At 46.5% G+C, this 279478-nt stretch overlaps 6 protein-coding genes across 13 annotated transcripts; 1 reads left to right on the forward strand and 5 right to left on the reverse strand.

The window, feature by feature from the left end:
* Positions 1-13301: 13301 nt before the first annotated feature.
* Positions 13302-171262, reverse strand: CABIN1 (calcineurin binding protein 1). Of its 8 annotated transcripts, none has more exons than XM_032229937.1 (37): positions 171027-171262; positions 170854-170946; positions 158269-158382; positions 156714-156848; positions 155316-155496; positions 154431-154560; positions 151691-151840; positions 126873-127150; positions 118805-118973; positions 118514-118647; positions 118184-118401; positions 116028-116106; positions 115600-115790; positions 115213-115362; positions 114022-114216; positions 96426-96662; positions 94788-94947; positions 93653-93774; positions 68437-68598; positions 67320-67526; positions 65870-66015; positions 63920-64181; positions 63583-63843; positions 60519-60670; positions 57871-57962; positions 54921-54965; positions 50746-50928; positions 50240-50541; positions 40072-40185; positions 36852-37015; positions 33231-33327; positions 32506-33153; positions 31900-31974; positions 18247-18532; positions 14926-15081; positions 14476-14702; positions 13302-14200 (listed from the first exon to the last, which is right to left on the reverse strand). In XM_032229937.1, exons 1-37 carry the CDS (start codon positions 171027-171029, stop codon positions 14048-14050), a joined length of 6471 nt encoding a protein of 2156 aa, XP_032085828.1. In that variant the 5' UTR covers positions 171030-171262; the 3' UTR covers positions 13302-14047. The 8 variants fall into 8 exon arrangements, with proteins under 8 accessions (XP_032085828.1, XP_032085826.1, XP_032085833.1 ...); XM_032229935.1 differs by having other exon boundaries at positions 57784-57962; XM_032229942.1 differs by lacking the exon at positions 96426-96662 and having other exon boundaries at positions 57784-57962.
* An 88-nt stretch (positions 171263-171350) lies between these two features.
* Positions 171351-171974, forward strand: DDT (D-dopachrome tautomerase). Its single transcript, XM_032229944.1, has 3 exons — positions 171351-171514; positions 171605-171780; positions 171864-171974. Exons 1-3 carry the CDS (start codon positions 171407-171409, stop codon positions 171934-171936), a joined length of 357 nt encoding a protein of 118 aa, XP_032085835.1. The 5' UTR covers positions 171351-171406; the 3' UTR covers positions 171937-171974.
* Positions 171975-177436: 5462 nt separating this feature from the next.
* On the reverse strand, positions 177437-181283 carry LOC116516396 (glutathione S-transferase theta-1-like). The gene is made up of 4 exons (XM_032228839.1): positions 180858-181283; positions 180204-180291; positions 178536-179520; positions 177437-178447 (listed from the first exon to the last, which is right to left on the reverse strand). The coding sequence occupies exons 1-4, from the start codon at positions 181015-181017 to the stop codon at positions 178247-178249; spliced, it is 1434 nt and encodes a 477-aa protein (XP_032084730.1). The 5' UTR covers positions 181018-181283; the 3' UTR covers positions 177437-178246.
* Positions 181284-192386: 11103 nt separating this feature from the next.
* Positions 192387-198673, reverse strand: LOC116516566 (glutathione S-transferase theta-1-like). The gene is made up of 6 exons (XM_032229144.1): positions 198465-198673; positions 198132-198194; positions 196344-196419; positions 195682-195832; positions 193375-193551; positions 192387-192608 (listed from the first exon to the last, which is right to left on the reverse strand). Exons 1-6 carry the CDS (start codon positions 198574-198576, stop codon positions 192408-192410), a joined length of 780 nt encoding a protein of 259 aa, XP_032085035.1. The 5' UTR covers positions 198577-198673; the 3' UTR covers positions 192387-192407.
* Positions 198674-235515: 36842 nt separating this feature from the next.
* On the reverse strand, positions 235516-258723 carry DDX51 (DEAD-box helicase 51). The gene is made up of 16 exons (XM_032229058.1): positions 258632-258723; positions 254267-254628; positions 244481-244671; positions 243846-243996; positions 242320-242465; positions 241554-241625; positions 240503-240609; positions 239961-240069; positions 239362-239507; positions 238990-239182; positions 238373-238488; positions 238101-238217; positions 237414-237515; positions 237198-237261; positions 236788-236922; positions 235516-235988 (listed from the first exon to the last, which is right to left on the reverse strand). Exons 1-16 carry the CDS (start codon positions 258652-258654, stop codon positions 235962-235964), a joined length of 2061 nt encoding a protein of 686 aa, XP_032084949.1. The 5' UTR covers positions 258655-258723; the 3' UTR covers positions 235516-235961.
* A 13-nt stretch (positions 258724-258736) lies between these two features.
* On the reverse strand, positions 258737-259421 carry MIF (macrophage migration inhibitory factor). Its single transcript, XM_032229059.1, has 3 exons — positions 259228-259421; positions 258950-259122; positions 258737-258874 (listed from the first exon to the last, which is right to left on the reverse strand). Exons 1-3 carry the CDS (start codon positions 259333-259335, stop codon positions 258808-258810), a joined length of 348 nt encoding a protein of 115 aa, XP_032084950.1. The 5' UTR covers positions 259336-259421; the 3' UTR covers positions 258737-258807.
* Positions 259422-279478: the final 20057 nt, after the last annotated feature.

Consider the following 279478-nt stretch of genomic DNA (forward strand, 5'->3'; position numbering starts at 1 on the left):
CACCAAGTCCTGGCTGTTCCAGCAGGCTGGGGGGAGCTGAGAAGCATCTACCTCCACGGAAATTGTGAATGTTGGTTTTGTTTTTAATATGTTGTCTTTGTCTCGTTCCCCCCTTTCCCTTGTCTTTTGTGAGCCGCCCGGAGTCCTCCGGGAGTGGGCGGCATACAAGACAAATAAATAATGGTCTGAAGAAGCATTGTTAGACATTTTACTGATGGGTTAAACAAAGAGATTTACCAGCATTTTGTGAACCGGAGACCTCCCCATAGATTTCAGCCCTGGTATGAAGCGGCTGCTGATGTAGAAATTGACCTGGCCAGGCTGAATTACCAAGGGGAATGTGAGGGCGGAAAATCCCCCCTGCCAACCCCCCCCCAGGAGCCCTGAAAGGAGGGAAAGGTGGATCTGCAAGCAAGCCAAAACCCTTCGTGTGTTTCCGCTGTGGGAAGGAGGGGCATCGTACCGTTAATTGCCGAGTCAAGATGACCCAAAAGCCCCCCCCCCCTCGGAGAGAGAAGAGGCTGGAAAAACCTCCCAGCAAGAGGAAAGAACCTGCCTTGAAAGGGGAGGAACCTTCTCAGCGTTTCAACCCTGTGAAAGGAGGGGAGGAAACCCCCAGCTCTTCGGAAGGAAGTGACTCTGACGATGAACACTGGGTAAGTTCCCAATTGGGACCCATGACTGTTCCAGTTGAGCTTAGAGTGCCCTCTTCTGGCACACGAGAGAAAGTTCTAGCTCTTTTAGATTCCGGTTGCACACGGTTGCACATGAAGCTAAAAACTTTGAAAATCCCAATCGCTTTTTGCCAATTAGATGGCTCTATTGTGGGAGGGAGCCCTGCTCACTTTATTACTGAGTCTATTGAGATGTGGATGCAAACCCACCAAGAGACAATAAGTTTTATTGTAGCTCCAGGAATGGACCAACCCCTTATATTGGGATTGCCCTGGCTGCGTAGATGGAACCCACACATAAATTGAAGGAAGGGTTGGTTACGCAACCGATCTGCTACACCCCCTGAAAAGGAAGAAGGGGTTCCAGAACTGAATAAGTCAGACCCCAATCTAGCAGCCAGAGAGCAGGAAAAAATTGAAGGGGAGGAAAAATTCCCAAAGGAATACTGGGACCTGAAAGATGTTTTCACTGAAAAATCTTCAGATAGGTTGCCCTCACACAGACCAACCGATTGCAGCATTGACATTCTCCCTGGAGTAAAACTCCCTAAGCCTCAGATTTACTCCATGATCTCTAGGAAAATGGACGAATTTAGAAAATTCATTGACAAAAATTTGGAGAGGTGTTTCATTGAACCAGCTAGACCCCGAGTGGCTGCTCCAGTCTTATTCAGAGGAAAGAAAGATGGTTCCTTTCGTTTGTGTGTGAATTTTAAAAACCTGAACAGGGTATGTGTCCAAAATCTCTACCCTTTGCCATTAATGAAGGACATGCTGGCCCAGCTGGGTAAAGGAAGGATTTTCACAAAGTTAGATCTGCGAGAGGCCTACTACCGGGTCAGAATTAAGGAGGGGGATGAGTGGAAAACTGCATTTAATTGCCCCCTTGGTTGTTTTCAATTTCGAGTTATGTCATTTGGACTACAGAGGGCACCAGCTGTTTTCATGCAAATAATTAATGAGATTTTTACATGACCATCTTTACAAAGGCGATATCCTTATTTACACAGAAACACGGGAAGAACAAGTGAAGCTTGTTCACACAGTACTAAAAAAGCTTCGTGCAGTGGAACTGTATGCTAAATTATCTAAATGCGAATTTCATCAGGAGAAGGTGGATTACTGGGGTATCGCATCTCCCACGAAGGAATAGAAATGGACCCAGCAAAGATCCAAGCAGTCACCGAATGGGCGCCCCCCCCACGCAAACAATTGCAAAGTTTGTTAGGTTTTGCTAATTTCTATCCTCAGTTTATTCCTTCCCTTGCCAAGATTGCCCTGCCAATTACAAACCTCCTAAAAACAGAGGGGGAGACAAAACTTAGACTGGGTAAACCCTTGAACTGGACTATAGAATGCCAAGCTGCATTCGAGAAGTTAAAACGGCTTTTTGCAGCTGAACCAATTTTGAAACACCCGGACATGGATTCACCTTTTGTGGTCCAGGCAGATGCTAGTGATGTTGCTGTAGGGGTGGTGCTACTTCAGACGAATGCACATGGGAAGTTGCAACTCTGTGCTTATACCTCTCGAAAGCTAACAGAGACTGAGAGACAATGGGCTATTTGGGAAAAGGAGGCTTTTGCCATCAGATGGGCCTTGATGACCTGGCGTCATTTTTTGGAGTGGGCAAAACACCCTTTTGAGGTATGGACTGATCACAAAAACTTAGAGGCATTAAAAAAAACCTGAAAACTATCCCACAAAAAAATGAGATGGGCACAACACTTCAATAGATTCAATTTCACTTTGAAGTATATCCCGGGAGAAATTTTTTTTATGGCTGATGCTTTGTCCAGACTTCCTCAGTATAACAGTTCAAAGCTTAGCGTTGTCCAACCTGTCATGCCAACAAGAAGCCTCGCCACTCTGGTCGTCACTTCCAATTTGGAGGTCACACAAGACCTCGTTACAAAACTCAAGGAAGCTCTTGAGGTTGATGAGTGGTTTTGCCAACATATAGATGAGTGCACCATGAAGGATGGCCTGGCTTGGATTGGACTTAAATTGTATGTTCCCGCAACTATTAGAGCCATGGTTCTTCAATGTGCTCACGACTCACGCATGGCTGGACATTTTGGGTTTGTAAAAACCCTGCATCTCATCAAAAGACAATTTTGGTGGCCCTCATTGAAAAAAGACATTGAATCTTATGTAGCTAGTTGCGCCACTTGTGCTGTGGCAAAACGACCACCAGGAAAACTTCAAGGATTGCTCCAAGCAGTGGTCCGTCCTGAGGCACCATGGAAGGAGATATCTATGGATTTCATTGTTGAATTACCAGAAAGTCAAGGAAATACGCTGATTTGGGTTGTTACTGACTTGTTCTACAAGCAAGTTCATTTTGTTCCTTGTTCCAAGATCCCGTCCGCTAAATCCTTAGCTAAGTTGTTCATTACACATGTCTATTGTTTACATGGGGTACTAGACCGCATCATCTCAGATAGGGGGGACCAATTTACCTCCTTGTTTTGGAAAGAGTTTTTGAAGTTAATAGGCTCTGCCCAGGGCTTAAGCTCTGCTCACTACCCTCAAACTAATGGGGCCTTGTGAGAGGACTAATTCTGTACTGGAACAGTATCTCCGATGTTTCATCAATTATCAACAGGATAATTGGGTGGAATTGTTGCCTCATGCTGAGGTGGCATATAACAACTCGGTACACAGCAGCACAGGATTTACGTCCTTCAGAGTGGTGTACGGACATGATTTTGTGCCTATCCCCGAAATACCTCAAGAAAAACCGCAGGTGCTGTCCCTTTCCGAGTAGACTGACCAGCTCCGAGAGATGTGGCCTTTGGCTTACCGGGCACTGGATGCGGCACATCAAGCACATAAGAAACAAGCGGATAAAAAGAGGGCGAAGCCAAGGGAGTATAAAGTTGGTGATCATGTATATTTATCCACCAAATTTCTCCGGACCTCTCAAAAGTCTAAGAAATTGGGCCCCAAGTATGTTGGCCCGTTACCCATTATCAAGGTCATCAACCCTGTGTCCGTACATCTGGAACTGCCTAAATATCTCAACCGAGTCTACCCAGTATTTCATGTCAATCTCCTGAAGCCAGAACACACTTCTCCATAACGGGGTCCTTTGGCGGCTCCACCTGCCCCATTCCTGATTGAGAGTGAACAGCATTTTGAGATTAAAGAAATTTTGGACTCTAGGAAACTTAGAAACCGTGTTCAATATCTTGTGGCATGGAAGCATTTCCCTCCCTCTCATGCTGAATGGGTCGATAAGTCCCATGTGCGGGCTCCTCAACTTCTCCATAAATTCTACTCTGCCTACCCAAACAAGCCTTGACGTTGATTGATTTCTCTTTTATTTCCCTTTCCCTTTTTCTTCTATGTTATGTCGTTCATCTGTTTGTGTTCTTTCGTTTCTGCAGGGGTGATCGTCTTTTTTTCTGGAGGAGGGCCGGATGTCAGCCTCTGTTTTGCTGCTTGCTTTTCAGCTGCCATTGAAACGGGGAGGGAGGGCATGGTATTTGGGTGAGGGAAATAATCTGTACAGGAGGACTGTTAATTGGAAGTTATTCTCACCATTCGTTTGCGCATGTGGAAGGAGGGGAGTTTCCCGCCAAGGCCAATTGTCCAGCATACCAACCTGATGATGATTTTTGAAGATGTCTCCCACCTGACAGCTGTGGAGATATACGATTGGACTATGGATTGGGGTACCAAGGGGAGGGGAATGAATCATGTATTGATATCTAATGCTTTTGCGCCCTTTTGGATCCAGATCCAGCTTTGCTTAGCTTCTCATTACTTATAATCAGTAAAATTCTGCAAAATGGAGTTGAGTGGTTTCTTTCTTGGTTATTAAGTGAAGGAGCCCTGACACCTTGGTTCAAAGGCACAAATCCAGCAAAGAAGGGGGCTTGGGCATTCTAGGAACAGCTCAGCTTCCAACCTCTTTCGCTCTGAAAGCTCTCTAATCTGATGGGCTCCCTGAGATCATCCAAATGACCAGGTTAGAAAGGCAAGCTGAACATAATGAGTGCACTTTAACTGAAGCCAGGTCTTTCCTTAACAAAGAGGAGCAAGCAAGCCCAAAGGGCACCAAAGATCCCACAAAGAAGGAAAAAATGTGGAGGTTGCAGCTGGGCATCGTAGGAGTGGCAACGGTACAGGGGTGGGGGGTGGAGTCTTTCAGCTGCAGTTGCCTGCCAGGCGAGTTGAGCCGGCAGCAATATGGCTGCTAAGAACAGAAAAGCCATTTTTAGCCTGTGTGATAAGATACGAAGGCTCCCAAATCCTGGGAGTTTGCCGTAGTTCTTTGCCCCTGAATGCAGGAGAACAGGGGAGGGGCTGGAGAGCAAGTCTTGCAAGGTGACTTGGGGGCAGGATCTGAGAGGGAGGGAGATTAGGTGCACTCTTCAGGTAACAAAAAGGCTGCTGTGTACTTACATTAGCAAGGACTGCTGCATGTGTAATAAGGGGAAGCCCAAGTCTCCTTCCCTGCTTCCTAGATAGTATTCAACAAAAGCCAGCATCAACCAAAGCCATGATGGATCCTTGAGCTTCAAATCTAAAAAACGCCCAGTGACCACTAATAAGATTGTTACCTTTCTTGGATTCTTTTGTTTTTGCTTGGTTTTGGTTTTATTCAAAGAACAATTTGATTCCAGTGTGCCCCCCAGCCGTATAGACTGGCATCAGTAGTAGTGGTGATTCTGTGCCTGACACTGAAATGACATCCTTCGTCTATGGCTGGGGTGTGCCACCAATTAAGGGATTGCTGGATCTCCTTGGTAAGGTGTACCCGTCTCAACAACATGCTGACTCTCTTCTTCTGGAAACGCAGCAAGAACCATTGGAGGTCACTCATGTGTAGCCTAGCCCAGGGTACTATGAAATGGTTGAGACCATCTTCCCGAGGAGTTTAGATAAGGTCGCCAGCGAAACTTCCCGACTGCTGACCACCTCCACTACCAGTTGCCTAAGGCTCCTCAGATAGGAAGACCTGTCCAGTCCTGGAATCTATCCAAGCCCCAAGATGGAGAATTCTGGTGGTAGGTGTGAAATGGCTCTTAGCCTCGTTAATGGAAAACCCATGGGTCCGCAACACCTGTGTCATGATGTGGAAGTCTGCCCTGTCCTGTCCGGGGAAGTGGACTGTACCAATATGTCATCAAGGTATAGTTGAACTCTGACAAGCACTGTGCATAAGTGAGCCACCAAGGCGGCCAAAACCTTACTAAAGAGGAAAAAAGCAGAAGGCCAAAAGACAAAGCCGTGTATTGGTAGTAAGAACCATAACAAAAATGTAGAAGTGGCAATGCTCCTGCAGGATGGGTATGTGTAGGTACACTTCCATGAGGTCAATGGAAGTAAGGTCATCATCCTCCCTCACGCCCTCTAAGATGGTCTGCAAGGAGTGCAGCTTAAAACGTTTATATGCAATAAACCTACTCAACTGCTTCAAGTCAAGGATGGCCCTCCACCCTCCAGAAGCCTTGGGAATGACAAATAACAAGGAATAAAACCCCTGGTGGGTCTGGTCGTTGGGTACCCTCTAGATGGCTTCAATATCAAGGAGGTGTTGAATAGCCTCCGCCATCAACAATTGCCTTTGGGGGTTAGCAGAAATAGGGCACTGGAGGAAGGACCTGGGTGGGTGGGAGACAAATTCCAGGGTCAGACTGAACCTGACCGGGACTCTAACCCAGGCATCAGAGGTCGTGGCCTCCAACTGGTCGGCGAAGTGCCATAGCCGCCCCCCAATGGGAGTTTGATCCTGTGACTGGTTAGGATTTGTTGTAGTATCGGTTACCACCTCCATGAAAGGGACATTTGGACTGTCCCCACGTTGCTGCCAATACTGCTGTTGTCTAGGGCGCTGGGAAAAACCACCCTGCTGGTGGAACCCTGAAGGGGAATAATCATTATTTCTAAAGGAGCCCCTGTATTCCTGTCTGAAGGATTGTCTTCTGGGGTATGGGGCAGCCCAGATGAACCCTTTCTTAGGGTTAGAGGGCAGGATTTTACGCTTGTCCTTGCCCTCGATTAATAGGGCTGTCAAAGAATCCCTAAATAGCGCCCCCCTTGGTAGGGCTCTGACGCCAGGCACCACTTGTGTCTCAAGTCAGATTGCCATTGTCAGAGCCACAGGAGTCTGCAGGAGGCCATTGACGAGGCCCTGGCTCTGGAAGCGAACCGGGTTGCGCTCAGCGTTGCATCAGCTGAAAACTGCACTGCGGTGATAATTTTATTAAGGTCCTGGTGGGCCCTAGAATCCCCTGTGGGGATGCGTTCCTGCAGTTGCTGCAGCCAGAAAAGACTCGAATGTGAGAAAAAGGAAGCTGCTGTCGAGGTCCGCACAGCCCATGCTGATGCCCCCGCTGTAGGACCTGATCGGCGTGCCTATCCTCTGGTTTGAGGATGTCTTCCTGGGCTGAGGAGGCCTTGGCCTTAGCCAACAGTGGTTTGAACAACGCTGGAGGGAAGAGACCCACATAGGCAGGCTTGCCCGGTGCGGCGCCTTCCTCCTCAGAGGTCAGTGTCCCTGATCTCCCCCAGGGAGTGGGGTGGTTGATTTGTGTGGCGCTGGACGGAAGTGGGCAGCTGATTTTGCTTGTCATCGTCACGACCCCTCTGGGCGCCCCCCCTCCACTCGATCGGACTTTCTCTGTGGTGTGGCCTCTCCTCCACCTTTCCTTGCGGCTACAGGGCCTCCTCTCCTTACCATCCTTACCATTTGGCTCTCCCTGTTTATGGACTTTGGACTCTTGGACTTCCAGATTTACGACCTTGCTTCCTTGTTACGACTACGGCCGCCCACCGCTGCCCCAGGGACACCATCTCAGCCACTCAGACTCTTGCCCCCCTTTTCCATGCTGTCTGGGAGAGAAGACGAATTACTCCCTCTATACCACCGTCGATCTGCCATCGACTCGACTTTTATACTTCCGCCTTACGAACTTTACGAACTTACTTGCACAACATCAATTTTAATATCTGCGGAACCCTTTTTCCCGTATGTGGAGTGTTTGTGTATTCTTGTGATTGAATGATCCCACTTTCTTTTAAACTAGCTTAATTTATTCTTTTATTGTATTGTTGTACTCTTTTAACTCTATAGTGGGGTATGTATGTGAAGAATGCCTGGCTGGTGCATATGAGGGGATTGAGAGCGCGGCCTTGAGCCCCCTCCACTGAGTGCAGAAGCAGAAATGGATGGGGGCCTGGATCCACCTCTCATCCCAGAGTGTTTGGTATGAATGGCCTGCTGAGAAGAATGGGGGCCTTGGGAGGGAGGGGGGTCTACGGGGATGGGGATGGGCCGGAGCATTACGGTCACGACTGGGAGGGGCAGGTATGATGGGAGCTACAGGGCTAGCCATTACCAGGGAAGGAGGGTTCGCTACGTCACAGTGATCCCTTGTTCCGGCCCTGAAAGCTCAACTTGGGAACCAGGTGACATGGGAAGCCAGGGCCCTGGTGTCAGGCTGCTGTTGCTAAATGCCAGGTCTGTGGTTCATAAAGCTCCCCTCATCCGGGACTTACTATTAGACGAGGGGGCAGACCTGGCATGTATTACTGAAACCTGGCTGGGCCACGAGGGAGGAGTCCCCCTCTCAGAAATGTGCCCAGAGGGGTTTCAGGTGCTCCACCAGCCATGACACCAGTGAAGGGGTGGGTGAGTCGCAGTTATTATCCGGGAGTCATTAGCTCCTTGCAGGATTCCTGCTCCAGAGAATGTCGGTGTGAGTCCCTCCTTGTGAAGTTGGACCTAGGGGGTCAAGTGGGCTTGTTTCTGACATACCTACCTCCCAGCTGCGTCACAACAGCCCTGCCTGCGCTCCTACAGTCACTAGCCGGACTGGCGGTTGAGTTCCCCAGACTTATAGTACTGGGGGATTTCAACCTGCCATTTCTTGGCGAACGCTCAGATGGGGCCCAGGAGTTTATTGGCTTCCATGATAACCATGGACTTGACCCAGGTTATTCAGGGTCTGATTCATGCGGCGGGACACACACTCGACCTTGTGTTTCTCTCGGAGCAGTGGAGACGTGATCTGGAACTAAAGGGGATAGAGATCTCACCCTTGTCATGGTCAGATCACTTCCTGCTGAGGCTTGATTTTTGGAAGCTACTCCCCCACTGCAGGGAGGTGGAGCCGATTAAATGGTTCCGCCCCAGGAGCCTGATGGACCCATTGAGATTTCAGACGGAGCTTGGGGAGATACCTGACTCCCTTGGCCACAATCCGACTGAGTCCTTGGTCGCTGCTTGGAATACAGCGGGGCATTAGATCGGATTGCGCCTTTGCGGCCTCTCCGCAGCCAGTGCCAGCAGAGATGCCGAGGGAGGGCCTTGATCAAATTTTGTGGAGTGAGTTCCAGCTTGTCACTCCTGAGGAAATGGACAAGGCCATGGGAGCGATGAGTGCCGCCACCTGTCTACTGGACCCGTGCCCCTCCTGGTTGGTTTCGACCAGCAGGGAGGTGACACGAGGCTGGATCCAGAGGATTGTAAACACCTCTCTTTGGGAGGGATCTTTCCCGCAACCTTTGAAGGAAGCGGTGGTGAGACGCCTCCTTAAGAAGCCTTCTCTGGACCCAGCTGCCCTTAAAAACTATCGTCCAGTCTCCAACCTCCCATTCTTAGGGAAGGTTGTTGAGAAGGTGGTGGCCTTCCAACTCCGGCGGACCTTGGATGAAGCGGATTATCTAGATCCCTTTCAGTCTGGTTTCAGGCCTGGTTACTGCACCAAAACCGCTTTGGTCACACTGACCGATGATCTCTGGCGAGCCAGGGATAGAGGACATTCCTCTATCCTGGTGCTTCTTGACCTCTCAGCGGCCTTCGATACCATCGACCATGGTATCCTTCTGCAGCGGCTGGAAGAGGTGGGAGTGGGAGGCACCGTTTTACGGTAGTTCTCCTCTGACCTCTCTGGCAGGTTGCAGTCGGTGTTGGTCGGAGGACAGAGGTCGACCCCTAGGCCCCTTAAATACGGGGTGCCACAGGGCTCGGTCCTGTCCCCCCTCCTATTTAACATCTACATGAAGCCGCTGTGTGAGATCATTCACCGGTACGGGATTAAATACCACCAGTATGCGGACGATACCCAGCTGTATCTGTCCGCCCCGTGCCAACTCAGTGAAGCGGTGGAAGTGATGTGCCAGTGCCTGGAAGCTGTCAGGGTCTGGATGGGAATGAACAAGCTTGCACCCAACCCTGACAAGACCGAGTGGCTATGGATGCTGCCCCCCAAAGATAGTCCAGATATCCCACCTTTAAACCTGGGGGGTGAAATCTTACACCCCTCAGAGAGGGCCCGCAACTTGAGTGTTCTCCTGGATCCGCAGCTGACACTAGAACACCATTTATCAGCTGTGACCAGGGGAGCTTTTGCCCAGGTTCACCTGGTGCACCAGTTGCGGCCCTACCTGGACCAGGAGGCACTCCAAATGGTCACTCACGCCCTCGTCACCTCAAGACTCGACTACTGTAACGCACTCTACATGGGACTGCCCTTGAAAAGTGTTCGGAGACTACAATTGGCCCAGAATGCAGCCGCACGAGTGATACTGGGTGTACCTAGGTACACCCATGTTACACCTATCCTCCGTGAGCTGCACTGGCTCCCTATTGGTCTCCGAATGCGCTTCAAGGTGCTGGTTATCACCTTTAAAGCCCTACATGACCTAGGACCTGGATATCTCCGTGACCGCCTCCTGCCACATACCTCCCAGCGTCCAATAAGATCTCACAGGATGGGCCTTCTCCGGGTCCCGTCGACTACACAATGTCGTCTGGCGGCTCCTCGGGGGAGGGCCTTCTCTGTAGCTGCCCCGGCCCTATGGAACAATTTACCTCCTGAGATCCGGACCCTCCCCACTCTCTCGGCCTTCCGAAAGTCTATTAAGACCTGGCTGTTCCGGCAGGCCTGGGGCTGCTGATTTTGATTGAGCTCCAGTCCCACTAAGATTGAGTGCATGTTGTGTTCTTTTAATTCGCTTTGTTTTATATTTTAAAACTTTTTAATATTTTTAAATTGTTTTTATGTAAGCCGCCCGGAGTCCTTCGGGATTGGGCGGCATACAAATCCATTAAACCTTAACCTTCTTCTGAGGCAGGGGAAGGGCTACACACAGGTTCAGCCGGAGACAGGTGATCCATTGGTTCTGGGGCTGACCCTGATCGTGGAGTGGAACAAGAGACCCCTGCTGTCATCCCCTTGGCTCTTCTCCTGGAGCCTTGCCGCAATGCCTAGTGTAATGGCCTCGGCTATTATGTCCTGAAATCCAGAAGCCATAGACTTTAACGGCAAGGCAGTGGGCAAGAAAAACAGCTGACCCTCCTGGTGGAGCCCCATCACGGTGGGGGTGAAGGTGGCCTCCGCCGGCCTGCTCGGTGGTTGTAAGATTGTGCTGCCCCAAAGGGTGGACATATCAATTGGGAGCATAGGGCTAAATGGCCCGTGGGTCACTTCTAGCTACAGTGGTGGTAGTGGGCTGGGCCTGGCCAGGATGGCAGGAATCTTTTCAGACCATTGGGGGATGACCCCAGGTCCTCTCAGCTCTTGTCCTTGGATGAGGATTTAGAGGCCTTTTTTGATGCCTTGCTGGAGGAAGAGGAGCCTTTATTCGATGCCTTGTCCCCCGATTATGCTAGGGAAAAAGGCTGCCCAATGGGGAACATGGGGCTCTGTCTTACCGCAAGCAATCCGCCGGCTTGACTAGAGGGTCCGCTGGTCTCTGGGCCCAGTTCAGACATGCTGTCATCTGCCATGCCTTCGCTAACAGAGGCATCGATTCAAAATGGTGACTGTGATGCGCGGCTCCGCCCACTGCCCAAAATGGCACTCCCGCTTTTCCTGGAAGCGAGTAGGGCCCCGGTGACAGGAAGAGGCTTCCTGCTGCTGCCTGGCTTCGATCTGGCTGTCTGGGCCGCTCACACACGGTCCGTAGAAGTCGCTGTCTCACTGTAACTTTCCAAGGTAGGAGACTCCCGTCCGTCTTGCCTAAAGCGCGCCCATCTCTCTGTAACAGCACAATGCACGCGCGCACTCTGCCGTCTCAAGCCTGGCGTGTGAAACGCTGTTCGGCTGTGAAAGACAAGCCTCGCAGGCAATCTGCTAAGCGGCTGTTCGACAGTACTCTTTTGACACTAATTGCCTTTCTCCTCTGCAGTGAGCAGATCGCCGCGAGAGGTGTTGAGAACACAGGCCTGTAGGCTGGAGCCCTGTGGCCAGACGGAGATGGGCCCCCAGATCAGTCTCGAAATACTCATGACCCTTCAAATAGATCGTTCTCCCTTCTGACAACGAGGATGTAAATTGTCAAACCAGTAAGATGAAGTAAACTGCTAATGCATACAAGGAATAACACGACTGTCCCAGAGTGGATTGAGTCAGAAACTGGGTGGTAACACTCACAGGGGTGGGTTATATAGTACATTGGCTAAGTAATATTCAGACTCAGTCCAATCAGAGCACGGACAGTGTCAACCCATGCATGGATGCTATCTCTACCCTTATTGAGAAGGCCTATGACTGTTATTGAAAGGAAGGGTGGCTACATTGGTCACTTTAAAAAATATCAGAAATATATGCATATTTTCAGTTGTTCTTCTCACTTTTTCAGATGCAAATAAGTGAGATGGGCAAATTTTCATTTTTTATTTAGTTGCATAATACTGTATATACTCGAGTATAAGCCTAGTTTTTCAGCCCACTTTTTGGGCTGAAAACAGCCGCCTCGGCTTATACTCGAGTCAGTGAAAAATTTGCCCGAAATGGAGGAGAAAAAGGGGCGGGGCCATGCCGCTGGGTGACACTCGTGAATGGCCCAGTGCCCCTGTGAGTTTCCCCTCCCTCCGTGTCAGTTTGCCACGCAGCGCGCACCGCACCATCCCCCCTCCTCACGTTCTAATGTAATGCAGGGCTGTCTTACGATTCCCCTTCCTCCCCCTCCTGCCGCTCTGCAACGATGTCCCACCTCCTCCTTGTTATGGCAAGCAGCCACATAGCGATGTCCCACCTCCTCTGGTACAGTGATCCAATGATAGGAATCACTGTGCCGTGTGTCATAGGAGGCGGGACATCGCTCCCGCGGCTGCACGGGACATCATCATCACAGCGGGACATCAGCATCATGAGGTGAGTGAAGTATTTCATTGAATACACCGCTAGTTTACTGTTTTTCTTTGAAATAAATATTCAAAACATTATTGGTATCTATTTTTATTTTTGAAATTTACCGGTAGCTGCTGCATTTCCCACCCTAGGCTTATACTCGAGTCAATAACTTTTCCAGTTTTTTGTGGTAAAATTAGGTGCCTCGGCTTATATTCGGGTCGGCCTATACTCGAGTATATACGGTAATTCTGTATTATGCCCAATAATTATGCATATATTTTCCCAAAGCCAAAACCTCACTTTTACTTTCTTAAATACTCTGAGGTTTATTAATATTTTGCATTGAGCAAGAGCACTGAAGTTGTTCAATAATGAAATTAATCCCCCCCAAATACAACTTGCCTAATAATTGTGAACACAGTGTAATTGCTCCTGTAGAGCAGATAATGACCCCAAATCAATGTGGAACGAGAAAAGGGTTATCTACAGCAGAGATTCCAAGATTTCAACTTGTGGATAAAATCAAGGCACAGGGGAGACATGCTTTGACTTTATTAGAAAAATGTGTATTTATACAAAGCTCTGTATTGCACCCTTTATATAATAGCCGCCCCAACAGACTGAAACCCAGCCTGATAAGCTCCACATAGGCTTAAGTGATACACATCCTGGTTCCTGTGCAGGATTTGCATTAGTTATGCTACAAATTACAACATTCAGTAGAAAAATTCTTGGTCTTCTTTATTGTCTCCCATATAAATGCGACCAATCTTGCCACAGGGACTTAAAAAACAAAGCATGTACACTTTTTGCGTCATTCTATAAAAAAACAGACATTATCAAAATGGTACCGAAAACCATTCTATTTCTCGGTCAGTGATGCCCCAATCGACTGATGCCTCTTCATGCAAACGGCCAGCAGCGGCAGAGCTCGGCTGGGGAGCTCCTTTCAGGCAACAGCGAGAGAAGCGGGTGAGAATGAAGGGCGCAGGCATGGGAGCACAGCTGCTTCTTGGCCCTGTTCAGCCATGGCTGAAGGTTTCTTCCCCCCAGCCAGGGGGTCAGGAGCAGGAGCAGCATGCCAAGGGTTGCAAGAGCTGGCCCAGAGGAAGGAAGGAAGGAAGGAGAGTCGGGGGACAATGCTAGCCTGGGGTCAAAGCAGCAGTGGCAAAGACAGAGGCAAGGCAAGCAAACGGGGGCTCCCTGGGCAGTGGGCAGGCAGGGCGGGCCTCTCTCTGTCCATCACACCCTGCACCCCCCAGGGGCAGCCTAGATGCTTCAGATGTCCATGCAGTCATTGTCCTCCTCCTCCTCTTCCGAGTCGCTCTCCAGAGAAGACTCTTGGCTGGAGGTCTCCACTACCTCTAGGGCAGGCTGGCAGAGGCTCTCCTTCTTCACGTTGGCTGCTGACTGGGCTGAAAGAATCGCAGACTGTTCCGGAAGAAGAAATGGAGGGGGTCAGTTATTAGTCCAATCCTCCCCCCATCAGAAACAGGCCCTTTGACCCACAGAGGACATCCAGAGCCCACCTGGTGGGATTAGCCCCAGGCACTCAGCAGGAATGGGAGCTCTTCTGTATGGTGGGGTGGGTGGGTGGGAAAACCAGTTGTCACCCCATGATTTGGAAGGAGGAGACCGTTCTCTGCCACTTCCCGCTCCACCACCCTTTCATTGGGGGAACCCCCTCCCCCAATGACGTAATGCACCTTGAGCTTCTGCTTGGTCTCTTCCGAGATGCTGCCCTTTGGGGACAGGAGGGTGGGTGTTGGTGGAGTGACGGTGATCTCAGGCGGGAATTTGGAGACGGATGAAGGGATGAAGAGCTTTGGCACGCTAGGCAAGGTGCGGGACTTCACTCGGCTGCTGCTAGCTTTGCTGATCTGCCTCCCCAGGGAATGCCCGTCTGCTGTGAGTTCTGTCTTGGAACTGGATGCTAAGACACCCCCCAGTAGAAACAGAAATGAGCCCCATGGCCTTTGAAGGGACAGTGGAGGGGCACATTGGAGTGACTGGCCGCTCTTGAATCTGCAAAGTATTCTCGAGGGCTTTTTCAGCCTCCTTTAGAGGCCTGGAGGGCAGAGTGCAAAAATGGGGGTATCCAGTAGATCCTTCCCACACCCCAAATGGAATTGAGCAAGAGTCAAAGCTTTCCTCACCTGGACCCCACATCTGTCCTGCTGACTCCAGCTCCACCTTCCAGGGTGGTAGACCGGAAGAGGGATTGATGGTAGCCATTTTCATCTGCTGGCAGCGGAGGGATTCTTGCTGCAATCCCGCCAGGAGTGGCTCCGATCTGCTCGCCTCTTCTTTGTCTATGCAGAGAGAGACCCAGCAGGGTAAAGGTTACTCTTGCAGGTGTAAACTGCCCCTCCACTGGAAACCCCCGAGAAGGGATTTCTCCAGGCTCATTGGAAGCTCTCAGGGAACATTCCTTTTTTTTATTTTTTGGTAAAGATTTTTTTTATTTTCAAAACAAACATAGAAATCCTCCTATTTTACATACTCTAGAAAGTGTATCACCTGGTTACAAAAGGCTTTTGTGCATCTCTTCCACCGTCATCAAATATAATTCATATTAATTCAAATATCTTAACTCAAATATTTATTATATTACCATCATCATACCTCCACTTTTATTTGACTATAGTTATTTAAACGTCGTTCATCCTAAAATATACCAAGATTTAATACATAACCACATGCTGGCATTTCATTTACTTATTTATAAAATCCTCCATTAACATTAAATCCTCATATCCTGTTTTAGCTAAACATCCATAATATTTAATACCAAAATTTTCTAATCCTCCATGTATATAATTTATTATCATTATCCTTTCTTTATTTAACTACATCCTATATCATAACATTTCCCCCCTATTAGTTAAAACTTAACTGTGTCTAATTTTGTTCTTTTTTATTATTATCGTTATTAATAATCTTTATATATAGTCCAAAAATATTTCTAACCTTTTCTCAGGGAACATTCCTGAATCTGACCTTTCTGCAGATCAAGCGTGTGTGTTGACCATTAGCACAGCAGTTAGGCTACTGGGTTACTGGAGTGAACTGGTTTCTGTTGCTATGCAAGTCAAGGGAAGTGGGTCTGTATTCAGGCCACCACGTATGGGGGGATTTCAGCATTTCATGCCCGAAGGTTGTACAGCCCGAAAGCTGTAACCTTTTCTCTGTCCTGGGAGATGAGGGGACACTACTTGTCTGCATTCACATACCACAGGTAAAGCATCCCAAGAGAATTGGAAACCAGTCATGCCCATGAAGGTGGTAGAGCAGAACGAGGTGCCAACGGGTGGGAAGGGAAATCCCATAGCCATTCTTGGAAGTTCTGCTGAAACCCTTTTTTTACTTGGATCCGCAGTGGTTAAATGCAGCATTGCAGGCTACTTCAGCTGACTGCAGTTCTGCAGTTCGGCTGTTCAAATCTCACCAACTCAGGGTTGACTCAGCCTTCCATCCTTCCGAGGTGGGTAAAATGAGGACCCGGATTGTTGGGGGCAATATGCTGACTCTGTAAACCGCTTAGAGAGGGCTGAAAGCCCTATGAAGTGGTATATAAGTCTAACTGCTATTGCTATTGCTAAATGGAGGAACCCAATATCCTGCTCTAAGCAGTTCTCTTCACAAGAACTCCAGAAATCAGCCTTGCATGTGATCATCAGCCTCAGAGACAGAATCACAGATGCATAACAGAAAAGAGACATCATACCTTCCAATACTTTTCTGCTTTATTGGGGAAACATCAGGCAGGCAACAGAACTCAGCCCCAGCAGCCCATTCCCCTCCTACTGCCAACCGCTCTTTCCTTGTTGCCATGGCTGATAGCAGAGAACAGCAATCATCTGCTGGTGCCTCCCACTGGCCTATTCCCTCTAATTCTTCAATTCCTCCTAAAAGGAATCTGGCAGATGGCAAATTTCTCCACGCCTCAGGCTTACCGTCTCCTGGTTTCAGGTTCAAGACCTTCTCATCCAAGAACCAGGTCGCACAATCCATCTTTTTATTCAATCTTCAATTCAGAATACAGCTGGAAGGTACCTTAGTGGTCTTCTAGTCCAATCCCCTGTTCAAGCAGGAGACCCTATACCATTTCAAACAAGTAACTGTCTAATCCCTAAAAGCTTCAGTGATTAACCGTTCCACTGGTTAATTCTTCTCTCTGTTAAGAAGTTTCTCCTTAGTTCTAGGTTGGTTCTCTCCTAGATTAGTTTCCATCCATTGTTTCTTGCCTTCTGGTGCTTTAGAAAATAAATTGACCATCTCTTCTTTGTGGCAGTCCCTTAAATACTGGAATACTGCTATCATGTCATCCCTCGTCTTTCTTTTCTCTAGACTAGCCAAACCCAAATCCTGCAACCGTTCTTCAGGTTTTAGTCTCCAGGCCTTTAATAATTTTAGTTGCTCTTCTCTGCATTCAACATCTTTTTATGCTTCACTGAAAGTGTTTTAAAGGAGGTTTTAAACCTCTCAACACTGGAGGTTTTTAAGAAGAGATTGGACAACCATTTGTCTGAAATGGTATTAGATCTCCTGCTTCAGAAAGGGGTTGAACTAGGCCTCCAAAGTCTCTTCCATTTCTCTCTCCTGGGAGATGAGGGGACGCTATTTGTCTGCATTCACATACCACAGGTAAAGCATTATTATTATTATTCTGTTAAAGGAAGCAAGAAGTGAAGGAACCACACATCAGAAGTCCTGGGTCCTGCTTCATCAGCCACTGAGCCTTCCCAGCAATCAAGGGAGGGTGAGTCAGCTGCCAGTGACGGACCTCTCTGTGTCATTCAGATCAAATGAAGACTTTGAAATCACTTGATTTTTTTTAACAGGTTGTAGGTTCTTCTCAGGACAGGGCACAGGGCACCAGAAAGCAGCAGGAACTGAAGGGTCAGTGCTTTGGAAGCAGCACTCCTTTCAAAGAGGCTTTGATTGGGGGCCCGGGGGGAGGGGGGAAGAGAAAGCAAAGAAAAGGAATGTGGATCTTCTGAGAGCCTGCATGAAGAAGGTGTGTGTGTGAGTGTGTATGAGTGTGTGTGTGTGTGTGTGTGTGTGAGAGAGAGAGAGAGAGAGAGAGAGAGAGAGAGAAGGAGGGAGGAAGAAAGATGTATTCTCCAGGTACTACTGTGTTTCTGAACCAGTTTCTTGTCCCCACTTGCCAGGGAAAGAGGCTCTCCACCCCTGGGACCCATCAGCCCTTCCAGGCCAGCTTTTTAAAAAACCCAGAAGAGCAATTTATGATCTTAAGCCTTCCTCCTACATAGATTTATTGCTGTGCTTGGAATTAAGCTGGGTTTTAGTATATCCAGTGCAAAGGGATGCTTTGACTACTTCAAACAAGTCAATTCTGAAAAGGAAGTCCCATGGCTGCCTAAAGCAGCTGCCACCAACCACAGGAAGAGACTGTGCAAGGAGGCCACCGACCAAGCAGTCAAGAAGCACGTCTTTACAAAAGAAAAACTCACCAGGCTTGAGACTGGATGTAGGAGGCATCTCCTTGATGTTCTCCACCCCTGCCGGCTCCTGTGGTGGCGCAAGGAGACCACCAGTGGAGGAAGAAGAGGAGGAGGAGGGTGAAGCTGCTTTGGGCTTGCTCTGCTGGTCTGCCAGTCTGGGCAGAGCTTCTGCAACCGAGGAGGTGGCATCCGCAGCAGTCCCCATGGGGGGCGTCAAAGACTTAGGGGCAGCAGCAAAGAAGTTGTCCCTACTATCTCTGGGGTGCTTTGGGGTGGCTGGAGCATCTCCAACTGACTAGAAAAGAGAGAAAAAGGAAAGGTAGGACAGGAGGTGGGTGGGAGTTCGTAACTGCATGCAGGGCCCAACTCCACCCCATTGGCAAATTCTACTGAGTGCATTTCTTAACTGTGTCCCCCCTCTCCCCCCCCCGCTGCACTCTTGACCCTAAAGGCCTCTATGGGTTAAGCTAGAGAAGCTTTCAAAATCCAGGCACAGAGCTTGCCTTTTCCTAAACAATGTATTTTGGGAGATGTGACTATGACCCGAAATCCCTCCAGAAAGAAATGCAACAAAAAAAGAGAGTAGCTTTCTTGGGGAAGAGACATGTCAGGACCAGGGTATCCTGAGCCACAGAATCAGTCCGAAAGGGCCACCTTCCATGGAGCGTGGCCAGGACACTTCCCAGAGCTAACCCCATAGCCACCTCTCTCCCTGACACTTTCGGAGCACCAATAAAAATATTCTGGAAAAGCAAAAAAGAGAATTAATGAATGGGCTACATATTCAGATTAGAAAGAAAGTAAAATATCTAGGGATTCAATTAACAGCAAGATGTGTAATGCTAAAGGAAGATAATTATCATAGGTTGGTACAACAAATTAAGGTAGATTTGGAAAAATTGAAAACTTGCAACCATCGTTAATAGGAGAGTAGCTACAGTCAAGATAAATATACTAACAAGGCTATTATATTTATTTCAAACAATTCCAATAAGGTTGGGGAAAAATACTTTGAAGACCTGAATAAACTAATTATAAAATATATCCGGCAAGGGGAAAAAAGCAAGAATTAAGTTAAAACTGTTACAGGATGCAAGAAAGAGAGGAGGCTTTGGACTATCATTGGGAACTGTACTACCAGGGAGCGGTGTTAATGTGGATGAAAGAATGGATTGTATTGAAAAATACAAGATTATTGACGCTGGAAGGACATGACTTGCAATTGAGTTGGCATGCCTTTTTATGGTAAGGGAAAAATAAAATACACGGGTACTTTCAAAGACATTATATAAGAAATACTTTACTGTTTATTTGGAAGAAAGTTAGAAAACAACATTATTTAAAGATACCAATCTGACTAATGATGGAAGTGTTAACACATCCAAATATTATGAATAGGGAAAACATTGTGAGATATAAAGGTATACTGACTGAAAAAGGGGAGTTTAAAACTAAACTAGAAATCTAATCTAGAAAAACAAGGGATCAATATGGATTGGTATACACAATTGCAAATACAATCTAGGTATGACAAAGATGCCAAATCATATAGTTTTTATACGGAATTGAGAGAATTAGATATTAACAGGAATAGAAGAGAGGGTGATAAAAAAACCTGTATAGCTACCTACTGAGTATTAAATTAGAAGACGAACAAGTGAACGAAACAATGATAGCTTGGGCTAAAAACTTTGGTTATATGATAGAACTGTAATGGCAAACCTGTGGCATGCGGAGCCATGAGGCATTGCCCTATGTCAGCTCCAGCATGCATGCACGCGCTGGCCAGCTGATTTTCAGCCCTCCGTAGGGAGTGGGGAAGCCGTTTTCACACTCCCCAGGCTTCAGGAAAGTCTTCTAAAGTGTGTGGATGGCAAAAAACGTGCCCAACGGACACAAACTTCTGGTAGACCCGATAGGCCATTTTTTTATCTTCCCCAGGCTTTAGGAGGCTTTCCTGAAACCTGTGGAGGGTGAAAAACAGCCCAATGGGCTCATTGGAAGTTCAGAAACGAACTTCCAGTAGGCCCAATAGGCTTGTTTTTCGCCTTCCCCAGGCTTCAGAGCCTTTCCTAGAGCCTGGGAAGGGCCAAAATTGGACCTACTGGGCCCACCGGAAGTCAGAAAACGGACTGTTGCGGGCCTCCCGAGGGCCTGGGGGATGGTGTTTTCACCCTCCCCAGGCTTCAAGAAAGCCACTTGTGCATACGCAGGTGGGTACAATGCAGGAGGGGGGCATTTAATTACGGGTGTGGGCACGCACACATGTGCTTCTGACACCCAAGGGGAAAAAGGTTCACCGTCACCGCGATAGAACTAGCTAAATGGCAGCAACTATGGGACAGAAATTATAAATTAACAATGTCAACTGCATATAAAGAGGATTTGTATAAGATGTTTTGTTGATAGCACTGGCCTCTGGCAAGACTGGCGAAGATGTTTAAAGATAAATCAGCTAAATGTTGGAAATGCCATCAGCTACCAGGTTCGTACTATCATATGTGGTGGACCTGCGCAGAAGCAAAAAAATATTGGGACTAAAATACATACGTGTCTGGAAAAAATGACTTAAAACCTGAAATATTTTTGCTGAGGATTTTACCAGAAAATTATAGTAAAGAAAATGTATATTTGATTATTCATGTTATAACAGCAGCTAGGATTGTATCTGCACAAAATTGGAAAAGTGAAGAGATCCTTACAGAAGAGAATGTAATTAGGAAAATATTTGAATGTGCAAAAATTAACAAAATAAAAGGCAGATATAATATGCTTACAGGAAACACATTAAAAAACAAGATATAAAATACCTGGAATGTCCTAAATTAGGAAAATTATATGCAGCATCAGCAGAAAGGAGAAAAGGGATAGCGATATATGTTAAAGATGGGATAAAGACAAATTTAATTTATGCAGACCCAAAGAGAAGAATATTAATGATAGAGATATGGATAAATCAAAAATCAATACTACTGGTAGCAATATACGCCCCAAACGAAAATCAGAAGGACTTTTATAAAAAAATTACATGAAAAAATTAGAGAAATTGGAGTGAGGAATATCTGCATAATAGGAGATTATAATGCTACTATGGTAGACAGTAAAAAAGATTACGTAAGTGACAAAAAACTAAAAAGAAAAAAAAGTATTACCAACAACTTGTTTTGAGATGATGGAGAAGCTAAACTTGATAGATATTTGGAGAAAAATGGAACCAGAAAAAAAAACAATTTAGTTTTTATTCCAATCCATACCAATCATGGTCACGGATTGATATGGCATGGATGAATGGGGAAATTGGGGTAGAAATACATACAACTGAAATATTACCAAATACTTGGGCGGATCACAACCCCATTAAAATAATCTGGAAAGAGGAAAAAAAAAAACTAGACGAAGATGGATGTTAAATTTGCAAATGTTAAAAGAAAAAGAATTTATTCAAAAATGTAGAAACGAATTGGAGTTATTCCTTAAGGAAAACACAAAAGAACAGCCATCTATACAAAATTTATGGGACACCATGAAAGCTTATTCCCGTGGAATTATTATAGCATATTCAGCAAAAAGAAACAAAGAAAAATGGGCACAACAGAAGATATTAGAGGAGGAAATAAAAAATTTAGAAACAGAATTACAAAATAAGCCACAAAGTGACAAAATTAGAAAGGATTGGATGTTAGCAAAACATAAATTAAATATAATAGACCAGGGAGAAATGATAAAGGGCCTAAAACTAACAAAACAAAACTTCTTTGAGGAAGCAAATAAACCGGGGAGGTGGCTGTCATAGAGATTGAGAAAAGAAAGAGAAAAAAGATTAATATATCAACTTCAAGAGGAAACTGGTGAATTACAACATACAATGGAAGGGAAGAAAAAGATTGCATACAAGTACTTTGAGAATCTGTATAAAGGGGAACAAGTAGATGGAAAACAAATAAAAGAATATCTAAATGGAGAAGAAACCCCATCAATAACAGAAGATATGAAAGAAATGTTGTCAAAAATATATGAAACTAGAATTGAAACAGGCGATTCAGAAACAGAAAAATAATATGACACCAGGCCCAGATGGATTCCCAGCAGAATGGTACAAAATAATAGATGAATTAAACAAATTGATAGAACCCTTGATGTTGGAGATGTATAATGAGGCACTGATGAAAGCAAAAATACCGGATTCATGGAGGGAAGCACATATTACATTAATATTTAAAGAAGGTGCAGATAAAAAACAGATTCAAAACTATAGGCCAATCTCGTTGTTAAATGCCGACTATAAAATATTCCCAATAATAATAGCGGAGAGATTGAAAAAACTATTAAATGACTATAAACATCCAGACCAAAATGGATTTCTCCCAACAAGACAAATCAGGAATAACACTAGAATAATAGCAAATATTTTAGAATACTATGAGGCGCATCCAGAGAAACAAGTGGCACTTGTCCTTCTGGATGCACAGAAGGCATTTGACAATTTAAATTGGGAATTCATGACACAACAAATTAAGAATATGAAATTAGGGGACCAATTTGAAAGATTAATAAAAAACTATATACTCCACCCAAAGGGCAAATATATTATTAAATGGGGAAAGTACAGAGACCTTTAAAATAATGAAAGGAGTAAGGCAGGATGGCCCACTATCACTTCTACTCTTTATTCTGACGCTTGAAAGTCTTTTAATAAGAATTAGACAAAATTTGGAGATAAGAGGAACTAAAATTAAAAAAAGAGGAGTATAAAATCCAGGCCTTTGCAGATGATTTGGTATTCATTATAGAAGACCCGCTAGAAACAGGAAATAGCTTAATGCGAGAATTGACCGTTGTCTTACCTGAACGGTCCTTCTATGGGTGCTGCGAAGGGAATCCAATCATGGGTTAACTTAGCCCTCTAGCCTTGAGACTGAGTATGCAAATTTCAAAGTCACGCCTCCTCTGACTGGACTTCCGTTTCCATTCAGTTCTCGTACGAAGTCCACCGAAGGAACAATATGTCAATTGTCAATCAAGCCGCAGGCCATCCGGCACTACCTAGTCGAGTCCAGTCAGAAATAAGAAAGTCACAGAGTCACGATCAAAATGGAGCCCTGACCAGCCGAAACTGCGGGCGGGTTTGGATTCCCTTCGCAGCACCCATAGAAGGACCGTTCAGGTAAGACAACGGTCATTCTCCTGTGTGCTGCTCCGGGAATCCAATCATGGGATATGCCAAAGCAATTAAGTCCCAGGGCGGGAGCTAGGCTGGTCAGGCTCCTCCGCAGACGGAAGGACCCTTTGCAACACTCTCCGCCCAAAGGACGCCTCAGCCGAGGCAAAGACATCAACCTTGTAGTGGCGAATAAAAGGTGAGGGCGACGCCCAGGTGGCCGCCCTGCAAATCTCTTCTACAGATGCTTGCGTCGCCCAGGCCGCTGTGGTGGCCGCACTCCTGGTGGAATGAGGAGTGATCCGCCTTGGAACTGGTCTGGAGTGGGTGTCATACGCCAACGCAATGCAAGCTTTCAACCATCGGCCGATGGTGTGGGAGGACACCTTCTGTCCCATTGAAGACGGCTGGAAGGAGACGAACAGAGCCTCTGATCGTCGGAACGACGCAGTGCGTTTCACATAGCGACGAAGAGCCCTGCGAACATCCAGATGGTGCCACTGGCGTTCCTGCGGATGAGACGGGTGAGGACAAAAGTCCGGCAGGACAAGTTCCTGAGTCCTGTGAAACAACGAGTTTATCTTTGGAAGAAAGGTCGGATCCAAACGAAGCACCACCTTGTTCGGGTGGAAGATGCAAAGATCCGCACGAACAGAAAGGGCTGCTAGCTCTGACACCCTCCTGGCCGATGTTATGGCCACCAGAAAAGCCGTCTTGAGCGTCAATAATCGGAGGCTGATGGAATGGAGAGGTTCAAAGGGGGTAGCTGTTAGGGCCCTGAGAACCAAGGTCAAATCCCACGTGGGATAACGGTGTACCGTCGGCGGTCGTAAGTTGGAAGCACCCTTAAGGAAGGTCCGAACCCGTGAGTGCTGAGATAAGGAGCGGCCTTGGCCACCCCCGACCACCGTCAACAAGGCTGTGACCTGACGGCGAAGCGTGTTTGGCGCCAACCCTTTGTTGAGGCCGGACTGCAAGAAATCCAGAACTTGGGGCACCGAGGCCTTGATGGGATCGACCCCGGTGCGCCGGCACCACCGACAGAAGGCCTGCCAGGTAGCCTCGTAAATACGGGTAGTTGACGGGCGACGGGCCGCTTGAATGGTAGAAATGACTTCATCCGAATAGTGAAGGGCCGCTAGCATCGCCCGCTCACGTGCCACACGGCTAACTGCAACAGCTGAGGGCTCGGGTGCAGGAGAGCCCCTTGGTTGAGCTGAATCCGGTCGTCCGGAATCCTCCAAGGACGCGAAACGGACAGATGGACGAGGTCTGCGTACCAGGGACGTCTGGGCCACATCGGAGCGACCAGCAGTACTTCCGCCTGTTCCGCCAAGATCTTCTGAATGACCGACGGAAGGATCGGGAGAGGAGGAAAGGCATAAAGAAGGCCGGCCGGCCACCGACTGCGTAGAGCGTCTACTCCCTCCGCCCCTGGAGTCTGGTATCGGGAGTAAAACCGGGGAAGCTGCACGTTGTGCGGGTGAGCAAACAGATCCACCTCGGGTAGGCCGAAGCGGCGAGAGAGTTCCTGGAAGAGAATGGGGTGGAGCTGCCACTCCCCCTGATCCACAGTCGCTCTGCTCAGCCAGTCCGCCTGAGTGTTGGCTTCGCCTGAGATGTGCTCCGCCCGAATCGATGAGAGTCTGGGCTCCGCCCAATGGAACAACCTTTCCGCTTCCAGCATCAGAGCTCTGGACTGTGTTCCCCCTTGGCGGTTGATGTGGGCCTTGGAGGCCACATTGTCGGTCAAAATTAACACATGGCAATGAGATACAATGTCCCGAAACTCCAGGAGAGCTAGACGGATGGCCCGCAACTCCAGCCAGTTTATGCTGTTCGTCAGCTCCTGATCTGACCAGCGACCTTGGGCCACTCTGTCCAGGGCATGGGCCCCCCATCCAAATAAACTGGCGTCCGTTTTAACTTGAACGCGGTCTGGCTCCTTGAATGGACATCCCCGGAGGAGCCTGGACGACATCCACCAATGCAGGGACCACCTGGCCTTGCCCGGAAGCTGCACCTTGATGCGGGAATGACTGGTATGCGCTCTCTGGAAGGGCAGCAGAAACCACTGGAGAGGGCGCGCATGGAACCTGGCCCAGGGCACCACGCCGATGCAGGAGATCATCTTTCCTAGCAGTTTGGACAGCGACAGCAGTGGTACTCGCCGTTGAGATAGCACATGATGCGCCAGATGGTATATGCTCTGCCTCCTTTCCGGGGACAGGAAAACCTCGCACGACATCGAGTTGATGGTGGTTCCCAGATGAAGGAGGGACGTGGTTGGACGCAGATGGCTCTTGGGCAGGTTGAGGACAAACCCATGGTTTCGCAATGAGTCCATCGTGACCTGTAGGTCTCGGAGAGCCTGATCTCGAGAAGGCGACAACACCAACACGTCGTCTAAATAACAATTGATGCGTATTGGAATTGAGCGAAGGGAAGCTGCCAACACTGCCAGAAGTTTGGTGAACGTGCGCGGGGCCGAGGAGAGGCCGAATGGCAAGGCCCGGTATTGATAATGGCGGCCGTTGAAGTGAAACCGCAGGAACTTCCGATGTGCCGGATGAATGGGCACATAGCAATAGCAATAGCAGTAGACTTATATACCGCTTCATAGGCCTTTCAGGCCTCTCTAAGCGGTTTACAGAGAGTCAGCATATTGCCCCCAACAATCTGGGTCCTCATTTTACCCACCTCGGAAGGATGGAAGGCTGAGTCAACCCTGAGCCGGTGAGATTTGAACCGCTGACCTGCTGATCTAGCAGTAGCCTGCAGTGCTGCATTTAACCACTGCGCCACCTTGGCTCATATGGAGGTACGCTTCTTTGATGTCTATAGAAGTCATCATGTCGCCTTGGTGGATGGAAGCCAATATGCTCTTTAGAGACTGCATTTTGAATTTTTGGTATTTGATATGCTGATTGAGCTGTTTCAAATCTAGGATTGCCCTCCATCCCCCGGAGTTCTTTGGTACCAGGAACAAGATGGAATAAAACCCTAGGCCTTCCTGCCCCTTGGGTACTTGTTCTATGGCCCTGATGGTGAGAAGATGGAATATCTCGGCGTCCATAAGGCGCCGTTTCGACGGGCACCTGGGCACAGGGCACCTGATGAACCTCCTCGGGGGGATGGATAGAAATTCTAGAGTGAGACCCAAGCTCACCACTTGAAGGGCCCAGGCGTCTGATGTGAGCTCCGCCCATTGGTGGGCGAAGGCCAAGAGACGTCCTCCTATGGCCCCTACCTCCTGCGAGTCAGCGGTATCTACGAAAGGAACGGTTGCCCGCTCCTCGGGAGGACCGTCTACTCTGCGCCTGACCCTGCTGGCGCCCCCTGTCTCTGGCCCCAGCTTGGTATTGGCCACGGTCCTGTGCCTGGGAGAACCCCCTGGTGTAGTTGGGGACATAGGGGGCGGAAGTAAACCCCGAGTCCCCAGACCGAAAGGGCTGCCGCCTACTATAAGGCTGTGGCCTTCTAAGTACACAGGCGCTGGTGGAGGGAAGCACCTTGCGTTTGTCCCGAGTCTCAATGAGAATGGGATCCAGCACTGCACCAAACAAGGCCCCGCCCTTGAAGGGCGTGGATGCTAGGCGCCACTTAGATTTGACATCAGCTTGCCAGTGGCGGAGCCAGAGCAAGCGGCGAGAGGCCACATTGGAAACCACGGCTCGGGATGCAAATTTTGTCGCGCTAAGGGTGGCATCTGCAGAATACTCTAAGGCCGCTATCAGCTTGGTGACATCCTGATGGAGGCGCAATTCCTCCGGGTCCAGCCTTTCCTGTAGTTGTCTCAGCCAAACTAAGGAAGTCCTATTAAAGAAGGAAGCTGCAGTAGCGGAACGCAAGGCCCACGCCGCTGCCTGATGAGTTTTACGAATGACCGATTCAGCCTTGCGGTCCTCGGCCTTCAATCCTTCTGAAATTTCAGAAGGAATTAACGCCGGTGAAGCAAGAGCAGCAATGGGAGCATCCACCGTGGGAAACTGGAGGAGTGCCTCCAACTCAGGGGAAGATGTGTAAAGTTGCCTATCTCCGGACCCTGGAGGCTTAACTGCGGTCGGCTCATCCCACTGCTTCTGGATTAAATCAAGAAAAAGCTTGGGAGATGGGATAACATCCTGCAAGGCCACCTGCTCAGCAAAGAGCCGCTCGGTGGCATCCAGGCCCACAGCAGCACTTTCTCCAGAAACCGCCTCCCCCATGTGGGCGGTAGTCTTGGCCTTATACAGCAGAGACTTGAAAAGAGTGTGCCTGAAGAGCCCAGGGGCAGTAGGCTGATCCATAGGTAGGCCCTCATCACCAGAAAAATCCCTATCCGGGATTTCACCTTCCTCCACTAAAGGAGATTGTGCACTAAACACAGAGGGGAAAGGGGAAAGAGGATCCGTTTGCAGGATGGAAGAATCCCCTTGCAGTGCCTGAGGAGCTAGGCCCGAGTAGGCCAGAGTAGGCCTGGAGGCCTGGGATCTACGCATTAATTCCGCATCCACCCCTCTGGAAATAGCCTCTGAGATCATGCTGTAAAAATCAGCAGGAAGGCCCAAATCCTGGCTCTCCAGAGGCCTGAGGCCTGCAGCTGTGGGGGTGAATGTGGCAGAAGGCCCAGCGCGTGGAGGCGAACGAAGAGAAGCCCCACTAGCCTCAGAAATAATTGGGGGAGATTGAGGCCCGAAAACCCCTACCTCAGGAAGAGGGGCCTGGGGAAGCTCAATATCAGGGGACCAACCCTGCTCAACGACTCGCACCGGAGAAACAGGCTGCTGAATCAGAACCGGAGGGGAACAAATGGGAGCCCCAGATGCCTTGGGGGGAGCCTTGGCCTTATCTTTGCGCTTGTGCGACTTATCCCGAACAGTAGATGAGGCTCGAGGCCTGCTACTGGAAGCCCTGGTCGTGGCCTTGCTAGGCCCAGGGTTATCCCCCCCTTCGCCAGGGGAACGGGGCTCAGAAACTGGCCCGACAGTACCTTGCACTACCGATTGATCAGCCATAGTATGAATTTGAAAGAGCTCAATCAGCGAAACAAAGGAATGCAATTGCAAAGCACTCGCCAAGAACGCCACGTGGAAGCAGAGACAAGGAGAGAAGCGACCTCCTTCCTGAGTCAGCAACCTCGAGTGAGGGAAAAGGGAGGGGCGAAAGCAGCGCGCAGACTCAAGCACGCGAATAATTCTGCCTTCTCATCCCCAGACATTATCACGCATGCGTGAAATTGCTTCCAAATAAGGCAGCCGGCATCAAAGGCGTGAAATTTAAAAGAAACGGCAGGGAGAAATCCCAAACAGCCGATCCATGCAATCCTCCGGCAGCCGCTCCAGCGAGGGCAGAAGGGAGGGAGGCAGGGGGGAGGAGAGGAACAGCCCCGATAAGCCACAGCTTCGGATCTGACCGCGCCCGTAGGCGGGTGCTATCCGGTATGGGAAGGCGGCGCTGGAGAGACTCAGCTTCCCTGCGCGCCGAACTCAAAGGGAGGACAGGCGGAGAAGCTGTTTGGGAACGGCAAGATCGCCCCACGCTCCAGCTGCAGTAATCCGATATCCCTGCAAAGGGAGTAGTGAGAGAGGAATCGGCTGGCAGAAAACTGCCGCTTTACCTCCAACCAGCAAGAAATCCACAATGAAAAAACCAAGGAAATCCAGTATTAATCCTGAGAAATTATCAATTAGTCAAGAGAGAATTGAAATAGGTCTCGTAGGCTTGGACTGAGTAAGAGAAACTGAATGGAAATGGAAGTCCAGTCAGAGGAGGCGTGACTTTGAAATTTGCATACTCAGTCTCAAGGCTAGCGGGCTAAGTTAACCCATGATTGGATTCCCGGAGCAGCACACAGGAGAATAGGAAAATATGGAGATGTAGCAGGGTTAAAGATTAATAGAGAAAAGACTAAAATGATAACTAAAAATTTAAAGAACAAAATAAAGAATTAGAAAGACTAATAGAACTGCAAGTGACAAAGAAAGTTAAATATCTTGGAATATGGCTAACTGCAAAGTGCTCAACTATAAAAGAAAATAATTATACAAAATTAGTGCAACAAATTAAAAAAGATCTAAAATTATAGAGGAAACTACAACTATCATTATTAGGGAAAATAGCAGCGATAAAAATGAATGTACTACCGAGACTATTATACTCATTTCAAACAATCCCCATAAAATTAGGATTTTTTTTTTACTGAATTGAATAAGATTATATTAAAATTCATATGGCAAGGGAAAAAATCCAGGATAAGGTTGAAAGCTCTACAGGATGACAGAAGTAGAGGTGGTATGGGACTCCCTGACTGGGAGCTTTATTACAAAGCAGCAGTACTAACATGGATCAGGGATTGGATAAATTTAAAAAATAAAAGAATACCAACATTAGAGGGCCACAATTTGCAGATTGGATGGCATTTTTTCCTATGGGAAGAGGGTAGAAAGAAACAAAAATACTTTCACAGACACTATATTAGAGATGCACTGATGCAGGTCTGGAATAAAATTAGAGAAAAACATTACATGAAAATACCGACATAGCTTTCCACTATGGAAGCCATGACACATCCCAATACACTAGATCTATCGAAAATGGTTAGATATAGTGAAATTTTAGATAGTCAAGGGAATTTGAAAAGAAATCAAGAATTAAAGGAGCAAAATATAAATATAGATTGGTGGCCATATCTCCAACTACAATCAAGATATAAAAAAGATGTTAAAGTATATGGAATATACACAGAATTACAACAAATAAATAAAATTTAATTGGCCCGGAAAATAAATTCATAATGAAAATTTACAAATATTTATTAGAAGTAACATTAGAAGCAGAAAAAGTTAAAGTTTGCATGATAGCGTAGGCCAAAAACTTTGGTTACAACATAGATCTAATGGATTGGGAAAGAATTTGGAACACAAATTATAAACTAACATGATCAGCAGCACTTAAAGAAAATATGTACAAAATGTTTTATCATTGGCATTTACCACCAACAAGATTGGCTAAAATATACCCAAACATGAATCCAACCTGCTGGAAGTGTAAAAAAGTACAAGGGACTTTTTATCACATATGGTGGACCTGCCCAGAAACACAAAAATATTGGACAAAAATTTGGAAATGGGTGCATGAAATTACAGGAGAAGAGATAAAATACAAACCAGAAAACTTTCTGCTGGGAATAATCAAAGAATACAAAGAATACAAAGAAAATTAAGTACATATTAAGTACATGCTAACCACAGCTAGAATAGCATTTGCCCAATGCTGGAAACAAAATAATACTCCCTTGGATGAATTAGTGATACAAAAAACTTTGGATTGTGCAGAGATAAGACAAATTAACACTGAAATTAAAAGATAAAGAAGAGTTGGAATATTATGAAATTTGGAACAATTGGTACAAATGGCTGCAAAACAAGAATAAAATTAATTAAGCCGAAAAATAATATATATATAAATATTTAGAACTGTGTGTAAAGGTTGTAAATATAGAAGCGAAATATTATATACATATACAGTATGATGACATAATAATGTTGATGTAATGACTGTAAGGTGTTGTAGAAGGGAAAAAATAAAAAAAATCTAAACAAAAGAATGTGCAGAAATGACACTGGTATCAAAGAGACAAACCGATTATTATACAATTTGGGAATCTTTTAACCGATGGTTAGAGAATAGATATAAGAATTAATACTAAAATAAGTTATCTAAAGTATAGAAAATGTATTAATAGTAAATATAACTAATAGATTTAAATAAATTACAATGGGATTGTTATAATATTAGATACTTAAGGTATAGGGAAGTTAAGCTAAAATGAGATTAAATTATGAATAAGATTGTATATTTGAATGTTGGCACAAAATATGTATACCCAAATGACACACTGGTTAATGGAAAATTGATTGTTTATATAAAAATAAAGTAAAATAAATATTCCATTGTTTTTCTCAGGAAAGCCTTGAGGAAGTGGTGAGGAAAAGCGGCTTCTTTCAAGAGCCAGCTGCTCTGAGGGTGCTTTAGAAATAAGAAACCTACATAAAGAAATAAAGGACAGAGAAACACATAACCTGGCCTTAGACTGAGGCCAGGGACAAGACAAGACCTAATCAGAATTTCTACATTTCTGTCCCCCAGGCTGAAGCAGAGGCAGCCGCACAGCCAGTCCAAAAGTCCAACAAACTTACTTTGTTCTCCACCAAAACACCCCAAATACGGAGTCATGGACCATGCAAATAAGCAGCTGTTCAATGCATGGAGCTATTTGTAGACTGGATGCTCTGCATCTTTTGCTGGACCCCCCTGGAGAGCGTTCAGGGCTCATGCGCTGCCCTGCCTCTGGCCGCATCACAGCAGAGCAAGCCAACTGTGGCGTAAAGGGCCGATCTGAAGCGCAGCAAAGCCACTCCAAGGGCTGGCAGGACCAGGCACGGCTCTTCACTGGTCTCCCGGCAGCCGCCACAGAGTAGCTCTCACACTGGCTCTCCCACAGAGGCCAGCCAGGCACTTACCTGTTTTTGGGCAGAAGCGCCAATGTGCACTTGGCAAAATTTGACGGCCTGTTCTAGAGCTGCCGCTTCATCAACCTGCGGACAGAAATCACATTAGGGAGCCAAAGTAGTCAGAAGATGCTTCCTAAAAGACATTCAGCCAGCCCAGTCTGGGAAGGCCCTGCTCGAGATTACCCCAAAACAAGTCTCAACCCCCCCCCCCCTTAATGAAGCTCTGTCCTAAGAGGGGCTCGGCAGGTTACCTGGGGGGCAGGGGGCTTCTATTGACAGAAAGAACGGGCTTGCCTCTGAGACAATCCCTCTGGGAACAGACAGTCCTTTTCATTGCTGGCTATGTTGCTTCCTTTTTGAAATTATTTTTGTTTCAGTTTGGACAGTGCTTGCTCATTTTATTTAAGGATGATTTGGGTCATTTATTTTTAAATATAAGTTTTTGCGAAGCACCCTGGGGTGAAATTAGTAAGAATTTGCAGGGTGGGCCTCTGCTGCTTCTCTTAGTCAATGGGTGAGGTTTCCCTTTTCTCACCCATCCCTGAATGCCAAGAGGGAAACAAGCCCAGCTATGGGTGCCATTGCAAACCAGCACCATATCAGCCTTTTACTCACTTGCTTAATGAGCATGTAAGTCTCAGACATGATCTTCTCAATTTTGCCTAAATCATAGGTCATGACCTTCTGCCCTTGCTGCCACACGCGGTAGGCATCCAGAAGGAGGGTCTTCCCAGACTCCGTGTCCCCGGCCAGCTTCCTCTTCCGGCTGGGCTTCTGGCTGGTCTCCTCTGTGGGGCCGGCCTGGCCTTGGGCCTTTCCTGCCTCCAGCTGCTGGTGCTTGGAGCTGATGCTTAAGTCCTCCAGAGACAGTTCTGCCGTGGTCCGGCTCTCGGGGGCTTTGTCCTTGCAGACCTTGCCAGAGGGCACTTGGGCTGGCTCAGGATAAAGAAAGGAGGCCTCCATTTTTTCAGGGTCAGCAGCAAAGTGGTCGCACTCCATGGGCTCGGCAGGGCCTGACGGAGACACCTCTTTTGGGATTTTTTCCGGCTTGCCCTCGTCTGGCTCCATGGCAGTGAGAGGCTGGTCCTGGCCCTCTTCTTGGGAGACATCCTCAGTGCCATAAGATGCTCCCTCCCCACCAGACAAGGCTGCCTTTGGGGGCAGGGTTTCCTGACCATCATCCACACTTGCCTTCTGAAAGACATCAGTAGTCATTCTTCTCTCCAAAATGTCACAGCCCTGGTTGCTTTGATCTTCGGATACCTTCAAGGCAAACAGAGTTAGCTGGTTGAATTTCCATGAATGAGAGTCTGCAATGCGGGTGGCATGGGAAGACTTACCTCGGTGAGCTCATGCAACATGTCCTCTAGCACCATCACGGTGAGAACAAAGGCCCGCTGGGCAAGAACCTGGCGATCTGCATCCCGCAAGTATTTCCTGTAGTAGGGAAAGGAGGAGCCGTACAGGTTAGATGCAAAAACTGCTCATTTCAAGGAGATCCAAGCCTCCCGCCACACACCACACCCGCCACACACCACACTGCACCATCATGTTCTCCCAGGCCCACCTTACAGTGACTCAGATTCAGTCGTGGGTGGCGTAAAACATCCCATAATTGTATCTCCAGTGAGACTTTCTATCCTTACCCACAGACCCACTTATGGGGTTGCCTGGCTGAAGTTAAAACCACACGACTCTAAATGGCAACAGAGCCTGGAGGTCTAAAAGCTTCCAGGAGGAAGCTTGAAGGAACAATTTCTGGCCTCTTATCATCCAAAGAACAAGGACGACCAATGGAGGATCGTTTGTGTTCCTCTTTCTGGAACTGGCAATGTCAGAATTTCATGATGAAACTTTGCCCTGACTACACGACATGATCCCTTGACAGGGCTCCATTTCTATATATATATAAAAATCTTTATGCTATCAACTTGCAAAGGCTGCTAACACACACTTTCCTCTGCTTGATCCAACTGCCCACTTTTTCCCCAAAGAAAGTTTCAGTCCAGCCAGTGTCATTTATTCAAAATTCTTTTGACAACTTGGAGAAAGTGCCAGTAGCGTCAATGAGCAACTCCGGAAGTTCTCCAGCTGGACAGACGTGGGGATGTGTGGGCGTTCAAGAGCCTCACCTGAACCCTGTCTGACAAACCATCTCCGAGATCCTTTTTGGATCAGAACCCCATCCAGAGGGGGTGGGGGGGCAAAGAAGGGGCAGCGTCTCATCAGACTCTGGGGGAGGCAACAGGTCCCTCGCAGGTCGGAGATTTGCCCTCTGAATTGGAGTAAGGGCGGCAGCATGGAAACATGGCTGCACAAGAAGCTGACTTCCAGCCAAAGCAACTGAGGGTGAGGAAGAGATGAAAGACCGGTAAGAAAATTCATCTAACCCACAGCCATAAATCAAAACTTGGAAATGCAAATAATCTTGAGAGCATAAATAATATTGGATTTTTGTAAAAAAAAAAAGGAAAGAAAGAAAGAAAGAAAGAAAGAAAGAAAGAAAGAAAAGGAAAATGGAGAGTTGAAACACTACCCCCCCAAAAAAAGCCATTTGTTTGAAACAATTCAGACAGAAAGGAAGAAAACAGAGAAGTGACAAACCCACTCAAATACTAACTCTAAATTTGGTTTTCGACTTGAAAAGATTGTGTTTTTAAAGGAGTCTAAGAGCGTCAAGTTTTGCTTCGTCCGAATGTCTTTTAACTAACATGATCTTAAGCAACCCCAATTAATGAGGGATGGAATGCAACAAGGGAGAAAGAACAAGAAAAAAGCACTATCTCCTCCTCACTGACAACTGATAACCTAATCTTGCTTGTGTGGGAAATTCTAACCAACCACCATAAATCAGAACTTGGAAAAGCAGGAGGCGAAGAAGCATACCCGAGTTTTGGCTGTATGCAAGCTTATTCCAATTAATATATTTTGAGCAGCTATAACCAATCAGAGGTGAAAAGTAGCAGGGAAAAAAATAACAAAATCAAGAACTGGGAAATACATAATGAAAAGCTGGGAATTTGAAGAACTATGTGAAATTATAAAAAATATGCATAAATCATCAAAATCAAACGTAAATAGAATTCTGAACCCAGAGAAGTAGGTATTTAAACAAGAAGGCAAAGAAAAAGGGGGGAAAGATAATGAAGGGGTAGAAACGGTGGGAAATAAAAAGCAGACAAACAACTCCATTGGGCTTGGCAGTGGTATAGGGAAAATTGTAAAAGGGGGATGTGTCCCAACAAAAGGGAATAAAAAGCAGACAAAATATGTTTAGGAGGTTGACAGTGGCATAAGGAAAATTGAAGTAGGATGTTATGCCCCAACAAAGACAAATATAAAAGATGGCTTGGGGAAAATTGAAGAGTATGGACGTGTCAAAACAAAGAAAAGGGAGAAGGCAAGAACAGAGAAGTGGGACAAAAGACTTACTAGGAAAAAATCAGACAATTAGAAATTCCTATATGGAGAAATATAAAGCTGAGATATGTGGTTTATTCCTAAACTGTTTGAATATGATAATGGAAAGATAATTAAATAAAGGTTAAAATATATGGAATATGGACAAATATGCAACTGTAATGCGGAGATTGTAAAGCAGAGGTCTGTGACTCACTTTTATACATAATTAAACTGAGTTGCTAATTGATGGAATATGACAATAGGAGGACAATTAAGCATGGGTTAAAATATAAGAAACAGGGTCATATATAGAACTTTTAAGATGATGAACAAAGTGAGATGTGTACCGCTTGTTATTCTATATAGTAGATTAAGGGAATTATAATGAACATTGAACAGTTAGGATTGCCATTTATAGACAATTAAGGGTAACCTAATCCAAGATATGAAATAATTGGAAAGGGAACATGAAATATACTTACAATGGGAAACTATTGAGATTTAAAGACAGAATCACAAATTGGGGGCGTGTAAGGATGTATAATGATGAGAATAGCTGGGAATTGTAACCAGGTCTACATCGCGACCAAAATTAGACTGGTGTGTGTGTGTGTGTGTGTGTGTGTGTGTGTGTGTGTGTGTTTGTTTGTTTAAAAGCACAATGACTATATATGTATACTTTTTTGTTCTATTTTTTTTTAAAAGGAGAAAGATATATGTTAAAATTAAATATATATATTGAAAAGGAATTATAAATACCATCAACATAAAATGAAGCTTGCTCAGAAGCTGAAATACATCAAGTAAATCAGATGAAGAGTGGGAAATAGAGGAGAGAGAGGGAAGAAGAGAGGGATAGGAGAGAGGGCAGTGGGGGGGAGAGGAGAGAAAGGAGGAGTGGAAAGGGGAGAGAGGAGGAGAGAGGAAGGGGAAGTAAAGGATGTCAGAGGTAAGAAAGGAGGTAGGGAGGGGGAAGAGAGAGGGAGAAGAAAGTGATGATAAAGCACAAATATGGTGTATGGAGCAGAAGAGCTAATAATTGTTTTTGGAAGTTGATGGTAAGACGAATTGATGTACACATTTAATAATACAATACAATGTTAGCTATGTAATAGTATACATGTGATTATGTTATAAAAATGAAAAAATAACTATCTTATTTCTCCCCGATTAAGGAGTTTTATATGTGTGTGTGTGTGTGTGTGTGTGTGTGTGTGTATGTGTATATGTATTATATGGGCAACTCCTTAATCAGAGGGAGAAACAAGATAACTGGGGTGAAGCACAGAAGCCCTTGGGTGTACTAGGCTCTGATCTCCGGGTTTGTTTGGTTTTTTTTGCTTCTTTGGGGTTCCCAGCCACAAACCTCGACTCCCAGCTCAGGAAGGAACAGGTGACACAAGGAAAGCCATCCTTGGTTTTGTAAATGCTACCAAGAAGGACTTCCCTTCCCTTCCTGTGGGGATAGCTCTGGAACTGGGGAGGCCATTTGCACAGGGAGAAACCTCCCCCTCCCCCATCAACAAAGCCTGGGAAGTTCCCCTCTTCAGGGCACTCACTTTCCCTGGTCAGGGGTCCTCTGCAGCATAGAGGAGATTTTCAGCAAAGTGGGGTAATCTTTGAGCTGGGACAGCACGTTCAGCAGCAGAACAATGGAGCGGTTCATATGAGAGGCAAAGCTACCAGGACGGTCAATTTCATCCACAGGGATGCGCCATATTCCCTGCACAGAAAGCAAGAGGAGACAATTACTAATGGGGCATGCTCTTCCTCCTTTGCCTCTGGCAGGCAGAGGATCCTGCCCCTTGGCTTCCCCATCTAGTCTCTAGCTGCGACTCAGGTGGCCACTGAGAAAACATGGTCACTGCTAATCGCCTTACCCGGCACAAGGCATGTGTGCTTGCAGAAAGTCTGATTTGAACTCAGCTATTCAAGCTTAAAGAGATAAAGGGAGAGAACTCTGATTATTTGCATCCTAGCTAACTGTGGTTATTTGTGGAAGAAACAGGTAAGAGACACTATAGCAAATGTCAGCTAAGCAGCTGGTAACAATTCCAGGGAAGACCAGGGCCAGGCCTGCTTAAAGCTAATTCAGGGGAAGTAATGGAGGGACCTGTCCTGCATCCAGAGAGGGAAATGGCAGCTGAGGATCCAAAGGAGACCTGTCGTCCTTCAGAGGTTCTCAGGATGCTTTTGAGGGTCTCTTAAGGGCCAGAAGATTGTTCACACGACTGGACGCTGCACTCCAGGGGCTCCAATCATTGAAAGGGCTCGGTCACCTGGAGCCCCCACCCAGCCCTCTCTCGACTCCCGGGCCCCTTGGTCCTGCGGGCCAATCTACTTCCGGGCACTGAAAACCGGCTTGTACGTGAAAAAGGCTCGGAGATGCCCGAGTGGGGCTCGCCGAGAAGCGGCCGCAAAGAGCGCTTGGGAGGGCCGCCGCTCGGAATTCGAAGCGGAGCAGCCCAGGAAGGAAGCGAGCGCGGCGGGGGCGAGACCGGCCTACTGGCCCTTCAGTTGCCGCCGCCGCCGCCGCCCTCTTAGGGAGCGGCCGCGAAGCCCCCTCCCCTCCCGGCCGCTCACCATTTCGGACGGAGGCGAAGGGCGCCCCGCGAAGAGCGGCCAGGCGAGGCGCGCGCACGGGAGAGGTGCTGTTGTGGCACCGCCTCCGCCGCCACTACTGCGGCCGTTTCCGGACGGCGCCCGTGCGTGGCTCCGAGGCCGCGGGGGGAGGACGAAGCCGCCGCGGCCTCGCCCCGCGACGCCCTTTGCCGGACTGTGGCCGCCTCTTTCCGCGCCCGGCTCGGGCCCGCGAACTAAGCTCCCCGGTACCGGCCCGCCCAGGCCCGTCCTGCGCGCCGCCTACCTCCCCAGCAAAGCCGCCGCGACCCGCTGCGCCGCCCCCGCGGGAGCCTTAGGAGAGCGGCGCTGCGCTCCGTCTGCCCGCAGCTGCAACGCCGCCGCGTCCTCCCGCTCCGCCTGGAGCGCCCCGGGGAGACGGCGCCTTCCCGAAGCCCCCGGTGCGCCTCCCACCCCCGCGGCACCTGTTCGGCGCGGCCGCTACGAGGCTGCGAAAGCGGCGGCCTCGGCGGCACAACCGGCTTCGCACCCGCGGCCTTTTCACGCTGCCCTTCGAGCTCCTCCTCGGGAGGAAGGCAGGAGGCCAGTATGTAAAGCCTCACTTGACTGATGCCGACCCAGCCCGCGCCGGACGACCCAGGAACAGCTGCAGTCGGGCCGCCCTCGGTACCAGTTTCTGCAGCCGCCCCAAAACGAGCCCAGAGACCCCACAGCGCACAAGCGCCGCGGGCGGGAATCGATGGGAGAAGCTGTCCCTCATCTCGCCGATCCAAGAGCACATTAAGGCAGGGAAGAGGCGCTTCAAGAGGAGCGAGCCGGCAGGCTCCTTAGGCCCCAAAGCTTCTTGACGCGGCGGGAGGAGGGGGGGGGGGAATGGACTGGGGGGGGGAAGCTGGCTGGATGCGAGACTCTGGGTTCTTGGACGCTATGGTTTTCCCTTCCCACTTCTGCTGCCCCTTGCCTCCTGTTCCTCATAGACAGCGCTCCACGCCACTGCCTGAGGGCCTCCAGGAGGGGACCCCAGAAAAACCTCCAGACAGCATTAGATAGGCAGACGAAGACTCTGCTATACTTCAGCCTGCTAGTTCTGCCTCTCCCAGGCTGAACTGACCAGGGGGCTCCAGCTCAGCCTTTAGAAAGGGGAAGTCCAACTGCTGGAGTAAAGCTATCAAAAGCCCTCCAGAGCTCTTTCTTTTGCAGTTCAATTGAGTGAGAACAATCAATCAGTGGAACAACTTCCTTTCAGAAGTTGTTAGCACTGCTCATCAAACTTACAACTGTGACAGTATCCCCATATGGTCATGTGGTTACGATTTGGGAACTACTGGTAGTATAGGTGGTACCTGGCTCCATGATTTTAAAAAGATGTCGAGACTCTGGAAAGAGTGCAGAGAAGGCTCCTGTGTGGCTTTCCGGTGTTCATACAATTACACATTTCCATACATTATGTTTCCTGGAAAATATCATTTTCCTTATGCTCTATTCTCACATTTTGTAACCAGGACCAATTGAGAAGTAAGCAAGAAAGCTTCCTAGTTTTTGGCATTTTCCGGACCCATCTGCAGCTCCCCTTCCATGCGACTGAAAAGTCGCCCTGTCTATACTAACATGCTGTCTATACTCATCTAAAGGGCAAAGGTCCATGAGAGGGCATGTACTCTAAAGAGTCCCAAAGGGTAGAAGTGGCAACGCAGCTCCTGCCTCCCGCTGGTCTGTGTAACTGGACAGAAACCTCCTGTGCCACAAAGTAGCAACTCTCCTCCCACAATGGCATTTTAGGAACTGGACTTCTGTGCCAGCCAATTCAGATCAACTGCTCTCAGGACCATGACTTGGAGAGCATCCTCATAAAACTTAAAATATTTTTCTTTGCTCTCCATAGAAGGGGCTGAAATACTTCCAAATTCCTGCCATTAGTTCATTTGTAGTAGGGAAGTATGAAATGCCTTGTTCTGGGAGACATAAACACAGGTACTGCTCTGCTCAGCCAAGTCACAGGCCAGACAAAACTGCTGAAGGCTCTCCCTCTTGTTGCCCAACAGGAAAGGAAAGGAGCAGCTCCAGAGCTGCGCGTGGGGCAAGGAGGTAACTGTCCAGGATGGAGCGGTCTTGCTGGGTCCTGGTCTACCTGCAAAAAAACCAAGCAACTGGGGAAAGCCAGAGAAAGCACCCTGTCTGTAGCCTAGGCAGTCCACTTACGTTGAAGAAGTTGGTCTTGTTCCTCTCACAGAAGAGACCCTGTGCTGGCATGTGCCTCAGCTGCTGCCAGGGGAAACTGCTGCCTAGCAGCACATCGCGCGCCCACGGCAGATTCTATATAGGACAGAGTGCAAGAAAAGAACAAATTGGTTGGCAGGAAGGAGAAGCCAGAGTGGTGGCAGCTGCTTCAAAATTCCCCAAAGTGCCACCTCTTGACCTAATGCACACATTTCCCATCTCTGGGCAAAGCTGAAAGGTGGGGGTGGGGAAGGTAACGGGGGCTCCCGGGGACAAAATTCAGTCTTCAGAACCATAGATCTCATTCCTCATTGAGAGAGCTGGGTACAGTACAGCCTCCATCACCTCCTGGGGACAGTTTTTCTCCTAGTGATAAGATGTCCCAAAGACACTCCGCACTCTCCGTCCTGCTTCTGGCTGCTAAGGCGGGTTTTCATCCCTCGCATACCAAACGTCTTCCCTCTGTTATTTGGTACAGAAGGTCCCTGCCTGGAAGGGCAGACATGGGGGCAGGGATAATGTCGGGAGGCTGTTTCATATTCTGTGATGGGCCCAGCCTCTCGTTGCGCATGTGCCAGCCTGGGCACTACCTTCTTTTGTGCCCTGGAGAGGATAGAGGGACACAAGGTGTCCACAGCTTTCTCTTCTTGGCCCAATAATGGTTTTAATTAAGGTGGCCAGCAATAGGGATGGGGGAGTCAGTATGTGGGACCCTTCTCCTGTGCGCTGCTTCGGGAATCCAAGCATGGGTTAACTTTGTCCATTAGCCTAGAGTTACATAATTGTTGACCACGCCTCCTCTGAATGGGATAGTTCAGTTTTTTAACTCAGTCCAGCCTTAAAGAGATGCAATTTTTTTCTCTCCTCTAGGATAATAGACAAATTAGCTCATTTGACTTGGATTTCTGCCTTTGATTTGTTTGACTAAGGTTTGTGGTGTTCGTGTTGCCTGATAATAAGATCGTGTTTTTCTTGCGACTCTAGCGGCCACAGGAAAGTCGCCAAAAGTTTGTACGGGCTGAAGATTTGGAAAGTAGAATCAGTAGAGAGTCGGTTCGCCGCTTTCTGTCCTGATCAGTGGCCGTGGTGAGAATCGGTTCGCTGCTCTCGGGTCAGGGTGGGGCCCGGCAACCCGCTGTTACCGCATTCCGTTTCCTCTGCTTACCCTGGGGTGGCAGTGTGGTCCTGCCTCTAGCGGACGCGGACACAATCCTTTGCCAGGGAACATTGTTTCTTGGCACTTGAAACCATTGCCGCGGCTTGGGTGAGTTAACCGCGCCATTGGGAGCCGGGCGTTCCGTCCCCCTCCCCCTCCTCCGGGCGGGGAAAGACGGCAGCCATTTTGAAGGCAACTTTGAATTTCGCATCGACGTGGACCCTGATGCCGCCCAATTTAGCCGTTGGCACTTTTGCGCCAAAACAAGGCAAGAGGGGGTGGAGTTTGCCTTGTATGCTCACTTGCATTCATGACGGAGTGAGTCATCTTGCTATAGAGGTCGGTTAGCCGCCATCGCTTACCACCGTCAGCTCGCCAATTTGCAGAGGTTTACCCTGGTTTCAATTGTTCTTGAGCCTTTGCAAAACACTCCCATTCCCTCCCGTGATTATTATTATTATGGCCGATCAGTCAGCATCTGGAGGCAGCGAGGGATCTCACGGCTCCCTTCCACTGCACTCTGAGGCCGCTGGGCCCAGCACTAGGGTGGGTAGGACCACCACTTGGGCCTCTAAGCAAAAACTGTGCTTGTCCTCTGCAGCCCTGGATAGCTCTGCCAGGCGCAAGAAGGAGGCCAAGTCTTCGGCCTTAGCTCCTGGGCCTACCACCAGATCACCTCCTACCTTAGTGGCCGAGCGCCACTCTTCTCTCCCCTCGATTCCTCCAGCGGGAATCCAGGGCTGGTCCCCCAATCTCCCCACACCACTGGGGAGGGGTGCAGACCAAGGGGATTTGGGGCTCCTGTCTACCCCTGACTTACCTATCAGAGGCCCGACCACGTGCCAAACGCCCCCATTCTCAGCACCCGCGGCCACGTTTACGCCCACGGCAGCAGGCCTCAGGGTCAGGGATGGGCTCGAATTTGATCTGCCCCCAGAACTGCATAATATGATTTCTGCAGCCATCTCTCAGAGGGTAAATGCGGAATTGCAGCGCAGAGCCCAGCACCCCCTTTCTCTTAACATTGCCAGAGACCCTTCCATTTCTCAGGCTGATCCTCCTTTGGCTCCACCTTCGGCCTACAGCAAAGGTTCTATCCTGGGTGAGGAGGAAGAAGTTCCTGCCCTAGAATTGTCAGATGACGATGGCCCAGTGCAAGATACACCAGCTTTTTCCGGCCCGCCTTATTCAAATCACTTTTGTACAAGGCTAAGGCAACTACCAAGATGGGTGGCGCCACCACTCAAGCTAGCACGGCCATGGTACTTGATTCCACTGACTGTTTTTTCGCAGAGCAAGTGCAGGAGCAGGATGCCATTCCTGTCCCCGGCTGTTCCCCCTCCTAGTATTGGGGACAGGAAGCTTTACGCTTCCACGCCTGAACTGGATGAGCTCCTTCAGTTTCCTACTGTGGACCCCCCCAGTAGCAGCATTGGCCTCCCCGGCATTGATTCTTTCTGAGATTTTGGAGGGCCTTAAGGCCAAGGACCACAAGGCCGACTGGTAATTTGCAAAACACACCAGGCGGCTGCCTGGGCGTTACGTGTCGCCACAGCAGCATCTTTCCTTAATAGAACTTTACTGGTTTGGTTGCAACAGGTGCAGTCTAGGCTTCCTCCCGATGACCTATGCCTACACCAGGATGTAAATAAGCTGGTGGCAGTGCTAGAGTTCTCTTCAGATGCTACACTCAAGGCGGCCAAGTTCACGTCTTGTGTGGTAGCTTCCAACGTGGCATCCTGCAGGCTCCTCTGGTTTCACCATTGACAAGCTGATTTATGTTCCAAGTGGCGCCTGGCTTCTACCCCTTTCAAAAGGGGCCCTCTATTTGGAGCAACGTTGGATCCTATTTTGATCGAAAATAGGGACAAACGCAAGGTGCTTCCATCAACTACTAGGCGTGGAGACAGAAGGCAGCAACCATATCACAGAAGGCAGCCCTTTTGGGCTGGAGACTCCGGGTACACCACTGCCCCCTATGTCCCTCCCTATTCCAGACCGTTCCCTCAGACTGAGGACAGAGGTCAGGACCGCTCAGGCCTAGGGACAGGGGCCGCCAACAGGGTCAGCAACAGCAGGCCCGATGGCCATTTCATGAGAGCGGTAACTGGTCCTTTCGCAGATACCGGTGACTCACACGAGGTGGGACCTATTGGCGGGCGGTTCACTTCGTTTGCCCCTCAATGGGCAGAAACCACCTTGGACACATGAGCCCTTCAGACAGTGAGACTGGGCCTCACGCTGGAATTTCTCACTATTCCCTCGAGACATTTCATCAGGTGTCCCGTACCAAGGTGTCAGGTAAAGAGGCGCCTGATGGATTCTGAAATCGAACATCTGAATTCCATAAATGCTATGGAAAGGGTACCTCAGGGACAGGAGAAACTAGGTTTCTATTCCATCCTTTTCTTGGTCCCCAAAAGCTCGGGCGGATGACGGGCCATCCTAGATTTGAAATGGCTCAATCTCTACCTGAAATACCAGAGGTTCAAAATGCAGTCGCTCAACAGGATTCTGGCCTGCATCAGACAAGGCAACCTACTGACCTCTGTAAACATCAAGGAGGCATACCTCCACATGCCAATATACCCGTCTCTTCGAAGGTTCTTGCAATTCCAGTTTGCGGGGCACCATTTCCAATACTGCACCCTCCCATTTGGCCTTTCATTGGCCCTGTGGACCTTCACAAAGTTGTTGGTGGTGATAGCGGCATCTCTCCAGTCAATCACGATAAAGGTCAACTGCTACCTAGACGATATCTTGATCCTATCATCTTCCCCAGATATGGCAAGGATTTGCAGACCACGATCCAAACATTGCAACTCCATGGCTTCATTCTGAACTATCCAAAGAGCCATTTGACCCAACCACGTCCCTCCTCCATCTTGGGACTGTCATTGACTCCCAACGGTGGGTGGTATCGCTATCTCACGAAAGGCGCCGAAGCCTTCAAACCCTGGTGACTCAAGTGCAATCACAGCGTTCTCTTCCCCTCGCGGTCCTATCCCAACTGCTGGAGAAGATGATCTCGTGCATAGACGTTGTTCCATGGTCCAGGTTCCATGCATGCCCTCTCCAATGGTTTTTGCTCCACTTTCAGAGGGCTCACACCAGCCACTCACAGACCAAGGTCCATCTGACCCCCAAGGTACTGCGTTCGCTCTGTTGGTGGGCTTCTTCAAATATCCTCGAGGGGTGCCTTTTCAAGGAGCTGGACAGCGTGGTAGTAACAACAGACGTGAGTCTATTTGGATGGGGAGCCCATGCCCTGGACCAAGTGACACAGTGTCGCTGGAATGCCCAAGAATTGCAAAACAGCATCAACTGGCTAGAGCTTCGAGCAATTCGCCTAGCTCTCCGTGACTTTCAAGACCTGGTATTGTCCAACCATGTGTTCCACTTTGCGGGCCGCCATTTTCAATACAAGGCCCTACCATTCAGCCTCTCCCGCGCACCTTTACCAAACTATTGGCAGCCATAGCCACATATCTGCGCTCTCTACCGGTCAGAGTAAATTGTTATCTTGACGATATCTTGATTCTCTCCTCATTGAGTCCCCAGGCAATTTGGGATCGTCAAACGACTATCGACTATCTGCAGCACCATGGGTTTGTGCTGAATTTTCTGAGAAGCCATCTTCAGCCAACAATGAGACTTCTACATCTCAGGACTCTAATAGACTCTGTCACATGCGAGATGGCATTATCTCCGGAACGGCGCAGCAGCATCCTGTCGCTGGTGAGTCACATTCAAAGTCAGAGACTAATACCGCTAGCTGTGCTTTCCCAGCTTCTGGGAAAAATGATTTTGTGCAAAGACATTGTCCCCTGGTCGAGTTTCCATGCTTGTCCCCTCCAGTGGTTCCTTCTCCCGTTCTGGAGGGCACACACCAGCCACTCCCAGGCCAAGGTGCAAATTTCACCCAAGGTGTACACATCACTCCACTGGTGAAAGGCCTCCAATCTGAGCCAGGGGTCCCTCTTCAAGGAGCTGGACCAGGGAGAGGGAGGAGCCACGTCGCGATGACACATCGCACAGACCCAACAGTCCGGGTCTGTCGATGAAACTTTTGTCTTTGGACGGTCCGGTAGGACCTAAACCGTCCTGAAGAGACGGCGACAGGGAAGCCAAAGCCTTGCTGGTCACAGGGACATCGCAAAGTCCCTGTTTGACCCAAGGGTAGTGCTTCCAACTGAGGACAAACAGGCAGCCCCCAGGCTGGCATAGTCAGAGACCACTCCTGAAGGAAGAGACGAAACGAAAGCATTCCATCTGGTGAGAGTTTTTTTCTTTTTCTTTTTACTTTCAGAAGATCTGTGTTAAGAAACATTTTTTTAAAAAAAACAAAAACATCCAGTCCCCAAAGTAAGAATAAAACGACTGTTATTAGAAAATTTCCTGCTCTTGTTAGTAACAATGTTTTGTGGATTGAAGTAATTGCAACATTTCCTATCTCCCTGCTTGTAGTCTATGGACTGATTTCTTTTTTTTCTATTTTTTTCCTTTTTACTACCCTAATTTTTTTGTTGGCTAAATTAAACTTATTTTCTTACTTCAACATTTTTTCTTCTTCTATTGGTTAAAACCACTAATTATTGAGTCTGCCACCTGGAAGCCAAAGTCTGAACTTTGTTTCTGTTTTGGTTACAATGTATATTTTGTTCTGCTCCACTTGGTTTCCACTGACCTTGCAATGGAAGGGTTTGGAAAAACTTGAAAAGCACGAAACTTGTTTTTGTTAGTGCTTCTGGTAAATATTTTGGCAAGAGAAGGAAAAAGATAAGCAAGAATAAAAACCCTCCTATTTTAAAAAATCTTGAAAGAACTGGTGTTCAAGATTCAAAATAAATACAGACACATTTCCTAAAATTTTGACAGGCTAGAGTGGCAGATTCCTCTTCCTATTTTTTTTCCTTTATATTTCTTTGCATTTTGAAAAATGGATCAATATTCAGAGGCAGAAAATTTAATAATCCAAAACATCCTGGCTGGACTTCAAAATATTGCAGAAGGACTTAAGAGATTTGACAAGAAATGGGACAGTTTATGGGGTGCTACAGTTAAAGAGGAGGGGGTTAGAGCCCCAGAGATTAAAGAAGAGAATGGAAATATAGAAAATAAAGACAAGATGTCAGATGAATCTATTAATGGACTAAATACGAGCGAAAGTGAAAAGGAGGGAAGCTGGAAAAGTGTTTTCGACAACTTGGAGCCTTTCTTTCAACTTTAAGATGCAGGAGGGAAAAAAGAGTGGAAAATATGGAACTAAGAAGACAAATATATCCAGAAACAAGTTTGATAACCAAAGTTAAGCCTACGTTAATAACGAGTGACAAAATTACATGAGAGATCCTTCAAGCTACAGAGTGCGGCGAGAAATTATAAATTCTGAAAAGATTTTAATAAGAGAGATGACACAGCTGCTGGCAAGAGAGAAAGATTTATTTTGCTACTGGAAGGACACTGGTTGATAATGCCAATTGATGATAAAAATTAGTTAATTTTTGATGGTTAATAAGTAGGGATGTTAGTTTTTTGTAGACTCTTATAGATTATTATTGAATGTTTAGTCGCTAACATGTAATATATCATGATATTAACAATGAAAGGATAACCTTAATTAGGATAAATAACCAGGCCACAAATTGCAACTGAGACCTGGTGGAATGATAAAACCTATAAATTTGTGCTTTAGACCTTCTTATGAAGCTATAAATAATTTGGATTAGAATAAGAGGTGATGTGATGTAAATAGCAAACAACTGTTTTTTTTTTTCTTTCCTTCTCTGTCTTTCTCTAATTATAATAATAAAAGGGAATGTTAATGCACATCTTTGAGATTTTCAATTAGAAATTTTAATTTGGAGTAGAAATGGCAAACAATTGGGTTTTTTTTCTCCCTGTCTTTCAACTATAAAAACAAAAGGGAAGGTTAACATATACTTTGGTGATTATTAATTAGAAATGTCAATATTTTTTTTCTTTTTTCTTTAGATTGTCTTAGATTTTAAATGGTCATTTCGTTAACACATATTAATATATTTTTGTTCAGATTGTTGCTTTTTGCGTTTGTGGAGAGGAGGAGAAAAAAATGTAAATAACCCTTAGTTAACTATAATAATAACAAAGATATGTTAGAGAGAGGAAATATAAGATGTCCTACTAATTGACTTTATTTTTTCTTTCTTTTTTTCTTTTTTTTTCTTTTTAGAACGTGTTATAAGGATATAGAGATATGGCATATTGACTGGAACTGGGGGAAAGGGAAAAAAATGCCAACAGGTGGCTGTGTTTTCGAAATCTTAACTAAATGAAAACTGTGATATGGTGATAGTAAAATATATAAATTTTTAACATGAACAATTTAGACTGAATGGAATATATGTGATTGTGGACAGAACGCACGAAATGTACTTGTGACCAATGGATACGCTTTCTACAAGATGTTATGACAGATGATGTTTTTTGTGTGTGTGTTGTTTGTAATAAAACTAATAAAATAAAAAAAATAAAAAAGGAGCCGGACCGGATTGTGGTAACGACCGATGCGAGCCTGTACGGATGGGGGTGGGTGGGTGGGCGCACTCATTCGACCAGGTGGCCCAGGGTCGTTGGACTTCATAGGAGCTCAGGAACAGTATCAACTGGCTGGAGCTGCGCGCCATCCGGTTGGCACTTCTCAACTTTCAGGACTTGGTCAGGGCCAGCCATGTGCTGGTCCTCACCGACAACGTGGCCTCCAAGGCGCATGTCAACCGCTAGGGAGGCGCTAGGGAGGCACACGGTCCACGTCACTGATGTTGGAAGCAGAAAGACTCCACTGTTGGGTGGAGAGACATCTTCTATCAATACGAGCGGAGCATATCTCGGGGACCACGAATGTCCAAGCGGACTGGCTGAGCAGGGAAACGGTGGATCAGACAGAGTGGAGTCTATCCCTGGCCCTGTTCCAGGAGCTATCCCTCAGATTCGGCCACCCAGACGTGCACCTCTTTGCGCAACCCCACAATACTTACCTCCCACGCGTTTTTGCGAGATTCCAAGTACCGGTGGCGGAGGTCAGCGATGCACTGCGCAGCCCCTGGCCCCCAGGCTACTTTATGCGTTCCCGCCTCTTCCACTAATCCCACGTCATTCGGAAAATACTGGCGGAACGGGTGGAGGTCCTGCTAGTCGCCCCAATGTGGCCACCGACCTACTAAATCTGTCTATCTCTCATTCTTGAGAATACCGGACGATCAGATCTCTCTCTCCCAGGGGGCGCTATATCATCCGAGCCCCCAAGCCAAGGTGGTGCAGTGGGTAGAGTGCAGTACTGCAGCCACTTCAGCTGACTGTTAGCTGCAGTTCGGCGGTTCAAATCTCACCGGCTCAGGGTTGACTCAGCCTTCCATCCTTCCGAGGTGGGTAAAATGAGGACCCGGATTGTTGGGGGCAATGTGCTGACTCTGTAAACCGCTTAGAGAGGGCTGAAAGCCCTATGAAGCGGTATATAAGTCTAACTGCTATTGCTATTGCTAAGACTTACAATTAGCCGTGTAGGACTTGAAAGGGAAATCTTGATCAAACTAAAGTTTTTGACTAAGGTCATAAAAATGATCCAGGCGGCTTGGTTCCAATACGGAACTACAAGGCCACCTGGAAAGCCTTCTGCGGGTGGGCCCACAGAGCCAACATTGACCCTGTTTCAGCCTCTGTGCTACAAGTACTCGAGTTTTTACGGACAGGTATGGATAAAGGACTTACTCCCAACACTCTGCGTCGCCAGGTTGCTACTCTATCAACGGTCATCGGCGGCGGACATGGGCGCTCTTTGTCTCACCATTCACGGGTACAGTCATTTCTTAAAGAGGTTTCAAACCTCAAACCCCCAGTCATCCAGCGCTATCCCACGTGGGATCTGGCTGTGGTACTACAGGCTTTTACCATGGAGCCCTTCAAGCCCCTCCACTCAGTTAGTCTCAGATTGTTGACCCTTAAAACTGCCTTTCTTGTAGCCATTACTTCAGCTCGGAGGGTGTCGGAGCTCACAGCCCTGTTGGTCTGCAAGGAACTCTGTATTTTTCACCCAAACAGGGTGGTCCTTTGCTTGGATCTGACATTCCTCCCCAAGGTCAACTCGTGGTTTCACCAGGCACAGGAGATCATTCTCCCGGACTTCTGTCAGTGGCCATCGCTCCCGCGGGAGAGACAATGGCACTATCTTGACGTTCGCAGGGCACTTCACCATTATGTGAAACGAACCGCTTCATTCAGAAGATCGGAAGCCTTATTCGTTTCTCTTCAGCCATCAACTATGGGACAGAAAGTGTCCTCCAACACCATTGGATGTTGGCTGAAAGCATGCATTGCCCTTGCCTACGAGACTCAATCTAAACCTGTTCCCAGGCGCACCACTCCTCATTCCACCAAGAGCGCGGCCACCTCGGCGGCCTGGGCCACTCAAGCCTCGGTTAAGGAGATTTGCAGGGCAGCAACCTGGTCATCACCATCGCCCTTTGTCAGACATTATAAATTAGATGTGTTTGCCTCGGCAGAGGCCTCCTTTGGGCGGCGGGTCCTTCAGAAGGTTCTAATGGCAAGCAGCGCACAGAACGACCGTTGACTTATGTGAATGGTCCTTCTATGTGCACTGCGAGGGGAATCCACTCCACCCTCGCTTCGGCTGGTCCAGGGGGATTTGGGACGTGAGACCTTTCTTGATTTGTGGAACTACCTCATTTGCATTCTGAATTGATAAAATCTACATCTTTTAATTCAGCTGAGCCTTCATACAAAATTGAACCCTTCCAGTCAGAGGAGGCGTGGCCAGCAATTTCATAACTCAGTCTCTAGGCTAATGCACAAAGTTAACCCATGCTTGGATTCTCCTCGCAGTGCACATAGAAGGACTGTTCAGGTAAGTCAACAGACGTTTTCTCCGTCTGTGAAAGGCTAATTGTTCTGGCCTTGTCTCCCCACCCTTACATTTGCAGACACCCTACCCCCTGCTACCTTATGGGTGGGGCTGCAGGCATAGAGGCAGGCCAGACGGTAGAGACTCTTGTAGTGCTGAGGGAAGCGGCTGAGGCAGAGGTGGAAGGCGGCTATGCAGTGCTCAGTCAGAAAAGTGCGCTGCTCCTCCAGGTTTGTGGGGAGGCCCTGGGCAAACTGGCTGGTGCAGAGGAGCTCCATTGGTCTATTCGGGTCCCCCTGGGAGAGGGGGGGAGCAGAGAACTTGCAAGGTCCCTGGGGAGAGGGCTTCTGTTCCGCAGCACGGCAGGCGTCAGGGCTGCCCAGAGGGTCTTCCGGCTTTCCTACAGGGCCAGAAAATCGGCAACATCACCCTCCCTTTGATCCAGCTCACCCAAATCCCCAACCGCCCTGTAGGTAGGCAGAAGGAGAGCTGAGAGGCACCCCCAGCCCCAGCTTTGCCTTTTCACTTCTGGCAGCAGAAGCCCAGGAAGGAGGCTTTCCTTCCCTGGCACAAGGCCCGAAGGCTCCAGTCTTGCTCAACTTACCCCTCTCCTCTGTGGGTACCAGGCTCTCTTTCCCGGGTGCTGTGGCATCCAAGCAGGAAGCCAAGGGCCTCCCCTCGGGAAAAGTCTTCTTGTTGCTGTCCGGGAGGCTGGCAAGCTCCATAAAGGTGTCCTGGGTGGAATTGGAGTCCGAAAGCCCAACCGCCATGCTGTCCTGACTCCTGTCTGCACAGGAGAAACAGGGACACAAATGAGACAGGGCTTTGACAGCAGCCCCCACCCCCTTTTTCCCAACAGCGGCTTCTTTCATCCTCCACCTCCATTTCAGCATTTGGTTTCTAGTAAGCGCAAAGAGCAACACATCCACTCATTTGTTTCGCCATGCAGGTTCTCCTCTTGCAGCCCACTAACATTTCTTCCTTTTGTATATCAATTTAAAATATTCAGCTAGAAGTAATTGTAGCTGCAGGGATATTTTAAAGCTCTTAGCGTTCAGGTGACTATGGCAATCCCTTGCAGCAAAGCCAAAGGCCTTGGCTCCTTAAATATGGAAGCAGCTATTGCATTACAAGCGCTTAGGGAAGATGCTCCTTTTTATCAGATATCGTATCCTCAATTAGTAAACTAAATAAAGACGTGCACAGTATAGCAAGCAATGAGAGTGACATTTAATACTTACAAGGAAATGATTATAATGAAAGGGTAAATTGAGAACTCATCTGAGGATGGCTGAGAAGCTACAGAATGGGGGAGGGGGTCGTCCTGACAAACCAGAGAAATTGTTAATGCTGACATTCAGGAGCAAAAGACAACCTGGGTGTGCTAAGCTGGCTCTGGAAAAGCTGAGCCCACCAAGCAGGCCTCTTCTCCCTCCACCACACCACCCTCAATAAGCAGTTGTAACCCAAAATGTCTAACAAATCTTCCTAGCATTTTAATAAATAATTCTTAGTTTTCAAAGGGCTAAAAAAGGTCTTAGATTGAGCCAAGGTGGCGCAGTGGTTAAATGCAGCACTGCAGGCTACTGCTAGATCAGCAGTTCAGCGGTTCAAATCTCACCGGCTCAGGGTTGACTCAGCCTTCCATCCTTCCGAGGTGGGTAAAATGAGGACCCAGATTGTTGGGGGCAATATGCTGACTCTCTGTAAACCGCTTAGAGAGGGCTGAAAGCCCTATGAAGCGGTATATAAGTCTATTGCTATTGCTATTAGGTTCCCCTCCCACAATGAATAGTGAAAACACAAAGATCTGCAAGGCCTACTCAGTTATTGGCAGTCAGGTACGAACAAGCAGATCCATACCTGAAGAGTTCAATTAGCTGCTTTCCTGCTCATCCTTCTGCATAGAAGAAGACTGACAGTTTGCATGTGGGTAAGACTAGATAAGGTTCAAAGCATTCAAGAAGGGCCAGACTTCGTTCTCTTCTGCCAATGTAGGGACTTCAGACTAATTCCCCATTTGACTCTTCCTCCTGGTCTGGCTACTCTCCCTCCTACATTGACTGACAAAAATCTCCCAAAACAATCTTAAATGCAGGATAGTAGGAAGCAAGCAATACTGATGCTTGTCAATGATGATCTAAGGGGAAATTTTGCAGCAACAGCTGACTGCAAGCCTGCTTTTTATTCTTTTTTTTGGCAAGGTACTTCAGGGAAACGATCATGTTTAGTTGTGGCTGGACTAAACACACACATATAGATATGAACAGGAGTATTTTCCCCATAAATTATCTTTCTTGGTGAAAATTCATTCAGTCTGTTTTGACACTAGGAAACAAAAGATTGGCTGTGTTTGCCCAGAAAGTATTAAGGAATGAGAGGAGGGTCCCAGGACAGGATGTCTCCTTGCAAGGGCAGGAGGTGGCAATTCTCTAGGAAACTCATCCACACACCTGTAATTCAGTCCTGAACATAGGTGGGAAACATCCTAAGTCTTTTTCATCTTTAGGGAAAGCAACTTTTATTCTGAATTCTAGCTCCTTGATCTAGCTCCTATCAATCTTTTAGTAATTGTAGGGACGGGTATCAATACCCAACCTAAGCCATTTAAGATGGCCTCAAGGGTGGCATGGAAAGTGTTCTTATGTAGAACCTGCCCTCCAGCGAAGGGCCCTGGATTTCTGTTGCCAATATGGGCTGCTTTTTTCTGCAAGATTGGAGGATGGTATTTTGGAAATTAACTGCTATATTGAAACAGATATATAGATGTTTGGCTGGATTTAGACTTGTCCAACCTTTGTAGGAATGGAGGGGGAAATTAGAAAGGTGAAAAAGCAATCCAACCCCAGAGGAGAAACCCAATCCAATCCAACACAGGATAGAGCCCATGTTAAGGGATGAAATCTTACTTTCTGGTCATAATCACATTCGCACAACAAATTGCTACCACAAGAATTAAATACTAGGGGAAATGGATTTGGCAGCTGGTTGTAAGACAAAATAACACTTCTGCTCAGAATTAAATGGTAGATTTCGGCAGATCTCAGCTTATTCTGTCATTTTTGAGAACTGCTGATCCAATTATGATGTATATCTTTTATTTCCTATGAGCCGTGGAAGTGATGAAGCTAATTGTCTGCTTTGGCTCTGCCATTTCTTGCTTGATCAAAATAGCCAGAGGAGGAAAGGGTCATTAAGAAACAGAGAAATTGTAAGTGGTAAGCTGGTTCTAGTGGAGCTTTGTTGTGAAAAGCACTTCCTATAAGAAGGAATCCTCTACACTCTAAAGCCATTTGCTCCCTCCAGCTCCTCAGAGTGCAGTGGCAGTAAATAAAACCTAGGGAAAAGGATTCATCCTTCTGAAATTTGCATACAAACAGAAAGCTTTGTATACACATTAGGAAATATTACAAAAGTGTTCATCGAAGCATCAAAGAATGAAAGCAGAGAAATTTATATTAACATAAGATAGCAACTACAATCTTTATGAGAAGTTGTTGAGACAGTATCAGGTCCCTAGAAAATTAGGAAACCAAGAGTGACATGGCCGAGCACCATGAGATCAGCATCATCTATTCCTAAATCATGGGTCAGATAGAATATGCTGTAGAAAAGATCACTAAATATAGAAGTTGCTTTAGTCAATTTGAATATTACTGGGTTCACAGGCCTATCACTATACCAGCAAGGTGGACTCTGGCATTAGATTAGATACCCACCAATCCTATAGATTGGTGCCTGCAAAGTGTTGGTATTTTTGCACATCCTCCCTGTATGTGGGGTGATTTCCAAGGACTCACTTTAAGGGTCTCTCTTCATCCTGCAGGGAAAATTCCAAAAGTTCCCAGAGGACAGTTATTTAAGAGGACAGTCTTCCATCCGTTTAAAATATTTATATATTGCCAGTTGTAATGAACAATTTTATATGAGCCTCATATTGTGACAGAAATCCCTAAGTCCTCCCTGGGGTGAAACTGTGTGAGCAATATGGAAATGCTATGAGAAGGGCACAATGGAATGACTTCCTGCAGAGGAAAGCTCATGTACACAGGATCATTTATTGAATGCTTTGTTATGTGTTTGATTTTTCTTTTCTGTCAGTGGCTATAATACAGTTTTGACATGATGTCAGTTTGGGGGCAGGCATTGCCTCCCCAATGGAGCAAAGACAAATAGCTGTTCCAACCCTGCCCAGCCCTCTGATTCAGCCATGGTGGGCTCTTTCCAGGTGATAAATGAGACAAAAGCATCTGACTGCCCAACAAAAAAATATAGTCAAAACAGTCAGGCTTTAGACCATCCTGATCTGCATCCATTGGTCTCAGATCTTCAATTTTGGGGCACTTGTCTGTTACCCACAAACAGTCTTTTTCCCCAGAAAATGTAACTAACTTATGCATCTTCAAAACAACTGCTCAGGAAAAGAATAAACAGAAATGGATTCAGCAGAAAAGCGAGAGGAGGCCCAAGTCTACCCAGCCATCGTCAAGTCAATGCAGGTTGCAGCAGCTGAACCTAGAAGGCTGTTGCCATTGTGGGCTTTTCCAACATTTGCACAGCCAAATCATCAGTTGCAGCTGTAATGTTCAAGCAAGCCATGATGGGCAACAAGCAGGTAAGGAAAGTCTATGAATCATTTTTAGAAGGGTTAGGGCAACACAGGCAATATTGGTTACAAAAGCATGAATATACAAAAACAGCAGAAACGAACAAAAACAGCCATGATTGAGAGAACAAAGGTACAGAGTGACAAGAATGACACTGGCTTCCCTTCCATACCTTCAAGGCCCAGGGAAGCAGGATCCTGCTGACTGATGAAGGCAGCTGGACAGCATAGCAGCCGGGAGGAAAGCAGGCAAATGTCAGGTCTGACCGTGGGTAATCAATTTCAATTTAGGCACTTCCCATTCCTTTCTATAAAACGGACTGCACTGATCAAAAACAGGCCCAAGATATGCCTCTCTTTAGCATTTAACATATTCAATCAGATGTGCTTTCTCTAGTTGTCTTCACTCATTCTGCAGTAATAAAAGGCAGGCATTCTTTCATGCTCTCTGGCTGCATCACTGAAAATCCAATGCAAATGTGGCCAAGTCAAGCTGCTTCTGTCCGCAGGAGTCCATTTCTGTTTCCCAACCTTAACCATGGGGCTGGGCTGACAAGACAGTGATTTTCTTAAAGCCCTATGGTTGATCTGAGTCACAATCAGAATGAGGGAGAGAAGCCAAATCTTGTGGACATCACCATAAAGAACAGACTGGTCTGAGAATCAGAGCCTCTCCATGTTCAAACCAGGGGGGAGCATTGCAGAGGCAACGATAAGAGGGATTCCCCCCCCCCCTTTGCAGTCCTCCCTATTCTCCTTAAGGATTTAAAGACACTGAAATGATTCTTGGCATTACCAGATGATTCTGCCCATCCCTCTGAACCTTTCAGCCTCATTTTCTGAAACTCTTAACCTGATGTATCATATTTGATCTGTTTAGTTGAAAACCGTAATTGAAATTCTGATGCCATAGAAATGGCTTTTCTCATGTTGGAGAAAGGTACTCATATTTATTAGTAAGCCATTAGGCCTGTTAGGGACACACTGCTGAGTGAACTGGCTTACAGGGCAATGGACAGTAACACCATGGGCGTTGACCAAGTCAACTTTTTCAGCTGGCTGATGGCCATGGGAGTTGAGGGCCATTTAATTTAGGCAGAAAGTTCCTTGCTGAGGGTGACCAGCCGGAGCTCAACGCTTCTGATTCACCCAGCCTAGGTGAAGCTGTGGGGTGCTGAATCATGTCTACAGCCAGTCATTGATTGGATAAGACAAGAAACAGGCTTTCATTCTGTCTTCTGAGCTGCATACAAACCCCATGTGGATTGCAGACTACATGTGATCAGTCCTTAATGGGCTTTCTCTGATTTCCAGGAGCACATTTGTATCCTTCATTTCTATGGAGGCCCTGGCACACTTTGGGTTAATCTCTCTCTCAGTGCAACCTACATCATAAAACTTTCATGGGGGAAAATGAGAGGAGTGCTCTGTATATCTTGGTGAACTACACCACAAAATACAGTAGATGAATCTAACTGTAATTTTCTTGAGACCAGACCTCACCACCCCAGGACTCTCTGCTCATATAAAGGCCCAGCTGAGAGAAGCAGCCTCAGAGACCCCTCACAGGGTCTAGGGCTCCTAATGATCTTCTACAATCACATTTTATCTTTAACTGCTAAGTATTTATGGCCAACTGAAACATGGCGTGGTTATCAGGATTTCTCTTAACTCACTGCCTCCCAACTGTGGCAGTTTCATCACTGAGACTTGCCAAAATTCACTTCTCCTCTGGCCCTGCTCAGAGAAGGTTCCCTGAGAGCACCCCTGGAAAACTCTGTCTTGAGTTAAAGTGGTCACTCATTTGTCATTCCTTCTAGCATGAGCCGCTTGGATTTAAGGAGCTATAGCCCAGCCTTTCAAATAGTGCAAGAGAGACAGATCATGTTCCAGAAGAGAAGGCTTCTCAGAAAAACAGTTTTATGGGGTGACCATGGACAAAGAAATGAGAAAATAAGTAGACGGTGGCAAAAATGCCAAGAAAACAATGCTGAAGCTCCTTGCAAAGGGAAGCAGAGCAGGTGATGCATCCTAGTGAATGGGCCCAGGTCCACCAAAGGTCAAATGTCCAGCTCTCTGGGCCAAATTATTCCAAAAGGCTGAGATGGGATCGGTCACCCAGATCCTCATGGGGAATATTTGCAAGAAGGTTCCTAAATCGGCATCTATCATTAGTATCGTCTCCAGCTATGATGAATGTCAAGAATGAATGAGCGAAGCGATCTCTACAACCGAAGACAGGAAGGGAACCTGCGACTTTGCCCTGCTTCTTGATTGACAGGAAAGGCTACATCTGCATGCTCAGCCTTAAACCCTGCTTGGCCTACAGAGATCAGGAAACAGCCTGGTGGTGAGGCTGTTTTTGCATTCTCCAGATAAGGAAAGCAGTGCTATCCACCTAGATGCCCAAAATCCAACTGAAGCCCCACAAAGCAAGCAGGTGGATGTTAAGCAGAGGCCCCTTCCCATCTACTCTTTTGGAGTATTTTGGAAGACTGAGCAGCTCTGTGGCAGACTCCTCCTACGCTCCCTTTCATCTCCCTGGCAGAGATGGCAGAGCTTTCTATGACAGAGGCGGACCCTTGCAAGGCTACATGGTGGATCAGGGCCCATCCCAATAGCAACCACTTCCCATCCAGCTGCAGCAGCACAAGCCACCCATTTGATGTGGTACTAAACTGACTCGTGAGAAGAAAGGGATGGTGTGAACTGGGGTGCCCATGCCGTGACAGCTGGGAATCCTGGGAGTTGAAGTCATCCCATGTGGGGCGCTCAGGACGAGAGAAGAAGTTTGGATTTTTGAAGGGCCTCTGGGAAATGCCCCGAGCCTGGGACCCCAGGAAAGCACATTAACTAGACCCACCTATTGTTTAGGCCAGAGGGGAGGTGGTGGCAAACTGAAGGGGTTAATGAATGACAATATTGCCCGTGTTACCCTGGACCCCTCGCCCACCTGGAAGCCGTCAATTGAGCCCACCCGCCCGCCAGGAGTCTAGCACCTTCAAGTGCCGACAGTATTGAGAACAGGGACTGTACCATCCGGTGTTGCCTGCTGATGGCTTTTTTTACATTTGACGTAATCGTGGTCAACTGGAGTGGCTGTGTAGGGTGGGGAAGTCAGACCTGGACCAGAGGAAGAGAGCAGGGAAGTCCCGGGGCCTGGCAGAGTTCCTGCAGAAGAATGCGAGTCCTCATCTGCCATGCAAAGCTTTTCCCTGGGGGAAGAAGAGAATGAGACCATGAAGAGCGGAAAGGCCCTCAATGGCTCCCGGGGGGGGGGGGGGGGAGGTAGCATGCACTCTGGAGAGGCCGAGGGCCTGGCATAGGACCACCTTCACAACTGGACAGGTTGACAGAACCCGATGCAAACATCTGGATTCTCCCTTCTTAATGCTCTTTCTCGTTTCCATATTCTACAAGGCTACTCCCCCCCTTCCATCCTGCTGCCCAGAGGTCCCTCTGACTGCCCCGCACCTATTTTCTGGCTTCTGCCAAGGAAATGCACCCAAATGTTTATAGCCCTCGTCCCCCCACCCCACCCCAGCACACACACAGAGTCAATCCACTCATTAGTTACTTCCTTCTTCATTTCCCTCAACCAAATACCAGGACTGGCAGCTTTTTCAGGATTGGGTTCCCTTCTAACTAACGCATAGTTTTGAAATTTTTGGGGTGACAGATGCCAGGCAGCTACATTTGTGATATTGCTGATGCCATTGCAGGAGGTCTGCGTAGGCGGCTATTGGGGGAAAGTGCTACATTCTTGTAATTCAATGCACTTTTCGTAATTCAAAATGCAGGTAGTTCTCAACTTAGGACGACAGTTGAGCCCAAAATATCTGTTGCTAAGCAAGACAGTTAAGTGAATTTTGCTCCAGTTTATGGCCTTTCTTGCCAGAGTTGTTAAGTGAACACTGCAGTTAAGTTAGTAACAGTTTAAGATGTTTAAATTTAGCAGCTGGAGTGTTGAAGAGTTGTGCAGTGAGGCAGAAGATGCAGTTGTGGTGAACTGGGTGTGGATTGCTCACTCCTCCATGAGGCAATGTGTGCTGTGATTGGTTGCTGTGGGTGTGGAGGGGGAGTTTCCCTTCACCCCCGCCTTTTTTCCTGTGTGCTCACCTCCTGATGTTCCTGCTGTATTGATTTACTTGACAATGCTCTTGTTTGCCCAACCATCTTGTTTGATGTAAATATATTTATATAAAACTATAAGTTCATGTCAGGGTCTATGACTTTATTTGGACACTGGTTACGTAATTCCCTGACATGGTTGTTAAGTGAACCTTGCTTCCCCATTGACTTTGCTTGTCAGAATGCCCCAAAGGTGATCACGTGAACCTGACACCTGGCAACCATCATAAATACATGCCGGTTGCCAAGCATCCGAATGTTGAATATGAGGATGCTGCAATGGTCGTAAGTGTGAAAAATGGTAATAGCTCACTTTTTTCGGTGCTGTTATAAGTTCAAATGGCCCATAAATGAACAATTGTTAAGTCAAGGACTACCTATATTGAAAGACTGCAACCCTAATAAATCATGCTGAAAATTACATCAGTTATTTTTGGACTGACTTATTACAATCAGTCTGGTTTATTTTGGTGATATGTAATTTATGTTCTACTGAGTTACTTTTGGAGCCTTTCCTCTGGAGATGTAAATTAATCCATGTTTGTTTTTATGCAAGTTATTTTTATATTTTCCAATTCTAAATTCTCAAGGACCACCACCATCCATTTTAATAGTTGGTCTGAAAAGAATGGAAAAGGGCCTTTCTGTTTTCCTACGTGGTGGAGATCTGGCACCAAAAATGGACCCTGAGATGATTGTCGTTAATAAAAGTAGCAAAACTCTGCCAGTTTCTGGATCACCTAAAGCCTGATTTACTCAGACTGGAAAAGGGGCATAAGGATGGCAGCTGCTGCTTAGCACTGTTTGCCCAGCTGTGCAGAGCACAGAGCACAAGGCATTTCTGTAAGACTCCTGAACAGCCCCTTGTGTTACCGGGTGACAACAGGGTGAGAAAGCAAAATCAACTTTCTGCTCAATATACACCTTAAAATGTTAAAAAAACACCAAAACAGGAATGTTGCATTTGAAATTTTTTTGTCTTTGGGGGAGCAAAATAGCCAGGGATAGGCAGAACCCTGTTTTCTTAGCCTTAGCCCCTTAGTGAGGATCTCCAGCACTCAGAGAAACACGTCCTGTTGTCAGTGAGGAATTTTCATGAGGTCCCAATAGGAATCTCTGACCCAGCAAGGCTTCAAAAGTGATCAGCCACAACCTACCCCACCTCCCCACCATGATTTTTACAGCTGAAGAAGAGCTGCTCCTGCTCTCCCAGCTCTGCCCCACACACCCCAGGTCTCCAGCACTTGGAGCGGGCAACTGGGTAGGCCCTCCACCCTTCCCTCCCATGATTCCCTGCCTCAGACACGCTGCCTGGATCCTCATTTGGGGACCCCCAGCATGTGTCTCTTGGAGATGGCTCTGCAAAGCAAATTCCGGAGAGGCTTTTACTGATACAGAGGATGGTTCTTCTTGTGTCAAGCCAGCTGTCCAGAAGCCTGGGAAGAGTTCAGCAGAGCTTTTCATTTAGTGCCCATCCTCTCCGAGTATAAAGTATAAACTGGGCAATTCAAAATGTCAGAATGTCCAAATGCCATATGTCTGCAAAAGTTTGCTTTCAGCACCATCACTGCTACCTCGCCCCAGAAAGCTGTGCCCATTTCCCTCCCTGGGGGCTGAAGCCAGCAAAAAAGGGGACTCACTTTTCAGAGAGCTTGGGAGTGTTTTTTTCCTCTCCCCTGGCAAAGGAGCCCTCAGCAGCTTCTTTCATAAAAGTCACCAGCAGCTCAGCATCTGCTCCAGAGTCAGGTTTTCCCACCAGTTTTAGGATTGACGCGTGGAGCCGAAAGTAGACCTACCGGAAAGAAACTCACTGTGGCAAAATTTCCTCCTTTGAATCCAGCCATCTTACAAAATCCATAAACAAGAGAGAATGAAAAGCAAGGCAAGCCAGATCCACCCTAAAGGAATCCGGAATAAGCCTTTTTGGCAATGCCCATCTGGTAGGACCATGCAGGGCAGTTGAAGCCCTTCAAGTTGCTGGACAAAGAGGCCTTTCATGTCTTTTGTGGTGCCCAGCATGACAGTTGAGTTCTTATTGCTCTTGAAGAGGCAGTCTACTAAAGCCAATGCATAAAGTCTCAAACAAACAATAGCCCACCCTGTGCAGAGGTACCTGCCTGCAAGATAGCCAAGGAGGCCACCAGACTTCAGATGGATTTTGATTTTTATTCAGCTCAAAGCAGCTTCTTTCCTCTTCCTCTCAGTTGGGGAAGGGATATCCTCAGTGTTTGGGGGGGTGGGGGGATCCTCTTACTAGAGGGGAAGGATGATTGTATTGAGGAAGATACAGAAAATCTCATCACCCCAGTGATGAGGGGAGAAACATATATCAAGACCACAACAGACAGAAAAGATGTCCCGTTGCAGATGAGACATGCCGCCCTGGCCCGTGTTAGGCCTTCTCTCAAGGCCTCTTGTGCTGCTCTTCAAATGCCGCACACCTACTCATTAGGCCTTCTCTCAAGGCCTCTTGTGCTGCTCTTCAAATGCCGCACACCTACTCATGATGCTTCAGAGCTTGAGCCCTTCGCGAGTATCGCAACAAGGCTGTGCCTGCTGTTCTTCAAACTGTAGAGATGAGTAGCCCTTCTATTCTATCACCTTTTACAATATTCGAGAGCACAGTATGAACAGTAGAATTCTTCAAGTTTCTGGGTTCTATAATCTCCCAGGATTTGAAATGGACACTATCAGTAAAAGGCACAACAAAGAATGTTCTTCCTGCTCAGAAAGCTCAGACATCCCAAGGATCTGCTGATACAATTCTACAGAGGAATTATTGAGGCTGTCATTTTGTACTGCAATAACTGTCTGGTTTGGCACAGCAATCAAACAGGACAGGTACAGACCAACTGATACCATATTTAGGACTGCAAAAAGAACAACTGCAACCAATCTGCCTTCTGTTGAGGACTTTTATATTGTGAGAGTCAGGAGGTGGGCTGAGAAAGTATTTACATACCCCTCACATCTTGGACATAACCTGCTTCCAGTCCTCCCTTTGGGACACCACTACCACTGCATTGCATTCTAAAACATATACAAGGAACTTTTTCCTTGTGCCATCACTCTGCTGAACACCTAATTCCCACAGTGCTGTTCTCCAGACAGTGCTGTCTTATGTTATGTACTTACCCATGTTGTATGATTGTAGCATTATTATTATCCCTCTCATCTTCTCGTCTACCCCCTTACTGGTATCATTATTACAAGTATTATTATTCTGTTGTTTTGCAATGTACTGTACGCTGACAGCTTCTGCACTGGAAACAAATTACTTGTATGTCTAATCACACTTGGCCAAATAAAGTATCCCAGCCCATCCCATTTAGAAAATGGCATGAGCATGACCAGCAGCTGCCTTGCCTGAGGCCAGGCTGGGCACAACTCATTGGCAACAGGAGGAAGATGGTGAAGGTCAACTGGGTGAAGCCAGGTCTGCAGAGGGCAGGGCAGGGCAGGCCTGAGTGTATACGTAGCTGGCCTTTATGCTGGGGTGGCTGCTTACGGCATAGGGCCTCAGGTGGTGGTGCTGGGACTGTAACAGGCCCAGGGATGGTGTGGCTGGCTGAGATTGCGGAAGCTGTGACTTCTACTTCAGCATCATAGCAATAGCACTTACATAGCGCTTAACAGCCCTTTCTAAGCGGTTTACAGAGTCAGCCTCTTGCCCCCAACAATCTCGGTCATCATTTTATTGACCTCAGAAGTCTGGAAGGCTGAGTCAACCTGGAGCCGATGAGAATCAAACTGCCGACTGCAGGCAGCCTGCAGTACTGCATTCTAACCACTGTGCCACCCATGCCCTGTTGCAGAGGATGGCCGAAAAGGCTGAGATGGAGGGAGAGGGGAAAGATAGGGGGAGGGAACTGAAGTGCCTCAGGGGTTGTAGTGCAGGTGGCCTGATTTGATCACATGATCGTGGGGGGCTGATATAACTTCAGGCTCAAGTGTTAAGCCCTGCTATAGCTTTGAATGACCTTTGAACAAATGGTCGTTAAGCGAGGACTACTTGTATTACATTAGTCAGATGATTTTGAGAATGGCACCTGTACCTTCTTCCCAAAGTGGCTGAGTCTCACCAGTTCACTCCCTTTGGGGGCACTTTTAGAATGTTGGAGTGCATCTGCCAAACAGGATTCCATCCTCTCCTTTGGCATGAAAGCTGGCTGGGTGACTTTTGGCCAATCATGCTCACTCAGCCAAAGTAGGTGGTGCTTGTCATGACCAAAGTAGGAGAAGGGAGGAGTATTGGGTATGTCTGTCCCTTTGAATTACGTATTAAAAAATCATCCAGCCAAAGGGGCTCGGCATTAAATTAAAGGAATGGCAGACAGGCTCCTCTTCCATCTCCCTCACCCCCAGTTAGGACTAGAAGGGGCTGGAAGTAGGAACCGGATTGGGGAGATGCACAGGAACACAGCCTTTCTCAAAATCCCAGGTTCTAGAGTTTTCTGAAGATGACACAGTCCAGGATAGACATCAAGACCCTTGTCTGCTGTAGCCCCAGGGGAAGAGAGGCTCAAACTTGGTCAGCATCCTCCATCAGGCTGATGCAACTTGCAAGGCCCTGATCAACTGAAGGCCAAAGAGGAAGAGCAGCTGGAGGCTTCACCTTGATGTGAAGGCAGCTCTGGCCCAGCTGCTACCTAGGGATCACCTAGGGGTCAGCTGTGTGACTGATGGGTCTGGGTCTTGCCTTACCTCCAGGGCCTCCATGGCAAGCTCTGGGGGGTTATGATAGTGTATCTTCTTGGGGTACCGTGCTGCCTCTTCGTGCAAGAAGTGACCCGCCTGCTTGTAGTGAAAGAGATAGACCCCCGGGGGCTGCTTCTGCTTCTCCGCAATCTTCCCCAGCATGTAATGGATCAGCCACTCCTCTTCGTCTCCGTCACCCTCGCAGCGGGAAGCTGACGTGAAGCAGTGCTTGGCCGTTTCCAACATGCCATTGCGCCGCTCTTCCATCTGAAAGAGAAAGCTGGCTCAGCAATGAATCATAAGCAGGGTGGCGAGCCCCTCGTGCCATGACAGCTGTCCACACCTGCTGCACCACCTCCGAGGGCAGCTCTGGTTTCAACTGCTTCAGCTGCCGGGAGGCAAACGAGTGCAGAGCGTAGGAAATGGTGCCATACTCTATCCAGAGCGAGAGGTTGGAGCCATCGATCTCAAGGGCTCGTTTGAAGCAGCTCAACACTGGGGTGGATTGCTTCCAGATGAGGCTATCGCTCTTCAGTTCATTGGAGTTCAGCTTATCCTGAATGCGGCTGGCCCGGGCCAGGGCCATGCCTGCCCATGAGTCAAACCTGAAAGAGAACACACAGCCACAGTCCCACTTTGCATTTGCAAGAACCCAGGAGGGCCGACCACTGAGATCCCACAAGGCACTTGGCTTTTCAACCTAGTCTACTCAAGGGAACTGTCAGTGGGCGGGTATATAGACTCGGGGATCTTGACCAAATGAGGAGTCAAAGAGCCTTGGGGATTTATTCTAACTTCTGATAACACCTAGCAGAAGTACTGCTTTTTCAGCGAAGCTTTGTAAATGCAGTATACAATTAGTTGGCTAATTGCCTGACCTTCCATAGTAGAGAGCATCTCTTCCTTCTCTGTTGGCAAGGCAACCTGCTATTGCTAACTTTTAAACTATTTTCCCCCTCTGGCCCCAGAGCAATCCTAAGCATGTATATAGATGTCAGGATTATGATACAAACTTAATCTGTGTGTGAACCAGTCTATTTTTTTAAACCTTACACATTTTAAAAGTTGTGTATGTGTGTGTGTGTCACACAGATTAATGGTAGTTCTCTCTTCAGTTTGGCTAACAACTGTGGTCTGCTACCTTTCCTCTAGCAGAAGACCTGGAACTCTCTATGTGCCCTGCATGCTGGTCTGCAATTGTCCTTTAGTGTTGTTACTCCTCTTCTGTCTTCAGATAGAGCCAAACGATTCTCTTCAGCACTGCAAACACAGTCCAATTTAACACAGCTTTGCCAGCCCTTCCTTGTCCTTCATTAAAGCCAGCAGCCCATTTTTACTAGCTGTTTGCTGTCCAAATCCTTTTTAGCTGCAATGCCCCACTAATAATATCTATTTTCCTATGAGAACTAAGCCTTTGAGAATTTAAACTTATGCCTATTTTAAGCTCTCTGTCAGCAAAGGGAATACAAACTGTTTTGTTTCAGTGTCCAATCAACCTGAGAAGGTTGTTGTTGTGAAGCTAAAAATAAAGGGAGATCCAACTGAATTACTAATTTTATAAACAAAAACATTGTGTAGAATCAAAGAGCTGAAGGAGGCAATTTACACCCAACCTTCTGCTCAGTCCAGGATCCAAATTAAAGCATCTGGTATCATCAGCTTTCTAGTTAAAAGCTGCTCTGGGAGCATTTTCAGGCAGTTGAAAGAACTTCTCAAGGCTACAGTTCCAGAAATCAATCCCAAACCACAGAGTCCTACACGAATGCTCTTCCTGGTTCACTTTCTTATTTTTTCTTTTATGAATTTAATATCCTCTGTTGGCTCTAGTAATCTTTTGAACCATGAAAATCTTCCATGGTTTCCATGACAAAATATAACAATGGGGTTGATTTTGGAAGATATGTATTGTATCAAATATCAAAATAGTGTAACAGATGTAAAAATAACACAGTCAACATCCATCTATGTTTTGATCTGTGCTCATATCAGGTGTTTTCATGCTCCTTTCACATCAAGGGCAAAACAGATCAAAGAGGAGATGCCTCTCTCCACGATGGAGGGGGAGGGGAGGCAACCTTCTTCCCGGCTAAGGCATCGGCATCACCTGCTTCCCACTGAAGGGCTTTGCCCAGGAGAGAAGCTGCGGTCAGGATCAACAACAGCTGCAGCAGCCATTTTCTGGAGGCCCAGGTGCCCATGGAACGTACACCGTGGGCAGGGCCAAAGGAAGGCAATGCAGACACTATCCTGCAATCAGGCAAAGGCTCCCCTCTGAGCAGACGACCAGCCTGACCTGTTTGGGCAGATGCAGATGTCATGCATGTAGAACTTGATGGCCTTGGACTGTTCCTTATTCTTGAAGTGGTAGTCAGCCAGGAGGTAGTATAGCTCGGTCACCACTGGAGGAGAGAAGTCGGCACCCTCCGGGAGGGATGGCACCTGGCAACATAGAGAAAGACCACATCTGTTTTGGTTCAGGGATTGGGGAAACTTTGGCTTGGTGGGAAGGGCTGTCCGGACTGCTGAGCAGTTGGGGAAACCCTCCTAGCTTCCAGGCTGGCCTTCAGGAGACTATCAAAGGCAAAGATATTCACAAAAGGTATCTGGAGGTCCAGAAAGGGCCAAAAGAAGATAAAATAAACAGGCAACTGTTGTCTAAGCGTTGGCTGACACCTCCAGTGCATCAGTGGGCATTTCTGTCTTTATACTCTTGTATAATCTTCATGAGCTCTTGGAAGTTTACCCCAATAAAATCATACTAAATCCAAGACAACATTGCATTAAACATTGCACTGTAGAAATAGGAATGGCATTTCCAAAATGGTCTCCAGGAAAGCTGTTTTAGGCTAGTGCCTGGGAAGCCATCAGGTAAGGCACTAACATGACCTCAACCATTTTTAATCAATTTGTTGAAAATGGCTGCACAGAATAAAACAGATGGCTAAACAAGGGGGGTAAATTATAAGGAGGCAGATTTTGAATGGTAAGATGTTTAACAATGGAATAGACTTCCTCAGATGATGGAAGACCCCTTAAGCAAAAGCTGAATGCCAAGGATAATATTATAGTGGATTCCTTTCTTGGGCAAGGGGCTGGATTGAATAAAGATCCCTTCCAATTCTTACATCCTATAATTCTATGAAATTGAAATATGTTTACAAAGAATAGAAGCAACAACGATCTGAAGATAGAAAACCAAAAGAAATTCATTGAACTGGGTATATTTAGTCTTGAGAAAAGGCAGCTGAGATGACAATAAGTTAACATACTTTCAAACACCCTGAACTGCATTTCATAGAAGAAAGTCAGAATGCAGGACATGGGACAACAGATAACAGAAGTTGGAAAGTGGAATCCAACTGAATCTCAGAAGAAGCTGTAAAATTGGATGGATAGTGGGGCAATGTTGGCGGGACTATGGAGTTTTTGAACTAAGATGCTTAGACTGAGTTGGACCCAACAGAAGAGAATCTCTGAGCTCAGAGTTTAATTGGCGCTCTCTGAGCCTCTGTCAACTTGTAGACATTTCACGAACCCAGCAGGACCAGCAGTGATCAGCGTTTAATCTCATTCTTTGTAGGACCTGCTTACCATAAGTGCTCGAAACTGAGAGCCGTTTCTCTCTGCACCCAAAGGTTTCCTGTCTTTCTCATGCAATAGCCCCAGCCAGCTCTCTTCTGAAGTCCGAAAATAAAGCACTTGTAACTCCTATGACGCATTCCCAGAAGCAAAATAATTAGTACCTTGCTCAAGGTCCCTTCAATGTAACTCGACACTTCTTCCAATCTCAGCATAGGCTTATCTGTTTGAGGGACAATCGTGGCCATCTTCTTCAGAAGGTTGGCTAGGTCAGCAGAGACTGTACTGGTTTTATAGCTGTCAAATTCAGGAAGGGTCTTGGGCTTAAAATATTCAAACATGAATAGGGAATCTTCCCAGATCAATTCCACCTTGGAAAAAAAGAGATTTTAAATATGCATTGATCAAACCAATGCATGAAGTGAGAATTACCCAAGAGGCTCCTCCTCCTTCCATTAGTTTCAGCAAAGCCTGGACAAGCATCTGTTGAGAATAGATCACTTTGGGTTCCTGCCAGGGGTGGGTTCCTACCAGTTCTAACCTCTTCTATAGAAGAGGTTCCACAAATCTACAGTGCCATTTAGAACTGGTTCCAGCTCCCTCCCCCCGCCCGTCCGCACATCATTAAGATGGAGAGCGAGAGGAGGAATTCTGGGAGTTGAAGTCCACAAGTCTTAAAGCTGTCAAGTTTGAACACCCCTGGGTTTTTTTCTAAAGGGTTAGGGGTGCAAGGGTCTTGTAACTTGACAGCTTTAAGACTTGCATGCTTCAAATGCCAGAGTTTCTAAGCCAATATTTTGGTTGCTAAGCAAGAGCATTGTTAAATGAGTTTCACCACATTTTACAAGTTGGCCACTCCTACCCAGTCATATGGCTAGCAAGCCACTCCCACAAAGCAGGCCACACCTACAGAAGAGGTTCTAAAAAATTTTGCAACCCACCACCGGTTCCTGCACTGAGCACCAGGTTGACGGTTGGATTTCACAACCTGTACGATTTCTTACCTTGTAGGATTCTGAGGAACTGCTGTGCAATGACCTTTCAACGTCCTGAACAGACAGAGCTGCTCTAAGTTTACTTTTATTGACAATATCATTAGCTTTTTTTCACTATTTGTGATTAAACCTTTTTGGTTACATTTTGAGACACAATTTAGGAAAAAATGATGGGCATCAGGCAGGTGTCCTAGAAACTGTGGCTGGCCACTGTCAGAAAGAGGACGATGCTGGAGGGATCCTTGGCCAAGAGGCTTCTCTGCTCCTGAGCACCAGACAACCTCACCTGCTGGGTAGAATGCTCTTCCAAGTACCGGGCTTTGCTCTTTTTGCTTGGGAAGCCGTACAGGCAATAAAAACACTGCTCCAGGGCGGTCTCCAGCTCCTCTTTATAAGGATGGGTGTCTTCTGTGGTGGAGGCTAAAAGCTCTTTTTGCAGAACCCGCACCTAGAACAGAAACAAATGTTTAGGTTAAGGAACGTACGGTTAAAGTAAGCAAAGATCTCATTTGGGTGTTCAGGAAAGTAGGATGCTTTAACAAATATGTAGCACACATAGCCACAGTAAGGGGTGCAAATGGGTTAGGGTTACGGTTAGCAAAGGCCAAGAGGGGGAAAGGAGAACAATTTTAACAAGGAAGAAATGGCAGCCAGCAGAAGCTCTGGAGGAAAAAGAGGAGGGAATGGAAACTGTGCAGGGCTGTCCGATTCTCTGCAGAATGAGGCTCTCCCTGCCCTGAAGGGGCTATGCTAGTTCCCCTTCTTCAGAGGATGGGATCTCGCTAGACTCCACCCTCCCCTTTAGGGAGAGGGTGCTTAGACTGCAGCTCCTGAAGACCCTGAAGAAAGTGGATCAGACAGTCCTGCTTCAGTTGGGCTTCAAGCTGTGGTTCAGTGCAGAGAAGGCACTGGTTGTGTTTGTTGATGAACAATGGTGGAGCTGGCATGGCGGTGGCGCATCCATCTTGTGAACCTTCACCTTTCAACGGTTTTCAGTACCACTGGGCAGAGGGTCCTATTAGCTGGTTTCAGCTATTGGGAGTAGGTGGCAAGTTTTAGCCGTGCTTCTCCTCCTTTCTTCACGGCCAGCTCCAATGGGTCTTGACAGGGCGTTGTGCCAGATGGGAAGGAATGAGACCTGTTAATGGAAACTCGTGGCAGATGCACACAATGTCCTAACCCCCACTGGTGGGAAAAGCCAGGTCCTCTTAGAGAGCAGCAAGATCAGGCTCTATGGACCTTGGGAGGGTAGACATGGGGACAGAGAAGGCCTGTCTTCTGGGACCTATAAATATCACTGCTTGATAGATGGGATCCAAAGCATATCAATCACCTTGGATCTTATGGAATGGGCAAAGACAGTTGGAAAAAGGTGGTCCCACAAGTAGCTGCATCCTGAGCTACTTAAGATAATGGTTGCAACAAATCTGTTCAAAGTCTTTCTGCGAGTCCAGCATAATGTCCATCTGGGGAGGGGCAGCCATCCTGCTGCCCAGTTGGTTCCTTTTCTGATCTGATCTCAGAGTTGATGAGGGAATTCATCAGGAAAAGGCAGGAAGTTGATGGCCTCCAAGGCTTCTCCTCATTAATCTCTGCCTCACCAGATGCAGGAAAACACATACTAGATCTCATTGTTGCTCTGAGCAATAGTGATCGGGATACAGAGATGTCACATGGAGACATTGGTTGTCGTTTAACCACTTCCTAATCCAGTTGCCACTGACTGTGAACCAAGACCTTCACAGGGCTGTCAGGCCTACTAGAAGGGTCCGTCCAGGCTTCAGAGATTCTCCAAAAGCTGAAGCATTGCAGCAACTGGGTAATTAGTCTCACTGACTGTCTGGTTGTCAGGTGTCAGCAGGACCAATTCTTATACTTCCTGACATACCCCTTTAACAGATTTACAGAATTGGAAGGGACTTTGTAAGTCATATTGTCTAACCCCCTGCCCAAGCAGGAGATCCTACACCATTTCTGACAAATGGCAGTCGAATCTCTTCTTGAAAGCCTCCAGGGATGAAGCTCCCACAACTTCTGAAGGCAACTTCTGTTCCATTGGTTGGATGTTCTGTCAGAAAAAGAACGTTGGTCCTACCTGAACGTTCTTCTCAGCATGGCGCAGGATGGTCCAGGAATGGGTTGTTCAATCCTTATTTGCCCAAGAGACTGAGTCAGAATTGAAGCCACGCCTCCCGCTTCCCCTGCTGATATCCAATTCCAACGAGGCGCAGCTCCAACTAGAGAAACAAAAGAAGAGCAGGCCCTGACCGGAACATTAATAGCCCCTGGGGACATGAACCTAACAAAACAACAAATTAGGGTGGGACCTGAATCGTCCTGCGCCACGCTGAGAAGAACGTTCAAGTAGGACCAATGTTCCTTCTCCAGCTGATGGTGCAGGAGGGTCCAGGAATGGGACATACCAAAGCGGCAGTCCCTAGGGTGGGAACTCACTGGTCCGTGGCACCCGAGGGAGCATGTACTCCCTGCAGCACCCGACAACCAAATGATGCCTTCTGCAGATGCAAAAGCATCCAATCTATAATGCTTAATAAAAGGTGAAGGGGAAACCCATGTCACAGCTCTACAAATATCCCCAATTGGGGCCTGAGTGTTCCACATGGCCATAGTGGCCGCACTCCTAATCAAATGCGCCGTTATCCCCTGTGGTACCACCTTACCTCTCGCCTCATAGGCCCAGGCAATACAAGCCCACAAACAGCGCCCAATAGTAGAGGGGGACACCCATGACCCCATGGCAGAAGGCTGGAAAGAAACAAAAAATGCCTCCGTTTTCCTGGAGGGCGCCGTTCTCTCTATGTAAATACAGAGAGCTCTCCGCACATCCAGCTTGTGCCACGATTTCTCTTTCCTGTGAGCGGTGTTAGGGCAGAAATCCAGGAGAATTAGCTTCTGAGCCCTATGAAAATAGGAATTTATCTTGGGGATAAAAGCGGGATCAAGCCTCAGCACGACCGGGTTAGGCTGGAAAATACAAAGGTCCTCCCTGACAGAGAGGGCACTCAGCTCTGAGATTCTCCTAGCCGACGTGATGGCGACTAAGAAGACCACCTTTAGGGTAAGGAACTGCAAGGAAACGGTCCTCAGTGGTTCAAAGGGGGGATCCACTAGGGCCAAGAGGACTGTGGACAAATCCCAAGATGGGAACTTGTGAACTACCAGGGGCTTGAGGTTAGCCGCCCCCCGTAGAAACCTCTTCACCACCGGATGACAGCCCAGGCTCTCCCGGCTGTCCAAGACCAGGACAGTCGACAGGGCCGAGACCCGTCTCCGAAGCATGTTATGGGCCAACCCGCTCTCCAGCCCATCCTGGAGGAATTCCAGGATATTAGGGAATGTTGGAATGTTTGGAATGTTTATTTAATTTGTATGCCGCCCCACTCCCGAGGGACTCGGGGCGGCTAACAACCAACGGTGGGAAGGGGGTACAAATAGGGAGTAAGGGATGTTTGGGATCCACATGCGCCTTACGGCACCAAGTACAAAAAGTGGACCACGTGGCATTGTAAATCCTGGTCGTGGCTGGGCGCCTGGAGGTCACGATGGTTCGTATCACCCGCGAGGAGAACCTTGCCTCTCTCAAGATCTCCCTCTCAAATACCAGGTGGTCAACTGAAGCCATTGAGGCTCCGGATGGACCAGGACCCCCTGGCAGAGGGAGATTTGTGGGATCCTCCAGGGTTTTACAATGGACAGACCTAAGAGGTCCGCGAACCAAGGTCTGGGTGGCCAGTACGGGGTGACCATGATTACCTCCGCCCTTTCCTTCACTATCTTCCCCAACGCCCCTGGAATCAGTGGAAGTGGGGGAAACGCGTAAAGCAGATCCCGGGGCCACCTGCTGCATAAAGCACTGCTCCCCTCCGCTCCCTGAGTCGGAAACCGCGTGAAAAACCTGGGGAGCTGGGAGTTTTCTGGGGACGCAAAGAGGTCCACCACTGGCCGTCCGAATCTCCTGCAAATCTCTTCGAACAGTTCCGGGTCCAGCTACCACTCCATCTGGTCCACCGTGGCCCTGCTTAGCCAGTCCGCTTGGTGATTGGCGTCTCTGGATATGTGCTCCGCCTTGATGGACAACAGGTGCCTCTCTGCCCAATGGCTCTGGTGCTGAGATTCCACCCAGAGGGCTCTGCCCTCCTAGCCTGTTTACATGTGCCTTCGTGGCCATGTTGTCCGTCAAAAGTAGGATGTGTCTTTGCTCTACAAGGGCCTGAAAGTGTCGAAGGGCCAGATGAGCCGCATGCAGTTCCAGCCAGTTTATGTTATGTGTAAGATCCAGAGGGGACCAGCGACCCTGGGATAGCTGTGTCCCCAGCAATGCTCCCCAGCCATAAAGGCTCGCATCCATGTTCATAGTAAGTCTTTCTGGCTCCCTGAACACACACACACCCTTTGGCTAGTGCTGGGGAAACCCACCACCTTAGGGAGAGTCTCACATGGGGGGGGGGTCCTCGAACCTGAAAGGTACGGGAGCAAGAACCACTGGAGAGTTCTAGCATGAAGCCTTGTCCAGGGAACAAGATCTATACATGAAATCATCTTCCCCAACAACAGAGACAAGGTGACTATGGGCAAACGCCATTCTCTCTGCAACTGGTTGACTAGCTTCACTAGACTAGCCCTGTGATCCTGGGACAGGAACACCATGCCGGAGGAGGAATCTATGATCACTCCCAAATGCAACAGTCTGGTAGAAGGTCACATGTGGCTCTTCTGGAAGTTTACGGAGAACCCATACCCCTGCAGGGTCTCCACTGTCAGGCCAAGATCTTAGGTTTATTCGATTTATATGCCGCCCTTCTCCCAAGGACTCAAGGCGGCGTACAACATTAAAAGAAACACATACTACAAAAGTTAAAAAGAAATTAAATAGGATATCCCCAAACCCAATTAAAATTAACAATGACACATTTTTAAAAAAAGAATTCAAATTAAAATTAACAATAATCAATACTTTGATTTGTTTTGTTCAGGCCAGGCTGGCTTGCTGGAAAAGCCAACTTTTCAGGGCGCGTCGGAAGGACCAGAGGTCGGGGATTATACGAAGCTCCGGGGGCAGCTCATTCCAGAGGGAAGGCGCTCCCAACAGAGAAGGCTCTCCCCCTGGGGGTCACCAGTCGACACTATCTGGCCGACGGCACCCTGAGAAGGCCAACTCTGTGGGATCGCACTGGACGATGGGAGGCAACCGGTGGCAGTAGGTGGTTTCATAGGTACCCTGGGCCTAAGCCATGGAGCACTTTAAAGGTCATAATTAGTACCTTGAATCGCACCCGGAAGACAACCAGCAACCAGTGCAGGCCGCCTAAAGGGGTGTAACAGCCCCTATCCCGGGCCCGCCAGAGATCATCGACCAATGTGACCAATGCCGTCTCCGTGCTGTATCCGGGCCTGAAACCCGACTGAAACGGATCCAGGTAGGCAGCTTCATCCAGGGACTGAAGAAGCTGACGTGCTACCGCATTCTCAACAACCTTCGCTACAAAGCAAAGGTTGGAGACTGGACGATAGTTGGCTAAAGAAGCTGGGTCCAGGGAAGGCTTCTTAAGGAGGGGCCTCACCACCGCCTCCTTCAAGGCAGTGGGAAAGAACCCCTCTCTCAAAGAAGCGTTGGTAATCGCCTGGAGTCAGCCTCGAGTCGCCTCCTGGGAAGCTGAGACTAACCAAGAGGGACACGGGTCCAGCACACAAGTGGCAGCACTGAGTCTCCCCATAATCCTGTCCATGCCCTCGGGGGTCACAGGATCAAACTCATCCCAGATGGTCTCCACAAGATTCATCCCCCTCGACTCGCCCAAATTTACCCAGTCAGAGTCCAGGCCCGTCCGGATCTGAGTGATTTTATCCTGTAGATACTAAACAAATTCTTCAGCCTTACCCTGCAAGGGGTCTTTCCCAGCTCCTTGGCTAAGTAAGGAGCGGGTCACCCTAAACAGGGCAGCTGGACAGTTATCTGCGGATGCGATAAGAGCGGAATAATGTTGCCATTTTGCCGCTTTTATCACCACTAAGTAGGATTTAATATGAATCCTTACTAGTGTTCGATCAGATTCGGACTGGCTGGCCCTCCAACCACTCTAGGCGTCTTTTCCGGCGTTTCATCTCCCGGAGCTCCTCGGTAAACCAGGGAGGTACCCGGGATCGACACCGGGTCAGAGGCTGCAAAGGCACAACACGATCCAAAGCCCCAGTGGCCGCCCTATCCCAGACTTCCACTAGGGCTTCGGTCGAGATGTGAGCAAGGGATTCAGGAAAAGTCCCAAGCTCAATCAGGAACCTTTCAGGGTCCATCAGGCGCCTGGAACCGACTAGATGGTTTCGCCTCCCTGCGGTGAGGGGTAGCAGTATGGAAGTCAAGCCTAATGAGAAATGATCCGACCATGACAAGGGTTGGATAGAAATATCCCCTAAATCTAGATCATTCATCCACTGCCCAGAGGCAAAAATCAGGCCGAGCGTGCGTCCCCCATTATGGGTGGGGTCTTGAATTAACTGAGTTAGGTCCATAGCCGTTATGGAAGCCATGAACTTCCGAACTGACTCAGATGTCTCGTCAATGGAAGGCAGATTGAAATCCCCCAGGATCATAAGCCTGGGGAAATCAACCGCCAATCCAGCTAACACATCCAGCAGCTTCAGCAGGGCCAATGAAACATAGCAGGGAGACAGGTACGTAACGAAGAGGCCCACCTGAACTCCAAGGCCCCATTTCACAAAAAGGGTCTCACACCCACCTATCTGAGGCACAGTGACCTCCTGAGGTCTGAGACTTTCCCTAATAATCACCGCCACCCTCACGCCCCTGCCCTGGGCTCTCGGCTGGTGAAATGCCCGGAAGCCTGGTGGGCATAATTCACTACGGGGAACACCCCCCTCATGGCCCAACCAGGTCTCTGTAATGCACGCCAGGTCCACTCCACCCTCTTGTATGAGGTCGTAAATGAGGGGAGCCTTATGTACCACGGACCTGGCATTAAGCGACACCAGCCGGAGACCAGGGTCCTGTAATCCCGAGCACCCAGGGGTGTGAAGGGTGATGAGGGTCGGAACGCGCAATCGCTCTTAAACAGCGGACCCGCGTCCCCCGAACATAATTTGGCCCTCGGCCCCCACCATATCTGCCTCTCCCACAAACAGTAGAGATGGTGGACCCCCCCCCCCCAATGGAATGGCTTAATGTCTCCCCCGGAATCCCAACCCTTCCCAGGGGGACCGCTCCAGCAACTCCGCCTGGAGGAGGATATCATCTAAATAACAATGAAGTCTGATGGGAATCGTTCTGAGGTGAGCTGCAAGGGCTGCCATGACCTTCGTGAAAGTCCTGGGAGCAAAAGCAAGGCCGAAAGGAAGAGCCCTATACTGGTAATGACTACCAGCGTAGGAAAACCTAACAAACTTCCTGTGCTCAGGGAGAATTGATAGAGAGAATTGATTACGGCTGGTAAAGTTGGACCTCAAGGGTCAAGTGGGTCTGCTGTTAACGTACCTGCCTCCCAACAGCGTTGCAGCAGCCCTCCCCTCGCTCCTCGAGTCGGTAGCCGAGCTAGCAATTGAGTTCCCTAGACTTATGGTCTTGGGGGACTTTAATTTGCCTTCGCTTGGTGAACACTCTGATGGGGCGCAGGAGTTCATGGCTTCCATGACGGCCATGGGCTTGACCCAGGTAATCCGGGGCCCAACCCACTCAGTGGGTCACATGCTCGACCTCGTATTTCTCTCGGAGCAGTGGACTTGTGATCTTGGTCTGAGGGGTAATGAGATCATACCCCTGTCGTGGTCAGAGCACTGCCTACTGAGGCTCGACTTTCGGAGACCAAACCCTCACTGTAGGGAGGAGGAACCGACCAAGTGGTTCCGCCCCAGGCGACTTATGGAGCCTTTGAGGTTCCAGACGGAGCTTGGGGTTATTCCTGATACTCTCGCCCACAGTCCAGTGGAGACTCTGGTTGCTGCCTGGCACTCAGCAGCATCGGAGACCCTTGACCGGATTGCGCCACTACGGCCCCTCCGAGGCGGCGGATCCCGGAGGCCTCCTTGGTTCACTGAGGAGCTCCGGGAGATGAAGCGCCGGAGGAGACGCCTAGAGCACCTATGGAGGTCCGATAAATCCGTATCGAACCGAGCAATCCTAACAACTAGCACCAAGGAGTACATCAGGGCACTTAGGGCAGCAAAAAGATCTCATATTGCCACCTTGGTTGCGTCCGCTGAGTCCCGCCCAGCCGCCCTGTTTAGGATAACCCGCTCCCTCCTAAATAGGAGGGATACGGGGGAACCCTTGCAGGGTAGAGCTGAGGATTATGCCCAATTCTTAGCGGACAAAATTGCTCGGTTTCGGTCGGATTTGGACTCCATCCCTGCAGTTCCAGCCGAGGCACAAGAGGATGAATTGGTAGACCACCTCTGGGTTGAGTTTCAGGATGTTGCCCCTGGGGATGTGGACAAGGCCATGAGAGCTGTGAGTGCCTCCACCTGTGTACTGGACCCGTGTCCCTCATGGCTGGTTGCCAACAGCAGTGAGGTGACACGAGGCTGGATCCAGGCGGTTGTTACCACCTCTCTTCGGGAGGGGCACTTCCCCGCCGCACTTAAAGCGGCGGTGGTGAGACCCCTCCTGAAGAAGCCATCTCTGGATCCAGCTGCCCTTAACAACTACCGTCCAGTCTCCAACCTCCCTTTTGTTGGGAAGGTTGTCGAGAAGGTGGTGGCCTTCCAGCTCCAACGGTCCTTGGAGGAAGCAAACTATCTCGACCCCTTCCAGTCTGGCTTCAGACCCGGCTACAGCACAGAAACCGCTTTGGTCGCATTGACTGATGATCTTTGGAGAGCCAGAGATGGAGGCCATGCCTCCATCCTGGTTCTCCTCGACCTCTCGGCGGCTTTCGATACCATCGACCATGGTATCCTTCTGCGACTGCGGGAGGTGGGGGTGGGAGGCACTGTGTTACGGTGGTTCTCCTCCTACCTCTCGGACAGGTCACAGTCGGTGTAAGTGGGGGGGGGCAGAGATCGACCCCTAGGCCCCTAGCATATGGGGTGCCGCAGGGTTCGGTCTTATCCTCCCTACTATTTAACATCTACATGAAACCGCTGGGTGAGATCATTCGGAGGCATGGGATAAGATACCATCAATACGCGGACAATACTCAGCTGTATCTGTCCGCCCCGTGCCAACTCAATGAAGCGGTGGACGTGATGAACCGGGGTCTTGAGGCCGTTATGGACTGGATGAGGGCTAACAAGCTTGTACTCAACCCGGAGAAGACCGAGTGGCTGTTGTGTTTTCCTCCCAATAATTCGATCAGTGTTCCATCGCTCAGGCTGAGGGGTCAAATTTTATACCCCTCAGAGAGGGTTCGCAACTTGGGAGTCCTCCTGGATCCACAGCTGACTTTTGACCATCATTTGACGGCTGTGACCAGGGGGGCATTTGCCCAGGTTCGCCTGGTGCGCCAGTTGCGTCCCTACCTGAACCGGGAGGCCCTCACAACAGTCACTCGGGCCCTTGTGACCTCTAGGCTGGAATACTGCAATGTGCTCTACATGGGGCTGCCCTTGAAGTGCATCCGGCGACTTCAGCTAGTCCAGAACGCGGCCGCGCGAGTGATCGTGGGTGCACCTCGGTTCGCCCACATAACACCTATCCTCCGCGAGCTGCGCTGGCTACCTGTTGATCTCCGGGTGCGCTTCAAGGTGCTACTTGTCACTCATAAAGCCCTCCATGGTAGTGGATCTGCGTACTTGAGAGACCGCCTCCTGCCAATTACCTCCCTGCGACCAATTAGATCACATAGATTAGGCCTCCTCCGAGTTCCATCTGCCAGTCAGTGCCGACTGGCAACTACACGGAGGAGAGCCTTTTCAGTAGTAGCTCCGACCCTTTGGAACGATCTCCCCGTGGAGATTCGTACCCTCACCACTGTCCAGACCTTCCGCACAGCCCTTAAGACCTGGCTAGCCCGTCAGGCCTGGGGATAAAGATAACTTGTCCCCACCCGAATGATGAATGAATGTTGCTTACAATTTTACTTCTATGTATTGTTGTGTCTATTGTCTGTATCCTCCCCACCTTATTTTATGTAAGCCGCCCTGAGTCCCCTCAGGGAAAAGGGCGGCCTATAAATTCTAATAAATACAAAATACAAATACAAGAAGGTAAGCTTCTGTCAAATCAATGGAAGTTAAGTAGTCACCTTCCCTGATACCTTCCAGAATGGAACGAAGGGAGGCCATCTTAAACCATTTGTATACTAGGTAGCAGTTCAACCTTTTAAGGTCAAGAATCGCCCTCCATCCCCCTGATGACTGTGGAACCACAAAGAGGTTGGAATAAAACCCCTTGCCCCGGTCCTCCTGAGGAACCACCTCTACCGCCTGGATCTCCACCAGGTGGTCGATCGCCTGGCACATGAGCTGTCTCTTAAGTGCACACTTGGAGGACGTAAACGTACAAAAGGAATTCAGAGGGATGGATAGGAATTCCAGTCGCAGGTCAAACTTCACCGTATTAAGGACCCAGAGACCTACCGACCACCAATGGGAGCCGTCCAAACCCGCTCATTTATTCCAGCGGTTACAAATAACTTTCATGCATCTCTTCCACAGTCATTACTTATAATTCAAATCACATTATGTATTTTAAATTAAAAAAACTTTATATATCTTACTATCAACATACCACGTTTCTCATTTGACTGTGGTTGTTTTAACATCCTTTTGCATGAAATAGTACAAAATTAAAAACACAACCACATAGTAGCATTTCATTAATTATTTCTAATATCATCTAATTATCTAATTATCGCATGTTCTAAGTAAAAATTAATTATGTTTGATAACAAGGTTTCTAATCCTCCTTTCCAAATCGCTGTTTATAATTTATATCCCAATTCCTTTTATTAAGCCAATACATACATACATACATACATACATACATACATACATACATACATACATTGTTCACTATATCCCTTGTCATTTCATTATTGTTATAGTTATTATTTATTAACAGAAATTCATTCTCTAATTATATCAAATTTCCTCTCATCAAACCAACACATGTATGTACCTTATCCTTATCAATTATTTATTTAACATAGCACTCTAGAGATTATTAAATTACTAATCACTAATTACTAAAATTAACTATTTTTTTATTATCAACTTTCATATATCAGCCTGTATCCTTCCAGTAATAATAACAGTCTTATTTCTTTTGTCATTTTTGGAATTGATCTATTTATTTCCTTAATAAAATTTTTGTGGACTTCTCTCCGCAGCTTGTTGCTTATAGCATCACTTAGGTAATCTCGATGCCCTCTGCTATTTTAATCAGCTTATCTTTGGTTGTCAATCGTGTTTCTGAGAAGTTTTCTCTCCTTAAATTCATCGTTTTTCCTCTTTTTCTTCTTCCATGCCTTGAAATCCGGGGTAGAGTTCCTGTCAATCTAATTCCCTTTTCCATACTCCCCTTTTCCCACTTTCAACCACATTCACTCCACTGGTAAAGTAATCAGTTGTCTTGTCTTTATAATCATTTTCCCCTTCAATTTTTGGGACTTTGACCCCATCATTTTTTGCTGTTATAAACTCTATTTTTTCCATCTTCTTCTCAATTCTCTGTTATTTCTAATAAATTTTGAATTCTGGCCAAGATGTTTTGCAAAGTTATTGTTTCTTTTGAATATTGTGCCATTTTGCAAGCTGGTAGATACTGCCACTCTGGCTTTCAAGGGGGGGGGGCGGAGCTGCAGCCGTTGCAGCTGGAGCGTGTTTGCAGTAGTGCCTCCCGGTTTTATTTTATTTTATCAATTTTTAGTACTCCTACTCGATTCTTTTTTATTTAATTAACATTTTTTGGTGGAGATAACAGCGTAGAACATAATACAAACAAAAACTTTTGTTGCTGCCGAAGAATTAAACAAGCAGGGGAAAAAGAAAGAAACATTATGGCACCAGCCTAGGATCTCTCCCTCCAGTGAAGACAGCAAAACAACCATGAATTGAGGAGCTCTTTGTTGGCAAGAGATCTGTAAGTAAAACTAACCCCCCCCCCCCCCATCTCCAACAATCTGGAGAGATTGGAACAGGACTGGCAAAAAGATATGGCAAATCAGCATTTACTAGACTTCTCCAATCTGGTGGAGGGGGAACAAAATGATTGCCAGCTCTTATCACAAACAACTAGTCCAACAACTTCCTTTATTGAGTCTAAGTTAAAGACTAAAAAGGCAAAGAACAACCAGATAATTCAGAGTATGGAGAGTTTACCCTGGGAAAATTCAACCGAGTTTATGGCAAAGCAATGCCTTCTCACAGCGCAAACGGTGGTTTCAATATTTGAACAATTAATTGCCATCCAACATAATGTAGAGTCACTGAAAAAAGATTTAGCTGTTTTTCTTCAAATGCAATATCGGGCCCCAAGAACTCCCACTAAAGTTCTGGCAGAAGATTTGATTAACTCCCATTCGCAGGATAAGGAAAAGGAAATAGAACAAAGAGCCAGAGAAACAGTTAAAGAGGCAGATAAAAGGAGACAGTCCTCTAAAAAAAACCAGTCCCCCCCAGACAAGGCATCGAGAGGAAAAGGTATCAAAAAAGAAGAAATCAGGAAAGAATCCCTCCCTCAATTACAACCATCACATAGCTCGCTACAAACACAAAGGATAGCTTTTAGAATCCATTTGAACAGACTTAATTATGGACGTTGGAATTCCAGAAGTGCAATATTAAATTCCCTAAGCCAGCTTCTTCACTGTCACAGAGGCATGATTGATCTCCGTGCTGTGGAGTGGTTACCCGAGGCCCCAAATTGGAAGCGGATCCTTCTGTCTTTCAAACAGCCCACCATACCACAGATGTTATTCAAGATGAAGGCATTTTTAGCCTCCTTCTAAATCTTTCCCATCAGAGTCTTTGGTGAGGAAAGGGTTATCCCGTTAATAACTAACGTGCGAGCCTCCAAGGCGAATGACACCACCTCCTTTTCAACCTTGGAAAAGAAAGAGAATGATAGTGGGAGTCAACCAATCTTGCACGGAGAAGAAATACTTAACAGCACAGAAGCTGGCCTCATTAACACTTTTGGTGCTCTCCCAAGGAAAGAACAAGACAATATATTATCCAAGCTAGAAAATTTAAAGAAATCCTTATTGGTCACAATGGACACAGCAGAGCCACTTATAGACCTGGTTTCCCCAATAATTGAGCCTCTCACTTCCCCCCCCCCCCCAGACAACAAGAGATTGCATGAATTCAAGATCATAGTAAATAGAAGCCAAGACCCAAAGGGGGTATTAGAGACCCCAGAAGAGATGGAGATGTTTTCATGCCTGTGAGAAAATTCCATGACACCTTCATCACCCCCAGCTCCAAACCAAGATACTGAGAGTCGACTCACGAAAGAGCCAACATTGCAAAAAATGAAAGATGACCTAATAACGCCTTGCCCTACAACCAGAGAAGAGGCTTCAGAATGGCAAGCTCTGCTAGCTGGTGCTAAAACCTCTTACCCTGAACAAGTTTCTCAAGAGTCTACACATGACCTAGACGGGTCCTCCCTATTTTTAAAGAAGACCAATTCAGTGTGCGATGACACCTCAATCCATGGTAACAACCACACAACTTCCCTTTGTATAAATCAAGTTTCCTGATGAGCTCCAAAAGTTGACCCACTCTCCCTTATAACCTGGAATATAGCAGGTTGGTCCGTCCCATCAAAAGACCAACTCTTTTTTGACTATATATCACAATTTGACATCCTCTTCTTGCAGGAAACCTGGGCCTCCACAGAGATTCAGTTAGATGGCTATTGGGTCAACTCAATTCCGGCTGTCCCAAGCAAGGTGGGGGGGGGGGGAGAGCTAAAGGGAGTATTGTGACATTAGTTAATACATCCTTGCATTTTAAATGTGTACCACTGCCACCTTTCCAGTCATGGGTTGTAACTACATTACTCTTATTTAAACAGGTGGAGATTTTGCTATTCAATATCTATATTCCTCCACTTAATAAGAATAATGAGATTAACAAGATTTGGGACAGCATAGAAGATTTTATTCTTGGCTGTTCAGCCAAATTCCCCAAAGCTGCAATAATTATAGGGGGGGACTTAAACGCTAGGATAGGTCCAAATGACCAAGCATTATATAAGCAGTTTAAGATTCACTATGATGAAAATGTAACAGATGAATCTTTGCATGCCAGACAATTTAAAGACCCTAAAGCTAATCGGGCAGGCTTATGTGTAAGACAAATGACTGAACGTTTGGATCTGTGTATCCTTAACGGGTCCCCATGGGGCGATTTCCCAGCAGAATATACTTACCGGGGAGCAGGAAGAAAATCCACAGTTGACTACTGGATAATATCATATGACTTCCTGAAGTTCTTACAGAAGATAGAGGTAGACTCGCAATTGGAAAGTGATCATAATACAATACTCCTTACTCTCACATTGCACCAGAATTCTCTAAGGGCAGGCACAGCCTACCTACCCAGGTTAGAAACTCAAAATACCCAGGTAAAAATTAAATAAAATGAGAAAAACGCTAAGGAAGTTACCAAATGGATGTTAGCCCCTGAAACCATAGAGTTACGTACATCTCTACTAAGAAATAACTGTGGGGGATCTTACCTAGAGGGGTTTGAATCCTTAATTGTAAACTTGAATTCGGTTCTCAGTAACAGATCACTAGCTCACCCCAAAATGCTAGTTTCAAAAAACAAAAAAATGGTTTGATAGAGATTGCGTTCAACTAAAAAAGATATATAATGAAGAATACAAGAAAAGTAAAGGTGCCCCCTCCGAGGAGCACACTTACTACTTAAAGCAGCTGAAAACACAATATAAGAACCTTCTAAAAGAAAAGAAAAGTGTGGCCCTGAAGGAGTCTTGGCATAGACTAATTACGGCTGTCAGGACAAAAAATACATCCCTTTTTTGGTACATCACCAGGGGACTGGGAAAACCTCCCCTACCCCCTACAAATCAGGTTCCAATTCATGCCTGGGAAGAGTACGTTAGGGAGCTTTATACAGATCCTGACTATGTAACCAAGGAGAGCCAAGCTAGTTTGGACCACACTCCTCACTGGCCCCCTATTACACCAGAAGAGATATCCAGGTTGATCGGAGCCCTAAAGGCTAATAAGGCACCCGGAGCTGATAATGTCCTGCCAGAAATAATTAAAAAGAACGCCAGTTGGTGGGCTCCACTTTTAGCATCACTGTTTACATTTATAGACAATACAGGCCATATGCCTAGAGATTGGGGAGTAGCAATTATCATGCCAATTTATAAAAAAAGGGAATAGAAATGACCCAGGCAACTACAGACCCATTAGTCTTCTAAGCGTTATTAGTAAATTGTATGCCAAACACCTAAATTATAAACTTCAAGATTGGCTAATTTCAGGGGGGATAATCAAAGATGAACAAGCCGGTTTTAGAGAAGGAAGATCGACGGTGGATCATATCTTGGTACTCCACCATTTAGTACAAAAATACACACATAAAAAAAAAATCCTCTATTTTTGTGGCCTTCCTGGATTTTAAACAGGCCTTCGATTCAATATCCAGGATCACCCTCTGGAAGAAGTTAAAATGCACCACTATCGATAAACGCCTCCTCTTCCTCATACAAAAATTGTATGCCAATTCCACCCTGAAAGTGAGGCGCAATCCACAAGCGAGTTTAACCGGCTCAGTAAGAGTACAAAAAGGGGTACGGCAGGGTTCCATCCTGTCCCCCTCCCTCTTCAACTTCTATATTAATCCCCTGATTGAGCTTTTACAGAACCCGGATATCCATCCTCCTAACCTAGCACAACGCAAAGTGCCAATTCTCTTATATGCTGATGACACCACTATCATTTCACAAACCCCATTAGGACTGAAGAGAGCAATTAGGGCAACACTCGGCTATTGCAGGCAAAACAAGCTGGTCCTTAACTTCGATAAATCAAAAATTTTAGTTTTTGCTAAAAGACCACGCCAATATTCCTGGCAAATAGAAGGATATAGTTTGGAATAGGTTAGAACATTTAGATACCTTGGTGTGGTTTTCCACTCGCTAGGGACATGGAAGGCACACCTGGATCACACATTGCAAGTAGCCATTAGGTCCTCAAATGCAATCAAACATTTCTTTTATACTGTTGGAGGTCAGTTAGTACCTGCTGCCTTAAAACTTTTTGAGGCCAAAACATTGGCACAAATTCTTTACGGGGCACAAACAGGACTCCTTGCAAAGAGAGACTTGTTAGAAACCATTCAAACAAAATTCCTGCGAGCCATCTTAGCTGCTCCCAATGGAACTCCAAATGCCCAGTTAAGAATTGAGACAGGTATGCCTCAAATTCAAGTAAGAGCCTGGAAGATGATGGTTATTTATTGGCTTAAAATGCATATCTTTCCAGAGGGACTGTCCCCACTAGTGTTGACTGAAAATTTCCCTTTCCCCTGGAAACAAGCAATTGATCACAAGCTAGGCTCTTATGGGCTTTCACCATTATTCTTAATGTCCCTAGGCTTTGAGCAAGCAAAGCAAGTAGTAATCAATAGAATGAGGGACATGGAGTTCCAAGAAGAATTAAATAGGTTGCCTCTCCATAGTAGGGACAGAATCAAACAGGGTGTGTGGGAATCGGCAAGATATCTAAATGACCTGATCTCACCAAAACAAAGAATAGCTTTCTTCAGAGCCAGATTTAACATTCTTCCTTCAGCACTCCTCCAGGGCAGGTATAAGAGAACACCTATAGCCGAACGCGTTTGTATATGTGGTAAAGGAGAAGTGGAAGATAATTCACATTTACTATTACACTGCGAGCTATACAGAGCTTGTAGGTCTGCATATATTCTCCCCTTATTAGAGAGATTGCCAGGGAGGGCAGACAATTTTTATCTAGGCTTTCTCCTCCAGGACACTAACCTGGTTACCACGTATGCAGTGGCAAAGTTCTGTGCTGCTGCAATGTCCATAAGAAAAAAATTGGCTACAGTATAGTACCATCTTGTACCAATTATCTGGACATACCTTTAACAATCTTTGGACCATAATGTTATTATCCACTTTTAATGTAAATACTTTTAATTATATTTTAATGTTAGTATTTTTAATATAGTGTAAAGACAAATGTATATTGCTGGTCTTTGACCGTAATAAAGATCTTACTTACTTACTGGCTTTCAAGGCTTCTTATATTAAATTAGCTTAAACGCAAGTTCATTTATGATCTTCAAAAAAGAAGGTTCTGTTTCTTTTTCTCTCCCACTGCCAGTAAGACTCTCAAAGTGCACCTGTAAAAACAATTCGTGCCCTTGCTTCTTATCACTTTCTATAAACAAATTGCCAAGCCTCGAGATACAAAGTCAGTGAGATCAAAAGGAAAAGGGAAAGTGTATTGTTTCAAAAACTCAAGTCTCCAGCCTCCAAGTGGCAGTATTGCTTCGCACTCTCTAATGTTATTTCAAACTTAAAAGAAACAGAGTTCTTAAATGGAATTAATAGCAATAAAAGTCCTTGTTGAAATAAGGAAGATTTTAATCCATAGATTAAGAAAGAAAAATAATAAATAGAAGAAAAACTGATCTGTTCTCTTTTTTTAAAAAAAGTTGCGAGCACTTCAATCCACAAAGTAGAATTATAAAGAAAAAGAAACACACTATCCAAAGCAATCCAATATAGGTTAATTTTGCCGCTTGTTTTCTTCCGCTTTCGAATTTAATTTAACTTAAAAAAAAATTGGGGGGCAGTCTTTTCCAAAACAGTAAAGTTTCCTCACCAGATGGACACACTTTCTCTTTCCGCTTCCGGAAAGAGCCGTCCCAACTTCATCAGCCTGGGGCTGGACTTTTTGTCGTCAGCTTGAAGAACTTCTCTTGGATCAATCAGGGACTTTGCGGTGTCCCTGAGATCAGCAAAATGTATTCTTCCTGTTCACTGTCTCTACGGGACGGTTTAGGTCCGATTGGGCCATCCAGCGGCAAAAATATTGGTAGCAGTCTCGGAGCATCAAGACCGCACATCTGTATCATCGCAATGTTGGCTCCTTCTCTCCTCTGCGCTTTTTCTAGAGTTTACCTTGGTTTACTGAGAAGCCCAATGCTGAGGTCACAGGAATGGCCTCAAAAGGGAGAAGTCAGGTAAACAGAGCTTGAGCACAGGCCAAAAGACGCACTTGAGAAAATTCTCCTGTTCATTCCCAAGAAGATAAAGCGGGTGTATGGGGATTGGGAGCAAATTCAGACGTGCAAGATTCTATTACTAGACTTGCTCCAATAAAATTAATCCTGACCTACATGGCATTGGGTTTTTATTTTAAAACCCCTGTCTACCTTGTAGAGCAGACACTCCAGAAGACAAAGCCGTGGAGAAATTCTGAAACTGATTCTGACCAAGCCCAATTATAAACTCAGTTTAAATATGGCAATAAGGGAGCTGAATCCAAACCGATTCCCAGATAGAGCTCCCACAGTTGCCATGGCCGTTCTGCTCAGGAGGGGTGATCTAAGGCTGTGACTGGGCACTGCTTTGCCACGTTATCTGGGATTCCTTTTGACTTGCAGGGTCCAGCCCAAGGGGGGGGCACTCTCAAACACTGGAACCATCATTATTTAACCAATTATACAAGAGGTAACCTGTTGGATCTTACCAAAGATAACCTGAGACAGAGAACGGAGCAGCGGATTATCCCTCAGGGCTGAATAAACCTGGTAGATTACAAATGTTATCATCTTTTTCCATAAGAAAAAGATCCAGCAGTAAATAGATTAGCAGACTTTTATTCTACTATATTTTTTATCAAGTACTTAATCAATTTCTTTGTAACACTTTTTGTATTTTATGCTTTCTTTATACATTTGAGATTTACTGGATTAAGTTTTAAAAAGACCCTTGTACTTACCTGAACAATCGTTCTTGGTGCGCTGCGTGAGAATCCAAAGGAATGGGTTAGTATCGATCTGCTTGCCTAGAGACTGAATTGAATAAACGTGGCCATGCCTCCCTTTTTCACTCGGCTGGTCAGTTTTTTCAATGGAAGGCATGGCCATTTTGAGATATGAAAACACATGAGGTGCCGTCCTAACCTTGAAACCCCCCTGCCCACTACGACCCTGGACCAAATCGGGAAAGGGCGGGGTTGGATTCTCACATAGCGCACTGAGAACGACCGTTCAGGTAAGTACAATGGTCTTTCTCCAGTGTGCTGCTTAAAGAATCGAAAGGAATGGGATATGCCCGAGCATGCTGACCTAAGGGTGAGTAGATGACCGATCCAGGGAGCCAGAGTTTGAGTGAACAGCCTGCAGTACCTGACGTCCGAAGGCCACTTCTGCCAAAGCATAAACATCCAGTTTGTAGTGTTTAATGAATGGCGACGGAGATGACCATGTCACCGCCCTACAGATCTCCCCTACAGAGGCTTGTGTGGCCCAGGCCACAATGGTGGCTGCGCTGTGTGTCGAGTGGGCTGTGATGTGACGGGGTGCTGGGCGGCCCTGTACCCCATATGCCTTGGCGATACAGGCCTTCAGCCACCCAATAATCGTGGATGAGACTTTTTGTCCCATGGAGCCAGGAAGGAAGGCGACGAAGAGGGCCTCCGACCACCGGAAGGACACTGTATGCTTGATGTAGCATCAGAGAGCTTATCGCACGTCGAGATGATGCCATTTCCGTTCACGAGTGTGTCTCAGTTGGGCACAAAAATCTGGTAACACCAACTCCTGAGCCCTGTGGAAGGTCCTCCTGACCTTCAGGAGGAAGAAAGGGTCAAGCCAGAGGACCGCCCTACTAAGATGGAAAATGCAGAGGTCGCTGTGGACCGACAGGGCAGCCAATTCCGAGACCCTGTGCGCCAAGGTGATGGCCACAAGGAAGGCCACCTTCAAGGTCAGTAGACAAAGGCTGATGGAATGGATAGGTTCAAATGGCACAGAAGTCAAGGCTTCAAGCACGGCGGAAAGTTCCCAGGACGGGTAATGGTGGATCGTCGGAGGCCTGAGGTTGGCGGTACCCCTCAGGAAGGCATGAACCCTGGGATGGTGTGCAAAGGAACATCCTGTGGTTTCGTGGAGAACCGTGGAGAGCGCCGCAGTCTGTCTGCGCAAGGTGTTTGGGGCCAGTCCTCTGTCCAGGCTGTCCTGGAGAAATTCCAGGACTTGAGGAAGCGAAGCCGATCTCGGGACAATCCCCAGGGGACGGCACCACCTGCAGAAGGCCAACCACGTTACATTGTACACCCTCATAGTAGATGGACACCTGGCCGCTTGGATAGTGCAGATGACCCATGCTGAAAGGTTGTCCCGCCACAGGATGTCCACCTCAATGGCCAAACGGCCAACTGGAGCCACTGAGGGTCCAGGTGTAACACTCACCCTTGGGTGAGGACTATCCTGTTGTCCGGAATCCTCCAGGGAGGGGCAATGGACAGGCTGTCAGGTCTGCGAACCAGGATCTGCAGGGCCAAGAGGAGTGACCATCAACACCTTCACCCGTTCTGACAGGATTTTGTGAATCACCCTCGAAATGAGCGGTAGTGGTGGAAAAGCGTATAGAAGTCCCTGGGGTCAGGGGACACAGAGAACGTTGACACCCACCGCCCCACCTGTCCGGAACCTGCTGAAGAACCAAGGCAGATTAATATTGGTTGGAGATGCAAACAAGTCCAACATTGGCATGCCGAACCTGCGGGTCAGTTCCTGGAATAATTCCGGGTGGAGCCCCCACTCCGCCTGGTCCACAGTCTCGCGACTCAGCCCATCTGCCTGTAGGTTCCACAAGTCAGAGATGTTATCCGCCCTGACGGACAGGAGGTGAGCCTCTGCTCACATGAAAAGCGCCTATGCCTCCAGCATCAGCCCCTTGGAATGCGTACCCCCCGGCGGTTGATATGTGCTTTGGCAGCCACATTGTCGGTGAGGATCAACACGTGCCACCCCGCCACTAGGTCTTTGAACTCCTGGAGGGCTAGATGAATGGCCTGAAGCTCCAACCAATTGATGTTGTTGGTTAAATCCTGGGGGCTCCAGCGACCTTGGGCTACTTGTGAGTGGGTGTGAGTGCCCCAACCGTACAAGATGGCATCGGTCGTGATTGTGACTCGATCTGGCTCCCTGAACTGAGAACGTTTCCGCAAGGTGGAGAAGGTCCATCAATAGAGAGAGCGGATCACTTTGGCAGATAGTCTCACCGTGATGTCCGGAAAGCCCCTGTGCAAGTTTCAACCAAAACATTGTCAAAACTGGAAAAAAAATACTATTACTGAGCTAATTCAACAGAAACTAGACTTAGAAGCTAAATTAGATTCCTTTAAGGTTGATCTCAGTGATAAATATGACAAACTAGAACTAAGACAGAATAGTGTAACAACTGGATCAAAGAAATGCAAACAAGATACCAAGAATTATCCTCTGAGCAGAGAAATGAAATATTTTTTGGAATTTAGTAAAGAGGATTCAATAGAAATTCAAAACATTTACAGAAGAAACTGCACATATAAGAAATTTACCATGTGATATTGTATTTATATGCTTTAAAACCTAATAAATATTGGTGAGGAAGTAAAGGCAAGAAAGAAATTGAGAAATTAAGTGGACAAATGAAGAAGCTAAACTGTAGTTGAGGCAAATGTCTTCATTTTTCTTACTGTCTTTCCCTCCTGTGAAACCCCTAGACTGGGATATTAAAGTGCTGACAACTTTGGGACTATGCAATGTTAGAATTACTGATTTTAGGTCAAAACATAGATTTTAGGAAGACCAATGTTCATAAGAAATACAAAAGAAAACATTGAAGGAAGAGTTCTTAAATGCTATAGGTTTTTCCTTTATAGAAAATGTCAGTTGGTCTTACCTGAACTGCATTTCTCAAAGGTCCTGTGGGAGGAGTCACTGATGGGTTATTCTCATGTCCAATCTACCTAGAGACTGAGATTAAAGTTGAGGCTACTCCCCTCTACTTCCTCTGCATGGCTCCAGTTTAATCAAAGGTCAGTGCTCCAGGGATGAATCTGGGAAGGAAGGATAAGGAAAAACGACAGCCTGCCCAAAACCCGACTGACCAATAGCTAACAAATCAGGTTCAGGCCCTCCTCACGCTAGCACCCTATTAGGGTGGGAAGTGATTCCTCCCACAGGACCTTTGAGAAATGCAGTTCAGGTAAGACCAACTGACATTCTCCAAAGTGACCTGTGGGAGATGTCACTGATGGGACATACCAAAGCTAGATGTCCCTGGGAGGGAATTAGAGGCCTGAACCCCTCAAGTGTCCAGCACTCACTGAAGAACCCTTGGCGTAAGCCTAAGCGTCGAATCAATAGTGCCTGATGAAAGGCGAGGGCGAGGCCCAGGCCACCACTTTACAAATATCCTCTATAGGCGCCTGGGTTGACCAGGCTGCCGACATAGCCACACTCCTGGTGGAGTGGGCCGTGATATCGGCCAGCATCGGAAGGCTGCTCGCCTCATATGCCCTGGTGATAGCTAATCTAATCCAACTACCAATGGTTGAGGGAGACACCCTAGCCCTGAGGTTAGAAGGCTGGAAAAAGACGAACAACACTTCTGACCTCCAGAGAGGAGAGATGCGTTTCAGGTAGATACCCAATGCCCTCCTCACATCCAGGTGATGCCAGGAACGTTCCCTCTTCCTGGAAGGCACCGGAAAGAAGTCCGGAAGAACCACCTCCTGCGCCTTATGGAAGGGCAAATTTATTTTGGGCAAATTTATTTTGGGCAAAAATGAAAGGTCAAGTCTGAGAATGACTCTGTTTTCATGGAAGGTGCACAGGTCCGCCCTTGATGACAGCGTGTTGATTTCAGAAATGCGCCTGGCAGATGTAATGGCCACCAGGAACACCACCTTAAGAGTGATGAACTGAAGGCTCACTATCCTCAACGGCTCAAAGGGAGCCCCAGTCAGTGCCTGCAGGATGGTAGGCAAGTCCCACGTAGGAAAACGAGGAACCACGCGGTGCCTGAGATTAGCTGCCTCCCGAGAAACCTCTTAATGATTGAGTGCTGTGCTAGAGAACGAGAGTCCCCCCTCCACAAGAACGGTCACCAATGGCGTGACCTGCCTCCTGAGGGTGTTATGGGGAAGACCCTTCTCCAGCCTATCTTGAAGGAATTCCAGCACCTGTGATGCAGAAGCCGCCGTCAGTTCCACCTGTGCGGAACGGCACCAGGACACGAAGGCAGACCATGTGGCATCATAGATGTGGATGGTGGATTGCCTCCTGGAGGCCTCAATAGTCCTGATCACCCTTGTGGCCACTTGGAAGGTCTTGCGCATGGTTAGTTCAGCACTCCTATTCTCTGCCTTGAGGTGGTTGGCAATTTTGCCCACCACGAGGGATGAAGAGGACGCCAGAGCCGCCATGGGTGCATCCACCGTCGGAATCTGTAAAGCCTGGGAGAAACTGGGATCAAGGTTATAAAAACGACAATCATTGCCCCCTGGAGCGCGAAAGGCCCCAGGCTTCGCCCATTGGGACTTGAGCACCTAGCACATTGGTGGAGTTGGAATCTCTTCCTTCTCCTCCGGTGGCTTGTGGAATGGGCCCTTTGGCTTGCTACCCGAAGCTGGGGTAGCTGGGGTCTCAGCAGCAGCACCCCCCAGGTCAGCAATGGCCTTGGCCTTGTGAAGAAGAGAACCAAACTGAGAGGAGGGGAAAAGACCTGTAACCACTGAGGCCTCTGGAACAGGATCCTCATCTTCAGAAAAGTCAACCTCCTTCTGACCCTCCTCATCTAAGCCCGCACTGGCCATAGAAGGGGAATCTGGTCGTTGCTCCTGAGCAGTCGAGGTTCCGGGTTGCTTTGGATGACCACTTGGGGTCCCACGAGAGGAACTTCACCTAGAAGAGCTGGATTTCTGCTGCAACCTGCAGCAATGCCCTGAGTAATAGCCTGGGCAATGATATGCTGAAAACTCTCTGGTAGATCTGGGAATACTGTGGAAAGAGTAGGCGGGGCAAGCCGGGATCTGCACACTCCAGCAGCATGCCGGCCAAACAGATCCCCCTGCCAGGCCCGCGGGTGCTCAGGGGTGAGGGGGGACATGGAGAATCCTCCCATGGATGATCCCTGAGATATAGGAGGGGACTCTGCTACAGGTGTAAGCCTATGGGGCGAAAGAGATCTAGAGGGCGAAGGGCTGACACTATCCCTAGTCCTCCTTGAGGAAGTGCTGATTCTTATGTGGGAACCTCCTTTCTTGGAGGACTTCGATATGCTCTTCCTGCCTGAGGCCCTCTCTCCAGTACCCGAAGGGCCTCTAAAAGTCCCATCAGGATCGGAAGCCTCAGGGGATTCTGGGGCAGCCACCCCTGATTGCCTCGTGGCTTCCGCTATTTTGTTCCAGCTTCCCCAGCACCGCATAGCACTACTCACAGCTCCAAGGATCACCTCTGGCCTCCTACTCGCCCTGCACAGCTTGCAAGGGCCGCTGCTGAGAGGCTGTGACGAGCTCCGTGCCTCCATGTACATGGCCCCAAAATGGCGCCGCTGATCCGTGGCTCGAAAAACTGCTCACAAGAAGCAGCAGGAGGCCGTTCCCCGGTTCACGGGAGAGCTTTGCCTCTTCTGTGCTCCTTTAGCACTCACAGTTGCTCTAGTCAGCGCCACAGTGACTATAAGGGAGCTCCGATGTTGTGCTCCAGCCACGTGTTTCTTCTCGGAAGCTGGCGCCACACTCAAGATGGCGGCCGCCGACCACACAGCCTGATGCCTCAAAGAGCTCTCCCTCAGAAGTACCTGCAGTGAACTGGCAGAGCTCCAACAACCCCCGATGGAATGGGTTGCAGTGCCTCAACGCGCCTCCTGGTGCGCGGCTTCAAAGCCTCCCCCAACGACCGCCAGTGGTCTTGGAGGCTCAAACGCCCCTAGCAAAGCTCAGCTCTTGCCCAGCACACACACACACACACACACACACACACGGAAGACAAAAGGGAGGAGATGGAGAAGTCAAGAATGGAAAATTCTCAAAAAAAAATCCAATCGCAGGAGCCACCAAAAACAGTCCAAGACCTTACTAGGTGCCATGCAGAGGAAGTAGAGGGGAGTGGTCTCAACTTTAACCTCAGTCTCTAGGCTGATTGGATGTGAGAATCAGTGACTCCTCCCACAGGTCACTTTGGAGAACCAAGGAATATCATTGAAACACATACTGCTAATTTGCAAGAACTTGGGAAAAAGAGATGGGATATTCTATAAACCAATGGAATAGAATGTTAAGAAATGTCATTTCTGATGGTTTCAATAAGAGATCAATTCAACAGAATAATTCTTTTTATTTATTTTGGATTATTCTAAAGATGTTTAGAAAAGATTGGATGTCAAGCACCTGTAAACAAAGGGAGAGATCAGCTTACATTTTTGAACAATTCAAGATGCAGGACAATTACCTCATTATATCAAGGGTGGAGATCAAAAGTGATCAGTACTAAAAAAAATTGACATTTCTACTCACATAAAATTTAAGCAGAGCTCCATCTGAGTTGCAGCACCAGGATCTCCTTCCAAGGTATTCATGGGCAGTGTTCAGCAGCATAAGGGAAGGGGGCAGCATAGGCGTGTCTTGAATTGGAGACACTGAGAATAAGATGAGAAACAAGTAGAACTCTCATCAACTTTAGAAGAATGGGTGACAAACTTCAGACAGCAGTTTCTCATTGTAATAGAGTATTTTAGGCATCTTTCTGCTCTAACAAAGTCTTTCAAAGCAAGGAACAAATCAGTCAGCCCAAAGGAATTACTCAGAATAGTCTATCAAATTGCTTGATCACCTCAACCTTCTTAGCATGCAGCTGCTGTATTTTGCACTAATAGCACCAATTTGGAGGTAATGAGGGCATCAGTAACTGTCAACAGAGCTTCTGGTTCCAAGAAGGGCCATCCTGAAGCTGAATAAACCCATCCCCTGTCATGCACCTGCTGATTTTGAAGGAGCTGAGAAACCCAAGTTGGGGATCTCCTCCTAAAAGGCAGATCCTCAAGATCAAGAAGGGGAATCAGGCAATTACACTGTGGTTACCAGTCAAGCAGCCAGTCAATCATGCTAGGGTTCAGCCTCAATTTGCTATGTTCCATTAGACCTTGTGACTTCCAGGTATCAGATAAGGAATTATGAGGTCAGCATGGATTTTCCAAAAACAAAAGTTAGAGAATGACTTTACTTCATTTTTGATCAGACAACTTCCTTAATGGATCATGGCAATACAGTAGATTCTGGTTCCCAAACTGAATGCTGCAGGCTCCTGCGCTGCAGTACCTTCGGCATTGTGGCACATTTTGGGAATTGTGGGGTGACAGGCAAAATTACTGAGGCAATAAGAGTACTGAGATCTGTTTGGAAACCTTGGCTGTAAACCTGATGCACCTTGTCGCTAGAAAACCATCGGATGACGTGCCTGATGACATTCTGACATGTTTAGATCACTACACCTGAGAGTCTTGAAGGCCAAGATGCCACCTTGCATCTCCTTTGATGCCACATTGCATCTCCTTTGGGGCCCTTTGAAGAGGGCAGGCATCAGGCCACAGGACTGCAGAAGGATGTGAAGGCGGAAAAAGAGACCCTGAAGAAAAGGAACACCAGGACTCACCTCCTTCCTGTGGATTCTGCAGCTTCTCATGTTGACAGTAAAGGGGCTGGATGTTTTCTTCTTCATGCTGAATAATCTGATGAAGAATAATCCAGGGAAGCACCGAGGACACAAACGGCTCTTTGGGTTCCTCCTGGACTACCATGCTGGAATCAATAATCTAATCGCCAAAGAAAGAAACACAGCGAATAAAAAGCCACAAAGGTAATCGAGAGTCAGTACTCTAGTTCAGATATTTGAGACTCAGCTGCAACAAGAAGAAAGAGTTACTAAAGACTTTTTGTAACTTTAGCATTGCTCATCAAACTTACAACTGTGACAGTATTCCCATATGGTCATGTGATTACGATTTGGGAACTACTGGTAGTATAGGTGGTACCTGGCTCAAAATAACTGTGAGAGGGATCTTGGGAGTCCTACCGGACAATCACTTAAATATGAGCCAGCAGTATGTGGCAGCAGCCAAAAAAAAGCCAGTGCAATGTTAGGCTGCATTAACAGAGGGATAGAATCAAGATCACGTGAAGTATTAATACCACTTTATAAGGCCTTGGTAAGACCATACTTGGAATTCTGAATTCAGTTTTGGTCACCATGATTTTAAAAAGATGTCGAGACTCTGGAAAGCGTGCAGAGAAGAGCAACAAAGATGATAAGTGTGCTGGGGACTAAAACATATGAAGAACTGTTACAGGAATTGGTTATGACTAGTCTAATGAAAAGGACTAGGTGTGACAGAATAGCAGGGTTCCAATATTTCAGGGGTTGCCACAAAGAAGCGGTGATCAACCTATTCTCCAAAGCACCAGAAGTTAGGACGGACAGAAACGAAAGGTAGCAATGGATGGAAACTAATCAAGGAGAGAACCAACCTAGACTAAAAAGAAATTTCCTAACAGTTAGAACGATTTGCCTCCAGAAATTGTGGGTGTTCCAACACTGGAGGTTTTTAAGAGGAGACTGGACAGCCACTTATCTGAAGTGGTATAGGGTTTCCTGCCTGAGCAAGTAGTTGGACTAGAAGACCTCCAAGGTCCCTTCCAACTCAGTCACATCTAGTGCATAGTCACAAGCGTTGCAATATGCCATGGTCATGTAGTCAACATTTGTGAGTTTTGCAGACAGCCTCTGACAAAGTCAATGGAGAAGCTCGCAGTAAAATTGTTACATGATATCTCCTTAACTATGGTGGGTGATTCATTTAACAGCCACAGCAGAACTAACATTGTAAGTCCAGTGTGGTGACATGTATTGCTCAAGAATTGTGACAGAGTTGTTGGACCAATAGTGGTCATTAAGTGAGGACTACATGTAAGGTGATGATTGCTGAGCTGCCAGTCAACCAAATCATGCTCCAAAGAACATTTTAGAGGGTTCTAGTGGAAGACTTGCTCCTTTTCCCAGAGATGTGACCCTTTTTGCTGTGATTTTCCCTGCAATCAATATCTGGATATCGACTATATGAAATGTTACAAAATGTCATCACAATACATAGCTATATCTCTATAGACTTGTGGTACTGTGAATATAAGCAAGGGTGCTTTTGTCTTTTCCCTCTTTGGCTGGCTCCTTCTCCAGACGGAGCTCTTGGGGTGAAAGCTGCAGCAGCTGCGGGGTTAAGGGGAGCCCCCGCCCTACCTGGATGAGGTTGTGACTAAATCGGGTGAGATTCGGCAGGGCAGAAACTTCACTCAGGCTGCTGCTGTTTGCTGAGAGGGAGTGACTGATGCCCTGGAGCAGCTGAGTCACAGTGGCCACCCACTCTTCCTTGGCTGAGGCAGTTGTTGTATTGATCATCTGCTGGAAAGCTTCGTTCAAGGCCACTTCGGAGCATTCCAAGCACTGCTGATAATCCTTCAGCCGAAGAAGGGAGTCCTAGGGCATATCAGGAATGGGGTAGAAGATAAAAACGCCGCAGGGAAGAGAAGGAAGAGTTGCATCAGACAGGACAGCAAAGGCCAGAAAGACCATAAACCCTGGACCCTACAGGCATCTATGTTGCTTCCTGCAGGTTGTACATTATTAATCCTTATCACACACTTTCTTTTGGGGGGGGTTCGCAGTGTTATGTAAAACATACAGACACAGAGAACAACAAGAAATATTAAGTCAGGGAGAGAGGTAGAAAACAAAATACAGACGACCTCAATCCCCATTCCCAAGGTTGCTCACTTTCACTTCCAGATAACCAACTGGGCACCCAGTTTTTAGACAAATGCTTGTTCCTTGCAACTGACAATACAAATGCCCCCCACACAATGTCTGAACACTGAGACATCACTTCTCCCACCTTCACCATCGTTCTGTTCAGGTGCACAATGGACATTCATTTCTTTTCCATCAGCAGGGACAGACAGACAGACTGGAATCTCCATTCACGCAGTCACCCATTTCAGCCATTCTCTGTTCCAAGTGGGCCAAACGTTTTCTTGTCTCATTGCCAGCCAGCCATTCATGTCATGTAAAAGAGAAATTCCCACCAGACAATTCATTCAGAATGTTGAACAATTTCCCCCTAGATTCATCTTCAATGTGGCATTACCTTTCACTTAAACATAATACGCAACTATCACCAACCTATGCCTTCTCATTTTCACATGCACCCACAAGAACCTAGAGCGCACCAATTCATACTGTCTGGCACACAATCCCAGACTTTCTAAAACCCTTTAGTATAAAAAAATACATGAACGGATTATATACCGTATTTATCGGCGTATAACACGCACCGGCGTATAACACGCATCCCCCATTTTAACACAAAAATTTGAGTAAAATTTTTTTTCATTAAAAATAAATGACTTGGAAGCTCGGAACTTAATGTTGGATTAAAATTTATAACATTAGAACATGAATTATAACATTAACTCCTCTTAAAAGGCAAATATGAAATGAAAAAACACCTCTTTGAGCAAAAAGTTATTTCCATTTTCTTCCTTATATAATATTTTCTGTTTCAACATAAAGTGCCTTCCTTCCTTCCCTCCCTCCCATCCCTTTCTTTATGTTTTCTTCATGCTTTCTTTTCTTTTTCCTCTGCTCTTTTTAAATCCCCCCCCCTTCTTCTCCTCCTCTACATTTAGGTTGGATTAGTTTGTACAACGGTCATCAAACTTCTGAAGTAAAAATAAATAAATAAATCATATTTAAGAAGAAGAAGAAAAAGGAAGACGTTTTTAGTTAAGTCAAACGTTTTAATAAAAGTTTCATCTTTTAAGATTCGTCCAACACATCCAATTGTAACCTTAACAGTAAAGAATATCACCCCAGCTGCTAAAGGTTCAACCAGTCTGAGAACCATTGAAAAGACAACAGTGCAAAATCCAAAAGACACAACTTCCTCACCGCCATTGCTTTGGTACCAAATCTTTGAGGAAGGGGCTCCAGAAAGAAGGAGGAGGAGGAGGAGGAGGAGGAGGAGGGAACTAAAGAGAGCTTTTACCGAGTCTGCGCCCCACAGCCAGGACTGTCCTGGCGCCCCTCAAGCCGCGTTTCTTCCCCGCAAAGCCCTTCGGGCAACCCGAGAGTTCCTTTTGGCGCCAGAAGGGCTTTGCAGGAAGAAACGCCGCGTTTCTTCCTGCAAAGCCCTTCTGGCGTCAAGCGGAACTCTCGGGTTGCCCGAAGGGCTTTGCGGGGAAGAAACGCGGCTTGAGGGGCGCAAGGACAGTCCTGGCTGTGGGGCGCAGACTCGGTAAAAGCTCTCTTTAGTTCCCTCCTCCTCCCCCTCCTTCCACAGTCTGTGTGACGCTGCCGCCAGGCTGAGAGCTGCCGCTGAAACAAGTTTGGGAAGGTCCTTTGCAGGCAGCCAGTTCTAGCTGCCTGCAAAGGACTTCCCCACGTTTGCTTTGAAAGAAACCTCTGCGCGGGAGTTAGAAACCTCTGCGCGGGGGTTTCTTGCGGCCGCGCACCTTAGAGGGAACAGTGGACCCGGCGTATAACGCGCAGTATCGGCGTATAACACGCAGGCAGGGTTTCAGCTTACAATTTTAGTTTTAAAACTGCGTGTTATACGCCGATAAATACGGTAAGTTGCATGTTAAAAGAAAAAAGAAAACACCCCCCTCTTATTCTCACAAGAAACACTAAAGAAAGTCACATATTAGCTTTGCACTAGTGCTAAATCAGATGAAATCTAGTCCTTTACAACCTTATGTTAAAAGAAATCTGAATTTGGAATATGGCAGAAGTCTCTGGATAAAATTGCAAATTAAAGTATCAAACTTTTAAAGTATTGCACTCTCCAAAATTAATCTGACAATTCTCTAATGAAGGAACTGAATGTAATTGCCAGAAGTAGGTGTAGAAAGTCCCAGCAGTGGTCATTGTGGGCAAGGCCCACTCGGCGTAAGAATATAAGGCTCGGTGCTACTTAACAGAAAAACCCTTGGCAAGAATGGAAGGTCAGTAATTAAAATTTATTTCATCCCAATAATAACCAACAAGTGGGCCGATCATCACCCAGTCTTATGGCAATGGAAAGGGAAGGCAAGGATAAAAGCTAGGTGGACATTAAACCAGAACATACTACAAGAGAAACAATTTGTACAACAAATAGAAAAGGAACTGGGCTACTTCTTTAAAGAAAACGGTAAAGAGCAGACCTCAATACAAAATGTTTGGGACACGATGAAGGCAGTTGTGAGGGGAATTTCCATAGCCTATATAATAAGAAGAAACAAAATGCACAGGGAAAAACTTAATACACTGAACAAAGAACTAAGAGAGACGGAACTGCTGACCCAGAAAGAGCCAGAAAATAGTAGACACAGGGAAAAGGGAGAGTTAATTAAACACCAAATAAATTTGATCTCCCAAGAGGAAATAGCACAAAACATTAAGAAAATGAAGCAGAATTATTTTGAACATGCAAATAAAACTGGGAGATGGTTGGCCCACAAAATAAGAAAGGAGAAGGTCAAAAGAATTATTAAACAACTGTATGACGAGGAGGGGAATCTGAAACAAGAAATAGGAGAAAAGAAAAAGATAGTACAGAACTATTATAGGAAACTATATAAACAAGACGAAATTAATGAACAGGACATTAGAAAATACCTTATAAAGCAGAAGCTTCCAGTCTTGTCGGAGGAGATGAGAGAGATGCTCGATAAAGAAATTACACAAGAAGAACTGAAAAAGGCCATTCAAAACAAAAAAACAATAAAACACCTGGGCCGGATGGGCTCCCGTCGGAAATATATAAAAAACTTCAAAATACCATAGAAGACAAATTATTAGAACTATGTAATGATACATTGCAAAATGGTAGGGTCCCAAAATCATGGGGGGAAGCCTACATTACCCTAATACCAAAGGAAGAGGCGGACAGTAGCAAGGTCCAAAATTATAGACCCATATCCCTGTTAAATGCAGATTACAAAATCTTTGTATCAATATTGGCGGAAAGACTAAAAATAATATTAAATCAAAGTATCCATTCGGATCAAAACGGCTTTCTCCCAAAAAGACATATTAGAAACAATACAAGAATAATAATGGACACCCTGGAATTCTATCAAACAAGATCCGAGAAACAACTCGCATTAATCTTTGTCGACGCTCAGAAAGCCTTTGATAACCTAGATTGGAACTTTCTAATCACTCAACTAAAAATGATGAAATTTGGCGATAAATTTATTAAGATTATAGAATCTATATATTCACGGCAATCTGCAAATATTATAGTCAATGGGGAACTAACGGAGAGGATACAAATTGGAAAGGGTGTTAGACAAGGGTGCCCGCTCTCCCCACTACTATTTATTACGTCTCTAGAGGTCCTTTTAAATCGGATAAGATCAAATCAGGAAATTAGGGGCCTGACCATAAAAAAAGAACAATATAAAGTACAGGCCTTCGCGGATGACATGGTCTTTATCGTGGAAGACCCCTTACTTTCAGGACCGAATTTGATGAAGGACATTGAGAACTTTGGGTGTGTGGCCGGTTTAAAAATAAACAAGGAAAAAACAAAAATGATTATAAAAAAATTCCCCAAAAACCAGATTGGAGAACTAGAGGAAACAATGGAATTAAAGGTAACTAAAAAAATTAAGTATTTAGGGATCTGGCTGTCTGCGAAGTGCTCTTCCATAAAAGAAGACAACTATGATAAGTTGTTACAGAATACCCAAAAGGACTTAAAAACCTGGTCAAAACTACAACTATCACTGATGGGAAGAGTCGCAGTAATTAAAATGAATGTTCTCCCAAAAATCCTCTACCTATTTCAAACGGCACCGGTTAAGCTAGGGGAAAAATTTTATAATGATTTGGACAAAATGATTCGTAACTTTATATGGAATGGTAAAAAGCCCAGAATAAAATATATGCACCTGCAGGATAAAAGAACTCAAGGGGGAATGGGATTACCGGAATGGAAAACATATCATCAAGCAGCAACAACTATGTGGATAAAAGAATGGGTAATGTTAGCTAATAAAAGAATCTTAACAATAGAGGGCCACGACCTGCAATACGGGTGGCACAACTACTTATGGTGCGAGGGAAATAAAATCCACAACTATTTTAGTAGTCACCATTTAAGGGGGGTATTGATTAAGGACTGGCTCGAAATTAGAAGGAGATACTATACGCAACTACCTAAATGGATATCTCCGACGGAAGCCCTGATATACCCGAATTTGATAAACTTGGATAAAATTGTTACCTACCAACAGTTGCTAGACGACCAAAACAAACTAAACCCCAGGGAAAATTTGGCTGATAAGGGAATAAACATCGATTGGTGGCCATATCTTCAAATTCAAAACAAACATAAATTCGATCTAGCACAACCTGGCTTCCAGAACAAGAACCAGGAATTAGATAAAATTTTAATTGGACCAGATGAGAAATTAATTTCAAAAATATACAACTGCTTACTGATTCGAAAAACGGAAGCAGAAAGAGTAAAAGAAGTCATGGTAACCTGGGCCCAAAACATCGGCCACTCAATAGATCTAGACGACTGGGAAAGAGTCTGGGAATGGAATCTAAAATTGACAAAGTCGACGGCCTATAAAGAAAATATATATAAAATGTTCTACCGCTGGCATCTTCCACCGACAAGACTGGCGAAAATGTCTTCAAAAGTTTCAGCCATATGCTGGAAATGTAAAACGGTGCTGGGCACGTACTACCATATGTGGTGGACGTGTCCGGTAGCCAAAGCATATTGGAAGCAAATACTAGGATGGCTGAATGGAATCCTGTCAATTAAACTATGCTTTAAGCCGGAAACTTTCTTATTAGGAATAATAGATCAAAAAATTTGCAAATCTGACCAATACCTCCTAGTCCATATTCTGACAGCGTCAAGGATTGTTTACGCACAGTGCTGGAAGAGTGAAAATGCCCCTACCAACACTATGGTGATGAATAAAATTTTAGAACTAGCAGAAATGAACAGACTGACGATGCGAATTAATGACAAAGAAGACACAGACTTTTATACAGTCTGGGAGAAGCTATACAAATGGCTTGATGAGTCAGTGAAGACCTAGACATAAAAAGAGATAGCTAACTAACCTATCACGATTAAACCAATAACTCAAATGAACAATATACAACAACTGAGAGATAAACGAAAGGAGAAATGTATCAGGGGCGAGAACCCACCGTCGAGCAATTTTGTCACGCTACAATGCTGGGAAAACTTTAAAAAGCTGATAGGAAATTCGCTATAATTACCTGCATGAAATTAGTGATCAAACTTCATTTTAGATGAGGCGAGAAGACGTATAATCCTTGCCTCTTCAAGCAAGGAAAGGGAAAGAGAACCAGATTGTCCTCAGCAGAGGAAAATACGCAAATGTAACAAAGGTTAGAAGGGAGGGAAGGAGGATAGTAGGGAAGTCTGGATGGAGAGGAGAAAGGAGAGGAATAGGAAAGGCAGAAGAAGGGGGGAAGAAAGAGGAGGAAGAGAAAGAAGAGAAGGGAAAGAAGGTGGGAAGAAAGAAGGAGAGAAGAAAGAGAAGAAACTGGGGGAGGAAGGAGGGAGGGAAGAAGAGAGGGTAGTAAAGAGGGAAAGAGGGAGGGAAAGAAAGAGAGAAGGTGAGTTGAAAGGAAGGAGGGAAGGAGGGAGGAAAGGAGGGAGATTAAGAGAAAAGGAAGGAGGAGGGAAAGAGGCAGGGAAGGAGGGAAGGTATGTGTGAAGGAGGGGGGGAGCGAGGGAGGGAAAGGAGGGGGAAGGAAAGGAGAAAAGGAGAAAAGAAAGGAGGGAAGGCAGGGGAGAAGGAAGTAAGGGGGGAGGGAAGAAAAGAGGGAGGGAAAGATACCTAACCTTTGATGTTTATAATGATTTGATAGTATGGGAATATCTCGAAATGTAGTTGTATTGTTTTGTTACAAGTTATGGATGTTGTATTTTCTTTTTACCAATAAAATCTATAATAAAAAAAAAAAAAAAATTATTTCATCCTACGGTAAATCATCTTCCAGAATTGCTGAGCTCTTTGAGACTGTCACCAAATATAAAGATCCAACCTGATTATTACATTTCCAAGTTTTTTAAAAAAAATATAGACCATTTGACAGTTGTAATTGGAATATACAAATACTAACAAAAAAATTTCTAGTTTTCTGTAAGTATATTCACAGTGAATTTGATATTTTTCTTCCAAGAATATTTGTTGAATGGATAAAATTTGGCATCTGTTTAATCATGTAAGGTTTCACTTCTTCAGTTTCTGAATCTTATTTCAATCCTTATTGAAAAGATTAACTTATATATAAATCCCCAAAGATGCCCTGAATTTTGTCATAGGTTTTTCAAATTTGGTCAAATCTTTTGTGCCACCTCATTTTTGTATTTTTTATTTTAAACTATACTGATTTGAAGATGCTGCAACCAAGCTTCAACCAGTTTCTGACCATTCCACAGAGAGTTTGAAGATTTCATCAACATCATTCATTCAATGACCTTTCTTCGATTCCTATTGGCATCATTGGGAAAATATTAATTTTTACTACAGATATTCTTCCTTACCAAGAAAGATTTAATTTTTCCATCTTATAAATCCCACCCCCCCAAGATATATAATTATTTTTGAATAAGTCTTCATTTTTTATATAAAAGGCTTAATACTATTATTAAACCCTGTTATTCATTGCATTTTTCTCCAGACGGACTTAGTGTCAGCCTCTGCTTCGCTGCTGCTTTTCTATGTCATGTTGTTCATCTGTTTGTCTGTGTTCTTTCATTTCTGCAAGTGTGACCGTTCTTTTCTGGAGGAGGGCCGGATGTCAGCCTCTGCTTCGCTGCTGCTTTTCGGCTGCCATTGAAACGGGGAGGGGGAGCATGGTATTTGGGAGGGGAATCATTATGTGCCGGAGGATTGTTATTAGGAGTTATTCTGATCATCTCTCTGCGCATGTGGAAGAAGAGAGTTTCCCGCCGAGGCCAACTGTCCAGCATTCCAACCTGATGATGGTTTTTGAAGACATCTCCCACCGGACGGTTGGGTGAATTATGATTGGACTATGAACTGGAGTGCCAAAGGGAGGGGATTGAATCATACATGATATCTATTGCTTTCGCGCCTTTTTACTCAGACTCAGCTTTGCATTGCTTCTCATTGTTTGTAATCAGTAAAAGTACACTTAATTCTGAAACATGGAGTTGAGTGGTTTCTTTCTTGATTATTAAATGAAGAGGCACCTGACATTAAGCTGAGTCTCACCTCGCACCCAACCCGGAGCGAATACCTTCCGAGGGGGGTGCACTCAACGAAAAAAAAAATGTCCTTCCATGGCAGTGACCAAGAGGAGGAAATGGCAGCAGCTGCAGCACCATCATTAACGGAAATGTTGGCTGACCTGCAAGTGGAGGAACCTACTGTTCGACCCAGGTGGACTTGGGGAGTGGGACAGAAAGAGAAACCTGAAGAACCGGTAACTGGAGTCACGACGATGCCCAGAAAACCAGCTGCTGATTGGCGTGGACCTGAAGAAGACGACTACATGATGTCCCAAGCCATGAAACTTCTCGAAGGCGCGTGGGAAAAACGCCGGGTTCGAGAGAGTGATGTGGAAAGAGGACCTGAGGAGGAACTAGCGAAAAGGTACCCGTTGCATAGTTTAAGAGAGGCTGGGGGGACCGAAGGGGAATGTGCACAAGAAGACCCAGCACCGACTCCCCCGCCGTTTAGAATCTTGGTACGAGGCTGCAGCAGATGTTGAAGTTGATTTGGCCAGGCTTCATTACAAGGGAGAAGGAGAAGCTGAGGATTCCCCACCTCCCACCAAATCCCCCCTCCCAAAGGTGCAAAAAGGAGGAAGGGGAGGATTCACAGGCAAACCCAAGCCTCCCGTTTGCTTCCGCTGTGGGAACGAGGGGCACCGTGCTGTGAATTGCAGAGTCAAGATGACCCACACTGCTCCGCCCCCCCGGAGAGAGAAAAAGGCTGAGAAGCCTCCTAGCAAGAAAAGGGAACCTGTTTTGATGGGGGAGGAGATTTCTTGACGCTTTGGGCAGGAGAAGGAGGGAGCGGAAGCCCCAGTTTGTCTGACGACAGTGACTCTGAGGACGCGGACCGCTGGGTAAGTTCCCGTTCGGGGCCCATGCTTATCCCAATTGAACTTAGAGTGCCCTCTTCTGGCACGCAAGAGAAATTTCTGGCTCTTTTAGACTCTGGTTGCTCACGTTCCATTATAAGCCCAGATGTAGTTGAAAAAATGGGATTGAAACTGAAAACTTTAAAAATCCCAATTGCATTTTGCCAATTAGATGGCTCTATTGCAGGGCGAAGTCCTGCTCATTTTGCTACTGAACCCATCGAAATGTGGTTGGGAACCCACCAAGAGATGATAACTTTTATTGTAGTCCCAGGAATGGACCGGCCCCTTATATTAGGACTCCCCTGGCTCCGTAAATGGAATCCACGCATTAACTGGAGAGATGGGTGGTTACGAATTCAGTTGGACACCCCCCCCCCAGGGGAAGATGGAGGATCCGGAGTCAGATACAGCTGGCCCCAAACTGGCAGCCAGAGGGCAAGAAAGAATTGAGGGGGAGGAAAGAATCCCGAAGGAATACTGGGACCTGAAATATGTTTTCAGTGAAAAATCTTCTGATAAGTTGCCCCCTCACACGCCCACTGATTGCACCATTGATATTCTACCTGGGGTGAAGCTCCCGAAACCCCAAATTTATTCTATGACCCCTAGGGAGATGGACGAAATGAGAAAATTCATTGATAAAAACTTGGAAAGGGGCTTCATTGAACCAGCCAGACCCAAAGTAGCAGCCCCAGTGTTATTCAGAGAAAAGAAGGATGGCTCCTTTCTTTTGTGTGTGAATTTTAAAAATCTTAACTGCATTTCTGCCCAAAATCTCTACCCTTTACCACTGATGAAGGACATGCTGGCACAACTAGGGAAGGGGAGGATCTTCACTAAATTGGACCTGCGGGAAGCATACTATCGGGTCAGAATTAAGGAAGGGGACGAGTGGAAAACTGCATTCAATTGCCCTCTTGGTTGCTTCCAATTTCGAGTAATGCCGTTTGGCCTCCAGAGGGCGCCAGCGGTTTTCATGCAATTAATTAATGCAGTTTTACATGACCATCTTTACAAAGGTGTGATGGTCTATCTAGATGATATCCTTATTTACACAGACACACATGAAGAACACATGAAACTTGTTTGCACGGTTCTCAAAAAACTACGTGCCGTGGAACTATATGCCAAATTGTCCAAGTGCGAATTTCATCAGGAGAGGGTAGATTACCTGGGTTATTGAATCTCCCACAAAGGGATAGAGATGGACCCGGCAAAGGTTAAAGCTGTCACCGAATGAGAAGCCCCATGCACACATAAGCAGTTACAGAGCTTTTAGGGGTTTGCTAACTTCTTTTTTTTTTTTTTTAAATAAATGTTTTTTAATTTTAATTTAAAACAGGTACAGCATCTTTCTTTACATCTGTAGAAAATGTGTCAATCAATTACAGATAAGTTTTGGTACATCTCCTCCACAGTCAACTAACATAACTCATATTAACTCAAGCATTATTATATATCCATTTTCATTTGACTGTAATTATTATTTAGAAATATTAATAAAAGTAATAATCTTGAACAATACCTGCCCACACCGGTGGGAAAATAAAAAATAAAAAAAAGGGCAAATAAAAATTAAAATAAAAAATAAAAATAATACAGAAAAAGACAAAAACGACAAGAGACAAGGCAGGAAAACAAAACAAAACACAGGTGTCTATTATAAAAAAAAAAGAAGTATATCAACTGGTTACAACATGTTTTGGTGCTTCTCTTCCATTAACTCATATTAATTCAAATATCTTAACTCGAATATTTACCATATCAACATCATTATACCTCCAGTTTTAATTACCTATTGTTATTTAAACATCCTTCATCCTTAGCTATGCCAAAGAATTAATCCATAACACATGCTGACAATTCATTTACTTATTTGTAAAATCCTCTATTATCATCAAATCCTCATGTCCTATTTTAGCTGGACATCCATAATGTTTAATTATATCATATATCATATCATTTTCCCAGTATTGATTAACATTTGATTATATGTATTTTATTTAGTTTTTTTAATAGTGATAATTATTGTAGTTAATACTCTTTATGTATAATCTAAAAATGTTTTCTCATATCCAGTTGTTAGTTATCATATCAACTCCACATTATATACATTACTATCAATATCAATTATTATTCAACTATATCTGTTACAAAAAAGAGCAATTAGGTTTAGCTAGTTTTCAATTGTATTCTTCAATCTATCAGCCAGTTCCAAATTATATATATTACTATCCATATCAGTCATTATTCAGCTATATCTATTACACATTAAGGTAATCAGATTTAGCTAATTTTAAATTGCGTTCTTCCATCTGTCAGCCAGTGTCTCTCCAATAGCAAAATCTTCTCAAACCAATTGCCACGCGTTGGATAAATTTACCAAATGTTTTCATAAGCAAATCCAGACAAGAATATCTTCGCACCTTTGAACTCTGAATGTCAGTGGTGAAATAATAATGTTGTCCCGAGCTTGTAAAATTTTCCAAATTAACTTTAATTCTCAAGGGTGGATTTTCCATTCCTCCTGCACTCTGTCTCTTTAAATGAGTCTTCTTTATACCCCCCCCCTCCTTTCTTCCTCTGAGGTAGACCAGACACCATTTCTCACATTTTCCATTTGTATTTCAGGAACATTTAAACATTCAACGATCTCAGTTTTTACTTCATATTTTAAAATCAGATGATCCAATTTTCTTTCCAGCCTTTGATAAGAGTGAAAAAGCTCTCTACATGCGGAAAAAAGAATCTGAAATGAAATCTTAGAGGTATTTTGAGACGCCATGATGTGTCGCAGTTAAAAATTGCAAGCTCTTTTTTTTCCAGACTTCGAAGCACTTTTCTTAGTCTCTTGCAGGCTGTGCAATCTTATCTAATCGTAAACAGAGCCAAGTAATAAAGTAATAAAAATGTCGAATCGTGACGGGCTAATTAGTAGAAGATAAGTTTTACGATCCACTTAGGGAGAGTCAGAGGGGGGAGGATGTCGAGGAGTTTCTTGAAGCATTTAAGAAGTAAAGTAGCCACCAGCCATAAATCCATTAAAAAAAAACCAATTCGCCGCTGAGTTTTCCTATTCTTTGGTTTCAGTTATCTTAAGCTTTTAACGCGGACAGTCTCTCTTGGATAATAAAATCAGCTTACCAGATGACATCACTTCTACCATTCTTAGGGGCAACCTGCAGTTTCAGTTAGCACGCAGCTAATCCAGAAAGGAATTGGCACGAGGAGTTAGTACCCCCCCCCCCAGAGACTTGCGGGTGTCTCTGAGGTCCAGGGTCTCTCCTCACCTTCACTGTCGTCTCCGGGACAGCTAGAGTTCAAAGAACCCGTCCAAAAATCCTTCGGTATAGAGGAATTTCAGGAGTAGCCTGAAACTCCATCTTCTCACTGCTAAGCTCCGCCTTCTTCCAGGGGTTTGCTAACTTCTATCGTCAATTTATTCCCTCTTTTGCTAAGATTGCTCTACCGATCACTAACCTCCTGAAGTCAAAGGGAGGGACAAAGCCCAAACTAGCAAACCTTTGAATTGGACTATGGAGTGTCAGGCTGCTTTCGAGAAATTGAAGCGCCTGTTTGCAGAGGAACTGGTCCTCAAACACCCAGACATGGACGCACCTTTTGTGGTCCAGGCTGATGCTAGTGATGTGGCGGTGGGGGCAGTACTGCTTCAGTCAAATACACAAGGACAATTACAACCCTGCGCTTACACCTCTCGTAAGCTAACCGACACTGAGAGACGCTAGGCTATTTGGGAGAAGGAAGCTTTTGCTGTTTGTTGGGACCTGGCGTCACTTTCTAGAGGGCGCAAAACACCCTTTTGAGGTGTGGACTGACCACAAGAACTTAGAGGCGTTGAAGACCCCCAGAAAACTGTCTCCCAAACAAATGTGGTGGGCACAACATTTCAATAGATTCAATTTTACTTTGAAATACATTCCGGGAGGAAAGAATTTTATGGCTGATGCTTTGTCCAGGCTTCCGCAATACAACAGTTCAAAGCTCAGTGTTGTCCAGCCTGTCATACCCGCAAGAAGTCTGGCCGCTCCTGTTGTCACCAGGAGTCAGGCGACCTCTAAATTAGAGGTCACACAAGACTTTGTCACTGACCTCCAGGGGGCTCTTACAAATGATGAGTGGTTCCAGCAACATAGATTGGGCCTCCTTCGGATGCCGTCAGCCAGACAGTGTTGGCTGGCGGGCACCCAGAGGAGAGCCTTCTCTGTGGCTGCTCCGACCCTTTGGAATCAGCTACCCCCAGAGATCCGGACCTTACCCACTCTCATGGCCTTCAGGAAAGCTGTTGAAACCTGGCTGTTCCAGCAGGCCTGGGGCTGTTGACCTCATTGTTAAGGTCCAGCCCCGATTAGAACAAATGCGTGTCTTGTGAATTTTTAAACTATCCTTTTTTTAAATTTTCCTTTTCTTTTTTTCTTTCCTCTTTTGTAAGCTGCCCGGAGTCCTTCGGGATTGGGCGGCATATAAATTTTAACAATAAATAAATAAATAAATAAATAAATAAATAAATAAATAAATAAATAAGAATGAGTGCACCATGAAAGATGGACTGGCTTGGATTGGTGCTAAATTATATGTGCCGGACACTTTGGGTTCGTCAAAACCCTGCATCTCATTAAGAGGCAATTTTGGTGGCCTTCATTGAAAAAAGACATTGAATCTTATGTAGCTAGTTGCCCCACTTGTGCCGCTGCAAAACGCCCGCCGGGTAAACCCCAGGGGTTGCTCCAGGCGGTAGCCCACCCGGAAGCCCCGAGGGAGGAGATCTCTATGGATTTCATTGTTGAACTTCCGGAGAGTCAGGGTAATACAGTGATCTGGGTTGTCACTGACTTGTTCTCCAAGCAGGTTCATTTTATTCCTTGCTCCAAGATCCCATCCGCCAAATCCCTGGCTAAGTTGTTCATCTTACATGTCTATCGCTTGCATGGGGTTCCGGACCACATCATTTCGGATAGAGGGGTCCAGTTCATCTCACTATTTTGGAAAGAATTCCTGAAACTGGTTGGCTCCGCCCAGGGCTTAAGCTCCTCCCACCATCCTCAGACTAATGGGGCCTGTGAGAGGACTAACTCTGTGCTGGAACAATATCTTCGTTGTTTCATCAACTACCAGCAAAATAATTGGGTGGAATTGTTGCCTCATGCTGAGGTAGCATACAACAATTCAGTGCACAGTAGCACTGGCTTTACCCCCTTCCAGGTTGTTTACAGACATGATTTTGTGCCCATCCCTGAGATTCCTCGCGAGAAACCACAGGTGTTGTCCCCCTCCGAGTGGAGTGATCGCCTTCGAGAGATGTGGCCTTTGACGCGTCAGGCGCTGGATGCTGCACACCGCGCACACAAAAAACAGGCGGATAGGAAAAGGGAAAAACCTAATAACTATAAAGTTGGTGACCGTGTTTATTTATCCACTAAGTTTCTTCAAATGACTCAAAAGTCTAAGGAATTGGGTCCCAAATACGTTGGCCCGTTTCCAATTATCAAAGTCATCAACCCTGTTTCCATCCATCTCCAATTACCTAAGCATCTCAACCGGGTTTATCCTATTTTTCATGTTAATCTCCTGAAACCGAAACGTACTTCTCCATTGAGGGCTCCTTTTCCGCCTCCGCCCGCCCCGCTTTTGGTTGAGGGTGAGCAACATTTTGAAGTCCGGGAAATTTTGGACTCTCGTAGACGGAGGAACCGTATTCAGTATCTTGTGGCTTGGAAACATTTTCCCCCTTCTCACACTGGATGGGTTGATAAATCCCATGTGCGAGCTCCTCGTCTGCTCCGCAAATTCTACTCTACTTACCCAGACAAGCCCTGACCTCTCTGTGGATTTCTAATTTTCCCCTTTCCCTTTTCTCTTCTATGTCATGTTGTTCATCTGTTTGTCTGTGTTCTTTCGTTTCTGCAAGTGTGACCGTTCTTTTCTGGAGGAGGGCCGGATGTCAGCCTCTGCTTTACTGCTGCTTTTCGGCTGCCATTGAAACGGGGAGGGGGAGCATGGTATTTGGGAGGGGAATCATTATGTGCTGGAGGATTGTTATTAGGAGTTATTCTGATCATCTCTCTGCGCATGTGGAAGAAGGGAGTTTCCCGCCGAGGCCAACTGTCCAGCATTCCAACCTGATGATGATTTTTGAAGGCATCTCCCACCGGACAGTTGGGTGAATTATGATTGGACTATGAACTGGGGTGCCAAAGGGAGGGGATTGAATCATACATGATATCTATTGCTTTCGCACCTTTTTACTCAGACTCAGCTTTGCATTGCTTCTCATTGTTTGTAATCACTTAATTCTGAAACATGGAGTTGAGTGGTTTCTTTCTTGATTATTAAATGAAGAGGCACCTGACATTTAGTTTGGTTAATTCTGAGTACAAACTGTTGAATATTGTATATATTCTTTATCAATTCTAAAGAATCCTTTAGAATCATTGTAAGAATTGTACCATCAGTATGCACTTTTAATTTATGGGCATTTGACAGCTAGATTACTCAAATGTTACTCTCCAGCCATATCTTCTCTGCCAATTATTATAATCTGATATTGTGAGGCATGCCTCTTTCAGAACCCAAGAAATGAAACCCCCCAACTCGTGGTTTTAGAGAAAACCGGCTGCCAACACATACCAGGGCTGAAGGTCTTGGGGGGGGGGGGAGGGTCCTTGGGAGCAACAGCTTTGGTAGACATCCTCATTGAGGCCATCCTTGTAGCATTCCATCACAGCCTCCTGAGACCACCCTCACATATGGCAAGCCAACTCGCGAAATGTCTGGGTATATTCAGCCGCAGATCTCCGCCCCTGGTTCAGGGTTTTCATCCTGGTCTTAGTCTTGCGCTTAGCTAGGGGGTCTTCGTACCTCGGCACTCGGCGAGCCGTCATAAACACGTCATATCCCTCAGCTGTGGGGAATCCTCATTATGAAGGGCCATCATCCAATCAGCTGCGATCCCTTCCAGGGCCATGGTGACCCATTTCACTTCTGCTGCTTCTGAAGCAAAGTTCTTCCCATACGCCTGAAAGTGATTCCAAATTTGGGCTAGGAGGAATCCCACAGCTTTGGGATTCCTCTCCATATTTTAGTCCTAGCAGAGGAAACTTTGGAATTTGGTGCTGGGGGGCTACCTCCCCCCCAACCAGGGGGACCTGGGCCGCTGCCACCACTTGAGCTCCAACAGTCTGCACTGGCCCTGTTCTAGGAAACACTTCTGGGTTTGCAGAGGCTTCTGTTCCTCCCCTCTGTCTGCTCAGCCTCCTCTTGCGCAGGCAAAGTATACCTTTCACATACTCCCTGACTCTTAAGAGCTTCCTGCAGGAGATGTAAGGCCTGAGTCAGCAGGAGGTCTTCTTTGTCAGCTTCCTGCCAATCAGCCTCTCCACACCAGTGTCTGGCAGCTGTTACTCCCAGGGGAATCTACTCCGGAACCGCCATCCATCCTACACCCAAAGACCATTTGGCACAGACCGGCTTCTCCTCAATTTGCCGTGACCCGTCAAAACCGTGGAGGACAAAATCGCGCTCGACGAAAGCGCGCATTTGACGTCATCATAGCGCGATGAAAAAAATTAAAAATTGAAATAAAATTAAAATTAAAGCAAGCCGATTCACATAAAGGTAAGGGTTAGGGTTAGGGTTAGGTTAAGGGTTAGGTTTAGAGCGTTAGGGTTACATTTAGCGTTAGGTTAAGGGTTAGCGTTAGGTTTAGCGTTAGGTTAAGGGTTACGTTTAGGGTTAGATTTAGGGTTTAGGGTTAGAGTTATGTTTGGGGGGGTTAGGGTAAGGTTTTCGCTTTATTTTTACATTTTTCGATCACAGCGCGATGTTTTCGTCGCGCTGTGATGACGTCAAATGCGCGCTTTCGTCGAGCGCGATTTTGTCCTCCGCGGTTTTGTGGTGGAACCCAATTTGCAGTTCAGACATCCATTCAGTATCTTGCCAGCCACAGCGGGACTGGGAGGGAGTGGACTTAGCAGCTCCCATGTCCTCTTGGTCACTGCCTTGGTTAGATACTTGCTTAAGTCAGGCGTGCCATCTTCAAAACCCAAGAAAGGAAACTCCCAACTCCATGGTTTTAGAGAAAAGTACTTTTACTGAGTATGAAGTGATAGCGACGAAAGAAAAGCAAGATCTGAGGCTAAAGGCATGAAAATTACATATTGAAAGTTTTCCCAAATCCCTCTCCCCAAGGACCCAGGCTGAATGCCCAATTCTCAGCTCCCATGGTGTTATGTGGGGTGCATCTTCAGGTGGCTTCATCCATCTGGTATGCTGGGACTATTGACCTTGACTGGGCATAAACAACTTCATTCAGCTACACTGTAGAAGATGAGAGCAATCCTCCTCTTTACTTCCCATGGGCGAGACGTCTTCAGCAGCTTGCTTCCCCCCCAAATACCTATGCCCCCTTCCCCCATTACTATGGCAGCTGAAAGCAAGCAAGCATGATAGAGGCCGACAGATATCCTGACAGACATTAAATTCACTACATTACACAAATTTACTACAAGAAGTGAAATAGCATTAATGTGGTGAGGCCACATTTATCCTTTTTCAGCAATTCTTCCTCGTAGCTGATAATTCATTTCATATGCTAATAAGCATTCATTTTATGCTAATTTACACCAATTTACTGGAAAGAAAAAAACATCAAACTCACCTGTAGCAAGAGAAGTTGGGCTGGCCTCTCTGGAATGGAGATGGCCAACTCCAAATGCTCCGTCCTGCTGTCCCCATTGAGGCACAAAGTTGGGCGGAGCAGCTGAACCACAGCCCTGTAGTCCCCAGCCTCGTACAAGCGCTGAAGCTCCTCCAAAGATTGGCATCTCTCCAGGGACTTCAGATTCTTATCAATCTGCAAGAATGAAACACTGGATGGGTCACACTCCAGTTTAACCTGGGATTAAAAAACAACACCACCTCACCACAATAATCAACCATCTGGTCATTATACCGTAAGACAGTGGCTGGTGTCCCACAGAAACTGGCTCATAATCCATCTTTTACCTGTGTTTATTCTACTATGGAAAGCCAGCCACAGCATACGGAGAACTCCTCTTCCTTCTTTTCCTTACATTCAATGAACTCCAGAGAATACACAGTGGAAAGATGACAGGCAACTGAGGTGGAAAGACATTCTAAGAGCAGCATTTTATTTCAAGTTTTAAAACCAAATGTCATGCCTGAAAGCCATCTTTTCTTTTGGACTTCAGGCCTGTCACACCTATCTACTTTCTATTCTGGGAAAAGGGGAGGTGGGATTACATGGAGTTGGGTGATATTAGCCATAACAACATTCTTCTTAGAAAGTCAAGGTTATCTCTGTCTCTGCACCTGGCCGGAACTGATTGGTGGAATCTGTTGTTGTGGTAGTGGAAGACTGGACCATGTAATGGACTTGTGGGTGTTGGGGCAGGATCTTGAATTTTCAACTAGATAGGAAAACCTGGAAGCTTTCAGATTTGTGTTTTCCAAGATGTGCCAGCACGGCTCTTTTAATAAATTGGAACTTTGAGGGATCCTTTGCTTCGGACTCCAATTTAATTGTATTGCATTGTATTGTAATTTTGAATGCTATTTGGAACCCTGACGCCAGAAGCATTAATAGAGCATTTGAAATGAACATCTCCTCCAACCTAGAGGTGATGCTTTTAATATCAGATAAAGTCAGGACCTGCCAAGCCACAAAATGCCGACTCAAGTGCAAGTACAGAGGCTTCAGATGAGACTCTTATGGCAGGATAAGTCTCGATGCCTCAACATAACCTGTGTGGAATCAGCTGCAAAAAAGAAATAATAAGCATGGCTTGGAGCCAACAAGGTGACCCAAAAAGCAACCAGGTGATGTTACCTCTTCCAAAGAAACCATAGAGTCAACATGGAGGTTGGGCAGTCTGATCACCATCCTCTTGTCGCTGTCAGAGTCGGCTTTGAGGGCAGCAGAATGTTGAAGCATCTGCGTGCAGACATCGTAGTTCTCCAGGGCCTGCTCCATTTCACCCTGCAGGAGCAACACAGCTTTCAGCTCCTTCTTCCTCCAGTACCATCATCAACCCCTCAGGCCAAGTGGACGCCATGTACCTCAAGGCCACTTCCCAGTTCCATCTTAAGGGATGTTTAAATGACACATGTTTGCACTGATCAGGCGCAAACGCAAGGAGTTCCTCCTTTCTAACCTTGTCTTGCGAGGAATGTAAAATTGAGCATTAAGAGCTTTTAATTGCAGCAAAATACAAACCTGCAGAGCCAGAAACCGAGCTTTCAGCCAATACACTCGGACGGCAAACTGCAACCAACTCTTCTCAAAGAGGTCCCGCTGGGAAGAAGCGAATGAGAGCTGCAGGAGATCCCCCAAGAAGTGCGTGCCCGGAAAATCTGGGCCAAATTTGCCATTGGCCAAGCTGGCTGCAGGACCATTCCTGGGAGATACTGGAAGAAACATTTTTCTTGTTTAGCCCCTTGAAACGGAGTCTGAAGCAGGGAATGCAAAGGAAGCCCCCTTCTGCAGATGGAGGCTCCTTTCTCTGCTTCCATTCTTGTGAGCCTGGGAACTCACTCGGGTGAAGCATGCCAAGTGTTGCCGAGCTACCCTCCAAAGCTAGCCTAGAGACCCAACCCCCTGGTAAGCAAAAGCATCTGCTGAACTTCCAGCCCTCACTCACTCACCCATGGAACTCTTCCCTTTGGCCAGCAACCACTGATCCAGCTGCAATTCCATGCAGGACAGACTCATCAGCATCATCTCCTGAAATATAGGCAAAGGTATGACAAAAAGAAGAGGGTGCTGGACAATCTGGGAGGTCAGGGTGGATATTTGTCTATTCTTTTCTCTATATGCACTCAGTAGTTCAAACCAGCTTTTCTAATCAGCAGGACTCCTGCTACCTGCAATGCCTCCCAAGATCTAGCTCCGACTAATGAGCCCAAGCAAATTAAAACCCTGATACTTGGCTCCTTCTCAATGCTCTTCTTTATTGAGTATATCATATCAACACAGCTTCAAAGGAAAACCAACTCTAAATCTTTCCCGCAGTTTCAATATAATTAAACAAGGAGACAACCCCATCCCCAAGTGTCACAGGTCACGTTGGCCAATTGGATTAATTGGAGGGCTCTCCAGGCACTCCTTCCCCAACCTTATCCATTGCCAGGAGAGATGACCTTGTTCCTCACAAAAAAGCTCTCTGCTGTGTCTAGTAAGGCATTCCAACCTCCTTCCCCCTTCCCCCTCTGTGTGGCAACTGAGAACAGAAAAATGGGTGCTGCCAGATTTGGTTCGGAGTTGACACTGGCCTTTCTAGTGTCCAGGTAACAGAAAGATACTTCATCGCCTAGAAGGTAGAAGTGGCTTCAGGCTGTTCCTCACTGAAAAGGAACAGAGCATCCAGTGGTGCTTCTAAGCCAGTTTTTCAGTTCAGGAGTTTAGTCTGGCCATCTGCAGAGGCTACTAAAACTTATTTGTTAATCAAGGTCTGTGATTCTCTGAGCCAGTGAGACCAATTCCTAGAGATCACACCATCCAATGGAAGTGTTTAAAACAAAACATTTTGGACTTGGGTCCAATTCTGTGAGGCTTCTCCAATAAAGCTGACCGCACAATTGTCCTCCTCAAAGGAAATGAAGGGAACTCAAGAGTCCAGGTTCTTTCTGGTGGCTGAAAGCCTGAAGAGGCAGAGTTTTCTTGGCTATGGAACCTCATAAAACCACGACTTTTCTTATCTCTCCTACTTCTTCTGTATGCACAACACTGGGTAGATCAGTTGTGTGCCTCATTTAAATGGAGCAAACACTGTGCTGCACTCGCTGCATGGTGCCCGCTGAGCACCTGTTCCTTCTCCTTTGCTATGGGGGCTCTGATAGGCAAAAGGGAGCCCACTGCAGAGCCTTCTAAATCCTCAGTTACCCTTTGCAGGTAGAAATACAGGTAATCCCCGAATTGCGGCAATCACTTAGTAACCATTCCAAGTTATGACCTAGTACACCCCCCCCACCAGGCACCTATGACCCAATCCTGAAGTTACAAATGTTGCAGCCTCTCTGTTTGCAAAGCCTTTTGCCTTGGGTCTTGTGCAGGCCTCAGTTCGTAATGAACAGAGGCTTAAAGTAGTGTAGTGTGAGATCGTGCAAAAATCAGTAGTGCGAGATCTCTCTTGGTCTCGCACTACAGTAGTTTTGGCCTCAGTTCTCTGCGAACTCAGTCCTGTAACTCATCTGGCAGAAAAGCACTTGCAAGCCGAGACTTTGGGACAGCAACAACATGTTGCTTGAAGCCTCCCAACAGCTTGCAAATGCCTTTCCCACCATTCTAGTCTTGGCATGAAGAGCATTTGCAAGCTGATGGGTGGCTTGAAGCAATGCGATTTCACTGCCCCAAAGTCTTGGTGTCTTGCAAGTGCTCTTTGCGCTGAGACTACAAGCAGGCAAAGAAACAGCAGAAGACACTGGAGAGAGACAGATCTTCACAAGTGACCCGGCATGGCAGGATGGGGGGGGGGGGGGCGGAACAATTGTGGGGACCCCCAGGGGGGTATGTCTCAGTGGGTCGGGGGAGTCCTTGGGTGGTCTGAAGCAGGTGGCCTGTTCCACTGTAAGGTACCCCATGGCCTTCCCCACCGAGATACCTCATGTGCACTTAGCGACCCATGCAATCGATTAGTGAATATGTGGGCGAAAGCAGGGAGTAATCATGGTCAAGTTATGCAATTCACTCCTACAAATCACTCTTAACAAATGCAATTGGTAGTTTCCATTCCATTCGTAACTCGAAGACTACCTGTACTCAAAGAGCAGCAAGGACGTCATCATTCAAACGCGATCCTTACCCTGATGTGTTGGTTGTGACAGTCCCTTAATAGTGGGTTGGGTAGGCTGCTGCTGTGCTTTCTCCAGTTGTTGTAGATATTCAGAACAACCTCGGGCAAGCCTGGTGGCCACTTGACCAGGAACTTCTGGCTGATGACTTTCAGGTATCTCATCATCAGTTCAAGTATGCCTCCGTTGTTCAAATTAGCCAAGAGGAACTTATGAACATCCTGCTTCTCTGGAAGAAAAATTGCCATCATGAGCTGATTTTCAGGGAATGAATGAATCAATAGATTAAGCTAATGTATAAGAAAATCAAACAGTAAAATAAAAGTAGAGGTAAATCCTACCAGATTCCATGCAGACTGTCAGGTCAAGGGACATCCTATGGGAGCCCAGGGGCTGGGAGTTCTCATCCTTTGTTGTGCTTTGGATCTCATAGTGGTTGAATGGACCTTCTTCTTCTGGATCCAGCTTCCTCAGGCTGAAAGCATACCAGAAAAGCATTGAAGCAGTCAGAACCTGACTGCAGAGGAAAGGTAGCCAGGCAATACGATCCACTGTTGCATGGCTATGCCTCTCCTCTTCCACCCTCTCCCGGCTTTTCCCCCCAGCACATGTTTAGAAATGGGGACGCGCACCGAGAAGGAAGGAACTTTACTAGCAGCTCCTGGAAATCGACTTTTTCTTCTTTTTTGCACTTGGTATTCCTGACTCGAGCAGATCGCCTCTTCGCTGTTTCACCACTCTCTTCCATGATTTTCTTCCGTTTCAACCCTTTCTTAGATTTGTCACCCCCAGAAGCATCTCCTGAGAAGAGCCAAAGAGTTTGGGATTAACAAGTGACTTCTATCAAGTTATTTTCTGATTTTTTAATTGACAAAAACAATGTTTCTGCGTGGTCAAGTGGATCTCTTGTCCCCAAATTCAAGGCTGATCACAGGATGGCCCCGGAGATGGCAGCACCTGGAGCCAGAGAGGACAAACTGAACTACCTGCTCAAGGCAGGAACCCAAACAAAACATCCCTGACAAAAGACTCTATAGCAGTGGTTCCCAAACTTTTTCAGTCCACCGCCCCAGTTTGCACGACGGAAGGTAGTAACAGTAAAATTCAAAACTGTAACAATTAATTGCAAATTTATTCAAAATCCAATTTAAAAACCTTTTTAGTTAATGTTAATTCAACAAAATTGTTGAACATGATCTAGGTTTTCAAAGTCTGATAGTCATTTATCAAGAACCTTAGTAACTTAGTAAACTCAGTAAAATTTAGTAACTACTTCACTGTTTTTAGTAGATGATAATTCCTGTGTAGATACTGAAAGAAGTAATCTCAGTAAGGTATTATCACAAAGCACAAAACTGCAACAGATATCATTAAGATATCACAAACTTACACAAAAAGATGTTCTTGTAAGAAACCCAAAATGGATAATAAACACTTTTGTCTTTTATCTAAAGTTTTTCATCTTTAGATCAATGACCTTAATTGTTTTTTCTCTCCCTCACAAACATACACATATACCAGTGGTGGGTTTCAAATTTTTTTAGAACTTATTCTGTACGTGTGGCCTATTTTTTTTTGAGAATTTTTTTTATTGTTTTAGTTAAACAAAAAGACAAAAAAACCCATCTTTTGTTACATCTTGTTGAAAGCATATCGATTGGTTACAAATATATTCCATGCGTTTCTTCCACAATCCTTACATAGGCTTCATTCAAATCAGGTTGTACATTTTAAGTCAAGAAAGAAAAGTTATGTATTTTACTATCCCTGTAACATAATTCTCCTTTAGTTACCATTGTTTAAACATGTTTTTATCTCTAATCATTTATATTAAAAGACACAACCACCTACTGGCATTCATTTGCAATTTCAATAGATCTCCAATAACATTGCACCTTTATAACATATTCTAAAATTAATTCGGTTAAGTAAGATATCTAAGCGTTCCCCCCTGGCCCCGTAACACACCTGAATGTATCATTAAGTATTGTCCATTAACATTTCATTGTTATTATTGTAGTTAACTAAAAGTTATTTACTGTTTACCTCACCTCTCCTCTCCAGGCCCACACAATATTATAACTTTACAGCCCTTTTTAAACAATAATTTATTAATAAGATTTATAGGACTTTTCCCTCAATCCCAAATTAGTTAATTACGTGCTAAGAAAATAAACATTAGACATCTAAGACAATCTAAGAGATTCTACTGGACATTTCTACTGGACAATCACCCAAAATATACATCAGCATTTCTATGGCCTGGTTATTTATCCTCTAAGGTTATTATTTCTCTATTAGTATCATAGTAAATTTATGTTAATTAATAAACATTCAATGGTAATCTAGAACAGTCTACAAGGTACTAAAATCTCTACTTAATAATCATCGATAATTAACTAGCTTTTTTCCATCAACTAGCATTATTAACCAGTATCTTTCCAGTAACAAAATGGTCTTTTCTCTCTCGCCAGCTGTTGTGTCGATTCTCTTCCCAGGACCTTTCCAGGGTTTAAGACTTCTCTCTGCACTTTGAAGCTTAAATGATCTCTCATGTGGTTTTGTTGCCCTTGAGTTATTAGTGTAAGCTTAACTTTGGTTGTCAGGTTTATTTCTGAATAGATTTGTCTTATTAACTCCATCTTTTTCGCGCTCTCTTTTTCTCCTACATCTTGGAGTTTGGGATGGAGCACCAAATTATCAAAGTCACTTTTCCAGCTTCCCTTCTTTCCATCTTCACTCACGTTTACTCCATTAATAAGTTCATCTGAGTTCTTATCTTTGTTTTCTGTGTTTTCAGTTTCCAAAGTGAGGTGTGGGAGGAGTAACATATGGGTATTAACCCAGCCCTTTTCCCCTGGAGACTGAGGTAAATCTTGAGGCCACACCTCCGATCCTCCTTCTGACCTCCCAGATTAACCTCAGTCTCCAGCCCAGAAGGAGTGTTTTACCTGACTCTCCCTCACTTCATAGACTTCTAGGTTTTTCTAGGTTTTTTCTAGGTTTCTCCTTCTCAAGCCTTTAGTATTTTTTACAGTTTTCCTTCTGAATTACCATGGATCGGCTCCTCTCTCCACCCATGGTCAGCGCTGCTGGCAGGCAAGCCTTGCCGTGTTCCAGCGCGATTCCCTAGCGACTGGACGGCCGCGTAAATGGGAAAAAAACCGCCGCGCCACGAGGCCCACTAGGACAGCAGCAGGCCACCCAGGAGACCTCCGCAAGGCGCCAGCGATCGAGGAACTGGCAAGGGCCTTCCTCCAAAATTCCCGAGCCTCAGAGAAGACCGGGTCGCAGATCGGCGGCCATCTTGGATTCCCCACCATCTTAGGAGCACGTGGTAGAGCGCGTGACCCTCCTACGGAGGCTGAGAGCGCTCAAAAGGCACCGCTGTAGCCAGAAGAGGCTACAGGAGGAGGCCTCATTTTCCCAGCAATCCGGGAAGGGCCCAGAAGCAGCGGGAGCCGGCAATCGAGCCATGGAGCGGTGGCAATCGTTGGGAAAGCGTGGTGCCTGGAGGATCAAGGCACCAGAGAGAAGAGGCCGGCAGGGAGAGAGGAGGTGGTACAGTAATCGTGAGTACTATGGCAGAAGCAGTGAGGAGCGGGGGTGCAAGGCCTAGGTCCCATGGGGATTCGGATCCAGCCGAGGGGACCTCCAGGGGGGTTCCCCCAGTCACCAGAGGGAGGTCCCCCGCCAAAAGAGGCACCCCCAGGCCCCATAGGAAGGGAACTTCTGAGAAGGAAGTTTGGATCACCGAGGCCTCTGCTAGAAGGTTCGGGGGCCCCATAAACCCTTCGCCTTCCAGATCTCGCTCCCCCAGCAGGCTTCCAGCTTTGGAAGAGACTCAGGCAGAGGGCACAACTCCCTATCCCACCCCCCCCCCGCCTGCACACCCATCTGAGGCGAGGAGCAACCCCTTTGGGCGCAGGGCACCCAGTCCAGCCAGGCATCTATTGGCATCACAATCCCCTGATCACAGGGACTCTCTACAGCCCCCAGAGCTACAGCCTTCCCTGCCTGAGCTTCCTGCAAGCTTTCAGGAGGTGTTAGCCAGGGCCATAGCCCAGGGGATTGCTTCTGGGATGAATCATCAGCCCCAGAGTTCCAGGAGTAGGTCTTCCTGGGATCAGCCCAGGGGTCACCAGGATCGCCCCAGGGCCTCTGCTACCAGAGTGCCCAGGTCTCCCTCTCCCTCCACTGCCAGTGAGGCTTCGGAATTGGAGGAGGGAGAGTTGAAGGAGGTGGGGTTTTTTGAGAATGAGTATGCTCAAGCACCTGAGGCTCTTTCCCCCCTCCTTATTTAGCTCCTTACTGCGAAAGGCCAGGGCCACAGCAGGCCTCGATACCACTCCAGATCCCAGGCCTGCGACTACCACGCCCAGCACTAGCAGGGGTAACAAGAAGGGTCCTTTCCATAGGCCACCAGTGGAGAAGGAGGAGATCCCCACTCCAGAGATGTTCCTGGAGGTGCTTAAATCCCAGTGGGTTAAGTCAGGTTCCTTTCCCAACCCGGGGGGCAATGAGTGGAGGTTCTATAATCTTAACCCTACCTTTGCCCAAGCTCTCCAGGTTCCCGACGTGGACACCCCGGTCACCACCCTAGCTTCAGCTTCAGCCGTGGTCACTGGAGACATCGCTAACTGTCTTAAAGCAGAGGACAAGAAGGCAGACATCGTTTTGCGTAAGTCATTCCAAGCAATAACCTGGGCCATTAGGGCAGTCGCTTTTGCATCTTTTTTCAATAGGTCTACAGTGCTGTGGCTAGAACAGCTGGGAGAAAGGACCCTGGCCATGGAGGTTCGACTGCTGTAGGACATCTCTAAAGTGCTGGCAGCCACGCAGTTCTCAGCAGACGCCACCTTGGATGCAGTCAAGTATGCGTCTCGAGCCTTATCATCCTCTGTAGCGTCCAGGCGCCTGCTGTGGTTGCGCCATTGGCAGGCGGAGTCCAGGACTAAGTAGCACCTGGCAGGAGCAGACTACGCTGGGGACAAACTTTTCGGTGCTTCGCTGGATCCTATCCTGGTGGAGGATAAGAATAAGCGGAAGGTCTTCCCGGCTACGACCAGACGGTCAGATCACCGGCATGTTCCATACCCCAGGAGAACATCTTACCGCCCGCCTGAATCGGACGTCCAGAACCAGAGGTACCAGAATCCCAGGTTCCATCGACAAAGGGATAGGCAGTTCCCTGGGGATAGGTTCAAGGGCCAGCAGCAGAGCAAGTGGCCCTTTCAACGAGGGGGCTGCCACCCATTCCGCACGTTCAGGTGATCCGTTCGCGAATCACCCCATCGGCGGTCGCCTCTCTCTTTTTGCGGATGCCTGGGAGCACGTCACGTCGGACGAGTGGGTCCTCCAGACTGTTAAGCTCGGGTTACAACTGGAGTTCCGCTCGCAACCCCCTAATAGATTCCGTACCTTCGCCTCCTCCACAGATCCAACCAAACGGGCCCTTAAGGCCATCAAACACCTGTTAGATATCAGGGGCATTGAGAGGGTCCCAGAGGGGGAGAAGGGCTCCGGATTCTACTCGAATCTGTTTCTGGTCCCCAAGAGTTCAGGGGGGTGGAGAGCCATCCTGGATCTTAAACTGCTCAATTCCAGGGTGGTCTACCGTAGGTTCAAGATGACATCCCTGAAATCCATCTTAGAGGGCATCCGACAGGGTGATTTCTTGGCCTCCATTGACCTCACGGAGGCCTACCTTCACATCAGAATCGCCCTGGAACATTGTAGGTTTCTCAGGTTTTCCTACGAGAGCAATCATTTTCAATATAGAGCTCTTCCCTTTGGGCTGGCCTCTAGCCCCCAGGACCTTTACCATGGTGCTGGCCGCAGCCCACCTGCATTCGTTCCCAGTCCGCCTTTTGTTACCTGGATGACATCCTCGTCCTAGCCAGGTCCCCAGACACTGCCAGGCAGGACCTGGGGCTCACCATTGACAGCCTCAGGTCCCTGGGATTCTCTATCAACCTAGAGAAGAGCCAATTGGTCCCTTCCACCAGTCTCCAGCACCTAGGATCCATTATAGATTCGGTGTCTGGGGAGGTTTTCCTTTCCCAGGACTGAAAGGACAGCATTGTGCAGCTCATCCATGAAATTCGCAAATTACGTTCTGTTCCTGCAGTTCTTCTTTCCAGGCTCCTTGGGAAATTCATTTCTTGTATAGGGATCGTGCCTTGGACATGCCAGGGAGCTCCAGTGGTTCCTGCTTCCATACCAGAGAGTCGGGACGAGCGACACCAACTTCAAAGTTCGAATGTCACCCCAGGTACTACTCTCTCTCCATTGGTGGCTGACTCCAGCGTTAGACAAGGGTTCCCTCTTCAAGGAACCAGCAAGGAAGGTACTCAAAACAGACGCGAGCCTGTTCGGCTGAGGAGCACACCTGGAGGCCCAGATAGCCCAGGGCCGCTGGACTCCAACAGATCTGCGCAACAACATAAACTGGTTGGAGCTCAGGGCCATCCATCTGGCTCTACGTCACTTCAAGACCACGGTGACCGGTCACCACATCCTGGTCCTGATGGACAACGTGGCAGCCAAAGCCCATGTGAACAGGTAAGGGGGCACCCACTCCAAGGCCCTCCACGACGAGGCCCTCTGCTTGGGGAACTGGGCAGAGGCATCTCCAGTCCATCAGAGCGGAACACATCTCCGGGACAGAGAACCAGCAAGCGGATTGGATTGGTGCTCCCACCCTTAGCCACAAGGGAGGACAGCTGGATGCAGTTTGGTACCTCCCAGCTCCCCTCAGATCACTGAGGGGCCTCGCGCGCCTGCTCGCTCACATGGCCTGCGTGCTTCCAGCAGAAATGGGAAGTGCGGGGATCTTAATGTAGTAGAGCGGGGGAGGCTGGAGCAGGAGGTTAAATAAACAAATTTGGCTTCGCTTCTTTGCGCGCGGCAAGAGAGAATGTTGCCTAAGACACCGCTGGGAGAATGTCCCCTTCAGGCTGTCCCCTTACCACCCCCCTTGCCTCTTAGTGCTCCCCTAAGTCACCCCACCGCCCCCCAGGGGGCGGTACTGCTCACTTTGGGAACCACTGCTGTATAGCCTCCTACTTAGCCTCCATCTGATTGGGCTCTGCAAACATGGCTCCAAGGTTCACCATTGCTGTCCTGGGCTCTTGGGAAAAACTTCATGTGCATGAAAGCCAACACCAAGAGCTAGCAGCTGGGATTTTACACACATACACACACACACACACACACACACACACACTATGTGTGTGTGTGTGTGTATAACTTCATCCAGGATTTTAAGGAACTTACATGAAGAAAACATAAGATGAGTTGAGGCTGGCATGACTTGCTAATAAACCCATTTTTTTGAAATTTATATGTCATTTTCAAGAGTTTAGAGCAGTGATGGTGAACCTTTTAGAGACCGAGTGCCCAAACTGCAACCCAAAACCCACTTATTTATCACAATTTAAACTGAATACTGAGGTTTTACTACCTAAAATAATAATAAAGGCAGAGTACAGCTAATTGTTCTAAGAAAAATATGATAAATGCACTTTTATGCCCCTTCATTTTTTTCTACTTTTATTATCTTTAGTAACAATAAAAAAGCCTTTTGTAATATCCTTTCCCACCCCATTTCCCTCACTCCCACTTTCTGTTTCTTTCTCTTTCCCTCTCTCTGCCTGTTTCCCTGTCTCTCCTTCTCTCTCTCCTCTGCCTGTTTCACTCTCTTTCCCTCCCTCCCTCTTTCTCCCCCCGCTCTGCCTCCCTCTGTTTCTCTCTCTCTCTCTCCCGGGGGGGGGGGAACGCCTGAACGGGTTCTGGGTGGTGGGAATCTGATGTCTAGAGGCCAACAAGCCCAGGAACAGCATGGAAGCTCAGCTGGCTGGCGGGGAAGGCGGGGCATCCCAACACAGACAGCTCTGCAGGAAAATCAACTGACTGGATGTCAGTTGCTTCTTTCTGCCGAGCCGAGCTGACACAGGTTCGCAATGTGGCTCTGCGTCATAATGGGCTTCAGGAGGAAGGGACCCCATCTCCCCCATTGTGAAGCGTGCGAGTGAAAACATTCACTCAATCAATTCCAATTTCGAAAGATCTTTTTCTTTCGTGAGAAATTGGAATTGATTTGAGTGAAAAAAATTTTTTTGCCTCACAAACTTTTGTTTCTGTGCAAACGACGGTGGGAAACGCAATGGAGCTGGACTGGGGCAATGGAGGGCTCTGCATGCGACCTCTAGCAGGTGTGCCTTAGATTCGCCACCATGGGCTTAGAGAATTTTTTTTAATCTAGTATATCTTACATCCCGTCTGTCAATCAGCTTATCTGGTTTATTTGCAAGCTCTTTCTGCTACTACAAGTATATGAACTCTAACAATATAAACTTGTTATGAATTGTTGGAGGTTCTTTGCATTTTGTATTTGGGGTTTTAGTTCTGTAAGCCATACAGAGTCACTATGATTGAGTTGGGCAGCCAATATAAATTTTCTACATAAAATAAAATATAAAATAATAAAGTAAAATAAAATAAAATAATAAAGTAAAATAAAATAATAAAGTAAAGTAAAAAAAAATAACCCTCACTGCATCCAAGTGGTAGTTAAGACTAAGTGGCCACCTTTCCCCCTCGCCACACACACACAGATTATTCAGTGAAGGACAGACTATTCAGCAAGAGAATAGGACTTCCCATTCATGTGATGCCTCTTGCAAAGATCTTCCTCACCTGCAGAGTTTACTGATTCCAGTACAGTCAAACTGGGGAAGTTAGGAGTCAGTGGTGTATACGTGAGGAGAGGTTCAGTCAAAGGCACCAGTGGGTTGGAACTGACAGGGCTGGGGTGAAGAACACTGACGGGGGCTACATTTGCCTGGCTCTCCAGATGCTGGTCCAGATCTTGGTATTCCAAGAGATCAATTTGCTTGCCCAAGCTTGGACGAGGTGGCTCACAAGTTGTGAGATGCAAGTAAGTGGCCATCAAACTCTCTCCTAGAGATTTCCAGCTGCATGGAAAACAGGGAAACAAAAATATGAATGAAAGTGAATATATAGTATGTTGCAGGATCCAATCTGAGTCGGTCACACCACAAATCATGAAGCTAATCCAATACTGTCAATGCATCTTCTTCACATTCAAAAGTGAACTGTATGAACAAATAAAAGGGATGGGATCCCCAATATCAGTAGTTACTGTAGAAACAGTCCTGCATAAACTAGAACTAAAACTAGCTGTGCATTTCAGAACTACACACCTAAATTCTGATGGCACTATGTGGATGACCCATGTCATCATCAAGAAAAAGGCACTTAAAGACTTTCATACCATGCTAAACTCCATCTCCCCCGACATGCAGTTTTCAATGGAGGAAGAAACATCTAGGCAATTACCATTTTGAGATGTACAACAGACAAGAGGATGGAAGGCCTAGAAACCACGGTTTATTGCTAGGCCACCAACATTCCACAGATTCTGAATTTCAACAGTAACTGAATTTCAACAGTAACAGGACAGTTTTATGGATGGCTCAAACAAAGATATATACCAAAACTGTGTAAACAGCCCCCCCCCCCACCCCGTAACTTGCAACACTGGTACAAATTGGCAGTGGATGTGGAAATCGATCTACCAGAGACAAGTACCATTTACCATTATCTTTGCTGCTTGTTTCTGGTATATCGTTCGTATACTTTGAGTGAATTTCTTGCCAAAGTTCATCTGCTCCAGTTGCAAAAACATAAACTGCCAATTCACATTATCAAAGGCCTTCTGCGCATCGAGGAACATCAGTGCCAATTGTTTTTCTGGGTGGGCCTCATAGTATTCCAAGGTATTCAAAATTATTCTCATATTGTCTTTGATTTGTCTTTTAGGTAAAAAGCCATTTTGATCTGAATGGATGAAGCCATTTAAGTATTTTTTAAGTCTCTCAGCTAGTATAGATGCAAATAGCTTGTAGTCTGAGTTTAATAAAGAAATTGGTCTATAATTCTTGATTTGTGTTGAATCAGTCTCTTCCTTGGGTAGTAATGTGATATACGCTTCTGACCATGACTTCGGTATTTGGTTCTCAGTCATCACTTCATTCATGACTTGTAAGAGTGGGAGGGTCAATATTTCTTCAAATGTTCTGTAGAATTCCACGGGTAGGCCATCTGGTCCTGGGGCTTTCCCATTGTTTTGTTTTTTAAGTGCCTCTGTTAGTTCCATCATTGTTATTTTTCTTTCTAACATTGTTCTAGTTTCATCTGGTACCTGGGGGAGATTGGCATCTTGTAGATACTTTTTGACTTGTCCCTCCTCCACCTTCTCTTGTTCATAGAGTTTAACGTAGTAGTCATGTATAATATTTTTTTTTCAGTATTTCCATATTGAATTTCTCCTTGTTTATCTCTTAGTTGAAGTATTTTCTTTGTTTCTCTCTCTTTTTTCATCTTATATGCTAACCACCTGCCTGGTTTGTTCGCATTTTCAAAATAATTCTGTTTGGCACCTCTAATTTTTTGTGCCAGTTCTTCCTTTTCTAATAGATCCATTTTGTGTTTAATTATGTCCATTTTTATTTTAACATCTTTTTTTTGTGGTGCTCTCTGTAGGTCTCTTTCAAGTATTTTATAGTCATTGTCTAAAGCTTTGTGCATTTGTCTTTTTTTTCAGTTTCTCTTCCTTGTGTAGTCTATTGTCAAACCTCTGATAACAGCCTTCATTGTGTCCCAGAGATTCTGCAACGACGTATCTTCTTTCCTATTTTCTTTAAAAAAAAGGACTAGCTCTTTTTCCATTTTTTGTACAAACTCTTTTTCTTTCAATATAGTGTTATTTAGTGTCCATCTAGATCTTGCCCTTTGGCCTTTCCATTTAATTAAAATTGGATTGTGGTCCGCCCAGGTACTTGCTTCAATCTCAATTTCTTTTATGTTAGAGCACAGCTCCGCTGAGACCCATATCATATCTATTCTAGAGAATGAAGAATGTCTATTTGAGTAGAAGGTATATTGTTCTTTTTTAACGTTTCTTTCTCTCCATATATATTTTAAATTTAGTTCATCTGTCATCCTAAAAAAAAGATTTTGGCAGAGGCTTCCTATTTAATTTTTTTGTTTTATGTGTTTTATAGTCCATATTTTGATTCACAATGCCATTAAAGTCTCCCATCATACAAATATCAGCATAGTCTAGTTCCAAAACTTTTTTGTGTAGTTTTTTGTAGAATTCATCTTGTTTTTCATTGGGGGCGTAGATTCCAATTAGGAGTGTCTTTTTGGTATCCATAATTTCCACCATCAAAATTCTTCCCTCTTCCTCTGCGTATACTACTTTTGTTGGGATGTTGCCTTTAATATAGAAGACCACTCCTCTTTTCTTACAATTTGCCAATGATGAAAACATTTTCCCAAGCTTTGGTTGAGTTAGTAAATGTTCATATTTCTTTTGAATATGTACTTCTTGCAGACAGATTATGTCAAGTTGTAATTTCTCTAATTTATGGAATACTTTCTTCCTTTTAGTTACCGAATTGAGTCCATTAATGTTAATTGTAATCATTTTTCTTTCTTCCATGTTTATACTTTATATACAGGGTTTATCGCTCTACTGGATCTAGGTTCTCGTTTTTCTTTGCGGCTCCCATTCCCTGTCTCCCCTTCTTTCTCACTTCCACCTACTGCTCCTTCTATTTTTTCGGTCGCGGTTACAGGTGGTTCCAGTATTTGTATCACTGCATCATCTTTCCCAGCTTTCTCCGCCGTTTCTCTAAAGTATTCTTCGTATAAAGCTTCTGCCTTCTCAGTTGTATCTATCCTGTGTCTTTGTCCTTGCCAAGTACATAATAAACCTTCCGGTATGAGCCATCTGTAGTTAACACCTTTTTTTATCAATACTTTGGTCAGAAATTGATATTCTCTTCTCCTCTCTCTCACCTCTCTTGGAATTTGTTTGAGTACTACAATCTCCTTTCCTTTATATTCTAATTTTCTATCTCTCATTTTCTGTAGGATTTGTGATTTAATTGTTTTCTTAGTAAATCTTACATGCACTTCCCTTGGAAGAGCATTTCTCATTGCATACCTTGTGTATACTCTAAAAGTCTCATCGATTGTTTCTTTTATTTGGTCCTGGGACATCCCCAGAACATCTATCAAAATATTTGAAATTATCTGAACTAAGTCCTCTACTTTTTCTTCTTCTATGTTTTGAAATCTTAAAAAAAATTCAGACCTGTCCATCTCCCATCTTAATATTCCACTGCTCTCTCTTTCTACATCACTTAGTCTGATCTCTAGCTTTTCAGTTTTCTTCTCTCCTTCTTGAATCTTATTTTCAATTTTTTGAATCCTATTTTCATATTTCAGCATCCAGTTGTGTATACTTTCTACTTTTCCTTCCATATTATCAACTTTTTGCACTATGCTTTGGTTTTTTTTTGTTTCAAAGATGAAATGCAGTAGAATGCAATAAAATATATATATATAAATAAGAGAGTATGAAATAGTAAAAAAAAGGAAGACACCCCCCCTCCAAAAAGGGGAGAAGGGGTGCTTCAGTTACAAGTGAGAAAAGAAAGAAGCAGAAAAAGTGTAAATAGTCAAGAGGTGATCCAAAGGTTAAAAAGAATAATCAAAACAGAAAAGAAAAAAAAATGTAAAAGATCAAAAGGTCGATGGTGATGATCAAAAAGGAAAAACTCAATGTCGATGTCTCCACAACCGGTAATATGAGAATGGTGTTGGGAGATGAAAGGATGCCAACAAGCTAAAACAAATGATTTTTTCCGGACTCTTTTTTCCCCCCCCTAAGATAAGAGTCTCTTCAAGGTCACGCTCAGCTTTGCTGTTTTATCTCACAGGTTCCCAGCTGCGTAAACACGTAAATCAAATGCATTACAGGGGGGATTTTAATGACAAAGTTCGAGTCCACAAGATGGCAGTGTTGGCTTGTAGTTTGTAGTTTACAGCTTGTTTTAGTCCGTTCCATTTGTTAATTACTAATTGTTAAAAAAAAACATCAAAAGGGCTAAAAGGCAACGAAGAAAAACAAACCAAAAAAAAAAAAAAAAGAAAAAAAAACCCAGATCTTCAAAGCACTTTAAGTTTAAGATTTAGTGCCCCATTAGATTCAAAGTTAAAGGTATCGACAACAAAGAGAGAAGGAACGCAAAAAGCTGATTCGAATTACAGGAAAGTCCAGCCCGGCTTCCAGGAATTAAAAAAAAGGAACAGAAAAATAAACTTCCAAGTGGCAAACATTTATCACCGCCGCTTTTCTCACTTATCAGCCTTATTTTAAACTAAGTTTCCAAATTTAGAGTGTTCTCTTTCCAACAAGAAAAAAGGATTTAAAACTCACATCAAACGACATGTTGATATTCAGCTCTCTGTCTGGGCTATCGCAGTTGCAGTCGGCATCGAGCCGATCCGGAAGTCACTGGATTAGGAAGGCTTTCCTTAGGTTCCCAGAGATTTTACGAACATCTCTGGGACCACTGGAGTTCCTCCCACGTCACTGTCTCTACGGGACAGCTTAGATTCAAACGAATCCTCCAAAAAGACTCCAGTGTAGATGGTCATTCAGGAAATGCCTGAAAGTCCGTCTTCTCACTGCTAAGCCCCGCCTTCTTCCTACCAGAGACAAGTACTGTGAAAACAGTGAGAAAGAGAAAGCTGCCCCTCCCACCCCCTCACCCCAGGAGCTCCGAAAGGAGGGAAAAGTTGGTCTACAAGCAAGCCCCAATCTATCACCTGCTTCCATTGAGGAAAGGAGGGGCACCGGGCAGCAAATTGCCGCTCCAAGATTGGCCCAAAGCCCCCTGTCGGGGGGGGGGGGAATAGAAAACCAGATAAACAACCTGGGAAGAGAAGGGTGTCAGCGTTCCAAATACCATGTAGAATTAAATCAGAGTTGAAGGCAAAACTATGATTAAAGTTCCAATTTAATAAAGCAGGCATGTTGGCACATAGCTGTGGGGATTCCAATTCTGGAAGTTACATCAGAATCCAACCCAGTTAAAAGTTCATGATCTTGTCCCCACTCCCACAGTCCATCACATGGTCCAATCTCCTTCTTCCACACTGGCGTACATGCCCAGCTTCCTCCGGTCAGGTATACTGATGTGGAGACAAAGGATGACCTTGCTTCTAGTAAAGAATGAAAAACAATACATTCCACAATTCTACTCATTCTATTCCCCCCTCCCATTGACTATACTTAAAGAAACAGCATAATGAAATTAGAGAAAGTGTGGCAGGCCAAAATTCTAAAAAAGAATATAAATGCAAGCCTGACAGGCAGCCTCTCCTCAGAAGAAAAATGTTTCCTGAAAAGAGAACAACATAAAAGTTAACATATAAAAAATTAACCACCTACTTCCACTCCTAGGGGACCCTTTGGCTTATCGGGAAACTTCTAGTGGAATTGTTCTAATAATTTTTCCACTTTTAAGTTCCAGCTTTTCACCCAAGTGGCTTCAGATAAAGGGTAACCCTTCCATTGTACTAAATACTGCAAGCGACCCCTATTCAACCTAGAATCTACAATCTTTTCCACCTCAGATTGTGGTTCCCCTCCTATCACTATAGATGGTGTTTCCCCTTCTACCTCTAAAGGAGGAGAGAAAACTTGGGTGGATGCTCTTATGCTAGACCCATTTCCTGGTTTCAACAAGCTACAATGAAATTCTGGGCCAATTTTCCCTAGACTTCTGGGTAGACTGAGCTGAACTGTAAATGGGTTAACTATCTTCACTATCGGGAATGGACCTAGAAATTTTGGACCAAATTCCTTGCTAGGCATTCCTAATCTTAAGTATTTGGTAGACACAAAAACTTTGTCTCCCACAAGGAAGGGGTTCTGGAGCGAGCAGTGTTTATCAGCTTGCTTCTGGTAGGCTTCTGCTGCAACTGCTATAGCCTTCTTCGTATTCTCCCATCCTTTCTTTAGCATGTCCATCCATTCATTCAAAGACATTGAGGAGGGAGGTTCTCTAGGAAGCTCAGGCATGGGAACAAATTCCATGCCACTGGTAATCTGGAAAGGAGTAAATCCAGCGCTGCTGTGAACCGCATTGTTGTATGCCACTTCGGCGAAGGGTAGCAAGTCTGACCAGTTGTCTTGCTGATAGTCCACAAAACACCAGATGTATTGTTCCACCAATGCATTGGTTCTCTCTGCTGCACAGTTCATGCTGGGATGAACCTCTGAACTCAGTTCTTGTGTGGACCCCATGGATCTCAGGACCTGGCTCCAGAACCTAGCTGTGAACTGGACTCCGCGGTCTGAAACGATCCTCTTGGGCAATCCATGCAGGCGATAAATGTGTTTCATAAACATTATCGCTAATTTCTTTGCGGACGGCAACTCTGAGCAAGCGATGAAGTGCGCCTGCTTAGAAACCAAGTCCATAACTATCCAGATTATTGTTTCCACTGCTGTCTGGGAGTTGCACGATGAAGTCCATGGCGACCTCTTCCCATGGTCTGTTAGGGCTGGCCACTTGTAGCAGTCCAGACTGGTCTGTTGGGAGCGCCAATTTCATAGCTGTCATCAGCTTATCCTGGCTTCCATTACAATCATGCTGCAGTTTTCTCGACAAAACATCCCCCAAGTTTTTGGGTTTTTGTTGGACAGCTGGGTTTTTTGTCTCTGCTGCAGGTTCTGGGCTCTTGGATTCAATCATCCCTGGCTGGCCCTTTTCCTCCATCGGTGGTATTGGCTCATCCACAATCATCAATTTCCTACCACCGTCTTCCCACTTTATCGTAGGTTTCCACTTGTCAAGCCATGCAAGCCCCAAGATTATTTCCTCCGGCATCTCTGGAGCAACAATGAATCTCAGAAGCTTGCAGTGGCGGCCCACTTGTAACTTCACCAGTTCAGTTACTAGCGTGGGTTGGGCCCCTCCAATTAGCATTCCATCTACCTGTTCACCCCAAATGGGACAGGCTAGAGATCTTGTGCTTATGCCTAGTTGCTTGACAATCAACGTGCTGATTAAGCATTGAGCGCAACTGGTGCTCACAACTGCTTCAACTTCCCCCTCCAACCCCATCTTAGGCACTTGGAGGTTGACTTGGAAGGTGAAGGGGCGGATGGGTGCATTCACCATTGGGTCATCTTCAGCAATTTCCTCCTCCGAGGCCTCCCCCTTGGTAGGACTCTTTGTCACCTTAAGTTGGGGATCCTCTTCCAGAGCGTGTTTGCTTTTCCCCTCCTCCGAGGCCTCCCCCTTGGTAGGACTTTTCATCACCTTAAGTTGGGGATCCTCTTCCAGAGGTTGTTGACCCTTTTCCTCCTCCGAGGCCTCCCCCTTGGTAGGACTCTTCGTCACCTTAAGTTGGGGATCCTCTTCTAGAGGTTGTTGGGCCAGATGACTCTTTTGCGGTGGCATCTGGGGCCTTCTCTTTTCCGCTGTGGTGGTTGGTGCGCACATTTGTGGCAATGGGGCTGGAGCCAAGCACTGTGACGCTTTGTGGCCAAGTTGACAACAAAGGTGGCATTTTGTTGGGCGCTGGGCAAGAACCTTTTGGGGCGTTGCAGGGGAGACTGGAACCAGTGGGGAGGTCAATTCCTCGGTTGGCCACTGCCCGATTGTCTGCTATGGTGCCATCTGCTGAGGAAGGGCAAGTACCAATTGGAAACCCTTCCATCCATGACCTGGGATTAAGACCCATCCGGAGGGTGCCTGATTCACAGGTTGCAGTTTACCCAATGATGGCTGGTTTATGTGCCAAGGGCCCCTCTGCTGGCTTGGAGGATTTCTGGCCCAAGGGCCCCTCTGCTGGCTTGGGGGACTTTCCCATGTTGATGGTCCTGGAGGTACCCACTGGAATCTTAACCATCCATACTCTGGGAAGAAAATCCAATTTAGTGGTGGCTGGCAAGTGAAGGATGTTTGCCAAATCCCTTCTTGCTGGCTGGGTTGAAAATCCCATCTTGCTAGGGATTCTGTCTTCAACTCAGTTGCAGGGCATTGGCTCATTTGGAAAGAGTCAAAATCTCCACTCCAGTGTTTTTCCCAAGCCTTGGCTGGAGGGAAGGGGGGGTAGAATGCACTCACATTTAATTGTATGGAATGGTCCGGGATCTCCATTGGAGCTGACTGCATGAGGGTGGCTGGAATCTCCATTCATTAGATCTTCATGCCATCTATTCTCCGTGTTGAGAATAAGCTCCTCCATTCCACTTCTTTGCATCCCCCACAGGCTGGGCTTCTTGCCAACGGCAATAAATTTTAAAAGTGAAACTGCTTTTGCCTTTGCAGATTTGCAGAGGAACGTCTCATCTCAGCTTCTTATCTCAAAAGGCTTTCTCCTAATTGTTCGCTGATGTTTTACGCTGACCGGTGTGGTTCAGCATTGGAGAAACAGCAAATCTCACCAGCTCCTCCCCCCCCCCCGTGAGGGATGGGTGCTGGTGATTTATTTTGAAGAGAGAGTTGGAATGATGTCAGCGTTCCAAATACATGTAGAATTAAATGAGAGTCGAAGGCAAAACTATGATTAAAGTTCCAATTTAATAAAGCAGGCATGTTGGCACATAGCTGTGGGGATTCCAACTCTGAAAGTTACATCAGAATCCCACCCAGTTAAAAGTTCATGATCTTGTCCCCATACCCACAGTCCATCACATGGTCCAATCTCCTTCTTCCACACTGGCGTCCATGCAGAGCTTCTTCTGGTCAGGTATACTGATGTGGAGACAAAGGATGACCTTGCTTCTAGTAAAGAATGAAAAACAATACATTCCACAATTCTACTCCTTCTATTCCCCCCTCCCATTGACTATACATAAACAGCATAATGAAATTAGAGAAAGTGTGGCAGGCCAAAATTCTAAAAAGAAATATAAATGCAGGCCTGACAAAGGGACACCGCCATGAAAGGGGTGGAACCTGCTGCGCAATTCCCTCCCATTCCAAGAGAAGAACCATCCTCCTCATCGGGGGAAAGTGAAACTGAATCTGATGACAACCGCTGGTAAGTTCCTGATCAGGCCCCATGACCATCCCAGTAGAACTTAAAGTGCCCTCTACTGGAGCCCAAGCAAAAATGCTGGCCCTTTTAGATTTGGGATGCACACGTTGCATCGTTAGCCCGTAACTGGTGGAAAAACTGGGCTTGAAACTGAGAACTTTGAAAGCCCCCATTGCTTTTTGTCAGCTAGATGAGTCTATAGCTGGGGGGGGGGGGGAGAGTGGCTCCTGCCCATTTTGTGACTGAACCAATAGACTCGTGGATGAGAGATCACCAGGAAACATTAAGTTTCATTGTGGCCCCGGGAATGGACCAGCCTCTCATACTGGTTATGTAAATGGAACCCACACATCAACTGGAAGAAAGGGTGGTTGCGCATCCAATCTGCTAAACCCCGAGGGAGAAGGGAGGGTTTCCAATATTACCAACCCTGAACCTAACCTAGCGGCTGCGGTGCAAGAAAAAATTGAGGGGGAGAAGAAAATCCCAAAAGAATATTGGAACCTAAGGGACGTTTTCAGTGAAAAATCCTCTGATAAATTACCCCTCACCGCACAATGGATTGCAGCATTGATATCCTTCCAGGGGTAAAACTTCCAAAACCCCAGATTTACTCAATGACCCCACGCGAAATGGAAAAATTACGGAAGTTTATTGACAAAAATTTTAAAAAGGGGTTTATTGAACCTGCTAGGCCACGTGTGGCCGCCTCAGTGTTGTTCAGAGAAACGAAATATGGCTCCTTTCGTCTCTGTGTTAACTACAAGAATCTTACTACTGTATCCGTGGAAAATGTTTACCCCCTGCCTCTGATGAAGGATATGTTGGCCCAATTGGGTAAAGGAAAGATCATCACGAAAGACCTAAGAGAGGCCTACTACAGAGTCAGAATCAAGGAGGGAAATGAATGGAAAACTGCTTTCAACTGCCCATTTGGGAGTTTTCAATTCAGAGTACTCCCATTTGGCCTATAGGGGGTGCCAGCTGTTTTCATGCAATTAATAAATGAAGTTTTACATGAACACCTGTACAAGGGCCTGATGGTCTACATTGACGACATCCTTATTTACATGGAAACATGTGAAGAACGTGTGACGTTAGTAGGATCAGTACTCAAGAAATTCCGAGCTGCAGAACTTTATGCCAAATTGTCTAAATGTGAATTTCATCAAAAAATTGATTACTTGGGCTACTGCATCTCCCACAACGGCATCGAGATAGACCCAGCGAAAGTCCAGGCTGTAACTCAGTGGGCACCCCCTCGCACCCGCAAACAATTACAAAGAATTTTTATCATCAATTTATCCCCTCGTTCTCCAGCATTGCTCTGCCCATTACAAATCTAAAGTCAAAAGGGGAGGCCAAGCCCAGACCTTTGAATTGGATTATGGAGTGTCAAGCCGCTTTCGAGAAATTAAAGCAACTCTTTGCAGCTGAACCCATTTTGAAACACCCAGATATGGAGACACTATTTATCATTCAAGCTGATGCCAGTGATGTGGCGGTGGGGGCAGTATTACTTCAAACGAACGCTTATGGGAAATTGCAGCCATGTGCTTACACCTCTCGCAAACTGACGGAGACAGAGAGACGATGGGCTATATGGGAAAAGGAAGCTTTTGCGGTCAGATGGGCTTTGATGACCTGGCGACATTTCTTAGAAGGGGCTAAACACCCTTTTGAAGTATGGACTGATCATAAAAATTTGGAAGCATTGAAGACCTCTTGTAAGCTATCTCCTAAACAAATGCGTTGGGCGCAACATTTCAACCGGTTCAACTTCACCCTCAAGTACATCCGGGGGGTGGGGGGGGGAGAACTTCATTGCTGATGCTTTCTCTAGGCTTCCCCAATACAACAGCTCTAAGCTAAGTGTCGTTCACCCAGTCATCCCAGCAAAAAGTCTAGCTGCCCCGGTGGTTACCAGAAGCCAAAGCATTTCGAATTTAGAGGCCACGACGGACCTCATATGCAAACTCAAGGAAGGCCTTGAGTTTGATGACTGGTTCAAGGAACATTCAAATGAATGTACTATGAAGGATGGAATGGCTTGGGTAGGGGCTAAATTGTATGTTCCTGCTAACCTGAAAGCTATTGTTCTTCAATGGGCCCATGATTCGCGAATGGCAGGCCATTTTGGTTTTGTAAAGACTCTACATCTGGTTAAGAGGCAATTTTGGTGGCCTTCATTGAAAAAAGACATTGAGTCCTACGTAGCCAGTTGTCCAGTTTGTGCTGCCGCAAAGCGCCCACAGGGAAAGCCCCAGGGCCTTCTCCAAAGTGTGGCCCATCCTGAGGCCCCATGGAAGGAGATATCGATGGACTTCATTGTCGAATTGCCAGAGAGTCTAGGAAATATTGTGATTTGGGTAATCACTGACCTGTTTTCCAAACAAGTTCATTTTGTACCTGTTCCAAAATCCCATTATCTTAGTCATTAGCTAAGTTGTTTATTTCACATGTATACCGATTGCATGGAGTACCTGAACGCATAATTTTGGATAGGGGGGTCCAGTTCACCTCCCTCTTCTGGAAGGAGTTTCTGAAGTTAATTGGCTCCGCCCAGGGGCTAAACTCCGCCCACCAGCCTCAGACTAATGGGGCTTGTGTATGGACTAATTCTGTTTTGGAACAGTACCCCCAGTGTTTCATCAATTATCAGCAAGATAACTGGGCTGAACTGTTACCACATGCTGAGGTGGCATACAACAACTCTGTGGACAGCAGTATCGGCTTGACCCCTTTTAGAGTTGTCTTTGGACAGAACTTTGTACCGATTCCTGAATTACCTCGAGAAAAAACGCAAATTTTGTCCCTCTCCGAGTGGAGTGACCAGTTTCGCCAAATTTGGCCCATGGCCGGCAAAGCGTTGGAGGCTGCTCACCGGGCACACAAGAAACAGGCTGACAAAAAGAGGGTGAAGCAAAGTGAGTAAAAGTAGGAGATTGAGTGTTTTTGTCCACCAAGTTTTTCCAAACCACCCAGAAATAAAAAAACTGGGGCAGAAGTACATCGGTCCTTTCCCTGTTCTGAAAATCATTAATCCTGTTTCTGTACGATTGGAATTACCAAAACATCTTAACTGGATTTATCCTGTGTTTCATGTACACCTGTTGAAGCCAGAGCACACTTCTTCTTTTCTTGCACCCCTATCTGCACCCCCTACCCCTCTTCTAATCAAGGGAGAGCAACATTTTGAGATTAAAGAAATCTTGGACTCTAGGAAGCATAGGAATCAAATTCAATACCTAGTCTCCTGGAAACATTTCCCCCCCTCCCAGGCTGAGTGGGTTGATAAATCCCATGTTAAAGCTCCTAGACTCTACACTAAGTACCTTGATAAACTTTGATCCTAATTGAAATGTACATTTCTTATGTTATCTTTTTTTCTATTGTTTTATTTTCTTGCAGGGATGACTTCTTTTCCTGAAGGAGGGCCGGATTTCAGCCTCTGTTTCGCTATTTGCTTTCGGCTGGCATTGAAACGGGGAGGGGGAGCCTGGTATTTGGGAAGCTTTAAGTACAGGAGAGATTGAAAAAGGGAGTTTTGTTCTCACCATCTACTGCACATGCTGGAGATAGTGATTGAGGTGGCCAAGGCCAACTGTCCTGCATACCAACCTGATGATGCTTTTTGAAGATGGAACTCACATGACACCTAAGGGATTTGCATATTGGACTATGGGATGGGGTTATCAGGGGAAGGGGATTGGGTCACATATTGATATGTATGATTTCGCACGCTTTTGCCTCAGATCTTGCTTTGCTTAGCTGCTATCTTTTCATAACCAGTAAAAGTACTCTTAATTCTGCAAAATGGAGTTAAGTGGTTTCTTTCTTGGTTGCTAAGGGAAGTTGGCTTGACAGATATCCTGCTGTCTGGAATTCTCCACTGTCTGGCAATAGATAGATTGATCAAGTTGCGGACCAGGGGCACCTTGGCCAGTGAGGAGCGACAAGTAGCACTTTGGCTCCCTCTGCCAGTATCTTCCGAATGACTCTCTGGAGGAGAGGCAAGGGTGGAAAAGCATAGAGCAAACCTGGTGGCCAAGGGCTGCACAGAGCATCTACTCTCTCTGCCCCTTGTACGGGAAATCAGGTGAAGAATCTTGGGAGATGTGTGTTGCTGGGATGGACGAACAGGTCCACGGTTGGAATCCTGAACTGTGTGTCAGTTCCCTGAATAGGTCCGGGTGGGGCTGCCACTCTGCGTGATCCACCGTGGCTGTTCAGACAATTCGCTTGTACGTTTGCTGTCCCTGAGATGTGCTCCGCCCTTATTGATATCTTTCCGCCTAGACATGCAGGGTCTCTGCCTCCCGCATGAGCGCCCTGGACTGTATGCCCCACTGCCAATTGATATGGGCCTTGATGGCCACATTGTCGGTGAAGACTAGGACATGGCACCCACTCACTAGATGTTGAAAGTGCCAAAGAGTGAGTCGGGCAACCCGGAGCTCCATCCAGTTTATGTTGTTCTGAAGCTCCTCTGGGTTCCAATGTCCCTGGGCTACTAAGATCTGGGCATGAGCTCCCCATCTGAACAGGCTGGCATCTGTTGTTACTGTGATGTGGTCAGGTTCCCTGAACAGACACTCCTTGTGAAGGGATGTAGACTTCCACCAGGCCAATGACTGAACCACCTTTGATGGTAACCTGACTTTGGTGTGGGACATGCTGGTGTAGTTCTTCTGGAATGGAAGCAAGAACCACTGAAGGGCCCAGGCATGTAGACACACTCAGGGAACCATGTCTATACAAGAAATCATTTTCCCAAGAAGTGGGAAAGAGTGGCCAATGACACGGACCTCTGTGACAGGACCTGACTGCTGGTGCATCTTTCTGGAGATAGATAGACCATGCATGTGGCTTAGTCGATCATGGCTCCCAGATGCAACAGGCTGGTCAATGGGTGAGAATGACTCTTTGGTAGATTCATCGAGAAGCCGTGCTGTTGTAGGACCCGGATTGTAGTATGAAGGTCTCGATGCCCTTGTGCTGGTGATGATGACAGATGTCATTGAGATAACATTGGATTCTTACCGGGAACAACCGCAGATATGCTGCAACTGCTTCCAGCAGCTTCGTGAAAGTCCTGGGTGCAGAGGACAGACCGAACAGTAGCACTCTCTACTGATAATGCCAGTCTGCAAACTGGAATCACAGGAACTTCCTATGAGCTGGACATATGGGCACATGGAGATAAGCCTCCCTGATATCTACGGACTTTAGCAAGTCCCTCTGATGGATGCAGCCCAAGATGGATTTGAGGGACTATATCTTGAAACGTTTGTACACCAGGTGCACATTTAACTTTTTCAAATCCAAAATAGCTCTCCACCCTCTCAAACATTTGAGCACTAGGAATAGGATTGAGTAAAATCTCCTGCCCTCATGTCCTAATGGAACTGGCACTATGGCTAGTATGTCCAGCAGGTGCTGAATCTCGGTTCATGATTTTTTTATTTGACACCTGGGGATAGGACACCTGATGAAACATCTCAGGGTGGTGGTGAGGAATTCTAGGGTGAGACCCAGCATCACCGTCTGTAACACCCAAGCGTCTGTGGTGGACGCTTCCCATTGGATTATGAAGTGGACAAGTTGAAGTGGGAGTCACTTGTATCTGCGAAACTGTTGGTTGCTTGATACCAGAAAGGGCTGCTTCGCAAGAGGTTGGTGCTGCAGTTGCTGCCTGCTGCTCTCATGAAACCCCAACCTATCCTGAAATCTGTCCTGGTACCTGTCGGATCCCTGATTGTATGGCCGATGGTACTGGGAGGAGTATTGTGACTATTGTGAAGTTCCAAATCCTTGGTCACTCGACTGAAAGGACTGGCGTCTGAAACAGAACCCTATTGCCCTGCGATCTGCCCGTCTGTGAGCAAGGGGAAGCACCTTACGGTTGTCTCTATTTTCCATAAGTATACGGTCAAGGGCTTCTCCAAAGAGAGACCTGCCTCCGAATGGAGTAGAAGCGAGACACCACTTGGAATGTAAATCAGCCTGCCAGTGGTGCAACCACAGGAGACAATGGGATGTCACGTTGGAGGCTAACGCAATGGACGCAAACTTAGCGTTGAGGATCGCCGAGGAAAACTTAACAGCCACCACCAACTTGTTAATATCTTGGTGGAGTCGGAGGTCATCTGGAGTGATTCTGGCTTGCAATTGTCTAAGCCAGACCAGAGAAGTCCTATATAAAAAGAATGCCGCCATAGACACCCTCAGCGCCAAGGTGACTGCCTCATGCATCTTGCAAAGGGTCATCTCCACTTTGCGGTCCTCCGCCTTTAAGCTATTCAACAAATTGGAAGGCACGATAGCTGGGGAACCTAGGGCTGCCACTGGCGGATCCACTCAGGGAACCTGTAATAAGATTTCCAAATCCGTGCCTGCACTGTAAAGCTTTTGATCATTATTACTTGGAGGAGGCACTGAGCTGGGTTGGGCCCACTGTCTTTAAATGACATCGAGAAACAGTTTGGGTGCTGAAAACTGCCTCTTACTCTGGAACCTGCCCCATGAAAAGGCATTCCATGGAGTCTAATCATACCGCTGTCCCTGCAGGGTTGGAGGTGCCCCCCATGTTGGAGGTAGTTTTGGCCTTGTAAAGTAAGGACTTAAACAGATGAGGGTGAAATAGGCCCGAGAATGCTGGTTTGTCAGGGATCTGGCCTTCATCTTCTGAGAACTCCTGATCCCCTAAATCTTCCTCTGTAGCCAGTGAATCCTCACTGCACAGAGAATGTGCCAGTGAAGAGGGTTCTTGAGAAGTTGGTAATGACCTGGTTGAGGACCACGACCTGGGGGCCTGTCCCCTGCGTTGTAATTCAGATTCCAACCCCTGTATTATAGTTGCAGAAATGAGATGGTGAATCTCTCTAGGCAGCACAAGGGGAGCAGAGCCCCGCCGCTGTGGAGTTAAGAGAAATCACAGGAACCAAGAGTTCTAACAATGGGCCTACTCCTGAAAGACGTGATGGAGAACCAGGGCCCAGACCAACCTCCTCCATTAATAATCCCTGGGAAATGACATCAGGGGACCAACCCTGATTGGCCTGCAGGGATGGAGGGAAGGCAGGTGGAGAATGGGAAGAGTCGGGGAAGACTCATGATCTCATGCACCTCTGCTGGATTTAGAGGGGTGTTCCCCAAAGGCTTTTATTTGGCCCTAGAATCCTCGTTAATTGTAGCAGAAGAAGCGCGAGTCACGGACTTGCTCATCCGGGAAGAGCTCCTGGTGGTAGATCTGGCTACCCTAGCAGTGGAGGGCCCGGGTATGGCCTGTGACCCTAGGGAAACCTCTGCCCTGTGCTGCTCTCCGAAATGGAGTGATCAGCCATGATAGAAAATAAGCCTCTCTTCAGGTAATAAGCCAATAATATGAAGGGGAAAATTAAGGGTAAGGCCCTGAGTCACAGGAGTCCTGGGTCTCCGCAATATGTGGCTGGAGAAAAACCATGGCTATTCAAGTCTGCAGTATTTCCACTCCAAATCTCATAGTTACCAGTCAAATTGAATTGTTCAATAAAGCTGAGAAAGCAAATGTCAGGTGTGCCTCCCTCAATAACCAAGAAAGAAAACTCCTAACTCCATTGTTCGTGGAATTAAATACTTTTACTGGTTATGAAAAGATAGCAGTGAAAGTAAAGCAAGATCTGAGCCAGAAAGGTGTGAACAAATACATATCAAATGATAACCCAGCCCCCTCCCTCCAACGATCCCACCCCAGTGTCCAATCTGCAACTCCCTTAGGTGTCATGTGGGGTGCATCTCCAAAAGGCATCATCATGTTGGTAAGCAGGACGGTTGGCCTTGACCAAGTCCAAACACCAGCCACCAGCATGTGCAGAAGATGGTGAGAAGAAAACTTCCTTTTTCATACCACTCCTGTACCATTTATTCCCATCCCAAATACCATGCCCCCACCCTCCCCGTTTCTGTGGCAGCCGGTAGTAAGTAAGCGAAGCAGAGGCTGACATCCGGCCCTCCTTCAGAAAAGGACATCATTCCTGGGGAAATAGGAAACAAAAGACAACAATAACAACCAGCATTATTAAAATTAAGGCTTATCAGGATATTTGGTGTAGAACTTCTATAAGAGTCTGGGAGCCACCCATTCAGCCCAGGAAGGGGGGAAGTGTTTCCAAGACAGCAAATATTGGATGCGTTCTCTATGTTTCCTGGAATTTAAGATTTCTTTAATCTCAAAATGTTGCTCTCCTTCAATAAGAAGAGGAACAGGGGGTGAGGGTTGAGGTGGATAAATGGAAGAAGTGTGCTCTAGTTTCAGTAAGTTCACATGAAAAACAGGATAAATCCTCCAAAGGGTTTTTGGCAACTCCAGTTTTACTGATACTGGATTTATGATTTTTACAATGGGAAATGGACCCACATATTTTGGACCCAGTTTCTTCGACTTCTGGGTGGTTTGTAGAAATTTAGTGGACAAAAATACCCTATCCCCAACTTGGTACTCTTTAGGCTTAGCCCTTTTTTTATCCGTCTGTTTTTTCTGAGCATGGTGAGCCGTGTCTACGGCTTTGCGAGTCATCAACCAAAACTGTTGAAGTTGATTCAACACTCGGACAAGGATAAAATTTGAAGTTTCTCTTGAGGCAATTCAGGAATCGGTACAAAATCCTGGCCAAACACAACTTTAAAAGGGGTCATTCTGGTACTGCTATGTACTGAATTATTGTACACCACCTCTGCATGTGGCAAAAGTTCAGCCCAATTATCCTGTTGATAATTGATGAAACACCAAAGATACCGCTCCAGAACCAAGTTAGTCTGTTCATTAGTCTGCGGATGGTGGGCAGAGCTTAGTCCCTGGGCGGAGCCAATCAATTTCAGGAACTCTTTCCAAAAGTGGGAGGTGAATTGGACCCCCTTGTCCGAAATAATGTGTTCAGGCACTCCATGTAATCTATACACGTGTAAAATAAACAATTTAGCCAATGACTTTGCTGGGATCTTGGAACAAGGCACAAAATGGACCCGTTTGGAGAACAGATCGGTGATTACCCAAATGATGGTATTTCCAAGGCTTTCTGGTAACTCGATAATAAAATCCATCGATATCTCCTTCCACGGGACCCCAGGACGGGCAACACTTTGAAGGAGACCTTGGGAATTCCCTTTTGGTCTTTTAGCGGCCGCACAGACAGGACAACTGGCTATGTAGGACTCAATCTCTTTTTTCAGGGAAGACCACCAAAATTACCTCTTAATCAAATGCTAAGTTTTTACAAATCCAAAATGACCCGCCATTCTCGAGTCATGGGCTTGTTGATGGACAAGAGTTTTTAGGCTGACAGGAACATACACCCAAGCCAGTCCATCTTTCATGGTGCATTCATCAGAATGTTTTTTGAACCAGTCATCGGATTCAAGGCTTTTCTTAAGTTTGTCCATTAGGTCTGTAGTCACATCTAAGTCCACTGGACCCTGACTCCTACTAACCATTGGGGCAGCCAGGTTCTTAGCCGGGATGACTGGATGAACCATGGTTGGTCTGGTGCTGTTGTACTGGGGAAGCCTGGACAAAGCATCAGCCATAAAATTCTTCCCTCCTGGCATGTATTTTAGGGTAAAGTTGAACCAGTTGAAATGCTGTGCCCAGCGCAGTTGTTTAGGTGATAGCTTACGCGGGGTCTTCAATGCTTCCAGGTTTTTATGATCAATCCATACTTCAAAAGGGTGTTTCGCCTCCTCCAGGAAATGTCACCAGGTCATCAAGGCCCATCTAACAGCAAAAGCTTCCTTTTCCTATATGGCTCATCTTCTTTCTGTTTCTGTAAGCTTACGTGAGGTCTAAGTGCAAGGTTGCAATTTGCCTTCTGTGTTTGTTTGGAGCAATACTGCCCCCACTGCCACATCACTGGCATCAGCTTGAACCACAAGCTGATGCATCCATGTCTGGGTGTTTCAAAACAGCGAACAATCACTTCCATTTCTCGAAAGCTGCTTGGCATTCCATAGTCCAATTCAGAGACTAACCCAGCCTAGGTTTAACCTCTCCTTTTGATTTTAGGAGATTTGTAATTGGCAGTGCAATGCTCGTGAACGAGGGGATAAATTGGCAATAGAAATGTGGAAATCCCAACTTTGTAGTTGCTTGTGGGTGCGAGGAGGTGCCTACTCAGTGACACCCCGGGCTTTTGCCGGGTGCATCTCGATACCTTTGTAGGAGATACGGTATCCCAAATAATCAATCCTCTCGTACCAAAGTCACATGTTCACCACGTGTTTCCGTGTAGATAAGGTTGTTGTCAAGGTAAACCAACACCCCCTTGTACAGGTGCTCATGCAAGACTTCATTTATTAATTGCATAAAGACTGCTGGCGCCCCCTAAAGTCCAAACGGGAGTACTCTAAACTGGAAGCATCCCCAAGGGCAGTTGAAAGTAGTTTTCCACTCATCTCCCTCCTTTATTCTGACTCTGTAGTATGCTTCCCTTAGGTCCAACTTCGTGAAAATTTTCCCTTTACCTAACTGGGCTAACATGTCCTTCATGAGTAGCAGCGGTACACATTTTCCATGCAAATCGTGTTTAGATTTTTATAGTTAACGCATAAACGAAAGGAGCTATCTTTCTTTTTCCTGAACAATACGGGTGCGGCCACCTGTGGTCTAGCCGGTTGTATAAACCACCTTTTTAAATTTTTGTCAATGAACTTTCGTAATTCCTCCATCTCACGTCAGGTCATCAAATAAATTTGAGGTTTAGGGAGTTTTTCCCCTGGGAGGATTTCAATGCTGCAATCAGTGACGCGGGGGGGGGGGGGTAGTTTGTTGAAGGCCCTTTCACTGAAAATCTCCCTGAGGTCCCAATATTCTTTGGGGATTTTCTCTTCTCCTTCAATCTTTTCCTGCACTGCGGCAGCTAGGTTTGTTTCGGCATTGGCTATGTGGGACATCCTCCCCTTCCTCTCGGGGTTTAGCGGGAAAGAACCACCCTTTCCTCCAGTTCACGTAAGGGTTCCATTTCCATAGCAACAGTAATCCCAGTATGAGGGACCGATCTATCCCAGGTGCCACGATGAAACTCAAGGTTTCTTGGTGATTCCCCCATCCACATTTCTATTGGTTCAGTTACAAAATGGGCAGGGGCTCTCCCAGCCACTGAGCCATCCAATTGGCAAAAGGCAATGGCCACTTTCAAAGTCCTCAGTCTTAAACCCATTTTCTCCACCTCTTCTGAGCTAATTACGCAACGGGTGCATTCAGAGTCTATGAGGGCAAGCATTTTCCCTTGGGCTCCAGTAGAGGGCACTTTAAATTCTACTGGAATGGTCATGGAGCCCGATTGGTGACTTACCAAGTGATCGTCATCGGAGTCAGTTTCACTTTCTCCTGAAAGAAAGGAGGATTCTTCTCCATCCTGGGTAGGATGGAAATACTCAACAGCTTTCACCCCTTTCAAGGCAGTTTCTTTGCATTTCCCTGGCAATCGGTCTGGTTACTTCTCTCCAGCAGTGGTGGGTTTCGGGCCAAGTTTTGCATAGCAGCTAACTTCTCGGTGGCCCTCCTTACCGCAACGGAAACAAGCTGTAGACCGGGGCTTGCTTGCAGACCATCTCTTTCCTTCCCTAGGAGCTCCTTTAGGGGTGGGAGGGAGGGGGATTCTTGACTTTATTGCTGCCTCCTCGGTATCTATTCCTGGTTAGGTCAATTTTCACATCTGCTGCCATCTCATACCACCATTGCAGGTTGTGTGGGGCCCCTCTATCCACACAGCTCTGATATATGTCTGTGTTCAGACCATCCATAAAATTGTCCATTAGAGCCTCCTCGAACTATTCCTGCATATGCACAGACAACTCACGAAACTCTTGGATGTACTCAGCCACTGGAGTTCTTCCCTGAGTAAGAGATTTCATCTTGATTCTTGCCTTTCGCTTGGCTAGGGGGTCATCAAAGCGCTTCCTCAAGGCAGCCATAAACACATTGTAATTCTTCAGCAGGGGTGAGTCACCATTATGCAAAGCAACCATCCAGGCTTCTGCTTTGTTCTCCAATGCCATAGTAACAGCTCTTACTTTGGCTTCCTCGTTAGGGAAATCCTCTCCAAATTGTTGCATGTAATTCCAGACCTGGACCAGGAAAAATCCCAGCTCTTTGGGGTCTCCTCTGAATTTCACGCCAAGGGGGGTAACTTTTGGCATTTGGCGTTTGCAAGGGGGGGGCTCTCCCCCTTGGAGGGGCTTGGACGGCTGCTGCTGCTGTGGCTCTCCCATCCCGATCAGCTCCGCTGTCTGTCCCCAGCCTCCCCCCCCCCGGGTTACAGAGGTCTTTTGCCTGTCTCTCTTCTTGATCAGCAAAATCCATTTCCCTCTCAGCGCAGCTCTCATGGAAATGGCGTTTCTCCCATGCTGCTTGCAAAAGTTTCAAAGCATGGGTCATCATGAGGTCCTCTTGTTTGGCTTCCTGCCAGACAGCCTCAGGTCGTCAGCGTCAGCTGGTGGTAACTCTGGCAGAAATCTCCTCAGGATCACTTTTCTGCCCAACTCCCAATGACCACCTGGGGCGGACGGCTCTTTCCTCCAAGTCCAGTTCAGCCATCCATTTCCAAAGGGCGTGAGGATCCGGTAGCCCCCATGTAGTCCTCCTGGTCACTGCCTGGATTGGACATTTCTGTGGAGGATTTTTTGTTTTTAGTGCACTCCCCTCGGAAGGTGTTAGCTCCGGGATAAGCGCAAAGGGAGATCTGGCTTAATGTCAGGCATGCCTCCCTAAATAGCAAAGAAAGAAAACTCCTAACTCCATTGTTCTTTGAATTAAAATACTTTTATTGGTTATGAAAATATAGCAGCGAAAGTAAAGCAAGATCTGAGCCAGAAAGGCACGAACAAATAATATCAAATGATAACCCAGCCCCCTCCCTCCAATTACCCCACCCCAGTGTCCAATCTGCAACTCCCTTAGGTGTCATGTGGGGTGCATCTCCAAAAGGCATCATCATGTTGGTATGCAGGATGGTTGGCCTTGACCAAGTCCAAACATCAGCCACCAGCATGCGCAGAAGATGGTGAGAAGAAAACTCCCTTTTTCATATTACTCCTATACCATTTATTCCCACCCAAATACCATGCCCCCACCCTCCCATTTCTATGGCAGTAAGTAAGCGAAGCAGAAGCTGACAGTAAAACTGTGAACGGACTTTCCTGGAGAAGCTGAGAAGCGTGCCACACCGAGGCAAAATGATCTATGCAATGGCGTAATCGACTTCCTGGCGCCCAAGTAAAGAGAGTTCCTGGCACCAAAATAAATGGTTGCCCCATGATCGTAAAACTCCAAAATGGCCACACGTCACTCAAAATGAAAAAGGTGGCTGCTCTCAATCGGCGCAAAATTTAAATTGTCGTACTCAATTAGAGTGGGAGCATGGCACGCTGGCTCTCCAAACTCCAAAATTATCACTGCAGCGCCTTAAATTTCAATCAAAACAAGAGGTGGCACGGGAGTGGCATACCTGACTTCCCCATCGTCACCGAGCCCTGCGCGACAAATAGGAGACCAGTCTGAGTGATCAGACAGTACCTCTGGCTAACTAGATCTGAGTAAGAGAGGCGTCAACCATTCCTTCGCAGTAGCCAAAAATAAAACCTGGTGATAGCCTCTCTTTCGGGTAGCAGTGGTTCTAACCTGCGGACCGGGGGAAACCAGTACACAAACCCACAGCCAAATAATCAGAATTAAACTCTTAGTAATATAGGATTAATTCAGTGAAAAAATACAGAAATTAAATGAAATAAAGAATAACAATTCAAAAGTTTGCCTAGAAAAATTATTTACATCTTTACAAGGCTGGACTGAGTTAAAAAACTGGGCTCTACCAGCTAGAAGAGGTGTGGCGAAGACTTTTTTAACTTAGTCTCGACGCTAATGGACAAAAGTTAAAGCCATGTTTGGATTCTCCATGCGGCGCACAGGAGAACAGCTGGAGAGCAGGTACCTACTTGAACAATTCAAGCAGAATGGGTACCCACAATCTTTTATCACAGGATGCCTATGCAACATGGTGGGGATAGAAAGGAAGAAACAAGTTGTAAGATCAACCACATGGCACACTCTGCCATACACCAAAAACATATCAGAAGCTGTGGAACGCAATTTCTGAGATCTACAAGTGGGCATCGCACACAGCCAGAGGCTACCATATGAGGACAAATCATGCATTGTAAAGCTCAGTTGGAGGTGGGAGATTCTTCCAACATAATTACCAAATCCCCTACATGGATTGCCCTTGTGGCTATATAGGACAGATGGGGGCGAAACCCCAGATTGCAAGAACACAAGTGAACGATCAAACAAGGAGACCCAGAATCATTGGTAGCCTCACACTGCAATGAACAAGGACACACATTCAATTTTGCAGCTACTAAGATTGTTGGACAAGCAGGAACAAAAACAGCTAAGGAAGTGATTGAAGCCTGGGAAACAAGCCCCTCATCAGTCATCAGTCATCAGGATTGCTCATTTACCACCAGCCTATCAAGTACTTAGAAGGCGAGGGCTGGGCAGCACACGCAAATGACAGCCAACGACTTAAAAGTCAGCCATCAACACACCCCAATCAAAATCTAAAAAGCCACAAAGAATAGACACTATAATTACCACACACAGAACAGTACATACTCTGCTAGAGAGAAGCTCCCTAAAAGTCTGAAAGCTTGGAAGACAAAACCTCTGGTCCCAGTGACAGAGCCAGATTGGATCCTGAAACAAAAACATCCTCAGCTTATATGCCATGAATAATGCATTGCCCGTCTTAGAAGGGCCATATGCAATTAATAAAATAAAAGCAATTTTCTTTTAATTTGTTAATGTAAAATTCTTGGATCATCTCACAATTAATACTCATTTATTAGTTAAGTCCCCAGGGAGAACTTTTGCTTAATATTTAATGTTTTCACAGGAACAACAGTTTGGCAGAGTCTATTGTTAATTTTCTGGTAGCAGCTAAAATCCTGCAGTAGACAAATACATCGGGCTAAAAGGGTAAATTCTTTGATTGTCCTCTTTGGTAATCTTAGGGTATGTATATAATCTTAATGTATGTACGTGCAAGGGCACACTACCGTGTGTGTGCAAGGTACAGGTTTTAATGTGGGTTTTGTTTGTACTTTCTGTATTGAAAAAATGCTGTAGAGAAAAGGACTATTCACTGAGATGCTGAAGTTCAGATGGGCCTTCAAAATCTCTTATGAACAAACTCGCACTCCATCTGCTAGGATGACTACCAGGGAAGGGAGAAAAGACCATTCAGAACATTCCCATCCTGATGGAGAAGTCTTGATTTTAATCATTGGAGGTTCTGACAATATCTGAATGAAGATTGGGAAGGACCCAGGAAAAAGTGAGGAGATCCCTGCCTATGTGCCATGATGGGAGACATGATCTTCATGATACTTTTTAGGAGACTCCAGAGAAAAAGGGCGTTGCTCACCCACAAAGCATTAATTTGCAAGCACTGATTGGGTAAGTGTCAAGAGGAAATGGCATTCAACCTGGATTTTTATCAAAATGGTGTACCTCTGTAACAAGTCCACACTGAGTAGAAACGTACGTGAACAAAGAGATAGGCTGGGCAAGCTTGAGATCTGGCTCATTCTTCCGTGCCATCAAAGCCTGCCTTTTCCTGCGCAGCTCCAGGGCTTCCTCTAGGATTGTTTGTGTTTCTGAGGCACTCACAGGCACATCACACACTGGCAGGTCACTGAAAAAGAATCAGAATTCAACAAGCGTTAGTTAGTTTTGCTGCTGTTTGAGCATCCATCAATCCACTGGTGTCTGTATAAGAGGATCAGCTTTAAGCAACAGTTTACAGGTGCAAATCAGCATGGTACCATGTTTTCCTGAAAATAAGACTGTCTTACACTTTTTTGGAACCCTGAAATAAGTGCTTGGCCTTATTTTTGGGGAGGTCTTACTATTTTGGGGCACAACTTGGGGGTTGGCAGGTGGAGAGGGGTGGGGAGGGGGTGGGGAGCAGTGGGGAGGAGGAGAAGCGAGGCACGTGTCTTACCTGACTTCCACCTCTGGCAACAGTGAGAAACATGACAGCTGGAAATCAGGCAAGATGTGCGTCTTGCTTCTCCCTCTGCCCTACCCCTCCCCACCTGCCACCCCAAAATTGCATCCATAAAGGAGGCTGGTAGCTAAGCGAGGAGCGGGAAGCCCTGCAAGGGGGAGTAGAGACAGCAAGAATCGCGGCTGCTTTTGCATAAATTCTCTTCACCCTGAAGAACTTGTGAAGTGGAAAGTTTACTTTTCTTTCTTTCCACTTAGCCCGAGCAGTGGCTTTGTTAAGAGATGTTTTCCCGAGCCTAATTTATGGGGAAAGGACATCATTGGCTAAGTAGGCAGCAAACCAAATACAAATCTCAAACCTCCAACTTGTGCTGTGACCTCCATTTTCACACCAAAGACATGTAGTTATGAATGTGAACAGATCAAAAATTGGCCCTACGGATAAACCGGAAGTCACAATTCCTGAACTTCCAGGTTCCCTGTAGGTCCGTTTTTCGCCCTGAAGGCTCCGGAGGGAGAAAAATGGTCCTACGAGCAAACCAGAGGTTCGTAAAGGTTCCCCTCGCACAAATGTGCTGGTCCCAACTCTAGGGGGCGGTGCTATCTCCATTTCAAAGCCGGAGAGTCAGTGCTGTCTGAAGATGTCTCCATGGTCATGTGGCCAGGATTACGAAACAGCAGAAGCGCAGGGAATGCTGTTACCTTCCCACCAAAGATGGTTCCTGTTTTTCTACTTGCAATTTTATGTGCTTTCAAACTGCTAGGTTGGCAGAAGCTGGGGTAAGTAACTGGAGCTCTGGGCACTAGGGATTCGAGCCACCAAACTGCTGACACTTCTGATCGACAAGCTCAGCGTCTTAGCCACTGAGCCACCGCGTCCCTATGTGAATGAATTAAGGATGTATAATTAAATATAAATATAAAGCTGCCATGTTTGCCTGAAAATAAGACATGTCCTGATAGTAAGCCTGGCTGCTTCCCTTCCCCACCGTCTCTTTAGCGAGAGTGGTGGCAGGTGGGGTGGGGAGAAACGAGGCACTTCTAGCGGTACCTGAGATTTGCAGCTCCATTGCGTTCCTCACTGTTTCGTCCAAGGAAGCACCTTGTAAAAAAAAACCTTGTGAGTTCAATCAAATTTCTTGAACTCACAAGGTTTTTTTACAAGGTGCTTCACTGGACAAAATGGCGAGGAACGGGATGGAGCTGCCAGTATCCGTGCCTTGCTTCTCCCCTGCCCCACCTGCCACCCTCCTGAGTCTTTGTGAGACTCAAAACAAATGAGAGAATGGGGAGAAAGGAAGGAAAAGAAAAAGAAAGGAAGGCAGAGAAAAGAGAATCAGAAAAGGGAGGGAGGGAAAGAAAGACCCATTGCCACACACAGGAAAACCACAATCACAAACCCTGACCCCAACCCACACAAAGGGAGACCATAATGCTCATGTATGGTACAACAATCAATTTATTCAAATTCAACAATATTTTCAAACTCAACAATATTTTCAAACTCAACTCAGTAATTTATTCCAATACAGTAGTCAAGTCATCCTCTTCTACAACACCCCTCTCCCTAAAGAGACGGTGGGGAAGGGAAGTAGCCAGGCAGCTATTGCCATTGGGGCGGGGTGGAAGGTGTTGGGCCATGAGATGTACCTCTTACCGGAGATTGGCAGCTCCATTGCGTTCCTCGCCATTGTGTCCAAGGAAGCACCTTGTAAAAAAACCTAGTGAGTTCGAGAAGTTTGATTGAACTCGTGAGAAGGTTTTTTTTACAAGGTGCTTCTCTGGACACAATACGCAAGGAACACGACAGAGCTGTAAAGGTAAGATGCTCGCCTCACTTCTCCCCCATCCACCTTCCAGAAAATAATAAGCCCTCTCCCGATAATAAGGCCAAGCCCATATTTTGGGGGTCAAAAGAAAATAAGTTCTTGTCTTATTTTTGGAGAAATACGGTGTTGGTTTCTGAATCAATAAAAGTTGCTTTATTTATCTACAAAATATTTTCCCTAATATCAAATTTCTGAAGTAACCACTAGCCTTTTATTTACAAATTCATCCCATTCTATTTCTGAATTCAGGCAGGATAAATATTGCAATCTTGAGCACAAATTTAATCCTCTATAGGACAGAACACACCAGATACCAATCTGTAAGGCTCTAGAAAGCTGTTATAAACACTTCCTCAACCCAGTGAGCCACTCTGTTTGCCAATGTCACGATGGAAGTTGTGACAACTTCCAGAGTAACACCAAATGTGAAAACAATAAGTTATTTACCCTTTCAGAAACATCCTTATGGAGTCCTTTCTGAGGCACGGCTGTTCCTCAAAGATCTTCTCCTTAATAACAAGTCCTTTGCTGTAAGAGTTATCTTTTTCCAGCGCTTTGCAAATAAAATATAAGCACGCTGAGGGTATCAATAAAGAAAGAAGACTTCTATTAATGCATTTGAGACTCCTTTGTGCTACCTCTTTACAGAATTTGCAAAACAAACTTTTATCCATATTGTTGAGACTCATGCATGGTAACCATCTTGATCATTGATTTACAACCACAACTGAGATCTGAACTTGCATTACTAAGCAATACTTTCATTAAATGAGTGGTGCCCAATTTTACAAGCTTTTGCCCTGTAATTATTAAATAAATCCAGCTTCTCTCCTTGACTTTGCTTGTTGGAAGCACCTTGAGAAGGTCACAAATAGCAATCACATGATCCTAGGACATGGCATCTGTCATAAATACATGATGATTGCCAAGCACCTGAATTTTGATCATGTGACTGCAGGGACACTGTGACAGTTTTACGTCATGTTTTTCAACACTTGCAAATTTGAACAAGATGTTTATGATGGTTGTCTAGATTCCCCTGAGATTAAGGAAGCAATAGCAGAATAAATAAAGAAATAACACAATCATCTTCTGCATGAGTATCATCAGAGAGGGAGAGAACCTTTGCCATCATCTGTCCTTTTCTGTGGAATTAAGATATAAAGAAACTAAAAAAAAACCACCAGACATATTGAGTATGTTTCATAACCTGGAGGCATACATAGCTGCTGCGTTCTAGTCGTAATCAACCCTCCCAACTTGCAGTTTCCAAGACCGCTTGTTTCCAACACTACAGGAAATTCTAAATTAAGAAAAGCAGAAAGGACCTACTTGTGTAGTCGCTGAGGGTGTAGAGGACAGTGATGAGGTTATCTAAACAAGGCCAATGATCTGGATTACATGCAAGCCCTTCTTCAAAAGCATGCCGTGCCAGGGGCAGGCGAGTAAGCCGAAGGGCCACATGGCCAATTTTATACCATAGGTTGACATCCGTGGAGTCAAGTAGCACAGCCTGGGAAACACAGTAGACAAGGTTCTTCAGGTAAACTGGACCATCAGAGGCTGAAGGCTGCCCACTGGTTACACCCCCCACCCCCAAGGCTCTAGGGCACTGAGAGGACGGCAGCTCAGGATTGCAGGCGGCCAACAGTTTATGGCAAACGATTCATTTTGGTAGTGTAATTTCAGCTGACCTTTTGTAGAGAGAGGGGAACTAAAATTGATAGTGGAAACAAGTGTTCCAGGTCACTGTTCACTGCATCGACCCACTCTACCCTTCCCAGAAGAAAGCTGAAAACTGCCCTTCCACCCTCCCATCCTCACTACCAGGAAGCAAAGCAACATTTCAAAGTGCACAATCTAAGGAAAATTCTCAGATTGTAGTGTTTGCTAAATGCTAACATTTAGAATATTATTTCCAGATTGTAATTTTTTGAGATATTTACTAAACAATTATTTATTTACATCCACATTTAGTTACAGTAGCCAAGGGACTACAGTGCGAGTACAAATTAGTTGTTTGGCTGCCATCAATTGCTGTCCATTCAGTTCATGCTCATGCACTATCCAGTGTGCTCCCGAGGGGGTAATCTAGCTCCACACTCGGAAGTTCAATGGCATTCTGGAGCTTCATCTGGGACTTCTCCCTCCACCAAGGTCGCCTGTGTTCAGCCTTGCATTGGGGAAGATCCAGCTCTGGCTGGATTCACACACTGTATGAAATGCCATTATTTCCCCACCAATAGGTTTTTGGTACCTATTTATCTATTTGCATGTAGCATGCTTTCGAACTGCTAGGTGGATGGAAGCTGAGAAAGTGATGGGAGCTCACCCCAACACACAGTGCTAGGAGTTGAATCAGTGGAGCAAAGACCATCTCCAGGGTCTTTAAGGTACTGAGCCACCTCATCTCTTTACTCAACAATAATAAAAATAAACAACATATGGAATAAGAATTACTTTGGTATAAAAACTTCACAGGAGCAGAAAAGACTTACATGTTCAAAAGCAATGTCAACAGAACACCTATGCTTGAGACAAACACTGTAGGCAAAAATGAGAAAGGGGGGGCAACTACAACAGGTCTTACGCAAAGGAAAGGGACCTGGGCAATGAAGCCGCTGCAGCAGCCGAAGCAGGTGAGATCTCTCTCTTCCCCCCCTCCCCCGAGTCATCTTCTGCTTCAGTGTCAGCCTGTGTGGAACGGAGGGGAGAGGGAGAACGGTTCACCTCCAGGTAGAATTCCATAGCTGTCTCGATGTTGTCTCGCTGGGCAGCCAGCTGGGCCAAGTTCTTGTAAGTTGAATACTTCAGCATCAAGCCTGGATGCTTCAACCCCTCCCTCTCATCTCCAGATGCAACTGCCTGAAAATCAGAAGGAAGTGGTGGAAAATGTTTTGTCTGTAATAATGATTTAAAAGATCACCAAATGATCTTTCATGGCTGCTCCTTGAATTCAAGATATAAAACAAGACCTCCTATCCATTGCAGCCACAAATAAAGCTAGGAAGACTCGCCTTTCAAAGCCCCAAAGAGGATCTGAGGTTCTAGGAGGAACTTGCCATAGAAGCATTTCATACACACACACACACACCAGCTTCTAAAAGGGAAGAAATGCCCTTTCTTGTTCAGACGTTGGGGGAAAGACCAGGAAGAGGATGTATGGCAGCCCAGGCTGAACATTGGAAAGAAATGGCATGTGGGGTTGGAGATTGTTTTGACTGCTCACCAGCCCTGCTCTCCTGCTGATGGAGCTCCCTATGAATTGATCCCTATGGAAGGGATCCCAAGGGAAGAGGCAGCAGCTCAGCATGTTGCTGATTGTGCCTGCTGAGTGCCCCTTCCTGCTCATGGAACCAGCGAAGACCATAAGCACCTTTCTCTCTCTCTCATGTTAAAAAAAAATCAAATCAAATCAAATCAAAAATCAAAATTGACCTAGAAAGAAAAATACTCTAAAAGGCAACTGTCTCTAGTCTTCCCATGTAGGGAATCCCTGAAGTGGTTTTAGCTTGAAGATGCATCCAGAACCAAGCCCTTGCCACATAAGCAGTCATAGGAGTGATGCATCAGAATGGGTGGGGGCTGCAGGGGTAAAGAGCTGCCCTTGCAACTGAGGAACTCTGCAGAGGTCCTTCTAGAACCATTCGGACAGGTGCTCCCAGGTCCTCGCAGGAATGGGCTGTGCTGGGAAAGGACATTCCCAGGCCACTTCATCTCTCATCCTCCACCTGCTTCTATCTGGCTGGGACTATCAATGGCCACCCCGTCACCTGAAAAGCCAATGTCTTTAATAGTGGTTCTGAAGTACAGATTAGTTCCCATCTATCCCTTCTGTAAATGTCATTGCTAACTCATCAGGCTTCATCTTTTTCCTAGATTATCAATGGTTATAAAGAGATTCTTCGGATGGCAACCCACTAAAACAGGGGTCCCCAACCTTCGGGCTATAGTCTGTTCGGAACTGGGCCACAGCCTGTTCGGAACCAGGCCCACAAGTGGCAGGCGAGCACATGTGCACAGCTCCACTTGCACAAACAGCAGGCACTCGCAGCTCCATTTCTGCAAGCAGCAGCTGGGAGCGCCCACCCCTTGCACAAATGGAGGAGTGCCACAGAAGCATCCCCTCTCCCCCCCTCCCCGCTGAGCCAAGTCAGAAAGGCTTGGGATTGCTGCACTAAAAGATCTTCAGTGGCAGCAGAGCCAAAGATGCCACCTCCCAATTAGACCAAGAAGCTCCCCACCCCCACATCAAGCAGAAGAGAGACGTCCCTTCTTCACTGACTTCGCGCAACAGATGAGTCTCCAGCAGTTCGTGGTAGGCCTTGGCCGACTCTTCAAAGAGGTCATGTTTCTGAAGATCCAGTGCCTGGTGATAGAGGGCAAAGGCTTCTGCTTCCTAGAGAGCCAGAGACACAGTGCGCTTGATTAAACACCCCACTCTGAAAAAAGAACGTTCCTGCAACTCTGAAATCTTAAGAAGACATTACTTTAAGACGTTTTACAAGATGCACACATGCTCAGAAGAAACACACACTTTTGCGAGACTTGCTCAGCTATGAAAGGCAATAGGGCTGTTTTAAGTGGAATTCTTCAAGGCTTCACTCACTTCAGAGAAGGTGCCTGGGAGGCTCGGTTGCTTCTTTCAACTGCTGAGGATCTTCTGAATTTTCTTCCAGACATGTTTAGCAAGACAGTAATACAAAACTCCCCCCCCCCAAAAAAAATCACACCATACCAAGGCATGGTATGGTGTGATTCAGCAAGCAATTGACGAAGTAGATCACAACCTATCTCTTGGTAAGCTAGAAAAATGTAGGATAGACAGCATCACCATCAGATGGATTTGTAACTGGTTGACAAACTACACTTAATGAGTGGTCCTTAATGGTACTAACTACATCTACATGGAGGGAAGTAAGCAGTGGAGTATCACAAGGTTCCGTCCTAGGCCCAGTACTCTTCAATATCTTAATAAATGACTTAGATGAGGGAATAGAGAACAATGGCCTGTTTCATTTGTTCTAAATTGGATAAATCCATAAGAATAAATTCCAAATCTGGAGTACACAGTTCAAAAGTACACTTGTATATCTAAACCAAAGTATCTTAGTATCATCATATTAACAATCTTATAGAGCAGCAGCCCTCCAACATTGGGAGATGTTTTTCCGGTTCTATGGAGAGGCTTTTCTGTGGATCAGAGGGGATGTGGTTTTACTCATCCCATGTGTGCACAGGTGGGGTGTCACTCATTTGCACAGCCCGGTTTCTGGCGCACTGCAAACCAATGCCGGTCTGCGGTGCTGGTCTTCTTTGGAGCCCCTATCACATACAGTAAATCAGAATTCAGACATGCTTAAAAATTTGCAGAGATCCTTTTGAATTGTTATTTTTTTCTTCTTAAATATGACCTACACATGATCTATTCTCTACACATCTCAAACCAGATAAAGAGAATCCAATTACCATATTTTTCGGAGTATAAAATGCACCTAGTTTTTGGGGAGGAAAACAAGAAAAAAAACCTGCCTCTACCTTCCAGGAATTTGCCTCCTTGCAGCAAACAGCGTGCTTCAATTTCAGCACAGCCTGATTAGCACAAGCAGCTAATTTGTCGGTTGGATGGCCTCCTGATAATGCTGTTTCAGGCTCCTCATTTTTGGCCTCCACAACCCGTTTTCAGCCTCTGCACCAGAGGTTGTATTCAGTTGATTCGCACTGGTTTGCCCGAACTGGTGGCAGAAATTTTGCAATTCGGTGAACTGGTAGCGATGGCTGGCTGGCTGACCATGCCCCCGAACCAACCCCCTCTATCACCGGTTGCTCACCCGACCCATCCGATCGCTGCTTGCTTGCGCTGCCTCTTTGCATACCGGCTGTCAAAGAGGTGGGCGACTGGCCGCTGAAAAGTCCTCCGGTCGGTGAAAAAGTGGCTGCTGCTGCCGCCATCTTCTTCGTGCATACGCATCCCATTGCCTTGCAAGTCCGATTGGATGCTCATGTGCAAAGAATATGGTGGCGACAGCAGCCACTTTTTCATCTACCGGAGGACTTTTCAGCGGTCAGCCGCCCGCCTCTTTTACAGCCAATATGCAAAAAGGTGGCTGCTGGGAGGGTTCTTCGTCAGCCAGCCGCTTTCCAGCAGTGGCGGCTGGCTGGGGGCCACCAAAAACTCCGGTCAGCTTGCCTTCCAGATTGGGCCAACTGCCACGGAAGGTAAGCAACCAAAGAGGCGGTGGTGGGGAAAGAAGCGGGGAAATGTGGGCAAGTAGCGAAGGAAGGATGTGTGTAGATAGGGAAAATCCAAAAAAATTTCCTACCTTTTCCTGCGGCTAGTTGGGGGGCACATGACGGTGTGGGTGTGAGAGACATCAAGTTGGCCACACTCATTCAGTCACATGCCCCCCTACCTAGCCATGCCCACTGAACTGGTGGCAAAAAAAATTGAATCTCACCACTGCTATGCACCCCCCATTTTCGACCTCCACACACCCCATTTCCCGCCTGTTCTGGGCAACGGGGATCGGAATAGGTGGAAAATGGAGCACAAAGGTGGCACTAACAATCCCTACAGCCTGAAAGAGCTGATGGTTAGGAGGCCAATCCAACCGACAATCAGCTGCATGTGCTAACAAAACTGTGCTGAAACTAAAACAGGCTGTTTGCTGTAAAGAGGCAAATTGCTGGGAGGCAGAGCCAAAGGGTGGGGGCCAGTGGGTGGGCAGAACTACATTCGGTATATAAGACAGACTCAAATTTTCACCCTCTTTTAGGGAGGGAAAGTGCATCTTATACTCCGAAAAATACAGTTAATAAATGAGGCAAAAACTTGTTCATTTATATAATATATTTTTGACTTACTAGTTTAATTGGTTCTCTTTATGTAGTTTTAGGATCACATTTTAAGCTACATTTATGCAGAAAAATTCAAAAACTTTCACAAACTTTTAAGCACTACTGTACAGATGGTCCTTGTCAGGATTAAGAAATCAGGAACACGATAAAAGTGTGAAAGTTTAACGAGTTGAAACTAAACTCTGGCAAGATTGAGAGTGGCTCTGGGTTTGGGGTTTGTTAGCTCATGGAGAATGGTCCTGGATGGGGTGGCACTCCCCCAAACAAACACTGTGCATAATCTGGGGATTCTTGTGGACTTACGACTCCTGCTCAAAGAGCAGGTGGCGGTTGTGGCTAGGAGGGCCTTTGCACAACGGTGGGTTGTGCACCAGTTACACCCTTTCCTGGACCAACAATCCCTACTCACTGTCACTCATGCCCTAGTCACTTCCTGCCTTGACAATTGCATATGCGCTCTACAGGGGGCTGCCCTTGAAGAGCATCTGGGAGCTCCAGTTGGTACAAAATACAACTGGCTGCATGGTTTTGCGCAGACCCCGGTGTGCACATGTATCACCTCTCCTGCGGGAGCTGCAATGGCTGCTGATTTGCTTCCAGGTGCAATTCAAGATGCTGGTTGTCACCTTTAAAGCCGTTCATGGCTGCGGACCAGGTGATCTGAGGGACAGGTTCTTGCAGGTCACATCTACCTATCAGAGCAGAGAGGCAGTGAATGCTGCAGGTCCCATCCCCTAAGACAATCACCTGATAGGACCCACAAGAAGGGCCTTCTCCATAATGGTTCCCTTTCTCTGGAACATCACTCCCTCAGAAATTAGATCCCTACTCTAATGCTCTTCCGGAAGGCATTGAGAACCTGGTTCTGCCAGCAGTCCTGGAGAACCCAGAGCGGGATGGAGCGCATTAAATGGCTTGTGTGATCTGCTGTCACCAGGGCGGGAGGGGGGAGATGATTTTATTTGATTCTTTATTAGTTTTATTGTTTTAAATGAGGTTTTATATTCTGTAAGCTGCCTTGAGTCGCCATGTGCGAATAGGCAGCGATATAAATTCAATAAACAAACAAATAAATAAATAAAAGTATTAGAAATTTATTTTATGCTACCTATACACCAGAATCTAAACTACTAATGGACAAGGCAATTTGATGCCAGATAAAAGTCTCTGGATCTCTTACAGGGGCATAGAGACACCAAATTGATGAGTTTGACACCTCCCTCGTCTCCTCCCCGCCAGGCTCAGTCTGGCCATCTCCTACAGTTCTGAACTTACAACGGACCTACCTAGGAGCTACTTATGGTCCAGATTTGTTAACTTCCTGTTTTTGGCAAAACCGTGGCCACGGTGTTCACTTAACGACTGCAGTGGTCACTTATGACTGTCACATTCACTTAATGATTGCTGCAAAATGACTGGAAAATGTGGTCAGTCATAAGGTCATTCTGTTTTGCAACTGTCATGACTTATAATCATGATGGGCAGGTTCCATTATGATCTTATTGTGGATTATCAATCATCATTAAAACAAATCAATACTATATGAATAATTTCTCATTCATTTTACACTTTCAACATAATTAAATCAATCAATCAATCAATCAATCAATCAATCACAGGCTCTTTTAAAACCATCTTGAGAGAGTCCAATGAATATTCTGGTGGCAAGGAAGCAAGCAGATGACCATGTCTCTCATCCTATCACATCTGACAGCAGGCCAAGGCTATCTGGGCTAAACCAGCTATTCCCTCCCCTCTCGCACTCTGGGGCGATTTATTGATTTATTATCGATCTTCCACCAGGATCACTTTTGCAACAGTGCATTTGTTTGCCAAAACGGCTCATTTTATTCAATATTTATTATTTTCAGGAGGCCACATAACTTTCTGGACAATGCGTTAGCTACAGTAAAACCTTTTAGGTTCTAATCTAATCTAAAACCTGTGATTTTGGAAATAAATTGAGAGTCATGAGCCAAGGTTTGGAAAAAGGACATTGGTCTTACCTGAACGTCTATTTTCTGATGGGAGGAGGGAATGGTCACACATGGGTTTTATCACAGCCTGATTGGTCCAAGGCTGAGAGGAAATCTATAAATACCGGTGCCTGTCCATTGCTGGCCCAGATTCTCGAACATGAACGGTACAACTGAAAAACAAGAAACAACACAACAAACCCCGGGAAACACCCCCCGGGCCCTCCCCTTGGCACCGACAGAATTCAGGGCGGGTTGTGACCATTCCCTCCTCCCATCAGAAAATAGACCAACGTCCTTTTTCCAGAATGGGAGGAGGGAATGGTCACACGTGGGACATACCCAAGCTAGAGTCCCAGGGAGGGAGAACAGGAACTCTAGGGCCCAAGGGGAGCCTCAGCCGCCACCCCCTGTAGGACCCTGCGACCGAAAGACGCGTCCGCCGACGCGAAGCATCCAGACGATAATGCCGGATGAACGAGGTTGGAGTGGCCCAGGTAGCTGCCCGGCAGATGTCTTCAAACGGGGCCCTCGTGGCCCACGCTGCCGAGGTCGCCGCGCTCCTTGTAGAGTGCGCCGTGATGCCTGATGGAACCGGCCGCCCTGAGGTCACGTAGGCCTCCGAGATGGCCTGACACAGCCAACGGCCGATGGTAGCCGAGGACACCCTCGAACCCAGAGCTCCAGGTAGGAAGGAGACGAACAAGGCCTCAGACTTGCGGAAATCCTTGGTCCACCGGAGGTAGATCCGCAGGGCACGGCGGACATCCAGACGATGCCAAAGACGCTCCCTGTCAGTGGACGGACTCGGGCAGAAGTCGGGCAGGACGATCTCCTGAGCCCTGTGAAAGGGGGTATTTACTTTGGGGACGAATGCCGGGTCAAGGCGAAGGACCACTCTGTCCTGGTGAAAATGACAGAGGTCGTCCTTACAAGACAGGGCGCCCAGCTCGGATATACGCCGGGCGGAAGTGATGGCCACCAGGAAGACCACCTTCAGTGATAAGAAGCGCAAGTGCACCGAGCGGAGAGGTCCAAACGGAGCTCCCGTTAAGGTCTTGAGGACAAGCGGAAGATCCCACATGGGGAATCTATGAATGGGGGGAGGCCTGAGAGTAGCCGCCCCCTTGAGGAACAGCTTGACCAGAGGAGACTGGGAAAGGGAAGAAGACCCCGCCCCCCCCCAAGACAGAGGACAGAGCCGCCACTTGGCGTCGCAAGGTGTTTTGCGAGAGCCCGTCCTCCAGGCCCTTCTGAAGGAAATCCAAGACGTTGGGAATGGTGGCTCTGTCGGGAGAGATGCCCTTGGGGGAGCACCAGCGGGCGAACGCTGCCCAGGTGGAGTTATAAATGCGGGTCGTCGAGGGGCGACGTGCCGCCTCGATGGTGCGAATGACCCCGGAAGATAGATGAGCCCCCCCTAGAAGCCACCGTTCAAGAGCCAAACAGTCAGCTGAAGCCACTGAGGCTCTGGGTGAATCAGGGCCCCCTGCCGTAAGACCACCTCCCCTTGCGGGATCCTCCACGGGGAAGTCACCGACAGCTGAACCAGGTCCGCAAACCAGGGCCTCCTGGGCCAAAACGGGGCTACCAGAATGACCAAGGCCCCTTCCGTCACAACCTTCCTGACGGTCCCCGGGATGAGTGGAATGGGGGGAAAGACATAGAGAAGGCCCGGGGGCCACCGGCTCCTGAGGGCATCCGTGCCCTCCGCCGAGCTGGATTGGAAACGGGTGAAGAAACGCGGGAGTTGTGTGTTCTCGGGAGACGCAAACAGGTCCACCCGGGGGGACCCGAACCGACGACAGATCTCCCGGAACAGCGACGGGTGGAGTTGCCACTCGCCGTTGTCCAGAGTTGCTCGACTGAGCCAGTCCGCCTGGACGTTGGAGAGTCCCGAGATGTGCTCCGCCACCAGAGACTGTAAGTGTTTCTCCGCCCACGACCCCAATCGCAGAGCCTCCAGCCAGAGGGCTCTCAAGTGGGTCCCGCCCTGACGATTGATGTGCGCCTTGGTGGCCACATTGTCCGTCAGGAGGAGAACGTGGCTCCCTTCCACCGAGGAGCGAAAGTGACTCAGGGCCAGACGCGCGGCCTTCAGTTCCAGCCAATTGATGTTGTGACGGAGGTCCGAGGCCGTCCATCTGCCCCGAGCCATCCGAGAGCCCACCAGGGCCCCCCACCCGAACAGACTCACGTCCGTGGTGACGGTCACCCTGCTCGGCTCCCAGAACAAACACCCACGCTGGATGGCCGGGGAGAGCCACCACACCAGGGATGCACGGACCCCCGCCGAGATGCGGAGAGTCCGAAGGGAATTGCTCATTCGTCCCCTCTGATAGGGGATAAGCTCCCATTGAAGGGGCCGAAGATAGAGTCTGGCCCAGGGGACAATCCCTATGCAAGAGACCATCTTGCCCAATAACTGCGACAGAGAGGATGGAAACGGAGCGCTTTGTGCGAATGCTCTCCGCCAGCCGACGAAGGCTGACCTGCCTCTCCCGAGACAGACGCACCTCCCCCAACTTGGAATCTATGACTGTCCCCAGATGCAGAATGCGAGTGGAGGGAGTGAGATGGCTCTTTTCGAAGTTTACCGAGAACCCCAGGGCCTGGAGGCTTCGAATGGTAATCCGAAGATCTGAAACGGCCTGAGACAGGGAGCCCGCCTGAAGCAAGACATCGTCTAAATAACATTGGAGGCGGACCGGGACCGATCTCAGATGGGCCGCCAGAGCAGCCAGGACCTTTGTGAAGGTCCTCGGGGCCGAGGCCAGGCCGAAGGGAAGAGCCCTGTACTGGTAATGGTGGGGCCCGTGGGAGAACCTCAAGAACCGGCGATGAGCGAGCAGGATGGGAATGTGAAGATAGGCCTCCGTGAGATCCACGGAGGCCAGGAAATCGCCTTTCCTGATGCCCTGAAGGATGGACTTGAGCGATGACATTTTGAACCGCCTGTAGACCAGAAACCTGTTCAGGCGCTTGAGGTCTAGAATTGTTCTCCAACCCCCCGTGCTCTTCGGGACCACGAAGAGATTTGAGTAGTGGCCCCGGCCCCGTTCCCCTGCGGGAACCGCCCCCACCGCTTGGATTTCGAGGAGGTGGGCGATCGCCTGACTCATCAGGCGGCGGCGCTCTCGACCCCGGGATGGAGGGAACGACCGAAAGAGATTTGGAGGAGTGAAGAGAAATTCTAACCTGAGCCCGTAACGAACCGTGGCTCGGACCCAGGCGTCCGACGTGATGTCGTCCCACCAGTCCGCATAAAGAGCGAGGCGGCCGCCGATGGGATGACTCGGGTTCGAGTCACTTCCCCCTGCGGAAGGGACGGCCGCCTCCCCCCCGAAAGGGCCGCCGAGCCTGGCCCTGGAATTGGCTCCTGTCCTGGAAGGGCTGCCCCAAGATCTGCCTGTCAGAAGAGAAAGAAGAGAAGCGCTGGTTATAGCCGAAGCTAGGGGCCCTATACCGTTGCCTACGGAAGGGACGTGACTTGTTCTCGGCCTTCTTAACCGTGGAGGGGAGGACCTTCTTCTTATCCTTATTCTCCACGAGGATGCGAGTAAGGGCCTCCCCAAAGAGATCGGGCCCTTTGAAGGGGGCAGCCGCCAAATCCCATTTCGCTTTGTTATCCATTTGCCAATGGCGCAACCATAGGAGCCTACGGGAGGTGACCGAGGTGGCCAGGGCGCTAGAAGCAAACTTGACCGTATCCAAGGTCGCGTCAGCTGAGAACTGACACGCTGCCAGAATCTTGACCAGATCCTGATGGATCCGGTCTTCCTGTATGGGAATGAGTGCCTGCAGCTTCTTGAGCCACATGACCGTGGCACGATTAAAGTACGAAGCTGAAGCCGCCGCCTTAATGGCCCACGCTGTGGCGTTGAAGTTCTTCCGCAAAGTAAGCTCTGCGCGCTTATCCTCCGGCTTCCACCAGGGAGGAGGACACCAATGCGGCCACAGGGATGTCAACCCTCGGGAGCTGAATGGCCTGAGCAAAGGTTTGCTCCATGTTATAATGCCGACGGTCGGTACTGCCTGGAGAAGAGAAATTAGAAGGTTTAGCCCACTGGTTGGTCAGAACCTCTAGGAACAAGGGAGGGGCAGGGATCTCTTCCTTGTTGGTGGCCGTGGCAGAGAACATGACCATGTCGGGATCCCTTGGGGGGGGCACAGAAGGATCCCCAGTTCCGACCTTGGTGGTGTGCCTCGCCTTATCCAAGAGAACTTTAAACAAGGTGGGCATAAATAGGACCTTAGAAGAAGGTTCCTCCGAAACAGTGGTATTCTCATCATCTGAGAATCCCACCTCCTGGGGTAACTCCCCCCCCCAGGAAGGAAGTCTCTGAGCCCTGTTCAGCCCCCCATGCCTAGAGTAAAGAGAGCCTTTGTCCCGCTGGGCAATACCCCGAGTGATGGCCAATGTTCCCTCTAATTTTTTTTCAGTGTGAGCGGAAAAGTAGAGTGTGTGAGCGGCACAGTTTCATGCCTGAGCACCTAAGAGAGCCACAGTTTGAACTGCTGTCGCGTCTGCTGGACATTTGCGCAACATTCCAAGCGTCAAGCGCCAATTGCGAGCGAGGTTTGAACCCGATGAATGCCAGGCATGAAAAGTGCCACTCAAACACTATACTTTTCCGCTCACCCTGAAAAAAAAAAAAGGCTCTCTGCTCAGCTTTTACATTGTTAGATTGGCTAGAGAGAGACATGGCACCAACAGGGTCCTGGGTCCTGGCATTTTGCAGGCAACCTGTCCTCTCATATTCTTTGGAATGCAACCCATCACGTGTGAATTAGATTTTGCCAATTATCCTATTAAAAGATAATCCTATTATTCTAAAATACGACTAACTCAATATTAAAAACTGTAAATATTTGATGCTGATAAATAATAGCAGTAATTGTTATTTAGTATGAGTAAAATCAGTATTGATATATCAATATAATATCTATCAAAATTGACAATAAACACTAAAATAACAATACAAATATATAATGTGAAATATAAATGTAATAAATATAATATATAAATGCAACATAAATGTAATAAAATAATTTATCATGAAACTCTCCCCCTTTAAAGTAGTAAGATCAATTAAATAGTCTAGCAAGTTTGGACAATATGCTATATGTTATGTTACTTAAGAATATATATACCTCAGAGTCAGATACAACATCCACATCATTTCCAACTGAGTCAATAAAATCATATGCCATGCCAAAACTATTTTAAATAAAGATATGAAATTAATCAAGTATTGCATTTATTTTTCAAAATGAATGTACATTTTTTTATTATTTAAGTTTTGTACCCTATCTTTTCTAACGTTAACTTTAAAAAGATGTTACATCAGACTACAATACAAGTAATTAAATGAAGACTAAAATAAGTGTTTTGGCATATTGAGCTTTTTATATTTCTTTCTAATATTTCTTCCTTAGTTGAGAACTTCCTCCTCAGCTTACTTACACATTAACTGTTTGTTGCTTTTATGGTTTATTCATTCACTGCTCCATCTTCAGTTTTTTTCACAGGGGGAGGGCTTCCTTCCTTCCTTCCCTCCCTCCCTCCACTCCTTTGGCCACCAATTTTGATCCAATTCTCTCTCTCGCTCGCTCTCTCTCTCTCTCTCTCTCTCTCTCTCACACACACACACACACACACACGTTATTTGGGGGGGGGGTTGAATTACTCCGCCTCACTGCGCAAAGTCGGCTCAGCATGTGTTCGGCCCCCACTTACGCCGAATCAAATCCGCGGCCGGCGGGACCAAGGCAGGGGTTGCATTTCAAAGCCGCCAGTCCTCTTGTTTCTTCTCCTTCACCAGCAAAGCTCCCGCTGGCTTCCCGGCCCATGGCTTTGGCGTTTCTCCCTCCACGCGGAGCCCCTGAGCTGGCTCCCGCGTTATCCCTCCCCCTTCCTCCTCTGCCGTGCTTTTGAGGCCGCGGGAGCTAGTAGGAAAGCGGCCGAGCCCTCCGCCGCTTTCCTACTAGCTCCCGCGGCCTCAAAAGCACGGCAGAGGAGGAAGGGGGAGGGATAACGCGGGAGCCAGCTCAGGGGCTCCGCGTGGAGGGAGAAACGCCAAAGCCATGGGCCGGGAAGCCAGCGGGAGCTTTGCTGGTGAAGGAGAAGAAGCAAGAGGACTGGCGGCTCATCAAAACAAGTCTGGGGAGGTCCTTTGCGGGCGGCCTGTTCTAGCTGCCTGCAAAGGACTTCCCCACGTTTGCTTTGGTAGAAATCTCTGCGCGGCAGTTAGAAACTTCTGCGCGGGGATTTCTTTCCATGTGCGCGGCCGCGCACGCGCGCACCTTAGAGGGAACAGTGGTGATGGCTGCAGAAATAAGCCTCTTAATCCCTTCAGGGAGATTATCCAGATCCTCCACATCCCCATAAGTAGAAGCAGGGCCCTGAGGGGCCAACCTTTGGGGGGAAGAGGGGCCTCTGGACGTGCCCTCCAGAGGATCATCTATGGGGGATGGAGAACGCCCCCTCCTGGAGAAGGCCCGCAACCTACCAGGGGAGCTGCATGAAGAAGCCGGGCTAAAACCTCTAAGTAGAGACCTTTCTGAAATGGGCCTAACAGGGGACCTGGATCTGTCCCCAGATAAAGACTTGGAGGACTGGGCCTGCCTTTCAGCCCTGGCAGGTCCTTTCCAGCGCCCTATGGCGAGCTGCCTCATCCCTAGAGACAGAACTGGAGGGGCGCCTTGAAGAAAGGGGTCTCTGAGGGGGAGCCCTCCCCCCCACCTCCTGATCCAAGGCCTCCTCACTCCCAGTAGGGCCTGCCCCCTGCCCCTGGGGAATCTCCGCTCCCTCGTCCATGCCCCACTCACGTGTCCGACGAAAGGAGCAGGAATCGGCCTCCAAAGTCCCACCTGAGACCAGGGCCTGAAGCCTGTGGGGAGACCTAGGCTCAAGGCCTCTCACTAGGCCGCACTAGGCCCGTCGATAAGGGCCAGGCCTCACGCACGTGGCAGCCTCCAAAATGGCCGCCAGAACTCCGTGCGCGGGAGAAAAGGGCTGGAAATAATCACCAGCAGCCCAGCCAGGCTTTTCTAGCCGGCGTTACTTTAAAATGAGCAGGGAGAGCAGCTCTCCTCCCCCTGCTCTGTCTCCCCGGCAACACAAACAAAAGAAGCCTGCAGCGAGGCCCCTCCGGAGCGATCTGCTCGCTGGAGCCTCGAGGCTTCAAAGTTTCACTTTAACTTTCCTGCTGCAAAAACAGCCGCTTCAAGGCAGTTTGAATGAAGCGCTCGCACCCCCGCACGGGGGGGGGGGACACGACTAGTGCCCCACTGGGCTCTCCCCCAGCCGCCGGAGGCAGAGATCTGTCCCTTGGGGCCGCAGCAGATCAATTTAGAATTTAAAAGGATTTAAAGTGCCCAATTAGCCAAATAGGAATCAGATTGAATAGAACTCACCCAAAAGGAGAAAACAAATAGAAACCTATCAAACTACTCTACAGCTTGGACCAGGCTGAGAGAGAATCTGGGCCAGCAATGGACAGGCAGCGGTATTTATAGATTTCCTCTCAGCCTTGGACCAATCAGGCTGTGATAAAACCCACGTGTGACCATTCCCTCCTCCCATTCTGGAAAACATTGTTCCACACTCCCTTCTGCCCCCATCTAGCCTCTGATTAGAGTAACAAATAATCAAGTGAAGATAATCAATAACCGGAGCAGTACTTGGAGGCCTCATTTGGTGGCTCAGAGACTATCATCTACCTATTTCATAGGTGGCAAACATGAAAAAAACCCAATACAACGTAATTGTTGTTTATCAGGCCGACGGAGCTCAGCAGACGTTTTGGGCCTTTAACCAGCACGGTTTCCTTGAGCCCTCAGACCCGCCGCCAGCGAGGCCAGAGAAGGGGCTGCTAGGAAGAATCCGCCACCCAAATGGAGGTTAGCGGCCCACTGACTTCCGCGTCTCTCAGAACCAGCTACCCCGGCTGGGCGCCTCCGAGGACGGGGAGCGGGGGAGCCTCGCGAACCACACAAGGCCGCGAGCGGGGGAGGCCCTCCGGACGAGTCACCTGCGCCTCCTTGGTCTGCGACTTGTGGCTCTTGAGGGTTCCCTCGGGGTCGTCCTCCACGGCCGAGCTGGCGTTGAGCGCGGCGATCCGGATCTGCGGAGAGAGCAACGCTCAGCCGCGGAGTCCCCCCGGGAGCCCCCGCCCCCCCCCCTCCGCCCCCGCGAGACACGGACCATGCTGGCCGAAGCCGAGATCCCAGCCGCCGCCGCCGCGCCACTGGGCAGCAAGACGGACGCCTATTGGCTGCCGACTACCCAAGCGCCCTGCGAGGGGCGCGGCCACACCACGGGCGGCATCTTCGGGCGAGATCGGAGGGCCTCGGAAACGCGACTCGGGGCGTTTATTTTAATTAACGTTGTCCATAAAAGCGCGAAATATAAGCTCTTCTTTTGTTTAAAGGGGCCGCAGGGCAGACGCCCCAAAGGCTCGGCATGGTTTACTATAAAGAGGAAAGGCGGAGCGACTCAGGGGCCTCCCGCGCCAACGCCCCTCCCGCCGCGGGAGGCGGGGCTGGCGGGGCGGCCAGGCTCCCGCCTGCGGAGCGCCGCACAAGATGCCCTTCCTAGAGCTGGAGACCAACGTGCCGGCGGCGCAGCTGCCCCGTGACCTGCCCGGCCGGTTGGGCGCCGCCGCCGCCGCCATCCTGGGCAAGCCAGAGGAGGTGCGCGGGGTCGGGGGGGGGCCTGGGATCGGAGGGGGCGAGGGGCGGCGGTCCCCTCCGTCCCCGGCTGACCCGCCCGCTTCCCCGCAGCGAGTGGTGGCGACGGTGAAGGGAGACCTGGCGCTCTCCATGGGCGGCTCGACGGCGCCGGGCGCGCTGCTCTCGGTCTGGGCGGTGGGCGCGGTGGGCTCGGCCGAGCAGAACCGGACGCACAGCGCGCGCTTCACCGAGTTCCTGGCCGGCGAGCTGGGTCTGGGCGCCGACAGGTGAGCCGGGCGGGGTGGGGTGTGTGTGCGGGCGGGCGGGCGGTAGTCGGCCGAGGGTCTCTGACTTTGCGCTCCTCCCGCAGGATCCTGATCCGCTTCCACCCTCTGGAGCCCTGGCAGGTGGGCAAGAAGGGGACAGTGATGACCTTCCTGTGAGAGGAGATCTCCCCCACACAATAAAGCGCTGCACCCACCGCCTCCGCCTCTTCCTCGGGGCCGAGGGCGTAGGGAGCGGGGAGGGCACCCAGCCACGCCGGCCCTTGGCCCGGGGAGAGCAGAGGCGCCGCATCGGTTATGGCCCAGGAGCGCGGAGGCGCCGGGCTCTCCCTGGGCGCCTTCCAGCTTGGGAAAGGAAGGAGCCCGGTGGGCGGGCGGGGGTCCGCGAGTCTCCCTGATTCTCCCCGCCTTTCCCCGGGGAGCCTCCGGCCGTGGCTGATGTGAGAGTGGAAGGAGTCGCGGGCCCAGCCGGCTTTCATGGGAGAAGGAAGCGCAGTCGGGGCTGTGCCTGGCCTTGAACTCGCCTCATCGTAACCGGCGTTTCGGCTTCCATAGACTTCTGGGCAGGCTGAGACGCCCGTTGCAAGCCATTGGGCCCGCTTCGTCAGGTGACGGCCGGGGTGTGTGTGCAAAGAAGGCAGGGATTCCTGAGAGGTGGAAACAGCCTTTGCGCCCCTTGGTCCCACAGCCTTGCTCCAGCCCCAGAGAGAGCCGGTTCACTCCCAGAGGTGTGATCGGGAGCCTGAGGAGGGGCACAGGGTCTCCCGCACAGCCCCTTCCCCTCAGCCTTGCCCTCTCCAGCAGGCCTCGGCTTCTGAGCTCCCCGTAGGCTCTTCTTCTCTGGCCTCTTCAGGTTTACACCAAGGAAGGAAGAGCAGAGCAGACTCTGTGTGTGTGTGCATGTATCCCTTCAACAGATTAACAGAATTGTAAGGGACCTTGTAGGTCATCTAGTCCAAACCCCCACCCCTCAGCAAGAGACTGTGTGTCTGTGTGAATCCTCTTTAACAAATCCATTTTATTTATTATGGGTTTTAGCAAATCCCTTTAATCTATACCTTGAAATCTATAGCCACAGTTCTCTCCCTGTAAGACAGCAGTTCTCAACATGTGGGACGCGACCCCTTTGGGGGTTGACTGACCTTTTCACAGGGGTCGCTAAGACCATTGGAACTCTAAACTTTAGAATCCCCCTTGCGTTCCTCGAAATCCCCCACGAATGGCCTCCGGAGTCATCGCTGGCCGCGCAGAGGGTCACCACTGCTCCACACCGTGGAAGACATAGGTATGCATGCACACCCCGTACAATTACAGCCTCAGAGACTTTGTAATGGGGGTAACTTGTCGCGCGCCCAGGCTTCTGCAGAAGTTGCCCTCCAAAGCTCTTTGAAGCTCTTCGAAGCCCTCCAAGGGTGCTGCCAGGTACTTTTAAGAGTGAGTGATTAAGTGAGAGAGACAGACAGACCAGGGGTGGGTTGCTCCCTCTTTGGTTTGAATGTGGGCGTGCGGGTGGTTTAGTGGTTCACCTTTGCTAGTTTGGGTGGGTGGAGAATGGAGGCATACAATAGTCGAGGGCGAAGGTGCTTCCCTTCGCCCTTGGTGGCAGAGGTTCCTTTTCACAAGCCTCCTTCCTTTCTCTGCCTGCCCGAATGAACGAAGGAGGTGTTGGCAGCAAACTGCCCGCTGGCCCGCATTCAAACCAGCCCGTCCCCTCCTGTCTTTCGGCATGGGCTCTCTGGAGGGGGAGGGAGGTTCTTTCCTTCCCCCTGTGACTGGAATACAGACATTTTCACAGCAGCGGCAGAAACACAATCCCAGTCAGTCAATTCCAGCTCTCCCTTCCCCAAGCATGTCTTGTTGCTGCTGGAACCGCTTTTGCTGAATTCGGCGTGGTGGCAATGGCAAGAAGTGGCTGCCAGCGAAGCTCTCAGTGATAGCAAAAATCCCGCCACCGCACCAGATTCAGCAAAAGCGGCTCCAGCAACAACGGGACCAATAAGGGGTGGGAAATCCATGCAGTGGGAAGAAAACGCATGCATTCCCCACCCCCTCCATTGGAAATGAGGCAACTGTCAAGAGAGAAGAGGGCAGTGCACGCCACATGGGCTTGTGCAGCAGCCAAAGAACAGGAGGCGAGGTGACCACTGTGTGCGTGCGTGTGTGTGTGTGTGAGAGAGAGAGAGAGAGACAGACAGAGGCACAGAGAGAGGAAGGGAGGTAGAGACAGACACACAGACAGAGATGGGGAGGGAGGAGAGAGACAGAGATACAGAGAGAGAATTAGAGACAGGAAGGGAGGGGAGAGAGACAGATACAGAGAGAGAATTACAGAGACAGAGAGGGAGGGAGGAGAGAGACAAAGCCACACAGAGAGAGACACAGAAAGCGAGAGAAAGAAAGGAAGACTTGGTGGCTGTTTTGTTTTTTCTTTTCTTTGTTTCTTTTTAAAAGAAAGACACTTTTTCCACTTAGAGCAGGGAGCTTGCTCTTAAACTTCCCAGACAAAATTTCATTTATTTGTAATTAGAAATAAATATTTCACAATATATAATTACATATTGTTTTTGTGATTAATCACTGCTTTAATTATGTTCAGTTTATAACAAAATGCATCCTGCATATCAGATATTTACATTATGATTCATAATAGTCAATTCAATTCAATTTAATTTATTGAGTTTGTATGCCACCCTATTCCCGAGAGACTCAGGGCGGCTCACAGTAAAAAAGGGAGGGGATACAAAAAATAAAATAAAAACAACAATTTAAAATTCTACAACAGCCATAATCTTGGATGGGGCTGGATAGTTCAACAGCCCCAGGCCTACTGGAACAGCCAGGTCTTAACCGCTTTGCGGAAGGCCGGAAGGGTAGTAAGGGTCCGGATCTCCACGGGGAGATCGTTCCTCCCCCGAGGAGTCACCAGCCGACATTGGCCGGCAGATGGAATTCGGAGGAGGCCTAATCTGTGGGATCTAATAGGTCTTTGGGAGGTAACTGGCAGGAGGCGGTCTCTCAAGTACCCAGGTCCAATACCATCAGGGGTGGGTTTCAACCAGTTCGCGGCGGTCCCTGCGAACAGGTTGGTCGGCGAACCCGGAAGTAAGTAACTTCCGGGAACGGCGAAGGGCCCATCCCCCCGCCCGTGCTCCTTACCCGGTTTTGACGAATTCTGCGCTTCCACGCATGCGCAGGATGCATACAGCGCCTGCGCGATCCTCCAGGAGCAGCTGGAGCATTGCACAGACGCTAGTACGCATGCGTGCGCCGTGCACGAGGACGCCGCCGGCCCCATTCCAACCAAACCGGTTGGAACGGGGCGAGAAACCCATCCCTGAATACCATGTAGGGCTTTAAAAGTAACGACTAGCACCTTGAAGTGTGTCCGGAGACCAATAGGCAGCCAGTGCAGCTCGCAGAGGATAGGTGTAATGTGGGTGTACCGAGGTGCACCCACAATCACTCGCGCGGCTGCATTCTGGACAAGCTGAAGTCTTCGAACACTCTTCAAGGGCTGCCCCATGTAGAGCGCGTTACAGTAATCCAGTCTTGAGGTGACGAGGGCATGAGTGACTATCCAAAGGGCCTCCCGGTCCAGGTAGGGCTGCAGTTAGTGCACCAGGCGAACCTGGGCAAAGGTCCCCCTGGTCACAGCCGACAGATGATGTTCTAGAGTCAGCTGCGGATCCAGGAGGACTCCCAAATTGCCAGCCCTCTCTGAGGGGCGTATAATTTCACCCCCCAGGCTGAGAGATGGAATAGCTGGACCATCTTTGGGAGGGAGAGTAGTAAAATTACAGTTATAGAGTAACAACGAAAACAATTTTATGGTTGGGGTCCCCACAACATGAGGAACTGTATTAAAGGGTCGCAGCATTAGGAAGGTTGAGAACCACTGTTGTAAGAGAATGTAAAGAGGGCCCTGCTGCTTCTTTGGTGGCTTCTTTGCCAGTTTCAGTAGGAGAGATAAACTGGGACTGATTACCTGCACCCAGAGCCACCCTGAGCCAGAGGCTGGGAGGAAAGCAGCGCAAGGCCTGTAGGGACCATATGAGGCAAAGGGGGGGGGGGGGGCAGATAGGCAGGGATGGGGTTCCTGCAGCATCCCTGCAATGTCATCAGAGCATATGACTGCAGTTGCTCTGCAGGGGCCATATATTCGAAATGGGGTCCTAAGTAGCTTTTGGGGAGGAGCTGTCATAACTTGGAACAATTACGGTGTCGAGTAGTACCTGTACTGTCCACTCTTGTATTCTTATCCAGCAGCCATCAAAAATAATGTCTCTCATTCCTCAGCCTGGAAACATCTGATCTCCGTGGAAGAATCCTAAGCAGGATTGTAACAGCATGTGAAATACAGAATATTGTTTGCATACTTTGTTATGGCACTTTGCAGCTCCATTTTGGTCCCCTGCAAGATTTTCTTCTGTCATTAATTGCTGGTTTTATAGTTATTTATTCACCAAAGTATTTTTCCTTTTACCCCGTGACTCCTAAGTTTGTTCAAGAACCTTTGAGAAAGGACTTTGAAATTAAGTCAACAATGTCTCTTGGGTCCCACTTGGGTGCTCTAAAAATAATGCTTAGTTAGATCTTCTAATTGCAGAAGCCATTGATCTTTTTAGCTTGATCTTTATAATAATTTTATATCAGTCATATTTGGATTCCTGCTTAATCATTGAAGCCTTCCCGTGTCTCTTTCGTAGAGGTAGTTTAAAGGCAAGAAATATTTTTTTTCCTGAGGACCAGCAACTTCATATTTGATTGATAAGAACTTCAAGCAGAGCATCATGCAGACCTTTACTGCTAAATTAAAAATAAACCAAAGTACTGAACTTGTTCATGCTCTGTGTGTCTCCCCTGTTCAGACTCAATTTGTGATAAGATTGCTTCAGCTCTCTACCTTCCAGAGTGAACAACTGAGGCAGAGATTCACGTGGAATCCCAGCCTAGAGCAAGTTTGAGCTGTGGGCAAAGTTGTTGAAAAAACACTTGTGTTGTTCTCATCAGCTTCACCACACCTACAGCCTGTGAAGATCCTCCCCCTGTACCTTCACCTGTATACTTCTTGCCTACCTTGTCCTATCACAGCAGAACAGGAGGGTTAATAGCTTGGGTGAATGCACTGGGGGGGGGGGGGGATAATGGAAAGTGGGAGAAGCTGCACTGTGGGGTGAGGTTGATGGGCAGGGATTGTTTGATGGTTTCTAAGGCCACAAATGAGAGTGGGGGTTGCATTTGTAATTTTCATTTGTTTCCTGCTGTAGATTGGCTAACAACCATGCCACCATTTTTCAGAAATTGCAACATTAATGTTTGCCAGGAATCAAGGTTACACCAAACTCTGGGAGCTTGTGTAGTGCCCTAAAGGTTTAGGTGCATCATTTGGCATGTTTTGAAACAGGCCAGATTGCTTTGCGTCTGCTCCCACATAGTTCCTCAAGGGCCTTGCTGGGCTGAGGGGCCACTTCCATGTTAATCCCTCTTTGGATCGCTGCCACATGATAGAAAGTGTCTGTTCCAGAGGTGGCATTCAGCAGGTTCTGACCAGCTCTGGAGAACCGATAGCGGAAATTTTGAGTAGTTCAGAGAACCGGCAAACACTATCTGTGACTGGCCCCGCCCCCATCTATTCTCTGCCTCCGAGTCCCAGCTGATCTGGAGGGAATGGGGATTTTGTAGTAACCTTCCCCTCCCATGCCCACCAAGCCACGCCCACAGAACTCTGTTTGTCTAAACCAGCTCAGCAGAGATCTGGCCAATCTGATCACACGGAAGATCAAACCAGTTCATTCCCGGGACAGCTCTAACCCTTGAAAGCTGCCTTGGTCTTAGGGTCTCTGCACCCTCCAGATGTTCCCCCATCCCATGAGATATAGGAGTTTCTTGCCTGCTGGTGGGGGCTCTTGCTGAGAGACTTCCTAGGCCGGTTGAGGCTTCCATTCCCAAGTGTTAAGAAAAACTTTTGGAATTAGAACTTGGGAGCTACTTGTTCCACATGTGATATATTTAATATTATTGACAATTATTTTATCTTATTCCTTACTGGATTTTATTCTATTATGCTTCCACAATATGTATTTCCTAAAGAATTGTGGACAATAGACAATTGAAGATGAATAATCTGCAGTTCTAACATGTATCCATGGTTGGCAAAAGTACTTGATTCCTTCTGAACCTGTGTTGCAGCCTTCATTCACAATCTGGGCTTGCACAGGGTAGCTGGGAATGGGGAGAGTTGCTCAGTAGCCCACCCCCCACCCCCATGAAGATGGTAATATGCTTATGCCAACCAGAATTATTCCAGTGCCTCCCCTGGTTGAGGTGAGCCAGGCAATAAGGAAAGGGGCTTGGAGCAAGGATCATTGGAAGCCAAACCTGAAACCAGGGCTGGCTGGGGGTGGTGGGCAGAGGATGCAAGAAGAGCTGGAACAGGGAGGGGGAAAGCTCCATTGATAAATTTCCATGTTTATTTCAGCATCTTCAAGAGCAGGGGTTTCATCTGTGCTTTCAGGGGTGGATCAATGATGATGCTCTTCAATTCCTGGGGGTTCAGGATCCGGTTGTGGGCTTCCATGAAGAGGTCCTTCCCCAACGTCAGCTCCACCCTTTTGCGCCACTCCTGGAGTTTGGGGCGACCCACAAGGATGTCGCAGCCAGCTCCCAAGGGCTAGAGGAGGCACAGCAGATGGCAGAGGTCTGCTTTGGAAGACTCCGGGTCTCCTTGCAGGGGTCGGCTGTTGGGGGGGGGGGCTTACTTGCATCAGCTCCACGATGGCCACCAGGTCGGCCAGGGAGATCTCTGGGCCAATGAGGAATGGCTTGTCCTGCAGGAACTTGTCCTCCAGCTTCTGGATGGCGAGATTCAGTTCCTCCATTGCTTCATAGAGCTTCTCTGGGGACACTTGATGGCCTACAAAGAGCGGGATCACCACCTGCCCCACAGAGACATGCAGAAGAGAGGGAGAGGAGATGAGCTTCTCCCAGGCAGGTGCCAAGGGAGGGTGTGGAGACCTGGGCTGGGACTGGGGCTCCCTGGGGGGCCCCAAGGGCTGGTCCTGTGGAGGCTCTTGCCAGGTTGGCTGTTTGGTTCCTTTGCTGCTGTCTCCCTTGTTCTGAGGAGAGTGCCAGAAGATCTGAGGAGTTGCTGCCAGGAGGAGTAAACAGGAGATGGTCCCCTGCTGCCTCGGTCCTCTCACTGACACGTCTCCATGAGTGTATGTTTTGGGGGGATACGTAACACCCCCAAATGATCTGATTGCCAAGGGTGTCCTTCGCATGGGCTTCATTATATCTGTGAGTTGCCAGCCATTGCCGAACTGGCTGGGGCACATGCAACTCTCCAAGCTTAGGTTGCTTCTCCACTGCCACTCTGTGGCTCCCTGTCTTCTATGTGGGGATGCACACCCCCCCCCCAGTCTCTGACTCTTAACACCCCTGCAGTGGATTTGGTAGGAAAAGCAGCATCCCCAAGTGCCCCCCCCCCCCTGAACCAGGCCTCCCCTTCTACTCCTCCTGGGACATTGGAGGCTCTGCAGGGCCAGTGGGGGGGAGGGGGCTGCACCGCCAGTGAACAGGAGGTCTGGTCTCACCTTGAGCCAGAGGATTTTGGATGTACCCGCCCGAATGGTGCTGATCTGCCAGGCCAGGTACTCGTCCACACGGGCTCGCTTTTTCATATCGGGCGGGTACCAGTAGCTGGGAGTGTTGTATTTCCGGGTCAGGTAGAGAAGGATGGCTGTGCTGGTGAGCAGAAGACAAAGAGCCAAGGCAAGAAAAAGACTGCTTGCTTTGAGGCACTTAAGAGATCATTAAGCCAAACCTACTGCTGTGGGCAGGATCCAATCATCTCTCTGTCCAGACAACCTTCTGCTCCAAAGGTCAGCCATTCTGCCAACCAAGAGGGTTTTTGGACTTAATTGTGTGTGTTTTACTGTATCAGGAAGTCTAGGTCAGAAAACCCATTCTCAGCCCAGATCTCTGAGCTGTGGCTTCACTGGAGGGAAGGCCAGGCTTTCTTCTTCAAGAGCTGACCACGTGCACACACACACCCACCCCATGCATTTGAGCAGCCCTTTCTTGGAATTGGCAGAAGCAGACCAGGATTTCATCCCTTTGGCCTTGGTCTAGCTTTTGGTTGGCTGGAACCCAGTCAGCATTGCAGAGAGCTTGTGGGAACTGGCCCTTTGGCCGGGTGTCCAGGAGGCCCCAAATTGGAGGGGCCCTCTTACACTTCTGGCTTTCAAGCCGCGGGTGCCACTGTCACCAGCCCAGTTGCAACTGGAAGGAACTTTTTATTCCAGCCGGAGGGCACAAATCCAGCTGCTTTTCCACCAAGCCAATAATGCTGTTTGTTCTCCTGGGGACCTTTCAGTTGGTCCAAGCAGGTGTGGCTGCTTTCCCCCCTCCTCATCAGGAGTCCTCACCTCTCTTCTAGGATGAAATCTCCATCCTTCAGGACAGGCACTTTTCTTAGGATGTTCACCTTGTTAAATTCTTCAGTGAAGTGTTGCCCTAACATTGATAAGTTACGTCAGCCAAAAAGAAAACTTCAGAATCCAATGCAAAACAGGCTTTCCACCCACCCTCTCCTCCCCTCCTTAGCTGGGCGCAATCCACAAAACTAACAGCTCACCACTCCCCCTGTTTCCTTCCCCAAAGCCTTCAGGCTTTCCAAAGTTGTTGGGGGAAGCGCTTTCTCTTTGGCCTCCACCGTGATATCTGTGCTCAAGAGAAAGCATCAGGATGGGAAAACCCCCAATGGCTCCAAGATCTTGGAGAACTTCCAGGCTGCTTGTCTGCCCCTCCAGTACCTCAGACAGGGTGGATGGGGTAGCTGGAGTCTGCTCCATGGGGAGGACAGAATGTTGCATCCCCAGCAGTGTCAAGGCACATAGCTGTTTCCACCAAATGGGGAGATGCCTCCAGACATCCCTCAGGCGCTGCTGGTCACCTCTGAAACTTCCTGGAGGTGGTGGGGAGCCTCAAGGGGACCCTGAGGCAGGGAGCTTTGAGAAGAATGGGGGGAAGGAAAGGGAAGGGAGAAAGGGGGGTTGTAGGGGAACTTCACCCCACTCCACCTTTCAGCATCTCAACAGGCTTCATCATGAAAGGGATGTTGTTCTTTTTGGCAAAGATGTAGACTGCCCTGCAAGGCTGAGAAAGCAGGTCCAGGTACAACTCCAGCACCATCGCGAGGACCAGCCGCAAGTGGGCGGCACCAACGGAAACCTCAGGCATCTGATTGGCTGATGGAATAAGTGGCCCCGTGACCAATCAGGCCAGGCCTTTGCCCGACCCACCTAGTCGGTAGCCCTTAGGTAGGCTATGGCTGCAGATGCTCTCGTGGCTGGGGATGTGAGGGGTTTGGGGGCTTGGCATCCAATTCTGCATGTAACTTCAGGTCATGTGGCTGTTTTTCTGAGTTGTGTGGTTGTGATCTGCATGCCTTTGTCCAGGGCGGGATGGAGCCCAATAGATGTGGCAGCAGTAGCCAATGTGGGCTCTTCCGCTGCCAAGGACATTGAGCCATGTGCATGACACAGGAGTGGTGTGCTTGTCACTTTCATCCCCTTCCCACAAGAAATGGGAAAGCAGCAATACAAATTATGGTTTTACTGAAGCATTTGGAGGTCTCTGCTCTCCTTAAAATGAATTCCTCTCCAGCCATCAGTTTAAATCATGTTTTTATTATAAAATTTTTTTATTTATTTATTTTACAACTCCTCCTTCTTTACATATTGTAGAAAGTGTATCAGCTGGTTACAAAAGGCTTTTGTGCATCTCTTCCATCGTCATCAAATATAATTCATATTAATTCAAGTATCTTAACTCAAATATTTACTATATTGACATCATCATACCTCCACTTTATTTGACTATAGTTATTTAAACATCCTTCATCCTTAAATATACTAAGATTTTTATTTTGTTTGTCTTCTTTCATGTTCTGTGTAAGCCGCCCGGAGTCCTCCAGGATTGGGCGGCCTATAAATCTAATAAATTAAATTAAATTAAATTAATTCAATACATAACCACATAATGGCATTTCATTTACTTATTTGTAAAATCCTCCATTAACATTAAATCCTCATATCCTGTTTTAGCTAAACATCCATAATATTTAATACCAAAATTTTCCAATCCTCCATGTATATAATTTATTATCATTATCCTTTCTTTATTTAACTATATCCTATATCATAACATCCCCCTATTAGTTAAAACTTAACTGTATTTAATTTTGTTTTTTAATTATAATTATTATTGTTATTAATAATCTTTATATATAGTCCAAAAATATTTTTAACCTTCCCTTCTCATATCCAATTATTACTTATCATAACAGCTCAACATTGTATACATTACTATCATTATCAATTTTTATTTAACTATACCTATTACCACTGGGTTTAGCTATTTGAATTATACTCTTCTATCTATCAACCTGTATCTCTCCAATAACAAAACAATCTTATATCTACTGCCATTTGTGGATCCAATTCTCCAAACATCTTTTTAAACAAGTTTGTACGAAATGATCTTTGCACCTTCTTGTTTATAGTATCTCTCATATAATGTTGACGTCCACCTTTTGTTTCCTTTATCAGCTTGTCTTTACTTCTCAGCAGTGTTATCAAATATTTTGCAAATAGTATTTCATAGACCATAAGTTCTTTAATGCTTTTTTCTCCTTCTATGTCCTGTCCTTTGAAATAAATTTTCTCTCCATTTAATTCCTCTTCAAATATTCCATTCTTTCCTCCCTCAGAAATAAACCAATTGCAACAAATATCAACAAGCTCAAACTCTTTATATCCATCCATTTCAATTTTTTGAATTTCCATCTTATTTTGTATTTTGTATTTGATAAACATCCTCAGTTTTTTCATCACAATTTGTTGCCAAATACACCAGATAATCCAATTTTTTTTCAATTCTTTGTATCAAACACCCCCTTCAAAGCTGAAAGTATTGCTTGGAGAGAGGCTTGAAGAGACGCCATGTTTACACACAGTTGTATTTTTTCTTGAAAGCTCAGCAAGACTAAAAACACTCGGCAGCGAAAGCAAAGTACAAAGGAATAGCTGTACAATCTTATCAGATGTTAAGCCAGAACAGCCAAGCAATAAAAGTGTCAGGGTGTAAACAGTCAATTTATAGCTTAAAGAGAGTCAGAAGAAATGTTAAAGTAGTCCGTCCATTTGAAAAGGTTTACTTAGAATCAATCCATGTAAATAACATTTTAAAAGTAAGATAACCACTGTCCAGAACCATTACAAAAATCAAAATCGCCGCTAAGGTCTTCTATTCTTTGATTAGAGTTAGTTTTAAAATTTTTAGGCGTCCGTTTTTTTTAAACAATAAAAGTTTCTCACCAGCTTAACACAACACTTCTCCATATTGCCCTGACTTTGTCAGTCTTGAAGGATTGGGATTTTTACTGCTAGCAGAAGACTTTAAACCTGCTTTTCTCGGAGATTTTGCGATATCCCCGAGATCAGCAAGATGTAATCTTCCTGTTCACCATCTCTTCGGGATGATTTAGGTCCGTTAGAACCCCCCCAGCAATAAAAGTATCGAGTGCGATCTCAGAGCTTTGAGATCGCACGTCGTCTCTTCACGGCATCCAGGCTCGCCCCAGTTTAAATCATGTTTTTAGTCAATAGCACAGCTAATCCAGCTGTTATGCCTACCTGTTTTTCTGGGTTCATGTGATACACTAAACTAAAAAATTACTTAAAGTAGAGGTAAAGGTTCCCCTTGCATACAGGTGAAACTCAAAAAATTACAATATCGTGCAAAATTTCCTTTATTTCAGTAATGCAACTTAAAAGGTGAAACTAATATATGAGATAGACTCATTACATGCAAAGCAAGATATTGTAGTTCAAGCCGTGATTTGTCATAATTGTGATAAGTTGCATTACTGAAATAAATGAACTTTTGCATGATATTCTAATTTTTCAAGTTTCACCTGTATATGTGCTAGTCGTTCCCAGCTCTAGGGGGTGATGCTCATCTCCGTTTCAAAGATGAAGAGCCAGCGCTGTCCGAAGACATCTCTGTGGTCATGTGACTGGCATGACTAAACACCAAAGGCGCACGGAACGCTGTTCCCTTCCCACAAAAAGTGGTTCCTATTTTTTTATTTACATTTTTACATGCTTTCAAACTGCTAGTTTGGCAGAAGCTGGGACAAGTAACGGAAGCTCACTCCTTTATGTGGTGTTAGGGATTTGAACCACCGAACTGCCAACCTTTCTGATTGACAAGCTCAGCATCTTAGCCACTGAGCCACTGCGTCCCCTAAGATTACTTTTAAAAACCTAAAAAATTAAACTAAAAAAACCTTTAAAAATTCAACCTAGGTTAACGCTGACCAAGCTTGGCCTGCTGTGAAAGTGAGTTAATTTAACCAGTCTATTAAACCGATTCTTCTGTTTTGTCAGTTGGAAGGTCATCAAAACTCCAACATTCCCATTCCCCACCTCTGAGTGCCTATTCCACCGCTGCAGCCATTTAGTGGGTGGAAGCCCATGGCAGGAGGCAGCAGCTGAGTGAAAAGTACAGGCAGTCATCAACCTACGACTATAACTGCACAGAATTTTTTTGTTGCTAAGTGAAACAGTTGTTAAATGAATTTTGCCCCATTTAATGACTTTTAATTATTAATACTTGTTAAGTGAATCAGTGCAGTTGTTAAATTAGTAACATGGTTGTTAAGTGAATCTGGCTTCCCCATTGAGTTTGCTTGTCAGAAGATCACAAAAGGGATCACATGATCCCGGAATACAGCAACCATCATAACTGTTAGGAATGTAAGCTAACAGTTGGGTTAGCAATATATAAGCCATGATAGTAGTACTGTTTCTTTAAGTACTGATGTAAATGTGATTGGTTGCTGTTACCTCAAGCGGCCATAAGATGGAGCCAGAATGACTGTTAGCTCTCTGTTTGTTAGATGCTGATTGGTGGATACTGCTTGTAGATGTCGTGTATTGCACAGCGTGAATTACTGTGAGTTTTGCTACAGACGTGTCTACACGTAAATCCACATCAGGTATTGCTATATTTTTAGGAAAAGCATTAATTGGATGGCAGTCTATTCGTCAAAAATATTTAAGTTTATCAACAATGGAGGCTGAATTCTCATGTTTGTCTTTTGTTATGTACGGATTTGGTTTATTACAAACAACTCATACAGGATATGGGGATTAATGTACAAGAGCCTATTGTTGTATATGAAGACAACCAAGCAGCGATTCAGATGGCATCCAATCTTGCTTTAAAGACAAGGACAAAGCACACTGACTTAAGATATCTAAATGTAAGACAAAGTGTTAGTAGTAAACTGACTGATTACATTAGTATTGTATGGCTGAAGTATTGTATGGCTGAAGATAACATTGCAGATCATTTTACCAAAGCCCAATGAAACTTAAATGTTGTGATGAATACGGACTCAGACTGTAAGGTTATATATATATTGCCTATCCAAAGGGGAGAATGTTAGGAATGTAAGCTAACAGTTGGGTTAGCGATATATAAGCCATGATAGTAGTACTGTTTCTTTGAGTACTGATGTAAATGTGATTGGTTGCTGTTACCTCAAGCGGCCATAAGATGGAGTCAGAATGACTGTTAGCTCTCTGTTTGTTAGATGCTGATCGGTAGATACTGCTTGTAGATGTCGTGTATTGCTCAGCGTGAATTACTGTGAGTTTTGCTACTGTTAGCGACTTTGTGTGCTGAAGTGATTATATGATACTGGACTGTGTTTGATGGATCACCCCTTAACTGGGAACGTTGATGGCTGACTGTGTTAACCATGTATGAATTGGACTCTGCATACCTCAATTTTCCAGAGAAGTAAAATACTATCTGTTTTACTATTCAATGTCTCCGTATGCTGGTTTATCCGTTCTTCCACACCACTCTCACTACGCTTCTCTGCACACATTCGTTCTCCTAATGGGGAGCTTACCAAATAATAAGGACATGCCAGTGACCAAGCATTGAAATTCTGAACGCAGAATCAGAAGGATGCTGCAGCGGTTGTGTGAAAAATGGTCACTTTTTCAGTGATGTTGTAACTTTGAATGGTCACTAAATTAACTGTTGTAAATTGAGGGCTGCCTGTATCTGTTGGCATCAACCCCCTTTTGCCTTCAAATGCCTTGAAACATCCAACTCTGTATGTAACTTCCAGTCATGTTTTTCGAGTTGTGTGGTTGTGGGTCTGCTTGCCTTTGTACTGACCTGGCACAGCTCTCAATGTTCACCCAAGGAGGACTTTTCTAAGGCTAAATGGAAGTGGGGGCGGAGGGCGACTGGCTTGAGGTCACCCAGCTGGCTTCCCTGCCTAAGCAGGAGCAGAACCTGGGTTTCCCTGCACCCAGCCCAGTGCCTTAACCATTATACCATGCTGCTTCTCCATGGAGAAAGACAAATAATTGGAATTATTTGGTTACTCCTCTCCAAAGTTGAGAGCAGCTTTGGACTACACGGGCCACAAAGTTGCTATCAGGCTGGAATTGGCAAGGAAGGTGGAGGAAAGTGGGCTTGGTCTCCACTATGATGTGACCTTTCCTGACCCAGCTGAGCAGAACCTAGACAGGCCCAAGCATAGGGAGAAGGCAGGGTGGGCAGGAGGGTTCCAGGAGCAACCACCTTTTCAGGACCCATCATCCTCAGCATTGAGCACCCCAGGCCAGGAGTAGAGCAAAGAGGGAGCAGGCCTCAGGACCAGGGCGGGTGATCGCTGGAGGCTCCCCAGAAGGAGACCCTGTGGCTCAGTGACGTGCGGTGAGGTTGATACCTGGTGAGGCTCAGCACGGCAGCGGTCGGCCTCGGCGGGGGGGGGGGAATTTGCATTGCGGGAGCAGCCAAGCGCCCGGGTCTGCAGCAAAGGCGCTTGGTGGCTCCCGTGATGCAAAGTGCCCCGCTGCCCCCCCGCTGTCCCAGCCTGCGTCCGCTGCTTCTCCAAGCTCCGCCGCTGGAAGTCCCGGATCGCCTCTGGGGGAAGGCTGAGTGAAAAACGGAGCGAAGCTTCTCTGCGGCTTCCCGGCACTGCCCAGAGCCGGGTGAAGGAGGGGTGGTGGTGGTGGCGGCGGCGGCTGCTTTAAGTGCTCCCTTGTCTCACAGCCGGGGCCGCTTCAGGCCGCCGGCCGCTGACACGTGCTCCTGCAAGAGCCTCTGGGCAGTGCCGGGAGGCCGCAGAGAAGCTTCGCTCCACTTCTCACCCAGCCTTCCCCCAGAGGCGATCCGGGACTTCCAGCAGCGGAGCCTGGAGAAGCAGGCCGGGGCAGCGGGCGGCAGCATCGGGGATGGTGGGGCACTTTGCATTGCGGGAGCCGCCAAGCGCCCAGGTCTGCAGCAAAGAGGCAGCCTCCTCCTTCTCGCCCACTCCTCTCTCCTCTGAAGCATGTCCCGCCCAACGTAAGCGTGCTCAAGAAGACACGATTGGCTGCTTCCAAATCAGGAGGCGGGAGAATTAGTGTCTCTTTTCCATCTGAACTTCTTTGCCTTTTAACTCTTTATTAACTTTTAGAAGGCGAAAAATTCCTTTTTTTTTGCGCATGCGTGAGAATGGGAATGGCTGCCGAGCCTTACCGCTCCGGCTACCGAAAGACAATAAGGGAATAGTTCGGATGACCAGGACCCCGGACATGGAAACAGAGGGGTTCCTGCAGGACACGGACGTTCGGGCTCTTCAGGGAGGTAACCATTTGAGGAGGGGGCTGCATTTGAGCGGCTCCTGGACGGCGTTGCCTCCCTCGTCTCTTTCATCGACCTATTTGTACAGCTGGCTGGCGGTGGTGGCGGAGACAGCTTTGCGCGAGAGGTGGCGGTTTCGGCCCCGTTGCTCTGGGAAGTGCTGGACCTTTCCTTTGACTGAGCAGTACCGAGACGTTAGTTTGTGCCCCGAAGAGGGGGTGGGGAGCCCAGGAGAGATGTCTATCGGGACTGGGGGACTGGCTTCTTGCCCCCACCATAGCCCTGTTGACTCCCCCCCTTCCCTCCTGGCGCGGTGTTCTCTTTCTCTCTTGCCGCTGTCCCTGCGGGGCCCCACGTCGCCTGATCATCTTTCTGCTTGGACTGGGACTCAAGGAACCCAACGACGGGCCTCCTGTTGTGACCAGTGCCATCCGCTGCTGCTACTGCTTCAGGAGTATCGCGTTAGCCAACGCTATTGCTATTCACTGGATCATCTTGCATCAGACGCCATCACTCCGGAGAGGCAACGTGCTGGCAGCTTGGACTCCCCCGAGTGGCCACTACTGCAACTGCAGCCCTCGGATTTTCATATGTATGAACGAACTACACCTGTTCAATCAGTGTTACCTCTCTCTGCCCCAGTGTCACTACTGCAGCCACTCAGACTCTGCCTTTTACTACACGTTTGGCAGTCCGGACCCAACATCTTTGGCAGGCCCCTAAACCATCTAGACTCCTGGGACTTCTCAATCTTGCCAGAGGGAGGGAGGCACCATCTTCCCCCCTCTATATACCTTCAGTGGATTGGAACTGGGCTTTTAACCACCTTGCCAATTAATTGCCATAGGAAGGGAGAGGAGTGGAGTACCTCTCCCCCCCTCCCCCCCTAGGAGAGGGTGGAAGACACCTTGGACTACCACAAACTTAGCACGGACTTGCCAACTTGCGCAATTTTTAATTTTTCAATTTTTAATTTTTAAATTGGTATGTTGAGTGCATGGGATTGTCTGGGATGGTGTGAATGACCTCACTTTTATTATTATTATCATTGTAATTTGTGTTTTTAATTACTTCGTGAGGACTGCTTGTGTGAGAGCTTGGGTATGATTGATTTGGAGGGCCTGCCGGGGTTTGCGGGGGTCACCGGGGTGGTCGGGGGGACTATGTCCATGGGAGAGGGTCGGAGCATTGCGGTCTTAACAGGGAGAGGCAGATATGGCGGGGACTTTAGGGCTGGCCATTACCGGGGAAGGAGGGTTCGCTACACCACAGAGATCCCTCCTTCCGGCCCTATGAGTCCCACTCCAAGGTCAGATGGCGCGAGCAATCAGGACCCTGGTCTCAGGCTGCTGTAGCTAAATGCCAGGTCTGTTGTTCACAAGGCTCCCCTCGTCCGGGACTTGATTTTAGACGAGGGGGCAGACCTGGCATGTATTACTGAGACATGGCTGGGCACGGAGGGAGGAGTCCCCCTCGTAGAGATGTGCCCAGACGGATTTCAGGTGCTTCATCAGCCGAGAGCCCAGGGAAGGGGTGGCGGTGTGGCTATTGTAGTCCGGGAGTCTTTAGCACCTCGTAGGATCCCTGCTCCAGAGCTTGCTGGGTGTGAGTCCCTACTAGTGAAGTTGGACCTCAAGGGTCAAGTGGGCTTGCTGCTAACATACCTGCCTCCCAACTGCGTTGCAGCAGCCCTCCCCTCGCTCCTCGAGTCAGTAGCCGAGCTAGCAATTGAGTTCCCTAGGCTAATGGTTCTGGGGGACTTCAATTTGCCTTCGCTCGGTGAACACTCTGATGGAGCGCAGGAGTTCATGGCTTCCATGACAGCCATGGGCTTGACCCAGGTAATCCGAGGCCCTACCCACTCAGCGGGACACACACTCGACCTCGTATTCCTCTCGGAGCAGTGGAGTTATGATCTTGGTCTGAGGGGAAATGAGACCATTCCCCTGTCGTGGTCAGACCAGTGCCTACTGAGGCTAGACTTCCAGAGGCCAAACCCCCACCGTAGGGAGGAGGAACCGACCAGGTGGTTCCGCCCCAGGCGACTTATGGACCCTGTTAGGTTCCAGACGGAGCTTGGGGTTATTCCAGATGCTCTCGCCCACAGTTCGGCGGAGACTCTTGCTGCGGCCTGGCACTCGGCAGCATCAGGGTCTCTGGACCGGATTGCGCCACTACGGCCCCTCCGGGTCAGCGGCTCGCGGAGGCCTCCTTGGTTCACCGAGGAGCTCCGCGAGATAAAGCGCCGGAGGAGACGCCTAGAGCACCTGTGGAGGTCCGATAGGTCCGAGTCGAACCGAGCACTGTTGACAGCATGCACCAAGGAGTACATTCGGGCGTTAAGAACAGCCAAAAGATCACACATTGCCTCCTTGGTAGCGTCCGCCAAGTCCCGCCCAGCCGCCCTGTTTAGGATAAGCCGCTCCCTCCTAAATAGGAGGGAGACGGGGAACCCCCTACAGGGTAAGGCTGAGGAGTATGTTCAGTTCTTGGCGGACAAAGTTGCTCGGTTTCGATCGGACATGGACTCCACTCCTGCAGATCCAGCCGAGACACAAGGGAATGATCTGGCAGACCATCTCTGGGTTGAGTTTCAGGATGTTGCCTCCGGGGATGTGGACAAGGCTATGCGAGCTGTGAGTGCCTCCACCTGTATACTGGACCCGTGTCCCTCCTGGCTGGTTGCCAACAGCAGTGAGGTGACACAAGGCTGGATCCAGGCAGTTGTTACCGCCTCTCTTCGGGAGGGGTACTTCCCCACCACGCTTAAGGCGGCGGTGGTGAAGCCCCTCCTGAAGAAACCGTCTTTGGATCCAGCAGTTCTTAATAACTACCGTCCAGTCTCCAACCTCCCCTTTGTGGGGAAGGTTGTTGAGAAGGTGGTGGCCTTCCAGCTTCAGCGTACCTTGGAGGAAGCTAACTATCTTGACCCCTTCCAGTCCGGCTTCAGGCCCGGTTACAGCACAGAAACCACTTTGGTCGCATTGACCGATGATCTCTGGAGAGCCAGAGATGGAGGCCATGCGTCCATCCTGGTTCTCCTTGACCTCTCAGCGGCTTTCGATACCATCGACCATGGTATCCTTCTGCGACGACTGCGGGAGGTGGGGGTGGGCGGCACTGTTTTGCAGTGGTTCTCCTCCTACCTTCGGACAGGTCGCAGTCGGTGTTGGTGGGGGGGCAGAGATCGTCCCCGAGGCCCCTAACTTATGGGGTGCCGCAGGGCTCGGTCTTATCCCCCCTACTATTCAACATATACATGAAACCGCTGGGCGAGATCATTCGGAGGCACGGGATAAAATACCATCAATACGCGGACGATACACAGTTGTATCTGTCCGCCCCGTGCCAACTCAAGCGGTGGACGTGATGAACCGGGGCCTTGAGGCTGTTAAAGACTGGATGAGAGCTAACAAACTGGTACTCAACCCGGAAAAGACCGAGTGGCTGTTGTGTTTTCCTCCCAACAATTTGGCTAATGTTCCATCAATCAGGCTGGGGGGGCAAAATTTATACCCCTCAGACAGGGTCCGCAACTTGGGAGTCCTCCTGGACCCACAGCTGAATTTTGACCATCACTTGTCAGCTGTGACCAGGGGGGCATTTGCCCAGGTTCGCCTGGTGTGCCAGTTGCGGCCCTACCTGAACCAGGAGGCCCTCACAACAGTCACTCGAGCCCTTGTGCTCTCTAGGCTGGAATACTGCAATGTGCTCTACATGGGGCTGCCCTTGAAGAGCATCCGGCGACTTCAGCTAGTCCAGAATGCAGCCGCGCGAGTGATCGTGGGCGCACCGCGGTTCGCCCACATAACACCGATCCTCCGTGAGCTGCGCTGGCTACCTGTTGATCTCCGGGTGCACTTCAAGGTCCTACTTACCATCCACAAAGCGCTCCATGGTAGTGGGTCTGACTATTTGAGAGACCGCCTTCTGCCAATTACCTCCCTGCGTCCCATCAGGTCGCACAGGGTAGGCCTCCTCCGAATTCCATCCGCCAGTCAGTGCCGACTGGCGACTACGCGGAGGAGAGCCTTCTCAGTTGCAGCTCCGATGCTATGGAACAATCTCCCCGTGGAGATCCGCACCCTCACCACCGTCCAGGCCTTCCGCACGGCCCTTAAGATCTGGCTATCCCGTCAGGCCTGGGGATAGGACTTTACTCTCTCCCTGCCCGAATGCCGAGTGAATGTTGTGCTTTTATTGTTAATTATTTTTACTCACATTTTCTTTTATGTCTTGTCTTGCACTCCCCTCCCTCATTATTGTAAGCCGCCCTGAGTCCCCTCAGGGAAAAGGGCGGCCTATAAGTGTTTAATAAAACCTAAACCTAAAAACCTTATGGAAAAGAGGCCCCGAGTTCTCTCACCTCCTGCTTTGGTTAACACTAAGCAGACACCAAGCCACTGTGAGCTGGAATCTGGTAGCAACTATCTTGGCTTTAATTATTTTAAAAAAAATATTTAAATTTCTTTCTTTTTCCTGAGGAGACTGGTGAGGCTCTGCCTCCCTTGCCTCTAGTGACTGCACATCCCTGCTGTGGCTCCTGTTCCTTTCTGACATAGGTGGGGAACACACCTCACTGAGCCTCTCAGCTCCATCCATTTCCTTTGTCTGGGCAGAGGAGAGCACTCGCTGCCCTTCCACCCATTGCATAGCCCTGCGTTTTCCTGGAGGTGGTTAAAAGGGCAGAGGGTCTGGGACCTCACAGCTCATCCTGGCGGGCAGAGAGCCAGTCTCCAGGGACCAGGACAACTCCAGCGTAAGAGTGAAGCTCATGTGACAGCTGCAGGATGCCCAAAGGGCTTTTGCCAGGATAGTCCCTTGTAGACATAATTCTAAATGAAAAGTTAACAAATCCAGAGATGGAAAAATGACCAGCTACGCTATGCTCTGTTTTGAAATTCCTTTACTCATCTCATCATCTTCAACAATACGGGGGCCAGTTGTTCCTTCAGCTGTGGATCGATCTGGATGGTGCTCAGTTTACTAATGTTCAGGATCAATTCATGTGCTTGCAGGAAGAGCTCCTTTCCAATGACATCTTCTGTCCTTTTGCGCCATTCTGCCAGTCTGGGCCTTTCTTTGAAAATGTCACATCCGACGCCCACAGGCTGCAGAAACAAGGAAGGAAATGCAGAGGTTGGCAAAGGGCGACATCAGATCAGCTGGCAGAAGATCAGGGCCCTCCACACAGAGAGGCCTGTCTGCTCTCTAGCCTGAGCCACCGAACCTGATCAGGCCCAACCTGTCTCTGGTCCCTCAGGGTGCCTGCACACCTCCCTTCTTGTCCCACCAGAGCTGGGCTTGGTCTAATGCAGAACTCCATTCCTAAAGGCTGTTCCTGCAGTGGGGAAGAGAGGGGACCCCTTTTGCAGGCAGCTAGAGATGCCCTTTCATAAGTCAAGGAGTGCAGCAGGCAGAGGAAGAAGAGAAAATAGCAGAGAGAAGAAATCTGACTAGTCCAGACTAGGATTCTAATCTGAGCCAGAGTCTCAGAGGAGACCCTTCCTGGATGTCATGAGGATAAAAGGGAGAGAGTGGGAAGCTCATTCAGACTTGCCAAATCCTGCTCCTCGGGCCTTACAATAAAAGTGGTTTTAGTAGGCAGGCCTTGGATTTCCTAGTCTTCTCTAGTTGGAAGGACTGGGAAAGCCCCATTGCACCTTTGAGAGGAAAGGACCCAGCAGCTGCTCTGTGTCATCAGAGCCCCCTCTTCATTAGCCTGTAGCTCTTTGGCTGTTCCCCCCCCCATGCCTACCCCTCTCCGGATCTTTCCATTGCTTCATTAGTGAATTTCCTTTCCTGAGAAGCCTGGCACTTTGCATGAAGGGTAATCAGGCGCAGGGGAGGATGAGGGCCCAGCACCCTTGGGGTCACCTGCATGAGATCCACGATGGCCACCAGGTCCGCAAGGGAGACTTCGCTACCCACCAGGAAGGGCTTGTCCTGGAGAAACAATCCCTCAAACTGATCCAGCGCCGTGGCCAGCCCGTCCATCACCTCTTGCAGTTTCTCTGGTGGGAGCGGCTGGCCCGTGAAGAGCGGGATCAGCACCTGCACCAGAGGAAGGAGACTGGTCATCCCTACCAAAAAGTATCCCAGGCCCACCTGGGAAGGGGCGTCAAGGGAAGGATTAGTTGGGCCTCCTCATGCCTGCTCAGTTTAGAAACCAAGGACCCTTTAATTTCCCCTAGATGTGGAGGAGACTGACTGAGCAGGACAGTCCACACAAATTCCATGTCAGAAACATTTGGAAGTCCAAACATACTAAAATTTCCCTATTGAAATGCCACTCTGTCATTTGACAGAGAGTCTTGTGTGGGAGATGCCTGCCCAGTTCTTCCTTCTTCCCTTCCCCCCCTTTTTAACCCAAGCTAGGGCAAAGTGAAGCTCCTTGCCTTCACCTGACATGAACACACCTGGGCATTTGAGGATTCTCCCCACCCCCAGGAAAAGCTCTTAGACTCCTCCCAGGTGGTTGTATTTTCTGAGCCAGAAATGCACACATCGCTTGCTGTGTTTGCTTTGACTTAGGAAAGGAAACACTGCTCCCTCCTTCTGTAATCCAATTAAGCCCAAAATCTACCCAAGAGGCATATATACTCTCCGTCTGGATTCTTTGCTCTTTTAAGCAAGAAAAAGAAACTCTGTCCTTGCTACCTCATGAGTAAATGAATCGCCTTCATGTATAGCTGTACATCTGGTGCTTTAAATGCTGCCCCCGCTCCCCCGGTGCTTAATAGTAGCAAAAGTAACCAATCCATCTGAATAAGGGGAGAATATGAAGGAAGCTAGTTTTTTTGTTGAAACTTGTTCTCCCAAGACCCGTTGTTGGTAAATGGACTGCGCAGCCTTTGAAAGCATTTAGAGAGCTCTGCATGTCTGCATCCAAAACCATTTGCACAGCTACCTGGATCCTGAGCAACAAAATTCAGCACTCACTTTGTAAGCTATAGGCCAGAGCTTCAGGGTAGTTGGCTGCCCAGGAGAGGCACCCCTGCCTTGTCCCTTGGACAAGAGGGGCCTTGACACAAAGACACCAGCCGCCATTCCTTTCCAAAGAAGCAGAAGTAACAGTGGATGGCCGAGCAGGCTGACTGAAAGAGACTTGTCAGCTGCTTGTGGTGTCTCCGTGGCTTTGGTGGGACCAGAGAAATGAGCTATGGGAGCGTTTGGAAGGCCACCCATGTCCTATTCTTGGGATGCTCCTGTGGAGACGGAGCTGCCTCAGGGAGGAGGAGCTTCTTAGCGGTGACCACCACATGCAGTTCCTCTGTGGTGTTCCTCTGAAAGTGGATTGATAGATGGATGATCAACAAAAGGCCTGCTCCCTTTTCAACATAGTGGGTCCCAGGGAAGAAATACTGATGTCCCTCCTTTGGATGAGAAACTACTGTGCTTGTGAATGTTGGCCTTTGACCTTGAGCCACATGGCAGCCTGTAGTAGGATAGAGATGGGAGGAATGGGGAAATGTGGGGAGAGAACCTATTCAACCGCCTGTATCAATTGCCATTTTGTCATCTTAATCTGTTTCTTTTTTCTCTGTTTTACAAAAAAGGCTCTATTAACCATACTTCATTGCCATGATTGTGCACGAATTTATATGCAAGAAGCTATTGATCACTGGGCCCTAATATGCGTGAAGAAAATAATCTCAGCATAAGATAAAATGTAAATTACTCCTTTCCTAGGAACACTAACTTCCTAAGAAAATGTGTTTTTCTTTCAAAAACCAAACTTTCCTTTGGGGTAAACCATTTTCTGCATCAAACTGTTTTGGTGGATTTTTTTTTTAAGTATAATCTTTATTGTCATTATACTTAAATACGATTTTAAAAAAAAAAAAAACACCTTTTCTTCTCTTCCCTTCAATAGCATTGCACTGGGGCTCAAAGGAGGAGAAGGTTCTCTCTGCCTTCACCACATTTATAAAAAGATGGGAGGAAATTCCTCTCCTCACCCATCCAGTGAAGCGTTTCTGTCCATAAGACCCTGGCCTGAAAAGCAAGGCAGCTGCAACCTCTCAAAAGAAGAAAGGTAAAAGCAACCTGGAGAAAAAGTGAAGATTTAGGCAAATGTTATAATGAAGAAAGATTGGAGGTTTCAACTATTAGGAACAGATCTTAAATCTTTTGGGTCGAACTGAAACTTCCCAAATCTCCAGAACCTGTTCAAATTCTCACCTTAATCCACATTGTTTTAGGAGCATTGGATCTGATGTTCGCTTGATGCCACGATAGGTATTCGTCCACCTTTGCTCGTTTCTGTAGGTCAGATGGGTACCAATGATCTGGGGTGTTGTACTTGCGACTCAAATACAAAAGAATGGCCGTGCTGACCATGGATTCATGGAAATCGTGGAGGACAGGATCACAAAAGGAAGGCAGGAGTTAGTTTATGCAGAGGAGGACCTGGTGAGCAAACACAACTGAGCATCTGGCTTAATCAAAGCACTTCAGAATGTGGACTGTCAAAGGTGAAACAACTGAGACAAGCAAAAGTATTCTAAGCTTTCAGTTGTCCATCTGGTCTACTGAAGTTCTCCAGAACATTTCCATATGTCTCATGTAAAATAAGAGAGAGCGGTACGGCAGTTCTGCTCCATTTTTGACTCTCTCACTGTCTAATCAAACTCAGGAATGAATATCTTGCTATCTGGTGTCATCTAGGATAAATAAAAAGAGCTTCCAGAATTAATGTCTTTAGCTGTAACACCATTGTGTCCCCTGACCTCAAACCTGCAGATGCTCCCAGCTTCTTTGTTCCCTGTTGGGCCTCCTCCCACCGTTCTCTCCAAACATGGCTTTAGACTAGGAGAGACAGGGGTGGGGGAAACTCTCCTTACCCTTCTGCCAAGATGAAGGTCTCATCCTTCAAGACAGGGACTTTCTTCACTGTTGTGCTCTCCTTGCGCTGTGACCCTTGAAGTCAAAAGCAGATGTTCCACCATGAGGCCTGAGAGAGGCTAAAAGCAGAGAAGCCCCCTCTCCCCTTAGTTCCTGGCTATGTCTGTCTGGAGTGGAGAGCAGAAATCTCCTTTCACCCAAGTCTTTTCTGCATTACAGCTAGAAAGATGGATTGCTAATAAGTTGCACCTAAATGTCCCTCTGAGATTGTAAAGGAAGAACTGTCTGAGCTCTGCTTTCTGCAGTTGAAATTGACCAGAAAACTGAATGCTGTCAGATAATCTCAGAATTAGATTCTTCTAGCACAGTGGTTCTCAACCTTCCCAATACAGTTTCTCATGTTATGGTGACCCCCAACCATAAAATTGGTGTCTCGGTTCCTAAGAGCATTGAAAATATGTGGTTTTCCGAAGTTCTTAGGCGACCCTTGTGAAAGAGCCGTTCGACCCCCAAAGGGGTCCCAACCCACAGGTTGAGAACCACTGTTCTAGCAAATCTGATATGGATCAGAAATGGGGGTGGGAGAACCTGTTTTCCACCCAAGGAAGCAGTTGAACAGACAGCACAGCAATAGCTGTGAACTCGCAACTTTTAAGTTACAAATGTGAGTGCAGCATCATATTCCAGACTTCGTAGCTATCACACTTTTCACGGCTCACTCAAACAGGGTTTATTCTGGGGAGGGCAGCATGTGGCTCCATAAGAGGAAGGCCATGGGAACCGGATGAGAAGAGGACTCACTCTGGGACCCATCAAACATGTTGGAAATTATGGGACAGGGAGGGATGTCAAAACCACCACACAGAACAATTCCAGGTATGGAGGGGCTGTCCTGCCTCAGGTTTTTTTGGAACCGAAGCTGATTTTGAGAGGGCAGGTAAGCAAGATGGAAATGGAGAAACCACTGAAGGTTTACTTTGGAAAATGAATAATGAATGTTGGGATGTATTTATTTCTGTGCATCTCTAATCTCTCCAGAAACAACAGTAGCAATGCAAATATGATAAAGATCCTTTTATAAACTGCCAGGTCATAAGAGATCCAGAGCGCTCTGGACTGGGATTAGTTACAGAAAGACTGTGCTGAATAAAACACTCAAAGGTGCTTTGCGCAGCCACAGAGGCAAAGTGCAAGAACCAGGTCACTTATCTTATCGGAGAAAGAACCCCGTCCCCTTTGGGTGCAGAAAAAAAGTTCTTTTTGCAACCTCAGAAGGCCCTTTGGACTGTTTCAAGTTGTATTTACATAGCAAACAGAGAACTTGGCACCACTGCAGGAGAGATTTCAGTGAAATTGTTGAGGGCAGGCACTTATTTACACCCCCCTCCTTCCCCCAGGGTGTTATTGTGGCTCTGTTAGGACACGCCATGCACACCTGAAGCCCCGAAGGAGGGAAACAGTGGCAGGCATTTCCAACAGCTGCTGGTGGGAAGATCCCACCGGATTCCTGATAGTTAAGGCAACTCAGCAAGAGAAGATCCCTGAGAATATTATACTTCATGAGCAGGTGGTCAACGGTTACTCTGAAAGTGAAAAGCTCTCATGTTCTCTCCTCTGCTGAGAGGTCAAGAGGTTTCCTGGTTCACAGTTCTGCCTGGAACTGAAATTCATTCCACCCATTTGGGGAAAAATAATCGAAGCGCCAAATTACAGGACACCCCTCCCCTCTCTGTACATGCAGGTCATACCTTAGTTTTCCAGTCATATAAAGCCTGAGCTCCTCTTACCTGATGGGGGTGTTTCCCCCCCTCCCGCCTCTGCTCCTGGCACCTTGGTCCCCAAGATAGAATCTGGCAAGAGGAAGATACCAGCATAATGTATTGTGTAAGACCTTCCCTCTAGTCCCGTCCCACCCCCCTGCTCAGGCTGCTCTCCTATCACCCTGTGGGAGAGTCCCCTCCTGTTTTTGATGGGCCCCATGAAATCTATCAAACAAGGCAAGGCCCACCCAACCCTTGCCCAGAGAGAGCAATGGGTTCCCTCTGAAGGAGAGTCCGTCTCCTCCCCCAACTAAGAAAAGTCCCTTCCTCCCATGCTTGCCCATGTGGGGCTCTCCTCACCTTTGAACAGCTCCACATTTTTCAGCTCAAAGGGGATGTGGTTCTTCTTGGCAAAGATATAGACCGCCCGGCAGGGCTGGGACAGAAGGTCCAGGTAGAGCTCCAGCCCCATTCTTCCACCAGCTGGATAGATGGAGTGGCCGAGTACTGGGAAGGGAGGCTGGTTCTCACATTCCTCCTTCAGCGAAAGGCTCGCCCAGAAGGGAGAACAGGGCAAAGAGCTGAAAACTGGGAGCCAGGCCAGACCAAGTTCCGCCCTCAGGGGCAGGCAGAAACAACTTCTTTTTTGAAAAAGCAAATAGCAGTAGACTTATATACCGCTTCATAGGGCTTTCAGCCCTCTCTAAGCGGTTTACAGAGAGTCAGCATATTGCCCCCAACAATCCGGGTCCTCATTTTACCCACCTCGGAAGGATGGAAGGCTGAGTCAACCCTGAGCCGGTGAGATTTGAACCGCTGAACTGCTGATCTAGCAGTAGCCTGCAGTGCTGCATTTAACCACTGCGCCACCTCGGCTCTAACCAAAACCAAAATTCTTGTGGGACGAGGGAATAGTGACAGGTCCGAGGAGAAGGAAGTCTGGGGAAAGCAGCCACAATGACCCACTATGAGATTAAGTCGGTGGGGTTATCTCTGGGGGCCTTATGAGATTTCTTGGTTGTGGCAAATTTCACATGCTGTTTGGAAATGCCATCGCTTAGTTGGTCTTATAAATGCACATACTTGAAGCCCCAATTCACAATGGATGTTACAATAAAATAAACATGAACAGAATATTTATCATCACACAGTACTGGATTTGGGTTAATATGCTTGCAGCAAATGGAAGACTTAGTAAGATCTTGGCAAATTGCTTGAAGTGAAAAAGAGGTGGAAAATTGTTAGATGGAAATGATGAATGATTAAAGATTACAATTTACAAACCTAAAAACTAATACAAACTAAAAAAGGAGCAAAGAAAAAGACACATTAGAATATAATATAATAATTAAAAAGAAGAAGTCTCCACTAAAAGTGATGGGATGCCAAACAAGGAGAGGAACTGAGATTGCCCACAAGTGCTCCAGATGGCTGCTCCTCATGAGGAGATCACAAGATGACAGGCTGTCAGATCCCCAAAAGTGATACTGCCATTCAGTTGGGAGGAGGGGGGCCTCGGAGTTAAATCACTAGCTGTATCTGTAACAATTGATTTTTACAACTTTACAACTGGTTTCCTATCACCGGAAGACTGAAGGTCCCAGCATCTCTGGAGGGATGTTTATGATAGCCATGAGGGATAATTTACTTTAATGTCTAACTAGAGATAGCCATGGGAACTTGTGTTTTATTGACTCTCAGGGCAGAAGAGTTAAGGGAAACATCTTCACACTTGTGTATTGGTCAGAATCTGCATTTGGCCAAAGGGGAGGGGTCATTATCAGCTTAATCCCATTTGCTTGGCCTAAAGGGTTTCAGATGCTGCTTTGCCTCTAATGGTTTTCATCCTGACTGATTAAAGGTTCCTTTTTGAAATAATTCGTTTCAAGAGTCTTTACTTTCTCAAGTTCGGAGAGGAGCCATTACACAGGCTTTGATGAGTTTAACCTCTGGGAACAAGGGTCAAAACAGAAACAAAATGCCCCAGTTTCTGGTGTCTTATATTTTTATTGATTCTGCATCAATAAAATTATTTATAGTTCAGGAGGAGGAGCCAATGTCCCCACAGTACGGATGTGCAGTCTCGATGCTCTGAGACTGCAGCCGGTACTTTTGCCACTGGGGGGGTTCAATCGGACCTAAACCATCCCGAAGAGATGGTGAACAGGAAGAATACATCTTGCTGATTTCGGGGATATCGCAAAATTCCTGAAAAAAGCAAGAAAAAGTCTTCAAGCTAGTGACAAAAGACAGCTTAGGCTGATGAAGTGGGGACAGATGGCTATGGAATGGAAGGGAACAGAAAGAAAAAATGTGATCATCTGGGGAATTCTTTCTGTTTTGGGAAAAAAAAACTGCCCCCCAAAAACTCTTTTTTATGCTAAACTAAACCCTTAACCAGAAGAAGTCAGCTGCGAAATTGATCTTTATTGTTTTGTTTTGGTTAGTATGTTTTTCTTCTTGTAACTATTGAAATGCTTCTCGCAACTTTCTCTCTCTCCCCCCCCCCCTCTGCTTAAAGTGAACGGACCGGTTTTTCTTCTTTGGCTTCTTCCTGCCTTATTTTTCAACTCAAGGACTAAAATCTCCCTCTCTATTTTAACAAAAATTGTCTACTATTTGCTATTAAACTCCATTTAAGAACTTTGTCCCTCCTAAATCTGAGTCAGCACAAGAAAGGGGAAAAAATACTAATTTTGCTGCTCAGAAGCTTAATGTCTTCGTGCTTCAAAGCTCTGTAACTAAAAGTGATAAGAGTCAAGGCTAAAATTGTTTACCACAGCTGTCTCTTGAGAGCCTTATCGGTACTGGGAGAAGGAAAAAAACGGAACTTCTCTTTTGTGAAGATTAAAGCTACAGCAGCAGTAATTTACAATTTGGAACATGGAACAATTTACAGAAGAGGAAGCTTTAACTTTGCAAAAGATTTGGGATGAAATTCAAGAGTTATTGGTAACTTGGAGAATTGACAAGGACATAGAGTTTATACCAGAAAAAAATGAGGGAGGTGGAGTTCCAAAAACTGAAGAGAAAAAGGAACATAAAGATAAGAAAATGAATGATTTGATTTCTGAACTGAAAGTGGTTGAAAGTGAAAAAATGGGAGTTTGGAAGGGGGAATTCGATGGCCTAGAGCTTTACCCCAAATTTCAAGGCACAAAAGAAGAAAAAAAGAGAAAAATGATGGTTTTAAAGGAAAAAATCTTATCAGAAACAGGATTGGCAACCAAAGATAAATCAATTAAAGTAGCAAAAGGGCACCAAGATTACCTGAGAGATCCAATAGACAATAAGGTGCAGAGAGATGTCCATAAAAACTTTACCGAGGAAATAAATAGAAAATTAACTCCACAAATGGCAAAAGAAATAAGACTACATGCCTTTTGGAAGGACACAGGTTGATATATGAAAATCAATAATAAAAAATAATAATAATAGCTACGTTTGATGATTAATAAGTAGGAATTTAGTAACTCTTTAGATTGCTTGTTTAAATAAATAGTTGATAATGGTAACAAGGTATATTTCTATGTTGGCTGGAGGTGAGGAAGCTGGATATAAGTAATAAATGATTTTGTTACAAACATTAATGATAATAATAATGATGATGAAATGATAAGACTTATCGTCAATGACACATATATGTACTGGTTTAATATAAGGAATTTGGATAGAAATTGCAAACAATGATTTGGGAAAAAAGGTTTAGAAATCTAAATAATTAATTCTTATTTTGAATATGTTATAAAGGTATAATGTTATTGGATATATGAAAGTAGATAACAAAAAATTTAACTAAGTTTTATAATTAGTAAGTAGTAATTTAGTAATTTATAGATGGTTATGTTAAAAAATAATTGATAAGGGCAATAAGGTATACATATATGTTGGTTTGATGAGAAGAAAATAGATATAACAGTAAAGGATTTTTGTTAACCAATATTAATTATAACAACCAACAATGGAATGATAAGGATAAGGGATACAGTTAATGTTACACACATGTACTACCATAACAAAAAAAAACGTGGACACAAATTGTAAACAGTGATTTGAGGGGAGAAAAGGGCTTAGATATTTTGTCAACTAATTTTTGTTTAGAATATGTTATAAAGGTTTCAGGCTATTGGATGACTCTGTAATAATTATTGAAATGCCATTAGGTGATTGTGTTTTTTAACTATGGATTATTCTAGGCAAAAGGACATTAAAAATTTCAGTTAAATGAGAACTATGATATGTTGAAAGTAAGACTCATCAAGAACTTTGATATTCGATATGAATTTAAGTAATGATTCTGGAAGAGATGCACGAAAGCTAATTGTAACCAACTGACACACTTTCTACAAGATGTAATGTAAGATGATTATTTTTGTGTGTGTTGTTTGTTTAGTAAAAATAAAAAAAAAGTTTTTAAAAAAGATTATTTATAGTTCAAAAAAAACCACAAAAAAAACAAACTTGTGACATTAAGGGTAAAGGGCTAACTCACTGCTCACTCCAGTTGTTCGATTCTGACCGGCTCAAGGTTGATTCAGCCTTCCATCCTTCCAAGGTTGGTAAAATGAGGACCCAGATTGTTGGGGACAATAGGCTGACTCTGTAAACCACTTAGAGAGGGATGGAAAGCACTGTGAAGTGGCATATAAGTCTAAGTGCTATTGCCATTGCCTGGAGGCTGTGAAATCTGGATGGGAGGAACAGGCTTTGAGCCTACCTTAATAAGGGGCCCAGAGGGAGGAGGCTCATGGCTAGTGGTAGTTGACAAGGTAAGACCTCATTCCCATGCCATCCTAGTTTTTGCATAGTTTTAAACTTTGGATATTTTAATTATTTGTCTATTTTTTATAATCTGTAAGCCACTCAAAGTTGCCTTATAGGGAAGATGGGCAGCATAAATATTTAATTAAAAATTAGAGTGGTTATGGGATTTCAGCTGTCTTAATATCATGAGTTAGCAGCTCTGCTGGGCTGCAGTTGGTGGTTGTACTAGGAGTTATATGCTGGGCCAGTAGAAATTTGTTGATATTGGCTTGCCAGTCCCCTGGGCCCATCTTTGCCAGTGCCTCCTTGGTTGACTGGACCATCTATTAAGCCAAGCCATTTGTCACCGATGGAAAGGTGCTTGACAGAGCATATCTGAGGGGATAATCTGGTAGACCACCCCTGGGTTGAGTTTCAGGATGTTGCCCCTGGGGACGTGGACAAGGCCATGAGAGCTGTGAGTGCCTCCACATGTGTACTGGACCCGTGCCCCTCCTGGCTGGTTGCTAACAGCAGGGAGGTGACACGGGGCTGGATCCAGGCGGTTGTTACCACCTCCCTTCGGGAGGGGGTCTTTCCCCCCGCACTTAAAGCGGCGGTGGTGAGACCCCTCCTGAAGAAACCATCTTTGGATCCAGCCGTTCTTAACAATTATCGTCCAGTCTCCAACCTCCCCTTTGTGGGGACGGTTGTTGAGAAGGTGGTGGCCTTTCAGCTCCAGCGGTCTTTGGAGGAAGCTAGCTATCTTGACCCATTCCAGTCTGGCTTCAGCCCTGGCTACAGCACAGAAACCGCTTTGGTCGCATTGACCGATGACCTCTGGAGAGCCAGGGACGGAGGCTTTGCCTCCATCCTGGTTCTCCTTGACCTCTCAGCGGCTTTCGATACCATCGACCATGGTATCCTTCTGCGACGACTGCGGGAGGTGGGGGTGGGAGGCACTGTTTTGCAGTGGTTCTCCTCTTACCTCTCGGACAGGTCGCAGTCGGTGTTAGTTGGAGGGCAGAGATCGACCCCTAGGCCCCTAACATGTGGGGTGCCGCAGGGTTTGGTCTTGTCCCCCCTACTTTTCAACATCTACATGAAACCGCTGGGCGAGATCATTCGGCGGCACGGGATAAAATAGCACCAGTATGCGGACGATACTCAGTTGTATCTGTCCGCCCCATGCCAACTCAATGAAGTGGTGGACGTGATGAACCAGGGACTTGAAGCTGTTAGGGACTGGATGAGGGCTAACAAACTCGTGCTCAACCCAGATAAGACCAAGTGGCTGTTGTGTTTCCCTCCCACCAATTTGGCAAGTATTCCACCTCTCAGGCTGGGGGGTCAAACATTATACCCCTCAGACAGGGTCCGCAACTTGGGAGTCCTCCTGGACAAACAGCTGACTTTCGAACACCATTTGTCAGCTGTGACCAGGGGGGCATTTGCCCAGGTTTGCCTGGTGTACCAGTTGCGCCCCTACCTGAACCGGGAGGCTCTCACAACAGTCACTCGTGCCCTTGTGACCTCTAGGCTGGAGTACTGCAATGTGCTCTACATGGGGCTGCCCTTGAAGAGTATTCGGCGACTTCAGCTAGTCCAGAATGCGGCCGCGCGAGCGATTGTGGGTGCACCTCGCTTCACCCACATAACACCTATCCTCCGCGAGCTGCACTGGCTACCTGTCGATCTCCGGGTGCGCTTCAAGGTGCTACTTGTCACCCATAAAGCCCTACATGGTAGTGGATCTGGGTACTTGAGAGACCGCCTACTGCCAATTACCTCCACGCGACCTATTAGATCTCATCGATTAGGCCTCCTCCGAGTTCCATCTGCCGGTCAATGCCGACTGGCAACTACGCGGAGGAGAGCCTTCTCGGTGGCAGCTCCGACCCTATGGAACGATCTCCCCATGGAGATTCGTACCCTCACCACCCTCCAGACCTTCCGCACAGCCCTCAGAATCTGGCTATCCCGTCAGGCCTGGGGCTAAGACTGTAACCCGCCCGAATGGTATGAATGTTGTGTTTTTAATTATGTATTGTCTTATATGTTAAAAGTTTGTCTCCCCCTCCCCTTTGGGTTGTGAGCTGCCCTGAGTCCCCCCAGGGAAAAGGGCGGCATATAAATAAACTTCTACAATCTACAATCTACAATCTGATTCCTTGATCCACTAAAAATGTGTTTGCTGTGAATTGGGGTCCACATCTACCACATCTGACAACCCATACATTGAGAATAGCCTCCATAACACACTAATGATAGACTCTGCTGTGGTCGTGGGCATAAGGATTACTCTGAGCCACTTCAAATATGCATTCACAACTATGAGTAATGTTTGGCCCTGTATGGGTCCGGCCAAGTCAATGTGTAGCCTGGCCCATGGGGATTTTGGGGTTTCCCATTCCTGCGGGGTTGCCCTGGGTGGAGCTGGCCTAGATTCCTAGCATGGCCGGCATGTGGCATTCCATTCCTCTATGTCCTTATCTAAACCCGGCCACCAAACATAGCTCCTGGCTAATGCTTTCATCCTGACAATTCCTAGGTGACCCCCATGTAGCATTTCCAATACCAACTTCCTCAAGGATTTCTGTATCACAATTCTCTCTCCCCAAAGTAAATACCTTGTGAAGTTTCCAAGAGCTGACCTAATTAATTTATGAGCCTCCAAAGTTCAAAGAAAACCCATTCATTTATTAGGACTAACATCTTAGCATAGACTTCTGTGGAGCTGAAACTAAATCCCACTTAATGGCGTCTGAACTTTACCCCTTCTGGCTGAAGTCATCAATCACATTCTCCAACAGGACATTATGGCAGGGTTCTGGACATGCGCATTCACATCCCAGTACAGAAATATGACACTTTTAGTCTGGCCAAAAGTATGCATGACATCCCCCCCCCGCTTCTCAAGTTGATAGTAGTCATGGAAATGCTTTAGATGTTGACATCCGGCTCCCCTCACTTCCTGAAAGCGATCTGTGTAAAACAAAGCAATATGAGTACAGGTTTGGTTTGGTTTGGTTCAGGGGTGGGTTTCGACCGGTTCGCACCGGTCCCTGCGATCCGGTTGGTCGCCGAACCCGGAAGTAAGTAACTTCCGGGAACGGCGAAGCCCCCCCCTGCGCCCGCGCACGCCCGCACACCCACGCGCGCTCCTTACCCGGTTTTTACAAATTCTGCGCTTTCCACGCATGCGCAGAACGCCTGCGCGATCCTCCAGGAGCAGCTGGAGCATCGCGCAGACGCTAGTACGCATGCGCAAGGACGCCGCGTGCGTACGCGAGGACGCCGCGTGCGTGCGCGAGGACGCCGCCGGCCTCGTTCCAACCGATCTGGTTGGAACGGGGCGAGAAACCCACCCCTGGTTTGGTTGGTTTGGTTTGGTTTATTAGATTTATGTGCCGCCCTTCTCCCAAGGACTCAGGGCGGCGTACAACATTAAAAGAAACACATAATACAAAAGTTAAAAAAAAATTAAATAGAATATCCCAAACAAACCCAATTAGAATTAACAATTACATTAAAAAATTGAATTAAAATTAACAATGATCAATAATTTATTTTGTTTTGTTCAGGCCAGGCTGGCTTGCTGGAAAAGCCAACTTTTTAGGGCGCGTCGCACGGACTGGAGGTCAGGGATTATACCATGGACGTGCAGTCACTAGAGGCAGGGGAGGCGTGGCCTCACCAGTCATGAGGAAATAAAAAGAATTTTAAAGAATTTTTAAAAAATAATTAAAGCCAAGGTAGTTGCTACCAGATTCTAAGTCCCAGTGACTTGGAACAGTGCTTAGTGTTAACTATAGGAGGAGGCCAGAGAACTAGGGGCCTCTTTTGCATAAGGAATTTTTCGCCTTTTAAGAGTTAAGCAAGGGTTAAAAAGGGAAAAATTTTATATGCAAAGGCATGTGGTCTCTCGCCTCCTGTAGAGGGCATTTTTAGAGACTTTTTAGAGTTCTCTGGGAGCAACTAGCTCAGTCTGACTCAGAGCTCTGGCCTTTCATGAGGGCAGAGTTGAAATCCTCTCTGAAACAGCTGGAAAAGGTGCGTGGGGGGAGGAATTCAAAAAGTTTGATTGCATGCAGAACCCACGTTGCCTTGTGCCTAGGTGCCCCCATGATAACCCGCACAGCCGCATTCTGGACCAGCTGAAGCCTCCGGGTGCTCTTCAAAGGCAGCCCCATGTAGAGAGCATTACAGTAGTCCTGGCGAGAAAGGACGAGGGCATGAGTGACTGTGCACAGAGCATCCCGATCCAGGAAGGGGCGCAACTGACGTACCAAGCGAACCTGGTAAAAAGCCCCCCTGGTCACGGCCGTCAGGTGTTCTTCTAAACTAAGCCACGTATCCAGGAGGACGCCCAGATTGCAGGCCCTCTCTGAGGGGGCTAGAATTTCTTCCCCTATCATCAAAGATGGAACAAGATGCACAAATCAGGATGACAGAAACCACAGCCACTCAGTCTTGGAGGGATTGAGCTTGAGCCTGTTCCTCCCCATCCAGATCCACACAGCCTCCAGGCATCAGGACATCACGTCAAGGGCATTGTTTGGGTGGTTTGGGGTAGAGATGAAAAGTTGGGTATCATTAGCATATTGATGATACCATACCCCAAAACCACGGATGATCTCACCCAGTGGTTTCATGTATGTGTTGAACTGGAGGGGTGAGAGAACCCACCCCTGGGGCACCCCACAAGTGACGCGCCTCGGGGTCGATCCCTGCCCTCCAGTCAATACAAACTGCGACCGATCCGACAGGTAGGAGGAGAACCACCGTAAAACGGTGCTCCCCACTCCCAACCCTCCGAGTCGTTGCAGTAGGATACCATGGTTGATGGTATCGAAAGCCACTGAGAGGTCTAACAGGGCCAGGACAGAGGAGCAGCCCCTGTCCCAGGCCCGCCAGAGATCATCAACCAATGCGACCAATGCCGTTTCCGTGCTGTATCCGGGCCTGAAACCCGACTGTAACGGATCCAGGTAGACAGCTTCATCCAGGAACTGTGGAAACTGATGTGCTACCGCACTCTCAACAACCTTTGCTACAAAGCGAAGGTTGGAGACCGGATGATGGTTGGCTAAAGAAGCTGGGTCCAGGGAAGGCTTCTTAAGGAGGGCCCTCACCACCGCCTCCTTCAAGGTGTGGGAAAGAACCCCTTTCTCTTTTTTTATTTTTTTTATTTTAAACACATCAACACATCAACAGAAACAAACACATGACTTAAAACAACATAGGAACCTCTACTCCTACCCTCTCTCTTCCCCTTCCTGCCCTCTCTCCTTCTCTTTCTCTCCCTTCCACCCTCCTCTCCTTTCCCTTCCTTCTTCCCTCCTTTCTCTACTTCCTTTCTCCTCTCCTCTCTTCTTCCCTCCCTTTCTTTTTCTATTGTTATAGGTGTCTCTTTCAAATCTCAGTTTATGTTTTCTTGGGGATGGTATTTCCACAAACCCATATAGTTTCGTATCAAAGAAGGGTGGGTAATTGCCTGGAGCCAGCCTCATGTCACCTCCCGGGAAGCCGAGACTAATCAAGAGGGACACAGGTCCAGCACACAAGTGGCAGCACTGAGTCTCCCCATAATCCTGTCTATGCCCTCGGGGGTCACAGGATCAAACTCATCCCAGATGGTCTCCACAAGATTCATCCCCGTCGACTCGCCCAAATCTACCCAGTCAGAGTCCAAGCCTGTCCGGATCTGAGTGATTTTATCCTGTAGATACTAAACAAATTCTTCAGCCCTACCCTGCAAGGGTTTTTTCCCAGTTCCTTGGTTAATTAAGGAGCAGGTCACCCTAAACAGGGCAGCTCAGCAGTTACCTGCAGATGCGATAGGAGCGGAAAAATGTTGCCGTTTTGCCACTTTTATCGCCACTAAGTAGGATTTAATATGAATTCTTCTCAGTGTATAACTTAGGGATGTGTCCCTCTCCCAGACTTGCTTGGATTTTCTGCATGAAATTTTGCTATAAGGCGATCAGCCTGGATATTTCTACTTTTCACTCATGATGCCTCTGATAAGGGGTAGCCCTTCCACTTGATTAAGTATTGGACTTGTCTCCTGTGCCACCTTGAATCAAGGATACGGTGAACTTCATAATGGGTTTGGCCCCCTATGACCATAGGGTCCGGCAGCTCCCGGGGTAGTAGTCTCAGAGTGGATCCAATCACAGGTTTTAAGAGGCTGCTATGAAATCCTGGGTGTATCTTCCCCAACAATTGAGGCAGTTTCAATTGCACTGTGACTGGGTTGATGATCTTTACTATGGGGAATGGTCCCATAAACTTTGGCCCCAGTTTCTTGCTAGGCAGTTTTAATCTCAAATATTTTGTGGAGAGGTGAACCTTCTCTCCTACCCAGAGTGGCCATTGCGGAGCCCGGTGGTTGTCTGCCTGTTTCTTATATGTTTGTGCCGCTTTAGCCAGTGCCTTTTTGACATTTTCCCAGGTGGCTTTCATCATCGACATCCAGTCAGCCAAGCTGACTGAGGAGGGGGGATCCCTTGAATACTCAGGCATTGGGACGAAGTCCAAACCGTTCACTATTTTGAATGGTGTGAGTCCTGTGCTACTGAGAACAGCATTGTTGTACGTCACCTCAGCAAAAGATAAAAGGTTTGCCCAATTGGACTGCTGATAGTTCACGTAGCACCTCAGCTACTGCTCCACCATGGCGTTCAGTCTCTCTGCTGCCCCATTGGTGCTTGGATGAAAAGCTGAATTAAGACCCTGAGATGATCCAATGGACCGCAGGAACTCCCTCCAGAACTTAGCCGTGCACTGGACCACTCTGTCTGAGATAATTCTTCTAGGTACTCCATGCAGTCGGTTGATATGCTTCATGCACAGTTTAGCGAGCTTGTGAGCTAAGGGTAGTCCGCTACAGGGTATGAAGTGTGCCTGTTTGGAGAACAGATCTATTACAGTCCAAATCACTGTGTTTCCCACACTTGTTGGCAACTCTACTATAAAGTCTATTGTGATCTCCTCCCATGGCTCTGCTACTGTTTGCAGCAGTCCAGAGGTTTTTCCTGGTAGTCTCTTCATTGTGGCGCAGATGGTACAAGTTTTCACATAACTATCTACATCTTTCTTCATGCAAGGCCACCAGAATTGCCTCCGGGCTAAGTGTAAAGTCTTTAGGAACCCAAAGTGGCCTGCTGGTTTGGCATCATGACTTCTCTGGAGAATTAGGGTACGTAGGGATTCTGGGACATAGAGTTTTGTCCCCTTCCATGCAAGGTCATTTCTGTTTGTCAAGATGTGTTGATTGTTTTTGAACCAGGGGTCTGCTAGCAGTTCGGTTTTGAGCCTCGTGGTTAGGTAGCTTGTAAGTTGGTCTTGCTGGTCACAGCATTGCTGTCTGGTGGTCACTTGGGCAGTGGTTTGGGTAGAGGGAATGATGGCATCCACTACGTGCTCCCGTTCACATTTGTACTGAGGCATGCAGGACAGGGCATCAGCTAGAAAGTTCCTCCCCCCTAGAATGTGCTTTAAAACAAAATCAAAATGGTTGAAGTATTGAGCCCATCGGACTTGTTTAGGTGATAGTTTCCATGGGGTTCTAAGCGCCTCCAGATTTTTGTGGTCAGGCCAGACTTTAAACAGTTTCTGGCCCCCTTCCAACAGGTGTCTCCAGATTAGCAGTTACCATCTCACTGCAAACGCCTCCTTTTCCCATGCGGCCCATCGTCTCTCTGTGTCTGCGACCTTGCGGGAGGTGTAGGTGCAGGGTTGTAAGTTTCCTTGGTTGTTTCTTTGGAGTAGCACCGCTCCCACTGCCATGTCACTGGCATTTGCCTGGATCACGAAATGTTGCTCAGGGTCAGGATGCTTCAGCACTGGCTCCTTTGCAAACATTTCTTTTAGTGTTTCGAACGCCTCTTGGCAGGTTAGGTCCCACTCTAGGGGTTGTCCTGGACAGGGTCTCATTCCTGGGCTCCCTGTCTTCAGGAGGTCTGTTAGGGGTTTGGCAATTTTTGCAAAGGAGGGGATGAATTGCCTGTAGAAGTTTGCAAAACCTAGGAAACTTTGTAGTTGTCTGCGGGTGCGAGGGGGTTGCCAGCCTAAGACGGCTTGTACTTTGGCTGGGTTCATCTCTATTCCCTCATTTGACACTCGGTAACTCAGGTAGTCTAACCGTGCACGGTGGAATTCACATTTTGATACCTTGACATACAGGTTAGCTGCCAGAAGTTTTTCCAGTACTTGGTGGACCAGGGGCATGTGGTCATTCATGGTCTTAGTGTAGATAAGGATGTCATCTAGGTAGACGAGGACCCCCTTGTAGAGGTGCTCGTGCAACACCTCGTTTATTAACTGCATGAATACCGCTGGTGGCCTCTGCAGTCCGAAAGACATCACTTTGAATTGAAAGCTCCCTAAGGGGCAGTTGAATGCTGTTTTCCACACATCTCCCTCTGTGATATGTACTCGGTAGTATGCTTCTCTGAGGTCTAGTTTGGTGAAGACTTTTCCCTTGGCCAGATAAGATAGCATGTCCTTTAGGAGGGGGAGCGGGTATAGGTTGTGTACGGACACCCCATTTATCCCTCGAAAGTCCACACACAACCTCATAGTTCCATCTTTTTTTTTCTTTGAAAAGCTTTAAATAAGAGGACTGGTGCTGCAACCCATGGCTTGGCTGGCTCAATGAACCCCCTTGCTAGGTTTTTGTCTATGTATTTACGCATCTCTTGCATTTCCTGGGGTGTCATGGTGTACTGTTTGGGCTTGGGTAGTTTTGCCCCGGGGATGATTTCGATGGCACAGTCTGTCTCCCGGTGGGGAGGCGGAACATCGCCATTGGCCTCGCTGAATACATCTGCAAGGTCCTGATATTCCATCAGAATCAATTCATCCTCTGGAGTTTTGTCAGATGTGGTTGCCAGTTGTTTTTGTGGGCTCTTTTGGGGGGTTTCCAGTGTGGGTGGTTTTTCTGCTTGCTGGTGTGGGAGGGGTTGGGGCCCCCTTGATATCCTAAGTCTGCAGGTACCCCCTTGCCACCAGATAGTCAGTCCCCACTTGCCTAGCCAGGAAAGTCCCAGTATGACTGCGTCTGTCATTTTGGGGGCTATTATGAATTGAATTACTTCCCAGTGATCTGTTAGCTCTAGCCTCACTGGCTCAGTCAGGTGGGTGGCATAGACTCCTCCCATTAGGGACCCATCGATCTGCTTGAACCGGATCAGGTGAGCCAGTCTTTTTGCTCTGATCCCCAGTTTCAGGACTGCGGTTAGGTTGATCAACCATCTTGTGCAGCCTAAGTCTATTAGGGCTTGAAAATCCCCCTAGTTTCCTGTTTTGGGGGCTGTGAGGCATATTGGAAAAAGGAAAGGGTGAATGGGTTCTCTCACCATTGGGTAATTTTCTCCCTCGTCCTCGCTGTTATATGGTTCAGGCAACTGGTTGTCGTTGCCTGGGGTTCCACCACTTTTACCTGGGGGGAAGCCTGGAGGGCTTTCCCAGACATGTTGGTGGGCCCTCATTCTGGTCATGCCCTGGGTGGTGGGTCAGGCCTTGGTTTTGGGGCTGGGGTTGGGCATGCAGCTGGCATGTGGCCCATCCCCCCACACCTGTAGCATTTTAGTGGACTTCAAGGGATGGTTGGTCTCAGGGTCTGCTGTGGTGCTGTGGTTCCCTGTCAGTGGGGTGGTTTCAGGTCAGGTTGACCTCTCTCTTATGTGGCCGGTTGCTTTCTCATGTCATTGGCACGCAGCCCGCTGTCGAATTTTGTTGCTACCCTGAACAACTCAGAGAGTTGATTAGGGATGTCGCGGTATGCGGTTCCCTGGGCAATTTGCTTGTCCAGGCTTGTTCTGAAGAAATGCACCAGCAGTTGCTCTGGTAAAGGGGGTAGCCTTCCAATGACCCTCCTAAATTCAAGGATGTGTTCTTTGATGGGGCGGCCCCTCTGCTTTAGTTTGCTGAGTTCCTCTTCTGCATATGGGTCCTCTTCCTCCCCCTCCTCAAACCTGGTGTCAGCCTCCGCTTTGCTACTGCTTCAGCTGCCATTGAAACGGGGAGGGGGGATATGGTATTTGGGAGGGGAATCATTGTTGTGCTGGAGGAAGTTTCTAGACTCTGAACTGACCACCTTAGTTTAGTTTAGTTTAGTTTATTGGTCCTGTATGCCGCCCACTCCCGAGGGACTCCGGGCGGCTAACAATAAACAGGGGAAGGGGATAAATAGACAAAACAACAATTTAAAATATACAACATTCATAGTTACCGTGGGGCTGGATACTTCAACAGCCCCCCAGCCTGCCGGAGCAGCCAGGACTTAGTGGCTTTGCGGAAGGCTGGGAGAGTAGTAAGGGTCCGGATCTCCACAGGGAGCTCGTTCCAGAGGGCTGGAGCTGCAACAGAGAAGGCTCTCCCCTGGGGGGGGTCGCCAGCCGACATTGGCTGGCAGATGGAATCCGGAGAAGGTCTAGTCTGTGCGATCTGATCGGTCTATGGGAGGTAATTGGCAGGAGCGGTCTCTCAGGTACCCAGGTCTGATGCCATGTAGGGCTTTATAAGTAATGACTAGCACCTTGAAGCGAGTCCGGAGACCAATAGGTAGCCAGTGCAGCTCGCGGAGGATAGGTGTAACATGGGTGTACCTGGGTGCACCCACGATCGCTCGCGCGGCTGCGTTCTGGACTAACTGAAGTCTTCGAATACTCTTCAAGGGCAGCCCCATGTAGAGCGCGTTACAGTAATCCAGTCTTGAGGTCACGAGGGCGTGAGTGACTATCTGAAGGGCCTCCCGATCCAGGTAGGGTCGCAATTGGTGCACCAGGCAAACCTGGGCAAAGATCCCCCTGGTCACAGCCGACAAATGGTGTTCTAAAGTCAGCTGTGGATCCAGGAGGACTCCCAAATTGCGAACTCTCTCTGAGGGGCATATAATTTCACCCCCCAGGCTGAGAGATGGAGTACTTGGCCAATCTTTGGGAACATCAATAGCCACTCGGTCTTGTCGGGATTGAGTGCAAGCTTGTTCATATCCATCCAGACCCTGACAGCCTCCAGGCACTGGGACATCACTTCTACCACTTCACTGAGTTGGCACAGGGCGGACAGATATAGCTGCGTATCGTCCGCATACTGATGGTATTTTATCCCGTACTGGCGTATGATCTCAGCCAGCGGCTTCATGTAGATGTTAAATAGGAGAGGGGACAGGACCGAACCCTGCGGCACCCCATAATTGAGGGGCCTTGGGGTCGACCTCTGTCCTCTGACCAACACCGACTGCAACCTGTCCGAGAGGTAGGAGGAGAACCACCGAAGAATGGTGCATCCCACTCCCACCTCCCGCAACCGTCGCAGAAGGATACCATGGTCGATGGTATCAAAGGCCGCTGAGATGTCAAGGAGCACAAGGATAGAGAAGTGGCCCCTATCTCTGGCTCGCCAGAGATCATCAATCAGCATGACCAAAGCAGTTTCCATGCTGTAACCACGCCTGAAACCCGACTGAAAGGAATCCAGATAATCAGTTTCATCCAAGGACCGTTGGAGTTGAGAGGCCACCACTTTCTCAACAACCTTCCCTACAAAGGGCAGGTTGGAGACTGGACGATAGTTGCTCAAAATGGCTGGGTACAGAGAAGGTTTCTTCAGGAGGGGTCTCACCACCGCATCCTTTAGGAGGAGCGGGAAAATTCCCTCCCGGAGAGAGGTGTTAACTATCATCTGGATCCAGCCGTGTGTCATCTCCCTGCTGGTCGAGACCAGCCAGGAGGGACACGGGTCCAGTATACAAGTGGAGGCACTCACTGCTCCCATGGCCTTGTCCACTTCCTCAGGAGAGACAAGTTGAAACTCGATCCATGAAATACGCTCAAGACCTTCCCCCGGTACCTCGGCTGGTACCGTGCAATTGGAGTCCAGCTCTGTCCAAATCCGAGTGACTTTATCCGTTAAATATTGAACAAATTCCTCAGCTCTACCTTGTAAAGGGTCATCCGCATCCCTCCCTTTCAAGAGGGAGCGGGTTATTCTAAACAAGGCGGCTGGGCGCGATTCAGTGGATGCAATAAGGGCGGTAAAATGCGAACATTTCGCTGCCCGTATTGCCACGAGATAGGCTCTGACAAAGGCTCTCATCAGTGCTCGGTCTGACTCAGATTTACTGGCCCTCTAGCAGAGCTCTAGGCATCTCTTTTGGTGCTTCATCTCCCAGAGTTCCTCGGTGAACCAAGGGGCCCTCCTGGATCCGCTGCCTCAGAGAGGTTGCAAAGGCGCAATCCGGTTTAGAGCCCCCACCGCCGCTGTATTCAAGGCAGCGACTAAGGACTCCACTGCACATGTGGAGGAGGAGTGTTTCCCGCCAAGGCCAACGGTCCAGCATGTGAAGTGTGCAGTCTGAGCCTTCAGACGTCCTTCCTGGACGTCAATGGTAGAGCACATCTCAGAATGTTATGTTATTCACTATCAGGTTGTTATGGCTTTCTAGGAGTTTGTTTTCTCCTGTGTGATTCAGCGTGACTCTGCAGGCTCTAGTATGACCTAGGCCATGGAGGACACACACCTACACAAGGAACCATATTACAACACCAGCATTCCATCCTGGTGATGCTTTTCGAAGTTATCTCACACCTGACATTTGGGAGAATTATGATTGGACTGTGCACGGGATGCCAAGGGGAGGGGAATGAATTACTTTCACTTTCGCGCTTAATTAACCAGACTTAGCTTAGCTTTGCAACTGTTCATTTATAATTAGTAAAAGTACACTTGATTTCAACAAATGGAGTCCAGTGGTTTTCTTTCCTGATTACTGAATGAAGAAATGCTGACAATAAGCTAAGTCTCATTTTTCACCCATCCCGGAGCTACAACCTACCGAGGGGGGTACCCTCACAAGAAGAAAAGAAATGTCTTTGCATATGAGTGACCAAGAAGAAGATGAGGGGGCGATGGCAGGACCATCTTTAACCAAAAGGCTGGCTGGGCTAAGAGTGGAAGAGCCAGTTGTTCGTCCCAGATGGACTTTGATTGTGGGACAAAAAGAGGAGTCGGAGGAATTGGATGCTGGAGTCACAAGAAGGAGTCCAAAGAAAAAGTCAGCGGATTGGGATGACTCTGGGGAAGAGGATTACAAGCTTTCCCACGCCATGAGACTCCTCGAAGAAGCTTGGTCTGAACACAAAAGCTGTGAAAGAACAGTGGAAAGGGAGCCAGCAGAAGATCTTGAGCAAAGGTACTCGATGCATAGTTTAAGGGAGGGTGAAAAAGCCGAGGGGGGTTGGGTGCAAGAAAACCCAGAACCAGCTTCCCCCTCCAGCTAGGGCCGCTCAAAGAGCGGGGGGGGGGGGGCAGGCGACGCCGAATGGCAAAAGTCCCTCCCTTAACCGTAAAATATGATGGAGACCCTAAAAGTTTAGGACTTTTTATCATTCAGGTCTGGAATTGTATGGAAATCTATGGACCTGATTTAGAGACAGATGAAATGAAAGTAAGGATGGTGTTAATGTCCTTAGAGAAGAAGGCAGCCGAATGGATGGTGGGCCTACACAAATGCAATTCCCCCCTCCTGAGGAATTTTAATGACTTTATGGTAGCCATGAAGAGGAGGTTTGATGACCCATTAACCGAGAGATGCGGGTGCCTGAAATTTATGGCTCTGAAGCAGGGAAATAAATCGGTGCCAGATTATATCCAGGAATTTCAACAGTTGTCAGCCTATATGAGGGGGTGGTCGGAAGACGCTTTGCTGGATCAGTTCGCTGAGGGATAGAATGAAAAAATATACCAGCAGTGCATAAACAGATGCATCCCCCGCTTGGTATGAACACGTGGCAGACGTTGAGTTGGATTTCGGCAAGCTTCAATGCATGAAGGAGGGAGAAGTGGAGAAATCCCCCCCCAGCAGCTCCGAAAGCCCCCCTGCTCCAGGAGCGAGGGAACAGGGAGTTTCGCTGGCAAAACCAAGTCTTTCACGTGCTTCCACTGTGGAAAGGAAGGCCATCGCGCTGTGAATTGCCACGTAAAATTGGCTCAGACCGCTCCACCCCCTCCCCGAAAATATGGAAGAGCAATAAAGGCCCCGGGCAAGAAGAGAGAGGCTGCGTGCGTCGCTGAAAATGTTACCCAGCATTTCCAGCCAGAGGAGGAGGGAGGCGTTAGCTCCAGCTCGTCTGATGAATCGGATGAGGAGGAGTCTCATCGCTGGGTAAGTTCCAAAAGGGGCCCCATGCTTATCCCAATTGAACTAAGAGTGCCACCTTCTGGCGTGACTGAAAAACTTTTAGCTCTCCTGGATTCTGGCTGTTCTCACTGTATGATAAGTCCTGAAATGGTGGAGAAACTTGGCTTAAAATTGAGGACTTTGAAAACTCCTATTGTTTTTTTGCCAAATTGATGGTTCTATTGCAGGAGGTGGTCCTGCTCATTTTTCTACTGAGCCCATAGAGATGAAAATGGGGACCCATCAAGAATTGATCACTTTTATTGTGGCACCTGGCATGGACCGGCCCCTTATTTTGGGACTCCCCTGACTTCGTAAGTGGAACCCTCGCATTAACTGGAGAAAGGGGTGGTTACCTATTCTCCTAAACAGATGCGCTGGGCTCAGCATTTCAATTGTTTTAATTTCACCCTGAAATATATTTTCATAAATATATGATGCTTTATCCAGGCTTCCTCAGTACAACTGTTCTAAACTCAGCGTGATCCAGCCTGTCAGTCCCACAACGAGCCTCGCTGCTCCAGTTGTTACTAGAAATCAAGCACGTTCTAAAGTGGAGATATCCCAGGACTTTCCCGTTTGTATCGCTGCTAAACGCCCGCCGGGGAAACTGCAGGGACTGCTCCAGACTGTAGCTCACCCTGTCGCCCCTTGGAAGGAGATCTCTATGGACTTCATCGTCAAACTTCCTGAGAGTCAGGGACACACTGTTATCTGGGTGGTTACCAACTTGTTCTCCAAGCAAATCCATTTCATCCCTTGCTCCAAGATTCCTTCTGCTAAGACTCTTGCTAAGATGTTCATTTCCCACATTTACTGCTTACATGGGGTGCCCGACTGCATCATTTCAGATAGGGGTGTGCAGTTCACCTCCATATTCTGGAAGGAGTTTCTGAAGTGGATTGGCTCCGACCAGGGCTTAAGCTCCGCCCACCACCCTCAGACTAATGGGGCTTGTGAGAGGACTAATTCTGTTCTGGAACAATATTTACGTTGTTTCATCAACTACCAGCAAGATGATTGGGTGGATTTGTTGCCGCACGCGGAGGTGGCTTATAATAATTCTGTGCATAGCAGCACTGGCTTCACCCCTTTCCGTGTGGTGTTTGGCCAGGATTTTGTGCCCATTCCTGAGGTTCCTCATGAGCAGCCCCTAGTATCGTCTCTGTCCAAGTGGAGTGATCGCCTTCGACGCGTTTGGCCTTTAGCTCTCCAAACTTTGGACGCTGCGCATCGCACCCATAAGAAACAGGCTGATAAGAAGCGGACTAAGCCGTGTGATTACAAGGTTGGTGATCAGGTTTATTTGTCCACCAAGTTTCTTCAGACTCCACAAAAGTCAAAGAAGTTGGGGCCTAAATATGTTGGCCCATTTCCTATTATCAAGATCATCAATCCTGTTTCTGTTCGGCTGTAGCTTCCTAAGCACCTCAACCGGGTTTACCCTGTTTTTCATGTTAACCTCATAAAGCCTGTCTGCACTTCGTCGTTGTGTCCGCCTGTTCCTCCACCACCCGCTCCGCTTTTGATTGACGGTGAACAGCATTTCGAGGTTCGTGAAATTTTGGACTCTCGTAGACGCTGGAATCGTGTCCAGTACCTGGTGGCTTGGAAGCATTTTCCCCCCTCTCATGCCGAATGGGTGGATGGGTCCCATGTTCGGGCCCCTCAGTTACTCTGTAAGTTCTATTCTACTTATCCTGACAAGCCCTGATTTGGCCAGTTTCCTGACAAATTTTTTTTCTTCTCTCTTTTCTCTCTCTCTTCCTCTCCCCCTTTTCCCCTTTTCGTGTCTTGTTGTTCGTCTGTTTGTTTGTGCTTTCTCATTTCTGCAGGTCTGACCGCCTTTTTCTGGAGGAGGGCCGGATGTCAGCCTCCTCTTTGCTACTGCTTCAGCTGCCATTGAAACGGGGAGAGAGGGATATGGTATTTGGGAGGGGAATCATTGTTGTGCTGGAGGAAGTTTCTAGACTCTGAACTGACCACCTTACTGGGCATGTGGAGGAGGAGTGTTTCCCACCAAGGCCAACGGTCCAGCATTCCATCCTGGTGATGCCTTTCGAAGTTATCTCACACCTGACATTTGGGAGAATTATGATTGGACTGTGCACGGGATGCCAAGGGGAGGGGAATGAATTGTACAATATAATTGTATAATTATATTGTAGGATTGCGCCTTTGCGACCTCTCCGAGGCGGCGGATCCAGGAGGGCTCCTTGGTTCACCAAGGAACTCCGGGAGATGAAACGCCAAAAGAGACACCTAGAGCGCTGCTGGAGGGCCAGTAAATCTGAGTCAGACCGAGCACTGATGAGAGCCTTTATTAGAGCCTATCTCGTGGCAATACGGGCAGCGAAATGTTCGCATTTTACCGCCCTTATTGCATCCGCCGAATTGCGCCCAGCCGCCTTGTTTAGAATAACCCGCTCCCTCTTGAAAGGGAGGGATGCGGGTGACCCTCTACAGGGTAGAGCTGAGGAATTTGTTCAGTATTTGATGGATAAAGTCGCTCGGATTCGGACAGAGCTGGACTCCAATTGCACGATACCAGCTGAGGTACCGGGGGAGGGTCTTGAGCATGCTTTATGGATTGAGTTTCAACGGGCTTCTCCTGATGAAGTGGACAAGGCCATGGGAGCGGTGAGTGCCTCCACTTATATACTGGACATGTGTCCCTCCTGGCTGGTCTCGACCAGCAGGGAGGTGACACGCGGCTGGATCCAGACGATTGTGAACACCTCTCTCTGGGAGGGAATCTTCCCACCCCTCCTAAAGGATGCGGTGGTGAGACCCCTCCTGAAGAAATCGTCTTTGGACCCAGCCATCTTGAGCAACTATCGTCCAGTCTCCAACCTGCCCTTTGTAGGGAAGGTTGTTGAGAAAGTGGTGGCCTCGCAACTCCGACGGTCCTTGGATGAAGCCGATTATCTAGACTCTTTTCAGTCAGGTTTCAGGCCTGGTTACAGCACGGAAACTGCTTTGGTCGCGCTGATCGATGATCTCTGGCGGGCCAGGGATAGGGGTCACCCCTCTATCCTTGTGCTTCTTGACCTCTCAGCGGCCTTCGATACCATCGACCATGGTATCCTTCTGCGACGGTTGCGAGCTGTGGGGGTGGGAGGCACCGTTTTGCGGTGGTTCTCCTACCTCTTGGACAGGTCGCAGTTGGTGTTGGTCGGAGGGCAGAGATCGACCCCAAGGCCCCTCAAGTATGGGGTGCCGCAGGGTTCGGTCCTGTCCCCCCTCCTATTTAACATCTACATGAAGCCGCTGGTGAGATCATACGCTGGCACGGGATTAAGTATCACCAATATGCAGACGATACGCAGCTGTATCTGTCTGCCCCGTGCCAAGTCAGCGAAGCAGTAGAAGTGATGTGCCAGTGCCTGGAGGCTGTTAGAGTCTGGATGGGAGCAAACAAGTTGGCACTCAATCCAGACAAGACCGAGTGGCTTCTGATGTTCCCTCCCAAAGATTCTCCAACTGTTCCATCTCTCAGGCTGGGGGGCGAAATTATACGCCCCTCAGAGAGGGTTCGCAATTTGGGAGTCCTCCTGGACCCACAGCTGACTCTAGTACACCATTTGTCAGCTGTGACCAGGGGGACCTTTGCCCAGGTTCGCCTGGTGCACCAATTGCGACCCTACCTGGATCGGGAGGCCCTTCAGGCAATCACTCACGCCCTTGTGACCTCAAGACTGGATTATTGTAATGCGCTCTACATGGGGCTGCCCTTGAAGAGTGTTCGAAGACTCCAATTAGTCCAGAACGCAGCCACGCGAGCGATCGTGGGTGCACCAAGGTACACCCACGTTACACCTATCCTCCGCGAGCTGCACTGGCTACCTATTAGTCTCCGAATCCGCTTCAAGGTGCTGGTCGCTACCTATAAAGCCCTACATGGCATCGGACCTGGGTACCTGAGAGACCGCCTCCTGCCGATTACCTCTCTCAGACCAATTAGATCGCACAGGTTGGGTCTCCTCCGGATTCCATCTGCCAGCCAATGTCGGCTGGCGACTCCCCGGGGGAGAGCCTTCTCTGTTGCAGCTCCGGCCCTCAGGAACGAGCTCCCTGTTGAGATCTGGATCCTTACTACCCTCCCGGCCTTCCGCAAAGCCACCAAGTCCTGGCTGTTCCAGCAGGCTGGGGGGAGCTGAGAAGCATCTACCTCCATAGAAATTGTGAATGTTGGTTTTGTTTTTAATATGTTGTCTTTGTCTTGTTCCCCCCTTTCCCTTGTCTTTTGTGAGCCGCCGGGAGTCCTCCGGCAGTGGGCGGCATACAAGACAAATAAATAAATAAATAAATAATATTTACTTTCGCGCATAATTAACCAGACTTAGCTTAGCTTTGCAACTGTTCATTTATAATTAGTAAAAGTACACTTGATTTCAACAAATGGAGTCCAGTGGTTTTCTTTCCTGATTACTGAATGAAGAAATGCTGACACCTGGCCTCTAGCAGTTGCAGGAATTCATCTATGCCTTGCAGTTGGGGGGCTCTCCTCTTGTGGAGGGCTGCTAGCCATTCCCTTGCTTCTCCCTCTGCGATGGCATTCACCATGGTTCTGGGGGATGGGTAGAGGTGCCCATAGTGTTCTAGGTGGATATCAGCTGAATCAAGGAATAGAGCTAGCTGATCTGAGTCCATGTCAAACTTTCCCCGAATTGGGGCGGGTCATTCAGCCCTACTCCTCCAACCACCTGTCGGCCTCTGTATGCTTGTGCCTGATATGGCTGGCCATCTTTTTCACCCCTAGTTTGGAGAGAGGGAGGGGGTTGCCTGCTCTTGGCAGCCTGCCTGCTGCGTGGGAGAGGCACTGGTTGCCGTTTTGGGCTCCTTCTCCTTCTATCAGGAGGGGGAGGGGGGCTGCGCTCCAGTCTGCATCTCTTCCCCCCAACAGGATCAGATGTCCCTCCACTCTCTTTTGGGCGGCATGATGGCCCCTCATCAGCAAGGGTGGCCTGGTCAAGATCCTCCTTCAGTTGCTCTATTGCACACCCTAGGGATTCCAACTGGGGCTTTGGGAGCCTGGCTTGCTTCCAGTCCCACCTCCAGTCCATCCTTGTCAGCTTGCTTCCCTGTATCTGGGGACTAGGGCAAGGGAATTCCAGCTCAGCTGCTTTAGGGGTTGATTTCCAAAAGTACTCATCTTTTCTTGCTTCTGCTGCTGGGGAAGACATTGCTGCTTGGCATTGCGGCATACCTCCAGCTGTAATCAGTCTTTTTTTTCAGCCTCCTGTTGCCTGATTTTCCCTCCAAGTACCCCAAATATTGGGGGAGTGCTTGGAGAACCCGGGATTCAGGAAACCCAGAAATCTTAATAGATTTTTAAAAGTCAGTTTCAGCTGTCTGTGAAGTTTCCAAGAGCTGACCTAATTAATTTACGAGCCTCCAGACAAAGTTCAAAGAAAATCCATTCATTTATTAGGACTAACAGCTTGGCATGGACTTCTATGGAGCCGAAACTAAATCCCACTTAATGGCGTCTGAACTTTACCCATGTCCCCTCCCTTCTGGCTGAGGTCATCAATCACATTCTCCAACAGGACGTTATGGCAGGGTTCTGAACATGCGCATTCACATCCCAGTACAGAAATATGAGACTTTTACTCTGGCCAAAAGTATTCATGGCATTTCCTCCCCCTTCTCAAGTTGATAGTAGTCATGGAACGTGACCCAACAAATGCGCGAACAACAAAAGCACGGCGACAAAACCGCGGCGCTAAAACCACGATGTCAAAAGCGCACCGACAACAGGGCGCCGACAAAAGCGCGCCGACAGAAGTGCGATTTAAGTTAAGGTAAGGTTTAGGGTTAGGTTTAGGATTAGGTTTAGGGTTAGGTTTAGGGTTAGGTTTAGGGTTAGGTTTAGGGTTAGGTTTAGGGTTAGGTTTAGGGTTAGGTTTAGGGTTAGGTTTAGGGTTAGGTTTAGGGTTAGGTTTAGGGTTAGGTTTAGGGTTAGGTTTAGGGTTAGGTTTAGGGTTAGGTTTAGGGTTAGGTTTAGGGTTAGGTTTAGGGTTAGGGTTACAGCGCACTTCTGTCGGCGCGCTGTTGTCAGCGCGCTTCAGCGCTCATTCGTCGGCGCGGTTTTGTCGGCGCGGTTTTGTTGGTGCAGTTTTGTTACCGCGGTTTAGTCAGGCGCACTTTTGTCATTCGTGCATTTGTGGGTGAACCGTCATGGAAATACTTTAGACGTTGACACATCCCTTTAACACAGACAGTTCCAGATGATGCATCTTAAACGGTTTGAACTCATTTTCCATTGCTTGTTCCAGCTACCTCCTCCACACCCAGTTCAAAACCCACCCAAAGTTTTGTCTTTGGCTGAATGTCTGGCCATCTTAGTTGCTGTGACAAGGCCAGTGTCCAGCTCCTCCATTAGGGGCATGAGAGTGACAGGGGCAGGATCTTTAATGAGATCTGGAAGTGGGCACTGGCTTAGGCCATCAACACAGTTGATGGTTTTTCCCAGCCGGTATAACAGTCTGTAATTATAGCCTGCCAGGAAGACAATCCACCTTGTCATTCGTGGGGATAGCATAAGTGAAATTGGCCTGTCCCCGCCACCCCCCGCACCAATTCCCAGTGGTGGTTTATGGTCTGTGATTAAATTAAAGTCTCTCCAATACAAGTATTCATATAATTGTTTAATGCCCACAACTGCAGAAAGAACCTCCTTGTCAAGTTGGCTGTAGTTCCATTCTGATTTAGAAAGCACTTTAGAATAAAAGGCAATTGGCGCCTCCTTCCCATTTGACATCCGATGGCTGAGAACAGCGCCTATGCCAAATGGGGAAGCGTTGCAAGTTAAGACAAGGAGGAGGGTCTCATAGTATTGTACTAACATGCTGTCAGATGTTAGGAGTTCTTTTACAGTTGCAAAAGCAGATGCCTCCTTATTATCCAGCAGCCTATGTAGTGGCTCTGCGACAGCCACCTTCTGTGGCAGAAAAATACTATAAAAGTTTAAAAGGTCAAGGAATGTCTGTAGTTCAGTTTTATTTTTTGGGATAGGGGCATCCTTAATAGTCTTTAACTTGCTATCCATGGGGTGAATGCCCGGCTCATCAATGAGGTAACTAGAAACTCAACTTGCCAGACTGCTATTTGGCACTTTTCTTTTTAAACTTTAAGACAGGTTTCTTGGAACCGGCTCAGTACAGTTCGTAATCATTGAAGTAATTGTTCCCTGTCACAGGCAGACACAAGGACATCATAAAGTATGACACTATCCTGGGGATGCTGTGCAGGAGGTGCTGTCAGCCTCTGCTTTGCTGCTGCTTCGGCTGCCATTGAAACGGGGAGGGGGGCATGGTATTTGGGAGGGGAATCATTGATGTGCTGGAGGAAGTTTCTAGACACTGAACTGATTATCTTACTGCGCATGTGGAGGAGGGGTGTTTCCCGCCAAGGCCAACGGTCCAGCATTCCATCCTGGTGATGCCTTTCGAAGTTATCTCACACCTGATATTTGGGGGAAATATGATTGGACTGTGCACAGGGATGCCAAGGGGAGGGGAATGAATTATACATTATATTATTAGCTTTCGCGCCTAATTAACCAGACTCAGCTTAGCTTTGCAACTGTTCATTTATAATTAGTAAAAGTACACTTGATTTCAATTCAAATGGAGTCCAGTGGTTTTCTTTCCTGATTACTGAATGAAGTGATGCTGACAGGTGCTCCATTAAGTTTTGGAATAGTCCCGGTGCCACACTCATCCCAAATTGCAATTGGTGGCACTTAAAAGCCCCTCTGGTGGGTTCCAGTGGTTTGTGCCTCTGTGGTGGTATCTTCCACAGGCAGATGCTGGTATGCCTGGGCTAGATCAAGTTTTGCAAAAGTTTTCCCTTTTCCCAGGGAGTGCAACAGATGGGCATAGGATAGGTGCTTTCTTGCAGAGCCTTATTCAAAGTACATTTGTAGTCAGTGCACATACGGATCAACCCATCTGGCTTGATTGGCGTTACGATGGGGGTTTCTCACTTAGCATGATCCACCAGTTCCAAAACCCCTTGAGCAATTAGCTTGTTTAGTTGCTTGTCTATTTTGGACCAGAGAGTAAACCTGCGGGGCTTTATCTGGACAGGGGCAATTTTGAGGTCTAGGTTAAAAGATTTAAGGTTACCCTTATACTTGCCTAAGCTTCCATCAAAAACATGCTCAAATTTGGTGAGCAGCTTTACGAACTCCGTTCTGGACAGCAAGGATGCCGGTCATTCCCAGTCCCAGGGACTTGAACCATTCGACCCCAAACAGGGTTGGTTAGTTGCCATCCATGATGGTCAGCTGTAATGGTCCACTAAAATCACTAAAGGTTACTTGCACTGAGGCTCTTCCTAGGACAAAAATGCGGTTTCTGTGAAAATCATTCAAAATTAATTTCTGTGGCTTGAAATCCTTACTTTCTAGTTTTGGGTTTAGTTCCTTGAGTTTCTTCCAGGCAATAATGGTGCAGACCGATTCTGTATCCACAGGGAGAGCCATCAATGAGGACAGTGACATAGAATTTCTCAGCATTGTCTGCATTTGAATGTCCCACAGTGGCTTTGTGAATTTCTCTTGTTTCTGGGTATCTGTCATCTTTTGGTTTATTCCTTGCCCTGGGCACCCACCTTGCATCCGATCTGGGATTTTTTAAAATATGTTCTTATTCTTTTTTTTTTAATGTTCAAAAGTTTTATTTCTTTTAAAACAAACATTTCATCATTCCTCAATCAGTAAGACATCGAAGTACAATTTTTTGTATGTCAAAATAATTCTAGTTTACCACCAAATTCTTGTCTAGCCTAATGCATACCCCTCCCTCCCTCCCTCCACCCTCCCCCCAACCCCCCTCCTCCTTCCCCCCCGACTTCCCAGAACCCGTACACGGTATGGATTTTTAACAAACACAGTCTAAAATCTATTGAAAAAAAGAAATAAAGAAATTAATGACATTCTACATTGACCTTAGCTTCTTCTTGCTGAACTAACTTTAAACAATTTAAATCATTTCTAATCTTAAGCATAGGCTAACTGGAATTTCTTGGTCCCGTATTTATTTTGTATATAGTCAATCCATTTTTTCCAGTCTCGTTTATATCTCTCATTTGAGTGATCTTTAATATATGCCGATATTTTAGCCATCTCGGCTAAGTTTGTAACTTTCAATGTCCAGTCTTGAGTTGTAGGCAAGTCTTCCTTCTTCCAGTATTGTACCACCAACAGTCTTGCTGCCATTATTAGGTGCAGAATCAAGTTACTCTCTACCACTGTAAAATCAGTACATATACCTAGTAAGAATAACTGAGGAGTAAACTTTATCCTTCTTTTAAAGATATTTTGCATAATCCACCATATTTTTATCCAGAATGCCTTAACCTTTTGGCAGGTCCACCATATATGATAATATGTAGCATTGAGAGAACCACACCTCCAACATTTAGGCTGTACATTCGGATACATAGAAGCCGGCTTTTAAGGATCTAAATGCCATCTATAGAACATCTTATAAAATTTTTCTCTCAGATTTTGAGCTTGTGTGAATTTCACATTTGTTACCCATATTCTTTCCCATGTATCCAACATTATTGGTTCTTCAATATTTTGAGCCCACTTTATCATACAATCTTTAACTAATTCTGTTTCCGAATCCATCTGTATTAATACATTATATATCCTCTTTATATGGATTAAGCCTTGATCTCTTATTTGTTTAAACAAATTATCTTCAGCTTGGATAAAATCAATTTTTTGATCTATTTTCTACCTGGCCTGTAATTGCCCATACTTGGACCATGTTTGAACTACCTTCTCCTCTTTTAATACCTCCAAAGATTTTAGATGTAGTACCCCACTTTCCAAAATGAGAAGCTGTCTATAGGTAGTTCTATCCTGTTTTTGTGCTATGTTCATATTTTCAATTGTATGTCTAGGAATTACCCACATGGGTATTTTGTCATTTATATTGGTATTTTTTCCAGACCCGCAGTAAAGCATTTCTTAAAATATGACTTTTAAACTTATCCAGTTTTTTGTTGAATAACAAGTAAGCATGCCAACCATATACCAGATTGTATCCCTCGATATTCAGTATTCTATCATTAGTTAAATGAGTCCAATCACTAATTACAAGATAGCGCCACTGCATCGTAATATAATTTTAGGTTAGGTAATTTCAAGCCTCCTCTCTCCCGTACATCTTGCATTATTTTCATCTTTACCCTCGGCTTCTTTCCTGCCCATACAAATTTGTTGATACCCTTCTGCCATTCTAAAAGATTCGCATCTTTTTAAAGTATAGGTAACATTTGGAAGAGAAATAAAAATTTTGGTAAAATGTTCATTTTCACTGCTGCTATCCTACCCAGCAAAGATAAATGCAATTTCTCCCATTTTTTCATCTCTATCTGTATACTATGCCAAAGTGGTTCATAATTATGCTTATATAATTTCCCGTTTGAGGTTGAAATATTGACTCCAAGATATTTGACTTTTTTGACCACCTCACATCCTAGCGTCCCTCCTAGTTCTTCCTTTTGTTTAGTATTCATATTTATAGCTAATATTTTGGTTTTTCCTAAATTTATTTTAAAACCAGATACTTGACCAATATTGATTAATCGTATTCATTAAAACCCTACTGGATTCCTGCGGTTGTTCCAATATTATGACCAAATCATCCGCAAAAGTGCGCACTGTGTATTCTTGCTGCCCAATCTTGATCCCTTTTAGACCACCCAAGCCCCGTATTTTATTCAACAATACTTCCAAAGTTATAATAAACAATAGCGGGGACAAAGGACAGCCCTGTCTTGTACCTTTTCCAATTTGAAAAGAGTCTGTTAAACTTCCATTGACTATAATTTGTGCTGTTTGCTGTTGATATATTGCTTTAATTGACTGTAAAAAATTATCTCCTATCTGCATTTTTTGCAGTATCTTCAACAGAAATTGCCTATTAACTCGATCAAAGGCCTTCTCAGCATCCAAGAATATGAACGCAGGAGGGATCTGGTTGTTCTTTCTCAAATATTCTAATGCGTTAATAATTAATCTGACATTACTTTTCATCTGTCTCCCCTGTATAAAACCTGTTTGGTCAGTGTGTATCAATTATTGAATAACCAGCATTAACCTATTTGCTAGCATTTTAGTAAAGATTTTATAATCTACATTAAGTAATGAGATAGGTCTATAATTTTTTGGTTGGGTAATATCTTGATCTTCTTTGGGTATCAAAGATATAAACGCTGTCTTCCAAGATGGAGGCACTTTACCTTTCGTTTGAATCTTATTAAATAATTCTCTAAGAGGTTCTACCATTTCTAACTGTAAATTTTTATAGTAAACCGCTGTCAAACCGTCTGTACCTGGTGCTTTCCCTAACTTTAATTGCTTAATTACCTGCAAAATTTCCCCCGAGCTTATTGGTTGATTCAATTTTTGCCTGTGCTCTTCTCTAACTGAAGGTATGTTCTCTTTATCTAAATATTTGTCTATATCTAGACCATTATTTTTATCCCCTTTATACAATTCTGTAAAAAATTCCCGAAATACCTTTTGAATCTCTTCCTGTTGAAACACCTCCTTCCCTCTGTAAATCAGTTTAGATATATTTCGAGTTTTCCTTTTTTTCCTAATCTGATAAGCTAACCATCTGCCAGGTTTGTTTGCATTACAAAAGGTATTGTGTTTTGCATATAATAAATTAGTAGCTACCTGATCAGATCAACATGTCAAATTGAGATTTTAATATGGTGATAGCTTCCTTAACTTTTGTATCGCCTGGATTCATTGTTAACTCCAACTCTTTTCTCTTAATTTCCTCTTCCAATTCTGTTCGTTTTAACCCTTGTTTATATCTCTGTGTTTTATTTATATTCATCAGCACTCCTCTCATATACACTTTGCTTGCATCCCATACGAATTCCATAGATGTACCCTTATTCATATTCAAAACGAAATATTCAGATAACAATTTTTTACAATCATTAATATACTTTTCATATCTAAATAAGTTTTCATTCAATCTCCAAGACCTTCTTGCCTGCACTACCCTTCCCAATTCCATCCAAACTGGGTTATGGTCCGAAAGGACCCTAGCCGCAATCTTTGTCTTCTTGACCCTAGAAAGCAAATCATTAGTGGTTAGTATAAAATCAATCCTTGAAAGGGATTGATGCCTATCAGAGAAGAAAGTGAAATCATATTCCTCTGCATTTCTTTCTTGCCAAATATCTCTCAATTCAAAGTCATCCATCATGTCAAAAAAAGGTTTGGGTAACTTTGCTCGCATCTTAGTATTTGGGTGAGAAGTCTTCTTATCTCTCTTGGTATCTATCACACCATTCCAATCACCCAATAGTATACAGGACCTACAGTCCCACTGTACTAATTTAGCATGAAGATTTCTATAGAATCCATCTTGCTGTTGATTAGGGGCATAAATTCCCAAAAGTAATGTCTTTTTCCCTTCTAGGATTAGGTCTAAAGCGATATATCTTCCGAAGGGATCTGCTTCAATTAATTCAGCTTTCATGTCTTTTCTTAAGTATACAACTATACCATTCTTCTTTTCCATAGCAGAAGCTACAAAATGTTGACCAAGTTATTATTAATCAAATATTTTTGATCAGTTGATTTGATATGAGTTTCTTGCAAACAAATTATGTCATTCTTAAACTGTTTGAGATAGTGAAATATTTTCTTTCTCTTCTGTGGGGAATTCAATCCATTGACATTCCATGTTAAAATCTTAGTTGTCATCTTTGGTTGGCTGAAGCATTTTTAGAGCTTCCTGCATGGCCTGTTTAACCTTAGGCCTAGCTCCTCCCACTGCTTCCAGACTTGTTATTGTAGCTCCTTGATCGATGGCCGGTGATTGTTGATGTTGTTGCTTTTTAGCTTGTTTCTCCATTCATCTAGTAATCATACGGCTAGGTCTTTGTTCCATAACACCTTGCGCTTCTAGAAGAGAGAGATGCTCCATCTTATCTGATAGTTGTGTAGTTTGCTGTCTGTCCTGTCCTTCTTGTGGTCTTTCTCCAGGTCCAGATGATGCAGGATATCCAGCCTTCAAAACATTATGATAAAAATCTCGGGCTTTCCATACAGAGTTGAGGCAATATCTTTGCCTATCAAATGTAAGTATAATGCCAAATGGTGCGTCCCATCTATACTGTATCTGACGATTTCTGAGTTCTTCAACTAAAAAAGCGTAGTCTCTCCTGGCTCTTAACATTTGAGGTGGTATCTCTTTCAAAACAATCAGGTCTTGACCGCCAATTTGAAGCTTAGTGTTATAAGACTCTTGTAGTACCATATTTCTAAGTTCTCTTGTAGTGAAGTATATAACGATGTCTCAAGGAAGCTGTTTCTGCTTTGCTACCCAAGAGTTAACCGATAAACTTTGTCAATCTGCCAGTCGAGGTTAGTCCCTGGTCTTCCCACCAGGCGGTCAAAGGCTTCTGATAGAATCTGTTTCAGGTTCTCCTGTTTCTCCTCACGCAGCCCCCTTACTCTTAATGCGAACTCCATTTGTCTATACTGTATCATAATAATTTCTTTTTCAGCATTTTCCACTTTTTGTTCCACCGCCTCTGTTTTCAATGTCAAGTTGGTATTAGCCTCATTAAGATCCTCTAGAGTCTAGACCAGTGGTCCCCAACCCCCGGTCCGCGGACCGGTGCCGGGCCGTGGAGTACCTGGCACCGGGCCGCGCAGCGGCCGGGGGCCATGATCGCTGCAGCGGGCGGGGGCCATATTTGCAACTTTGTAGTCCTCATGAACGCGCCCTTTCTCTGCCCCCCCCCGCCGCCCCAGATGTGCGGGGCTGGGGGGCGAGGGGAGGCCCGATCTCCCCCCCGCCCTCTTGCTCTGCTCGCCCCGTGAGGGAAGGGGCGGCGGCGGCGGCCTCGGCCTCGGCCCAAACTTGGGATGCTGCTGGCGGAGGCTGCCTGGGAGACGAAACTTTGTCCGCGGACTCTCCCGGCCCGCCTGCCCCGTGGAATGATGAGGGGGGGGCAGGAGGGGGCGGCGGCGCTGCATTTTCCTCCCAAGGAGAAACTAAGGTTGCGGGGGGGAGGGGCGCAGCGCGGCCGTTTCGGGGGAACTTGGGGAGCTTTGCCGTTCCGAGAGGCGCTTCGCACGCAGCCCCACCCAGGTGGGAGATGTTTTCCTCCGCCGAGGCGGGGAGGGGGGGCTTTACGTAAGACTCGCGGCGCAGCTCTGCCCCCCCTCCTGGAGTGTCACCTGCCTCCCGCCCCTCCCCTCCGCCGCAGCGCTTTTTGTGTCAGGCCGGCGGGGCTCTCGGGGGCCCTTCGGCCGCAGCCCGCCTTCTCCCCCTCTTCCCTTCATGGAGCGCGGCGTGGAGGCCCACCCCCTCGGAAGCAGCCGGCCTCCGCCGCACCAGCCGCCCGCCCGCCCGAAGTAGGACACAGGGCCATCTTTTTCCCCCGCCGAACTGCAGCGAGGAAAAAGGGCTGCCCGAGCGAGCGGATCGCGGGGTCGGTTCCCCCTCCCTTCCCCCGACGGCCAAGGAGGAGGAGGCGGGGCGGCCTCGTGGGCTGTCGGCCTTGGCGTGAAGGAAGCCCCCCCCCGCCCTGCGGAACGCGCGCCCAGGATGGCCGCCTTCCCACCCGCCGGTCCGGAAGGCCGAGGGAGGCTCGTCTGACTGGTCCGCGGCGATAAAAAGGTTGGGGACCACTGATCTAAACAGATATGTGACCAGGAATTCGGGGGCAGCTAATTTTAAGCTGCCACCATCAGCAGGCTCCTCCCAGGAGGTCCTTATTCTTTTTTTAAACAAAACAACACATACAAAACAAAACAGGAGCAGAACAAAAAACAACTTTCCTCCATTTCATCAAGCATGTTGTTTGGTTGCGGGTTTTTGTGCACCAATTCTTAAACTCACATCACTGGTTTACATTAAACATAACTGAGTATTTCGCTGTCATTGGGCATTTTGTATTCAAATTACCATTAATATTTTTTCATTTGTAACAATCCTTATTTCCTTAAATTCATGATTATCTATCAAATAACAATGAGTCTTTAAAGTGTTATAGTGTCACCTATCTCTAAGAAGAAAGAGCGAAGAATAGAACAAAGGATTCCCATTAATTTATAATATACATTCATATTTTCAATTGACCATAATGTCACCAATCATCCCATTATTAATTATTAATCCATATAGTGGTTAAGTATTTCAATTCATGTATATATCAATTGTTCCTTACATCATCATTCATCCGTTTAATATACAAACATCTTTCAGATATAAAATGGTCACTACATACAATTATACCAAGGTATTCAAATCATCCCATTCTTATACATTAAAATCATTATTGTACTTTATATATCATGTGAATAGTACTCTATATTATAGCAAGAAAATAAAAAACAAAAAACTATTACAACATAAGTAAACAACTTCATTCCCATGTTTTTTTATCTAACCATTGGTAAAACAAGTCCCATACTTTATAATATTGCTCATCCTCTTGTTCTCTAATTTCAAATGTAAGCTTACTCATTTCGGCACATTCCATTATTTTCCGAATAGTTTCCTCCTGTGATGGTACTTTCTAGTTTTTCCAATTTTTGGCAAATACAATTCTAGCAGCTATTCTACCAACATTCACAATCAGATATTTCAAATCCTTGTTGTATGTTTCGGGTATTATTCCCAATAGAAAGAGTTCCAGTTTTAAATCTATATGTTTATGTATCATTTTCTCCAACCACATGTGGATTTTAGTCCAATATTTTTTTGCTTCAGTACAGGTCCACCACATGTGGTAATATGTGCCTGGCATCCAATCTGGGATTTGATTGTCTTGTTGGGGACATGGTGTCAGGTGCGACTTCATTTAATAATCAGGAAAGAAACCACTCAACTCCATTTGTTTGGAATTAAGTGTACTTTTACTAATTACAAATGAATAGTTCCAAAGCTAAGCTGAATCTGGTTAATTAGGCGCAAAAGCAAAGAATATCATGTATAATTCAATCCCCTCCCCTTGGCACCCCAGTCCATAGTCCAATTATAATTCACCCAACAGTCAGGTGGGAGATATCTTCAAAAAACATCACCAGGATGGAATGCTGGACAATTAACCTTGGCGGGAAACTCCCTTCCTCCACATGCGCAGTAAGATGGTCAGGTCAGCATCTAGAATCTTCCTCCAGCACATAATGATTCCCTTCCCAAATACCATGCCCCCCCTCCCCGTTTCAATGGCAGCCGAAGCAGCAGCAAAGCAGAGGCTGACACATGGTTTCCTTCTCCTGGAGGAAACTCAGCAGGCCACAGCTATGTGCCCTCTCCTTTGGCACCATCGGCATATGCCCTCTTTTTATTTGCACGCCAATCGAGGATGGTTTCCCCTACACCCTGGGAAGTTTTATATTTTGCTTCCTTGTTTCCTAACTTCCTGTCATGGCTTATACGATGGATGTCCTCCTCCTCCTCTGTATATTCCTCTGTTTCTGAGTCTTGCTGTTCCACACCCGTCCCTTGGGTGCGATGGACACTGCTCGCTTTCTGCATGTCGGCTGCAGATTTGTCAGAAGATTTACTGCAGGGACTTCTTCCAGGACATCTTTGAAAATGGCTCCCCTTCTTATTAGTAAGCTTTTTTTGTAGACTCAGGTCTCTTATTCCCAAAAGTATCCAATCCTTCATCATCTCCTATGGATTTATGAATTCACATTTTGATGCAGTTCTCACAGTCTTGCAATGAAATCATTTATTGTCCCCCCCTCCCTTTGGAATCTGCGGTAGAACTCATTTTGTCTTACCATCGGTGATGGGGAGGGTGCATAATGTTCCTTTAATATGTTTTGTAGGTTGGTCTATGGTAGTGTTTCTATGTCTGTGGGGGCCGCTAGCTATTTAGCCATCTTAAAGATTCTGGGTCCACAGTAGCTTAGGAAGATTGCCCTTGTCAAAGGAGTCTTGATAGTTGTTAGCCTCCAGGAACATTTAAAAACTGACCATATAGGACAATTCATCAACATTTGGATCAAATGGTGTCAGTGCTGGTGGAGCGGGTTGTTCATCCTGGATTTTGCAATGCAAAGTTCCTTTCTCTGCAAAGATGGTTGCTGATGCCACACAATGGATGGTCAGTTTTTTTAATCTGGTCTCTTGTCCTTTGTTCTCTTCAAATCTCACCTTCATTGCCAGGGTTAGATAGGGCTGAAGAGGCAGGACAACTGGTTTCCGAGGTATGTTTATTTACATGCTGGAGAACAAGGAGGCTAAACGCAGCTCCTCTTTTAAGAATTTTTTTTAAAAAAACCTCACCTGAACCTGACCAGCTGACATCCAACTCAGCAAATGTGAGTTCTTTTATTCTGCAAAGGATACACAAGCTGACCATAATGGCCAGCAGACAACCTTAAGACTTCCACTAAAGGGTTAAATAATGACTGAGGCACTCTTGGTGGACACAATACAAAGCAAGCAAGATTTGCCACTCTTGCCTGCCACAGCGTAGTTTTGATGATGAGATTTCCTTTGGAGTCAGTCCTCCTTTAAGCCTCCTCCTTCATTTGAGCAGGTGGCTTAATAAATTAAGAAATAGAAATGTCACATGACGCTCTCTGCGTAATCTGGGCATTTGTTGGCAAGACCTAGAGGTCTTGGATTATGCACAATCTACTAGCATTGAGTCTCTAATGACCAGAACTCAGGTGAGATGTGTGGGCCACAGCATCAGAATGGACGGCCTTGCCTGTTGTTCTACAAAGATGCTGTACAAGAAACGCTGGTGCCCTGTGCCATCCAGCCATGGGAAGCAGAAGCTGCAGCTTTTGAGCTAGCCTACTGGTGAGCTCTGGGTACAAAGCTTCCACTGGCTTTGAAAGAAAAGCTATGAACTCCATCACAGAATAACAATCCCCTTTACAACAAGAGTGGACCTCTGATGTCCCTGCTGTACTAAATTGCTTCCACTGGGCTTGCAGAGTAACCTGTCAGGCCTGCAGTTATATCCCTTTTAGGATCTTTGGCCTGCCACACTCTCTATTATTTCAATATGTTGTTTCTTTAATGTAGTAATTGGGAGGGGGAACAGAAAGGAGTAGAATTGTGGAATGTGGTGTTGTCATTCTTTTCTAGAAGCCAAGGTCATCTTTTGTCTCTGCACCTCTGCATCTGACAGGAACTAGATGGGTGGAAATGCCAGCGTGGCCGAAGAAGATTGGACCATGTGATGGATTTATGGGTGTGGGGATAAGATCATGAACTTTCAACTGGGTGGAATCCCAGGAAGTTTTCAGAATGGGGATTTTCCAGAGTTTGTTGCCAACATGTCTGTCTTATTAAATTGGAACTTTAAGGATAGCTCTGCCTTGGACTCTGATTTAATTCTGCATATTTGGAACGCTGACATAATCTCAGGGTCCCCAAAAGATCTGCCCCATGGTGTGGCTCCTTTGAACCCAAAGGACTGCTGTACAGCTTAGCAGAATGCATGCATTCAAGTAGTGTAATTTTTTAATTGAGACACAGCTAGAAACAGATTGGATATCAAAAATTAGCATAGCTGTTATTTCATCACAAGGACATCTTACACACAACTAGTTTGCCATATTTTGGAGACGTGATTCAGCCATTTTAAATACTAATTTGTGCGACTGTGCAGTTGTTTGGGGTTGCTCATGAAAGTGGCACTGCACAAAGGCTGACGTTTTCTGTCCAGAGGGGCTTTTATTAATGTTTTTTAAGAGTTGAAAATTATTCTTCCTGCTTCGCAGTGAGAGCAGGCTGTGTCCCTTCATTCATTCTTTGGTCCTCAGGTTGCTCTTCACAAATATCTGCTTCTGGGCATTGTGCCCTCAAGAGCATGGGGTTGCATTCCAGTTCTTCTGGTTCGCAACATCTTGGGGCATACATGAAGCATTTCTCCAGACTGCCTTAAGATCGCTTTTCAACTTGCTCCTCCTGTTGAAATAGAGAAGAGGTTAAGCCTATTTAATTCATTCAGGACTTGGAATAGTGGTTTGAACAGTTGTCCCTCCTCCACTGTGGAAGAGATTAGCCTCAGAACTTTCAGAGAGAGACAAGAGCAGCCAACTCTGGCTAAACCACAGCCTGGGAAATGGGAGCTCAGAGTTCAAAGCTTTGCCTGGATCAGAGCCAGCCCTTGTGCCTGGATGTTGCTTTTCTCTCAGTGAAGACACTCAGTTGCCTCTTGCCTCTTCCCCACTATTAAACTTCTGAAAGCAGGTCAGCCACAGAACAAGTGCAGACAAGATGCCACACTAAGGGACGTCTCTGGTGGGAGCAGATGTCACAGTGCTCCCGCAATGATCATGGCTACCAAGGCCCGTCCCATGAACAAATCAGACAAATTGTTCATCCACTTTTAGGTAATTATCAAAGAGATACAAACTAAGCACAAACTTGGCCACATTCTGAAATCCATAGTCCTGGCCACATACTAATCACTCCATGAAGGTGACATTCTTGGCTTGCTAGCGATGCTTGCTTGTAAGAGAAGTCAACGGCTGCAATCAGCAAGGCTACACCCTGCTAATTGGTCATTTGTTTTACATTTTATGTGAACTGCCACAATGACGATTTGAAAAATAAAAATGGAACTTTTCCACCACTGTGTATACTGTGAGTTGGTACACAGAATTTGCTTCTAAAGACATATGCTAGCTGTACAGCTACTTGAATATTTACCCCAGTGCCCCCTCCAACACGTTTGCTTCCCTCCCTTTAAAAGCCAGGCTACCTTGACAGTCTGTGCAAATTTGGCCACGGCTGCTTCATACTGCCGGAGGAGAGGCTGAATGGAGGTGCTCTTGACCATCTGTGGCTGCAACTCTGGAAGGCCTGCATCCTTCAGCATCTTTAGGAACCTATACTCCTAGAGAAGGAAAGTGGGCTAACCTCACAACTTCTCCGCACTGCAGTAATGGTGGCCTTCTTCAGCAACCAGCAGCCTCCTAAAGAGGTAGCCACCAGGTACCCAGGCCTCAGGCCCTGCACTTTCCTGGGCCTTCGGCTGACCCATCCTTGAATGTGCCACTGAAACATGTCACTCTTAAGTGGCATGTGATATGTGCCCCCCACCCCCAGCACTCAGGGGCTGCAGAACACTTTCTGAGGAGGATTTCCAGAGGGAGGGACGAGGCCACCTACCTGCTGCTTGAGGAGCAGGCTAAAAGCCAGGCCTGCCTTCCCAGCACGAGCTGTTCTGCCCACCCTAAATGCAAAAGGGGTCTGGTGAGGAGATGAACCCCATTCACCCCTGACCTTCCCCAAAACCAAAAGGGAAACTTGGGGCTTTTAGGGAGAAATCAGATTCCCTGACACTATTTTCAGAATGCCTCCTCCCCACATTTCTGAGAAAAGTACCGGTGAATGTAGGTTCTGATGAATTGAGGGGCATCGTAGCTAATGACACATTTCACACCACCAAAATCAATTCCTCGAGCCGTGGCATCTGTGCTGATTAAACTGTTCCGGAAGAAACACAATTAATTGCTTTCTGTATGACACAAATAATTCGAGCATGACCAGACTCCAGTTGTGAGAGCCAATTTGGTATATTGGTGAGGGCTAGAATCAGGAGATGGTCAGTTTTAGTCCCACTTTGGGCACAGACCTTGGGCCAGTTACTCTCTCTCACCCTTAGGAAGGAGGCAATGGCAAACCACCCCTGAAATCTTGCCAAGAAAACTGCAGGCATTGGTCCAGGCAGTCACAAGGAATCAAGAGTGACTTGAAGGCACTTTAAAATATAATAATAATCCAACTCTGCTAACCAAAGTATTGATGGATAAATCTGAGTGTTAGAAATTAGAATCAAAAATATGTAGCATTAAGAGCAAACTATATTGCAAACGGAAGTTGGCAAGATTTAGCTAACAAACATGGTGGAGAAGATCTCATTGTTGAAGGCCTGAAAAGGGAGCCTCCAAAAAGAACCACCAGCCCTGGTTAGTGCCACAGCCTCTAAATCCTGATGCAAAGAGGCCCTGGTGCAGATGGGATCAGCATTTCAGAGCAGATGATACCAACACTCCTCCTGGAGAGACTCACAGCTGGATCTTGCCTTGCTCAAACTCCTTCAGGGTCACCTTCCTTTTGCTGGGGCTCAACTTTGAAGAAAACTCAGCTACCTTCACTCCACCAAAGGCCTGAATTAGCAGGAAGAGTCTGAGGACAGACAGAAGTGACAGTTGGGGGGAGAGGGAACTGGCTGGTTAGAAGATAATTATGCTTTTGTGCAAGGACAATCAATATAGTTGATAAGGATCCTTGCTGGAAAACCCACCCCCTGATCTAAGACCAGCTCTGACATGAAATCTCACCTGTGCGAGGTTTCTTTGCTGTTGGTGAAGCACAGCACTTGGGAGAATTTCAGTCTCACCAGGAAATGCAGGAGGAACAGCGGCTTCCAATTCAGGCTGCACGGGACATAATATTGCTAGAGAGAGAGAGCAAGAGAGCATGAAAGGCAGCATTTGCCCTGGGAGTCCAGCTCATTTGAAGCTGCCTCACTTGGGAGCAGAATATTCTGAAGAGCTTACTTAGGCCAGCCAGCCGCCAGCCAGCAGCCACAAGGGATAAAAGTTCAGCAGTTCTGCTTCATGTCTTTACAGTCATAGGCTTCCAATGCTTGTTTAGTGATTTAATTCTTTTATGAATTATCCATTCATTTACCAACTCTTGCAACAGCTGATCAGGATTCCACCTTCAAAGCTGGAAAACATGTGTCTGGTCTCCAAAACCAGTCCCAGAGAAAGAGATGCTTCCACCTCCTGCCCTATTAGATTCCTTTTAGTGGCACCCTAGAGTTAACTAGCTTCAGGATGGTTATACTGACAGTGTGGAATCAATATTAAGCAAATAAATGTATTTTCCTGGCAAAGGCTCCTCTTCTGAGGGCACAAAGCACATGAACAAGATCCAGGGAAGGGACACTTACTGAGAGTCCCTCGGGGAGAATGTATTTTTCACTGACACACGGTTGAGAGCCAAGCACATCACTCCCTTTCCCAGACTGAGCTGGCATGAAGAGGCGAGGCTGGTAGAGGTCCAACCGCTGCAGCTTCTCGGGGTTCTGCGTCAGAGTGGCTGAGAAAAGGAGCCTCTGCAGAGGGAGCCGAGGGTAGCAAGCCCTGGAAAGGGAAACAGGGAAAGGAGAACCTTCCTCCTGAAAAGCCAGCTGCCCTCTTGGTTAATCCACCATCCTCCAGGTTGGTTCTTCAAGGCTCAGTCCCCTCTCCTCTCAAGGGAGTCTCTGTGGCAGAATGCAAGACCTGTAGCTCAATGCAGACTCCCCGCAGAAATCTCTTACCTGGCTGCTGTGCAGGGATTTGGCTGCACCCTTCTAAACAGCCCACCGGGATCAGAGCCCCCTTCAGCCCGGTGCACAGCCTCTACTACTTGCTGCAGCCAATCCTGGTGCATGTTGTCAATCATGCGATCTGCTTCGTCAATGATCTGCATTCAGAAATAAGGGGGGGAAACCCATTCAGACGTGTGACTCTGGTCTGGCAGACTGGCAATCATGGTGAGTGTGTCTTGCCAAGAACTAAGGCTGGTCTCTGGTTCTTGTGGGGAGGAAAGAGGAGGTGCAGGATCTCTGGGCAAAAAGCTTGTGATGCATAAGCTGTGATTCCAACTATAGCTGCTCCTGCCGACAAGCTCGCTGAGCTAACAAGAGCCTAGCCAGCCATGTGCCCCGTTCCCAAGTTACAGGCCCAATCAAAGGGAAATGACCCCCAAAATATGCTGGGAGCTGCTGAACTCATGAATTTTATGCTAAAACGTGAATATGCAGAAGTAAACCTGAAAACTCTTTTGCCTTGGGGTACAGGAGGAATTCTGATGCTCTCACGGCTGCTCAAAGACACAGTTTTGATTCAGGCCCCACTTTTGGGGAGTCGCCCTTACCACAAAACGAAGCTCTCGCAAGCTGAACTGGGGATTTTGCTGGAGATGGTCCACCAGGCGTCCTGGGGTGGCTACAACAATGTCTGCCAGACTACGAAATCCCATCAGCCTGCCCAAAACCAACAAGAAGGCCAAAAAATTAGAAGCAGCACCCTTGGGAATGTTACTTTGGGTCCCATCCAGATGTTAATTCACCCCAGGCATTGACTGTTTTCCCAACTCTTTCTAGGACCAGAAAGCATCGAGCAAATGGGCAATTCACAGGACAATCAGCCACGGTGTTGCACAAAATATCACAGGACAACCAAGATCAAGCCACAACATACTCAAGGTCATGTCAGGATTAAGGATTCACAAATGCAGATATACAGCAGACTTGGACCTTAGCTACCGCTCCCAGGCAATCCTCTTTTCAGGGTCAGTAAAGCTGCAGTTGAGTCTTTCTTAGTTAGGCTGGTGAAAAATTTCCTATCTCTTGTTTCAAAGCTAACAGGCCAAGGCAGCAAGATTAAATTAACGGGCCCAGGAGAATATGGACTTACGTTGTCTCAACAAGGGACTCTTGTTCTTTCACGAAAGATTTCTGTCCGGTAAGCTGGACAACTTTCAGCCCAGTCCCATCAGTGTAAATGTTGAATATTTTAGCCACCTTTCAAAAGAAGTCAATGTTGAAAGAGAGATGAACAGAATATGAGCATGTGAACGTCAGGGAGGAAAAGAAGGAAGGAAAACAGCATCTCCTGAACTCCCAACTTTCCAATGTATCCTTAGTTAGAGGGAGGCCTAAAATTAGGAATACCCAAAGGCTCTGTAGAAAGGTTATCTGGCCCTGTCTCCCATTAGGTTCCCTAGCAGCCGGAAGAATTGCTGTTATTTTGCACACTGTGCTTGAGGGTCAGAAGGCTGTTTGCCTCAACGTGATCTGGGAGCCCAGCTTACAACTCCCCTGGGGGTTGACAGCCAAAGCAGGGACTTGGCAACGGGAGACTCTGTAGTGGCATTCTCTCCAAGGGAGGTTCCCGTTCCTGTACAGCCTTCTTTTAAGAAATAGAGGAAGACCTGCCAGGAATGTATAAGACTCTCTAGGGACAACTTGATTGTAACCTTAAATTTGTTTGGCTAAAAATGAATATTTGTTGCATTTATTTTTTAAAGCGTTATTTTTTTTACTGATCTTGTAGAAAACTTCTTAATGACATTGCCTAGCCTGGTAATGAAAAATCTGGAAGAAATCAACAAGCGCAGACACCTCCAAAAACTTAACTGTTCCAGCCTGAGCTCCTCATAGCCCCTTCTACTGGAGTATCAATAACAACAATGGCATCTCCCACTATCTTTGGGTCACCCGGCAGGTGGCTCTCAGGGCTCTAACAAAATATATAGCAAACATGACAAGCCACAAATCTGCCACAGTTTTATGGGGCTCTGCTGCAGATGCACTAACACAGTGTGAGCAGAGGGTTGTAGCAACTCCTTCATTTTCTTGTGTTTGTCTCTCACCCAGGATTGTCCTCAAGCTAGCCCACTCCAATATTCCTGTGCGTGGAATGGAAAAATCGGGACCATAAAGGCCTCCCCCCCTTCAGATGATACCTGCTGGGCCAGCTCTTTGGTGGGCAAGACTGCCAGAACTCGTACATGGCAGACAACACGATCTAACAGGGCCTGCCAAAACAGGAGAACAGAAACAGTCTTAGGGTTCTGTTACATCCTCCCAAATAAGTGCACAAAAACCACCCGCTCTGTACAGAGAAACACACACACACATCGAAAGACGAGCTGAGAGTTCCCAGAGCACTGACCACAATTGTCAGTTGCTATTGTCCCTTCATATGACCTATGACATTCCTCTCACTAGTTTTTCTATTTCATTTTTCAAAGGTACTTAAAACTCACTACCCTGTTTCTCCCAAAATAAGACCTCCCTGGATAATAAGCCCAATCAGGCTTTTGAACACATGTGCTGAAATAAGCCCTCCCCAAAAATATTGCAACACAGCAGCAGCCATGAGGTGACTATGCTCGCCGCCTCCTGCACCTCAAAAATAATAAGAACTCCCTAAAAATAAGGCCAAGTGCTTATTTCAGGGATCAAAAGAAAATAAGACCCTGTGTTATTTTCGGGATACACAATACAAAACATTCAGTTTTAAGGCAAGAAAATTAAATCTTTGCAACCGGACCAAATACTCAAACGGCAGAAATCCTAGAAACCAGATCCAGTTCTCCCTTGATACTTCCACTGACCATTATCGTATGCTTTGCAGCACTGGCTATGGCTCCTGGAGGGACTTTGGTTCTGGATGATGCCCTACACCCCCAAACCCCCCAGCAGTGCTTGATTCCAGCTGAAGCTCACCTGCACCACTGGAATGATGAAGGCCAATGTCTTGCCACTGCCAGTGGGGGCTGAAACACAGATGTCGCTTGGGGGATAGCCACCCCTGCCCGCTAAAGCCCCATTGGGCCCACAATCCAAGATGGCTGGAATCACCTCAGCCTGAACTAGAGGAGAGTGGGAAATATTAGTGGGTTGCCATCCAATGGAACACTTAACAGCTTAACACAAAACAGAAAATGGTAAAATGTCTCAAATGTCCATTGATATGAAGAAAACCTTGAAATATTTTAGGTGTTTGCCACAGGTAATAACAAAATTTAAACAAACACCTGATTGAAGGGTCCTTGGTGGTTTCCTTGCAGACATTTCATTGCCAAACTAGGTAACATCATCAGTATTATCTACGCACGTGTTCCACCCTGAGCTATAAATGTTCTCTTTTTAGATATCCAAGTGCTTTGAGCAGCACTTAGCCTTCTCTGCTTAAGTATTCCAGCAGGACATGAATCCTTGCCACCCTCCTCTTGTGGGTCAATCCCCTCCTGTGCTTTCCGATGAGGCAAATAATGGTTTACCACTAATGTAGCAATGAAAAGAAGGAAGAGATATCATGACAAGAAACGAGCATACTTCCCCGGTATGCATCTGAATGAGGCTTCTAACCCTCTAACCCTAACCCTCTCCAGCCGGGCAGAGTGCCATTCACTGACCTAGTGGTATCCCGAAGGTGCCAGGCTGCATGGCGCTCCACCCGCCCCCCAGCTCCTGCAGCTTGGCACATTTGGCACTTGGCACTCTGTCCCACCAGTCTTCCAGCAGCTGGCCCACAACCATAGAACGCACTCTCAAAGCAGCTGCTGCTGGAAGACTCAGCAGCCGATCTCTGGAGTTAGGAAACCGGAGAAGAAGTTATGCTTGGAGCGTGGCGGCGGTGGTGCACTGGCCCTGCAAAGAGAGCTGGGCCAAGGCATGGTGAGGCTGGGGGGCACGTGAGCTGGGGGTGGAACAGGTGCTCACGCAACCCCCCTCTCCAGATGGGCAGAGCACCATGTGCCAAGCTGTAGGAGCTGGGAGGTGGGTAGAGCGCCACATGGCTTGACACTTCGGGATAATGCTAGGTCAATGAATGATGCTCTGCCCGGCTGGAGAGGGAAGTTGCCGGGCAGCTGCTTATGAGCGTGATCACTTCATGGCTGCTGTATTGCACTGCTGCGACAGCACAACACAGCCATTCGCCCTTGAAGCTGTGCCCAGCTCTTCAGGAGCCTGCTCGCAAGAGAGCAGCTGCCCGACACCCCCAAAACAATGTGTCCTCCTCCGATAAGGCCCAAGCCATATTTTGGGGGTCAAGAGAAAATAAGACCTTGTCTTATTTTCGGGGAAACATGGTAGTTAAGCAAATAATTCCCCAAGGTTGTCTGCTAACTGCAACATTTAATATACAAAAAGTGAAATAATATTTTATTACTACATCTCTTCCAATATGAAAACTTGGTGAATGAACTTCAGAAATATGTAGCTGACTTTCCTCTTTGTTCCGATACCTGGAAAGAAAGACACTATTCCATTGGCTTGCAGCTTCTTCCTCAGCTTAGGGTGAATGACTGGAACATCCTGAAGAGGGACAAGGTTCTCTCTGATCTGCCTCTGGAACTGCTGCGGTTGACTGAACCACCGTGGCACAAAAGGTTGCACCTAGAAGTTAAATGCAGAGCCCTCAACTTGAGAGTCCAACAGTCCAACCTAGGCAGGAATCCCTAGAAGACGAGGATTGTTGAGCCTCTGCTCTGGACCAATCCACTGAAGGGAATCCCTCCCTGCCCCCATAGCTCCTGTCAAGGTTTCTGTTCTTCTCTAATTCTCAAATAATCTGCCTTAAACAGGGTCAAGGAGGCAGCAGTTCTGCAAATTAAAAAGTGAGTTTTCATTAAATAAGAGTGGAGGGAGCTGCCAGGAACCATGATGAGAAGAAGAGTTCCTCACTGAAGTGGCTAGGTGTAGGTTGGGAATGGTGTGTGTGTCTTCTCCTTCTGAGGCAGTTGGTAAGTGTTTTGGAGTGGAGCTGGTTTTCAGATTTTTAGACAGAAGCAGCTTTTGGGTTTTTTAATTGACTGTACTCCATCTTCCTTTTGGACCATGGCCATAGTAAAGATTTGACATTAGTTAATCATCATGTTACCTTGTGCAGATTCCTTTGATCACAAGGACCAAGGACAATCAGACTAGAAGGTGGAGAAGTTGTTCTTGGATTTGGTGTCAGCAACATCTGATCCTCTCTGGCTTGACTCTCTTTGTCTCCAAAACCTCCCGTACATTCTTCCACTGGGATAGCTCTACTTTCCAGATGATTCTCTATCACACTTTCATCTCCTGATAAAAGTGGCAGACAGAACACAAATAACTTAGTTTTCAAGAAACATTTTATGGAAGAAAGTAGTTGATCTTAAGGTGTGTTTTCAGGCAGAAAGGCTCTAAATATTTTCTAATAGTATTAGTTTGTTTATGCAATTTCTAGAGGCACCCATCTCACATATTTGACTCTGGGCAACTTGCAGAATGAAAAATACACAAACATAAATAACCAAAATATAACAAGGAAGGCAATTAAACCATTAAAAAAACAATTGGTGGGCAAATACACCCAAACTCACTAGCAGTATGGTCATTTTGCAGCTCTGCACTACCCCTACCAGATGGCAAAATCCAGGTTTTCCAGAAGGCCGGTAAGGTCAGAGTTAGTCTGACCTCATGGGGAATGATGTTCCAGTGGGTGGGTGCCAAAGAAGAAAAGGCTCTCCTCCTGGGCCACATCAGATGACATTCCTTCACCAACAGGTCCTGCAATGTGCCCTTCCAGTTGGACCTGCTGGTGGACTGTCAAGTACCCTTTTCAAAACATACCAAAGCAAAAAGCTAAAGGAAGAACAGCACAGGGAGTCTACTGGGTTCTTCCAGTCTGAGGTAACAGAAATATTGATACCAATGAGGTGCTTGCATTAACAGCCACAGCAAGCAAGGGAAAAAAATAATTCACCAAACACATCAAAACAGGTAAGTGTAGATTGTTCTAAGAAAAGTAAAATCCAAGACTCATAAAGTTTGTTGCATTTTGCGACTTACGGTGTGTGTGTGTGTGGGGGGGGGGGGGGCTGCCTGCAGGAGCTCTTAACAGCTCCTGATTCTCGGTTGCGTTAAACTGTCTGAACAGCAATTCATCAGCCGTTTGATAGCTTGTTTACTTTTTCTTCGGGCTTAGAAGATAAGGTGAGATAATTGTGCTGGGGCAGCATGCCAACTAACTTTCCCAGACCATAAATCTGGGGGGGGGGGGAGGAGGAAGGACACCCGACAGCAGAATTCTCTCCGTGCCAAGAATCCTGCTGCCTTTATTCGCAGCACAAAGGCATCCACCCACCCTCTGCACAAAATCTGATCTACTGAATCCAGGACGAACAGAGCCTATACACGTGAACTTTTAATTGTATGTATTAATCCTTAGCTTCATTTTTACAAGAATTCCTTCTGATAATTTACTTGTTAAAGAGGTATACAAAATGGCGCCGAGCGGCTTCGTAGTTGTACCGGTCGGACTTTGAATTTCTACGGAACTTAAAACTTCAAAGAAAAGGAAGTGATTTATTAGTAAACTAAACAGTAATTGCTGTACAATCGCCCAACATAGTTTTATTAATTGGCTGAAGATTAAACTTGGAATGGCTTCTAGGCAAAAGGTGCCTCCCCTCCTTCTAATGTTTCAAAAAGTGCGGGCAACTCCCCCGCTCTCGGTACGAAATTATAGTCATTACTCCCCCCCCCCCAATTGTTGCAGGGGAGCAGTTGACTAAAGAAAATTTTTAGAAAGAAGTGGCTGAAGCTTTTAAAAACCATGCAGTTGCGATGGAATCAAAAATTAAGGAGGAGATATCTGTTGCTCATAAAGAACTGCCTGATAAACTCAAGACTCGGGTTTAGAAGATCAGGGATGACATGTTGGGGGTTGTTAACTCGTTAACAGAATATGTCTCGGGAATTGAAGACAGATTAGAAGATCTTAATGATGCCAATATTAACTTAGTATCGAAAATGGAGGTGGTTCAACAAAAAGTTGGAGATGCTGAAAAAGAAATTATTATGTTACAGTATAGACAAATGGAATTTGCATTAAGAATAAGAGGTTTACATGAAAATAACCAGGAAAATTTGAAACAGATTCTTTCAGAAGCCTTCGATAATCTGATGGGAAGTCCAGGTGGGAATTTTGAATGGCAAATTGAAAAGGTTTGTGTTAACTCCTGGCTTGCCAGACAGAAGCAACTACCAAGAGACATTGTGGTGTATTTTGCTACAAGAGACATGAGAAATATGATATTGCAAGAGTCTTATAAAACCAAGCTTCAAATTGGGGGTCAGGAGGTGACTGTTTTGAAGGAGATACCACCTCAAATGCTAAGATCTAGGAAAGACTATGCTTTTTTAGTTAAAGAGTTTAAAAATTATCAGCTACAGTTCAGATGGGATGCACCAGTTGGTCTAGCACTCACTTATCAGGGGCAAAGATACCGTCTTAATTCAGCATGGAAGGCCCGTAACTTTTATAATAATATATTGAAGGCTGGACACTCCGCCCTGCCTGGACCCAGAGAAAGAGAACAAGAAGGACAAGATAGACAGCAAACTACACAAACATCAACAAGGTTTGATCAACCTTCTCTCTCAGAAGTGCAAGGAGCCAAGGAACAAAGACAAACCCGTGTGATTACCAGACAAATGGACCAAGAATTAAAGAAGCAACAATCACAACAAACACCTGTTACCGGTCAAGATGCTACAGCTACCAGTTCAGAAGCAGTGGGAGGAGCCAGACCAAAGATTAAATTCCAGGATGTCCAGATGGCTCTAAAAAAGCTTCAGGGAGCCAAAGATGACAATTAAGTTCCTAACGTGGAACGTTAATGGATTAAATTCCCCACAGAAAAGGAAGAAAATAAATCACTATCTTAAACAGTTCAAGAATGATATAATTTGTTTGCAAGAAACTCACATTAGATCAACTGATCAAAAATACTTGATTAATACAAGACTTGGACAACACTTTATAGCGTCTGCTTCAGAGAAGAAAAATGTTATAGTTGTCTACTTAAGGAAGGATATGAAAGCTGAATTAATTGAAGCAGACCCCCAAGGAAGATACATTGCAATAGATTTGGTACTAGAAGGGAAAAGGACATTGCTACTGGGAATATATGCTCCCAACCAACAACAAGATGGATTTTACAAAAAGCTCCATGCTAAATTAGTACAGTGGGACTATAGGTCCTGCATACTATTGGGTGACTGGAACGGTGTTTTGGATACCAAGAAAGATAAGAAGGCTTCTCGGCCAAATACTCAAATGCGAGCGAAACTACCTAAGTCCTTTTTTGATATGATGGATGATTTTGAACTGAGAGATATTTGGCGAGAAAGAAATGCAGAAGAATATGATTTTACCTTCTTTTCTGATAGACACCAATCCTTTTCTAGAATTGATTTCATACTAACTACCAATGATTTGCCTTCTAGGGTAAAGAAGACAAAGATATGTGCCAGAGATTTATCAGATCATAATCCGGTTTGGATGAAGTTGGGAGGTGTGATGCAAGCAAGAAGGTCTTGGAGATTGAATGAAAACTTATTTAGATATGAGAAATATATTAATGAATGTAAAAAATTGTTAACAGAATACTTTGTATTTAATATGAATAAGGGTGCATCTATGGAAATAGTATGGGATGCAAGTAAAGCGTATATGAGAGGAGCTTTGATAAATTTAAATAGATTACATAGACGCAAACAGGGGGGAAAGCGAACTGAACTGGAAGATGAAATTAGGAAGAAGGAGCAAGAGTTAATTTTAAAACCAGGAGATAAGAAGACTAAAGAAGCAATTACCTTATTAAAAGACCAATTTAATATGTTGATCTCAGATCAGGTAGCTACCAGTCTGTTATATGCAAAACCTAACACTTTCTGTAATGCAAATAAATCTGGTAGGTGGTTAGCATATCTGATTAGGAAAAAACAAAAAACTCGTAATGTAGCAAAACTACACTACAGAGGGAAAGAAGTGTACCAACAGGAGGAGATTCAAAAGGTCTTTCGTGAATTCTTTATGGCATTGTACAAGGGCGATAAAATTCAAGGTCTAGATATAGAGAGATACCTAGACAAAGAAAAAATACCCATAGTTAAAGCTGAGCAGAAGGAGAGACTGAACTAACCAATAGCTGGCACCGGGCACAGATGGCTTGACAGCGGCTTATTATAAAAATCTACAATTAGAAATGGTAGAACCTCTTAAGGAATTATTTAATAAGATTCAAATGGAAGGCAAGGTACCCCCTTCTTGGAAGACAGCTTTTATATCCAATACCCAAAGAAGATTAAGATATTACCCAACCAAAAAATTATAGACCTATATCATTACTTAATGTAGATTATAAAATCTTTACTAAAATACTAGCAAATAGATTAATGTTGGTTACTCAACAATTGATTCATAATGATCAAACAGGTTTTATTCAAGGGAGACAAATGAGAAGTAATGTAAGATTAATTGTTAATACACTAGAGTATTTGGGAAAGAATAACCAAATCCCTGCTATGCTCATATTTCTAGACGCTGAGAAAGCTTTTGATCAAGTCAATTGGCAATTCCTGCTGAAAATACTGCAAAAAATGCAAATAGGAGAACATTTCTTACAATTAATCAAAGCAATATATCAACAACAAACAGCTCAAGTTATAGTTAACGGAAATTTAACAGACTCTTTTCAAATTGAAAAAGGCACAAGACAGGGTTGTCCCTTGTCCCCATTATTGTTTATCATAACTTTGGAAATGCTGTTGAATAAAATACGGGGCTCGGAGGGCTTACAGGGAATTAAGATTAGGCAGCAAGAATATCTGTGCTTTTGCGGATGATTTGGTTATAATATTAACCCAACTGGAATCTAGTAAGGTCTTAATGAATATCATTAATCAATATGGTTAAGTGTCAGGATTCAAAATAAATTTAGGGAAAACAAAGGTATTAGCTACAAATATGAATACTAAACAAAAGGAAGACCTAGAAGGAATGACAGGATGTGAAATAATTAAAAAGGTCAAATATTTAGGAGTTCATATTTCAATCTCAAATGGGAAGCTATATAAGTATAATTATGAACCACTTTGGCATAGTATACAGAGAGAGATGAAAAAATGGGAGAAATTACAGTTGTCTTTGCTGGGAAGAATAGCAGCAGTGAAAATGAACATTTTACCTAAATTCTTATTTCTTTTCCAAATGCTACCAATACTTAAAAAAGATGTGAACCTGCTAGAATGGCAGAAGGGTGTTAATAAATTTGTATGGGCAGGGAAGAAGCCGAGAGTAAAACTAAAAATAATGCAAGATGTGCGTGAGAGGGGAGGTTTGAAATTATCCAATTTAAAATTATTCTATGAGCTTTATCTGTAATTAGTGATTGGCTTAATTTAACAAATGATTGAATACTTAATATCGAGGGGCATGATTTAGTATATGGCTGGCATGCTTACCGTATATACTCGAGTATAAGCCGACCCGAATATAAGCCGAGGCACCTAATTTTACCCCAAAAAGCTGGAAAAGTTATTGACTCGAGTATAAGCCTAGGGTGGGAAATGCAGCAGCTACGGTAAATTTCAAAAATAAAAAATCAGTGTTATTTGAAACTCAAAGTTATGTTTATTCAAGGGACCCGCTTAATTAAAGTGTTCTATAATATCAGTATGACTTATAATACTGCAAGTCTGCAATATTAAAATACTTGTATAGGGGATCCCCGGGATCCCACGAAGAGATCAAATCACAACCAGTATGCCACCTTCTTGGTATATTGTTTTTATTTTCACTGAGTTTTTAAAAATGAGCATTATTTCACCCTTTTTTTCTTTATGTTTGATTGGTATCTGCAATTTGTGTTAATTCTGTTCATACATATAATATAAATGAAAAACCCAGCTCTCTTAAAAAATATTTTAAGTTCTTTCTGGTGCTCCCTTTTAGAATTGGCCAACTAATATTTCTGTTCGCCCAACTAATGTCAGGCAGAGTTAACTGAAAAAGTAATTTTTCATGAAAGGACATTTTCCTAGGATTTTAATTGTTCTTACTGTCAGATTTCTCCTTATTTCCAGCTTGAGTCTCCTTCTGACAAGTTTCCATTGCTTCTTGTCCTGTCCTCAGGTGCTATTGCTGCCGCCGCCTCCTCCTCCTCCTCCAACAGCACCAGCACATTTGCTGCCCAGCGCTGCGGCTGAGGTGAAGCCGCCAAAGCTCCCGCTGGCGCCCCCGCAGCGTTGGGCGGATATCCGGCAGTGCTGTTGGAGGAGGAGGAGGCGAACCAGCCTGCCATCGCCGGCCACCGCTAGCCCTGCCGCTCTTCCCACCCCCTTCCAAGCCCCACAGGTCGTCCCATTCAAGTTATTGGGCGTCAACACCGCCACGTTTCCCCCAAGCCATCGCATTCGAATTAATGGACTTCTAATCCCCTCTCTGGGAGTCGCTTTCCCCGGGTTTACCCTATTTCGACTACCGAGGAGTCTTGCGGCCGCTGAGCCTCCCATTTCCTCTGCCCCGCCATTTCCCCTTCGCTCAAGAAGGCGCTAAGCAGAGACGCCCGCGACGGCGAGAACGGCTTGTTTATTTCCAGCCGCTGAGAAGACTTGCTTGCACTCAAACGCGCCTTTAAGCCGCGTCCATAAATACAAGCCGAGCCTTCTCGCTGCGTTCCCAGCTTCGGGCCGACCCGAGAGAAAAACAAACCAACCGAAGTACATTTTCTCTTAGCAGAGGCTTCCCCTCAAGGGGCGGCGCGGGAAAAGCCTTCCTAAGCGCCCCAAGAATTCTCGGAGGGGGGAAGGTTGGGAGGAATGGAAGTGCCCCAATGGCGGGGCGACTGAGGAAAAAGCCGCCTCTCCACTCCTCTCCCCCTCGCCCCTCTTCTTAGTTCTCACCGGAGAGGCGGCTTTATTTCTCCCCAAACTCCCCCACCCACATGAAAGCCCCCATCTCCACTAATGCCTTGAAAATTCAGCCGCGTAGGGAAAGCACATTCCATCGCATGCTTTCTCCGCGGCGCACCCCGCAGTCGCCAATCCAGCGGAACCACCGCTCGCCTGCTGCCTCCCCACAATTATCAGCGAGGCGTCGCTGGAATTCACACACACACACAAACACCAGAAAAGCCTCGAGAAAAGGGGGGGGGGTACAACCTCCCCTTTTCGCTCCCGTTAAAACAGCCAGGTTAGGCTGGCGGAGGGGCACGAAGATGGGGGTGTGGTGGAGGCGCCCGTCCTCCTGCCTTGAAGCAGCCGTAGACAGGCTCGCGCCGGCTGCGCAATCTTAACAACCTTTCCCTGGAAAACCAGCTGTTTCCCCCGACCTGATTCCTGCGTGCGTTGCATCAAACTAAGGCTAGGGATCCGACGGATTCCCACCTTGGACAAACAACAGCAATTGTTATTGTTGTTGTTATTATTATTATCATTATTTATCTCGAATGTCATCTTTCCTTGATCCCAACGACCAGGTGTCTCGTTTTAGCCGTCCGCTCATACCCCACCCCACCCCGCCTTCCCAAGCCGCTTGATGCTGGTAAGCACAGGAAGAATGGGGAGAAACTTAAAACTAGCTACCGTATGGCGATGGCAGGCTGGAATCCCCTCTCCAAGGGATCCCCGTGCAGAAAATGCGGGGAGCAGCAGCGAAGCCCCGGGGCTTCGCTGCTCCATCCGCTGGACTGTGGGGCTTGGAAGGGGGTGGGAAGAGCGGCAGGGCTAGCGGTGGCCGGCGATGGCAGGCTGGTTCGCCTCCTCCTCCTCCAACAGGCAACAGCACTGCCGGATCCAGTTGTAGACTCGAGTATAAGCCGAGGCGGCTTTTTTCAGCCCAAAAAGTGGGCTGAAAAACTCGGCTTATACTCGAGTATATATGGTACTTGCTATATAACAAAAAAGTGGACAAGAATTTTAAAAGTGATATCTTAAGAAATGCTCTACTGCGGGTCTGGAAAAAATATCATTACAAATTAAATGATAAGATACCCATGTGGGCAATTCCTAGACATGCAATAGAAAATATGAACATAGTACAAAATCAGGATATAATTACTTACAGACAGCTTCTTACCCTAGAAAGTGGTGCATTACAACTAAAATCCTTGGATGAATTAAAAGAGGAAAAAGTAATCCAAACATGGTTCCAGTATGGACAGCTACAGGCCAGGTGGAAAACAGATCAAAAAATTGGTTTTATGCAAGTCGAGGACAATTTATTTAAACAAATAAGAGATCAAAGTTTAATGCATATAAAAAGACTATATAATGTATTAATACAGTTGGACTCCGAAACAGAATTAATTAAAGACTGTATGATAAAGTGGGCTCAAAATATTGAAGAACCAATAATGCTGGATGAATGGGAAAGGATTTGGATAAGAAACGTAAAATTTACACAAGCCCAAAACTTGAAATAAAATTTTTACAAGATGTTTTATAGATGGCACTTGCATCCTAAAAAGTTGACTTCTATGTATCCGAATTTACAACCTAAGTGTTGGAGATGTGACTCTAGGGACGCTACGTATTTTCATATATGGTGGACTTGTAAAAAGGTAAAAGCATTTTGGATAAAAATATGATGGATTATGCAAAATGTTCTTTAAAAAAGGATAAAGTTTACCCCTCAGTTATTCTTGTTAGGTATAATTACTGATTGTACAGCTCTAGATATTAACTTGATTTTGCACTTAATAACTGCGGCTAGATTGTTGGTGGCGCAATACTGGAAAAAGGTAGATTTGCCTACTATCCAAGAATGGACATTGAAAGTAACAAACTTAGCAGAGATGGCTAAAATATCTGCATATCTTAAGGACTACTCAAACGAGAGATATAAACGAACCTGGAAAAAATGGATTGACTATACTCAAAATAAATATGGGACTAAGAAATTCCAGATAGCGTATGATTAAGATTAGGAAGGATATAAATTGTTTAGTGTTAGCCTAGCAAGGAGAAGCTAAGTTCAATTTAAAGATGTTATTAATTTCTTATTCTTTTTTAAAATATATTTTAAACTGTTTTTGTTAAAGATTTATACCGTGTATTGGTTCTGGGAAGTCAGGGGAGGGAAGGTTGTGGGGGGGGGGGGCTGGGTGGGAGGGTGGGAAGTATATTAGGCTTGAGGAGGGGTGTTAGGTTTTAAAATAATATGATTGTACATGTATACTGTTTTCTCTTATTTTCTCTTTAAAACTAAGATATGCCATGTATATGGAAATGGAAGTATAAATACCATCAACATAGAATGGAGTTTGCTCAGAAGCTGAAATACACCAAGTGAATGAGAGGAAGAGTGGGAACTAGAGGAGAGAAGAAAGATAGGAAGAGAGGGATAGGAGAGAGGGCGGGCGGGGGAGATGAGGAGAATAAGGAGGAGTGGAAAGGAGAGAGGAGAAGGAGAAAGGAAGGGGAAGTAGAGTAGAAAAGGATGATGGAGGGAAGAAAGGAAGTAGGGAGGGGGAGGAGACAGGTAGAAGAAAGGGGTGGATAAGGTATAAACAGGATGTATGGAGAGCAGAAGAGCCAATATTTTTTATTTTCTTTTTATTTTCTCTCCGGGAAATGATGGCAATACGAACTGATGTAATTAATAATTAGTACAATATGATATTGGCTATGTAATAGTATACATGTGATTATACGTTATGAAAATGGAAAATAAAAAATGTTTGACTTCAAAAAAAAAAAGTTTGTTGCATTTTGCTTAGGGAAGCTGCAACTATGCAATAAATGCTTTGCTCAACGGTCTGAAAAACAGCTCTAAAGATTAACAGTCCTTCATAGTATCCAAATGAAACCTGCTCCAGGAGCCAGCCAAAATCAGAATTTGTTTTACCTTGAACTGCTTCTATCTTTCTTTCAGGTCTTCTGGAATTCCCACCATTCTTCTTACTTTTACTTGAGTCATCTCCTTTCTTGGGCAAACTTTCTGCTCCACAAGCATATCGTCTTGGGTCCTTTGCTCTGTGACTTTGGGCTAAAAGACTTTCTTGACCTACTTTCTTCTTTTTGCTTGTTTGCTTTAATTCCTCGTTGGTCTCTTCTTCAAAGGTTCCAGGCGCCAATCTCTTTTGTTGCCCAGAAGTAGGCCAGTTCTGCTCCTGTTTTTGCAGCTGCCGAGTCTTTGCTTGCTCCTGCAGTCGATGTAAGAGCAAGTGGGACTTACCTTCGGGATTATCCTCTTCATCACTAACGTACCTGGGGATTTCCCGAGGAAAGTTATTTTAATACATACACAAGTTATTCATCCTTTGTGGTTTGATGCGAGGAAAAGCCAGGCATTTAACATTCAGTTGAATATTCAACTTTTTAGCTACCTTCCCTCAGTTTTCATGTTTGCTTTTGATTTAGAGCAGTATATGCTACTTTTAAGGGTTACTGATTTCATGCAAAAAGAATTTTCTGAGGCAGAATCTCAACTGAAGTTTCCTTGTTTTATTAGTTATTAGATAGTTATGCAGTGATGCTCAGGATAATCAGTGGTAAAAGTAAACCGAGGCTACCAAAATCTAGGATGACAAGACACCATCAAAGCCAATGCCAGCCAGAATCTAAAACAACTGAAAGAAGTTGTACAAGATCAAAAACGTGGATAGAGTTGGCCCACAGAAATCAGAGACTCAGACATAATTAAAAAACATATCATTATATTGATGATTATATTGTTTTTCCAAACTGGCATTTTAATTTTTGACCATTTACAGGTGAAACTCGAAAAATTAGAATATCGTGCAAAAGTTCATTTATTTTAGTAATGCAACTTAAAAGGTGAAACTAATATATGAGATAGACTCATTACATCAAAGCAAGATAGTTTAAGCCATGATTTGTCATAATTGTGATGATTATGGCTTACAGCTCATGGAAACCCCAAATCCAAAATCTCAGAAAATTAGAATGTGAAAAGGTACAATATTCTAGGCTCAAAGTGTCCCACTCTAATCAGCTAATTAAGCCATAACACCTGCAAAAGGTTCCTGAGCCTTTAAATGGTCTCTGTTTGGTTCAGTAGGAATCACAATCATGGGAAAGACTGCTGACCTGACAGTTGTGCAGAAAACCATCATTGACACCTTCCATAAGGAGGGAAAGCCTCAAAAGGTAACTGCAAAAGAAGTTGGATGTTCCCAAAGTGCTGTATCAAAGCACATTAATTGAAAGTTATGTGGGAAAAGTGTGGAAGGAAAAGGTGCACAAGCAGCAGGGATGACCTCAGCCTGGAGAGGATTGTCAGGAAAAGGCCATTCAAAAGCATTGGGGACTTTCACAAGGAGTGGACTGAGGCTGGAATCAGTGCATCAAGAGCCACCAACAGAGACGGATCCTTGGCATGGGCTTCAAATGTCGTATTCCTCTTGTCAAGCCGCTCATGTACAACAAACATCAGAAGCGTCTTACCTGGGCTAAAGAAAAACAGACCTGGTCTGTTTCTCAATGGTCTGAAGTCCTCTTTTCTGATGAGAGCAACTTTTGCATCTCATTTGGAAACCAAGGACAGAGTATGGAGGAAGAATGGAGAGGCACACACTGCAAGATGCTTGAAGTCCAGTGTGAAGTTTCCACAGTCTTGATTTGGGGAGCCATGTCATTTGCTGGTCTTGGTCCACTTGCTTCATTAAGTCCAGGGTCAATGCAGCCATCTACCAGATTTTGAAGCACTTCATGCTTCCTTCCGCAGATGAGCTTTATGGGAATGCTGACTTCATTTTCCAGCAGAACTTGGCACCTGTCCACACTGCCAAAAGCACCAAAACCTGGTTCAATGACCGTGGGATTACTGTGCTTGATTGGCCAGCAAACCCACCTGACCTGAACCCCACAGAGAATCTATGGGGCATTGCCAAGAGAAAGATGAGAGACATGAGACAGAACAATGCAGAAGAGCTGAAGGTCGCTATTGAAGCATCCTGGACTTCCATAATACCTCAGCAGTGCCACAGGCTGATAGCTTCCATGTCACGCTGCATTGAGGCAGTAATTGCTGCAAAAGGGGCCCAAACCAAATACTGAGTACATATGCATGCTTATACTTTTCAGAGGTCCAATATTGTTCTATGTACAATCCTTGTTTTATTGATTGCATGTAATATTCTAATTTCCTGAGATTGTGGTTTTCATGAGCTGTAAGCCATAATAATCACATATAACAAATCATGGCTTGAACTATCTTGCTTTGCATGTAATGAGTCTATCTCATATATTAGTTTCACCTTTTAAGTTGCATTACTGAAATAAATGAACTTTTGCACGATATTCTAATTTTTCGAGTTTCACCTGTAGTTTAAACATTTTGAGAACTATTTGAAAGGCTGGTAAAACACCATACTATATAGTTTTATAGATCATTGTCAGCATAAACCCAGAAACAAACTGATAGCTAATGCAGGTCGCGGAGTAGATTGAATTGTGCACATGAATACCAGCACCACAATTTGCAACCCTGAAGCTTCCAGTTGTTTTCGAAATGTAACCCAATGCAGAATGTATTATATTCAACATGCGGTGAACAGGGCCTCCTGGTCCAAGAATGGGCACAGCTAGAGTGGAATAGTATCCTGACATGGGCAGAGGTCCCTCCAAACCCTATTTTACGTTCTATGATAGCACCTGAAGGCAAAGGCTCTCCTAGTCGCGATTGCCCCCTGCTCTCTGAACAAGTCATGAGTTCTGAAAGACCCCTAGATTGCATACCAGGTCTATCCAGGACAGTGCCATCCCATCCAGAAAGAAAGATGGTAAATTTTTGCCCCTTGATGTCCCCAAGATCAAAGGCTGCTCAAATCTTGCTATGGTAGAATGATTACTACAAATTAAGCCATAATTCTGCTGCCAAACAAGACAGTTGAATCATGCCCAATTTTATGACCCTTCTTGCAAATTAAGTGAATAGTTGCAGTTAAGTTAAATTTGGCTTCCCTATTGACTTTGCTTACCAGGCCACAAAAGATTATTATCCTCGCATATTGCAACCATCATAAATACTTACCAAGTATTCAAATTTTGATCACATTACCATGTTGAATGGTAGTGTAAAAAGTCATGTTACTTTTTTCAGTACCCTTTATAACTCTGAAGCCACTAAATGAATGCCTGGAAGTCAAAGACCGCCTGTATTAGATGTATAAAGTAGTCCTTGAGTTATGACTGTAATTGTGCCCTGTAATTATGAGTTATGATGTCATGTGGTAATGGGATATTGCAAACATCTTGCAAACATCACACAAACATGCTGAAAAAGTATAACATTTAAATTTTTTTAAAAAACTCAAATTAAAAATTGGGAGAAAAAAGACAAGCAATATAAATCAATTGTATCAGTAACCACAAAGGATGTTGAACCACAGCTCCCATCATCCCCAATTTTGGTGATGAGGATTGCAATTCCTTTATCCCTGAAGGAGGTGGTTATCTGAAGCTTTGTAACAGTAGAAGAGTTTGTGCAAGGCAGAAGCCATCACTTAATCAGCTGGCTTGGAGGATCTGTTATACACATGAAATATAATCACAGCTGCCAGTTGTTTAGCTGGTGTTGGCCTTCATTTGCACCTAGAAAGTGGTAATGCAAAGGGGCATTACATGTGGGGAACCAAACCAGTGTGGTCTTTTGAAATTGACCTCCGGGAATGTTGCAACTCTTTGAGAGAGATTTCATTAGGGCTTGGGACACTCTAGCTGCACTTTAAAACACCCGTTATAGACGTTATTATAAAACATCTGAATATTCCTATTCTTATGCCAATCGCTTCCTCCGTTGTTTCTAAGGCTCGCCTTAACTTAAGCGAGTGAGCTTAACGGATGTCGGATCAAGTTGGGGCTTTTGCTTAGTTTGCAACCCCTGCCCCCAATTGGCCAGGGTATACCGGAGATTTCGAAATCTTTTCGACCCGGGCACAAAGTGCGCTGTTTTGGTTGTTTCCGACCTTCAGCGATTTAAACGTTTGAACAACCCCTCGAGGGATGTTTAATGGCGCACGTCCGAGGCTCTGACGGGGTTTTTGTTTCCACGCTGAATTCGACCACCGAGTAAACGAATAAGCGCCGTCAGTGACCGCCCCCTCAGAGAACGGCTACCCCCCCCCCCAGGAGCTCCTAAGAGGACCCAGAGCGTTTGCCCGACACCCACTACAGAAGCCCAGCCATCTTCCTTCCAAACGGGCCGATTCGGTCAGTCCTACGCGGAGCCCAAACCACGCGGCCTCACCTGCGAACCGAGAAAAGCGCCATGTCTGTCGGCGGCGCGTCCCGATTACGCCAGAAGGCCTCCCAAGCCCCGCCCCCTCCTTTCACGCAGAGGCAGAGGCGGACGGATTGCTCGGAAACCTTTATTGCCCCTCCCCTCCCCCCCTCTTCCTCACAGCAGCAGCGGCAGCGGCGGCGCTACGCGAAGGTGGAGCCGTTCCATCCCACGTTGGCCGGAGCCATGTCGTAGAAGTTGATGTAGACCCTGCGGGGAAGAAGCGGGAATGAGTGAGAGGGAGGCAGAGGGAGCTCCTCCCCAGCCCCACCCACCGCCTCTTACCTGTCGGCGGGCACACGCAGGCGCTTGGCCAGGAGCGCGCTCAGTATGGCGCTGTAGGCCTTGTTCTGCGGCGCGCTGATTTTGCCGATGCTGTGGAGACTGCAGATGGCGCAGGGGGCGCTGGAGCCCCCGAAGGACATCACCTGGTCCGGGTTCACCTGCACGGAGACGTACTGCGCGCGGGGTGGGGAGAGAGCGAGATATTGAGGGAAGAAGGGAGAGAGGAGGACGCTCGGCCCGCGCCCAGAGCCCCCCACGTGTCCCCACCCGCCCCTTACCTGCGCCGGCTTGCCCGTGGCCTTGGCCAGCTCCTCGGTGAGCTCGGGCAGCAGCCCCTCTGGCAGCGCGTCCCGCGAAACGTTGGTGGAGACCACGAAGGCCGGCATGGCTGGAAGAAGGAGCGGCGGCGAGGATGCTGCTGGAAGATGCTGCTGCGCTGACCACGCCCCCAGAGCCGCCTCCTCCTCCTCCTTCCGTTTAGTCCCTCCTCCGATGGGTGGAGCTGCGCCCGCCCCTCCTCCCGCGAGGCTGAAAAGGCCCTGAGCGACAATTGAGAATTTCCACAGCCGTCCCTCCTGAGGGAAAAGTTCCTCCAGAAGGGTGGGGAGAGGGAAGACAAGAAAGCAGCCCAGACTTGGACCGGAGGGAATATGGGGAGGGGGAACTGAAGGAAAGCGGCTTGCCATTGCCTCCTTCCTAGGAAGTGGCTGGGAGTGGGCGACTCTCCCAAAGCCTCCCATCTGGCTTTGTGTGCCAGGCAGGACTCGAACTCACCGTCTCCTGGTTGGTACTTCAACCCCTGCACCAAACAGGCTCCCGATTTACAGCGCTCTAAAGCCCCTCCAGATGCTGCTGGGCCTCTACAACTTGGGAGCTCCTGGACCCCTTGCACATCTGGGTTGGGACCTGCCTCAGAGACTTCTGCCCAATTCCCCTCCCTGAAAACCAGGGGCTCTCTATTGGCAGCTCCCTCGGAGGTCTTAAGTGGAGCTCATCTCTCTGGCCTTCCTTTCTCCCAGAGGAGCCCCCCCCCCAACAATTCTCTTCCTGAAGAGGAACTGACTGCTGCGCCACAACATTATCTCACCTTTCCAAGGTCTCTGGAACTCCTACAGCAGACTTTTCCACTCCTCCTGTCCAAATGGCATCGTGTCACATGGTGAGGCTCCCAGGGCTCCAGTCACCAACGCCTCCATACCTCATTGCATCTGTGGGGTTGGTGACTCAAAACATTTCCACACTAGGCTTGTGAAAACTGACCCGCTTTTTTACTCTTTTTCTTCACACTCAAGACCAGCAAAACAGCCATGTGGGCCACTGATCCATGACAGAAAGATGTTGACCCCAATCTCCGCTTTCTGGCAAAGAGGCATCTGAAGTGGGCCTTTCACAAGAGCCTTTATCGATTTTTGGATGGGAGCTGGAATGCCCACCTCACATGGCAGTCTGTTCTTATGAACTTCTACCATAAGCTGCTCTTGTTGGAGAAGAAAAGAGGGGCTCGTTCTGAGAATTCAGTCATTGTCCACTTGGGCCTGATAGGCTGAGCAGAGGACTTTTTTGGAGGGGGCATCGTGCCACAGACTTCCACATAGCACATGCTCAGCCCAAATGTCTGAAGTATCCCCAGGCAAAAAGACACCGGGCGGGCAGTAAGATCCTTTTTGTTTTTTTATTAATAAAATTTTTTTATACATCTTATTGCGTGACTGGTTTGATTCCTGGGTGTCATACAGTTCAATACCAATAAACATAACAGTGATATTCCTATTAATTACATTTAATTTTCATTTTTAGTTTTGCTAACACGTAATTTCTAATATCCTTCAATTCTAAACCTTCTAATAGTTCTACCATACATAGTATCATCTTAACATCTGTTTTTGCTATTTCTCCCCTCTTGTTTCTACCTCTTTAGCCCCCCTTTAATCCCCCTTCCCCTATCATTGTAATATTCAAAGACATGATCTTTCCTTTTTTCATTATTCAATATTTCAATATGCACTTCTACCATAAATCATGATCTTTCAAGTATTTGTCAAATTATTTAATCCTAGCTTTTCACTGTTAATCTCATTTTTTATATATATTGAATACCCTATACCAATAACTGTTTATCTAATTTAAAAACTATTTTTAAGCCTCTATAATTCTAATAATAATATACATTACAATACTACTTTACTAATATTCAAAACTGATTTTTGTCTCACACCACATATAGAGCAGTATTCATACACATAAAATGTTGCTTTACATTCACTTTATTCCACATCCTTCACCCTCATCCAAATTTTTAATTTTTTTTGGGTTGTCTGCCATACACTTCTCTTAATTCTTTTATTTCACCTACTTTTGAATCTGCTTTGTAACTATGCCTTCTAATTTTCTTTCCCTTCGCCCTTTCCCCCCACTTGTCTAATTCTATGACTACCTTTTCTAACCCCCCCTTTCTTCTTTCCAGCTGTCTTCCTGTTTCTCCTATTTCCTTTTCTCATCTTTTAGAGTATTTCCCTTCTGTTCTACTCCCTTATTCACCATCAATTGTACTAATATCTTCTTGTTGATTTCCCGAACAGTCTCCTCCACTCTTTCTGTTGATTCCATTTTTCCTGGTTGTCCCATTCTTTACTTGTTCCTTGTATTGTATTTTCTATTTTTTTTTCTTTTTATCTTTTTTTAATTGAAAATTTTAAAAAAGCTTTTAGAAATATTTACCTCCCCTCCCCCACCCTCCCTGCCTGAACCACCCCCCCAACCTCCCCCTCCCCCAACCTCCCCCCCCCCCCCGCTTCCCAGAGCAAATACAGGGTATAAATCTTTAACAAGCATATTCTAAGATAAACTAAAAGAAAGTTAGTATCATCTTTCATTTGCACTTTAACTCCTTTTTTGTTAGGCTAACTCTAAACACATTATCTCATTCCTCGCTTTTTTAGTCATAAACTATCTGGAATTTCTTAGTCCCATATTTATTTTGAATATAGTCAATCCATCTCCAGTCCATTTTATATTTCTCATCTGAGTGATCTTTAAGATATGCTGATATTTTAGCCATCTCTGCTAAGTTTGTTACTTTTAATGTCCATTTTTGAATAGTAGGCAAATCTTCCTTCTTCCAGTATTGCGCCACCAACAGTCTTGCTGACGTTATTAAGTACAAAATCAAGTTCGTCTCTATAACAGTATAATCAGTAGTTATACCTAACAAGAATAACTGAGGGGTAAACTTTATCCTCTTTTTAAAAATATTTTGCATAGTCCACCATATTTTTATCCAGAATGCTTTAACCTTTTTACAAGTCCACCATATATGGTAATATGTAGCATCAGTACAATCATATCTCCAGCATTTAGGTTGTAAATTCGGATACATGCAAGCCAATTTTTTAGGATCTAAATGCCATCTATAAAACATCTTATAAAAATTCTCAGATTTTGGGTTTGCGTGAATTTTACATTTCTTACCCATATCTTTTCCCATGTATCCAGCATTATTGGTTCTTCAAAATTTTGTGCCCACTTTATCATACAGTCTTTAACTAATTCTGTTTCAGAATCCATTTCTATTAATACCTTATATAACCTTTTTATATGCATTTGACTTTGATCCCTAATTTGTTTTAATAGATTGTCCTCATTTTGCGTAATACCAATTTTCTGATCTTTTTTCCATCTGGTCTGTAACTGTCCATACTGAAACCATGTTTGGATTGCCTTTTCCTCTTTTAGTACATTCAAGGGTTTTAACTGTAATACACCTTTTTCTATAGTAAGAAGTTTTCTATATGTGGTTACATCCTGTTTTTGTGCTATACTTATGTTCTCTATTGCATGTCTGGGAATTGCCCACATAGGTATCTTACCATTTAGTTTGTGTTGATATTTTTTCCAGACACGCAGTAGAGCATTCCTTAAAATATTACTTTTAAAATTCTTATCCACCTTCTTATCATATATCAGATAAGCATGCCAACCGTATACCAAATCATGCCCTTTGATATTAAGTATTCTATCCTCTGTTGAATTGATCCAGTCACTGATTATTGATAGAACTACTGCTTCGTAATATAGCTTTAAATTTGGCATTTTCAAGCCTCCTCTCTCACGTACATCTTGCATTATTTTAAATTTTATTCTCGGCTTTTTCCCCGCCCATACAAATTTGTTAATACCCTTCTGCCATTCAAGCAAATTTGCATCTTTTTAAAGTATTGGTGTCATTTGAAAAAGAAATAGAACCTTAGGCAAGACATTCATTTTCACTGCTGCTATTCTTCCCAACAAGGATAATTGTAGTTTTTCCCAATTTTTCATCTCTGCCTGTATACTATGCCATAGTAACTCATAATTATACTTATATAGTTTCCCGTTTGAGGTTGAGATGTAAACTCCTAAATATTTAACCTTTTTAACTATTTCACATCCTGTTATTTTTTCTAAGTCTTCCCTTTGATTAGTGTTCATATTTTTAACTAGCATTTTTGTTTTTCCTAGGTTTATTTTAAACCCAGATACTTGGCCATATTAATTAATCATATTCATTAAAACTTTGATAGATTTCCTTGGTTGGATTAAAGTTATAACCAAGTCGTCCGCAAATGCACATAGTCTATATTCTTGATGCCTAATCTTGATTCCCTGTAAATCATCTGACCCCCGTATTTTATTCAGCAATAATTCCAGGGTTATAATAAACAATAATGGCGATAGGGGGCAACCCTGTCTTGTACCTTTCTCAATTTTAAATGGTTCTGTTAAACTTCTATTGACTATAATTTGTGCTGTTTGTTCCTGATATATTGCTTTGATTGACTGTAGAAAAAACTCCCCAATTTGCATCTTTTGCATTGTTTTAATTAAAAATTGCCAATTCACCCGATCAAAGGCTTTCTTGGCATCTAGAAATATAAGCACTGCGGGGATTTGGTTATTCTTTCCCAAATATTTCAGTATATTAACAATTTGTCTTACATTACTTCTCATTTGTCTCCCTTGTATAAAACCGGTTTGATCATTATGAATCAATTGCTGAGTAACCAACATTAACCTATTTGCTAATATTTTTGTAAAAATTTTATAATCTATATTGAGTAGTGATATAGGTCTATAATTTTTTGGTCGACTAAGATCTTGATCTTCTTTAGGTATCAAGGATATGAAAGCTGTCTTCCAAGATGGAGATACCTTTCCTTCCACTTGGATTTTATTAAATAATTCCTTAAGGGGTTCTACCATTTCTAATTGTAAGTTTTTGTAATAAATCGCTGTCAAACCATCTGTACCCGGTGCTTTCCCTGCCTTTAGCTGTTTAACTACCTAGAGGATTTCCCCCGAGGTTATTGATTGATTCAATCTCTCCCTCTGCTCCTTCTTGACTATTGGTATTTTTTCTTTGTCCAAGTATCTATCTATATCTAAGCCTTGTATTTTATCACCTGTGTACAATCCTGCAAAAAATTCAAGGAAGACCTTCTGAATCATATCCTGTTGATAAACTTCTTTCCTTTTATAATATATTTTCGGTGTATTACGAGATTTTTGTTTTTTCCTGGTCAAATATGCTAACCATCTATCTGATTTATTTGCATTGCAGAAAGTATTATGTTTTGCATATAACAAATTAGTAGCCACCGGATCTGACATCAGCATATTAAATTGCCCTTGTAATAGGGTAATTGCATCTTTAATCTTTTTATCTCCTGGGTTTAGTATTAACTCCTGTTCTTTCTTCTTAATCTCTTCCTCTAGTTCCTTTCTTTTTTCCCCTGACTTCATCTATATAACTTATTTAAATTTATTAGGACTCCTCGCATGTACACTTTACTTGCATCCCAAACCATTTCCATAGATGTACCCTTATTCATATTAAAAACGAAGTATTCTCTCAACAGTTTTTTAAATTCATTAACATTTTTCTCATATCTAAATAAATTTTCATTTAATCTCCAACACCTTCTAGATTCCTTCCCAAATTCCAATTCCATCCAAACCAGATTATGATCTGTTAAGGCTCTGGAACATATCTTTGTCTTCTTTACCCTGGAAAGCAAATCAGTTGTTGTAAATATGAAATCAATCCTGGAAAAAGATTGATGTCTATCAGAAAAGAATGTAAAGTCCTGTTCTCTTGCATTTCTTTCTCACCAGATATCTCTTAGCTCCATATCATCCATCATATCGAAAAAAGACTTAGGTAGTTTCGCTCACGTTTAGATGTTTTGCAGGAGACCCTTCTTATCTTTCTTGGTATCCATAACGCCGTTCCAGTCACCCAATAATATACAAGATCTATAGTCCCAATGTATTAACTTAGTATGGAGCATTTTGTAAAATTTGTCTTGTTGTTGATTGGGAGCATATATTCCCTTTAAAAGTATCTTTTTCCCTTCTAATACAACTTCTATTGTAGGGTTTTTACAGTGAATCATCTGAATGGTCCTTGGAACTGAGGTTACACATATAAGCAAAAACTGCAGCAATCTGCAGAAAATATTTGCCTGTCAGCTATTCTTTGCTTGCAGTGTTCCCAGGCATGATCAAGGGCACGGATGAAACAAAGTAATAACCTGCAACATTTTATTCACTTATTTGATAACACTTGATTTACTCAGCTATAACAATATGAAAGTTCTCATGTATATCAATGATGTAAGGACTAACCAATTATTGTGCCTTGGAGACTTGTTAGCCAATAATGATATAACACGTAAAGTAGGTAGAGCTCAAAGAAGTTGAAAACACTATAAGAATGATGTTTCATGATTAATAATTTTGCTGTTGATTCTCATGTCAATTCTGGATGCTCAATAAACTTTGGTTGATTCAGCTATCAGTGGGTGGATTACATTCTTTTCATCTTCAGCCTAGGGAGGACCCTAAATGCTACATTCTATTGCAATATATCTTCCTTGGGAGGCTGCTTCAATTAGTTCAGCTTTCATGTCCTTTCTTAGGTATATAACTATACTGTTTTTCTTCTCAGAGGCGGATGCTACAAAGTGTTGTCCAAGTCTTGCATTCATCAAATATTTCTGGTCAGTTGTTCTAATATGTGTCTCTTGCAGGCAAATTATATCATTCTTAAATTGTTTCAAATAATGGTATATTTTCTTCCTTTTCTGTGGTGAGTTTAAGCCATTGATGTTCCAAGTTAAGAATTTAATTGTCATCTTTAGCTCCCTGAAGCTTTTTAAGAGCCATCTGGAAATCCTGTAGTTTGGCTTTCAGACTGGCTCCTCCCACCACTTCTGAGCTAGAATCTGTAGCTTCTTTAGCTGTTGCATAAATTTGTTGCAAAGCTGGTTGCTTCTTTAACTCTTGTTCCATACGCCGAGCTTGTCTTTGTTCCTTCGCTCCTTCTAGTTCCAGCAGAGGTATCCAAACTTGGTCCACCAGCAACGATCCTTGGGTATCTTGCTGTCTGTTCTGTCCTTGCTCTCTTTCTCTAGGTCCTGGAGGGGGGGAATGTCCAGCCTTCAGTATATTGCGGTAAAAATCTTTAGCCTTCCATACTGAGTTCAGATGATATCTTTGTCCCAGGTAGTTGACCACTAATCCAGCTGGAGCTTCCCATCTGAACTGTAACTGACGGTTTTTGACTTCATCTACTAAGAAGGCATAGTCAACATTTTGGGTGGTATTTCCTTCAGAACTATCACCTCCTGGCCCCCAATTTGCAACTTGGTTTTATAAGACTCTTGTAATATCAAATTCCCCGTGTCCCTTGTGGCAAAATACACCACAATGTCCCTTGGAAGTTGTTTCTGTCTGGCAAGCCATGAATTAACATGATATATCTTGTCAATTTGCCAGTCAAAGTCCCCTCCTGGCCGTCCCATCAGTTGGTCAAAGGCTTCTGAGAAAATCTCCTTCAGATTTTCTAGGTTTTTCTCTTTAAGGCCCCTTATTCTTAAGGCAAATTCCATCTATCTATACTGCAACATTATAATTTCATTTTCTGCATCATCAACCTTGCCTTGAACCACATCCATTTTCATTACCAGGTTAATATTGGAATCACTAAGATCTTCCGTTTTATCCTCCAATCCTGATACGTAGCCAGATAAGCATTTAAAAACATCTAAAATATCTTCTCTAATTTCTTGATTACGGATCTGGACCAAACCCAAGACTTCTTCCGACATCTCCTTGAAAGCAACATAAACCTTTCCCTGTATTTTAATTTCCATCGCGGCTGCATGATCTTTTAAAGCATCATTTAATACTTTTTGCAATATTTCTTGAGTCAAAGTTTCCCCAACAGGAGGAGGGGGTTGAAGGGGCAACAATGACTGTAATTTAGCAGGTTAACTCCCTGCGCTCTTCAAAGTGAGAGGTGATTTAACTTGCTTAGAAGCCATTTCCTCAGTTAATCTTATCTTGCACCCAATTAAAAAATCCAGGCAAGCCGCTTGTTCCAGTTATTACTCTGTAGTTTGCTAATAAATCACTGCTGATTTAATGATCTTTAAATGATCTTGAGCTCTGTGATAGTTTGAGCTCTGTGAAAGTCTGTAACATCACAGCACAACTCTGCCTACAAAATTCTTTGGCGCCATCTTTGTCTTTCTGCCACGTAGTTTATTCGAAGGAATTTTTAGAAAAATGGAGTTAAAGTCTGTTAATACATACAATTGGAAGTTCTTGGGTATTTGTCTGCCTGTGTTGGATTCAGATATAAATCAATCATTGAGCAAGGGGTGGACCTTCCACACCCCAGATTTATCTCCTGGGGGAGATTAGTGGGACACTTCCCAGGCTCAGCTTCTCACCCCTCCTTCTTTGCCCGAAAGAGAGGTAATCAATCTGTGAAATATCTGATGGATGCTGTTTAGACAGCTTAACGCAGTCTCGGGGCTGAAGCTGCTAAAAAAGAAACAGCTTCCTCAGACAACGCCCAAACCGGAAGCCGTATTTTCTAGTTTTTGATCTATACATTTTACACAACCAAATATTTCCTTCATCTGCTTGTGTTGTTCTTTTATGAAATCCTTAATGTCTTGGTACATCAGCTTCATTTTGTTGTCTTCACTTGCTTCCATTTCATAATCAATCCAATTTAAGAAAAGAAGCCAGTGTCAGCGTTCCAAATATCATGCAGAATTAAATCAGAGTCCAAGGCAAAGTTCCAATTTAATAAGAAAGACATGTTGGCACAAAACTGTGGAATCCAAATCTAAAAGCTTCCTGGGATTCCACCCAGTTGAAAGTTCATGATCTTATTCCCACACCCATAAATCCATCACATGGTCCAATCTTCGGCCATGCAGGCATTACCACTCATCTAGTTCCAGTCAAATGCAGAGGTGCGGAGACAAAAGATGATCTTGATTTCTAGAAAGGAGCTCTAGAAAAAAATATTAATGATGATAGACATAAGAAGATAAATTTTTTCAGAAGCAAGATTGACAAACAAAGACAAGTTAACTTTAGTAGCAACTGGTGGGCAAGGAGATTATCTGAGAAACCTTTCAAGCAACAAAATGCAGAGAGAAGCCTATAAAAACCTTATAAAGGAGATAAAAAGAAGACTGACTCCACAATTGGCAAGAAAGATAAGACTGTTTTATTACTGGAAAGATACAGGTTGACAATGAAAGTTGGTAATAAAAAATGGTTTGTTTTTATTATTGGTGATTAATAAATAGGAATTTGTAACTCATAGATTGTTTTATATTGTTATTAAATGTTTACTTGCTAACAATTAATTAATTATAAATAATAATAATGAAATGATAATGGATACAGCTTAATGATATATACATGTATTGACAATTTAGTAAAAGAAATGTGGATATAAATTGTAAATTGTGACATGGGAAAAAGACCTATAAATTATATTAACAAATTTTCATTTAGATCTTGTTATAAAGGTGTAAGGTTTTTTGGGGGTTGGGGGGGTGGGGGCCCTGATGAGAGGAGATGGGGCATAAATAGTAAATGATTTTTAGCCAATTATAATAACAACAAGGAAATGTTTGAATGTTTGAATGTTTATTTGGCAAACATTTGGCATGTGCAAGATTAGAGATGGCTGCTAGGCGTTTTGCTCCGAGCTAATCAGGCAGAAAAACGCTGGAAATTCCTAAAATAACAACTCGTACCTTCTGTAAAGGGGTCCTTGGGGATGTCCGGAATTCAGGGGACCCGAGGAGCTCAGACCTTTGCGGGGGTCGCCGTTTCTGGGCGGCCCCGGATCGTTCAATCTCCGGAGGTTTGTGTGCTGCCTGCATTGCTCGGCGGTGGGGGAGGTGACGCCACGCTAGTTGCAGCGGCGGCGTGTCTCGGCGTTTCTCGGTGGCGGCGTTTCTCAGCGTTTCTCGGCGGCTTCAGCGTTTTCATTCTATTAGCTGCACCTCCTGGGGGCTTCGTTTGGCTACCATCGCCCCGGAGAGAGAGTAAACGGACGGAAATATTGCTGGGACTGAGCAAATTGGGCGGCTGGCTTTGCCTAGTGCCGCAGCAGTCCCTCCGGATGGCTCTCCTCCCTATTTGGCCCCGTTTTCGTTCCGCCATTGCCCCCTCCCTCCTCCGCTCGTGCTTGGTCGGGTGGCCCTTCAGACGTGATTTCTTCTCTGCCCGTCCCCACTGCTGTGAGGTCTCCTCCTGTGTCTTCTGCCTGGCATTTGACTATCCCCTATTGTGGCATCCTAACATCTGGCCTCCTTTCGTCGCGACCTCTGGATTTCTAGGCTCGCTGGCACACCCCCACCTGGCTCTGACTATCACCACCATTACCATCTGCCATCACCCCTGGGGCATTACCCTGGATAGTGCCTGTGCAAGAAGGCCCTCTGCCACCTTCGATTGCTCCGGACTTTTTGGACCTTTTAAGACCTACAGAAGAGGGGGATACGAGACATTCCCCTATACGCCTTGTTTGGACCACAGCTGGACTTCAATTATTTTAACCATCCCGAACGCTGAGAGCCATTTGCGCTACCTGAACTTGCACTTTTAACAACTGCGTAATCTATCTTTTCCCTCTCTTTTTCTTTCTTCTTTTTCTTCTTTCTTTTGTATGGGATATGCATGGGATATGTATGTGATTGAGTGAATGACCCCACTTTTTATTACCTATTATTGTTGTATTTTTTGTGTTTTTTAATTATTATGTGGGGACTGCCTGGGTGAGTGAATGAGTATATTTGATTCGGAGGACCTGTCGAGGAATGCGGGGGTCATTGGGGTGGTCGGGGGGACTATGGACACGGGAGTGGGCCGGAGCATCACGGTCGTAACAGGGAGGGGCAGATATGGCGGGGACTTTAGGGCTGGCCATTACCGGGGAAGGAGGGCTCGCTACATTACAGAGATCCCTCCTTCCGGCCCTATGAGTCCTACTCCGAGGCCAGATGGCGCGAGTAATCAGGACCCTGGTCTCAGGCTGTTGTCGCTAAATGCCAGGTCTGTTGTTCACAAGGCTCCCCTCGTCCGGGACTTAATTTTAGACGAGAGGGCAGATCTGGCATGTATTACTGAAACCTGGCTGGGCACGGAGGGAGGAGTCCCCCTCGTAGAGATGTGCCCAGACGGATTTCAGGTGCTTCATCAGCCGAGAGCCCAGGGAAGGGGTGGCGGTGTGGCTATTGTTATCCGGGAGTCTTTAGCACCTCGTAGGATCCCTGCTCCGGAGCTTGTCGGGTGTGAGTCCCTGCTGGTGAAGTTGGACCTCAAGGGTCAAGTGGGTCTGCTACTAACGTACCTGCCTCCCAACAGCGTTGCAGCAGCCCTCCCCTCGCTCCTCGAGTCAGTAGCCGAGCTAGCAATTGAGTTCCCCAGGCTTATGGTTCTGGGGGACTTCAATTTGCCTTCGCTCGGTGAACACTCTGATGGAGTGCAGGAGTTCATGGCTTCCATGACAGCCATGGGCTTGACCCAGGTAATTCGGGGCCCAACCCATTCAGCGGGTCACATGCTCGACCTCGTATTCCTCTCGGAGCAGTGGACTTGTGATCTTGGTCTGAGGGGTAACGAGATCATACCCCTGTCGTGGTCAGACCACTGCCTACTGAGGCTTGACTTCCGGAGGCCAAACCCCCACTGTAGGGAGGAGGAACCGACCAGGTGGTTCTGCCCCAGGCGACTTATGGACCCTCTGAGGTTCCAGATGGAGCTTGGGGTTATTCCTGATACTCTCGCCCACAGTTCGGCGGAGACTCTGGTTGCTGCCTGGCACTCGGCAGCATCGGAGTCCCTCGACCGGATTGCGCCACTACGGCCCCTCCGGGTCGGCGGTTCCCGGAGGCCTCCTTGGTTCACCGAGGAGCTCCGGGAGAAGAAGCACCGGAGGAGACGCCTAGAGCACCTGTGGAGGTCCGATAAGTCCGAATCGAACCGAGCACTTTTGACAACTTGCACCAAGGAATATATCAGGGCATTGAGGACAGCAAAAAGAACATATATTGCCACCTTGGTTGCGTCCGCTGAGTCCCGCCCAGCCGCCCTGCTTAGGATAACCCGCTCCCTCCTAAATAGGAGGGATGCGGGGGATCCCCTGCAGGGTAAGGCTGAGGATTATGTCCAGATCTTAGCGGACAAAGTTGCTCGGTTTCGGTTGGACTTGGACTCCACCTTTGCAGATCCAGCCGAGGCACAAGGGGATAACTTGGCAGACCATCTCTGGGTTGAGTTTCAGGATGTTGCCTCTGGGGATGTGGACAAGGCCATACGAGCTGTGAGTGCCTCCACCTGTATACTGGACCCGTGTCCCTCCTGGCTGGTTGCCAACAGCAGTGAGGTGACACGAGGCTGGATCCAGGCGGTCGTTACCACCTCCCTTCGGGAGGGGCACTTCCCCGCCGCACTTAAAGCGGCGGTGGTGAGACCCCTCCTGAAGAAACCATCCTTGGATCCAGCCGTTTTCAACAATTACCGTCCAGTCTCCAACCTCCCCTTTGTCGGGAAGGTTGTTGAGAAGGTGGTGGCCTTCCAGCTTCAACGGTCCTTGGAGGAAGCTAGTTACCTTGACCCCTTCCAGTCTGGCTTCAGACCTGGTTACAGCACAGAAACCGCTTTGGTCGCATTGACCGATGATCTCTGGAGAGCCAGGGATGGAGGCCATGCGTCCATCCTGGTTCTCCTTGACCTCTCGGCGGCTTTCGATACCATCGACCATGGTATCCTTCTGCGACGACTGCGGGAGGTGGGGGTGGGAGGCACTGTTTTGCAGTGGTTCTCCTCCTACCTCTCGGACAGGTCGCAGTCGGTGTTGGTGGGGGGGCAGAGATCGTCCCCTAGGCCCCTAACATATGGGGTGCCACAGGGTTCGGTCTTATCCCCCCTACTATTTAACATCTACATGAAACCGCTGGGCGAGATCATTCGGAGGCACGGGATAAAATACCACCAATACGCGGACGACACTCAGTTGTATCTGTCCGCCCCGTGCCAACTCAATGAAGCGGTGGACCTGATGAACCAGGGTCTTGAGGCCATTAAGAACTGGATGAGAGCTAACAAACTGGTACTCAACCCGGACAAGACCGAGTGGCTGTTGTGTTTCCCTCCCAATAATTTGGCCAGTGTTCCATCACTCAGGCTGGGGGGTCAAATTCTACACCCCTCAGATAGGGTTCGCAACTTGGGAGTCCTCCTGGACCCACAGCTGACTTTTGACCATCATTTGTCGGCTGTGACCAGGGGGGCATTTGCCCAGGTTCGCCTGGTGCGCCAGTTGCGACCCTACCTGAACTGGAAGGCCCTCACAACAGTCACTCGAGCCCTTGTGACCTCTAGGCTGGAATACTGCAACGTGCTCTACATGGGGCTACCCTTGAAGAGCATCCGGCGACTTCAGCTAGTCCAGAATGCGGCCGCGCGAGTGATTGTGGGCGCACCGCGGTTCGCCCACATAACACCCATCCTCCGCGAGCTGCACTGGCTACCTGTTGATCTCCGGGTGCGCTTCAAGGTGCTACTTATCATCCATAAAGCCCTCCATGGTAGTGGATCTGAGTACTTGAGAGACCGCCTCCTGCCAATTACCTCGCTTCGACCTATTAGATCGCACAGATTAGGCCTCCTCCGAGTTCCATCCGCCAGTCAGTGCCGACTGGCGACTACGCAGAGGAGAGCCTTCTCAGTAGCAGCTCCGACCCTTTGGAACAATCTCCCCGTGGAGATTCGCACCCTCGCCACCGTCCAAACCTTCCGCACAGCCCTTAAGATCTGGCTATCCCGTCAGGCCTGGGGATAAAGATTCTAATCCGCCCCACCCGAATGTTGAATGAAAGTTGTGTTTTATCGTTTTATTTTTTTACTCACGTATTGTCTTATGTTTTGTCTTGCACTCCCCCTCCCATGAATTGTAAGCCGCCCTGAGTCCCCTCAGGGAAAAGGGCGGCCTATAAGTAATAAATAAAATCTAAAAATCTATTTTATTTATATGCCGCCCTTTTCCCCGAGGGGGACTCAGGGCGGCTCATAACTCAAACCAGGGAAGGGGGATACCAAACAAAAATTAAAAACGACACAAAACAATACATAATTTAAAACACACAACAGTCATACCATTCGTGACGGGGGCAACAGTTCTTTAGCCCCAGGCCTGTCGGAACAGCCAGGTTTTAAGGGCTTTGCGGAAGGCCTGGAGGGTGGTGTGGGTTCGAATCTCCACGGGGAGTTCGTTCCAGAGGGTCGGAGCAGCCACAGAGAAGGCTCTCCTCCGGGTAGTCACCAGTCGACACTGGCCAGCGGATGGAATTCGGAGGAGGCCTAATCTGTGGGATCTAATCGGTCTAGTGGAGGTAATTGGCAGCAGGCGGTCTCTCAAGTACCCAGGTCCAATACCATGAAGGGCTTTATAAGTGACGACTAGCGCCTTGAAGCGTATCCGGAGACCAATAGGCAGCCAGTGCAGCTCGTGGAGGATAGGTGTTACGTGGGTGAACCGAGGTGCACCCACAATCGCTCGCGCGGCTGCATTCTGGACAAGCTGGAGTCGCCGAATGCTCTTCAAGGGCTGCCCCATGTAGAGCACGTTGCAGTAGTCCAGTCTAGAGGTCACAAGGGCGCGAGTGACTGTTGTGAGGGCCTCCCGGTTCAGGTAGGGACGCAACTGGTGCACCAGGTGAACCTGGGCAAATGCCCCCCTGGTCACAGCCGACAAGTGGTGTTCAAAAGTCAGCTGTGGGTCCAGGAGGACTCCCAAATTGCGAACCCTGTCTGAGGGGCGTACTGTTTTACCCCCCAGTCTGAGAGATGGAACACTTGGCCAATTAGTAGGAGGGAAACACACCAGCCACTCGGTCTTATCTGGATTGAGTACAAGCTTGTTAACCCCCATCCAGTCCCTAACAGCCTTGAGGCCCTGGCACATCACGTCAACTGCTTCACTGAGTTGGCACGGGGCGGACAGAGATAGCTGCATATCGTCCGCATACTGATGGTATTTTATCCCGTGCTGTCGAATGATCTCACCCAGCGGCTTCATGTAGATATTAAACAGGAGGGGGGACAGGACTGAACCCTGCGGCACCCCATAATTCAGGGGCCTAGGGGTCGATCTCTGCCCTCCGACCAACACCGACTGCGACCTGTCCGAGAGGTAAGAGGAGAACCACCGTAGGACAGTGCCTCCCACCCCCACCTCCCGCAGTCGTCGCAGAAGGATACCATGGTCGATGGTATCGAAAGCCGCTGAGAGGTCAAGGAGCACTAGGACGGAGGCATAACCTCCATCCCTGGCTCTCCAGAGATCATCGATCAATGCGACCAAAGCGGTTTCCGTGCTGTAGTCCGGCCTAAATCCTGACTGGAAGAGATCTAGATAATCGGTTTCCTCCAAGGACCGCAGGAGCTGAAAGGCTACCACCTTCTCAACAACCTTCCCCACAAAGGGGAGGTTGGAGACTAGACGATAGTTGTTTAAGACGGCTGGATCCAGAGATGGCTTCTTCAGAAGGGGTCTCACCACCGCCGCCTTTAGAGCGGGGGGAAAGAACCCCTCCCGAAGGGAGGCGGTAACAACCACCTGGATCCAGCCCCGTGTCACCTCCCTGCTGTTAGCGACCAGCCAGGAGGGGCACGGGTCCAGTACACATGTGGAGGCACTTACAGGTGTAAGGTTTTTTTGGGGGTGGGGGCCCTGATGAGAGGAGATTGGGCATAAAGTTTTAGCCAATTATAATAACAAAAAGGAAATGTTAATGGACATTGTTTAACAATATATACATGCTATGGTATTGGCTAAAGTAACTTGGATATAAATTTTACTCAGTGAGTTGGAAAAAAAGGGGGGGGGAAGGCTTAGAAACTTTATTAATTGACTTTTACTTAAAATATGCTATAAAGGTGTAATGTTATTGGAGGATTTTTTGAAATAGCTAATGAATGCCATTATGTGGTTGTGTCTTTAAGTATGAATGATTTGAGGTAAAAGCATGTTCAAATAATTGTAGTCAAATGAGAATTGTGGTACATTGATAGTAAGATATACAAAGATTTTTGACTTAAAGTGTATAATCTAATATGAACTATAAGTAATGACTGGGGAAGAAATGCATGAAAGTTATCTGTAACCAATAAACACACTTTCTATAAAATGTAATGAAGGATGATTCTTTTTTTGTGTTTTTGTTCAATTAAAATTTAAAAAAAATTCACAACAAAACAAAACTGTGGAATCCCAAATCTAAAAGCTTCCTGAGATTTCACCCAGTTGAAAGTTTATGATCTTATCCCTACACCCATAAATCCATCACATGGTTCAATCTTCGGCCATGCTGGCATTACCACCCATCTAGTTCCGGTCAGATGCAGAGGTGCGGAGACAAAAGATGACCTTGATTTCTAGAAAGGAATGACAACAACACATTCTACAATTTTACTCCTTACTATTCCCCCTCCCAATTACTACACTAATGAAACAGCATAATGAAATAGAGAGTGTGGCAGGCCAAAGATCCTAAAAAGGAATATGACTGCAGGCCTGACAGCCAAAGGGTTGTCCATGTCTCTTCCAATCACTTTGATTTGCTCAACAATATTCAGGGTCACTTGACTTGTTTATTGTATAAGTCTCCAGTAATTTTTAGGTGAATAATTTTTAGGTAAAAGTTCCCAAAGTTGCACAATTCTTTTTTTAGCAGCAGATGGCACTCAAACTTCAGCTTGGTGCTGCCTCTCTCCGTAGTGCTGATTTTAATTATTTTAAATTTGTAAATCCAGGAGGGCAACATTTATAATAATAAAAAAAATGAGCTCCAGATCAAATTCCAGTATTTTTTTAAATACCTTTTCAATACCATGTCTTCACTTTGAAAGTTCAATTTTCTTTTCCTTAGTTTTCTTTAAAAAAAAACTTTGTGATGTTTTCAAAAGATGCCCTAATTAATTTACAAGCCTCAAGACAAAGTTCAAAAGAAATCCAGTCATTTATAGCAATAGCAATAGCAGTTAGACTTATATACCGCTTCATAGGGCTTTCAGCCCTCTCTAAGTGGTTTACAGAGTCAGCATATTGCCCCCAACAATCCGGGTCCTCATTTTACCCATCTCGGAAGGATGGAAGGCTGAGTCAACCCTGAGCTGGTGAGATTTGAACAGCCAATCTGCCGAACTAGCAGTCAGCTGAAGTAGCCTGCAGTACTGCACTCTAACCACTGCGCCACCTCGGCTCTTAGGAGCAACATTTTGGCATGTTCTTCTGCAGAGTCGAAACTGATTTTCGGTTAATGGTCTCTGAACTTTACCCCTATGTCTCCCCTCCCCTCAGTCTGTGTCATAAATCATATCCACTAATGAGGTGCTGCAGCAGGCTGTGAACTTTGCGCCTCACACACCTGCTGTAGAAACCTGCGATCCAACTCTGGTCGAAGGTATGCATGGAATCCTCCCTCGAATGCCAACCTGATAATAGTCATGGAAAAGCTTTACAAGTTGACATTCAGCTCCCCTCACTTCCCAAAAGTGACCTGTGTGAAACAAAAACAATTTGAGTACAGGTAATTTAGGGATGCATTCCCTCCCCCAGGATTGCCTGGATTTTCTGCATGGAATTTTGCTATAAGGCAATCAGCTGGGATATTCCTACTTTTTACCAAGGTCCTAGGGTACTTGATTAAGTATTGGAGTTGTCTCCTGTGCCACCTTGAATTAAGGACCCATTGAATCTCATAATGGGTTTGGCCCCCTATGACCACAGGGCCCAGGGGCTCCCAGGGTAGTGGTCTCAGACTGGTTTTAAGAGGCTACTATGGAATGCCAGCTGTATCTTCCCCAGAAATCGAGGCAGTTTCAATTGCACTGACTGGGTTGATGATCTTTACTATGGGGAATGGTCCCATAAACTTTGCCCCCAGTTTCTTGCTAGGGAGTTTTAATCTCAAATATTTTGTGGAGAGGTAAACCTTCTCTCCCACCCAGAATGGCCGGAGCCTGGTGTTTATCTGCCTGTTTCCTATAGGTTCGTGCCACTTTAGCCAGCATTTTTTTGACATTTTCCCAGGTTGCTTTCAGCATCGACATCCAGTCAAGCTGACTGAAGAGGGAAGATCCCTTGGATGCTCAGGCATTGGGTCTGTCATTTTGAGGGCTATTACGAATTGAATTACTTCCCAGTGATCTGGTTCGGTCAGGTGGGTGGCATAGGGTCCCCCCATTAGAGACCCGTCAACCTGTTCAAACCAGATCGGGTTGGCCAGTCTTTTTGCTCTGATCCCCAGTTTCAGGACAGTGTTAGGTTGATCAAGCACCCAGTGCAGCCTGAGTCTATTATGGCTTGAAAATCCTCCTGGTTTCCTATTTTTTGGGGTGTGAGGCATATTGGAAAAAGGAAAGGGTGACTCACTCATTGGTTCACTCACCATTGGGTTGTTTTCTCCCTCATCCTTGCTGTCATAGGATTTGGGCAACTAGTTGTCGTTGCCTGAGGTTCCGCCCTTTCACCTGAGGGGGAAGGGGTCTCTGCAGCCTGGAGGGCTTTCCAGGACATGTTGATGGCCTGTTTCGGGCTTCATTCTGATCATGCCCTGGGCGGTGGGTCTGGCCTTGGTTTCGAGACTGGGGTTGAGTATGCAGATGCCATGTGGCCCATTCCCCTGCATCTGTAGCATTTCAGTGGACTTCGAGGGAGGACTGGTCTCAGGGCCTGCTGTGGTGCTATGGTTCCCTGTCGGTTGGATGGTTTTAGGTCAGGTTGACCTCTCTCTTATATGTCCGGTTGCTTTCTCATGTCATTGACATGCAGCCTGCTGTCGACTTTTGTTGCTACTCGGAACCACTCAGAGAGTTGATTTGGGATGTCACGGTATGTGGTTAGCTGGGCAATTCGTTTGTCCAGGCTTGTTCTGAAAAAATGCACCAGCAGCTGCTCTGGTAAAGGGGGTAGCCTTCCAATGACCCTCCTAAATCCACGGATGTGCTCTCTGATGGGGCAGCCCCTCTGGTTTAGGTTGCTGAGTTTCTCTTCCGCATATGGTTCTTCCTTCACCTCCTCAAACCTGGCCTCTAGCAGTTGCAGGACGTCAACTATATCTTGCAGTTGGGGAGCTCTCCTCTTATGGAGGGCTGCTAGACATTCCCTTGCTTCTCCCTCTATCCTCTCTACCATGGTATTCACCATGGCTCTGGGGGATGGGTAGAGGTGCCCATAGCATTCTAGATGGATATCAGCTGAATCAAGGAATAGAGCTAGCTGTTCTGAGTTCCTGTCAAACTTTCCCCTGAATTGGGGTGGGTCATTCAGCCCTACTCCTCCAATTTCCTGTCAGCCTCTGTATGTTTGCACCTGATATGGCTGGCTGTCTTCCTCACTTCTAGTTTAGAGAGAGGGAGGGGGTTGCCTGCTCTTGGCAGCCTGCCTGGTGCATGGGAGAGGCACTGGTTGCAGTTTCAGGCTCTTTCTCCTTCTACTGGGTGGAGGAGTGGGGTTGCGCTCCAGTCTGCGTCTCCTCCCTTCAACAGGATCGGATGTCCCTCCCCTCTCTTTTGGGCGGCATGATGGCCTCTCATCATGAAGGGTGGTCTGGTCAAAGTTCTCCCTCTGTTGCTCTATTGCACTCCCTAGGGATTCCATCTGGGGCTTGGGAGCCTGGCTTGTGCCCAGTCCCACATCCAGTCCACCCTTGCCAGCTCACTCGAGACCCTTCCCTTTTTCTGGGAAATGGGGTAAGGGAACTCAACTTCAGCTGTCTTAGGGGCTAATTTCCACCAGTACTCATCCATTCTTGCTTCTGCCACTGGGAATAGCATCATAGTTTGGATGTCTGGAGCTTTGATGTCTGGATTGAAAAGAATCTTGGGAGGCCAGCTGCCATAAAACAATAATGTTTATTGAAAGAAGGCAAAGAGTGACAGTGGTTCAGCTCCAGCGTTCCTGGCAAGCAAGCAACTTCTAACTGTAAAATTTACATTCTTATACTCTTTTCTTTCGGTCTGATTTCTATAGCTTTTGTGTGCTTCTTTTTGTGTTTATGATTAGTTAATTGTTCTCATCCTGGTCTGTGTTTGTTTTTTCCTCCATCCCTGGAAGTGATCTCAGTGGGAGGGGGAAGAGGTAAATGTTAGCCTGTTTGAATCTGCAGA

Source organism: Thamnophis elegans, chromosome 13 (genome assembly GCF_009769535.1).
Source record: "Thamnophis elegans isolate rThaEle1 chromosome 13, rThaEle1.pri, whole genome shotgun sequence".
Taxonomy (NCBI): Eukaryota; Metazoa; Chordata; class Lepidosauria; order Squamata; family Colubridae; genus Thamnophis; species Thamnophis elegans.

Coding starts and splice junctions, on each gene's coding strand:
- LOC116516396 (XM_032228839.1), bottom strand. CDS start 181,017: ATGCCTGAGGTTTCCGTTGGTGCCGCCCACTTGCGGCTGGTCCTCGCG. Junction 179,521..180,203: donor GATTTCATCCTAGAAGAGAG/GTGAGGACTCCT, acceptor TCTGCTCACCAG/CACAGCCATCCTTCTCTACC. Junction 178,448..178,535: donor CCATCGTGGAGCTGATGCAA/GTAAGCCCCCCC, acceptor TGCCTCCTCTAG/CCCTTGGGAGCTGGCTGCGA.
- LOC116516566 (XM_032229144.1), bottom strand. CDS start 198,576: ATGGGGCTGGAGCTCTACCTGGACCTTCTGTCCCAGCCCTGCCGGGCG. Junction 196,420..198,131: donor GGGGGAAACACCCCCATCAG/GTAAGAGGAGCT, acceptor TTTGACTTCAAG/GGTCACAGCGCAAGGAGAGC. Junction 192,609..193,374: donor CCATCGTGGATCTCATGCAG/GTGACCCCAAGG, acceptor TTGTTTCTGCAG/CCTGTGGGCGTCGGATGTGA.
- DDT (XM_032229944.1), top strand. CDS start 171,407: ATGCCCTTCCTAGAGCTGGAGACCAACGTGCCGGCGGCGCAGCTGCCC. Junction 171,515..171,604: donor TCCTGGGCAAGCCAGAGGAG/GTGCGCGGGGTC, acceptor GCTTCCCCGCAG/CGAGTGGTGGCGACGGTGAA. Junction 171,781..171,863: donor CTGGGTCTGGGCGCCGACAG/GTGAGCCGGGCG, acceptor CTCCTCCCGCAG/GATCCTGATCCGCTTCCACC.
- MIF (XM_032229059.1), bottom strand. CDS start 259,335: ATGCCGGCCTTCGTGGTCTCCACCAACGTTTCGCGGGACGCGCTGCCA. Junction 259,123..259,227: donor CCACGGGCAAGCCGGCGCAG/GTAAGGGGCGGG, acceptor CCCCGCGCGCAG/TACGTCTCCGTGCAGGTGAA. Junction 258,875..258,949: donor CTGCGTGTGCCCGCCGACAG/GTAAGAGGCGGT, acceptor TCTTCCCCGCAG/GGTCTACATCAACTTCTACG.
- CABIN1 (XM_032229935.1), bottom strand. Junction 68,599..93,652: donor GAGCTCTGCTTAAATTTTAT/GTGAGTAGAAAT, acceptor TTTCTGTTCTAG/GTGCGGGTTCTGCAAAAAGA. Junction 37,016..40,071: donor ACAAGACCAACTTCTTCAAC/GTAAGTGGACTG, acceptor CTTTCTGTGCAG/GGAATATGGCGCATCCCTGT.
- DDX51 (XM_032229058.1), bottom strand. CDS start 258,654: ATGGCGCTTTTCTCGGTTCGCAG. Junction 240,070..240,502: donor GAGTCCCTTGTTGAGACAAC/GTAAGTCCATAT, acceptor GGTTTTGGGCAG/GCTGATGGGATTTCGTAGTC. Junction 237,516..238,100: donor GAGCAAGGCAAGATCCAGCT/GTGAGTCTCTCC, acceptor CTTCCGGAACAG/TTTAATCAGCACAGATGCCA.